Source organism: Leopardus geoffroyi, chromosome A1, assembly GCF_018350155.1.
Source record: "Leopardus geoffroyi isolate Oge1 chromosome A1, O.geoffroyi_Oge1_pat1.0, whole genome shotgun sequence".
Taxonomy (NCBI): Eukaryota; Metazoa; Chordata; class Mammalia; order Carnivora; family Felidae; genus Leopardus; species Leopardus geoffroyi.
This window is the reverse complement of record NC_059326.1, coordinates 190,057,201-190,300,993: the sequence shown is the minus strand read 5'-3', so window position 1 is coordinate 190,300,993 and position 243,793 is coordinate 190,057,201. Positions and strand designations below refer to the sequence as shown.

Genomic DNA, 243,793 nt, shown 5'->3' with positions numbered 1-243,793 from the left:
AATAAAATTCATTGTGAATTTACGTATCTATAGTTATTTGGTCTGAACAATTGCTTACTATTGTTAACATTACAAAAAAAAAAAAGGCATCTAGGTTTGTTGAATTTGCTTCAAGAGTACTAAAATATATTTTTATAAATTTTAGAGAAATGGGCTTTCCTAAATGAAAATGCATGTGAAGAATGCAACAAAAAATGCCATTCCAATGAAATATAAAGAAATCAAAACAGTGAAACAAAAAATATTTTGCATGATTAAGAAGATTCACATGCAAATAATGTCAAACTAACTTGTTTACAAACTATTTTTTTGGCCATTATAGGTCAGAGTATAGTCCTGAGGAAGATCAGAACAAACTGACCCACATACAGCTTTTAAGGAGGTTTCCTTATAATATCCCAGAATTGAAAAACTTGAAATAACAGAAATACTATATGCGCCAGAAGTTGCTTTAAGAGACAGTGAAAATCATTTCATAAGGAACACTTACATAATAAAATTTATATAATAAAATGAAAATGTTTTGCAATATTTTCTGTTACAATAATTATACGTGACCCCCTATTTACAGTAGTTGAATGTAATATGTAAAATACCTGGCCTAATTTTTCATCTAAGTTTTGCTTTAAAAATCCTACTGATGGGGACACCTGGATGGTGCCCCTGATCAGTCGGTTAAGCTTCCAACTTTGCTTGGCTCAGGTCACAATCCCAGGTCTGTGGGTTTGAGCCCTGCATCAGGCTCTCCACTGGCTGTGTGGAGCCTGCTTGGGATTCCCTCTCTCCCTGTGCCCCTCTTCCTGTGTGCGCTCTCTCTCTCTCTCTCAAATAAATAAATAAACTTAAAAAAAAATAAAAGAAGCCACACCCTAAAAAAATCCCATTGATGATTTCAGGTGCCACCCCTTATCAGAGCAGAATTTCTTCAAGTTGAAATTAATAAAAAAACAAAGAGTTACAGTGACTTAAGAAAGGTGGTCTAATTTGAAAATCTTGATCATAGTGTTCTCACCACACCAAAAATGGAAAGGTAACTATGTGAGGTGATGAATGAGCCAATTAACTTGGTTGTGACAATTATTTCACAGTGTACACATGTATCCACACATCACATCGTACACCTTAAATAGATACAATTTTTATTTGTCAATTATATCTCAAGAAAGCCAGGTGGTGGGGATCTTGATCATAACGTATAATGTTGCTAAAATGAAGGCAAGAAAGATAAAATTTCTAGCATAAATCCATATTGATTTATGGATGACCTATTTGTTTTATCCGTTCACACATCATTGGCCCAACAACAAAACACTCAGGAATATGCAAATGATAATTAATTCAGTCATCTTTGATAGTTGTGCCAGCTTCCAGTCGTATAAAACCCACGATGTGACATATAACTTCTTTTGTGTTATAAAAGTATATTTCATTGTTAGAAAGAGAGAGCATATTTTCTAATAGTTCAATAGTGTGATTTAGAACTTTTAATTATTTAGAGACATATGATATTTGGCGCTTTTGACCCAGACCCTGCAGATGGTTGGAGGCGGTCAGCTCTGACTCTCCCTTCAGTTCGCCTAATGTGAATAAAGACGGAGGGAGAAAGGGACAAAGACCCATTTGCTTCCCTCTAGGCAAGGAGGAGAATAACCAGCCCCCCAAACCAGTCCCCACAGCCCCATCTGGTTTGATTTACCCTGATTTCCTCGGTCCACTCCCCTCTCAGCCCACCCCCTCGCTCCCAGATGTGGCACTGTCTCACTAGAGCTTCTGGCAGAATGGGGAGAGTGGAGGGTTTCCCTGGGAAAATATGCTGTGAGATGCTATCAGAGCTAAAAATATGCAGGCCTTAAGCTCCGCCTTCATTAGTCAGAATAAAACCCGGGGATTTCTGCCTTCTGGAGTTTCAGACCAACGAAAAAGGGGGAAATCAAAGAGCCTCCTCATTGGGGCTTGGGGCTTTTCTCAAACACTTTCTGCCAAGGAACCAGACCCTGAGCTGGACTCGTAGGTGGCTGCCCTGGGCAAGGGGCTGGCTCTCGGCAGGACGGCCTAGGATGCACCCATCCCTGGCTACCACATACTCTCATTTAATCGGCATTCCCATTTTATACGTGAGGACTCAGACTCAGAAAACAGTAGAAGTTAAACAACCACACCACTGGCCTTTTTCAGTTCATCCTGGACTCAGGCTCTCCCTTGTCCTCCCTATGCTCACACTGCCCCTGCCTGCCAGGAATGCTTGCCCCTTCCCCACCCCACCTCCCTGTCTTCCCAGACTAAGGCTCTCTGTCATCCTTCAAGTCTGGCTTCACATGCTCTTCCTCTTGGAAACCTAAGTCCCAGGTTTTCTGTTAGATACTCTCTGTGCATTCTGTACTTGACCTTCTTGCCATTTATCAAAATTGTGATTCAATGCGAACTGCGTGACCATTTAATGAATATGGTCCATGAGTGGGGGGATTGAGTCAGTCTTGCTCACCCTCACAGTGCCTGTGCTTTTCACAGCAGGCGACAGACATATTGAACGTGTGGCATCTTTGTCTGCTGAATGACTCAATTCCCCTGCCCCCTCAGAAAAGCTTGCCATGTAATCGGTGTCAACAAGTTAGCCCGCCTTAAGACAGCAGCTATGGTAAAACGGAAGAGAATAAAGCACTAATTGTCTGGTGTGGGCGGTAAGCATTATAATTGTCCTATACAGGGTCGTAGCGTTGACTGTGGAGGTGGACTAGAAGCAGGGGGGACAGGGACAAACACAAGAAAGAAACAGAGTAGTGGATGGGCATGAGGCGTAGGGCATAGCCTGCATGCAGAACCTGCTGGTGGTAATTTTCTCCCTCTTTCTCCCTTCTCAGCCAAGAATGAGGATGAAAGAGACTGGTTAAATTTTGGTTGTTGAGGGGTGCCTGGGCGGCTCAGTCGGGTAAGTGTCTGACTTGATTTCGGCTCAGGTCATGATCTCACAGTTCATGAGTTCGAACCCCACATCAGGCTCTGTGCTGACAGAGCACAGCCTGCTTGGGATTTTCTGTCTCCTTCTCTTTTCTCTGTCCTTTCCTCATTCACTCTCTCCCTGTCTCTCAAAAATCATATAAACAGGGGCGCCTGGGTGGCGCAGTCGGTTAAGCGTCCGACTTCAGCCAGGTCACGATCTCGCGGTCCGTGAGTTCGAGCCCCGCGTCAGGCTCTGGGCTGATGGCTCAGAGCCTGGAGCCTGTTTCCGATTCTGTGTCTCCCTCTCTCTCTGCCCCTCCCCCGTTCATGCTCTGTCTCTCTCTGTCCCCAAAATAAATAAATGTTGAAAAAAAAATTTAAAAAAAAATCATATAAACATTAAAAAAAAAAAAAAAAAAAGCTCAGTGGTTGAAAACCCAGCTCTGCCAGGAACTAGCAGATTCTTAATCTCTCTAAATATTAGGTTCCCTATGGATTAAGAATAGTAACAATGGTAATACCTACTTCTGTGGTTGTTGCAAGGATAGAATAATATTACAGTATTTCCCCCTTATCTGCCATTTTGTTTTCCATGGTTTCAGCTACCTGTGGTCAACTATGGTCTGGAAGCAAATGATTGTCAGGAGGTCAGTAGGAGCCTAACACTACCCCACAGTCCCTATGTCATTCACCCCACTTCATCTCATCACATAGGCACGTTATCATCTCACATCATCACAAGAAGAAGGGTATGTACAATACAAGAAGATATTTTGAGAGAGAGAGATCACATCCATATTTATTATAGTGTATTGTTATAATTGTTACATTTAATTATTGTTAATCTCTTACTGTTTGATTTATAAATTAAACATTATCATAGGTATGTACTAGGAGAAAACATAGTGTATATATATAGATACAGGGTTCAGTACTACCAGTGGTTTCAGGCATCCACTGGGGGTCTTGAAACATGTCCCCTGTGGTTAGTGGGGGACTGCTGTATGCACAAATCAAGTAGCACAGCTCCTGGCACATTGTCAGTGCTCATTGACTGGCACTGATTCAGAAAAGAGGGCTCAGCCAGCCAGGGTCATTCATTTTTTCCTCTGTAGCCAGGGCCCTATTTCCTTCTCTCCAACCTGGGTTTCCACTCAGGACTCCCCAGGGAAGGTCAAAGCATATCTTGGAAGATCTCATTACCCCTTCTCCTCACTCAGTCCAACGTTATTTTCCAACAGATTCAAGAACGAAAAACCTAGAGGAGGGAGAAAAAAATCAGTTGGAGGATACTATCCCAGAAATCATGAAGCCAGGAAATCAGATTGGGTTATTCCTAAAAACCAAAGGGGAGAAGGCAGGACCTATTTTCCCATCCCAGCCCTTTTTTGGAAGGCCCATTCGCTTAAAGAAACCCAGAATTAATTCATAGGACCTGGAGCCTGTGGCCAGGGGTCCCTGAATTGACCATTTCCCACCCCAACAGAGGGGAGGGCCAGCCTTTGGGAGGCCTTTACTGTCTGCGGTTGATTAGTTAACTGTCCTCACCTGCCACTTGAAGTGTTCCCAACACCCCAGCTAAGCCCAGGAATGCTTCCCATACTTCCTCCCTTGCTGACAAAGAATATGCAGACCAAAGAGTACATAGGACCAGGTATCATGAGACCTGGGTCTAGTCTTTGTTTTTCTACCGCGGGCCTCATTTTCTCCATCTTTAAAATGAGTATGATACCAGATGACCTCTAAGGACTCTTCCTGCCCCAACAATCTGATGTTTTCCAAACTGAGACCACAGATGGGAATCTCCGCCTGCCTTGGGGGAACTGGCAAGGGAAGAGGATGCTGAGGTTCTATAAGGACTGCTCTAACCTCAGGAAGTTCAGGGACAAGCTTTGGGGGTTCATGGTTGCCCTGAAATAGTAGACACACATCTAGGTGCATTTTATTTTCCTTCGCAGAGAGAGTGGTTCATAGATAGCCTCAAACTCTCAAAGGAATCTAAACAGGTTAACAACTTCTGGCCTAAGAGGATGCAGCCCTGTATTAGTCTCATATTGCTGCTTTAGCAGATTACCACCAATTTAACGGCTTCAAGCAATATAAATGTGTTATCTTACAATTACAGACCTCAGAAGACCAACGTCTTCCAGCATGGTCACTAGGCTCAAGTCAAGATGTCAGCAGAGCCAGTTCCACCTGGAGACCGCAGAGAACAGTCCTTGCCTCTCGCAGCTTCTAGAGGCTGCAGCTCATAGCCACATCACTTCGGCCTCTGCTTCCCTCCTCACATGCCCTTCTCCTCTGACTCTACCCCCCTGCACCCTCTTAAAAGGACTCTAGTAATTACATCGGGCCTACTCGGATAATCCAGTATAATCTGCCCACCTCAAGATTCTTAAATTAATCACATCTGTAAAGTCCCTTTTATGAGGTAAGGTAACAAGTTCACAGATTCCAGGGATTAGATGTGGCTATGGGAGGAGGGGTAAATTAATATTCAGCCTAGCACAAGCCCTTTGGGAGGAAATATTTTATTTTATTTAAATTTTTTTAACGCTTTTATTATTTATTTTTGAGACAGAGAGAGAGCATGAGCAGGGAAGGGGCAGAGAGAGAGGGAGACACAGAATCTGAAGCAGGCTCCAGGCTCTGATTTGTTAGCACAGAGCCCGACACGGGGCTCAAACTCACGAACTCCGAGATCATGACCTGAGCCGAAGTCCGATGCTTAACCGACTGAACCACCTAGGCGCCCCAGGAGGAAACATTTTAAATAATCAAACCCTTTGCCCCAGCAATTTCACTTCCAGAATTTCTCCTACAGGTGTAACTGTCACATGTGTAAAACCCCATGTTCAAGAAAGTCTATTATAGCAGAGTTTATAATACTGAAACCTGAAAGCAACCTGTCCTACTGATAATCAGTAAAAATGTAACTAAATAAGTTATGAAATATTCATATATTAGGAAATTCTAAAAAGCCGCATTTTAAAAATAATAAAGTATATTCATATATACTAATAAGGAAAAGTCTGCCAGATACATTGTAAGGTGAAAACAGAAACTTGAAATCCAATCTGTATAATGTGATCCCCTTTTTAAAAAGGGTTTGTGAGTATGTGTGTGTCATTTCTGGATAGATGCTAAAGAATCTGTTAGTGGTGGTGACTGCCTCTTGACTACAGAACAGCCAGAGGGGGGCACCTGGGTGGCTCAGTCTGTTAAGTGTGGGACTCTGGTTCAGATCATGTGCTCATGGCTTGTGAGTTCGAGCCCCGCGTCAGGCGTTGTGCTGACAGCTCAGAGCCTGGATCCTGAATTGGACTCTGTGTCTCCCTCTCTCTCTGCCCTCCCCTCCCCATGTTCTGTCTCTCTTTTTCTCAAAAATAAATAAACATTTTTAAAAAACATTTGTAAAGAAAGAAAAAAGAATAGCCAATGGACTTTTATCCTTTATTTTATACCCTTCTGAACTGCAATTTTTTTTAATTAAAAGTTATTATGGGGGCGCCTGGGTGGCGCAGTCGGTTAAGCGTCCGACTTCAGCCAGGTCACGATCTCGCGGTCCGTGAGTTCAAACCCCGCGTCGGGCTCTGGGCTGATGGCTCAGAGCCTGGAGCCTGCTTCCAGTTCTGTGTCTCCCTCTCTCTCTGCCCCTCCCCCGTTCATGCTCTGTCTCTCTCTGTCTCAAAAATGAATAAAACATTAAAAAAAAATTAAAAAAAAAAAGTTATTATGAGTTGTACAATTTAAAACCATACATTTAGGGGTGGGGTGCCTGGGTTATGCAACTCTTGACCTCAGGGTTGTAAGTTCAAGCCCCACATTGGGTGTAGAGAGTACTTTTAAAAATAAAATCTTTCGGGGCGCCTGGGTGGTGCAGTCGGTTAAGCGTCCGACTTCAGCCAGGTCACGATCTCGCGATCCGTGAGTTCGAGCCCCGCGTCAGGCTCTGGGCTGATGGCTCAGAGCCTGGAGCCTGTTTCCGATTCTGTGTCTCCCTCTCTCTGCCCCTCCCCCGTTCATGCTCTGTCTCTCTCTGTCCCAAAAATAAAAATAAAAACGTTGAAAAGAAAAAAAAAATAATAAAATAAAATAAAATCTTTCAAGGAAAAAAAAAACGACATACATGTCAATTGAAACTCAGCACTTTGAGCAAAAAAAAGGGGGTAGGAGCAGGGTCACAGCTCTGAGGTCATCCTTAGGAAGTTAGGATCAGGATGCATAAGAGAGAGCACCAATCAATGTCCCCTTCCTGTAACTTCGACTCCCATCCCCCTCCTGCCCCTACCCTCTCCTGCTACTGGAGCTAAAAGGAAAGTTAGTATACAATGGTGGAGCCTTGGTGTCACACAGGCCCAGGGTTGCATTTCAGTGCCACCACTGACCAACTTTGTGGTCTTGGTCTTAGCCTAAGTAAACCTCTGTGTGCAATGTTAGTACCAATAACCTCACAGAGCTGATGTGAGAGGTTAAGTTAGGTATAAGTGCAGCACAGGGATTAGCACTCAAAGACTTGAAGCTGTGATTATTAGTAAGACTGACTTAATCAGAGAAGGCGGTAAGAGCCAGAGAAAGGACTTCAATTTATCTTTTGACTTTTTTTTTTTTTTTTTTAAAGAGAGAGAGAGAGCAGGGGAGAGGGGCAGAGGGAAAGAGAAAGAAAACCTTGAGCAGGCTCCATGCTAGCATAGAGCCTGACGCCGGGCACAATCCCACCACCGCGAGATCATGAGTTGAACCAAAATCAGGAGTCGGAGGCTTAACCAACCGATATACCCAGGAGCCCTGGGACGTCAGTTTAGTTCAGCGTGCCCATCTTGCGTGTCTTGGTGCCTCATGTCATCAGCATTGGGGGTGCCAGAATTAATAAAACAAGACTGTTTCCAAGTTGCCTGCGTGTGGTATGAGAGATGGCCACCTAAATAAATAGCTCCCATACAAAGCAATAGGTGTGACCACATTGTGTGTCCGCGATGGTGGTAACATTGAGAGCAGTTATCTCTGCCTTGGTTAGGAAAGGTATTGTGAAGAACTCCAGAGCGTCTTGGCAAAATTTCCCTGGGTCATTGTGAAGGCTGGAAACGTTCTATGTGGTATCTGGATGACAGCTTCGAGGTTGTACGCACATGTAAAAATCCATTGATCTTCACACAACATTTTAGCATTTGCGCACTATTCTTTATGAAGGGCAGCCTCAATAAAAGTGTACAATTAAAAAATTTAGGATTTTTCCCCCCTTTAGCCAAAAGCTAAGGGTTATTAACCTGAGTCCCCGTGAAATTCAGTGAAGAGTATGTATAGATAGGTGGGGGCGTCTTTCTGGGGCAAGTGTTCACAATTTTTGTCAGATTCTTAAAGGGATGTGGAGGCCTTTAAAAAGTTAAAAATCACCAGTCAGAACCTTCCCTAAAATGAGGACCACTCACTGGTGGTTCTGCTAGGATGTGTGACTAAAGGTCTGACCACTCTGTACAGACCAGGTTTTCTGGGAACGCAGGACACGAGATGGAGAGGCACATATTTATTGGACTGATCGCAAAACAAACATCTACATATTTCTTTGTAGAACTAAATGCAGGTAATTATCACCAGTAGATCTTTAGCGCAACTGGAAAAAAAAAAAAAAAAAAAAGGCGTGGCTTTTTATTGGCCCAGCGCCTTGGTCTGCAGCCAATCCAGAGGTGAGTGGCTCTGCCCACGCCCCAACCCCCAGCCCCCATCCCCATCCCCATCCCCATGGGGCAGAGGTCCTCTGGTGGAGGGATAACTTAGCCTCCGACCCCCGACCCCTTACAAGCAGTGAAGAAACCTTAACCCACACTCTGGATTCCTTTGGGGCTCTTCATCCAGTCCCGCCTCACAAACCAGAATTTCCAGTGTGACTGTGTTGGCAGAAAGTTAACATGCAGCCGAGGCGGAGGCCTGGGTGCCCACTGCGATGGATCTGCCCATGGGGACAGGCCAAGTCTCCTGGTCATTGGTCTTTCTCTTGGAAGGAGACAGATGGGAGAGGTGCGGCTCAGTAAGTGCAGGCCAGCAATGAGAGCCCTGGAGTGGCAAGAATTTGGAAACTGAAACCTCAGCCCCTAAATATATTCATCAGTTGCCTATATTGAGTGCTTATAGGATGTTACCAGGCCTTAGGCTATGCAAAAGCTTTACATAAAAGACTGGGATCTGAACCAGAAAGCTGAGGTGTGAGTAGCAGGTTGGCCATGTTGTAGCTGTGTTGCCCTGGGCCAGTTGTGTACTCTTTCAGGATGTGTTAAGACCCTCCTCTGTAATAATGGGCCTAACAGCAGTACCAACCCTAAACTCAAGTGTAGCTTCAAGCTAGCCCCTATCCAGACTTCTGATTTTTTAGAAAATTGAGATACAATCCATTTACCATAAAATTCATCCTTTACAAGTATACAATTTAGCAGTTTTTCTTATACTCACAAAGTTGTGTGACAATCATCATCTAATTCTAGAACATTTTCATCACACCAAAAAGAAACCCCATATCCATTAACAATCACTCAACATTTCTGTCTCCCCGCCTGCCCCCACTCAGTCCCCACCACTCCAGCCTCTGAAAGCCATTAATATACTTTTTGCTTCTATAGATTTACCCATTCTGGATCTTTCATATCTTATGTGGCCTTTTAGTCTGACCTGTTTGAGCATAACGTTTTCAAAGTTAATGTATGTTGTGGCATGATTAATGACCTTATTCCTCTTTATGGCCAAATAATACTCCATTGAATGAATGTGCCAAACTGTGTCTATTTATCAGTTGGTGGACATATAGGGTGTTTCCACTTTGGGGACATTGTGAATAATGCTGCTATGGACATCTGTGTACAAGCTTTTGTGGGGCAAGTTGTGTAGGACAAGTTTTTGTGTTTTCACTTCTCTTGGGTATATACCAGGAGTGGATGATTTCATCTTATATCACTCCCCCCTCCTCATCAAAAGGGCTTTCCTTCTGTCCCTCAAACAAGCCAAGCTTGCTTGCACCTCAGGGCCTTTGCAAGAGCTGTTACCCCTCTCTGGAAGGCTCTTCCCCCAGATTTTTTATTGGTTCACTCTTTTTCAATTGGATCTCAGTTTAAATATCACCACCTCAGTAAAGCCTTCCCCAACCATTTTATCAATCATTCTCTGCCCTTTACTCTATTTTCTTTATATTGATTATCATACTCTGATTCGTTATTTATTTGTTTGCTTGTTTGTAGCAAGTCTAGCCCTTCTGGAATGGAGGCTCCACGAGAGCAGGACCTTGTCTATTTTGACATTAGTTATCCCAGGCTGCAAGAACAATGCCTGATATGTAGTAAGCACCTGTCAAACATTAGTTATTACCACTTGCTACCTCACAGCAGAGTCAGAAAGTAGGCACCCTTATTATCTCCATGTTACAAATGAAGAAATGCAGTCTGAGAGGAGTTAAGTGGCTAAAATCAGGAAAGTAGAAAGGGTCAGAGCCTGACTCAAAAGGATCGTCTGGCTCAAAAGCCGGTGTCCGTTGCACGAAGCTTGCTGCTTACCCCAGCTTTTCTTCCTGGACCTGTCTTAGCTTTGCAAAGTGACAATTCCAGCAAGGATTCCTCTGAGCTTAGACATGAGACAGGGAGAGAAGGCAGACATGTGGAGACTGTTGGGTCGGGCAGCACTAAGAGGACTGTCCTCAGGGGAAGGTGGGTAGGAGCACCCCCCACCCCAACTCACACCTTTTGGGAACTTCAGTTGGAGAAAGGGCTCCCAAGAGCTGCAACCCCTGGCCTCCCTCCTGCAAGGCCCTGGTCAGTCCTGGCAGCCAAACAGTCTCTCTAAAGTAGCAGACCCCACCTACAGTGCAATGAATACCCAAGTGAACTCAATTTATGCAAATTCTAGTAGGAACAGTGGTAATTAACTACCTGCTTTATGCCAGATGCTTTTCTTATATTAACCCACTGAATCCCCCAATTTGCCTGATGAGGTATATGCCATGTTGTCCCCATATACTGATGAGGAAATTGAGGCCCAGGGAGGTTAAGTAACCTGCTCAAGGACACTTGACTAGGGAATGGTAGAGGCAGGAAATAAGCCCAGTCTGCCCAACTCCAGGTTCTGCTTTTAACCACTACTCTACCTTGCCTGTGTCTCAGTGGGGAGTTTGAGAATAAGGCTTCTACCCTTACAGCTGTATGATTTTGGATAATCCACAGAAGGTCTCTGGTCTTCAGTTACCTTATCTGCACAAATGGAAAAGAATCAGCTTCCTTCCCAAGTGTGTTCTTTAGAACTAGATGTTAACAGGTGTTATGTGGGGTGGGGCATGGGAATTCTATGATCAGTGGGATTTGGAACACTATGGGTTAAACTAAATTGAGCGGGATTCTTTACAGCAGGACTTCTCAGTGCCTTTAACATGTCAATATGCGATGACTATCTCCAAGAGGAGGGTTGAGAATGTGGCATTTCCCAAAGTTTATTGAACACGAGACAATGTGGAGTGGTGTTTCATGGATCACAGTTTGGGAAACACTGATTAAAGAAGATTTTTGCAGGAGAAAAGTAATTTTTTTTTTAATTTTTTTTTCAAGGTTTATTTATTTTTGGGACAGAGAGAGACAGAGCATGAACGGGGGAGGGGCAGAGAGAGAGGGAGACACAGAATCGGAAACAGGCTCCAGGCTCTGAGCCATCAGCCCAGAGCCTGACGTGGGGCTCGAACTCACGGACCGCGAGATCGTGACCTGGCTGAAGTCGGACGCTTCACCGACTGCGCCACCCAGGCGCCCCGAAAAGTAATTTTTTATGAAAGGTAGAATTCTCTTTCCTTTCCCTACTTGTACTAGGTGGGAAGAAAGCGACTTATAGACAGACACTCACCAACTTCTTCAGGCTGGTAGAGAAGCTTTGGGGCATTTAGCAGGAGATGAACCCATTTACTGAGCACCTACAACACGTCAGCTCTGGGATTATGACTTAGGTTGTCTTTTGTGATTCTCAAAACAGACCTTCAAGGTAAGTTTAATTTAAGAAGGCAAGGGCATCTGGGTGGCTTAGTCAGCTAAGCATCTGACTTTGGCTCAGGTCACAATCTCGTAGTTCATGAGTTCGAGTCCCACATCAGGCTCTCTGCTGTCAACATAGAGCCCACTTCAGATTTTCTGTCCCCCTCCTCTCTCTGCCTCTTCTCCACTTGTTCTTGCTGTCCCTCTCAAGATAAATAATTTTTTTTTTTAAGGCAGTATAATGTTGCAAGTGAAAATGTTGGCTTTGGGCTTGGATAAACAAGAGTTTGTGTCTTAGCTTTGCCATTTGATAGCTGGAGCTGTGCAAACTTGTGCAAGCCACCTAACTTTTCTGTGCCTCACTTTCTGTAGCTGTAAAATGGATAATACAGCACCTACCTCATATGGTAATGTGAGGATCTGCTGTTATAGCATACAGAAGCACTTACATAGTATCTGCACATAGCAAGTATTCAGTAGGAGGTAGTTTTATTATCATTGTCATCATCATTACCCCTGTTTCACAAATAAGACAGATAAGGCCCAGGATAGGTAAGTAACTTGCCTAAGGCCACACAACCATTGTGTGTGGGGAAGTTGAGACCCATATACAGCCCAAATCTGCTTTTCCTCCCCAGAAGCCCTGAAAGAGGCTGAGCTAGTCACAGGCTTGCAAATAAAACACTCTCCCGCCAGCCATCTCACGTGGAGTGCCACTGGGGATTGTGTGGGAGTTTCCCCCTTGGACACAGATGGTATCACCATGCAGGAGTATTCAGACCCACTTGCAACAATGTGCAGAAGCCCTGAAAGAGGCTGAGCTAGTCACAGGCTTGCAAATAAAACACTCTCCCGCCAGCCGTCTCACGCGGAGTGCCACTCGGGATTGTGTGGGAGTTTCCCCCTTGGACACAGATGGTATCACCATGCAGGAGTATTCAGACCCACTTGCAACAGTGTGACTGTGCCTCAGGACCCTTACAAAGGAGCCTGGAGAACTAGGGTCCTGAGCCCATAGGCATCCCTTCAACAGCCTCCCCATACAAGAGCCTCTTCTGGCCTTTCTTCTGAACCCCAAACCAGTTCTGTGGGAGCATCCGTGAGAAGAATGACTGATGTGAACATTGTGTGCTCAAGAGGCCACACAGCCACCCCTCCCCCCCCCCCCCATCAACCTGGGATCTTCCAAGTCCTATCGTGGGTGGAGGATGTCCCAGTGGCTGCTACAGGGGAGGGGGCAGCAGGGAGACAACACGGAGGCCAAGGTGACAAGTTTCCAGGCTCCTGCCCTGAATCAATGAAAGAAACACCTCTTGAGAGACATTTTTATATTGTCCTTCCATGTAACTTTCTGTTGCGGAAAGAAGTTTGGTACCCACCCCATCTCATTTAAAAAAAAATAAGCTTTTAAATAAAAGCTTTACATTTTTTTTTATTTTTTTAAGTTTATTTATTTATTTTGGGAGAGAGAGCACAAGCACAAGTGGGGAAGGGACAGAGAGAGAGGGAGACACAGAATCCGAAGCAGGCTCCAGGCTCTGAGCTGTCAGCACAGAGCCTGATGCAGGGCTCAGACTCAGATCATGACCTGAGCCAAATTTGGACACTTAACCGACTGAGTCACCCAAGCATCCCTAAAAGAAAGCTTTAAAAACCACTAATCTAGTCCATCATTTTCATTGCACATATTGGGGAAACGGAGACCCAGATTGGAAGGACCTGCCTCTGGTCCCAGTGTATTCATGGCAGAATGGGGTCTAGAACTCACATCACCTGACCCTTTAATCCTAACCTCTCAGATATCAAAGTCTGAGATGGGTTAATTTATTAAAACTCAAAAGGAAAAACAGAGGCTGTCTGTCCTTCCTTTTCAAGTTGGCTCTTCCCACTTTAAAAGCAGTTTTCCCTCTGTGCCCTTGTCCTCCCTGTTCCCTCATACCGAACGCTGCGGGTCCAAACAGGCACAGGAGAGGAGCATCACTACAGTCCCCCTGCCCCCATCCCCTACCTTGAGTTGCTTGCCTGAGCAGTGACTCAGAGGATCAAAAGGCAGAGAACGAGGAAGAGACTGAAGTAGAGCTTTGAGGACCTGCTCAAATCCCAGCCTAGCCACTTATTATCTGCATGACCTTGAGCAAGTTACCAAACCTCCCAGTGTCTCACTGTCATCAGGTGCAAAACTACAATAGCTCCATTGCCTCGTGGGGATGCCATGAGGATTAGACTTAATTTGTACAACAGATGTTGGTGAGGATGTGGAGAAGTGGGAATCCTTTTGCACTGTTGGTAGGAATGCAAACTGGTACAGCCACTCTGCAAAACAGTGTGGAGGTTCCTCAAAAAATTAAAAATAGATCTACCCTACAACCCAGCAATTGCATTACTAGGAATTTACCCAAGGGATACAGGAGTGCTGATGCATAGGGGCACTTGTACCCCAATGTTTATAGCAGCACTATCAACAATAGCCAAATTATGGAAAGAGCCCAAATGTCCATCAACTGATGAATGTATAAAGAAGATGTGCTTTATACGTACAATGGAATTCTACTTGGCAATGAGAAAGAATGAAATTCTGCCATTTGCAACAATGTGGATGGAACTGGAGGGTATTATGCTAAATGAAATAAGTCAGTCAGAGAAAGACAGACACCATATGTTTTCACTCATATGTGGAACTTGAGAAACAACAGAAGACCATGGGGGAAGGGAAGGGGAAAAAAGTTTCAAACAAAGAGGGAGGCAAACCATAAGAGACTCTTAAATACAGAGAACAAACTGAGGGTTGATGGGGAATGAGGGAAAGGGGAAAATGGGTGATGGGCATTGAGGAGGGCACTTGCTGGGATGAGCACTGGGTGTTGCAGGTAAGCAATGAATCACAGGAATCTCCCCCTGAAACCAAGAGCACACTGTATACACGGTATGTTGGCTAACTTGACCATAAATTACATTATAAATAAACAAACAAACAAATAAATAAAAATAAAATCAAGGTGTAACATTAAAAAAATATGTGAAAAGAACCTGCAACATAGAAGTTGTGCAGCAAGCAATAGTTCATTTCAGTATTATTATGTTAACTATATTTTGATAAGATCTGCAGTTCTTTGCCATGAATTAAGTGCAGTAGGCTCTCTGCGCACCCACACCAAGGCCAAGCAATGCTGCACTTCGACATATATTCTTCATGGGGAGCTCTGCCCTATATAGGAATTTCAAACCTCTTCCACCTGGAGGCATACGCTGAGAGGGGATCCCATAAACACAGTGTGACCAGCCTTGACTGAGAAGAGCAGTCAAGAAATGGCTCTAGAATCAGCATGCTGGGTTTTATCTTGGCCCCACCGTTTAACTGCAGACACCTTAGCCTTTCTGAGCCTCCATTTTCTCATCTCTAAAACAGGAATCATAGCAGCACCTGACTCATAGGCTTATTGAGAGGAGCAAATGGGACAATGTATATGAAATCCTGGCTCGTCCTTAAAAAGTGGCCAAAAAATAATAGCTCTTATTATATTCCCTAGGCTTAGCCTTTTCTGCTCATGAAGAAAGTGTTGTAGGAGATAAAAGTGGTGGATCCGGGTTTGAGTGACTATTGGTAAAGTTCTGATTCTGCCACAAGTTAGCACCTTTCCCCTCTTCAGGCCTCAGTTTCCCCACCTGCAGACTAAGAGGGTTGGATTAGTTCAGCTCTAACTCCGAAGGAGAGCTGATGAGAGGGTGGCATGGCTGTCCATGTGGTTTCTGGATGGCCTCAGTCTTCCAAGCTACCCATATGGAGAAGGACCAAGAAGACTACTGGAAAGAATGCTCTGTCCTTCCCAAACCAGGGCCTTGGTTATGAGAGCTGCTCTGGGGACACACAAGCCCAGCTTGAAGCTCTGTCCTTACCATGGTGTGTGACCTTGGTAAAGTCACTTCACTCTCTGAGCCTTAGTTCCTTCATCTGTAAAATGGGGCCTGAAATGGCACCCAGAGTAAGGGACTGCAATGACCATGTGAGCCAAAGCCTACAAAGTGCTTGCCACACAAGAAGTCAGTAATGGTGTGTCGTTTAATAATCATTATTGATGCCAGTTGCATCAATTGGCTCATCCCTGGGCATGGCGCTCTTCTTAGAGCCAGTCTGAGTGCACCTGTGTCCATTCCAAGTATTATTTCTAGTGGCATTAAAGCTTTTTATGAGAATAGAAGCCATCCTGGGGACCCACCTAAAGAAGAGGAGTTGGCTGGTTTCTGCATGACGACAGTTGAGATTCCCATGATTCCAGGTCAGCCTGAAGGAAGTGACAGCCATCAGTCCTTCCCCACCCTGCCAAGAAGACCAGCTCTGCAGGGTTGGAAAGGACCACAAGCTACATCTTGCCCAACCCTTCTACCTGGGGTAAGATGCCAGGAGGGGAAGTGACCTACCCAAGTGTCATGGCATGTTACTAAACCTAAGGCACTTAGTATATGCAGCATTGAAAAGCGTATCTGTGTTTGATTCTTGGCTTCTTGACTTACAGGCTCAGTGACCTCACTGAACTTCATTCCTCATCTGGAAAATGGGGATAATAATAAAACCTGTTTCCCAGAATTGCTGCAAAGATTAAATGAGCATGCATATACATATATGCATATAGGTAATTAATATGCATATAACATATAGCAAGCCCTCTATAAATCACAATGTCCAGCAGAAATATAATGTGAGCCACTACGTTTTAAATCGTTTTGTAGCCACCTTTACAAAAAGTAAAAAGAAGTAGAGAAAATTAATTTTGATAACGTATTTTATTTAACCCAATGTATCCAAGATATTATCATTTCAACATGTAACTAATAATAAAAGTTATTAATAGTTTACATTTTTTTCTTACTGAGTCTTCGAAATCTGGATGGGGTGCAACCTGGGGAGATATTGGCAACCGGTTGTCACAACTAGGGGAGCCCGGAGATGGGCAGAAGTGTATACAACTGGCATGAGACCAAGGATACTACCGAAAATCCTACAGTGTGTAGGACGGCCTCGCCTGCCAAACAATTATGTGTCCCGAAATGTTAACAGTGTCTGTTTTACGTGTCTACTTCATGACTACTTCACATTAGCCCCTTTCCACATTCTCAATAGTCACATGGAGCTGGGGCCTACCATACTGGACAGTGCAGCTCTGTAACAGAACATTTGGACATGCACTTAGAAGGTCCAAATTTTTAGGAATTTGGGTTTTCGTATATTAGTCTTCCTGTTCATCCTGGAATAACTGGCCAAATGAGATGTGACTGGTTCACTAGTGCCTGGCTGGCTAAGGACAGAGCCCATCTGTCTCTGGCTGGTCAGACCCTTCCAAAGTCACCGCCCTTCCCTGGTAGACGAGCCTGGGACAGACAGTGAGCCCTGTTGTTCTTTTCTGGGGAGACAATGCTACAGGCCCTGCTACCTGCCTGACAGTGCTATTGTGGCTCAGGGAGAAAAGGGCTTTGTCAGGACAGCAGGCGGGGAGACTGCGGTTCAATGGGGCTCATTATATCTGCACTCCCGGGATGCTGATGCCAGCCCTGGGGAAGCCACGCCTCCTTCTAGAACAAATGGGGAGCCTGAGGCCCTGAGAGGGTTTAGAAGAACCATCAGTAGATCCCAGCTCCCTCCACCTCAGCCCACTGCCCTAAAACATGAAACTCACCTAACTCTGAAAAGCCTTGTCTCATAGCACAGGGTGAACACAGGGCAAGGGAGCCCCTGCCCTGGACCACAAAATTTAGCAGCTCCACAAATCACAAACATATCCAAAAATATATGTATTAGGGAACATATGTGTGTACCTACCTCTCAAGATCTGGGTTCAGCTCTGGCACAATGAGACCATAACTGAAATATCCTCTCTTGTGATTAAAAAAGCCCAGGTCAGAAAGAAAGACCACAAATCTCTTGTTCCATGTCCTTGGAACAAATGCAATCAGGGTTTGAAGGCAGTGAGAGTTTGAGGGTCGTATTTACACCAGCCTCAGAAATGGGCACTGTTTAGTAGCACACGTTAATCTAAGCAGCAGAAATGCTTACCTAAGAGAAAAGACCAGTTAAATTTTCTTGTTCAATCCTCCCTCTCAGGTAGTGTAGATGCTGCTATAATGAACTATCATTTCCTAGTAGGACCAATCATCCAGTTTCCAGCTTCTCTGTGTTCCAATTTATACTGGACTTGGAGGTACTCACCTCCATTTGAACTCTGATGCCGCATCCCTCCAAGGTGAGGGGTAGGTCTGGGTGCATTACCTTGAACTCGGATGTGTAATGTTACCAGTACCTGTGATTTCCCGCTCCCTTCTACACTCTACCTTAACCACCTTGCCCCCAACCCCATGGTGATACAGACACACACACACACACACACACACACACACACACGCATGCGCGCGTGCACACACACACACACACACACACACAGAAAGCTGGAAGGACTGTCTTATTTGACAGATGAGGAACCCATTTCTCCTCAAGAGTAAGTGATTTGTTTAAAATCACCTGAAAGTTAGGGGAAGCCACATGCTGGGAGAACCCATCCCTTGGGGCCCAGCTAGAAGGTCATGTGTAGAAGGTAGAGTGTGATGTTGGAGAGGACAGGCTGGGGGCAGCTCTGTTTACTCCTGGTGCCTTCACGAGTTGTGGGACCTTGGGGGCAAGTTTCTCACAGTATTTAAAATATGGCTTCTTCTATTCCTATACAAAATATTAACATTAAGGGAAGCTGGTGACAGGTATATGGGAACTTTCTGGACTATTTTTGTAATTCTTCTGTAAATCTAAAATTATCTTATAACCAAAAAAAATTTTTTTAAGTACAGTTTTCTCTCATCTGTAACATGGAGATAGTAATGATACCTACCTTACAAGAGGCTCAAATAAGATAATATCTGGATAGGGATTAGCCCGGGGTCTGTCCCATAGCAAAGACTCCATAACTATTTTTAAAAGCTACCTCCTCCAGGAGGCGAGTGACCAACATTGCCAGAACTGACCACCTGCTTTCTTGGAGGTCCCACGTCTTCAGTTCTCAGGAGCCAGAGCGTATTTGAGTCTAAAATGCCAAGCATGTCCGTGTGGCCCCTGGGAGCATGTATTTGATCTTGGCTCTTCCACTTTCTAGCTGGGAACCCCAGCAAGTTCCTTGATCACTCTGTGCTTCAGTTTCCTTTCTGAAAAATGATAAAAGTATGTCCTGCATATGGCTGTCATGAGGACTGAATGAACGGGAGTTTTTCAGCATTAACCTTGCCTGCCCTGCAGCAAACACTGCACAAGTGTTCTTATGGTTCAAATCAGTGTTTCTCCAATTCATGTTTACTATTACCCATGGATAACAAACATACTTTCCATAACCACAGTTTTTTGAGGTTTTTTTTTCTTTTTTTTAAGCTTATTTGTTTATTCTGAGGGAGAGAGAATTCCAGGCAGACTCTGCACTGCCAGCACAGAGCCCAGCTTGGAGCCCCAACTCAGGAGCAGGGAGATCATGACCTGAGCAAAATCGAGAGCCAGACACTCAACCGAATAAGCTACCCCAGGCACCCCATCCAGTTTTGTTTTGTTTTGTTTTGTTTTTTAATGCTGATTTGGAAGACACCAGTTTCTAGGTAGTAGCAGATCCCATTTTGTTTCTCTCATTAATACATAAGGTTCTCCAGGGACAGAGAATATGTCTGCCTCCTTTTGGTCTCCAGTCACTTGGAAGAAGAAATATACTTCTTTCATTGAATTTACCAAGCTTCTTTTTTTTTTTTTTTTTAAAGGAGATGATTTTTCAACGTTTATTTATTTTTGGGACAGAGAGAGACAGAGTATGAACGGGGGAGGGTCAGAGAGAGAGGGAGACACAGAATCGGAAACAGGCTCCAGGCTCTGAGCCATCAGCCCAGAGCCCGACGCGGGGCTCGAACTCACGGACCGCGAGATCGTGTGAATTTACCAAGCTTCTATCATCCATTCATTCCACAGACAAGTATGGACCATTTATCGGGCGCCTACTTACTGTGTGCCTGTTGTGTGCGAGTGCCCAGCACAGATCAGACCTATGTTGAATGAATGAACCAGGCAGGGAGGCAGGGAAGGAGGAAGCCAAGAAGGCAGACAGGAAGGGAGAAACCCAGGGTCTTGGACCCCCTCCCGACCCGGGAGGACTCCATCTGGCAGCCGTGCCTCTTCCAACCCCCACTTTCCCCACTTCTTCCTCCGCCCGAAAAAACTCCCCCTCTCCCACCGTCTGAGGATCCATCATCTCTCTGACACTGGGGACACAACCGGGTGCAGTCCCGGCGTCGCGGGGGGGGCGGCGCCCGGGGACCCGCCCCCCTTGCCTCCCGCCGGGGGCGCGACGCGGTGACTCCCTCTCCGGGAGCGCTGCAGCCTCCGCACCCCGGGAGGGCGTGCGCCCCTCTGCCGGCTGCTCGAGCGCTGGGCCCCCGGCCCAGCGAGTTGCCCAAGACTCTGGGTGACTCCTCCCCGAGGACCGTCCCCCTCTGGGGCGCGTCATTCTCTCCACCCCTGGGGCCGACCCCGGCAGCCTCTGGCACGCCGGCCACGCGGGGGACGAGTCTCGGCCACCTGCTCCGGCACCGGGGAACCCGGGGCGCCAGCAGCCCGCGCGTCGGTCCGTGCGCGCAGGGCCCATGGAGCTGCGGGCCAGCAACACCAGCTGCCAGAACGGTGCGTGCGGGCCGCGCTTCGCGCCTTCCCTTCGCCGCCGCTCCTTTCCTTCGCGTCCTCTCTGGCCGGGGCCCAAACCGAGGAGGGGTGGATCGCGCTCTGGCCAGTCTTGGGGAGAAGCGGGGTTCCGGCCGACTTCCCCCGTCTTCGGAGCTGGTAGCTGAGAGGGGGGTTGGGAGGAAAGGGGGAGCGTGGGGACGGAGGCGGCGGAGGCGGGCAGCACTGATTGCAACTGGTCAACCAGAGGGGGAGGGGGGGCTCGTGGTTGTTTCTCACATACAGTTGCTTCAGATTCTACTACCTGCCCGGGTCTGCCTGTCTCCCTGGGGCAAGGGAGAGGGGCGCAGAGACGCTTCACCCCCAAACCCACACACACCTTTTAGGGAAAGGAGGGAAAGAGCAACCCAGGAGGGGATAGGAAAGACCTTTAGCTTTATGTTAAGTTCTTGCTGGGAACCGGGTGGTAGACTAGGCCCTTTACCTGCATTACTTCATTTATCCTTAACTCTAGAGGGCAGGTAGATATTATCACCTCGCCGTCTCCTTTCTGGAGAGAAAGAAACTGAAGTTCTGAAAAGCCTGATGATTTGCTCAAACTAATCCGCTGGGGGAAGTGGAATATAAAGCTAGAGCCCTTGGATCCTACAACCTGCACTCAGACTACTGTGCTCTCTTCCCGCTATGTCTCCATTTTCCTACAGCCTCTTGCAATTGTAACTTGTCTGATAGCCCTGTTTCTCTAATTTCTGTGTTCAAAGCCAGCTCTTTGGGTGTTGGCTGGCTTTGGTCTCCTGACCAACAATGCAGTCCATTTTCAGCCTCACCTTCCCCTGGGGAAGAATATGTTCCCCAGCCCTAGCATATTCTGGAAAAGAAGCCGGAATCACTGGGCCCAGCACCCGCTTGTCTAATGAGCATCCTTCTCAGAACTGGATGTCCTTTGGCCTTCAGCCTCTCTCATTTTCTTTTTGTCCCCCTGGGAAAACTTCATTCAGCGGAGGGTGCTTCCCAGAACAGGCAAGCTCACCCCGTGGCTCCACCTCCTGGAGATGCACCTTCAGGAGGGCAGGTGAAGGGCGTGGGGATGGGCTTGGCCTTCCTCTTGGGAGTCACCTTCCTTGGCCCATGTCCTCCCAGGCTCTGGCTCATTTCCTGAGTTCAGGGAACTCTCCAGACTAGACTGAGCTGAGGAACAGGAGCAAGAGGTCAGACCAAATTTCATGAAGGATGGAAATGGCTTCATGTCTCATCTTCTCTCGATTGTGACACAGGTGTCAGGAAGAGAGATCTCCCACTGTGAAAGACACATGGATGTCCCCTGGTGGGTTCCAGGCCCAGCTCTGCCACTAGGTTTTTGTGAGACTCAAGCAAGTCCTTCCCCTTCTCTAGGCCCCAGTTTTCCCAGCTGCAAGTAAGAGGGTTAGACAGGCCATTCTGTGCCATGGAAGAAAGATCAGCATTGCCCTTATTTTATTCCACCAAGATGCTGCTCTATCCTCCAGATACACCAAAGCCAGAGCTGCATGACCTTGGGCTTTGGGGCCCATTTAGTGGCTCGCCTGTAGTTCTAATTGGTATGAGGAGGAACCGTCCCAGGCTTACATCCTTGGCACAGCAGCCTGGAGCTTTGTGACCCACGGTTTGAAAAAGACCTTTGACCACCAGAGGTCACAAACTCAGATGCCTACAGGGGCTGAGCACATAACCAGAATGACTGAAGGGAGCCAGGTATGGACTCTGAGGAATTGCAAGGTGCATTTCCTAAGGGGGAACCACTCTCAACTGCAGCCAGTTGTCGGTTGGGATGGTGTACTCAACAAGGTGAACACAGGCAGCTCAAAAGCTGAATTTTCTTGGGAAATCAGATTTTTATTAAAAATTTTTAATGTTTATTTACTTTTGAGAAACAGAGAGAGAGAGAGAGAGAGAGAAAGCAGGCAGGAGAGGGGAAGAGAGAGAGAGAGAGAGGGAGTCACAGAATCCGAAGGAGACTCCAGGTTCTGAGCTGTCAGCACAGAGCCTGACGCGGGGCTCGAACCCATGGACCGCGAGATCATGACCTGAGTGGAAGTCAGACGCTTAACTGACTGAGCCACCCAGGCACCCGGGGAAATCGGATTTTTAAATGTTAGTAATAAGTTCATATTTTAAAATAACCCTCAAGAGGCCAAAGGAAACCCCACCCCACCCTTGCTGCCTGCTCTGTGGGGTACATGTGGCGGTTAAGAGCATGGCTTTGGCATTACACGGACTTGGGGAACAATTTGGCTTCTCTTCTTACCACGAGTGTAGTCTTACTCAGGTTACCAAACTTATCAGGGTCCCAGTTTGTCCAGCCAAAACCCTGCACATGATCACTGTGCCATTTCTGTGGTAGGAATGTTCCTGAAAAGCCTCAGAGTAGAGGACCGTGTGGGCACTGGAACTGGAGGATTATTGGCTGTGCTTTATATTGTTTCACTGAACTTAGGCAGCTTAGCTCTTCTGACTGAGGGTCTGCCCCTCACCCAAGTTTGCCCTATTGTCCTTGGTGTTTGTGCCAGAAAGGCGAGCAAGGGTTGGCCGGTTCTGGGTCATGAGGGCTGATTCAGACTCTCAGGGTCTCAAGGACTTGGAAAGCAAACTGAAGAGATTCCACATGGAGTGACAGGGACACCAATGTCTCTGAGGCCTGAAGGAGGCCCAAGCCACTGACTGTCAGCACCAGAGGTCTTAAAATCTGGCTTGGGAATGGGCCGTTCTAACAAACGGGATGCTTATATTTAGTCATCTTCAGGCCTAGAAGGGGCTATGGACCCACAGGCCTCACTCCCTCATGTTACCTGTCAGAAGTCTCTGCTGCGGCTGGAGGTAGGGATATGGAAGTGAAGAGGCCTCTTGGAGGAGAAAATCCCTGTGTGATCCTGAGCTATTGGAAGTCCAGAGGCTGGGAGGAGATTCCTGTGGATGGTGGGAAGTTGGAGTCAATGACGCCTAAGAGTTTGAGAGCCTCAGAACCCTGCTGGGTGTGGGGAGCATCAGTACACCTTAGGGGTTATGTGCTGGAGTTCTGGAGTCAGACAGTCTGTGTTCTTAGGCAAGGTGCCTGACCTCTCATGGCCTCCATTTCTACATCTATGAAATGGGAATTCAAAGCAGCACTTACCTGACAGATGGTTATGAAAATTGAATGAGTTCATGCAAATAAAGCCCCTAGCCTGGAGTAAGCACTTGGTGAATGTTAATTATTATTGTTAGGTTCAGGCCCATTGTGTGGGCCTTGGAAGCTGAAGTATGGGGTCTGAAAGGGCCACCAATTCCAGTATCTTGAAAGCACCCAAGTGTACCCGGCATGACTCACTTACCATGGTCTTCCTGTCCAGGTTCCCTGATCAGCCTTTACTGCTCCTCCCAACAAGTCCTGTGCCAGATCGTCAGTGACCTCAGCCCCCAGGTGCCCAGCAATGTCACCTCTACCAGCTGGAAGGAGAGGTTCAGGCAGAGCTACGGATTCTACATTGGTCTGGGCCTGGCCTTCTTGTCCAGCTTCCTCATCGGCAGCAGTGTCATCCTCAAGAAGAAAGGCCTTCAACGACTGGTGGCCTCGGGGGCCACACGGGCTGGTAGGGTCCTGAGGAGGAGGGTGGCCATGGGGTGCCGGGCAACTGGGCCGTGGGCCAGGCCTGTGCACCTCCCTTCATAGGGGGGCCACTGTAGCAGTTTGTGAGCCTGGCCTAAATGGTCACAAAAGACTCATTGTCAACTCCACCAGGAATCCAGTCCACCAGCAGGAGACGTTCCTTTAAAATCCAACATTTCTGGAGAATTTCAAGATAAGTTAATTGGGGGTACAGATAAGGAAAAGTCTCACAGCTGAGAATCAGAAACCCCAGATCTATTCCAGTTTTATTTCTTACCAGCTAGGTCATCATAGGCAAGTCTCAACTTCCCTGCAAAATGGGCATACAAATACCTCTGCCCAGAGCATTGTCGCACACTGGTGTGCCCTATTAACTTCACACTGAAGCCGCTACAGGCTACAGAAAAATTACTGGGTCTCTATCCACAAGGGACTTACTGTGAAAACATTCTGGAGAAAAGGAATCATGTGTAAAGGAATTCATTTATTTGCTCATGACTCACCGCAAGCCTGCTGGGTGCCAGATACCATGCTGGACATGGGGACACAGTGCCCTGTGGGACATTGAGTTGAGTGGGAGACACAGGCAAGTCAATAGGCAATTGTTCCATAGTAGGTTACTTGCTATCTGTCATGGCGAAAATACAGAATCCTTTGGGACTATTTTGGAGGAGCATGTAAAGCCCAGGCTTGGAAGGTTAGGGGAGGTTTTCTACAAAAGGTGATCTGGAAGCTAGGGCCTAAACGATGAGATGGCAAGGTGGAGGAGAAGAGAAGAAGACAGGGTGATGCAGGCAGAAAGGACAGCAAGTGCAAAGGCTCAGAGGCAAGAGAGGATGAGTGACATTGGAAGCTGAAAGTAATTCAGGATGGCTGGAGCACCGAGGGGTAAGAGACGGGGGAAGGGCCAGATCGCGAAGGGTCTTGCAAACCGGGCTACGGAGTTTGGGTGCAATTGTAAGCGACAAAGGTTTTAGGCAGGGGAGTGACATAGTTCGATTTACGATTTGAAAAAATTCCTGGTTGCTGGGTGGACAGTGGATTAGGGACAAGACTGGTGCCCAGGAGACCAGTTAGGGGAGAGGGACAGCATAACTTGGGCCTGGGAATGGAGACAGTGGTAGAGTCCCAAGAGAGCTTTCTGGGTTTGGTGTCGACTGGCTCCCAGGGGATGGTGAAAACAGAGTCGAGGCTGACTCAGCTTTCTGACTTGAGCAACTGAGGAGATGAGGGTGCTGTTTTCTGTGATAAAGAAGGCAGGAGGAGCGGGTTTATGGGAAGACGATGGTTCAAGTCTGGGCATGTTCAGTTTAGTGTTCTGTGGGACACTGTGCTTTGGAAGCAGACTTCCGGGTCTCTAATTCCAGCTCTTCAGTTCCTGGTGATGTGATCCTGGGCAAGGAAAGTGCTTTCTCTGTGCCTCAGTTTCCTCATCTGTAAAATGGGGATAAGAGCAGTTCCAATCTCTGGTATTGTTGTGAAGATAGGTAGTGTGTTTACAAAAATGCTTGGCACGAGTGTTGGTATTACTCTTCTCTAAGTGGGACGGCCCGGCAGGCAGTTGGATATCCAGGGCTAGAGCCAGGTACCCTCTGAAATGGAAAGCTGTGAGATGTGGGGAGGAAGTCAGGAGCAATGGTCTTTGTTGCCCTCTCCTTCATGTCCTGACAAGTGTTCAGAAGGCCAGAGACCTCCCAAAGGGCCAGGAAAAGATTTGCTTGTGCCAGGAGAAAGCAGGGTAAATATCACTGATACCATTCAGAAAGGTAGCTTCTCTGGAATCCTTTTTTCCCTCCAATCTGCTATTTCCTTATCTAATGAGATTTCAACCCTTAGCATAAAATGCTCTCAGTGCTCCTTTTATGGAAGATCCTGAGTCCTTTAGGAACCTGATGAGATCTAAAGACCTTCTTAGAAAAATAGACATTTACAAAAAGCGATTCACAATCTCTGGATTTTCACATAACTGTCTAAAACCCGTCTATTACCATCATAACCATCATCATCATAACTATTATTATTGAGTATTGACTATGTGCCAGGCTCTGAGTCCACCATGTGAACAAGGCAGACACAATTCTTGACTTCCTGGGGTTTCCATTTTAGTGGGAGATATGCCAGAAAATAAATACATTAATTCAATTTATAAATAAATGTCATGAAGGAGAAAAGCTGGGTGTGATGAAAGAGAATCCCAAGGAGAAATAATAGAGATTAGGGGGTCACAGAAGACATCTTAGGGGAAGAAACATTCAAGCAACGTCCTGTAGAGTGAGCAAATATCGTTAAGAAGACTGTTTCCAACATGGAAAAGCACATGCAAAGGTTTTAAAGCCAAAAAGAGCTTGTCATTTTGGACGAACTAAAAGAAAGCCTGAGTGAGTAGATACTAGTGAGAAGAGTGGTAGGAGATGCCTTTGGAGAGGTAAACAGGGACAAAACCACAAACTGGCTTATTTAAGATTTGGGACTTTATCCTCTGAGTATTTGGAAGCTATTGGCCTGCTGCAAGCTTGAGGGGTGACTGTATGATTTACATTCTTAAAATTCATTGGCTGCTATGAAGGCAGTGGGTTATAAAGGGATGATGAGAGTGGAATCAGATGAACATAGAGGGCTATTGCCTCAGCCCAGGCCAGAGGTGGTAGTGCCTTGGAGTTGAGTGGTGGCAGTGGAGTGGACATATGTGCGATGCTCTTTGGAGAGGGAATTAGCAGAATGGATGGAATGCAGAAGGTGGAGGAATGGGAGGGTCAAGGGTGATTCTCTGGTTTGTGGCTTAAGCAACTGGGTGCATAGAGGTGCCATTTACTGACTTTCAATTGGTAGGTGGGTGGGTGGGGAGCATTTAAAATTAAGAGGTCTATTTAAGACAGAGTTTGGGATGCCTATAGGAGATCCAAGAGATGTCAACTAAGCAATTGAACATACATCTGGGCTCCAAAGAAAGGATCAGTATACACGTATGAAATAAGGATGCCTGCATAAAGATGGTATTTAAAACTTGGGGAATGGATAAATTCACCCAGAAGCAAGCCCGGAGGACTAACCAGCTAACATATATTGAATCCTTCAAGACTGGGGAGTGAAGGTAGAGATAGGAAAGGTGCCTGAAAGAGCATGGCCAAGCTAACTTTGCGTCCATTCCTTTCTACAGTGGACGGAGGGTATGGCTACCTGAAGGATGCCATGTGGTGGGCTGGATTTCTCACCAGTAAGTGGGTTCTTTCTTACTAACAACAGTGACCCTTTGATGGCAGAGGCGGAGATGAAAGGAGGGGCGGAGGGGGGCCTTTCTGTCTTCATTGTGCCAAGTGTGAATCTGAGACCCAGATTCCCAAGGGAAACATCTTGACCATCTTTGCAGGTTGAACATTTTACCTGTATTTCAGATCTCTTTCTCAACCCAAAGTCAGTCCTTCATCCATGAAACATTTAAGCCCAGAGAGGTTTGTAGAGAGCTGGTAATGATAAAGATGTCTTTTCTCAACTTCCCTTGAAACATAGAGAGTTATCACTCTTGGTTGGAGTCTCTTGGATCTCTACATGGGAGGCTGGGGCTCCTCAGCCAATTTTCTCATTCCACAGGCCGTGTGTTGGCTCACTTTAGAACATGGCTGGTCTGCCACTTGCAGTTTGCCCAGATTTGCACATTCACACATTTCCCCCGCTTTCCACCCACCCTCTCTGGCTTTCAAACCCTAATTCTTTTGAATGGAAAATTATGCAGCTTTCCATTTATAAGTCAGGTTTTGACCCTAGTCATAGCCAGGGCTATAACATTCATCATCTACTTTCAAAGGGCAGACCCAGGTCATTCTCTACCAGCAGAGACAGAAAGGGCACTTTCAGGAGTCTGCAAACTAGAAACTCAAATGCAGAGAATTAGGCCCTTGGGGAATGTCAGACCTGCCTGTCAATCTGGGAGAGATGGCCTCATGACCAACTGGTACCTGGCGAACCAATAATTAAATGTTTCTTTATTTGATAAATTAACATTTTCTAGAACTCACCTCATAGAAACATCAACAGTCCCTGAAATACATTTAGCCGTGCCTGGACTAGAAGCCAAGAGACCTCAAGAACAAGAAAGCATCCTTCCACAAACATGTCCTGTGACCTTGGACTCTGGGCCTAGCTTGCCCATCTAAAATGGAAGGATTTGATCAGGATAACCTGGGTCTGACCTTCTGATCAGATTGGCCATGGGGAGAGCATAAGGATGAAGACATTAAGGAATGATGGTCTGGGATCCTGTGAATGGTTGACCACTGAATGAAGCTGTCTCTGCCCAGGTTAAATTGGGCTGGAGATGATGCATCGAAGCCACACTACCCTGTTTTCTCCCTTCATTTCCTAGTGGCTGCTGGAGAGGTTGCCAACTTCGGGGCCTATGCATTTGCTCCTGCGACAGTTGTCACGCCTCTGGGAGCGCTGAGCGTCCTCATAAGGTTATTGTCACCTCTCTTGCTGTCTCTGCCTCCTCCCTATTTTCAGTTTGTTGAGGTCTGGAACTGTCTAGTGGGGTCAACTGCCACTTGCAGTCAGGGACATGGGTCGATATTAGCTCCCAGAAAGAGGCACTGTGCTGTTCAGAGCTCCTGATCCGTAGATTGTTTGCTGCTGGTTGCTCTAGCCTCTCCTTGAACGATGGGGCAATAGAAGGGCAGGCCAAACCCAGATCAGCTGGAAGGGCTCCCACTGCCACCAAGCTGACTGTCTCATGTCAATGCTTTCGTGCCCCAGTAGGAGCAGCATACAAGTTAAAAAGCATGAGCTCTGTATTAGCTGTCCCTGAGTTCTGACCTTAGCTCTGCCTAATGTAGTAACTACATTACCATGGGCAAGTCATTTAACTTCTCTAAGCCTCAATTTCCCTGTCTGCTCAGTGGGGATGCTAATACTACCTACCTGAAGGCATTGCTTCAAGGACTAAATGAGATGATGCACAGAAAGCACATAGTGCAGGGGCGCCTGGCTGGCTCAGCGTCCAACTGCGGCTCAGGTCACAATCTCACGGTGTGTGGGTTCGAGCCCCGCGTCGAGTCAGGCTGTGTGGTGACAGCTCAGAGCCTGGAGCCTGATTCGGATTCTGTGTCTCCATCTCTCTCTGCCCCTCCCCAGATCGTGCTCTGTCTCTCAAAAATAAATGTTACGAAAGAAAGAAAGAAAGAAAGAAAGAAAGAGCATAGTACAGAACTGGCAGTGAAGAATCACCATAGCCAACACATATGAGGGCTTACTATGTGCTAAATGTTCTAAATGTTTCCCATGTATTAACTCATTTAATCCTCACAGCCTCCCTACTAACTAGAAAGTAGAAGACACCTGAAGCCAACACAGGTTAAGCAACTTGGTCAAGATCAGCCAGGTCCTAAGGGGCTAGGACAGGATTCCCACCCAAGCAGTCTGATTTCAAAGGCCACGTGCTCAAGCCACTAAGCCGTGTTGCCTGACAGACATCCAATAGTTTTTAAAATAACTGATACTAAGTATGTGTGCTTCGAATTGCCTCATTCCTCCTGAACTATAAGCATAGTTCCTCTGTGGGGGTCTTGGAGCCCCATTTGAAGCTGGCTGTGATTATTGGCTTAACCTGGAAGCCCTGGTAAATCCTAGCTGACCACACCCAACACCCATAGTTTCCTGTTTTGTTTTACCATCTTGATGACAATTTTGTAACATTTACACAATCAAAAACAAACAGAACCGTGACTCACATTGATGTAGTTGTGATACTTCTATTGTGTATCTGATTAACTTACAAATTCCCACTGCCAGGAAGTTGGGGGAGGAGGGGAATACTCCATCGCATGACGTCTGCCTGTGCTAATGCCACCAGACTCTCTTGAACACACATTCCGGGTAAAACGTTATGGGTAGTTTTAAAGGAGAGACAGAAGACATTCAAAGGAGCTTGGACATTAATCTCCCCTCTCTTCATATCTTTAGGATTTGGGGGGAGGAATTCATTCCTAGATCAGCCACTGATTTTTACCCCAAGTTAATGTTACCTTTGTAAGGAAATAGAAACCTACCATGAGATCATACCTGTCTTGCCCCATTTCCCTCCCTTCTTCCCTCACCTCTGCCATCTGAGGATGTGAGGGGAATGAAAATCACATCACCAAGGAATAGCAAGGAACTGGAGGTGTTTTACCCACTTCAGGGAAGTCACAAGAATTCTCTTCAATGAAGTATAGAGAAAAAACCATAGGCTTTATAATTAGACAGAAATTCAGCTAAAATCCTGGCCTTGCTACTTACCAGTTGCATGACCTTGCCAAGTTATTTTAATTTCTATAAGACTCAGTTTCTTATCTATAAAATGGGGATAATATATTTTACTTCTCAAAGAGTTGTGAGATGTGAGTGAGATATAGTAAGTAGAAAATTCCTAGCCTAATACTTAGTACGTATTATATATGCCCAAGACACAGAGCCTATAATTGTCATTGTGGTTGTTTATATTGGCATATACAAACAGAAGAAGGAATAGATTTGTTCCGTATAGCTCATGGAATAGAAATAGGACAATGAGTAGAAATTACCATATTTTTGACAATTAGAATGAACCTACAGTAGATCCATTTGCCTTGTGCAGGGGCGAGCTGCTTGCCACCAGTGGTTTACAAGCCATGTCTGAAAGCAGTCTGTAATGTTAAAAGAAGATGTGCCCATTGGTAGGAAGTTAGACAAGAGTGCTTTGAAGGACTTTTCCGACTCTTGTGTTTGGGGATCTTTTAGTCTCTAAAATGAAAGAACTCCACACATAACGTCGATTCCTCCAGCACACGCCATAAGCCTCCCCTAAATAAGTTTCTATTTCAAATGTTTTTGGAGGAGATCAGTGAGCCCTGATCTGTTCTCCATGAGCACTTGCTCAGGCCCCATTTTCCTTCAGGACACTGGGACAAGTATGGCTTCTAATCTCTGTCTCCCATTTCCATGTGCAGTGCTGTCCTGTCCTCATACTTCCTGGGAGAGAGTCTGAATCTGCTGGGGAAGCTGGGCTGTGTGATCTGTGTGGCCGGCAGCACAGTGATGGTGATACACGCCCCCGAGGAAGAGAAGGTCTCCACCGTCATTGAGATGGCTGCCAAGATGAAAGACACAGGTAGGCTCCGAGCCCCCATGAGTGGGAAGGTCTGGCTGCGTGCTGACCATGCCAGGTGCTGCCACCTGAAGGAGAGGGAAGCTAAAGAAAGAAAGTTGGGGGGCTGGTCCTAGGGTTAGCTCACAGGCTTCCCAGCCTGATGTGTATTGATGCCATTTATCATGTGTTTATTATGTGCCGGGCATGGTTCTAAATATTTTCCATGCATTGTCTTAGTATGTTCAGGCTGCTGTAACAGAATGTCATGGACTGGGTGGCTTATAAACAATGGAGATCTATTTCTCACAGTTCTGGAGGCTGGAAAATCCAAGATCAAAGCCCTGGTAGATTTTGATTCATAAATGGGCATCTTCTCTCTGTACCCTTACATGGTGGAAGGGGTGAAGGATCTCTCTGGGGTCTCTTTTATAGGGACACTAATCCCATTTATGAAAGTGCCACCCTCATGACCTAATCACCTCCCAAAGGCCCCATATCCAAATACCATCACACTGGGAATTAGGTTTCAACATAGGAACTTGGGGGGACATAGTCTTGTAGCATGTATTATCTTATTAAATCCCACCAAAAAAGCTCTATGAGAAAGGTCCCATTCTTTTAACTTATTATTTTATTTTATTTTATTTTATTTTATTTTAGAGAGAGCAAGAGCAGGGGAAAGGGGCAGAGGGAGGGAGAGAGAGAGAGAGAGAGCGAGAGCAAATCCCAAGCAGGCTCCATAAATCCCAAGCAGGCTCCATGCTTAGCATGGAGCCCATCATGGTGCTTGATCCCACGACCCTGGGATCATGACCTGAGCCAAAATCAAGAGTCGATACTCAACTGACTGAGCCACCCAGGTACCCTGAGAAAGGTCCTATTCTTAGCCCTGTTTTACAAATGAGGAAATGGAGGTCTTGCAGTTTAATTAGTAACTTGTCCAAATTATTCAAAAGTTGTGTCATGGGACTGGAACCCTACTGTGTTACATCCCCTCACCATGGATAGGGGCTCTAGATACTAATCGCATCCTCCATAGCTCAGATTATCTATCTCTTCCCCTCCTGAAGGGTACATCGTGTTTGCTGTGCTTCTGCTGGTGTTCTGCCTCATCCTCATCTTCGTCATCGCCCCACGCTATGGACAAAGGAACATCCTCGTTTACATCATCATCTGCTCTGTGATTGGGTCCTTCTCCGTGTCTGCCGTCAAGGGTCTGGGCATCACCATTAAGAACTTCTTCCAGGGGATGCCAGTTGTGAGGCATCCCCTCCCCTACATCCTGTCCCTCATCCTGGCACTTTCTCTCAGCACTCAGGTCAACTTCCTGAACAGGGCACTGGACATTTTTAATACTTCCCTGGTGTTCCCCATCTACTATGTGTTCTTCACGACGGTGGTGGTTACCTCCTCCGTCATCCTCTTCAAGGAATGGTACAGCATGTCTGTAGTGGACATTGTGGGCACCCTCTCTGGCTTTGTCACCATCATTCTGGGTGTGTTCATGCTTCATGCTTTCAAAGACCTGGACATCAGCCAGACCAGCTTGCCCCACATGCACAAAAACCCAACCCCATCTCCCACCCCTGAGCCCACTGTCATTAGACTAGAAGACAAGAATGTCCTTGTGGACAATATAGAACTCTCCAGCACCCCATCACCAGAAGAGAAGCCCAAAGTATTTATAATCCATTCTTAAAGTGTGGAATATGAGAGTGAGAAGATGAGCACTACAGTACAGCCTGACTTCTCAATTCCAGAGCCACCTGGTTATTTTCAGAACAACTGTTACCAGTGGGCTCTCTTTTCTTGAGATGTTCATTTATACCTCATCATTGTTTCCAGAAGGAAAATCCCTACCCAGTGAGTGGTGGTTGCAGAACTTCGTGGAAACAGCCTCAGTGACCAAATACCCTACTTGATGTTGGTGCCAGCAGGTCCCCTGGACCTCCCTTCCCACTTGTTTCCTCAGTGCCATCTCTGTGTTGTTGGGAAGAAGATAGAATTTGACCCGTTGAATGTAGCACAGGCCAAGAACTTCCTTGAGATGCTGGTCATCAGGAAATACTTAGCACTGGTTCTCCTGAGACTGAATCCCATTCCTTAGCCCCAAGGACAAAGTGCAGCTGGCTCCTGGAGGCCCCGAGAGCAATTCGTCATGCCTCCCATCCAGAGCTGACAACTAATGTGAGACGTCTTGCTGCTTTTGCTACTTCCTCTTCGGAGACAACAGCATGACCTCAGCTGACCTTCTTACTATGAAAACCACCTGATGTCTCAGGGAACATTTCCACCAGCCCCATTCCCGGAGCACTCCAGCCGGGAGGTCAGCATCTTCGCTTCCGTCCACTCTACCCCCATCCCTGCCCTTTCCGTCTCTCTCTCTGTCCTAAGGAGTTGTCACTGAGACATTCAGGCAATTACCTTAGGACTCAAAAAACAAAATGACAAGGACAATGATCCTCTACAGCCAAGCTCTGCTGGCCCAACCCAGTGTTTCATTTTGCCTCCCTCTGGAAAGAGAACAGCATTTGCACTGCTCTTAAAAGTAGTCTGGCTGTCAAAATAGCATTTGGCAGAATGCACTTTCCTTTTCCTCAAGGAGTAAACCAAAATATGATTTGGGGAGATGGGGAGAATTAGGAGCAATGTCAGAATTTGGCAGAAAACGGCCACGGGCCCTCTAGAAACCAGGGATGACTTTTGTGTTTACTCTGGTGCCCAAGAACCCAGGTGGAAAGGGCTCTGGGTACTTTCTGGGCTATAGCCTTAGAGGCTTGAGCAGTGGGATCAGCTTTGAACTTCCGTGACCGAGTGGGGTGTAGGCTTGGCATGGATGTTTTCTGCCTGTTGATCAGATGGTCACCAAGTCCTCAATGCCATTGATGAACTACCCACCTTGGGAAGCAGCAGGTCGTGGCTGCTCCAACACCATCTACTTTGGGGACTGCCTTTGGTCCCCTCACATTTGGCCAGACGCATTTAAAAACCAAGAGCAGCTGGAGAGAGGGAGAGAGATAATTCCCTTCCTGTCTTCTTTCTAGCTGCAAGAGTGTGGGAGTTGGTAGAAGGGCCATTGAAGGGGAAGTAAGAGAGCCAGTATATCTGTAAAGAGGGAAGGCTTGATCCTCAGCCCCCAAGTGGGTGCAGAGCCTCCCCTGTATAACCCCGTACCTGTGTCCTGCATTGATGTCCCATGCCCTAAGCACAGCCAAGCCCGGCCCAGACTCTTGCTGGCCTTGAAGCTCTAAAGGCTCGGCTGACCAATACACTAGCTTCCTGCACCTCCAGCCTCAAATCTCCAGTTTTCAATGAATGTGCATTTCTGTAACTAAAATCAGTGCAACATGTTGGATCTTGAGAGTGGCAGTAATCTAAGGGCCCTGAGAGCGTGGTTTACAGGGTCAAGAAAAAAGACCTCTGGGTGTGTTTACTTGATACTTGTGTCTTGGCCTTCATAGGACACAGAACAATTAAATTGGTTTGTCTAATGCTGGGGGGCTGGTCTCTGATCTCTGGAGGGTTGTGACTGCCAAGTAAGTCCCTACAGTAACTTTCACAGGCACACTCTCACTACAGTGGGCAAGGCTGTTTGGGGAATAGTTGGTTGAAAATATTCGTCCCTTGTTAATACCTGAGCCCATACTGGGAGCCAGGCACAGTATGAACAGCTTTATGTGGATTCTTTAAGTCCTCACAAATCCCCCAGGTAGATTTTTTTTTTTTTAACTTTTAATGTTTATTTATTTTTGAGAGAGAGAGAGAGAGCATGAACAGAGAGGGGCAGAGAGAGAGGAGGAGACCCAGAATCTGAAGCACACTCCAGGCCCTGCGCTGTTTGCATGGAGCCCGATGTGGGGCTCGAACCCACAAACCGTGAGATCATGACCTAAGCCGAAGTCAGACACTTTGCTGACTGAGCCACCCAGGCTCCCCAAGGTAGATATATTTTTAAGCCCCATTTTTGAGGAAAGTGTCTCAGGGAGGTTATGTAATCGCCCAAGGTCACACAGCCAGGAAGAGTCCAAGTTGATATCTGGCTCTGGGTCTATAGTCTTACCCACCAGGCAATGCGTCTCTCCGAAGCACTAAACTAAGTCTGGCACTACTTTGTTCATTCCTTTTCCTGTGATCCGTGCTGTTTCCCCTGTCTGGGTATAAGCCTCATGGGAGCTGGTCTTTATTTGCTGCTTGTTTTCAATGCCGAACACACAGTTGGCACTCATAAAAATTATCTGTTGAATAAAGGAGCAATACTGTTCCTTTGCCCAAACTGTCTTGGGAGCCAACTCTCAATCCAGAGCAGATATAAATAAAACCCTGGCATGTTCAGCAGGGCAACTCAAAAACTGATGTAGTCAGCAGTCTCTGAGTACTTAGCCCAGGCTAGGCACAGGTGGGTGCTTTCACATGGAGCACTTCGCGTATGATCACACTTTTGAGGTATGTATTACTCCCGCCATGTAGCAAAAAAAGGCCCCGGGTTCTGGAATTTATCCATTTCCACACATCTAGTAAGCAGCAGAGCTGGGATTTGAACCAGGTCTGTCCAACCAGGCTTTGCGTATTGCATTGCTGATCAATCTATGACTATCAACCCAGAGATCGGCTGGCAGAGTAGACACAGTGGGTAGTTTAGATGATGGATGTTAAACAGGCAGGGGTGTTTGGGTGGGGGCTGATTTCATGAGGAAGCATTTTAGTAGTCAAAGCATTTGATATCCTCAGGCAGTCTCAAAACCCTGAGAAGTTAGAAAAATATCAGATACCAAAGACCTCCCAGGGCTTTTGTGAAAATTAAATAAGGTAATGTACAGAAAGACAGTAACATACAATGCCTAGCATAATTTAAGTACTCGGTAAATGTTACCTCCTAGCATGGTTATTATGATTCTCTCTTAGAGAACCTCAAAACCAAGGCAGGGATCAAATGAGAGAATAAGGGTGGGATCTTTCTGCGGACTCAGGGTCACTAGTGGATAGCAGTTGTTATCACATAGGGCTCTGGAATCAGAAAGCATACTCAACCCTAGCCTTGGCTCTGCACCTGCCCACCCAGCCCAACAGACCTTGAGCAAGACTCTCCCCATTTGGAAGTGCGTGTTACCTAGCAATAAGATGAGGAGGCTGACCAAGGGTCTTCGCTGTCTCCAAGTACAATAGTGTAGCCTGAGGAGAAACACAGCAGACGATCCCAGGATCATTCTTTCGTGCCTCTAGTGACCCCAAACCTAATTAAACTAGACTAGCCTGTGTCCAGGTACAAAGGTAAGCAACCCTTCTCGACTGGTCATGGGAAAACCCTTTGCTGTGGCTTTGGGTCTTTCATTGTGGCCTCACAGATGGACTGGTGGTCTCTGTGGGAACTCTTCTGAGGAGTCCTCATGAGATGGACCCTATCCAGGCTGAGCAGTGGGAGATTAACACCAACAAAAAAGAACTGCCAAACCAGACAACATTTCGAATGACAATTTATTTTAATTAAATACAAACAAGGGGGGGAAAAGGCACCATGGCCCATTCAAGTATTTTGCATAGATGTACAAATATTGTAAACAATTAATAGGTGGACAAGAGAGAAGAGGATCTGTTTTCCGTGAACAATCTCCAAATAAAAAGAAAATTCACATGCCCTAGATCCCAGACACAGACGTACACACAGCGGATGGTGTGAGAGGATGAGCAGAAGGGTGGCTCTGGGGACACTGGCTTGGATTCTGCAGAACCCCTCTTAGCAAGCTCCCCTAGGGATGGGGCACCTTTCCAGTTGGCGTTCCCTTGGCTTTCTTGGGTGGCCAGCAGAGCTGTTATGTACACATTTAACACAATCCTGACTTTAGAGCTGGTCCCCCATTTAAATCACACAAGTCTTCCATACCCTTTGCCAAAAAAGAACAAATTTGGACATAGGTAAGGGGAGGTTTTATTCAAAAGGATTATGGCAAGAGACAGCAAGGAGCTACTGCAGTATGGAGAAGGGGCTCTCACAATACTATAGGATCTGCAGGCATCTCAGAGCTGGGGCAGAAAAGGGCTTTTACAGGGAGAAGTAAACAACGCTAAAAACAACCGACAGCAAGTCGGTTCCTGGGTAAAACTCCCACTGAGACAGGCAGATGGGGATGCTAGCTCCCTTGCGGTCCCTTGAGGTTTACTTTTCAGAGATGGCTCTCAGGTTCTTAAGAAAAACATTTACAGGGCTGTAAAACTGGCAGGTTAAGTTAGCTTTTAAAAAGATTTCCATACAGCTCCATCTGAACAAAGGACTGGTTAATTCCACCAGCTTTAGCTAGGCTCGTCTCCCCACCAGACTCTGAACTTGGGCCCACCCTCAGCCTGAGCCAACCTGCGGCCCTTCTGTAGCAGCCCCCCACAAGGAGGCTGAGTGCAAGGATGCTCCAACTGCAGTTCTTTCTAGTCACATCCACTCCATCCTATCAAATAAAAGGCCCCTTTATGAGCTTTGAGATACTTGCAGATCTTACAAGACCTCACTTGAGCATTCCCCCCACTGCCAGCACCCTGCCCCAAATGCAAGTTCCCTTTCCTTGTCTTGCAGTAATCCTTTCAAATAAAATCCCTTTTAACCTAAGGCCATATTTGTTTTTATTTGTCACCTCAAAGCAGCACAGGGGCACAGGAAGGAAAAGGGAGCACGCAGTGGTCAGTCTCACTCTTGGGCAGCCTGCTCAGCCTGCCAATACGGTGACTCCCAGTCCCTGGACACAGCCAGAAGTGAAACAGTAAATAGAACCAGCCGCCAAAAGTCTCCATCAAATATAAAAAATTCGACCTTCTTCCAGTTCACAGTACAATTTTATGGGATAGAGGTGGTATTAAAATAACGGAAAACAAAAACAGAAAAAAAAGAAAACACAACCCAGGACTCTTTCTGGTATGGCTCCAGGGAGAGTGGATTTCAGGTTCAAAAGGCTCATGCAGCCACAATGGCTGTGGCATTTTCACTTCAGAGCCTTCGACCTCCTGGTATGTGGGAAAAAAGCTAGACATACCACAGGAACGTCTGTGAAGCATGCAGGTGGGCATAAGGGTGACTTTTTTTTTTTTTTTTTTTTGCCAGGGTGTTTTCACCTTTACTTTTCTGGGACCCAACCTTGAGGCCTGGGGCATTTGGATTAGCACAATTACATGGAAGGCTGTCCCCTGACCTAATCAGGCAGCAAGGAAGGTGGAAACTGGCTATGGGGCTCAACCAGGGCCCTTGTCTGGGAGACAGACGCATGAATATCAGACTACCTGAGGGAAAGGAACCTCATTTTCCTGAGATCTTTCTAAATCTACCTCATGTGTGTCCCCAGGGTACATTCCAAATCTCCCACTTGTCTGAAACCCGAGAACACATATCGAGCACCTGTTGTGTGCAGAGAACTGTAAGGGGGCCCTGGGTTGGTGGCTGGGGAGTAAAAGCTCAAGCTTCTTCCTTGTATTGAGGTTTTCAAGCGTGAACAACGGCTCACTGCAGGAGGTGGGGACAGCACAGCACCCTTCTGGGGGTGGAGACCGCCACCAGAGAACATCTCCAGTGACAAGTTGTCCAATTTAGCAGAGCACCACAAAGCCTTCCTTTCCTGCTCTGGGGAGGGTAGTACCCAATGCAGTGGCATTTTCCCAGCTGCTCCGAGTTCTTTCTATAAAAGTCAGATAAAGGCAGTGACCAGAAGAAAGAACACGAGGAAGTGGATGATAAAAAGCCTGGTGGCTCCAGCTCTGACTCTGTTCCATCAAGACTGCTGACTGCTACTTCTCTACAGATCTCTAGGGACAGGTCAGCTCTTTGCTCAGAGGGCAACAACCGTGACTCCAATCAGTAACCAGACCTAGGGACAGGCTGGGGTTCTGCCCCCTTTGCTGCCCTCCCTGAGGACCTTACTTAGATTTCCACCAGGGAGTAGAGGGTAAGACACCCTCACTCTGCTGAGGTCACAAAACCCAATGGGAAAAAAAAGCTTCGACCCCCACAGCCATGGCCTGAGTGTCCTCTGGTCAAGAGCCGTGAGAACCACATAGGAAATCCAGTGGCCAACCCTTGCAGCAGGACCCTCACTTGTAACTCACAAGCACCAGGTCTCTGGGAGGCTGGGACTGCTGAAGACCCGCTCACCGCAGCACCACACCTTAGGTAGATCTGAGTGGGGAAGGAGAAATTTCTGAAGGGAGAAATCAAAAGCGCCGGGCACTTATTAAGACAAGGGAACAAAAGGCAACCAAGAATGATCCCGAGGTGAGAGCCACAACCTTTGGCATTGGCTCAGAGGAGGCCCAAGCCTGGTGCTCCCTCTGCTGTCTATACTGCCCACAAATAGTACCTGTTGGAGTCAGGGCGACCCGTGTGAATAAGGGGAGGTGGGGGTTTAGAGGGGTGGGAGGGGAGCAGACTTCACTTGCTCACATGTGGCCACAGAGCCAGGAGTGGTGGCCTCGACCAGGCCCTGGACAGGGCCACGGTGGAAGCTGGCCTGACCCCTCTCAATCTCAGAGCTAAAAGGGATGAGTAACTGCCCAGCCTCTGTCAAGCCTGGGACCTTCAAGAGAGATAGAAGAAATGGAAAGCTCTCATGTATTCCCTCCACCACAGGATGTGGATGAATGGCTTCTCCAAGCCAAGTCATGGGCTGAAGGGCTGAACAGGACTTTTCCCAGCTGGGCCTGTATGGTCATATAGCCCAGACCATCCCCACTGGCACCTCTGAGGTGACAGGCCAACCCAAGGGAGGTTGGAGGAGAAGCTTCCATTTGTCTTCATCTGTGTTCTCTCCTCCCTTCCCTGGGGCAGTATATTGCACAAAACAACATTTTGATGCCACTGGACAGTAGTCTCTCTGGGCCTCCCAGGAAGCCAAGGAGGCACTGAGTCAAGAAGGAGATTTTTGGAGATGCGGTGGTTCTGGGAGGAAGGAAAGAGGGGAGGAGGAGCTTGGAGGTGGCCAGACATGCTTTTTCCAGGTTCCATGGCCACGGATCCTTTGGGATGAGGTGGGGTTCAGAGTCCTCAAGGAAAGGCAGAAACCCCTTTAGAGGGGTTAGATCTTCGGGCCAATCATCCCCCCAGCCCTCTGTGATCTGTATTCAGGAAACTGTGGAAACAAAGAAAGGGGAGGGAGAGATCAGCTAAATGTTGACCAATGGGGTCAACGGGATCTGTCCTCTTGCTTTTGACAGGTCAGGAGGATAGACCATCAGCTAGGAGTGGTTTCCCGTAGAAATGTGTCGCCGTGCCTGTGCGTCCAGACTATCAACCCTCCAGTGAGAGGTGAGGTGGTGCCCCCAACCTGAGCTGCAGTTCAGTTTACACATTTCCCAGGCCTGGTGGGAACAGAGGGCAGTCGGCCAGCTTCCTCGCCTCCTCCCCTCTGCCCCAACTTCCAGGACTGGCAGCCTGAGAACATGTCAGCCCCAGGGGAGAGGGAAGAAGATGAGCCATTTGTAAATAGCCTTTCACTAGCCAGCAGTGTATATAAACTAACTGCCTTGACCTTCGCAGCAGCCTGATGGGGCAGACTACTGCTGCTTCTTATTGCCTCTTTCCAGAGAAGGAAGCTGAGACTCAAGAATGATTTGCTCAGGGCTATTCGGCTGGCCAGTTGCAGATCCAGGTTTGAAGGCACCACAGTTCAGACTCCTAAGCATCACCTTTCATATGAAAGAAAAAAAAACTCTAACCCTAATTTAAGGGATAGTCATGCAGGCACCAGGAAACACTAAGGTTTGGTCCTTGGCTTTTGCTCTAGAAATTCATCCCTGCAAAAAGGAGCATGAATTGGTCTGTTTTCTCAACCACATTCTTGCCTCTTGGAGCCCTCTGACTCCAGCTTAAACCTTGAGGGTTTCCACAGACTCACCTTTGGGACAGGTGCTGCCAGAGGCCGGGACTGAAGATGGGTAGTGGCAGTGGGCCGCAGCATGGAGGCGCCACCTGGCCTGGGGAGGCTCTTACGGCCTGGCACAGGGTTAGCCGGCAGTGCCTTCTGTGGCGGCCGCGGCCTAGAAACATCCTGGGGAGAAAGTCACAAGTCTTACTCAAAGGCCGGAGGGGCCTGTTTGAAAGAAAATGCTCCCGATATATTACAGATCAAAATCAGATGAGAAAAAAAGGATATACTTTATGGTCTTATTTTTTTAAATATTAAACCTTTCATTTTCTTAAACCAGTTTTGTAAAGTGGAAGTGTAATATACATACAAAAATGTGAATCATAAATATACAACTAGATGAATAATCACAAAGTGAGCACACTTTTATAATCCCTACCCGGGGCATGAAATAGAAGATTAACAGCCCCAGAAGCATCTACAGGCCCCTCCCAGGCACTGCACTCCCCTCCTGCCTAAAGGTAGCCCAAAGGGAATCCTTGTAAATGGCAAAGTGGATCATGTCACCATGCCCCCACCACTGCCCCCTTCCCACGGAATGCAGAGCAAAGCCTTGACCAAAGCCTGTGGCACAGTCTGGCCCCTCCTGATTCTCTAGCCTCATCTAACTCCTCAGGCCCCAGAGCCATGACCTTGATGCTCCTTCCTTCTGCAGGACTCTCTGCCATCATAAAACCTCCTATCAGCAGGTCCTTGGACCAGGAAAACTCTCTCCCCTCTCAACCCTCACAGTCTGCCAACTCCTGCTCATCCTTCAGCTCTCACTTCAAATGTCACCTCCTCAGGGAAACTTTCCTAGATTTCTTAGAGTAGATCAACTCTTGCTGTAATTCCTTCTGAGCACCCTGGACCTCTCCTTTATAGCATTGATCACCACTATAACTACACATGTCTGAGTCTCTTCCCTAGCAGAATATGGGCCCTGGGAGGCACGGATGGCATTTGTTTTGCCCACCAGGGCCTGGTATAGATTAGAAGCTCCTAAATATTTGTAGGGCATAGAGGAGGCTACAAAGTTTCACCACTACCTCTCGAAGGGTGGTCCCTAGAGACCTCCAGAGTGATTACCTAGCTAGGAATGGTGCAGCTGAGATCTGGACTGCGAATGCCCCCAACACAAGATGATGTTCCCTTCAGCTCGGGGGGTCCCAGGGCCTAAGCCAGGACCTGGCACACAGGGTGGTGAAGAGTTTGGAGTCAGACCCGGGTTTGAAGCCTGGCTCTTCCATATGTTGCAGCCCTAAGCCCCAGGACCTCAGAATGTGACTATATTTGGAGACAGGAACTTTAAAGAGGCAATTAAGTTAAAATGAAGCTGTTAGTATGGGACCTAACCCAATCTGACTGGTGTCCTTGTGACAAGAGGAAATTTGGACACAGAGACATTGGGGCCCAAAGGAAGGACCAATAGAGGGCATGGGAGAAGGGGGTCATCTGCAGACCAGAACCAACCAACCCTACAGACCCCCGATCTTGGATTTCTAGCCTCCAGAACTGTGGGAAAATAACTTTCTGCTGTTTAAGCCCTTGCTCAGGGGGTCAGTGGGACTCAGGGTCTCTCCAGCTGACGAATGCACTTGCCGCCTCTGCTCGTCATTTCTGACCTCTTGCTCTTCTCCCTTCTTCCCTCTCCTCTTGCTGCCTGTCCTTCCCCTCCCTTTCTGCATGGATATTTTCCATCCCACCCTTGACTCAGATGAGAAAAATGGGAGACAGGCAGAGTTCACATCATTGGCGACCCAAACCTGATGCTCTCAACTCTGCCGAACCGTGATCATGCCCTGTGTCCCAGGGAACCTCCCAGAGCTGGTGCCAAACCCACGGACGGGGTCAGCTGGGGTCCCAGTGAAGCCCAAGGAAAGCAGTCCCAGAAGGAAAATAAACAGGTCCTCTGCCCCACTTGAAGGGTCACACCAGAACACACAGGACAGCTCTGGAAGGTACCGTGCTGGGACACTGCCTGGGAAAGATTTGTGCCTATGCCGTGGGAACTCCTGCAAGACAGGCACAGACAGGCCAGGTGAACAGGCTGCTGGCAGGATGACTCACACCTTCCAGGGGCCTCTGTCCTTGACTGCCCTCGAATTAGCATCCCTCAGTAGGACTTCCCAACTAGTGGAAAGTTCAATTTGGTGGAATAAGTACTGTGATGAGAGAGGTACAGGGGCACGAAACTCAGGCTTGGGGGCAGAGAGGGCTTCTGGGTAGGGGGGAGTGACAAGTAGGAGGAGATCTGAGGATGAACAGGGCTGGCCATGCAAAAGGAGGAAAGAGTGTGCCAGTCAGAAGACAAACCATTCCCAAAGGCCTAGAGGAGAGAAAAAGCACAGCAAACTGAAAGAAGTTCATTGAGGGCATTGGGTAGGTAGTGGCGTGTCAGAAAACAAGCCAACCAGGAAGGAAATCCTCTGCAGTTCAGGGGCTTCCTGGGGAGTAAACTTCCCCAAGGTCACTTCTCTCACCCTCTGTGTGCCCCTGCATTCACTAGGATGCAGGGGAAGTGGTCGCTCACGACTCAGTGAGCTCCGTCTTCACAGCCTCTGTCATTCCTTGCTGCCGGTGGCCTTGAAAACAGCATTGCTGAGAATCTGCTTACCTGGGACAGGATGCAATTTGGTGCCGGGGGAACTGGCCGGCTGGGAGGAGGCCTCCTGGATGACTCTTTCCTCTCTACTTGGGACCCGGCCCCTGGGGAGCTCCTAGCAGCCCTGCTGAGGTGCATTGGCAATGGTGCAGGTGGGGATCCACCATGAAGATAGTCTGGAGGGGGCCGAGGAGGAGGTTGGGAGGGCTTCCGTGGGGTTTCAGGGGTGTTGGTCACCTGTATGCATAAGACAAGGAATGTCTGAGAAACAGGAGCCCTCAAGATACTGAAAAAACTCAAGGAAGGGTGTCCCTGTGTGTCTCACTGAAAAGACCAGAGACCAAAGGAAGGACATGCTGACCTGCCAAATCTCCAGGTTCCCAGAGGTCAGGTACAATCTTTAAAGTCATTAGGGGATGTCGGAACCAACTGAATCTCTCTCAAGCCAAGTTTGGCTTTTTTACCAATCCCACAGGCCCACAGAGCCTTAGGAAAATCCAGCAGGGTACTGAGAGATAAAGGAAAAGCGGCAAAATCCAATGGTACAGAGCCCTTACCTTTCGCTTGCCCTGGGGAGTCTGCAACTTAAACGTTGGGTTAGCATGGCCAGTTCCACTGTTCTGAGACACCCTGAAGGGACAACTGGTAACAAGGAATGGGGGAGAAGGAAAAGGGGAAATGTTAATCAAGGGTCACTGCCTGAGTTCCCTCTGGCCCAGAATGGTCCAGCAAGCAGCTAAATCTCCCCAAGTCTTCTCTGGAGAAGTGAAGACTCCCTACATATGGAGACACTGTGTGGCCAGTGGAGAACTCTCACGTAAAGAGTTGCCCCTTACAAAACAGAGTTTTCCTCATCACCTTCTCTTTACCCTTTTAAGAACTTGCTCCCTCAAGGAGACACAAGGATGTCACCAGCCATCAACCAATTCCCTTCAGGCATAGATCCAGAAAGACTTGGGATTTTAAATCCTTCCATGAAAAGTATAATTTAATAGGGGACTCAAAAACTACACATCCCCAGGATCCAAAGGAATGAATCACTGGGATTCATTTTTTGTCTTGAGTCGATATCCAGCCACCCCCCCCCCCCACCCCCTGCCCCAACTGACTTCGGTTAGTCCACCTGTATTGCCTCAATTTCCTGCTCTTTAAAATGGAAATCAAATCAATTACAAAAAAGATGGCAAACAGATTTCATTTTACATTTCAACTTGAACTGGTTAGGGGCAGTCTGATGAAAAGGATTCTGAAGTGACAACCAGTAGAGAATACTTAGAGTAAGATCAATTAGTAATGTTTGCCACATTGGTGAAGCAAGGCAGAAGGGAAGATGGCGGCATGTACTGCTCATTTGCCTTCTCTGATTTAGACCCACTATCACCAGTTGTTGTTTACCCAGTTCTGCTTACAGAAAGCTTTATGGTCCATCAATGGACCCAAGTCCTTCATGGTACCCCATCATACCTGAACTGTTGCCTCAACTTGGAAGGGAGGGCTAGAGGCTTGAGCTGGCCCAGTTTGTTGTTCTGTTTACAGTAGTGGTACATCAGCATAAGGAATGCCAGCACAAATATGGCCGTGAACACTCCAGCTATCACAGGACCAGCACCTTCCAGAAAGAGAACCCGAATTAGAAATTTAGAAGCTATTTGGGCTGCAGCAGTGGAATTCAAACACTGTATTCCTGATTCTTCTTCAGATATTTTATTTGCACTTAATTTGTATTATTTATTTTAACTTAAGAAGTGTAATAAACACACACACATTATGTACCCCTAGGAAACCGCTAATATTAGCTTAAACAGCCAGGTCAACTTGCTTTGTGCAGACCTCATAGTGAAGCTTCTCCAGACACTTCTGTTTAATTTAAAAGTTCCTTTTGAGGCAAGGAGTTCAAGTTCTATTTACCACTAGCTTTTAGCCTGAATCATGGTTTTTCTGGACACAAAGCAACCAACCCCAAATGCTGAGAGGCTGAGAGCAACCTAGACTAAAAATCTCATGGATAATCCACAATTTCATATTTGGTTTCATCAAAGCTGCCTCAATTGTCACAAATTACAAATTTAAATGTACAATGTGCATTTAAATGTACAATTTAAATGTACAATGTGCATTTAAATGTACAATTTAAATGTACAGACACACTACTTTTGTCTGTTTTATAAACTAGAGTTTCTTCTCTAAGAGATTTTGTTCACACAAAAGTACTTTGGTATAAAAAAAAAAAAAAAAAAAAGCTTGGAAACCAAAGGGCTAGAATCTCTGTGGTTTACACTAAAAACTGTAGTACATTTTTTCTGGTTGTCTGTTTCTCCATTTGAAGCTTGTTCATCCAGGGAATCTGAACCATTATAATGTGCCCCAGGTTCATGATTGTTTTTATGTGGCTGAGAAGGACAGGTTGTCACTCCACTATCCAAAACTAGATGAGATCATTCAATAACCTCTGATCTGTCTCAATCTCTCTTTCAACCAAGCAGTGTTGCCCTCCTCAGTAGAAATGAGAGAGAAAGAGCAACTGACATGAGCCCCACAGCAGGCTGCCAGCCTCAGCCACTCTCCCACTTGGCCCTTCTTTTGTGTTCCTTCGTCTACAAAATCAGGATAATGGAGCTGACTCATTCTTTCTCTACACCAGGCCACCCACCCAACCTCACAAAAATGGGCAGAGGCTCTGAGCAGGCCAGGCACTCACTCTCAGGGGGCATGGGCCCACTGTCGATGCTGCCCCCCTGGCCGGGGGTGTTGCAGAAGGGTGGGGCCCAGCCTCGGAAGCAGTGGCAGTTCTGGTTGTTGTTGCAAACCTGAAGCCAGGGAAGGGCACAGGTGTCAGCACCCTGGAGAGGTCCGGCCTCCCCTAGGGCCTGCCCCCCCCCCCCCCGCCGCCCCGCCCCAGTGGACATCAGCGCAGGGGAACCCCGGAATCCCCCGGGGCACACGCACCCCATGGCCATTGCACTTCTTCCCACAGCCTTCCGTTTCAAAGAAGGAGGTGTTCCTGCACTGCCCCTCGAAGCAAATCTGTATTGAGGAGGAAACCAAACTGTCAGTGCCACAGAAAGGACACTGGTTAGCAATCAGGAGATGGGGGTTTTACACTTAGGACATACGAGACTCGAAAATGCAACTCACTTCAGGTCATTTATTACACTGAAAAATTGAAAATGACCTAAAAACCAAGGACAGGATGATAGTTAACTAAATTCTCCTATTAATTTTGTGATGAGGGAGAAAATAATAAACATTATATTATTAAGACATTATATTTAATATAACAAATAGATGTTATTACATTCTATATTAATATGTTGGTTATATGTTAATTACTTAAGTGTATATTAATATGCATTAATTTTAATATTGTCCTTAAAAATAATGATGGTGACAGCAGTCTACTCTGTGCTATACCAAATAAATGCTTCACGTGTTTTTTCTAATTTCCTTCTCAGTTAACTCTGAGATAGGTCTCTTTATCTTCCCAAGGCTCCTGGACTAGAGTCTAGTCCATTTCTTAAGTCATATAATAATTCATGAGGAGGACAAAAGTGATAACAGCTAGCCCTTCTAAGTGGTTTACAGGGATTATCTCATTTAATCCTTACAACAGTTCTCTGGGGTGGGTCATGCTATTACTGACATGTCTTATAATGGAAGCCATGGAGACACAGAGAGGCTGGGAAGCTGGGATTTGAGCCCAGGCACCTTTCCTCCAGAGCTCACATCTCTCAGTCACCCCCCTCCCCCTTGAGTGAGACTGGGACTCACATGGTTGTAGCCACACTTGGTCCCGGTCATCACCAGGCCCGGGTCCAGCATGTCCCCCTCCTCCTCAGGACCACGGTAGACATGGGTGCCCCGGCATCGGATCTGCCTCCCGTTCAAGATGATGGTGGTGTCAATGGGCACTGCATTGGACTCCAGGGGCCGGGCCTCAGAGCTCTGACACTGGATCTTCCCACACTTGGCATCTCTGAGCCCAAGAGAGAGGGGGAGGGAAGGAGGTAGAATCAGAGGAGGGGAAGAACTGGGGGACAGAAGAGCTTCAATCTTTCATTGCTCAGGAGAGCAGGCGTGGATAGTGGAGGGGCCGAGGAGCAACGAGTGTGCCCTAGGGACCCAGCAGGAGAGATCGCATGTGAACTCAGACTAAGGATAGAAAATTAGATCCTTGTCCCCAAGCAGATCTGTGCCAGAGAGCTGGCCTTGGGAAGTCCTCTTTACTGCAAGGACAACAGCCTTACCTGAGCAACCTGCCCCTTATGCTCCACCCACCCCCCTGCACCCAGGAGCTACAGCCAGAAGCCTGGTGTCATCCCCACTCCCCATTCTCCCTCACTCCTGCATTCAAGTAATTCCCAAGCCCTGTCAATCCTCCCTCATATATATTTACCCCAAATCACACCTCCATCCTTTTGTTACCTGGACAGCAAGAAACTGATCTCCCTGCTTTCAGCCTTGCCTCCACTGGTGTCTAATTTCCAAACTCCTCTCAAGCTAAAGTCCAAATTCCCCTAGTCATGCATTCAAGGCTTTTCATGATCTGGTCCCCCTGCTCAACTGTCCAGGTTTGTTTCTCAGTAGCTCCCTCTCCACTGTACCCCAACATTGTACTTGAACTATAACAAAGTTATCAGCTGCTTTTCCCACCAGTTTTCCTCTACTCATCTATCTACTCTCCCTCGTACCAGCACAAATCCTTATCTTGTTCAACTGGATCATTTCTCCAGATCTCAGCTTAAGCAGTTTCCCTTGGGACACCACCTTGACCTACTAAGACCAGATTGGGTGGCTCTCTCCACATTTCCATTATCATACAGTATCATTTATTAAAAGTTCCATGTACTCAGCATAGTATCTGGCACACAGCAAACCTTCAACAGATGGATGGATGGATGGATGGATGGAGGACTGGGTGGATAGTTGGTGGAAGGAAGGAAGGAAGGAAGGAAGGAAGGAAGGAAGGAAGGAAGGAAATGAATGACAGGGTATTCAGATGAGGGTATAATTAGCATTCCACAGAAATGACCCAAGAGAGCTGATTCCCTGCTCAACTGTAAGAAGGACCCAAAAGGAAGTCTGACCAGCTTTCTAGGAAGCACTGCCATTGATACCCTCCTTTTGACTTCCTTAGGCTGAATGGTATATCATCCAAGAACAGGCCTGGAACAGCTGTCTGACTCTGACAATTTACTTAAAGACCCAAGTGACTGAGGTGGACAGGAGTGAGGACAGAACAGAAACTGCTCTGTCACTCCTCATCTTATGGGGTCAGCCCTATGGTCATCACCTCATGTTGCACTTCTTGTGTTCCCCATTCATGTCCTTCCCGCAGTTTCCAAAGGTGTCCCCTGCCACATTCACCTTCTCAAAGCAGAGATCGGGAGCGGGCCGGGCTCCTGGGTGGGCAAGAAATATTTATCAGCACACTAGCCAACTTTAGGAGAAGTCAGAAGCCCCTTAAATTACAAAGCTAGCCCTTGGTAAAATCATGAAGTTAAGAACATTTTTTTGTGGGGGGAGGGAATGTTGAGCTTTTTCTTCCTGTATCCCCATCAGATTATTCTACCCCCAACTTCTCATCAAGACCTACTCATAGAAAAGGATGTCATATCAATTCTTTATACCTTACTGAGATTGTATACCTGTGGGCGGTTTGTGTGCTAAACCTACTGACTAATTAAAAAGCCCTGTTCCATTTTAGATTTTAAAATAGGTAATATACGCACAAAATTATAAAGAAATAAAGCATGTCTTGATATTTCTAACTAGCCATTCCAGCTCCTACTTCCCCACAACCTGGAGAAGCCATCACAATTAACAATGTATCTTCTATCTTGTATCTATCTTGTGTATCTTCCAGAGATATCTATCTAATTAAAAATGGCAGCAATGTTTTTTTTCACTTAATCTATTGTACGAAATGGGTTTATTCAGTACATACAGAGTTGCCTCTTTCTTTCATTCAGCTGCATAGGGTTCCACTACAGGGATGTACCAGACTTAATTGGTCCCTACCGGAGGATATATAGGTTGCTATTGCTATTACTAACAATGTTGCAGTGAATATCCTTATAAACCTATCTTCACATACATGTGCAAATAGAAGTGTAGGGTATACTCTTAAGTAGCAGAATAGATTGGTCCAGTTGTATGGTACATAATAGTTATTATTAAATTAATTTGATTAATTAAATAATTATGTTAATTTTTCAGTCTTTGTCAATCTGATATATGAAAAATCTCATTTCATAGTAGTTATAATCTGCTTAATATGAGTGAGGTTAAATATCTTTTCATAGCTAAGGGTCATTTGCATTTCCTTTTCTGTCTCCATGATCTGCGCATTCTTCTGTAGGGTTATTCTTACGCATTTACCCACTATGAGAATTTAAAGCATCAAGGAACTAGGAAGAACACTGTCCACTGTCTCTCTCTGAAAGCCTACCCTGAGTCAAGGGGAAATAAAAAGGGAGTATCTAGAGATGCGATTTTGAAACCAAGGATCTAAGCTATGCTGAGGGCCTGAAGGGGGAGGCTGGCTTGGAAGTGGTGAGGCAGGAGGAGGGACATTCTCTGTAGGAGAGTCCTTACCAGGCCCCCACAACTGCTGGCACTGCTCCTGGTAGGTGAGGCACATGCCATTGTAGCAGTAGGCCTGGCCGCCCTCGCAGGGAGTGCCGTCCATCTGGTAGAAGTTGGTGGGGCACTGGGGAGACTTGCCCGTGCAGAATTCTGGGAGATCACACTGCCGTGCCTGTTCACGGCATAGGGTCCCAGGGGCCAGCAGCTGGATTGAGGAAAGAGAGGGGAAAAACAGTCAATTTCCCACAGGCCCTCAACCCTACAGCAAAGGATTCGCGAGCATCACTTTTGTGGAACACAATTCCCCGTTTCCATTATTCCAGAGTCCGTTATTTTGCACAACCTCGTTAGCTCAAATCATCATCATCAACCTTACAATATGAATAACGACTCAGAGTTTTCATGGTGTTTTCACAAATGCTAGCTCATTTTCTCTTCTAAGTTTTAAGAAGTAGATGAGAAAAAAAAAAGAAGTAGATAAGAATAATATATATGCGACAATTTACAGTTTACTAAGTAAACTGCTTTACTAATAACAGCTACTTTTATGGAGCTCCCACATAAGTGCCCAGTACAAATATTCCCTCATTTACTTTTCATGAGAGTCCTAGGTAATATGATATAATTATCCCTATTTTACAAATGATGAAACCTGAGGCAGACGAGGTTAAGCAATGTATCAAAAGTCTCATGGGTAGTAAGTGGCTGAAGAGCCAGGCCCACTAATATATACACACAAATGTGTGTCAACACATGCACATACACGCACTAAGCTAGTATTCACAACATCTCTGAATTTACAAAGCACTTTAGCAATAATATATCCCCATTATGGAGCCAAGCACTGGGCTAAGTTACACATACTTATCCTATGTGATCCTCACAATATCCATGAGGCAGAAGCTGCTATTTGCCTCTTTCTGAAGATAAAATAACCCGATCAATAGCACACCTTGGGCAAATGGTAAAGACTAAGTTTCCAGCTCCCCTTTGAGTTTTTCAGCTTCCCTTCCACTGGGTGGTCAGATAATGTGCCTAGACTCAGATGGTTAGTAGGCTGCCACCAAATTGCATTACCAGAGCTTGGACTGAAGGTCTCAGACTCTAAGCCTCATCTTTCTGCACACACTTCTCTCCAGAGAATCCTTTCTGAGACTCAAACTGAATGGGCACTGTCCATACATACTTATTCTTCAGGCCAACATCCAAGACTCAAAGGGCCCCGCCCAGCACAACCTCCATGGGGAGATACCAGGTCTACTCTAGAGTCAAACCTAATGGTGAGTTTCCCCAGGCCTGCAAGGAAAGGTGCATCTGAGAATAGTGCGCTCCCTACTTCCAGGCGACCCCACGCAGGGGAGAGAGAAGGCAGGGAATGGGCCCAGCTGAGCAGCTCGGCAAAAGCATGGAGCCTCAGCTGCAAGGGTGGGCACTGGCCGTGTGTGGAGGAGGAAGATGCAGGACGAATCTCTACCACCAAGGAGCAGGACGGAGATGGAGAGGACCCACCTGGAGCCAGCCTGCCTAGATTCAAATCCCAGCTCCTTAATCAGCAGTGGGACCTGGGGCAGCTACTTAACCTCTCTGGGCTAGGACAGAGTAAATGGGGATAATAACTTTCTCATGGGATTGTTAGAATGAATGCATTCAAATAGAGCACTTGAACAGCATCTAGCACATAATGAGCACTTAGCAAGTGGTAAGTGGAAACATTAAGGCCACAATTCCTAGCCAAAACTTTGGGGCCAGATGGGCTCAGACTCCTCAGATTTCAGAAAGCAGACATAACACATATGTACATACACATGTATGTATATGTATATACATGCTTTCATTACATATGTATATTATATAACCCCCAGCAGGGCCTGGGGTTATACGTTATAACCAAACACATTAATATTTCTGCGACATTATAAATATTCACTTTAAGTGTGTCTTTTCTCTTAAGTTTATTTATTTTGAGAGGGAGAGGCAGAGAGAGAGAGGGAGATAGACAATCCCAAGCAGGCTCCACATTGCCAGTGCAGAGCTTGAGCCAGGGCTTGATCTCACCAACTGAGAGATCATGACCTGAGCTGAAATCAAGGGTCAGACACTTAACCAACTGAATCACCCAGGCACCCCGGACACTTATTTTTTGAAGAAAAATCTCCCATCTTCCAGGTGGTATAGCCCTCTGAGCTAATTTGAACCCAGTGAGGCATGGCATAGGAAATGGTAAACTTGGACCAAGTGGCATCCCAGCTCCATGTTTCTGAGACTTTGATGCCATCACTTCCCCACCATGGAGGCTGAATTCTGGCCACCAGCTCCCAGCAGAGCACTGGGCTGTCCGGTCAGAACCCCGAGCAGGGGGCAGTGGGGAGGACCTCCTACCTTACACTGGTGACAGCAGGCACCGTGGGCACACTCCGCGCCTTCTCTCAGGGTGCAATTAGAGGCATTGCAGCAAGGGTTGTTACATTCCTAAGGAGGCAAGGGGGAGTGGCCGTGAGCCTCGGGGGCAGCAGGGCAGGGAAACAGGGGTCAGGGTGGGGTGAGGCCTCTCACCCACCTCCCACATTTCCTCACCCCTCCCCCATATGCTCCTGGGGCCCAAGCTCCCCAGAAAGTCTTTACCAATAATTTCACTTTATAAGTTTATCATGAAGGCAACGTATACTGATCATAGAAAATACACAAATGCATAATCATCAATAACATCACAACTCAGACACAACTACATTTTGAGTGTGAATATTTACCCAGGCCTTTTCCCTTTCACATATATAGATATGTACTTATTTTGCAAAATCCTAGTATCCATACTGCTTTTTAACGTAATACAATATGTACATTTCTTCCTGAAATCCTATAATCTTCAAAAACATGATTTGTAGCATAAACTTATACTACATAGGAATACTGAGATTTTTCTCATCCCCAATAGAACAGTCAGAGACCCTGTCTTCTATTGCTGCCCTCTGTGTCCCCACAATTCCCAGGGGCTTTAATCCCATTTAAAAAATGGCCATCAAAAGCAAAGGCATGCGGGAACAACTTCCGAACACAGTTTATGTCAGTCCTGGGGCCTGCTTCCTCAGACTTCTCTCACTATCTGCAGCTCTTCCTCAACCCGCACTGGCCCAGACCTTTCTGGGAAAGAAGGTCTCCAGGGGTTCCATGTTCTCCTCTCTTCCTTCTTGCCTTATGGGTCCTGATTTGCTGATGTACAGCATGAGACTTAAAAAGATGATGAGACACCCCAATGACTCTAAGTGTCCTTATCCCACTCCTACTATGTTCACAGGCCTATTCTAAACCATTTCTTGACAATGTGCCAGGCTCCATATGCACAGGTCCATCACAGCCTTGTGAGGTAGGATTGCTCCCAATTCATAGACGGGGAAATGCAGCCCAGACAGGTCCTATGGCTGGTCAAGGCACACACCCGGCAAGTGCTGAAGCTGAATTCAAGCCATGTCTGCCTGGGGCTTGTCCCATGCTTATGAACCATATCATAACCATAATGGTCCAGGTGTAGCATGTCGGAGACATGCATCCCATGCCTGACTACGATGCCCATCTGCTTGTTTCCCTAGGAGAAGGAATAAGGACACTTTCCTTCCATTAATCTCCTACCATCCTGGGCCCCAGGCAGACTGTGCTTCTCCCGCTTCAGGGCATGCTTCCTCCTCTAGCTGAAATGTGCCTTCTCTCCTTGTGCTCTTTAGTAACTCCTAACTGGGCCTTCAGATATGGAGTCAGAAGTCACACTCCTACCTGAGTAGGGCAGCTCCTCTCATACTGCAAGTGCTCACAGCACAATGGCGTTGGCCCTCCTAAGCCTTTAGCACGGATTGTACTCATACACTTTCGCAATTATTTGGTCAGTGTGTGTTTCCTCCAATAGACGATGTGTTCCACAAGGACAGGAACCACATCTATTTTTGCTATCCATCCTATCCCTAGCACCCAACATAGTATCCCACACTCAGTAAATATTTGCTGAATAAGCAGCTGCTCTGAACGTAAGCCAAGTGGCTGAGCACACTCATGGACTGTTCCTCAACCCCACTAGACCCTCCATGATGATGGAGAGGGGCAACTCCCCCCTTTCTGATGGGTCTAGACTGATCTCTTTGAACTATGGTGGTGAGAGTGGCAGAGCCTTTAACTAATTCTTGATTTATTATGAAAGTTACGTGCTGACGTTAAGAACAAAAATCAAACCATAGAGAAGGCTATAAAATCAAATAGTCTTACACACACCCTCAGTCTCCCCTCCACACTTTACTGTTTTGCATATGTTAACGTACATATTTCATCCTTCAGAAAATAGACATGAAACTATCCAGTTCTGCTTTTTGCAGAACAACACACATCTGCCAAAAATGATAGAGCTATGCTGCATGCCCCCGACTCATCTGGAAGATCAGAAGGAAGGAAAGAGCCCATACACAAACAGTTCTGTTCCTTCTTCCTCCTAGCAGCCCTTTCCAGACCTAACGGTACTTCCTACATCTCCTTTCAATTACCTCTTCTTCAGGATACGCAGTACATAATGAGCATTTAGCAAGTGCAAGCTTGTTATTTTAAGCAACCTCAAGGCCCAGGTTCAAGTTCATATATCCAGCTATGTGGTCTCCAGAAGAAATTCAGTGCAGCTGGAGGACCAAGGAGGCCATCTGTAACTCTACTGGGGAGATTATGGGTTTTGGTTAGACCACACTCTCACAGGAAGAACTCCACCCTGACTTGGACACCAACAGTGCCAACCTCAAACTCAGAGAGTCTACATAAATGGTCCCTATTGAAAGCTTACTCTCCACATCTTATTTGTGATGGGGTCTTTGATAGCCATGTGTACGTGGGAGATGCCTATGACTAAGAAGTGTTCAGTTGCATTCTCTTTGACTTTAGGATTTAAAACCAATGCACATTCTTCCCTTCCCACTAGCACTACGAAGACACCTTACCTCTTCCTCCCCACAGTCACATTCTTCCCCATCTTCCAGGTACCCATTCCCACACCTCCGGCCTCCATACAGCGTCCTGGTGTCTGGCATATTGGAGAGACACATCCCACCACCTGACTGTAGATACCTGTCCAGCTCCTTCCTGTTGCATCTATTGAACACTCTTGGAAAGGGGTGCCTGGCAGAGAATAAGGGTGGAGTTAGTTGGGAATCTGGGCATCAAGCAGCCAGAACAGTGTTAATCCTGCTGCCCATAAGGCTGATTCCATCTAGACTCAGACCTCTATAGTCCCCTACATGCATTCTGTTCCCTCAGAACATCACTGATACATTATCTTACAATTTTTTCTAAGCATTAAGAAATATTGGGGCGCCTGGGTGGCGCAGTCGGTTAAGCGTCCGACTTCAGCCAGGTCACGATCTCGCGGTCCGTGAGTTCAAGCCCCGCGTCGGGCTCTGGGCTGATGGCTCAGAGCCTGGAGCCTGTTTCCGATTCTGTGTCTCCCTCTCTCTCTGCCCCTCCCCCGTTCATGCTCTGTCTCTCTCTGTCCCAAAAATAAATAAACGTTGAAAAAAAAAATTAAAAAAAAAAAAAAAAAAAAAAAGAAATATTAACCACCCCATAATGTTCTTTTTTTTCCCCCTCACTGGGCATGGAGGAGGTATTTGAGAATCAGAAGCAGCGATTTCTGCCCTTTGTAGGAAGGGGTTGAAATAAATAAAGGGTTATGAATATGTTACAATAGGTCTGAGCCTTAGAGCTGAATAAAATACTAGCCAACTCAAATTTTTCCTAAAGCTGATATTAAACGGAGATTTTCTTGGGACAGAAGACCAAACCAAAAAAGGCCAAGATCATGGGTTAGATTTCTTCATTAGGTCAGTGATCTGATGACCTCTATTCTAAGGATGCAGGGCAACACTCCAAACTCAGCCAGCCAGTTCACAAATGGATAGTTTTTATCACAAGATCATGAAAGGTTCTGAGTCCTGCTATTGGAAAAAAAGAATCAGAAGTCATATATTCTCTAGTGGCAGGTCAGTACCACAATGTGAGTCTAAAGGAAGAGTTATCTAATTCTCCAAACCAATTAAAAGTTAAACAGTGGAGGGTCCCCTTCAGTTGTCAGCTGTGTCACAAGGAATTTGTTGCCAACAGTTTTTATACTACTTTAGTAGTTTTTAAACTACTTTAGTAGTATATTTGCATATAGTTTAAAAATGAATTAGAGTCATAATTAATATAACTCTCAACCATATGACTACAAATATGCTTTTTAGATTGAGAAAAGGATAAACTTAACCATGAGCTCTTAGGGATTTGAGCATGACCCATGGAGTTGTATCCTGCATGTCAATATCATCCTTTGTATGTCACAGCTAAGAAGTGACGGACAAACACTGGCAATGAAACTCCAAGAAAACTGCATTTCCTCTTGGAGACACTGGAACACCGTTCTCTAAGAAGCACAAGCAGACTCTAATGGTTTGGGGTACAGGGAACACAAACTCCCATCATGATGCCTTCCAAAGAGTGACTCAGGTCTTAGAAGAACCCAGTGCTCTCCACCGTATGAGCCCAGATACTAAATATTAAGAGTTGTGACTAAGAGTTGTGGCTGCTACCAGAATTTTCTCTCAAAGGCTCGGGTTAAAAAAATCCTTCACTGTAAAATACAGGGAGACAGAGCTGGCTTGTTCTTCTTCCTCATGGTACATGCAGTCTGTAAATTCCCTGAGGAGTCATTATGTGGGCATGGATGCGCCCCTTCCTTTCTCTTGTTGTGGAGGCTACCTCAGAACTTTCAGTCACCACTGCCCAAATTCCCTTGGGGCAGTGGGACTTAAGTTTTGGGGCTGTTCAAAATGGGTCCTCTTCAAAAATTCATGAAGTGAAAAAGACACATGTGGTCAAGCCAATTTTACAGCTAAAGACCCTAAGACAGAAATGAAGTCTGTCTAGAGTTTCACCAGCACCAAATCGCCTGCTACAGACCTAGTGCTCCTTGCACACATTTACTTTCCTGGTTCTCTTCCAAGTTCTTTGTTGTCAACCGCACTTCTCTCCAAGGCCCCCACAAGAGGTATAACAGAGGCTCTTAGGGCCAACTGGGAGGAACACTTGGGTTGTACCATCCTCACACGCTCTTGCTCTCCTCACCTTGCTGCTTGACTCACCCAGTGGCAGCTGCCATGATGCACCCGCCATCAGCTGCGCTGGCCGAGCAGCAATCCGCAGAATCGTGGCTCATGCCGAAGTTGTGGCCCATCTCGTGGGCCATGGTGGCAGCCACGCCAATGGCATTCTCAGAGTGGTCCTGCCCAAGGGGAGAGTTCAGGTCAAGAAGACAGCTCTCCTTACTCCCTATTCCTGTCTTTTCTTAGCCGGGCCTCAAAGCTCTCCACTGAGGCCACGATCAGCACATACAAGCTTGGTTATGAAAGCCTGTGCTTTTAACTGTCACGCTACATCTGTGTATAAATACGGGATGGATAAAGAGGTGGACAAACAGATGGGTGGACAAACTCCCCACAGGTTAGAAATGAATATTCAAAACAGTCCCACAAAGCCAGAGGGAATTTCAAAAGAAGGCAGTAATTTCCTAACCAGGACTTTGAGACAAGCTCTTGTTTCATAATGATATGCATAAAAACACAAGACCTAGGATAAATAATATTTATCTCTATTATCTTACTATTCTCCAGCCCCTGGTTTGGAACACATGAGGGATCTAGTGACATCACTAGATGTAACATAATCACTTACAGGGTTTTCTTGAGTTTGAAAATTGGGGATAAAGTATAATAAATGAAAATTCAGGGGCACAAGGGTGGCTCAGTTGGTTAAACATCTGACCCTTGATTTCACCTGAGGTTATGATCTCAGGGTTGTGAGATCAAGCCTCATGCAGGCTCTGCTGACAGTGTGGAGCCTGCTTGGGGTTCTCTCTCTCCCTCTGTTCCCTTCCACCACTCACACCCCACTCTCACTCTAATAAAAAATTGACTAAAAAAAATAAGTAAATGAAAATTCATCCTTGGGTACCTCCATCTCTTAGAACTTAATGACTTCATTTTAAACAATTGCCTTACTAGGGACACCTAGGTGGCTCAGTCAGTTAAGCGTCCGACTTTGGCTCAGGTCATGATCTCACAGTTCATGAGTTTGAGTCTCGTGTCAGGCTCTATGCTGACAGCTCGGAGCCTGGAGCCTGCTTCGGATTCTGTGTGTCTCTCTCTCCCCCTCCCCTGCTCATAGTTTGTCTCTCTCTTTCTCTCAAAAATAAATAAAACATTTAAAAAATTTTTTAAGTAACTGCTCTACTTGATCAACTGTTTTTCCTGAAATAATAAATATAATTTTTTTTTCACAAGATGACCTCCTATCCTATGAGGCAGTTTTCTGCCTTCTGCAGCATCAATATATTGGCTGATCAACTCACCATGTTGACTCCTCCAGACTGGTACACGGAGCACATGGCCATGAGGGGGGCCAGCCCAATGGTGGTGCCGTGGAAGGACATACCCCTGGACGAGGGAGCAAGAGAAGGCCATTCAGATGGGAGTTGAGAGGGCTGTTCCACTGTGCCCAGGAGCAGGTGGCCATCATGGTTGTTCCTTGGCCCTGCTGACATCTCCAGATCACTCCCAAGGAGAGAGATCCTGGTATTCTAAGCCAACTGGACAACTTCCAGGTCACCACACCTCTCACTTCCTCTCACCTATTCTCTTACTGCTCCAGAGAAGTGGAAAGAGCAAAAGGTCCCCTTTTCCCACAAATATGCCCAGAGCCCCATTCCCTGGAAGGAAATGGGCAGGTCTTGTAAAGCTGCATCCCATTCCTGCTGCAGAGGAAAAGGTCAGAGGGAGGGGTTGAGGGAAGAGTGGCACAGGTTCTGATGCTGAAGTGACTCATGACCACTTCCGCCAGCTGCCAGGGTCCTGTGCCATATCCCTGGCTCTGTGGTATGCATATGGGGGTAGGGTGGGGGGATTGGGCAGCAGCTGTGGGGGCTGATGCTTCATTTCCACATCACTTCGAGCCAAGGAAACAGATGTGTCCCATCAGGAGCCTCACAAAGTGCAGCTGGGTGCAAAGATGAGCTGTTTCTGCCTTTGTTTTGCAATTTGTGATCCTAATCTTCCAACAGCCAGCTACATTCCCCAGTTCAATACATCCCTCTCTCAGCTGTATCCATCCAGGGCAGGGGAGAAGGGATGAATAAAACACTGGTATTCTCATGCATGCTATAAATATGTAATATATTTAAAGGTCTACAGAGAAATTCATTATGTGGTACTTTCATATTGTCATGTTTGTCTTCTCATCTAGACCATGATATCTTTGAGAGCCAAGATGGCCTTATTTATTTTGGGGTCACCAGAACTTAGCATAGAATCTGACACATAGGGTGTACTTAATAAATGTCTGCTGTATTGAAGCCAAATTCTTCTTCAGAGAAACAATCTGCAAAAGAATACATAAAATAGGGGCTCCTGGGTGGCTCAGTTGGTTGAGCATCCCACTCTTGGTCTTGGCTCAGGTCATGATCCCATGGTTTGTGGGATCAAGCCCCAACTTGGGCTTTGAGCTGACAGCATGAAGCCCGCTTGGGATTCTCTCTCTCCCTCTCTCTACCCCTCCCGCCACTCTCTCTCTCAAAATAAATACACATTAAACAAAATTAAAGAGGGGTGCCTCGGTGGCTCAGTCAGTTGAGCATCCCATTTCAGCTCAGGTCATGACCTCGCTGTTTGTGAGTTCAAGCCCCACATTGGGCTCTCCGCTGTCAGAGCAAAGCCTGCTTTGAATCCTCTGTCTCCCTCTCTCTCTCCTTCTTTCTGTCTCTCTCTTACAATAAATAAATAAACTTAAAAAAATTAAAAAGATTATAAGAAAAGAATACATAAAATACATGCAAATTGATATGAAGCCCCACAGGTTATTTTATAAACTTAGACATAGCTCTAAGGAAGTCCTACTGGATTCAAGATCTTTCCCAAAGCAGGACATCAGGCTTCCAAAATTCAGGCAAAACCCAAAAACTTCCTAGGTGAATGTATCATTGTGAATAACCAGAGTCCAGATTTTTGGTAGTTATTTCTCCATTTCTTTTAAAGAGTGAAAAAATGTTTAAATGATTGTTGATTCAGAGAGATTTTTTAGGGAACAAAAGGAAAATAGTTTTATTATGTATGTGCCTTTTGTTATAATGGTGTCAGAATACCTTTGGATGCCAACACTAAAAATACCAGATAATCACCCCCTGGGGGACATCAGGTATCACCACGACCCCTGTACAGGGTCTATTCTTTCGGGGATTGAAGATATTCCGACACAACTCCCCCACCCCACCCCAATGTCTCCTTCCCACCAATCGCACAGCTCCTGCACTGTCTGCCACTTGCATAAGTTCAGGCTGTCAGCCCTGGGCCCCTGGGAACAAAGTGTAGGACGACCTAAGGAAGGCTCCCTCCTGCTACTGCTTTGGGAGATTAGTATGCGTACTAAAACAAAGCACCAAGAAGACCACAGTGAGCCCCTTAGAAAGTCTGTTTGAGAGCAGCCAATGAGAGTCAGTCACCTCCCAAATACACACCCAATCGGTTCTGATGTTCAACTGAATATGTGTAAATCTAATTTTTTTCATCTAGATTGTAAACACTTCTTGGGGTTGTTATGCCTCTCAGGGTTTTAATATTTTGCTGGGTATGTTGGGGGCAGAGTACAGGTCTGAGAAATAAGTAATTATTTGGACCAGAGACGCAAAATGGCCAGTACTCCCAGTACTCAGCACTGGGGGGAGGGGGAGGGCAGACAGCATATCACACACACACACACACACACACACACACACACACACACCCCGCAGGCAGGGGGGTGCAGCCGGGGCTGAGGCAACCTATATGGAAAAGGGCTACTCACGTGATTAACTGTGCATTGTCGTGGTTCTTCTGGGCGAGCAGCTTGCGCCTCCAACTGAGAAATGACCACAGAGTAGAGTAGGGGTTCTCCGAGACTTCACACATATTCCCATGAGTCCATACTTCCAAGCCCACAAGGGCAATCCGGATGTTCAAGGATCGGTAAAACTGAAAGCACACACAGAAAAGCCACAGCCTCCTCCGTCAGCACCACCTGAGATTTATAAGCCCCTTCCTAGCCTAAGCACTCAGATACCAGATTCCTCTTCTGCACATTCCTCTAAGGACAGGGAGGCAACAGGTGTGGCTGTTCACATTTTTTCAGGAGGGATCAGTGAGATCCTGAGCACAATGTGCAACATTCTGGTGGCAGAGCTGGGGTGACTTAGCTTAGAGACAGGACAGGACACAGACTTGCTTTCAAACATGTACAGGGCTTTCACGCACAGATAGGATCAGCGCTGTTTCACTCAGTCCTACAGTGGGGCTCTTCCTGTAGGTAAAACACGTAAGACCCCTTTCATTTTAAAATAGGAAAAAAGCTTTTAAATGAAGTTAGTCATGAGTAAGCTCAGAGCTAAGCTCTGCCATTGTCTGTAAATAAGCACCTATGGTCCAGCTGCCTGGGAGTCATCTCCCCCAATTCCTTACACGGTACTTACCTGTTTTATACGTGTCTAGAAAGTTCTCTCATACCAAATTCCTCTTGTATGCTGAGGTATAATTTAAATACCATCAAATCCACCCATTTGGGGGTATACAGCTCAATATTTTTAGTTTATTTACCAAGAAGTAAAGTGATCACCATAATCCAATTTGAGAGTATTTTCATCATACCAATAAGGCCCCTCATGTCTATTTATAGTAATTTCCCATTTTCACCCTCAGAACCAAACAATCACAAATCTATTTTCTGTCTCTATAGATCTACCTTTTCTAGACATTTCCTATAAACAGAATTACAGAATATGTGGTCTTTTGTGTCTGCGGCTTCTTTCGCTTAGCATGTTTTTGAGATTCATCCATCTCATGGCCTGTATCAGTTTATCATTCTTTTAAATTGCTAAATAGTATTTCGCTGTATGGATATGCCAAATTGTATATGGATTATTGTGTGATGTCTCCCACTCCTTTTGGAAGTGAATGGGTGTAAATGATATACAAGCAGAGAGAGAACGCTTATTCTCAAAAGTTTCCTTTCTCATCACTGGAGGTGTTCAGGCTTTGTCAACAATACCACAAACAGGTTGCCAGCATTGGTCCGCAAAGGTCCAGATAACCTTCAGAGTTCTGACCAACCCAGAGAGCCTGAGAGTCTATAAATGAGACCTGACTCTCAGGATCCTTCAGATTAGAGCTACACCTTACCTTTGTGACACAGTGTCTTTCATCTCACGTACGTAAACAGGAAGAGGGTTTTCTTTAAAGCTAAGCACTACTGGAAGGCGTATGTTCAAGGGATTCTTTGGCCTACCCTAGAGATCACTTGAGGCAGTAACTTTGAAAAAAAAAACAACGCATGTAAACCCGGATCACATGAACAGAAGATACTATCTTAATCCAAAACCCGCGGGGGCTGCAGCAACTAAAAACAATCCTAACACCAATGTTTATCAAGCACATTCTATGTACCAAGCACAGAAGCTTAGAAAAAGTCAGTAACTCGCCCAAAGTCTCAGAGGGAGGACGGTGGAGCCAGGATTAAGGCCCAGGTTATCAGATCAGGTCTCAGAGTCACTCAAGACCCTCACTGGTTAAGTGCTGGCATATTAACACATCCAGAGAATCATCTTGCCCCCCGCTGGAAGTTGTGCTGTAAGAGGGGCTCCAGATTCAGTGAAATATCAGTAGATTTCAAAGGAAATTTTGATTTTCCACTTTTGTGCCAGGTCGATCATTACAGAAAACAAAGGGTTTGGATTCCAATTGGAACTTGCTTCGTGAGGGAGCTTTTAAGAACTTAAACTTGGCTTTTTCAAAGTTAAGGAAAAAACATTTTGGACTGGGTTCATGATTCAGCAAATTAGTGTGATTCATTCCAGTTTTAGTTCAACAACAGTTCAGTTCAAGTAGCTGGGTCAGCAAGCCTCAGAGAAGTGGGTTTGCCTTCCCTCACCCCAGTTGGAGTGACTAAAGTCAGCTGCTGAGGAGAAAACCAAGAGTGCTCAACAGAAGGGACCAGCTAGCAAGGCTAGGGGCTTTGAGTAAGGGCTGGGGCTTGGTGTCCCCTCTCTTCCACTTTTCATCTGCACCCCTGGTTCTACCACCCAGACCAGCTGGAGAGTCCACGAAGGGGAGACCCAGCCAGGACTCCCACCTGCTGAGTCTCCAGAACAATAGATGTCACGTGAGTGATGGCAGGATCTGCCTCCTTGGTATCCCCCCCCAGGAAACAAGCTTTTCTTGTTTTCCCAGATGTTGAGTGTTTGGGATGTAGAATCATTTGAATGTTATTGTTGAGTGAATTAAGAGCTAGAAAGAGGACTGAACTGTGTCCCTGAAGTCCTTCCTTCCAGGAAATGCTGATGTTTGACTTTCACCTGTCACTGACCAGTGTTTTCGGAGCCATCTAGGCCAAAACAAAAACACAGACCCCAGACCCTCTCACCTGATGACTTCAGAACACTAGCAAATTTGCTTGAAGATCCATAAAAAAAATTTAAGTTATCTTCTTTATCTATTAGTGGCCAAAAAAATAATAATAATTTCCCCTGTAGACTTGGGATCCATGAATCCCTAACAGGCCCAGAATTAAGCTTCAGAAGTGCTATGAGTGCCTTGAAACCATACAATAAATGTTTTCAGATTCTCGAGAGACCTTGACCCCAAACATATTAAAATCTACTTTTAAAAACTATTTACTACTAGCCTATCAAGAGGTTTATCTTTTCCACTGCAGTTTGCAGTTTCACATAAAGTATTTCCAAATCCCCAACCAGCCTGCTCTAGGAAAATTCAAGAATTTGGGTATTTCCTAAGGACATGTTTAAAAGGGCCTGATCAAGGAAAGCTAACCATTCACAAAGACTTTCTAAGAGACAAATAATTTTAGAATCATTTTACAGATGGAGACTATACAGATTGCCCAAAACAACCCACTCAACTTTTAAGGCCCTGTACTTTTCCCATGCTGACCCACCTCAATTCTCCCCTAAGTCAGAAAATTTCTGGGCTTTATACCTGGAAGGAACCTCAGAGAACCTTAAAGCAGTCTTTTTTTTTTTTTTTTTTTTTTTTTTGAACCTTAAAGCATTCTTAAACTAGGCTACCCAGCAACCATTGCAGGGGTGAGGGGAAGAAGCAAGAGGACATCACTTCAGATCCTCACCCTTGCTTTTGTTTAGAGCAGTCTGTTTTCGTCTGACTTTTATATTAGACATCGTCCTAAGATTTCATTTAAGAGAAGGATTCCACCAGAAAAACAAAAATAATTGCAGGCCATTGGTTTAAGCCATGCCCTCTACTTTGTAAATTAAAAACATAACAAAACAAAACTGCAAACCAAAGAAGGTAAGTTACCTGGCTAAGGTCACATAGTTGAGGGCTTTGTCATGACCACCCTGAGCCTCTATACCATTGCTATTGCCTCTCAGAAACTGGCTGGGTGACCAATCCACGAGGCAGCTCAAGGGCCATGTGATCTCCTACCCTGCAGCACCTCTAAGGTGCTGGCACCTTTCCCACAAAGTACACACCTGGTCTCACCTTATCAACGTAATTGGCGATCTCCATGAGCTTGTGTTTGGTGGCATCCTGGTCTCGGCGATTCTTCTGAAACTAAATGGAATAAGCAGAGCTAGGTGAGACCCCAGGACCCCTTCCTGTGCCCCATTTCTTGTCTTTCAATTAGCTTTTATTTTCTCCAGTCTTCTATGAGCAGTTATTTTTATATGACTTCCTCCTTCCTGCCCCTACATACAGTTTCAGCTCAGGGATGGTAGAACCTGGGTCACATTCATCTTGGTATCCCCAACTATCAGTTCAGTGCCAGGCACACAGTAGGCATGTAATAGTTGTGTAGTGAACTGAATTATCTTCCTCCAGCCCTTGAAATCAAATCTGTTCTTCTGTCCTCCAAATTACCAGGTCTCCTGCAAACTCTCACTGGGGCTTAGAAGTGGGACCAATCTGATCCTTGCTTTGGTCATCACCCCAACATGAAGCCATCATCACAGGGATCTCATGAGGACTCCCTACATGTGATCAATCAACACTGATCAAATAGCTGCTGAATGTCTTTGATGACAAGGCATTGTGTTTGGGACGAGGTAGGACACAGTGTGTGAGATCCTCTAAGGTCTAGAGGACCTTATATTAAAACAGGAAGAGAGCCAGAAATAACAACAATGGCAGATTCTGTATTTAAGGAGTACACAATTAAAATGGGCACATAAATACTGCATGAGGCCACATGAACGACACACATGGGTGCTGGCAACCAGGACTATAAGCCCTTGGAAAACAGGTTTCATCTGGCATGCCACTCAGACTGATGGCAGTGCCTTTCTACAAAAATTCTGAGACTGCATGGGGTTCAGTAGGAAAGAGTGCTGTGCTCGATTATAAATGTCTGCCATGGGTACCAGGAGGGAGACATTTCAGTGTGTAGCCTCACATTTATCATTCCTGCCTGAATGGGATAGATCTCTTTCAGCTGCAATGATGAAGGAAAGCTTCACAATGTAAAGATAAAATTTGCTACAATTTCAACCTAAATTTGCAAATTATGGGCATGTCCTGTACACTGCTATTGTTGTATAAAAACCTATGTGATTTATCTTATATACACACTTATATACGTTACTTCAATTCCAACCCTTCACATCCTTCCTCCACCCCATCCTGCAAAAATATCCAAGCAAAAACCACAAAGAACAGCCAAATAAAACACTCTGGGGTATTTGTTGGCACGGGCGTGTGTCCCAGCCATGATACAGGGGAGAAACCCACCATTTCTTATTCTCCCACTGCTTATGGACTTTCCTGGGCTTCCTTAGGACTGTTACTCATCAGAACAGTCAATCATCTCACCTCACCGTTGCCTTCTACAGAGATAAATTTAATGCAAAGCCCCATGACTTGGACCTATGACTTGTGAATCCTGAAGTTTCTCTTTATGGAGTCTTCCCATTTCTAAATTGGTCTTCCTGCAGAGAAAGTGTTGTAGCATTTACCGAATATTTATTAGAACATCAGACTTCATTGTTTTTCACATATATTAATATTCAAATATATTAATCCTATCTTCAAACAGCTGCCTGATGTTACCACGGTAGTTTAAGTAATGTACCATGTTGTCTAAGAGTCTCAAGCAGGAGTAGCAAACTTTTTGCAAATGGCCAGATTGTAAATATTTGAGGCTTTGCAGACACACTGTGTCATCTCAACTACTCCGCTGTGCCACTGCAGTTCAAAAGCTGCCATGGACAATACACATAGCAGGGAGCATTTGCTCCAGTAGAACTCTATTTACAAAAATATGTGGTGGGCTGGTTTTGGCAATAGGCTATAATTTGCAGACCCCTGATCTAAAGAAAGAAATATCTCAATACTTTCTAGGGTGACACAGGAAGTAAAACAGGGTCATCACCTGGCCTTTCCCAACTACCCCACATTCTGACCAGAAAATGAAAGCACTTTGCATGCCTGTTTTTACAACTATCCTGCATCATCTTGCAACATCTTATCTTGCACTTTCCCCGCCTAGACTTCCCATTTCACTTGAGGACTGAATAAACAGAGAACCACCCCAGGCCCTCCCACCTAGGCCCAGGGAGTGAGCAGCTGCCTGGTCATTTTTACTGCAACAACTCTCTCTCTCTGCGGCTCTGCTCCCTGCACTGAGTTCAGAGCCCAGAGAAGGAGCCTGGCCTGTCTCAGCATCAGGTTGTAAATCACAGATAAGGCAGCCCTGCCCTGCCTTGTCTTCCCAACCTCTCAGATTAATTAATTGTCAGGGATACATTTCTGCCTGCAGAGGGTGAGAGATCACTTGAAAAGGGAGTCAGGAAGGAGTGGTGTGGGGAGGCGGGGGGGTTTGTGAGCCTGTGAACCCAGCCTGGCTGATTACGTCCCACTCCAGTGAATCATTCAAAGCCCAGGACGCTGAGAAATGAGCATATTCCCGATCCACAGGCTGCACGAATCACCGCCTATCATCAATGCCTATGAGGCTGGTGCTGGAGGCTCTCTACTCTGGAACAAGAAGATGGCTCTAGACCACACCCCAGTCCTAGATGCACCTTGGGAGCCACTTTTCCTCTTGGGGGTTTGCTGTGACCCTGAAGGTCAGGAGACTAAAGGTGCCCACCCAATACCTACCCCACTCCCACTTCTTCAGCTTCCAGAGTTTCGCACCTAGTAGGTTTTAGAACCCTGAAGCAAGATTCCACTGTGGCGAGTGCAGGGCCAGAGGGGAGGATCACCCCACCTTTACATTAGAGCAGCAGGGTACCAGGAGCTTTCTGGTACAAAAGATTCTGTGGCTAAAAAAAAAAAAGTTTCAAGACCACTGTATTAGATGATCTCAGATCATCTAATAAAAGCTTAAATGGAAAAATGTCCTGGAGTCAGGAACTCAGCTCTTTTCCAGCAGCCCTCTCACTATAAGGCAGTCCTGCTGGGCAGGGGCCAGCATCTGTTACCTCTCCCCATGACGGCGGAGCCTCAGTTTTTAAATCAGCTTTAGATTTTTCTCCCCACACTGCTCTCCTACCCTACACATACACCAGTCTTTGGAAAGGAAAACAAAAAGAAAAGAAAAAAAAAAAAAAAAAGGAAAGGCTGCTGGAGAAACCAATACTGACATCAATTACAAAGCTAAATTCTTCTCAAAGCAGAACATGATGTCCCCTTGGCCTGGAATGCCCTTCACCTCCACTTGTCTGCCCCATTAACAACTCCTTGTCCTTTAAGGCAGTGCAAGGCCATCTGCTCCTGCCACTAACACTCTTGAAGGCGGCTCTTCAGGCCTGAAGCCTAGTGTTCTTCCCATAACCTGCACTGCTCCACAATCTGTGCTCTGGGATTATGGACTAGGTAAAGCCACCTTGGGATGAGTTCTTTCCGGGGAGCTGGTAACTGCACCATCTGGATGGGGAATGAGACAGACAGAGCTCTGGGGGATCCCCAGGCAAGGCGGCAGTGTTAGAACATGGGGAGTACTCAGCTCGTCGTGCCTTTCCATACCCAGATGTGCTTAGTTGTGGGTGAGTCACTACATGAACTGAGAACTGGGGGTGAAATATGACGAATTTAGGCAAATATGGGTTCTAAAACCTGAACCCATTCTTCAGGTGTCAGCTTCAACATCACCACGTGGGAGCTTACCCCAATTCCCCAACCATGGGGCACTTCTCATTATCTTGGCTTTGATCCTCTATAAAGACCGATCCTGGCAGTTACCACACTTGAAACTATAGAGTTCTTGTGCTCCTACCATAAACTCTGATGTCAGGGGCAGGTCTGTCTTAATCTCCTGGGGCCAAGCACTGTGCTTGACATATAAGAGAAAATCATGATATCGCTGATGAACAAATGAAATGAAAGAGTGAGAGAGACAAGTGTTCACCAAATCTTAGAAGCCAAGGCCCATGAAAACCTGGCGTGATTTGAGAAATATAGAATTAGGCAGACAGCTTTTCCTTAGGTCAGTAGTTCTCAAACTTCCTGTGTACAGAGTCACCCAGAGGGTTTGTTAAAACATTGGATTCCTGGACCCCAGTCCCATAGATTAGGACTCAGCAGGTCTGGGGTGGGGCCCAAGAATTAGCACCTCACAAGTTCCCAGGTGCCGCTGATGCTTTGGGAACCATGGTTCTCATTTGGCACGAACACGATTACAAAAACGGACCCACACATGGGCTGGAAAATTATATTCAATCAGATGATTGCAAATACACTTTTTGTCTTTGCAAAAAAAAAATTTTTTTTTTAAATTTCTATAGAGAATTTATGGACTCCCTAAGATTAAGCACCAAAACCTAAAGATCTTCAGACTCAGTTTAAGAAATGTTCATCTAAATAACACTAGTTGCCTGATTTTCTATCTGATTAATGTATGGAGCCAGAAGAGATTTTTCCTTGTTTCCCCCCAGTCCCCCAACTGTTCAAAATAGCAAAAACAGCCCTTGGTCAGATTTAAGGCCAAAATCACATGACAAACTGGGGAAAAGATCAATGTTTCAGCATTTCCCCCAAAGTGGTTTGAAGCCTGGAATGGAAGCTATCAAAAGAGTGCTTTTCTGTAAAAAAACAAAAACAAAAACAAAAACCCTTGTCTCCCCCTTACCTCTGCATAATCAGCCACAAGGTAAAGTTCCACATACTTCATGGAGTGTAAATCTTCCCTTTTCATCTAAGAAAGAGATATATGCAGATCAGAGCTGTAGAAATGGTGAGCGTTTCCTCATTTTGAAAAACTACTAAGATATTGAGGAGAGTACCTTTTGGGATGAGCACTGGGTGTTGTATGGAAACCAATTTGACAATAAATTTCATATATTGAAAAAAAAAAAAAAAACTACTAAGAAATAGTGCTAGTTAATAAGCAGTGCTGGTTACTAACTTTACACCCGGCACTAGAGCCATTCTGGCTGCAGTCGCCATTACTCTCACTACACCTTCTGCCTGCCATCTTGGTTATCATTGGGGCTGCTCTGAGACTATCAGTCCAGTCCTTTATATTCAAAAAGTAATGAGCTGGGCTTGCTAGTACATAGGCCAACATACTGTGAGGGAACATGCTGAAAGTCAAGTTCCCAAAAAGCATTTAAACCACATAGCTCTATTTTCAGTATACATAAATACAAGCATTTTGTGCATATGGTTAAGTGGCTATTCCAAAAAGGGAGGCATAAATTCTTTTCTCACATTTTAAAGTTTCTGAAGTCGGCATCTCAGGGTATTTTAAATGTCATAGTGTTTTTCCCATCCAATTTATCCCATCCCATACAAGAGTATCTCACAGCAGTGAACAAGATAATAACTTAGACTATAAAAGAAAAGTAATTTCCTCCTTCTTGGCCATCTCTTTGAATTTAGAAATTCAAATTTCTGATCCAAAGTAAGGATCCAAAGTAAGGATTACTTCTGATCCAAAGTAAGGATCCTCAGAGGGGACAAGCCTACCCCCAGGTTGACTCTTGCACTGAGACTCACCCTGCGAGGTCTTTTCTTGGTCTGGTTCGTAAACTCAAGGACCCAGTCCCTGGTGGTGGACTTGTAGTGCTCAAACCCACAGTTCCCCAGGGGCAGCTTGAGATGTTCAGATCTGTAAATGAGGTGGTGGCCCTCACTGCCAGGAAGGGGCTCGATGATGTAGCTGAGGTTACTTCTCACCATAATCAGTCCTCTGTCAATGGGAGAAACAGAATCTTTGGTCAAAGATTATGGTCCTGGAAAAGTCTCTTGCTCAGGCCTCAGTTTCCCCATATGCAAAATGACATGTTGGTTTTGATCGTTGGTTTTTAACCTTATTATGGGTCATGCATAATGACTTCTGGTGAGAATCTGATGCAAACTTAGACTTCCTCTCCAGAGAAATGCACATGCATATGAAAGGTGGCACACAATTTCAGGTTTTAAAAGCTTATTATGAAAAAGCTCAAAGATTCCAAAAAGGCTCACCTGGGACAGTTAATAATAGAAAGGATGATGAGACCAGGATTCCCAAAAGCCTCCCAAACTCAAACATGGCATATGACAAATCAAAAGTCAAAACTTTATAGACTCAGAAAAAAATGGTATGGTGACCGGAAAGGAAACACTGGTCTAGCGGTGAGGAGGCCCAAGTTCTGGTCTCAGCACCAACATTAAGCTGTCAGATGGACTTCAACAAACCTCTTAAAAAAATAAAATCACTCCAAGCCTCAGTTTCCCCATGTGTAAATGCAAATAATTTACTAATTTAACAAGACTCCAGATGATTAAATGGATTAAATTTTTGTGTACAGAAACCAAAGCTAGAGGCATTACCGATGGCATTCCTACTAGCCACAACAAGGCCACTCTTTAGTGAAGTGATGTCCACAACCAAGGACATGTGATTACTCTTTTCTCTTGGTTACAGAAACAACGATTGAACTCAGAATAAGGACATGTGTTCATTATATTCTTTCACTCAATGAATCCTTAATCTGTACTAGATGTGATTTGGATATAATCCCTGTCCTTGAGTAATTCACAGCTCACTGGAGGGCAGTCATTCATTCCACAAGTATTTCCTGAGCTCCTGCTATGTGCCAGGCATCAGACTAGTTGATGAGGATGGAAAAGTGAACAAGACAGACAAAGTGCTTGCCCCCACGGAGCTTAGATTCTGAACATGGGAATAAATCACTAGAGTATATAACAGAGAGCACAAAAAGATTTCATCGCTCCTAACACTGATGGATTAGACACAGCTGCCTGGGAGTGCTACGTCAATGAGGCTTCTGAGAGCTTTATCTCCACAAGGGGAGAAAGAGTGCCATGACTTATTATCAATCACTATCACAAATAATCAATGGAAGGGTGAGTAGAGGCCCACATAGCAGGTATTTGCCATCCTTGATGCAGTGAGATGAATACTATAGCAAGAGAATGCACTCCGTCAGGACTCTGGGGGAGGAAGGAGCTCAGCAAGAGGTCCTGAGGCATCAGCAGCATTTCATGAGCTCCAAAACCTCAGGCCCTCCTCTCTCCAGAATGTTCAAAAGCTGAAGTATCTCCAAGTCAGTCTTTGCCACTCCAAACCGGCAGGACCTGTCTCTGGCTGTCCTGGCTTCCACCTCCGCCTCCACCCCATCAAAGCCCTGCCCAGGTTTTGCCCTTTGGGAAGAGCCTGAGATGCTTGTGGGAGAGATAGAGCCAGCCTCTGATCAGCAGCAGCCTTCCTGGAATCCATCCCTGGCTGACCTCACTCCGGTGCCAGGGAGCCTGATGACTTCCCGTCGGCCTCACCCAGGCTGACGCAGCAATCCTGGACCAGCCCCACAGCAGGACACCCAAGGTGCCCCCTGAACAGCTGGGGGTGGGAGTGGGGTGAAGAGCAAGGGTCACATCCGCTCTTGAGTCCAGACAGGAAAGGGCAGAGGGCAGAGCCACTGCGGGCATCCTGTTCCCAAGCTTTCTTCTCATCTCAACTGACCAAGGCCCCTCCCGTCACCTCAGTTTCTCCCAATGGCTCCGAACATTGGAAACAGAGGGCTTGACCGCAAATCAGATGATGGTTTTGTGTGCATCAGTTTGTGGCTATGAAGATAATACCCAGTGAGTGGAAAGTTCCACACAGGAACCAGTGAAAGTTCCAGTGTAGTTGGCCAGGCATCATTTGAACAAGACTCTGGGCCAAATAGAACAGAGATCAAGTCAAAGATTGGTGCATGGTGAATAATAATAATCATGGTGGCTATATACAGGCTTTGCTATAGTCCAGGCACTGTGCTGAGTATTTTATTATTCACACCAACATTTCTGATCTTTACAAATGTTATCCCTGTTGTACAAATAAGAAACTAAGGCTAGGTGAGGATAATAAACTGACCCAAAGTCACACAGGTAGTAAGAACCTAAGCAGTCTGGTTCCCACAACCTTAACCATAATCTCACACTGCCTCTGTCACAACAGCCCTGTAGAGTGGATCAGAAAGATATTCCCAGTTAAGTAACAGGCACCAGAAACTCTCCCTGAGGTGTGCTTGGCCTGTCTGAAGTAAATATCAGTCTGCTGGGAGATAAGAAGACAAAGGAGGCATTTAGTCTAGTTTTCATTTTTAGATGCCATTTTTTGAGAGTTAACCATATGCCAGGCATTGTGCATACAATCATCATTTTCATTTCATCAGTGTTATAAGGTACCATCATGAGTCCCATTTTATAGATGAGGAAACTGAGTCCCAGGGAAGTTAGATAGCCAGGTCTGGCAGACTCTGGACCCCATGCCCTTAACCTCTATGCCGTCTGCCTCCATCGTCTGCCTCCATCAGCAAGTTCCAAACCTATGGGTCAGAGACCTCAAGGATCAGAGCTCTCAGAGCTATCTATTAGAATATTCTACAGAGTGTATTAAAAATACAGATGGAGGAGACTCAGATTCCGTAGGCCAGAGCTTCTGCACTGTAAACAAGTCCCCCGGTAATTCCCTGTGCAGTTACACTCAGGAAGTTTGGCCCGCAGCCCAGGCTTGGGGGCAGGAGCCTGTCTTTTCACAAAGCCCCAGGCGATTCTGCTTCAGGGAGTGAGCAGATTACACTTTGAGAAACACAGGCTCAGAAGGACACCAAAGGTCCTTCCAGCAGTAAGACTCCTGGCCACTTCCCTCCCCTCCTCCCCACTGTGTTCCTTGGTAACTCACCCTGTGGCACGGTTGCAACCCTCCCAGACTGCCTGGTTTGGAGGAGAAGCTGGCACAAGCCCGAGCACTTTATAGTGAGCACCAGCTTTGAAGATGGTGGGGGAGGGGGGTTCTGAGACTCTAGTTTCTGGGGCCTCCCCTATCACCACCCTCAAATCCTGCTAGCTGCTCTCCCCTGAGCACCTATGGGTCATTTATCTTTCCAGGAGCCTCAGTTGATCTAATTTGCTAAATGTAAGCACTGGCAGAGCTTAGCCAGAGGGCACGGGAGGGGGGCCCAGGAGGCCGGGTGGCTGGGACCTCACACGCTATCCTCCATTCCATTCTCCAGCCTATTTCTCATTGTTAGGAGCTGGATATAAATGAAATTATACAGAGGAACCCAGGCAGGGCAGGACAGGCAGGCAGCAGCGAACGATTCATGTTTAACTCCTGAACAACCACAGGACTTACCCAAATGCACCCTTGAAGGAACCAGGCACAAACTGCTTCCTGGGAACGTGTCCATTCGGAGCTAAACCCAAGGGGACACATCCCACGTCCTTACATCCAGAGCTGCTCTAAGAGGTAACCACCCTGTTACCCTGCTTTCCCTCTTCCCTCCCCAGTCTCCGTCCAAGGAGAAAAAGTTACTGGGAACATCAAAGGCAGCACAGTAGGCAGAAGGCATATAGGTGACATGCGCCCTCCGGGATAGGGTGGCAAGGCACAAGTGGAGAGTGTGGGCTCAGGAGGGAGACACATCTGGATTTGAATTCTGGCTCTGCTGTCTACTAGCATTATGCTAAGTCAATAATGCTGGCTGGTTCACACTGTGGCTGGGATAACTGACTGAACGAATAGGCAGCCATTCGGTAGCCCTTCAACACAGGTATATTGAACCTACTATGTGCCAGGAGCTGTTTTAGGTGCTGGGGATGCAACATGATCAGAGAGTCCCTGCTCTCAAGGAGCTTGCACTCATCACCTAATGTAAATCCACCAATGATGTCATGATTATTCCCATTTTATAAGCGAGAAAACTGACACTAGAGAATTAAAGTGAGTTGTCAGGGTTTTAAAAAAATTTTTTTAATGTTTATTTATTTTTGAGAGAGAGAGATCAAGAGAGAAAGATAGTGGGGGAAGGGCAGACAGAGAGGGAGACAGAGGATCTGAAGCAGACTCCGTGCTGACAGCAGAGAGCCCAATGCAGAGCTTGAACTCACAAACCGTGAGATCATGACCTGAGCCGAAGTTGGACACTTAACTGACTGAGTCACCCAGGTGCCCCGAGTTGTCAGGTTTTAAAACAGGAATGGCTTGAGTCTGGAATCTACACCTGTCATGACTGAACGGTACTGCCCTGTGAAGACTTACTCTGTGCCTGATACACAGGTAGCATTTATTTTCTGTTCTTCAGAAGGAAGGCCAGATATTCAAAAGGGAAAGGCCATGCCACTCCTTGGCAAAGCGAAGACAAGGATGGACTGCCATGTACTTATGAGCCACCTCCTCCTGCCCCAGGTGCCCAGCTCCCTGAGACTGTCCACTCTCTCTGCAACACAGAACTTCCAACACAGAAGAGCCCTTTGCGTGATCTGATCTACCTTCCTTTTTCAGATGAGAGGAACCAAAGCCCAGAGAAGAAGGAACTTGTCAAGGTCAGTAGCTAGAGCCAGGGGGAAGAGCCCAGTCTTGTGATCAACAGGCTCCTCACTCCCCAGTGGGATCCTGACACCAGCCCCCACCCCCACCGCCCACCCGCAGCCCTTGCACCATGAGCAATGTCTGCAAAACTGAGTAAGGCCCATGGGAGGTGCGAGCCCAGCCAAGGTAAAGCCAAGGAGAAAATGATTTGGGGACGGGAAAGCTTGAGATCACACAGCCAGGAGGCGTGGAGCTAGGTCTCAAACACAGGTTCCTTGACTCTAAGTTCTGAGCTCCTTCCAGGCCATCATGCACACATAATCTTGCATTCTCTTTGAATCTCATATTCTTTCTCCCTGGCCTCTCTCACAGACTTGAGTCCTGGGCAGGAGTAAGGTATAACCACAGTCAGTGGGGGCCCCAGAGTTTTGACGACAGAGCCACTGTAGGAGTGAAGCATCAAATAAAAACCACAGATGATTTATGGTATATCCTTCTCTGTATATGAACTTGCCAGACACACGTACATAAGACACTATGCAGCCATGCAAAGAATGAGGTAGATCTACATGTGTCTAAGACATAATGTTAAGTTGGAAAACAATTACAGAATGTTACGCACATGGGTAACCTCGTTTGGATTAAGAAACACCAGGCATGCACACGGTGTGCCTTGCATTTATGTACACCCCCAACAGTGATTATACATGGAGATGCAATTGGATGGAACCGTGGAACAGGATACACAACTTGCACTTCTTTTAACTGGATACTTCTGGATTATTTGAATGTTTAACACACCAGTTGTACAAGAATAATTTTTAATAAGCATTTTCTTTAAAAATAAACAACTTACCACTGAGGTAAAAAAATGTTTTGGGGTGCCTGGGTGACTCAGTCGATTGAGTGTCCAACTCCTGATCTTGGCTCTGGTCGTGATCTCACAATTGGTGTGACCGAGCCCCACATGGAGCCTGCTTAAGACTCTCCCTCGCTCTCTGCACCCCTCGCTTTCACTCTCAAAATAAATAAATAAACTTAAAAAAATGTTTTTTTTTGCAATCAATACCTCTCTTTTTTTTTTTTTTAACGTTTTTATTTTATTTTTGAGACAGAGAGAGACAGAGCATGAACGGGGGAGGGTCAGAGAGAGAGGGAGACACAGAATCTGAAACAGGCTCCAGGCTCTGAGCTGTCAGCCCAGAGCCCGACGCGGGGCTCAAACTCACGGACCGTGAGATCATGACCTGAGCCGAAGTCGGACGCCCAACCGACCAAGCCACCCAGGCGCCCCAATCAATACCTCTCTTGATGACAGTGAGCTAGGGACACACACACACACACACACACACACACACACACACACACACACAGTGTATCTCCCAGAACCCACAGACTCACTCACGATCACTTCATCTCAGTACTCTCTAGATTTCTTCGCAAATAATCATCCCTTCTCACATTTATATTGTGTGTTACTTTGCAAAGCATTTGTACATGTGAAAAGTCAGGTAGACATCTAGAGGATGAGTCATTGATCAGAGACAGGCTTCGGGGGCATGGACACCCAGCATCCCTAGTGAAATGGTATTTCACTTGTGTGTTTTATGAGTATCCACAGCTGCCACGTGATTCTCAAAGGTGTCAGTGGCCCAAATGGGAGTACAAAACACTATATTACATATCAATGTTCTTTTTTTGAAAAAAGTATTTCTAAAAGGATAAATAAGATAACTGGTAACAATGGCTGCCTCTGGGGAGGGAGGAACCCGAAAATCCTGGGTGAAAAAGAAACCTGTCCTTCATTATACCCTCTTTTGTACTATTCGAATTTGCTTTTACTATGATCATGTATTACTGCTTCAATTAAAGTCACCCGAAGTACTGTTTTGGAGAGACGAGGGGGCCCAGCAACAATCTGGAAACCCAGGTGAACTCCCCTGTATTTGTATTATCAGCCTGAAGATTCCATTTGGTATAAGTTCTACCTATTTTCTCCAATCACGAGGGGCATGTTCCCAGGAGGGAAGCACAATCACGATGGAGATTTTTTCCATTGCAGCATCGTTTTATGAGCCTGGGGAGTGACTTGGGGGTTACATGCGTTAGAAGGCTGCTGCAGCCTCTCCTTCTCTAGAGTCTGAATCGAGACATCTGGCATGCGTCTCTGGCTCTGAGGTCAGCCGGGCCCACAGACACCCGTAAGTTCTTAAGGTGAGTAGTGAGAAGGCTGGAAAAGTCAGATGGGTGGACTGCACCAGAGGGAAGCATGCAAAATAGAAACACATGGACGGCTCACCCGGTTTCCCCCTGTCAGCACGGCTGCAGGAATGATTTGCAAGAGTCCAAGCCAAGTTCCCACTGCTCCAGACCATGGAGACAGAGGAAGAGAGAAGCAAGTCACACCTGCATGTTCCCTTTCTTCCTTCTTGGGAGACACATTGTTTACTTGCAGACTGCAGGTGGTGGTGGCCGGGCCTGTAAACACCACTGGGAGACCAGTTGGTTTGGCTCAACCAGGTCATCTGAGCAGGGGATCTGGAGCCACAGTTATGGTCTCCCAGCCAAAGCTTGTTTCCTGCCTAATTCCCTCTGGCAGACTCAACACGAGGCCTTACAGAGGAGACATGGTCCAATTTATAAACCAACACATGGGATCTGCAGCATGAGGGGCCTTGCACTTGCATGTGAGCCTGGGTAAGTCTTAGTTAGCATGGCTTCCCTGTTATAAAATGATAATAATCCCGTATGTCTGTAGAGTGCTATAGAGCTAACACAGCACTTAACATGGTCTACCATGCCTATCATCAACGCCCATTTTACAGATTAGGAAACTGAGGGCCCAGAAAATTACTTTTCAATGTCTGTCTTTCCTCTACCTGTGTAGGACATGGGCTTAGAGTAGGCACCCGATATTAATTTGAATGAAAGAAACAGTCACTGAATGAACTGACCAACAGAGAGGAAGGGTACACAGTGGAAACACCTCCTACTAATTCATGGGAGCCCATCGTGTGCATACCTCCCAATGCTGCCTTCAGTAACGTCACGTTCATAGCTTTAAATTGGTTATGATGGGAGTAGTTCTGCCAGCATATTGGCAGATACTACAACTCAGGGCTTTTTGCCCCTTTTTCCCCCATAGTGCCAATTCATCAACACACTGGGTATAGGTGCCACGTAGTATAGGCAATTAAAACCCAACTGTAAAACCCGTAGTATTGGCAATTAGAATACAGGTTTTTCAGATCCTCATCTCTTTTCCAAAAGAAGGAGAGAGTGGGAAGAGTCTAAATGAATGATATTTATTACTTCAACATACATGAGTAGATCCTACTATATGCCAAGCACTAGCATAGGCTGGAGGAGAGAAACAAGTATTTGAGAAACATGTATTCTCAGGTACAAACTGTAATGTGCACACGAATCCCCTGGGGATCTTGGTAAAATGTAGATTGTGATCCACTTGTTCTGGGTGGGACCTGAGATACTGCATTTTGAAGAGGCTCCCAGGTGGTGTCAATATCGCCCCTCTAACGGGGCACACCTAGGAAGCAAGGGGCCAGGAGGCTGTTGAGTGCTACTTTATGCCAGCCAGTTCTGAACGTTAGAGATGTATTAACACATTCAATCCTTGTGACACTAGGGACATTTTCCCCTTATCCACATGTTACACAGGAGACCACTGAGGCCCAGGGTCACCCAGCTGGTCAACTGCTCCTGGCTCAAACCCAGGAGTCTGGCTCAGAGAATGAAGAGCCATTCTCTTTCCAGTGGACCTTTCCAAGGACCTAGCTGGACCTTCTTGAAAATGACCTTGCTTTGCCTTTCTCTTCTCCTTCCCTCTTCCATTTCCTTTCTTACCACCTACAAGTACTTCTACCAGAGAAGAGCAAAGGAGAAGTGGGAATAAGTGCTCACACTCATTTCAAGTGTATGAACCCTGTCTTTCATTTTCGATATTCTGATTCTTTGACAGCTGAGGCCTTGCCCTTCTCAGGATCGGCCCATTCCCAGGATGGTAAACAAGTTTCAAATTCAGGCTCTCACCCTCTGGGCCCCTGTCCCCCTACCCTGGTCACCCCAGGGCCAGGTTCCAGACAACTGGGAAGAGCCCCTGTGCCTCAGATCCCACTGAATTATTCCAAGTAGCCAATACTAAACATACTTACCCTGCTTCGCCTGTTTCTTCCTGTAGAAACCACAGTAAAGACTCTTGCCCACATCCTCCCATCTCCCACACCCTGCCCCCTGACTGACCCGTATGCTTCCCTATGTGGTGTGCCCCTCCTCTTGGGATCTTGAGTACAATAAACTATTTTTTCAATGGCAGTCATCTCCTGGCCTGTTGGCTTCACCATCCCTAAATAATAATAAATTCAAGTTCCTCAAGAGAGAGCTCAATCTAAGTGAAAATATGGATCATCAAGGATTCCCCTCTTCTCTCCCAAGCTCAGCCCTTCTTAGAACTGGCTGACACACACTCTCAACGGACAGCTTCTCAAGGACCCTGCCCAGGGCCAGCCCTACCACTTGTCTAGAGAGAGGGCCAGGTGCTCCGCCAGCACTGTCAGGGCCTCTTACCTTATTCCCCGGCAGGTGCTGAGTGTGACACTGGACTGTTCTGCCTTCCTCACCGTCCCGTGGTAAAAGCAGTGGTCCTAGCAAGGAGAAAAGGGGGGTGGTCAGGCCAAAGGACACTGATAAGCATGGCGATGTTAATGTCTCATGAAGGTCAGGGATGATTATATAGATCTTAACTTACACTCTGCAAAGAGCTTTCCAAGCCACCATTTTATTTGATCCTCATAATAGTCCTGGGAGGTGGGACAGGGCAGATGTCATCATCCCGACTGAACAGATGAAGCAGCCGAGATTCAGAGAAGCAAAAAGATTTTCCAAAGGTTTCCCTGCTAGTCAGAGAAGCCAGGACTTCAGGTCTAGTTCAGAGCTCTTTCCAGGACATGTGACCACAGGAAACACTGGCTGGGGTCACCTCTGTGGCTGCCCCGCAGAGTTGAAATGTGTGTCCACCCAGAACCTGAGTGTGATCTTATTTGGAATGGGGTCTTTATAGATGTCATTAAATTAAGATGAAGTCACACTGGACTTAATCATTTTTCTTTATTAGAAAAAGAGGAGAGGACACAAAGAGACAGACAGACAGACAGAGAAGAGGCCACTGGAAGACAGTGGCAGAGATTAGACAGATGCAGCTACAAGCCAAGCAGCACCACAGACTCTGCCAGGAGCCACCAGAAGCTAGAAAAGGCAAGGAAGCATTCCTCCCAAGGGACTACAGCGGAAGCCTGGCCCCTGCTGACACTGTGATTTTGGACTTGCAGCCTCCGGAACTGCGTTTTACACTCCCAAGTTCACACTGCTTTGCTATGGCAGCCCTGGGAATCCAACAGCCCCCCTTCTTCCCCACCTCCCCTGAGTCCCTGCGTGTCTGGATCAGACTTGACTTGGCACCTGCATCCATGGATGCATGGAGCTCTGATGCTCTTCTCTCACTGCTGTGTGTCACAGCCATCTGGTCTTCCCGACCTGGCTGGACTCCTTGTGACTACAGACAGCTGCTGAGCACCGCGCGATGCGCCAGGCCCCCCAGCCAGGCCCGGGAGACACAGCAAGGAGCGAACAGACACAGCTCCAGCCTTCCTGGGGCTTACAGGCTTGTGAGAGCCAATCTTAATTAAAAAGCCATACAAAGATTTAATTACAAACTGTGAAGAGAGGCTTGAAGTAAAAGTTGGGAGGTGCCAGCAGAGTGTTTCATAAGTAGGCTCACCAGATCATCTACGAGGCCAACACAGCTGTGAGAGCACCGAAGCACAAACCACGACTTTCCCCTACAGGGTGATAACGAGGGACGCGCTCCTCCAAGCCTCTTCCCAGATAGTTCAAGAGAGAGAAGCTGGTCAGAACAGAGAGAAGGGAAAATCCCCAGGGCAGAGCCAGGTTCTGCAAAGGTCTTAGGAAGGGTACAAGCTATGTAGCTGCAGACCCAGGAGCTCTCTCTTTCCCCCCCCAATGCAGAGCGGGGCCAATCAGAAATCTCGGGCATCAAGGGATGCCATGCTGACTCAGTCAGTGAAGCGCATGACATTTGATCTTGGGGTTGTGGGTTTGAGCCCCACGTTGGGCGTAGATAGAATCTTTAAAAAAAAAAAGAAATCTCGGGCGTCAGCCTACAGAACAATCCAAGTGATCTATCACCAGGACCACACTTGCTTGTAGTTGTTCTTTGATCCCCAGCCAGCAAGGATGTGACCCAGGAGATAGCTAACCCATTCCTGCATATTCTCTGGCTCCACCTTCCACCCACCTTGAGGCAGGACAGCCCAATAATTAAATTCAAGCATTTTGGCACAGCCAGGCCAGATTTAAACACAAGCTCCCACACCTGCCAGCGATGGAAACAGTTCACAATGTCTCTCAGACCTCCAGTGTCTTCAGTCTCTACCTCACGAGGTGGCTGTGAGAATACAGTACATCAAGGACCTAGTGCAGGGCGCCTGGCCCAGAGTGGCCGGCAATAAACCTTAGTGATCATGTTATAGGCGTTAAATTCTCCTTGTCAAAGGCAAAATGTGGCCTCGAGAGAGCTGGAAGCCAACCAAGAACCTGAATCCTCAGTCATCGCCACACCAATTCTATGTCCCATGCAGCTGAGCCATGCAGTCAGATCACAGGACATGGGCCAGGCTGGCACTCAGTTCAGGGTCAGTCCCCAGACCACTGGTGGGTGCCCTTCCACCTAGCGACAACCCACTGGCCAGCAGTGTGGCTCCTCCACCCATTTGGGCTCAGGCTCTCCGGACGAGGGACAGGCAGCAGCCCCTCTCTGCATCAAACTCTCCTGGACATCAAACAAGTCAGATCCTGACCAGAGGTGCACAAAGGAAAGCCACTGTGTTGCACCTATGAGACAAGGTGAGGCAGGGACAACCTTTTTTCCAGCCACGATTGCATCTGCTTGCAAATGCAAGACTATCACATGGTTTCTCCCTCCATCCCCAGATTCCAAGACCTGGAGACACATCATCAAATGCTCAGATTCTGAACCTGATCCTTAGAACTCAGCTACAGGGCCATGAACTCCACGGCCCAGGATCATTCACAAGTGGAAGAGGGGGCCTGGCTTTTATGGAGTAAAAGGGGTTCGCAGATGTTGGAATGACGGGGAGTCAAGAAGTTCAGAATGGGGGTCAGCTAGTACCTCTACAGATAAAGAGAATGCAGATCCAGGGATGGGAGTGAAGGATCCCTGTACCTCTTTGTACATCTTTGGACTGATGTGTTCACTGAGTGCTCTCTGAAATAGCATTAACAACTGACTTTTGTAACATGCTTTAAATTTACCAGGGGCTTTCACACACATCATCGTGTGTGATAATGATCCCACCGTTTCCTGTTACAAACAATAAGGGCTAACATCCATCCAGCCCTTACTACTGGATAAAAAAAAACTGATGTCGATTTTTTCCTTTTAATTCTGACAATCTCACAGCCTTAGGAGGTAGATATTATTATTCCCATTTTTTAAAAAGGGAAACTAGGGGCACCTGGGTAGCTCAGTCAGTTAAGCATCCGAGTCCTGATTTCAGCTCGGGTCATGATTTCACAGTTTTGTGGGTTCAAGCCCCACGTCAGGCTCTGTGCTGACAGCGTGGAGCTTGCTTGGTATTCTCTCTCTCTCCCTCTCTGCCCTTCTCCCACTCATGCTATGTCTCTCTCAAAATAAATAAATAAACTTAAAAAAAAAAAAAAAAAAAGGAGGTGGGGGAAACTAAAGGTTGGAAAGGTTTCAAGTCTTTCCCAAGGTCACACACCCAGGTGGAGACTGGAATGACAGCAGCCTGACTCCAGACTCCATAGCCACCCCTGGCAAAAGCAGCCCCAGGAAAGTGCACAGGGCTTCATTTGTTACTGCTCTTCTCTCTTCTAGCACCAAGGAGGACTGAGCTCTAGTCTAAGCCTTGCCATTTACTGGTTATCTGAAGGTAAGCATGTTACTTTTTCTCTTCTCTCCATTTCCTCATGAATAAAACGTGGTGTTGGGAGAGATGTTTATAAATTCTCATAAAACCAGTGATTCATCGTACCCTTCTACAGCTCTGAGAGTCAGATCTTAGCGTATCCAGTTTTCTGATGAAGAAACTCAATACTAGTGTGGTCAAAAGGGTTGTTGAAGGTCACATAGCTAGTTAAAGCCAAGGCTACAACCCTGGCTTTAGACCCCAAACTCTGTAACTCCTACAGGCCTGGCTGATGAGTTTGAGGAAGTTCCCAGAGCTCCAGAGCTCCCACTATCCCAGGCCCAGGCTGGTAGCAGGGCGTGGCTCTCAACATTGGGGTCAAGCACAGCCAAATGGTTTATTCTATTCTCATTTCTCTTTGAAGTCCTCAGCTCCCAGATAAGAAAGCTGACTAGGAGCTCCCTGAGGCCGGGTGGGGGCTTTGCAAGAGTCCGGCAGGAGGGGATGTAAGAAAACAATGGGTTATCCCATACTTCAGCTAGGATGTGCTTTGGTCAACAAGACCTTCCGGAAGAAGGAGAGTTCTGGGAATGAGGGGAAGTTCTCTTCCATCTGAAAGGCCCTCACAGCATCTCTGCCTGACTCTGAGAGCACAAAGAACAAGTAAATGAACAGTCATGAAGTCATCGCATTCTTTCTCAGCTTCTCGGCCTGAGGGGGCCACCCAAGGGGGCTTTCATAGCAGGAAGTATGAGCTCATGGCAAACTTGTGCACTGAGACCCATTCTTGAGCTGTGGGTAGAGAAGTGCAGGAGCCAAACTGAGAGGACCGTGCTTTGTGAGGTCCTTATGTGTAGGGGCTTTCGAGGCGTGCCTGCCCTCTCCCTCCCTCCCTGGAGGCACAGAACTTTAGTCTCAATGATGGAAGAGGTTTTGACCAGGGGTACTGAAGAAGGTGGGGAACCACAGCTGGATAGCCTCCCCAGAGATGAGAAGACACAGCCAACTTGCCTGTTGTGGGTAGTGGCCACACTGCCAATTCCTTCCCTATCCAGGAAGGTGTTGGTGAGTAAGATTGCATTAATCTTCACATGCAGCAATCCAACACAGCACCTCAGCCACCTGATTACTATCCTCCAGACCTCTTAGATCTATTAAAACTTAGCTGTCCTGAGTCCCTTTCCCCATCCAAGGCTAAGCTGATAAACTAATCTGAGCTTTTACTGACTGATGGTGGCTGCCATGGCCTTTTGGACATCTACACTCTAACAGGGATATTTTAAAGATGGGCCATGCAGGAATCTAAGATTCCACGGGAAGCTGCCAGAGGAGCACTGAGGCAGAGGGACCTACCCTGTGGCCCTATACACCACACCTCCACATCTATATGCCACAAAAGTGCGTGATGTCCTGCCCCAAAGGCAGAAGACCACTGGTGTTCCATCTTCCCTTCTTCACCCCATCTCATCTGCATGGTCCGAGAAGGGTCACTCTAATCCAGAGTGTCTCACCTTGGGCACTGTTGACATTTGGGGCCAGATAATCCTCTGTTGTGGACAGGCTGCCTTATGCACTGTAGGACACTTAGCAGGATCCCTGGCTTCTACCCACCAGACGCTGGTAGCATCCACCTCCCAGTCATGACAGTCAAAAACTGGCTCCAGACATTGCCAAGTGTCCCCCAAGCCTTTGCTGGCCAAAATGGTCAAAGAAACAAATAGAACATTTTACGGTAACTGCATCTGATTAAAATTGATATAAATCATCCCGAATCCTATTTTCTTTGCATTATGTGAGTTACCCACATGTTAACAAAAGTTTAAATAAAAGAAACACTTTAAACAAAATCACTCCCAGCTGAGAACCACTGATCTGACCCCATGAATACTAGCAGGTACCTCAGTAGGAAAAGCTAGCAGACCATGAAACGTGTACAATTCACTACCTTAAGTGCCCACCAGTGGGGTGTGGTGAAGCAGACTAAAATTCATCCTTCTGAGAAACCATTTGAAAGACCATTTTTTAAATGACAAATCTTTTTGCAAATAGCCAAACTCAAAAACACTTTTGAGGGGGAAAATATCCAATATGAAGATGGCAGCAAAACAAGAAAATCTACGAAACCTAAAATCCCATTAAAAAAGGCAGACTACAAAACCTTATACATCCATATGGAAAAGTCTCAATTAAACATCTAATTAAGTGCAATGGCAGGATTACCAGTAAATCATGCCTTTTACTTAAACTTTTGTTAATATGTGGGCGATTAACATACAACAGAGAAAATGTCTGCTTTGTAATGATTTATGCCAATTGTAGTCAGAGGCACTTACCCTAAAATATTCTGTTTGCCTGATCATTTTAGTCAGCAGAGGAGAGGGAGCCCTTATGAAACAACAAATTCACATTTTGCTTTTCCTGCTCATGCCGTGGGTCTGGGGTCAGGGCAAACAATCCCTCCAGAGGAGGGACTGTGCCCACCACGTATCTCCTCACTTCCCAGGGGTGGGACCAGGACAGGCCAGCTGCTTGACAGATCCTTGCTGACCTGAACTCACCTCAGATTTCAGCATGGTGGTTTGAGCGTTGCCACTTGGAGTATAATGGGTTTCTGTGTAGGCTGGAGCAAAAAGGTACCTGCAAAGAATAAACATAGACATTTGTCTCTTTAGGTGCTGTTCTCCATCCTCCTGGAAACAGTGGCCAGTCATTCTAAATGACCCAGGAAGAACCACCCAAGCATCTCTGTGCAGAAGAAATTGAGCAGCCCTAAGGGCCTACGGAACAAAAAGAAAACCAGGAGGAAGTTTATTAATTTTGTTCTTAATGGGATCATCACTTAGTATGGACACAACCAGATGAAGGAGACATAACGACAGCAGTGGTCGCAACTTTTTCTGGGTCCTGGGAATACACACAAGCGAACCCATTTTCAAAATTTCCCAGGGTCTTTGGACGCTCTTTTGTACCTATAATTATGCCAGCACTGCATCCACCAACTTGCAGTATTGGCTCGCCAATTTTTCTTCATGGGAATCCTTTCTTCCTGTTGCATGTTCTGGTGAGACTGCCAGTCAAGGTGTCCTACCCGGCCCTGGCCAAGAGTGGCCCAAGTTCCAAGCTAAGTCAATGGAGTGATGTTGCAAAAACTGAACAGATGGAAGCAATTCATCTGTTCCTTTGTTCCTGCTGCCTGGATTCCCAGAGTTGCCTTTGTCTGCCTTTGCTGAGACCTAGTGGTTCAGATGTCCTGAGACCTGGTAGTTCTGTGTTACCCTTACAACAAATTCTTATTTTCTTTTCTTTTCTAAAACTTCACATTGGTTTCTCTCTTGCCACAGACCCCTTGAAGCTGAGGTTAAGAATCCCTCATCAAAGGCAAGGCAACACCAAACAAGGTTCTTAGCATTTCTCTAAAAGTTAAAAGAAAAATAAAAGAGCCAAATGGACATTTCAACTAGCTCAGCCACATTAAAAGCAAAATGCATCTATAGAAAGTTGAGGTCTAGGGGCAAAAAGGTGTCTCATGGAAAAGAAAATGAAGTCTAACAAAGCAAGAATTAAGAGGATCTAGATGTACTAACATGGAAAAAAATGTTTAAAAATGGAGTTAGATCAAAACAATACATTTCAGGAAAATACACATTTTAAAAATCCCTCCTAATGAAAAACTGATAACAATACACACAAGTGTAGGCATTGAGAACACATGGAGAAGCAAATGCCCATTGTTAATGGTGGTTATCTCAGGGCATTGCAGATGTTCACAATCTAAGTTGCATATTTCTAAAAACTGGTTGATTTTTTATTATTTTTGTTTTAATTTTTTTTTCAACGTTTATTTATTTTTGGGACAGAGAGAGACAGAGCATGAACGGGGGAGGGGCAGAGAGAGAGGGAGACACAGAATCGGAAACAGGCTCCAGGCTCTGAGCCATCAGCCCAGAGCCCTGACGCGGGGCTCGAACTCACGGACCGCGAGATTGTGACCTGGCTGAAGTCGGACGCTTAACCGACTGTGCCACCAGGCGCCCCGGTTGATTTTTTAAAAAAATAATTATTTATTTTGAAACCTGAAAACCTAATTTGAAACTGCTTTTAGGAAGAAGAAAGTATAGACTGAGGCCAGCACAGAGAGCCAAAGGAATGTGCAGAGACAACCCTGGTTTTGGAAGAGAGGACATTTCCCAGCAAGACGAGGTCCGTTGAAGAGGGCCTCCAGAGTCACTTCTGGCTGTAAGTTCTGGGACTCCTGACTGAGATTCCTCTCCACTCCCGGAGAGCAGCCAGAAGGCAAATGTCACGAGAACTGTCTCTTCTACTACATCAAGCCCTTCAACATCAAGGCTTGGACAAGAAGAAAAGAAACCCAACAGAAAAATGTAAAAATAAAGCGAAGTACAAAACCCAGCTTGTGTAGAGAAACTCTCATTCACATGAAAACTCTGGGTCTGTAGCTCACTTGGCAGGGTCTGTCTCCCAGCCCTATGTCTTTCTCCTTAGCACCTAATAAGCCAAGGATCCAAGGAAGGAGTCACCCATTTGTCTGCGGGAGATAAACCATAGGCCCCAGGAGGACTGAGGCCAAGCTGTTTAGTGCACCAGTACATACCAGTGCTTAACATTTATTTAATGAAAGAATGACTTAACTAGTAATTGAATGAATGAGTTGTTTTCAGCATTAGGAGCTTGGAGTATGGTCTGGAGTCTGAGAGAATGAAGTTTACATTCCAGCTCTGACATCTACTGTCTCCATGGCCATGAGTGAGTTACTTTACCTCTCTGAACCTTTGTTTCCTCTCCTGCAAATATGAGGACAATATGCCTACTTGATAGGGCTATATTAAGAGTATCATAACAAAATGCACAAAAAGGGCTTAACACCAGGCCTGGCATAGAGTAAGCTCTGTAAAGGTCAGCAATTATCATTATTGCTTTCACCAGGGATTATGATGGAAGAACCCAGAAAAACTGATATAATCTACCCATTTTCCCCTAACTCTCCCCAGCCATTAATGTTCCAGTTTATCACTTGAGAGAGATGAAAAGGCAATTAGCTTATTCTCGCAGGCCCACTCCCTAGATCTGCCTTCACAGATGGCATCATGGACAGCTAGAAAAGGGTTCAGAGTTTAATGGTCCATTCCCAGTGCCAGTGGGGAGATGTGAATTTTCCCAGAGGAAATGTACCCCTGGTAAATACATTCTCAGCCTAGTCTGGGTCTCAGGGGGAAAAAAAAATCATTCATTCAGTGACATTAAGATGCTCCAAAGAGAACATTCCAGATTGAACCTCAGAGGTGTCCACATTATGGTCAGTCCCCAGCCATACCTTCAGAAGGGTAAGCATCTTTCTGCAGCTTCTTGTTCTGAGGATCTGACACCATTATCATAGGACTCCCAGAGCCTCAGGGTTGAAAGGGACTTTCGTAATCATTTAGCCAAACTCACTAAACTGTGGGCTCCTTAAGAGCAAGGGCACAGGTGCTTCATTCAGGGCTTCTCCCCAGCTCCCAGCACGTACCACGCAGGCAGTACATGTTTATTCTGTGAGTAAGTGGGAGAAGGAATAAGTGAAGGAATGAATGAACAAATGAACCTTCTACCTAGCGTAGGAATCTGCCAGATGGCCCTTCAGGATTGGACATCTCCAGTGACAGGGAACTCATGAGACCACCCACTCCATTTTAGACCACATACAACAGTTAACATTCTTACAATGAACCAAAATCTATCTCTGTCACTGGCACCCACTGGCCTCATTCTGTCTTCTGAATCTACATGGAACAATCTGCTTCCTCTTCTACCTAACTGCCATTTCAAGACCAGCAGCATCAGCATCACCTAGGAATTCGTTAAAAATGCAGACTGTCGGACCCCAGCCCAAATGTACTGGGGCGGACAGAAACTCTGGAGTTAGGGCCCAACTATCCATTGTAATAACTCTCTCAGTGATTTTGATGCAGAACCACCGCCCTAGACCACAAGTCCTCAAAATATTTTTAAGGTAGGCGAACTTCAGAAATATCAAAGTGTCTCATTCTCCAAGCCCCTATCACCTTCCTGCCTCTACCACATCCTGGATCATTCTGAGTTTGAAAGAACCAGGTAAGTTGCATCACAACAGTTCACACATATTGAAGTGTTAAACCATTTAACACACCTATGTACAACACGCCTATGAGGTAGGTCCTAATTGTTTCCCCGTTTTGTAATTGAGGACACCGGGAATTCAGACATTTAACTTGTCCAAGTTCTCATGGCATGATGTCAGGGCCAGGTTTCAGACCCAGGTCTGTTGGCCCTGACTATGCTTCTTAAGCACTTTTCTGCTCTGTCTCCCTTAGAAGGCAGAAGCATAAAAATAAAGCGCTTCCAAGAACCAGCAGTCCAAACCACAATTTGATGGTAATGATAGTTGCCTTGCAGACACACGGATGTCACAAAAATGTCATGAACTGTTAGATGCGAATATATGCAAGAAGAATATAGTTAGCAAAGCACATGGCAGGAGAAAGGGGATGGGTATGTTAAGAACTTCAGGGCTAGTTTTTTGAAACAACAACCTTTTCTCCAAATAGGGTTACAGATGTTGGCCAGGAAGGTCTTTCTTTCTAGAAGCAAAAGGAAGGGTCATGTTTCATCACCACCATCTGTGCAATTCTACCGATAGACAAAACACAACTTCCAAATCCTCTCCACTGCCCCGAGCCAAGCCTGTCTATCCCTGCGTGCCCATGGGGTGCCCTGGCAGTGTTCTCAGGACTCAGAGAGAGGGCCACAGGGCCACTGAGCAGCACGGCTTGGCCCACCCGCCCCTTCTTCAGCCACATCTTGTTCTCATCTCCTCCCTGACAAGGGGCTGGCTCAGCATATCAGCAGGAAGCCATCTCTCACCACTGGAGTGTATTAGGATTTTCAGGAAACAAGTTGTGAGTGATGTGAGTCCAGGAAGAGAGAAAGACTGTCCAAGATTTCCCACCCCACCCCCTCCTTTTACTGGCTTTGATGGAAAAGCAGTTTCTACAAAGTGTCCCCCCACCCCATACACACACCGTCCAGGCTCACAAGCCCACAAAGCAGGTAGACAGTATTCCTATACTAACAGCAGCTAGCACAGAAATGCTCACTGTGGGCAAAACCCAGGTCTCTCAGACCCCCATGTCCTCTACCAAAACCTGCATCTACTGAATCCCACCTGGGAAAATAAGCTTTTTCTCAAATACTAGACATAAGGTCGCTCTCCAGGGAAGGACAATAGAGCTGCCTGTGGTGGCCAGGGCCCTGTTTGTACGTACAGCCAGACCCCAAAAGCACACTGTAGTCTGAAACAGCCGTGACCCACCTCTGCTAGAGCCCAGTGCCTTCAAAACCAGAACAATCCCTTTAAGGACTATTTACTATCAGACAAATTTCAAATGCCTCTCTAAACTTCAATCTCTAAAACTCCCTCTGGAAAGAGAAGCAGCAGGGCTAAAACAAATTTGCAAAACGTCTCTGAGTTCAGTCCTCCTTCCTCTGCTTCAGGTAAGCACGTGGTGAAGATAAAGTGATAACAATTTCCAAACTACCTTGAAAAACAACCAATGCAGCCATGCTCAGTAGAAGTAAACGTTACTTAGCTCATGCCACAGTGGCTATTTTTACTGACACCTCCTTCCCCAGATCTTGCTCCCTCTAGGTCCTTCAAGAAAGAGTATCCTAGCTCTTAAACACCAGTGATGCTTGCAGAGGTATAGCCTTGCTGAGCCCTCTTATTTCCCCTGGAAGACCTTCACCATGCCCACCCGTGCTGATGATCATGCAAGCCTCTGTCATTTCTCGCTCATACTCCCAATGCCGTAGCCATGGGACTTAGCCCAGTAACTGCACAACACCCAGAAACACTGAAAAAACATAAAATCTCAAGCCCCAGCCCAGCCCCACTGAGAATTATATTCTCTAGAGAAGGACTAAGAAATCTGTATTTTAAATAGTTTTTCCAGGTGATACTGGGATTTTCAGGTTCTGGGAATTCTCCTATTCCACTGGATCAATTTTAACATTTTAAATTCTTTTTCTCATTTCTAGCCTCCTAATCACCCTCCCAAACCTAAAGATGCACAGCACAGCACAGAAGAAAAGTCCAGGGCTCAGAAAGCTTCACTTCAAGTACCAGCTGCACTACTCTCTAGGTAACTGTTCTTTCAAACCCCAGAAATGAGGCAAAAGATGACTATGGTTTTTTTTCAATTTCGTACAAGAGCACCATGGCGTGGCAGGCTCGGGGAGGCCAGGCTAAGGGTCTTCGGACTCCGTAGGGGGGGGAGATGTAGCTTTGAAAGACTATTTACAATTAATTAAGGCAGCTCTTGTACAAGTCTGTAAAATGAGATGTTAACTTGTAAAATGCTAATAAAATACAATAGAAGAAATGCAAATGATTTCCACCCAGTAGAAAAGATAACTCCAAACGTTACGGTATCATCATCCCTAGGATGATATTAACCAGTTTTATGTCTAACTTAGCAATCTTATCTCAACATTCATTTTTTTCACTATTAAAAAAAATACATACATACATATTTCCCTTATCCAACTTTTAAGCCAGTTATCATCTTGCTGGTTCCCCCATTAATGCATTAATGAGATAAATCGAACTTTGACATGTGCTCACCAGTATTTGTATAAGAACTACTTCACTTGAGCCACCGAAACCTTTACCCTCCGTTTCCTAGACCACAAATAACAGAGTAATAATTACTATCTCACAGCATCACTGAAAGGACCAAATGAGAAACATACATTCAAACACTGACACTTCAAGTTCCGGTGAGCTTGGGCAAGTCAGTTAAACTCTCTGTGCCTGTTTTCTTATCTATAAAATGGGAAGAATTTTAGAATCTACTTCACAGGGCTGTTGTCAAATGCCTATGAAATTTTGTTAAGTAAAATCAACAAATGTGAAAGAACTCTTCTTAAAGTATACAGTTTTGTGTTCTACAATTCACTGTTATAATTTTCTCTGGGAACAGCTATGTGCACATGTGGCAAAATCTTGATAATTGGTAAATCCAGATAATGAGTATCTGAGGGTTCATAATACTCTTTTCGGGTATTAATATTTTTTAACTAGCGAGGGGACATTATGCCAGTTACAAGCTACTTGGCCTTAGTCTCCCTTTCTACCAAATGGAAATAGTGATGCCCAGGACAGGCAGACACTGGAAGGGTTTGTGAAAAGCAGAGAGTGCTATTCTAATGTAATAGCCTATGTTTACCCATATTTGGGACAAAATAACAAACTCAGTAAGTATTGTTTTGTTTTCTTTTGTTTTCGAAGAAGGAGAAAGTAAAGGGGAGAAGAGACAGCAGTCTCAGAACCAAGATTTCTAAACCAGTGCTCATTCCACCTCTGACTCCAAAGGAATGGAAACAAACCAACATGCCAAAGGCACGGCCCTAAAGCCAAATAAGGATTGACAAGTCCAGGGGCCCACAGGCAGAGGCATTCCTTTTTGAGGGAACAGAAAGGCCAAGGAAGGAGGGACTTTAAACATCATTCCTAATCTAAAGAGTGGGGATCCCCTCCTACCCCAAGGACTTTCTTGAACAAGTATCATTACTGCCAGAGGACCAGCTCCAGAAGCAACACTTTGAAGCAAGATGGCGCTACCCATAATCCTGGCAAAAAGCCAAAGCTACATGGCATGTTTTCTTTAACCTTTTATTAAGGAAGTTTCCCAACAATGCATTAAATCAACACTCTTTTTCACCAACCACTTCCCATTACATCTTCTCCCAGTCCCTATAAGACCTGGCATCCTTCCCACCAGCTCCTGGTTCTATGTTTTGCTTTTATATACCAAAGGATGTTTGGATGAGCACTGTTTACTCCTTTGACCAGCAGGGTATTTCTTTAATCCTCTCCATGCCTCCCTCTTGGCTAACTCCACAAAAACGAGTAACTTCTCTGTGCAAACATGGCTGATTTCTTGGGATCAGGGAGCTTAAGTGTTAGAGACCTGAGATAAGGGACCTCAAAATGTGTCACCCAAGAGTCTAGAGATTTGTTCTGCAGTGTCCTGAAGAGCCTGTTATGAGTATTCATTGGAGCTGGATAAGAATAGTTAAAAGAAATGGGGTACTACCTCTACCACTTCTCAGAAGATTTTTAAAAATGAAAACATTACCTGAAAGCAGTCTCTCTGGCAACCAGATTTTGATAAACAACCACAGTGTTTGTTTAACAGATCAACCTGAAGGGAAGGGCCAAAACAAGCGGTACCAGGCATATTTCAGAGATTTACTTGGTGAATAAGACAAAGGGGAAGGGAAGAAAAGGAACCTCTAAGATCACTGGGCCTAAGAAAATATGTTAGGAAAGAGGATCATTTCATTTTTCCTATGAAAAAAAGCATACAAAAAGCAGGTGGGTGAAGACAAGAAACCAACCCACCTTAAATGTGGGTGCTTTATCCCTTTTAGACTCTGATTAAATATCCCAATAACTCTGCCCCAGGTTTTTTAACATCCTAAAGCACAAATCACAGCTATGATGCAGTCAAGAAGGTCAGATGTTGGCGAGCCCTTCTAGATCGTAATGGACAACTGTCCCAGCCTCTAGCATCTTTGCCACCTTCTTGGAGTAAGATTGCCCCGATTTGCATTCAGACAAATTCTCCCCTGTCCCTGCATACTGACTGTGGGCACCTGGAGTCAGTAGTGACAAGCCAAGACAATCAAATCTCATTTCGCCAAATTCCATGATGGGTGACATCTGGTGAAAATGGCTGGAGCAGAGTCACCCCAGTGGTGGCACCTGAAAAGACTAACTATGAATTCCTAAATCCTTCCTGTTCAAGCCCTAGTTCTTCAGCTGTTTTTTTTTTTCCCCCCAACGCATTCTATCTGTTGTCCCATATCCTTTCCATAAAGTTTTTTTTTTTTGGGGGGGGGGCGGGGGGGAGATCAGTATACAAATTGCAGAGTTGACTGCAACAAAAGAATCTTTTTATGCCACCCTATCTGTCTAATGCTTCTCCTCAATCCACTTTTTTTAAGTTTATTTATTTTTGAGGGAGAGACACAGGTAGAGCGTGAGTGGGGGAGGGGCAGAGAGAGAGGGAGACACAGAATGTGAAGCAGGCTCCAAGCTCTGAGCTGTCAGCACAGAGCCCGATGTAGGGCTCAAACCCACAAACTGTGAGATCATGGCCTGAGTCAAAGTCAGATGCTTAACCGACTGAGCCACCTAGGCACCCCAACCCTCGATCCACTTTTATATTTTTTTAATGCTTATGTATTTATTTTGAGGGGAAGGTGGAGGAGGGGCAGAGAGAGAAAGAGAGTATCCCAAGCAGGTTCCACACTGTCAGTGCAGAGCCCGACATGGGTCTCGATCTCACAAACCATGAGATCATGACCTGAGCCAAAATCAAGAGTCAGACACTTAACTGACTGAGCCACCCAGGAGCCCCTCAATCCACTTTTATAGATGAATAATTTGAAAAAGAGCAAAAACAACTTACCCAACATCACATAGTTATATTTTGCTTCTAAACTCATCAGTCTAAATAAACAAAAATAAGCTAAATGTCAGTGGTAGATAATCCAAGAGTTAGGCCATCCAGATACTCCCAGAAGGCAGAGAGGAAGGATGTTCGTGTAATCTTATCAATAACTGCTTATTAAGCAGCATCATATAGTACAAACTGTGGGGCACATGGCATCAGGGAGACCAAGTTCCTCCTGGCTTGAATCCATCATGTATTTGTTCTGGGTCTTCAGCCAAGCTGCAGTACCTCTTCTGAGGCTCAGGCTCTGCCTCTGCAAACCTGTTTACTCATTCCACAAATACTGACTGAGACCGTGGTGTGCCAGGCACTGTGCTAGGATGCTAAGGGAGTTGAGTGAGTGGCACAAGCACAGTTTTCCTGCCTTCCCCAGCACCTGCATCTCTATTATGAAGATCAGAGTAGGCTGAAGGGTGGCGGAATGTGCCAAGTAAGCATACAGATAATTTTGCACCAAAGGCAATTGAAACGAAACAGATACAAAAAACATGCTCTCTGCCCTCTACCTATTTGCCTAAAATCAGGACAAAAATTTTCAAAGGCGTCCCTCCTCCCCTCTCTACCAGGAAGAACAAAAGTTAATCACCGGAGACAACTTCAGACCCTATCCGCCTGGTGAAGGCACCAGAGGAATCTACACAACAACTTTTACTGACTAGCTTTTGTCTCCCATTAGTTTGCCATATATTACCTTCCCACAGCTTACCATCTTTGGAAGTGTAACTGTTTTCCTCTGTCCTGTCATTTCTCTACAAATATATTGTTCTTTGGGAAAGATGCTACATAAGCCTGAATTCTAACTCTTTGAGTTACTCCTCATTTTTCCCTGGCTATCTCTTACGTATACATGTTAATAAACTTCTGTCTGTTTTTCTCTTGTTAATCTGCCTTTGTTTACAGGGTTCCCAGCTGAGAACTTAGAAAGGTAGAGGGTAAATTATTTTTCCTCCCCTACAAGGTCAGCTGTGAAAGCACTTTGCAAACCAGGCCACACAGAAGTCGGGTATGACCATCTGGTCCCAGGAGGCCAAATCACTGTTAAACAGCCCATCTTCCTTCCTTCCTAGAACTTTTGCAAACCAGTCAGGCAACAACTAGCAAGTACCCGTAACAAGCTGCTTACATAGCTATGGAGGAAGGGTGCATCAGTATTTAGGTGTGTGCGTGCATATGTGTGAGTGTGAGTGTGTGTGTGTGTGTGTGTGTGTGTGTGTGTGTGTGTGTTGAGGACAAACAGGAAGAATGGCGTAGAGAATAGGAACTAAGGGTCCTTACTCAACATTGCTGATCTCCTTTTCCCCAGCCATATTCCTATCACCGCATAACTGAAAGGCTTGCTTAATCTTTGCACTCTTACCCAAGCCCCATATTTAGCATCAAGAAGTCAGGAGATAAAGTGCTTCTAGCATACCAGGAGCCTGATATCTTTCCCAACACTTAGATCACCTTTTTTCCCTAGCATTCCAGTCTCCCTTCAAAAGAATCCCTTCCTTTCTGTGTGACTTGCCTTTCCTTTCAGTGGAGGAGGGGGCTTGGAAAAAGAAACCATGCCTGATATAATGCAGCCATTATAGCCCCTTGGCCCATCTGGACTTCTCTCCAGGGAGGCTGATGCAAGAGGAGAAAATGTGGAGGCTGCCAGTTTTCCACAAATCTGTAACCTCAGGGGAGAGAGAAGAAAAGGGGGCAGTGGGGTACATGGGAGCTATGGGAGGGACTGGAAAAGAGCCATAAGTACAGAAGTCATAAAGACCCCATTTCTCCTGAAACTAAGAAAAGCCTAACCCAGCTCCACCCACTCAATGATATCATTATTTTCAACAAAAGCTGGTTTGAGACCACCCCTCCCAGCCCCCCCCCCCCCCCCCCCCCAGAGAGGCTCCCAGTGAGGTCTCAGCTGCTGGACCAGGCAGAAGGCTCACCAGTTCCTGGGAGATTAAGTGCTTAGAATTGCAGATAAGGGGGGAAACCATGTAAAAGCCCAAATTACAAAGATAACCAGGGTAAGGACAGACTTTGCTTCTGCCCAGCCTTTTAGGGTCATGGAAAGAGAACAGGACACTACTTTACACTTGCATTTTATCAGTGAATCTCCACCATGATCCTGCCAAGTTGGTGCCTGGGGATTATTACCTTCATCTAATGAGAAAACTAAAGATTGAAAAAAGAAGTGACTTGTCTGAGGTCCTATTGCAAGCTAAGGACAAACCCAGGGGCCGGCAGCCCTGTCCCACTACCTACACATGCAGGAAACTCACATTGGTCTTTGACTCCATCCCCTTCCTCAGCACTTAGTCAACCCACCTCCCAGTCTCCACGATTCCACCCTATAAACATGCCTGTAACTCATCCCCTTCCCTAAATTCAGCTACCTCTTCCCTAAATTCAATCACCTTAATTTCTCACTCAGTTATAATAAAACTCTTGAATGGGTCTTAGTACCTCTCTGGTCTTGCCCCTTCTAACCCATCCTACACTTCAGTTGAAGTAGTCCTTGTCAAATGCATTTGGGAGGCTGTTACTATCTGGCTTTTAAAATATTCTTCATCAGCTCCCCATTGCCCTAAAGATAAATGGCCAACCCCTTTAAGGAGCCTAAAAGGCTCTTCAAAGATGCACCCCTGCTTACCTAGCCAACTTCCTCTCTCACCATTTCCTCCTGCCCTCCTCCCTCTGCTATAACCACAAAGAACTTATTTTCATCTCCACATGTTACTCTTACCTTCAGGCCTTTGTTTCTTCTACCACTGCAGCTTGAATAAGCCAACTCTACCACCCTCCTCCCTACTCCTTCCTTCCTTCACTTCCTCCCAGAAGCATTCTCTTACCTCCAGTCCAGGGTAGGCTCCCCCTCCCCATGCTCCCACAGTAGCCTCTAAGTCCTCCATTACAGCCCTACGTTGTTCCAGAAAAGCTTCATTCCCTGGCTCCTCCACTAAGCTCTAAGCCCCACCATGGCAGAGACTGTGCTTTGCCTGCCACTGCTCTCCAAGGAACACCCAGGACCTAGCCCAATACCTGCCACGTGGTTGGCACTCACAATATCTGTTGAATGAAGGAAGAGAAGGAAGGAAAGACAAGAAGTGAAGAGTTACCAATGAGTAGACCAGAGCTCAGGCCCAATACAATAGAGATTCCCATCAGTAAAGCCAGAGATTCAGGGTGCCTGGCTGGCTCAGTCAGTAGAACATGTGACTCTTGATCTCAGGGTCATGCGTTCAAGCCCCAAGCTGGGCATAGAGCCTACTTAAAAAAAAGAAAAAAGAAAAAAAAAGCCAGGGATTCTCTGACCCAATGTCCACCTCCAGCTGAGTTTGAACAAGATCTATGATGTTCTCCAGGGTGCCCAAGAGCCTATTTATTTAGTATTCAAGGTGTCAGCTAAAGGTCTGTGTATGGCACTAAATTCTACATAGAGAAAGAGTAAGCTCATTTTCTTAAAATCAAAATATTTCCTGGGTGAAATGTAAACGCAGTTTCATTCTCAGAACAGAACCAGTCCAGAGGCTCTAGTATTAACCTCTTCCTCCCTTAGATTTTTCCTGAGCTAGTCATGCAACAGGGCACAAACACAAAGGCTGTGGAGTGGAAACATCCTCCACCTTCTAGGGAGTCTAGATGAAGAGCCTCGACACATCCTAGAAGCTAGGGAGAAAACAGAGGTCCTGAAGGTGGCACTTCCACACATCTCCCAAGTCCAAAAGTATATCCACATATCCTTCTGCATCCCACCCAGCATGCCCTGCTTCTCAGGAGGCTTTCCTTGCCTCCCTAAGTTGTGAAGAAGCCACCCTCTGCCTTATGCTCAACTCTTGCAATCAGTCTATGGCTCCCTCCACCAGGTACACTTTGATCCACTAGACTCAGACCAAAGTTCCCTTCAATGGGGAGGGGTGGGGCAAGAGCTTCTTCTCATCCGATGTGTTTAAAAAAAAATGCAGCCTAGCTTTGGAGTGTACCTCAAGGATCTTTCCTAGAGGTACCCCATCTACCTCCCTGACCACATGGTTTTACCTGAGGGAAGAGAGCCCAACTCAAAGTAAAAAAGAAATTAATAATAACAATAAAATTAAAAAGAGAGAAAATAAAAAATTGAGCTTTAGGGCACTAAATCCTGGGGTAGCAAGCTGTGGAAGGAAAATAAACCCTTTCCCTAGTCCCCACATAATACCCTTCTGAGTCAAAATGATCTGGCTAGTTGGAATACTGAATTCCTAAGAGATTATTAGCACTACAGCCCTGGTGCCCCTTGATCCAGACCAAATATTTATATATTAATTTCAGTCTGAATTCCTTTCTCATCTTTCCACACACCTCTCCTCCCTCCCTCATCCAAAGCCTCCCCTCCTTTGGATAGACCCAGAAAGCATAATGCTAAATGAAATAAATCGGACAGAGAAAGATAAACACTGTGTGATCTCACTTATATGTGGAATCTAAAAACCAAAACAAACGAATAAACAGGATAAGACTCATAGATATAAGAAACAAATTATTGGTTATTGGAGGAGGGATAGAGTGGGGCGGGGGGCATGAAATAAGTGAAGGGGATTAAGAGGTACAAACTTCCAGTTACAAAATAAATAAGTCATGGGGATGTAAGGTACAGCATAAGGAATATAGTCAACAATATCAACATAACTTTGCATGGTGACAGATGGTAACTAAACTTATCATGGGGATCACTTCATAATGTATAAAAATATCAAATCATGTACCCCTGAAATTAATAGGATATTGTCTGTCAATTATACTTCAATAAAAAAAAAAACAACAACAACAACAACCCACAGCCTTTTCTCCTTGCTCCTGCAAGACAGAGCTCCAAGTAACCGTCCTTAGGGAAGTTTTCTCTATGCCCCAGTCAGCAAGTCTCTATTCCCACCTGCTTCCTCAGCACTGTACTTGCAACCTTATTATTAAATTTGTAATCTGCTTTGAATTATGTATGCTGTTTGCATGTTTTCTCTCCCACAGACAGTAAACTGCCAGAGGGCAAGGACACTGTATTTACATCTATTCCCTAAAGCACTTGCATAGTATTTTACACATACATGCTCCATAACATTTGCTGAAATCAACCTTGTGGAATGGAGACAAGTTAGCTCTGGCTTAAAATGCAAGAGATCCGGGGCGCTTGGGTGTCTCAGTCGGTTAAGCGTCCGACTTCTGCTCCGGTCATGATCTCACAGTTCATGAGTTTAAGCCCCGTATCAGGCTCCGTGTTCACAGCTTGGAGCCTGGAGCCTGCTTTGGATTCTGTGTCTCCCTCTCTCTCTGCTCCTCCCCTGCCTGCATTCTGTCTCTGTCTCTCTCTCAAAAATAAATAAACATTAAAAGAACACTTTTTTTAAATGCAGGATATCCATCAGCTGATGAATGAATAAACAAAATGTGGTATATCCATACAATGGACTACTATATAGGAATAAAAAGGAATAAAGTACTGATACATGCTATTCAACATGGATAAAACTCACAGATATTATGCTAAGTGAAAAAGGCCAGTCACAAAAAAAAAAAAAAAAAGCAAAAAACAAAAACACCAAAACAACACATGTTGTATAATCTCCTTTACATGAAATATCTCAAAAGCGGAAAACTATAGAGACAGAGAGCAGAGTAGTGGTTGCCTATTGCTGAGGGGGGTGGGGAAAAAGGAGCGCCTGCTCACATCAGTGTGCGAGCGCTGCCTTCACAAAGTACCACAAACTGAATGGCTTAAAAAACAAATTTATTATCTCACAGTTCTGGAGGCTAGAAGTCTAAGATCAAGGGGTTGGCTGAACCATGCTTCCTCTGAAAGTTTTAGGGAAGGATCTGCTCCAGGCCTCTCTCCCAGATTCTGGTAGTTCCTTGGTTTATTCCATGACCTCAATCTTCACACAGCGTTCTCCCTGTGTGCATGCCTGTGGCCAAATTTCCCCTTTTTATAAGGACACCAGTCATATTGGATTATCCCAGTATGATTTCATTTTAACTGATTAAATCTACAATGACTGTATTTCCAAATAAGGTTGTTCTGAGGTCCTGGGGGCTAGGACTTCAACATGTGAATTTCAGGGACACATTCAACCCGTAACACTGCTAATGGCTTCTTTTTGGAGTGATGAAATGTTCAAAAGCTAGGACATGTGGGGTTATACAACTCTAAAAAACATTCAGTTGTATATTTTAAATAGATAAACTATATGGTTTATGAGTTATTTATCAATAAAGCTTTTTTTAAAAAATGGAAGGAGAGTTGGGTTTGAAGAGTGTGCCCAAGCTCAAAACTCAACCCATTGGTGAGAGTGTGTGAAAAGTTGGCTCCACAAGGGCTGTAGGATGTAACTTAGAGGGAAGTCAAAGGCAATGTGCGTTTATCCACGTGTTCCACATAAAGTCCCCTGATCCAGTGATTGAAACCTAGAAGGTGATCCTCTAGAAGTACCTTCCAAAGAATACAGGGGCGTTCACTTCAGCACTGTTTGTAAAAATGAAAAAAAATAAGGAACAGCATGAATGCCTATCCATATGGGGTAATTAAGTTAATTCTGGCATCTTTATCATTATTGAATCTGGATGATGGGCATATGGGGATTCATTATATTATTCTACTTCCGTATGCATTTGATAACTTTTCATTATAAGAAATTTACAATTACGCCATATATATACAATTTAATATCACATAGCCATTAAAAATTACCTTATAAAAAATCATCTGATAAATTTACATGGAAATGTGTCTATAATATGCTCTCATATTCTGCTGCATGACTATAAAAAGGTACAGCCTTCGGGGGTAGAAGCTGTGGAGTGAGAGGTACAACTGATCAAAATCCAAACCATTTTAAACGTATATGCTAAATGACCTTGCAACTCTACCTGTAGGTATCAATCCTACAGAAATGCTAGCAACTGTTCTTAAAGATAATGTGTAAGCTAATTACTGCAGCATTACTTGAAATAGCAAGAATTGGAAACCTAACTCTCCATTAATAAGGATATTAATTTTGATCTATCCATTTAGTGGAATCCTATGTCACCATTAAAAAGAATGAGACAGACCTATAAATATGCTAAAATGAAAAGATACTGAAGATAAATACTAAAAAAGCAAATTACAGAATAATATATACAGTATGATCTCATTTATTTTGAAACTCTATTTCTTGTGTAATTTTTTTCTAGAATGTATCATCAAAGTTTTCAAGCACTCCAAAACTTTCTTGTGTAAATTTTTTTAATGATTTGATGATTGTCCATGCTATATTTCCAACTGAAAAAAAATTTATAAAACTGAGGATGTAGTATAACCCTATTTGGGTAAATTTACATGGAGATTTACAAAGGGCTTTAAAAAAATCTATGTAAGAGACTAAGTTCAGCATCAATGTGTACACGCTGGATGCCTGCTGTCGTTGTGACCTTAAGGTAAACAGTCTGATGGTAAAGGGATCCTTAAACTCAAGAATCAACTCCTGACTTCCTCCAAGTGCAGTACTTCCCTTTGCTCTGACAAGGGTCCATCTAAGGCCAACAGGGCAGCTGACAGCTTCCTCCCATTCATTTTACCCCGTGCTCCTGCTGAAGGGTCGCCAGGAGAAATAAGCTTGAGACAAAAGAAAACCATGGACATCCTTCCTGGCTACACAGGCAGCCCTGGCTGTGGATCCCTGGAAGGAGATAGAGCCGGAACCGGCAAACAAATCCTGACCTCCATATCGGACAGTTCAGGGTTTTGCCAAGGGAGTGGCTGGGCACTGATTCTGCAGGCACAGAAAAGAGGTACAGTTTGGCTGGCTAGAGAACCCTACAAAGCTGTATTCTTGAGATACAGTTAGGTCAAACTGGGCATGCCTGGAGAGCAGAAGTGAATTTCCTCTCAGGGGCAATGGGTTCTAAGGTCAACTCCTCCAAATTACATTTGGAAACCAACCCAGGGGAATTCCCTCTTACTTCATTCTTAACTGTTTTTCCGACCCTGAGAATTACAAATAATAGCGACTATTTATTACACTTTCATGGTGCACCAGGCCTTGTGCACATCCTCTAAGAGCATTACGTTATTGAACTCACACAACATCCAGCGAGGTGGCCACTATTATTAGCCCCATTAAGTGGATGAGAAAACTGAGACTCAACAAGCTTACGTCATCAGTGGGTGCAAAGAGCCAAGCTCTAAATCCATACCATACACTGAAATCCAGATCCTAATCAAGGCCTAGGACAGACAGAAGGAAAGGGAAGAGGGAAGGTAGAATGGGGAAGTAATGCCAGTTCTAACTGAGATAGAACATATAGAGCAAGGGCAAGGCATCTGAGAAGCAATACAAGGCCATGGCTAAGAGCCTGGGCTTTGAAACCAAACAGATCTAGCTTCACATCCTGGCTCTGCCCTTCCAACCCAGGTGACCTTGAGCAAGTCACACTGTTCCATGTCTCAAGGTCTCCATCTGCCAAATAAGGCTAATACAGGTACCTACACCTCAGAGTTGTTGTGAGGATTCACTTAGATGAACCACATAGAGACCTCTGAACAGTGCCTGCTATGTAAGCATCTTTTACATGGTAACAGCTATAATTACCATGGTTGTTGACACCATTATTAATATCTGACCATCATTCCTCAGCCAGAAGTTACCTGAAGGCAGACTGAGCATCAGAGTACATGACCTGGAACTTAGGAAATGCTGGTAAGTAATAACCACACAACACTATTTCTCAATATGTTTTTCTCTTGTCGCTTCATGCATGAAGACAGTCACAGGGGCCGTGTGCAATGTTATGCATTACCAAGGCACTTTAGAAAACATTTGTTCTTGGTTTTGCATTAATGAAAGTTAGTGTGTATTGAAACCTGCTTGTTATGTGCTAGGCACTGTACTGAGCACCTCCTAATACATTACCACTAAACTCATGAGCCCTGGGTATTCATTTCCTGTGGTTGCTGTATATTACCATAAACTTGGTGGCTTTAAACATTACAGGAAATTTTTCTTTCCCGATTTTGGAGGCCAGAAGAATGAAATCCGTCTTACATGGGAACTGTAGATGAAATCCATCTCAGTCTACAAAGCTACAGTTGGAAACAACATCTCCAACAGGACCACTGAGCCAAAATCAAGGTGACAACAGGACTGCACTCCCCCTGGGAGATTCCATTCCTTGCCCCATCAAGCTTCCAGTGGCTGCCTGCATTCCATGGCTTGTGGCCACGTTACTCCAGTCTCTACCTCCATGGTTATACACTGTCTTCTCCTGTCTACGATCAAGTCTCCCTCTGCCTCCCTCTTATAAATGTATTTGTGATTTCACTGAGGGCCACCTAGATAATCCAGGATAATCTCCCCTTTTCAAGATCTTTAATTTAATCGCATTTACAAAGACTCTTTTTTTGCTGCATAAAGTAACATAGTCTCATGTTCCCAGGATTAGAATGTGAATATCTTGGGGTAGAGAGCAATTTTCAATTTACACCACCCTGCAATGAAGGTATTGATATCTATTTTCTATGCATGTGGTAGAATATAGTAAGAGGCAGATGGTTCTGAGTTTGGCTCCTGGCTCTGCCTGACATTGGGTAAATTACTTAAACATCCTTACACTTGAGTTTCCTTATTCATAAAATATGAATAACAATAATACCTCCTTCAAAGGGTTGCCATGGGGATTAAATAGAACAGTGCGTGAAGTGTCTCTGCACAGTGACTGGCTCTCAGCACATGCTCACCAAGGACTGAGTATTATTATGAATATAGATAAAGAAAATATTCAGAAGGCAGGTGACTTGCCAAAGGCCACCTAACCGGGAAGTGTCGGTGCCTGGAACTGAATCTGGGTCTCTGTGGCACCAAAGCCTGAGTCTGTTCTACTCTATGGATTATGATGTTCTGGGTGTATGGGCTCACTCGCGGCCTTCAGAATCAGCACTTCTAGGTTATTTCAATTCCAGATGCTCCCCGATACTCTCTTCTGGCAACTGTATAGCTACCTCCCTTCAGATCAGCTCTCCTAATTACTGAAACTGAATTTATGCAACGGACCCTAAGAAAGCGGTATCAAGTCTCCAGTCATTTAGAAATAATAAAGACGCTGCTTATGTGAGAATTTGGCTTGCAAAAAGATCACATCAGATTGGCTGGCGATCCATTCGGTCTGCAACTCTAGGGGTTCTGGGCAACGTGGGAATTGTAGATGAAATCCATCTCCGTCTACAAAGCTACAACTGGAAACTACATCTCCAGCAGGACCACAGGTGTCTCTGGGGCAAGGTGCCTAGTGTGATACTTGGAATTTGTATCCGCTTCTGCCTCCGATGCCTCAAAGTCAATGCAGCAGGGTTAACTGAGTTCCTGATACTTCAGAAAACATTTGAAGAAGACCGCAGACACTTACAGGCAGCTCTCATCAAATTCTGGTGTCCCCGCCCATCCACTCAACCATTTCCTCAGCACCAGCTTCCTTCAGTTATTCAGTCTCAGCTGTGGGGAATGGGGAGCCCAGCTGCATGTCGAGTTTGGAAAAACATTTTGAATACTTTAGATCTGCCAAATACTTGGTTAAAGAACGATATCCTCTAATTTCTTAAGCCATGTGTATTTTAAGTGAAATGTAATCCATATGTCTGTTGACTCATTTAAATGCAACTCAGTGAAGCATGGTTTACCAAGCGGACTGGGATAGCATCTAAGCCTTTCTTAAGCTGGTCTTTGATCCAGGGAAATTGAAGTTTGCCAACAACAAATGAAGCTCCTGACAATAAAGGGTCAGACAGAGCTGTCCTTTATCCTAGATAAGATGTTAAAGTCTACTCTCAACTCAAGAGGAAGCTGGGAAGGTGGAGAGAGCAGAGAGCACAGTGGCCTGGGTGTATTCACGGTTTTGGTCTGGATCAGCTATATATTTCTCCCAGGCCTCCTTGGAAGGGAAGTGTGGCACTAAGAGGTGCTTAACTAATCCAGCCTGTCTCTTACTGAAAAACTCCTTTCCTGATTGCTAATTCTCCCCTTCTCCAACCCTCCAGTATTACATAATTCAAATAGAATTGAGGGGAAAAAGGAGAAAACTAGGGCACTAGATCACTCCATTAGCAGTGAATATTAACTTTCCAGGTTGTCACCTCTTTCCCAAGCCAAAATCTAAATCTTATCATCATTTGGACTCAAGGAAAGACAGTATACCGAGGAAATTAAGAGTTCCAGAATGTGCTCAAGAGACCAGCAGGGAGAAGTACATGGCCAAAGGTCCTCTGGGCAGAGTGCCCACTAGTTGAGCTACTCATGTGCTTTTGAAGGTGACCTTGTAACCTAGTGATCCTGCCCTTGGGTGCAACCCAATGAGCATCGAGCATCCTGCAAGCTGATTCAACAGTTCAGTGGGCTCTCCTCTTGGGAAAAAGTGCAGAAAGGAGAAGGGGGTGAACCAAAGCCTACATGTCCTGGAGGTGTTCATCTCCCTAGATGCTTACAGCTAAGGAAGAGTCCATTTGATTTCACCAAACAGATTTTTGTCCAATACAGTTTCTGGGTTGATGAGGCAGTCCTCAGGGTATGGGGGAAATTATATGCAGAAAAAATATTACGGATTTATGACTCAAAATTTTGGGTTGTGAAAATAACAGCCTATAATTTCTTCCCTGTTGTTTCCCTTTTCCTGTTTATGTTGCCTAAACGGTGAGTCCTGAGCTGGAAGTTCAAACTCTACTTCAAGGTCTGTGGTTTTGGGGCACTTGCTTTTATCCCACTGCCTTATTTTCAAGGATGTTTCTTTAACTGGAGAGCAAAATCCCTAAGGAAGGGTCTTATTTTCCATTTTTCTACTTACACCACATCCTTTAAATATGTAGTGAAGGAAAAAGCTCGTAGAGCCCAATGGGGACAAAATCCCCATTTTACAGATGAGAAAATTGAGGCCCAGGAGAGCCAATTGGCTTATTGTTCACCTCTACATCATGTGTCTCTGAGCTCAGTACTCTCTCCACCGGACCGCTATGCCTCAATCGCAAGTAAGATTCTCTTAATAACAGCTATGCACCAACATTTGCAAATCATGTGTAGATGTGTGAGTTAACGTAAAAGAACATAATATACACTTTATTGGAGTAGAGTACTACTTCAGACATACAGTTAAGTCTAAATAAACAAGCATGGAACAATGTATATAGTATAATCTCATTTCTGCTCCTCCCTCCCCAACAAAAATAGCAGCCGGTATATGTGCTTCCGTGCAACTGTGTTTATGCATATCTGTGCGCGTGTTCTCACACACACAGAAAAGGTCCTGGGTAGGCCCACCAAAGAGTGGATTCACTTTGAGCCTGTGAGGCTCTCGTTCCTTAACTTACCATATTTTGGTATTGCTAAATGTTTTACAATGAGCATGTATTGCTTTTGCAATTAAAAAACCATGAGCAAGAAATAATAGTAGCTGCCATTTACTGAGTATGGAATATAAGCCAGGCACAATGCTGGGCCCTTTACACATACCATCTCATTTCATCCTCCCTATGGCTCATGGCACAGCACTATCATTATACCCTGGATAGGGAAACTGAGACTTAAAGAGAATACACAGTTAGTTAAGTAGCAGAGCCAGGATCTGAACCCAGAACTGTCGAACATGAAAGCCATATTGTGGTTAGCCCTACAATGTCACTCCTTTTCACTCTATAAAAGAGTGTGTGTCTCCCATGGGCATACAGCCATTTATCCTGAGTTGCTTCACAGCAGGAAAAGGCTGCCAGTTGTGACGTTATTGAACTAAGGCAACTCTCAGTGTCTGAGCTGAAAGCCTGTTTGCTACACCCCGACTCTCCCGGCCCACCCCCTGCTCCTCCATCCCCACCATTCTTGGAAATCTCTCCATGTGTGAATTCCATTAAAGGCCTGCTCACTGCTATTTTGGGCCATGCATTAGCACATGGGCTTTGACTTGATGGGAGAAGGCCAGACACCTCAGGATGATGAAAAATAAATTAGAAATGTCCTCTCCCTTCCCTCAGAATCCCAGAAGCCCTTGCCCACAGTCCTTGCCCTGGGAGGCCTCAGAATCCAATATGTGGGGAAATGTATGGGGATGGAGGAAGCCTTCATAACCTATCAGGATTTAAACTTGGTTGCTGCTTCTCCTTGGAATTGTCATCTCTTAGCTGTCCACATGGCTCACTTCCTCACCTCCTTTAGGTCTTCACCCCAATATCAAAACACCACCAAAGCCTTTTCTGACCACCATTCTGAAAAGCACCTCCATCCTGACCCCTCCTGCCTCCCCCAACTTTGTTTCCTCCATAGCACTTGTCATCAGACATACCACAGTTTACTTGTTTACTTGTGTACTGTTCTTGCCACTAGAATATAAGCTCCATAGGGCAGAACTGTTCTGTTCACCCAGCCATGTCCCCAGTACCAACACTGGTGCCTGCAACGCTGCAGGTACATAATAGATGCATGACAGTGAATGAATCGGTGGGGGAAATGAAGAACCAGAGACTGAGAAGTCACCAGGCATAGGGCCTAGCTTCCCCTCAAATATCACGGGATTACAAAAACTTTAACACAGCAATTTGAAAAATCAGAAAAGCATCATTCCCCCACTTCCCCCAGCTCCCCTCCCCCCCCCCCAGCTGTTTTGAATCCAGATTCACAAGCACCATGAATGAGAAGGCTTTGGGAAATAAACACACTAGGAAGTCGTGTGCAGTTAGAGTTCCGCTTGCTAACACATGTTCAAAAACAAAAAACCCAATTTGGACGAAAATAGCAGGAAGCTGTCCCCTAGGGATACCTGGTGAGGTCATATTGTTTGGCTCTGCTGCTTCCATTTTTGTCAAGCCTCCTGCCTTCTGCCAACTCAAGGAGGCCAGGAACCACATCCAGCAACCCCCCGCCCCCACCCCTGCTGTTCAGTGGGAAACCAAAGAGCTGCCTGGAGTAGCAGACAGTAGAGCTGTGTGCCAGGCTCTCCTCTGGAACCTCTCAGTTTGGGACAATAAAAATCACAACAGTGGTTGATCACCATGTGTTTTATAAGCACTTCACGAGCACCACCACATTCAGTCCTCACAATCACCCTATGAAGTTAGTCAGCGTCACATTCTGCATTTTATAGATAAGGGCACTGAGTTTCCAAAAGTGGCAACAATTTGCCCCAGGTTACACAGCTCGTAAGCCGAACCTGGATTTCTGTGACTCTAGAACCAAGCCAAGAACACAAATGATCCTACTTTCACCTCTCTCATTTACTTGCTGTGTGACCTTAGACAAGTGCCTAACCCTCTCTGATTCAAAGTTTCTACAACCACACAAAAGACGGTTGCACTCAGTGTTTTTCTAAGATGTCTTTCTGCTCTAACTTCCAATGACCTCTTGCACAGGTTCCAAAACATGAGGGAAGGATGACTGCTGGGATCCCATTTACCCATGACATCACCCCCATCACTTGTACTACCCAGAGGAAGTTGAAGGCCCAAATGCTTCACTTGGGGCCAAATAGGACAGATGAGGCTCAGGTGGCAATAGCAAATATTCAGACTAGAGCTGGAAGGCTGGGGTCATGGGAAACTAAAGCAGGCTCCTGAGAGACAGTCAAGAACAGACCCTCTGAAGGCATTTCCTGCAGGACGAAAGGAAGACAATGCAAACAGAAATCCCAGTCATGCAGAGCCTATGCCTTCTGAGGACATAGCCAGCCAAATCTGCTCCAGGAAAATGGGACAAAAGAAACCCATTCTTGGGGTGGTTTCACTGTAGGAGGAAAGTAGCAAAAATGTTTGAGTTGCCCATCTGTTTAGCTTCCCGAAGGCCACCATATATATACTGGAGACAGAGGAAAGGTGTGGATGAAGTCCATTACTGTACATGCTGCTTAAGGCATACATTTGCCACACTTCCAACACCACTCGCCCTCCTTTGCAAGTGTCCAAAGCCCAAATTTGGAATAATTTATATTCTTGCTTTCCACCCAAGCTCAGCAGCCATTCCCATCCTTCTGGATACGGGAAGGTCCCTATCCATCCCTTTCTTGGCAGTGATGCATTTGATTACTCATCTGCTTCTAGGGGACTCAAGAGGCTGCCAAGAGGAGGCAGGCAGTTCCCTGAGCCATGCAGCCTTATCTGTGAGGTCTGTGAGGCAGAACTGGTTAGTGGGAAAACACCAAAGGCCTCAGCATCCCCCAGCCAAGTGAGCAGAGCTCTCCAGTGGCCAAGCAGATTGGGAATGGCGAAAAAGCAGCCATGCTTTATGTCTATTCACCTGCTCAATAACATGAATCAAGATACAACTGCACTTGATGGCAAATCAATGTGGAAATATTCCTGAGCCAGGCAGCCACCCAAGATGAATGAGGTTAGGAAGATGGAAGAATCAGCCTGATTAAGCCAGGGGACTGCTGACCATGCCCTTATTGGCAGAATCTCAGACTTAGCTGACCCAGAACAGATGGAGCAGCCCGCGTGTGAGGTGCAAAATCCCAGAACACTCCACCCTGCCTCTCTGCTCTCTGCTGTTTTCCTCTAATCTCCTTCACTTCCTGCCATGCGCTGTGCTGGAGCTAGTAAGACAGCTGCCAAAGTCCTCCAGTCCATCCCTCCCTTTGTCTCTCTCTCTCTCTCTCTCTCACACAAACACACACACACACACACACACACACACACACACACACACACGCCCCTGTGAGCCTGCAGTGAACTCTAAGAGCCCCGGAAATACAACCAGAGGAAATTCAAGGAAGACGTTAAACGGTCCAGTAATTTCACAGCAAATCAAGAGACTGTGGATATGCTGTCTTTGCAAGACATTCCCTACAAAGGAACCACAGATTGAGAGCCTGGGTCATTTAACAAACTGCTTCTTTCCAAAACAATGGCACCTGCATCCGGCGTTGACAGGGAAGTGAATTGTTTCATTTTAGACAAGGAAGAGTCCACTTACTCATTCTTCTTTAGGTCCACGATCAATTCTTGCCCCTCAGCCATTACCCTGAGCTCAGCTTTGAGTGGATGCTAGAAGCAACAACAAAAGAATGTCAGTTCCTAAAAGCAGGGACAAGGCTCCCAGGAACAGACACAGGATCCAGCACAGTGCTCTCACATTGATCCACAGGAAGTGAACGAGAAAGGGTCAATTGCACTTCCAGCCCAAACATGAAATTACTTCAGTCCCCGCAGGACCCAATTCCCCTCCCCCATCCACCTCTCTTCAAACACAAAGGAAAGAAACTTCAAGCTGAGATGTGATGGAAGTGCTCACGTACAGGTCTGGGAAAGGCAAACACCCAACAACACAATCTTCAGTGGTAAATTCTGTGTAGAGTCACATCTGGATTCAAGTGCTAGCTCTGAGCTCTGACACTGTAGTTGTGCCAACCTGGGCGTGTTCCTGAACCTCCCACTAGCTCAGTTTCCTCATTTATAAAATAGAGATAACAATAGTCATCCTTATGGGAACCTTGTAGGGATAAAGTGACACAGTAAATGTAAAAACTTTGTCTCAGGGCCTGGCACACTGAAAGCCCCTGATACATGTTGGCTATTATCTAAAATACCAGGAGAACTCTCTTCATAGTGAGTTCTTATTTTATGTTATTTTGGCTCTTGGTTTGGATGCCCCACTCACCCACCCATTTCAGAGGAGACAACTAGAAGAGCCTCTAACTAAGGTTTTATAAGATACATTTTAAGCACATAAGAACTTACAGATAGCCAAATTAGCAACACACTCAGAATAAATTATTTGAGATATCATGGCCAATAAGCGCACGCACACACACACACACACACACACACACGTTCAACATCACTGGTAACTGCTCCCGCCAAAAAATAAAATTTTTTAAAGATACATTTTAAAAAATCACAGTGACAAATATTTTTTAGGACCCATAAATCACAAGGCAGTGGGGCATAATGAAAAATGGGCACTCTCATACCCTACCAGTGAGAATTTAAATTGATACAAACTCACTGGGAAATAATTTGAAAGTTGGACCAAGAGTTTTTGAATGTTTAGACCCTCTGACTCAGTAAAATTCTATATTAAAAGAGCAAATGGAAGCACAAGTAAAGTTTTATATACAAGGATGCTCATTACCTACAATAATGATTAATGAAATATGACTTGAATGTCCAATAATAGAATGGTTAAATAAATTATAATCAATCATATGGCAAAACACTAGACAGTCATTAAAAATGACTTCAAATAACTTTTAAACTATCAAGAAAGTACACATGATAATTATTAAGTACACAAAGGCTCAAAACAACACTGTTTATTTTATTTTATTTAAATATGCTTTTGTAGAGAGAAATATATCAAAAGGTTACCACAGTTACTTCTCAGCAATAGGATCATGGGTTAATTTTATTTTCTTTGTGCATCTTTCCATGTTTTTAGAATTGCTTTTATATTTTACGTGATGGGCTTTTAATCTCTTTTTACCTTATTATCATGGAAAATTTCAAAGAAATTAAAAATTCAAGTCATAATAAAATTCCATGCTTCAACAATTCAACTTAAGGTGGTTGAACTTATTTCAAAGGAAAAATTGTTTATTTGAAATGAGATATTTACATATTTAAACATATCAAAAACAAGACCAAGGGCACCTGAGTAGCTCAGTCAGTTAAGCAGTTAAGCGTCCAACTCACGATCTCACGGTTGTGAGATCAAGCCCTGAGTCAAGCTTCACACTGACCACATGGAACCTGCTTGGGATTCTCTCTCCCTGTCCTCTCTCTCTCTTTCTCCCCTTCCCCCACTCATGCATATGCTTCTCACTCTCTCTCTCTCTCTCTCAAAATTAAATAAACTTAAAAAAAAAAACAGGATCAATTCTTTGGTGTGCTTTAAATGCACATTCTCTAAGTTGGGACCAAGGAACTGAGAAACTCTTGAAGTCTTTTTTCAATCCACAGAAGCTCTTGATAGAGTGGAGCTTCTGTCCCTTTTAAGAATGATCTCAAAGCTTAGTTTCAGCATCTGAGAAAGTGGGCCAACTGCTTTGCCACCTCTGGTTGGGGACCTTCCTCTGCCAAGTACATTTCTCTTCTCATTTGCCCCAAACTGCATCTGCCGTTAGGGTCCTGGGCATCCCTGGGACAGTCACACCACCAAGGGCTCTGATGAGATCTGAACGTTCTGCTACAGGAAGCTTAGGCAACCCTGTCCTTTGCTATTTTTGCACTAATTCATCCTATTGACTTCTCTTAAAAAGGGACATTTCAAAATCATGGGGAGAGGAAGCAAGGTGGATGTTTGCACAATAACTTCACTACGGGATCCACATCTCTGTTTCTGATGCCCTGATGCAGCTCTGTTAACACCCATTCTGGTTGCTGATCCTTTGCTGCTTTACTCTGGGATGTTCCAGAGCAAGAACCCTGCCCAATGACACCAAGCATCAGGACACAGTCCCAAGTGGGCATTTGAGGAAAAGTACACACCAACAGAGCTGTAGCAATTCCCTCATTCAAGGAGTAGACGGCCATGTGACAGTCCAGACAAAAAAGGCAAGTTGACACACATCTAAGCACTGTCACGTCTCCTCCAAAGAGACACAAGCTGCAACATGAGTACGAGTATTTATAAGTGGGCACTCCAAAAATATTTCCCTCTGGTGTGGAAGATGCTCAGACACTGATATTTATACTTCCTGCAGGAAAGGGTTAAAATTCCTTTCTCTTTAGAGATAGATTAAATAAATAAAATAAATATAAATAAATAAATAAATAAACAAACAAATAAATAAGTAAGTAAATATATCTTCAGCTCCATAGGGTATCAGAAATCTGTCCTGTGTATGTGCAGCCCCCATAAGATCTGGTACGATATTTAGTATACAGTGAATGTTCAATGAATGTTTGATGAATGAATTAATTACATAAATGAGAATAAGAGGCCTTAGTGAAACCTACCTTCTACTCTCTCTCTCTCTGACACTCATTCATTTGTTCATTCAATGGATACTTATGGCACAGGGCACTGTGCCGACTAATCCTACAAAATATTTTGACCCAGATTCAGGGCAGACAATGGCTAGAAATAAAGACAGGATCTAGAGCTCCACTTTGTTTCTCAGGCCCTTCCTGAGGATGCTAGGCATCCCACATCTAGAAGGAACACAGAACCTCTACAAAAATTATCGGATCCATTCCTTGAGCAATAATGGATAAATTGGACTATCCAAGATCCTATTTTTTAAAAATAACCTGCTCTAGGATAGCCATCCATCAATCTGTCTAGACTTTCCCTGAAGCTATTTTTAGCTTTCCTACTTTTTGATGAAATGAATTCCATGCATTTATTGTCTTTAGGATAAAATGTTACTTACTTTCATTTCTCCTAAAATTTTTGCAGGAAGTTCCCTTAATAAATTCAAACTGAAGCATTTTTGGACATGTCTGTATTACTCTAGCCATAACTTCAAGGATTCCAAGCATTTCTCCACCCCCAGCCCCCATTTACCTTTCCAGACTCAAAAGCCACAAAGTCTGAAGTCTTTCCTGCTTTTATATGCTGCCCAATAAATCATGAGCCCAAAGGACCTTATTAACTCTCCCTTCTCCACAGTCCTCTTTCTTCCTATCCTCTCTAAGCCCTATTTTATAAATGAGGAAACTGAAGTTCAGAAAGTAGAAAGTCCCATAGCTGGTTACTGGCACGCAGCAATCATGTCTTACTTTCTAGCCCTTTCATGACTCACTTGAACTATAAAGACCAGAACCACAAAGAATATCCTAGATGTACAGGTCCTCTCTGCATAACAGGATAATATTTTCTGTCTTGCTCCCAATCCCCTTGAGAAAGCCTGTGCATTTTTCTGGTATTATGGCCCAAGGAGCCCTACTGCATTTTAAGATGTATTTCCCAGTACTAGATCCCTCCCTGACTCTTAAAAATAGTTTGAATTATTATTTTTCTCTTCAAGTAAATTATGTCATCAATAAAATAAAGCATATATTATATAGACAAAATATAGCAATGACAATATTTAATCAATTCCATTTGAGAGATGGTGATTTTTGTGACTATTTGCACTTAGCTTGTGTCAGCATCAATAATTTTCATTTCCTCAACTAATAGCATTTGAAAGTGTTCTACAAGTTTGTCACACAATGAAGGAAAGTCCCAAGTGGGATTTTCAAAACCAATATACAGAGAGGATGTAGAGTGGGTCAGAAACAGAACTTATAATGATGACTGGGCTTCCAGGAACATTAAGAAGGTGGCCCGCCACTTCACATAATGGAGCTGTCAGCTCCTGCCTTTGAAAATAAGATATTTTAGTGTCTTACCTTTTCTTTCGTGGGGTTTTCTGCAACCTTCCACTGAGGTATTATTAGTTCATGCTGCAGCTGGGGGCTGCCTTCCCCGTTTTCTCCTGCCAATACAGGATGCACAACCATTGGTATCCCAGGAGTTTGCACCCTAGCTAAGCTAGGCATGCATTGCCAACTGGAAAGAACACCTTAGTGGGTCATTAGGAGACCTGCTGGATGCCAGGCTGTTGGCACTTCCTATGAGTCAAGCACTCTGCTAGTTGTTGGCCATATAGTGGTACACAGGGCTTACCAAGGTCTCTGTACTCTCCACAGTTTACTTTCTAGAGGTGAGAGATGCACAATCCACAAATATTCTCAAATGGTCCAACAGGGTCATAGAATAAAGAGACACTGAAGAGGAAGTACCTATTTTAGACAGGATGATCAGCAAAGATGGCATTTAAGATCTGAGAGACCAGAAGGCAGCCATGCAAAGATCTGGGGAAGAGTGCCCCAGGGAGAGGGGCTAGCAAGAGCAATCAATGGTCATGCGTGAGCAGAAGTGGACTTGGCCCATTTAAGGAGCAAGCAGAAGGTAGAGGTAGAATCTAGTAAATGAGTGGGGAAGTTGGTAGGAGATGTGGTTGATTGGTAGGAGATTTACTAGGTAGAATCTAGTCAATGAGCAGCAAAGTTGGTAGGAGATGTGGTCAGCAAGAGAGCCATAGGTCTGTATCACAGAAGCCATGGAAAGTGTCTGGATTTTATTATAAATAGACTTGGAGGGGCACCTGGGTGGCCCTGGGTTAAGCATCCAACTCTTGATTTCAGCTCAGATCATGATCTCATGGTTCACAAGATGTAGTCCCTAATGGGGCTCTGCACTGACAGTACAGAGCCTGCTTGGGATTTCTCTCTTTCTCCTTCTCTCTCTGCCCCTCCCCAACTCACACGTGCACTCACGCTCTCTCTCTCTCTCTCTGTCCGTCTCTCTCTCAAAATAAACAGATCAGTAGGCACTGGAGTGTTTAGACACAGAGCAATATGATCTGTATTCAGTTTTTAAAAGATCATTCTGCCGGCTGGGTGGAGATGGGGGGGTATGGTGGGGGAGGGTGTGGGAGTGAGAGTAGAAGCAAGATGGCCAGGCTGGAGACCTGGTGAGTGATGATGGTGGCTCAGACTAAAATGACCTCAGTGGAGAAGAATGAAGTGGTCGGATTCTGGGTATGTTCAGAATCATGGGTCAGATTCAGGCCCATGGGTGATTCCCACTGAGCTTCAGCTTGCTCATCTGTAAAATGAAGACCATGATACCCGCCTGCCTATGTCACAGCATTACTGGGGAGAGTCACTGTGAAATTGCTCCCAGAACCACAAAGCATCGTGGCATTACCTTGAGCTTCCTAATGGCAAGTTTGCATTTGCAGATCACTTCCTACTTTCCAAATCACTATCACCACTTGGTTCTCCTTCATGCTCAAGACAAGATAAGCAGCAGGATTCCCATTTTGTAAAAAAAGGTGAATTGAAACTTGTTTGAGGAGAGATTTGTTCTAGGCACTGCAGACCTCACTTTTGCAGATAACCTCGATAAACTGGTAGTTTCCCAAAACCTAAACAAATTAGTCTCCACAAGAATAGGTTAAATCCATAGGACTCCTGGGGTGGGGGACCTAGATTTTGGAAGACTCCAAAAATCTATTCTTTCTAAACCAACCACATCAATCACATAGAATACAATGAGCGATATGAAAGATAGCCACAGCTGTTCTGTTAGAGTGGCAAAATTATGAGTGATTGATGTTCCTTTCAGATTCCTGATATAGTGTATTCTCAATCAAAATATATCTGAAAAAATAATCTCATTAGACTAGCATTAGAATCGTCATACTGGTAAATATCAGAAGCAATGCATTCATTTACTCATGTTTTCTGAATGCTTAACTATTTACCAAGTACTATGCTAGGTGCTTGATATTCGTGGGGAAACCAGAGAGGCATAGTCCCTGCTCCAGTGGGTCTCATAAGTCTGGATTCTTTGCAACAAAAAGGAATTATACGATATTTAATGGAATATTTAAAGGAATGAAATTATCTTTATGGTTGCAAAAAAAAAATGCTGAAAGCAAGTCTAAATAATAGAGGAACACAGTATATCTTAAGAAAAATTGTTCAAAACTTGCAAATGAGGCAAAAAGCAAGCAGGATGTCCTTTCAATGTCACACTGGAGCACTATTTAACAGGCCCTCTCATACATCACCAAATTTTTCTAGGGGAATGCACATTTGTTTGACTTTTTTTTTAATTTACAACGAATTAAAAAAACATACTCTGCGAACTTAACATGTTAACTGTAAATTTTTGTCTGGTAGAGAGGCAAATGACTTTAGTATGGGAGAAAGATAACTAAGGATTATGGTTGTTTCCCTGGATGGGGCATTGACCACTTTTACATCTGTCCCAGCACATGATTTCAACAATTCCTGGATACCTGCACCACCCCTGTTCCTCTAATGCTTTCAACCAGCTACACCATCCTACTCGCCGCCTCCTTAATGAATTGAAGGAATCTTTGCCACCCATTCATCCTATATTTGTATGAGTCATGTTTTTAACTTTTTGAAGATTACACTTCTGCGATTTCTTGATATAATCTATAGTCATTAAAGTCATGTTTTTGCAGAATGTAACGATGTGGCAAACGCTCACACTGTGAAGTGAAGAATGCAAGACACAAAACTGTGCATATGGTACGGTTCCAATTTTATCGATATATATTTATAGGAACACACACACAAAGACTGGAGAAAGGAGGAGAGACTAGGAAAGCAGCGGAAAGAAGCCAAAAGCAGAAAAACAGTGGGAAAAGAGAAAGAGGGAGAGGGAGGCAAGCCAGGGAGAGGACCGGCTGTTTTCTGCCTGCTCTGGGTCTCCCGGACCCCCACCACCTCCCGGGCTGCACAACGTGGGAACAAAGCCCGGGCTCCCAGTCTGGGGGACCGCGGGGGAACAGCCCCGCGGAGTTGCAGGGGGCGACTCCCACGTCCTCCGGCCACCCAGCCTACCCATCTCCATCCTCACCCAGCGCCCCCGCACCCCGCCACTTACTTCTGGTCCACGCCGGCAGGGCGAGCGCCAGCAGGCAGAGCCGGACGGCGCCCACGCCCCCGGGCATGGTGGCAGCGGCCCCTCGCGCGCTCCGCGCTCACAAGCACGCGGCCATGCCAGCCCCCCGGCCAGGCGGCGGCGCGTCTGGAACCCACTGCTCTCCCAGCGCCTCCCAGCCCGGCTCCCAGCCATCGGCGACGACGCTCCGCCCTCAGCTCCGCAGGGCTCCGCCGCGGGGTGGAGGAGGGGACGCGCCCGCCAGGAGGGGGCGGAGGGACCGCGGAGGAGGAGCCTGGGGGACCCCTGGGCAGCCCGGTCGGCTCAGGTAATGCGGACCGGGGGAGGGAGGGTCGGAGCCCGAGGAGGGGCAGGCTTCATGGTGGGCAAGGCCTAGGGAGGGTCGGGGGGCTCGGGCTTCTAGGAGTTAAAACTGGACCCCTGTCTGCACAAGGGTCCGTTTCCTCTGTCCCACACTGTGCTTAAGACGTCTTGGGTGACACCCAGAGGCTACTCACCCAGCACCGTGCCCTAGAGGCCGCCACTCTTGGAGGCAGGCTCTGAAAGAGTTAACCGAACCACCGAGCACAAAGAACTAAGTGCTATATGGAGTTGTTTTCTTAGCAGGACACAAATCTAGGAGCCATTCCTCTGACTGGGAGGAGGGGGGTGTCGGAGAGAGGATTCCCAGAAGAGAAGACATCTGAGCTCCGGAGGAGGAGAAATGGAGCACCACGCAGAGAAAACGGAATAGACAAGTGTACTAGGGCGGGAAAGCCCACGGGCTGTATTTGGGGAAAAACCGAAATTAGCTATAGTTAGGAGTTAGGCCTTTGGACGGAAATGAAGGGAGATGAGCCTCCAAAATAATAATAAGGACCTCACTTACTGAGGACCTACTCTCTGTTCAAGTAAGAAGGAAAAAAAAAAAAAAGTAACTAAACTGGATACAGCCCTTACTAAGTGCCAGACACTGTCCTCACCACTTTACATACATTAACTTAATTAATTAATTAACTAATCTAGGAAGAGAACTACTTGTATTGCCCTTTAAAATGTGCCAGGGACTCTGCACATCATCTTTCAGTTAGCCCAGTAATACCCTGGGCTAACGCTTATCCTGTTTTAGAGATGGGAAAACTAAATCTGAGGGGCCAAGTAATGTGTGCAAGGTCACACAGCTAATGTCAGAGTCTGGATTCAAGCCCACATGTGTATAACTCCAGAGTCTGATGCAGCATACCTTATTTTATAGGTGGGTAACTGATAACCAGAGGGAAGTGGCTTGCCCAAGATCCCTTGGCAAGGTTTGGCAAAGCCTGGTTCTAGAAACCAAGCCTCAGTCCTCTTGTTATCTGTTCCTTGACAGCACCTCTTTCTTCAGACCCAGGTTTGTACAACTCAACAAAATACTCTGTATTGGGAAGGTGATGAGTAGGTAGGTCTATCAAAACCATTAGGTACCCATGGGATAAATAAAGTATATGGTCTTGCCATTGATGTATTTTTTAAGTTTATTTATTTAATTATTGAGTGAGAGAGAATGAGAGCAGGGTAGGGGCAGAGAGAGAGAGGGAGAGAGAGAGAATCCCAAGCAGGCTTTACACTGTCAGTGTGGAGCCCCACTCCAGACTTGATCCCATGAACTGAAAGGCGAGATCAGGACCCGAGCCAAAATCAAGAGTCAGATGCTTAACTGACTGAGCCACCCAGGCACCCCAGCCATTGATGTATTTAGAGGCTATAATCATCTGCTTGAGCTGCCGTAACAAAATACCTCGGACTGGGTGGATTGACACTTTTTTCACAGTTCTGGGGGCTAGAAGTTCAAGATAAAGATGCTGGCTTGGTTGTTTTCCATAAGATCTTTCTTCCCAGCCTGTAGAAGGCCACCTTCTCACTGAGTCCTCACATGGTGTCTTCTCTCCTTGTGTGAAGAGACCAAGCTCTTCTCTCTTCTCCTTCTTATAAGGACACTAATCCCATCAGGTCAGAGCCCCATCCTTATGATCTCACTTAATCTTTATTACCTCTTTATAGGCCCTGTCTCCAAAGACAGTCACTCTGATAGTTGGGCTTCAGCATATGAATTTGACAGAGACACAGTTCAGTCCTTAATATTCTTTCCTTTGACCCCTCCAAAATCCATGCGCTCATTGTACACAAAATACATTCATGCCATCCCAACAATCCCCAAAGTCTTAACCCATTCAAGCATGAGTTCCAAGTTCAAAGTCTTATCGAAGTATCACCTAAATCAGATATGGGTCAGGCTCCAAGTATGACCTATCCTGAGGCAAAATTCTTCTCTACCTAGATACCAGACAAGTTCCATGCTTCCAAAATACAGGTATAGGATAGATATTCCCATTCCAAAAGGGAGAAATCAACAGGAAGGAAGGGGTGATAGGCCCCAGACAAATTCAAAACCTAGCAAGGAAAATTCCACTAAGTCTTAAAGCTCTAGAATAATCCTCTCGAGGAATGCTCTGCCTTCTGGACCCACTTGGTCAGTAGTGTCATCCTCACTAGGCAGTAGCCTTGCCTCCTCCGCTGGGGGCAGAGCCCCACCCTGTGGCTTTTTGCTGTAGCCCTGCCCCTGAGGCACTAAGCAGGGACAGCCCAGAGCCCTGAAACCAAGAGGAGGTCCTACCCTCTGAAACCCAGAAGGAAATAGTCTTGCTCTCTGGGCTGTATGCTTTAGGCATATAGTGGGAATGGCAGCCTTGATGATCTGTGAATCACCTTCAGGGTCAATCCTCTTTTCTTAAAGGATAAAGCATATTCACAGCCAAATAGCTTTATTATCCTGTCCTGTAGAATCCCAGAAATCCAATAGCCTTCCTTTATTTTATCCCATCTCTGTTCCCTTTGGTCCAAACTGACAATGTCTGTGCTGGTATAAATCCCATCTCTATTCTTGGTTTCTGCTGAGGTGGCAGATACACTGCATGGGTGACCTCCTTATAGAGTGATTTGCCAGATACACCCTAGAACATGCACTCTTGTTTTGTGCAACATGGATGGGCTGAGAATTTTGCAAATCTTCACACTCTGGTTTGTTTTTGCTTACCAATCCCTTCCATTTGCCTCTCTCATTTGCCTCATGTTTTACTATAAACGGCAAGGAGAAACCAGGCCACACCTTCAACACTTTGCTTAGGAATTTCTTTAGCTAAATTTCCAAGTTCATCACTTGCAATTTCTACTTTCCATGAAACACTAGAACACGAGTTAGCCAAGTTCTTTGCTGCTTCCTGATAAGGATCATCTTTCTCCCAGTTTCCATTCCCATGTTTTGCATTTCCATCTGAAGCCTCACCAGAATCACCTTTAATGTTCACAGTTCTACCAACATTCTGTCCATGATGATATGTGTCTTCTCTAAAATAAGAGATGCTTTCTTTAATAGCTCTTCTCGTTCCTTCCTCAGCCCTCACCAGAATTGCCTTTAACATTCAATTTCTACCAACCGTCCCTTCAAGGCAACCTAGGGTTTTTTTTTTCTAGCATGCACCCCACAGCTTATCCAGTCTCTCCCTATTACCCAGTTCCAGAAATAATTTCCACATTTTTTAGGCAAATCACCCCCCTCCCCACACTTCTTCCCCCCCCCCCCCCCCAACTTCTCGATACCAGAATCTGTATTAGTCTGCTAGGGCTGCCATAGCAGAATACCACAAATGCGGTGACTTAAACAACACAAATTTATTTTCTCACAGCTCTGGAAGCTGGAAGTCCACAATCAGTGTGTCAGCAAGGTTGGTTTCTGGTGAGGTCTCTTTTCCTTGCTTGTAGACCACCCCCTTCTGCTGTGTCCTGACATGGCTACTTCTCTGTGCGTGTGCAGAGAGCTCTGGTCTTCCTCTTCTTATAAGGGCACTAATCCTAGGAGATCAGGGCCCTATACTTATGACTTCTTTTAACCTTTATTACCCCCTTATAGGCCCTGTCTCCAAATATAGTAACATTGCAGGTCAGGGCTCCAACATATGAATGGGTGATGTGGGTTTGGGGGGTGGGGAGACATAATTCAGTTTGTAACAGGGGCTTTTACCCTAGAAACATGAAAGTAGAATTCTAGTCCCAGCTCTCTCCAACCAGCTCTGTAACTTTGGGTAAGTCACTTCTTTCTGGGCCTCAGTTTCTAACCAATGACCTGAGAATGGTAATGGCTGTTCCAACCCATTTCACCCAGTAGCTATGAGAACGGTTGAGGAAATGGTGGTGAAGGTGCTGCCCAGTGAAAAACACTGAGGTGCCAAGTCTCACTGATGCTATGGACAGTATACTTGCAAAAGGTATACAAACTCTGTACATGAAATTTGCTTCCATTTGCTGGCACTCAGTGATCAATATTTAACCATCATGGGTCCCTGACAATTGGAAAGTGGCTCACAAAAGAAAAAGTCAAGTGGTTACTGCACTGACCAAGTACTGAGAAAGTTCCCAATTCTGTCTCTCATCACCCCCTCAACTCCATACTTATACACAGAAACAAACATACAAATGACTTTTGACCCCATGGAAGCCTTTCCATTTATTTGTAAAGAATGTATTTGTATTTGTAAAGAATACTACATCTTTATGTAATCTTTAAAATATTCTTGACATTTAACCTAGTAATTACATTTCTGGGAAACTATCCTAAAAAAATAATCTGCAAGATTTATGGACTAGAATGTTAATAGTGGTGTTATTTATAATAGTGAAAATATTGGAAATAACCTAAATATCCAACTGTGAAGGAATAGTTAATAAATTGTAGAGTATCTATATGATAGATTATTATACACTCATTTAAAATAGCATTTACAAAGAGTTTATGCTCTGATTTTAAGTGAAAAAAAGCAGGGTCCAAAATTACATTTAAGTTTTATCTCAGCTATGTAAATAAAAGACATTTCTGAAAAAGACTAGAAGGAAATGTGCCAAAATGCTAGAGTATTTGCCTCTAGGTGGTGAGACTATGGGTGGATGAAGGTTTATTTGTTTGTTTTTTGCATTTTGTTTATCTTTTTTTTTTTTTTTTGCTTCTTCCACTTTTTATAATTACATATTATTTTAGTAATGGGGGTGGATGGGTTAAATGGTAAACACAGGAAAGGATCACAAGAGGAATAGTGGTTTACCCTGGTGTCTTACACAGAGAGTTTTGCATGCTTGACTCTCTCCTCCAATGTTAGGGAAACTGAGGCAGAGTTAGAGCAACCGGTTCCAAATTTTGGGAGTCCAAGTGACCCAGGTCACTGTTTCTCTGTAGCCACAGTATACTGTCATGTTTAGGAGGTGACCATCATACCAGGGTTTAAATCCCTGTGCTACCCTTTACAACTGTGTGACCATGGGAAAATAAAGTTTCCTATGACTTTGTTGCCTTATCTATAAAGGACAGTGATAATGATGGTTCCTAGATCACAGGGTTTTTGTGAGGCTTAAATGGTTGCTTAGAATAGCACCTCTCACGTAGTAAGCAGTCAATAAGTGCTAGTTTTTATTATCCTCATTCTACTGCTATTAAGTACAGGGGTGAGGAGTGTATAATGCTTAGCTTGTGCTTTTAATTGTGTGATGTGTGAAGAGTCTAATTACATACTGATTCTTTAATTATTATCAAAGATAATGATCCTGTTATACTGTAATTTTCTTTTTCTTACCCCACTCCCACTACATTGTGAGCCTTTTGTGAATAGGAGGTATACCTTGTTCTTCTTTTGTCCCACCAGCATTTAGAAGGTATCATAAATGTTTAATTAGATAAATTATAAATTAAATAATTAATTGTTATTATTTCATTCTGGCTCAGCACACTTCCAAGTTGCTCTTAGGAGAATTTTCTTCACTGGCCCTTACTATGGGAATAATGTTGGCCCAGTGACAACTTTGCTTTGTAAACCATTTTTCCAGCAACTAGCTCTTTTTTTAAAGTCCAGTTTGGGTATAATTTACATAATTAATAGTCTCCATTTTTTTTTAGTGTACATGACTATGAATTTTGATAAATGCATACAGTTTGAACAACCACTTCTGCAATTAGGATCGCCCCCAAAACTTTACTCCTGCTTCCTATTACTCCCAACTACTAGCAATCATTGATTGGCTTTCTGTCCTTTTAGTATTACCTTTTCCAGAATGCCACATAAATGGAACCATACAGAATTTAGCTTTTTGAGTCTGGCTTGTTTCATTCAGCATAATGTATCTAAGATTCATCCACGTTGTTGCATGTATCAATAGTTCCCACCTTTTTATTGTTCAGTAATATTCCATTGTGTGGATATACCACAGTTAGTTTATCCATTCACCTGTTGAACGACATTGGGTGTTTCCAGTTTTTGACAATTATGAATGAAGTCACTATAAATATTCAAGTTTTATGTGAACCTATGTTTTCATTTCTCTAGGGTTAATAATTAGGAGTGAAATTTCTAGGTCTTGTGGTTAAATATGTTTCACTTCATAAGAAACTACAAAAAAGTACTTTTAAAAGTGGTTGTACGGTGTTGCATTCCTCCCAGCAATACGTGAGGGTTCCAATTGGTCCACATCCTTGGCAGGACTTAGTATTGTCAGTTCTTTTGATTTTAGCCATTTTAATATATGTGTTGTTTCCCAGCACAACACTTTTGCATTTCAAGTACTCTGTGAGGGGACCAGATTAGGATTATTGGATCCATTTTGACAGAAGCAATTAAAGCCTAAATGGGTCCTTTACTCAAGTTCTTTGGTTATGTTCAAGATTTTAGTCTTTAGTTCCTTTTTTTCTCTTAGTAATCCACAGGAGAAGCAAATCCCTCCAAACCCTGGGAAACCCATAAAGCTCTTGGAATCACTCATTCAACAGCATTTCTTGAGCAGTTAATTATGTATCTAGCATTTGCTAGAATCTAAAAACACAAAGATTCTCTTTTAAAACAATTTTTTTTTTATTATTTTAGAAAGAGAGAGCCCAACATGGGGCTTGATCCTATGATCCTGGTATCATGACCTGAGCTGAACCCAAGAGTCGGACACTCAACTAACTGAGCCACCCAGGTGCCCCTACAAATACAAAGATTTCTAAGACAAGGTCTCTACTGTAACAATTAGGGTAGGGCGAGGTGAGGAAAAAGAGAGATGGGAATAGGAACTGACAAGTAAATGAAATGACAGTTACAGAGAATGATCAAGTTTCTTGATGTGTCTTGGGCCTTTGAATTCTCAACACCAGGTACTGTCCCCAGAATTGTGGATAATAATAATAATCACTATCATGTGATGGTAGCAAGTACAGTGCCTGTATTATCTCATTCAGTGCCCATAATAGTTCCATAAAAGATATAAGGTCAAAGCATACAGAATTGTTGATTTTGTAGATCAGAAAGGGTCAAACTTTGGCAATGTAATATGGTTCACCTAATAATAATAGTCATAATTGATTATACAAGGCATACAGTGTAACCAGTGCATTATCACATTTTATCCTTAGGACAACTCTCTACCATAGGTACTACTGATATTCCTACAGAGGAGGCAACTGAGACTGAAGGTGGTGATGGAAGCATGTTCATGAAGCTGCTAGGTTGGAGTCAAAGCTTGAATTCGCAACTGAAGTATGAGGAACTTCAGAGCCACTGAAACCATAATGGTCTGTAACCACTATGCTACTCTAATATTATTACAGGTAAGCAAACTGAGGCTTGAAGAGGTGAAGTTGCCTGAGGTGGCTGTGGGATCTACCATGCCCCAAGTTCACAGGGCATCCCAGCTTCAAACTCCTGGCCAAATCACCTTTTTTTCCTCATCTCCTCCTTGTCACTCTGGAAATTGGGCTGAATTCAGGCCATCCTCAGAAACACAGGGTGTTGCCTCCGCAGCTGGCAGAACAGCTAGGAAAGAGGCTTTGATACTTGCTTGCTCCTATTTGACCCTAAAGGAAGTACATCGTTTTAAATTAACAAACTTTATTTTTTAGCGAAGCTTTAGGTTCGCAATAAAATTGAACAGAAAGCATAACGAATTCACTACTCCCCTTCCCCACACACGCACCACCTGCCCCACTATTGATATCCCCCCCCCCCCGCCAGAGTAATATGTTTGTTATGGTTGATGTTATGAGCCTACCCTGATATATCATTATCACCCAAAGCTCATAGTTTACATTAAGGTTCACTGTTAGTGTTATACACTCTACGGGTTTTAGCAAATGTGTAACTATATGTATCCACCATTATAAATACCATACCAAAGAGTTTCACTGCCTTAAAAATCCTCTGTGATCTGCCTATTCATCTCTCACCCCAAACCCCAAACTTCCAATCACTGATCTTTTTACTGTCTCCATAGTTTTGTCTTTTCTGGAGTGTCAAATATTTGAAGTCATATGATATGTAGCCTTTTCAGATTGGCTTCTTTCACTGGGCATGTATCCAGTTAAGGTTCCTCCATGTCTTTACATAGCTTGATAGCTCCTTTCTTTTTATCACTGAATACTATTGTGTTGTTTTGGTTTATGGCAGTTTCTTTATCTGAAGGACATCTTGATTGCTTCCCAGTTTGGGCAATTATGAATAAATATGCTATATATACCATGTGCAGGTTTTTGTGTGGACGGACATAAGTTTTGAATTCATTTGCGTTAATATTCAGGAGCATGATTGGTAGACTGTATGTTAAGATTATGTTTAGTTTTTAAAATAAAAATAAAAATAAATTAAAAGGTATGTGTAGTTTGTAAGAAACTGCCAAACTGTCTTCCAAAGTAGTTGTACCATTTTGCATTCTCACCAGCAATGAATGAGAGTTCCTGCTGCTCCACACTGTTGCCAGCATTTGGTGTTGTCAGTGTTTTGGATCTTAGCCATTCTAATAGGTATGTGTGCTATCTCATTTTAATTTGCCATTTTCTAATAAAATATGATGTCAAAAGTATTTTCATATATTTATTAGCCATCTATATATCTTTTTTGGTTAGGTATCTTAAAATTTTTGGCCCATTTTTTAATCAGGCTGTTTGCTTTCTTTTTGTTGAATTTTATGTGTTCTTTGTGTACTTTGGAGAACAGTCCTTTACCAAATGTGTCTTTTGCAAACATTTTCTCCCAGTCTGTGGCCTTATCTTTCCATTCCAATGACATTGTCTTTCACAGAGCAAAAGTTTTTTTTTTAATTTTGATAAGTCGACCTTACCAATTATCTTATTCATGGATTGTGCCTTTCGTGTTGTATCTAAAAAGTTGCCGCATTCCCAAGGTCATATAGGTTTTCTTCTATATTACCCTCCAGGAGTTTTCTAGTTTTACATTTACATAGTCCGTGACCCATTTTTAGCTAATTTATGTGAAGAATGTAAGGCTTTGTCTAAATTCCTTTTTTTTTTTTTTTTTTTTGTATGTGGTTGTCCAGTTGTTCCAGTGCCACTTGTGGAAAGGAAAAATCTTTGCTCAATTGTACAGCATTTTGCTCCTTTGTCAAAGATTAATTGACTATATTTATGTGAGTCTATTTCTGGGAACTTAATTCTGTTCCACTGATCTATTTGTCTATTCTTTTGCCAATACCACACTGTCTTGATTAGTGTAGCTTTATAGTAAGTCTTAAAGTTGTCCAACTTTGTTCTCCTTCAATATTGTGTTGGTCATGCTGGGTCTTTTGCCTCTTCATGTAAACTTTAGAGTGACTTTGTTGATATCCATAATATAATTTGCTGATATTTTGATATTTTGATAAGGATTGCATTAAATCTATAGATTAAATTGGGAAGAACGGAATTTCTTTCTTTCTTTCTTTCTTTCTTTCTTTCTTTCTTTCTTTCTTTCTTTCTTTCTTTCTTTTCTTTCTTTCGAGAGCACATGTGATTACAGGAGGGGCAGAGGGAGAAAAAGAGAGAGAATCCTAAGCAGGTTCCTTGCCCAGTGCAGAACCCAATGTGGGGCTTAACATGGGGCTCGATCTCCCAACTGTGAGATCATGACTTGAGCTGAAATCAAGAGTTGGACATTTAACCAACTGAGCCACCCAGGCATTCCAAGGGAAGAACTGATATCTTGACAATAGTAAATCTTCCTATCCATGAACATGGGATCTCTCTCCATTTATTTATTTATTCTTTTATTTCATTCATCAAAGGTTATAGTTTTTCTCATCTATATCTTGTACATATTTTGTTAAACGTATGCCTAAGTATTTCATTTTGGGGGGTGCTAATGTAAATGATGTTGAATTTTTAATTTCAAATTCCATTTGTTCATTGCTAGTATATAGGAAAGTGATTGACTTTTGTATATTAACCTTGTATATCTTGTAACCTTGCTAAAATTACTAGTTCCAGGAGCTTTTTTGGTCTGCCTTTCAGATTTTTTTACATAGATAGTTATGACATCTGCAAAGGAAAACAATTTTATTTCTCCCTTCCAAATCTGTACATATTTTATTTTCTTTCCTTATCGCATTAGCTAGAATTTCCTGTGTGATGTTGCAAAAGAGTGGTGAGAAGGTGCATCCTTTCTTTGTACCTCATCTTAGTGGAAAAGGTTTAAGTTTCTCACCATTAAGTATGATATGATATGATATGATATGACATGATATTATTATATTATGATATTATATTAGCTCTAGTTTTTTTTTCCTTTATCAAGTTAAGGAAATTCCTAGTTTACTGAGAGTTTTTATAATGAATGGGTGTTGGATTTTGTCAAAAGCTTTTTCTGTATCTATTGATATGATCATGTGATTTTTCTTTTTTAATCTGTTGATGTGACAGATTATATTAATCGATTTTTGAGTGTTAAACCAGTCTTGCATACTTGAGAGAGACCCCACTTGGTCATTGTATATAATTCTCTTTGTGCATTGCTGGATTCAATTTGCTAATATTTTATTGAGAATTTTTGCATCAATTTTCATGAGAGATTTTGATCTGTAGTTTTCTTTTCTTATAATATCTTTACCTGGTTTTGATATAAGAGTAATGCTGGCCTCGTATAATGAGTTAGGAAGTATTTGTTCTGCTTCTATCTTCTGAAACAGATTGTAGAGAATTGGTATAATTTCATCCTTAAATGTTTGGTAGAATTTACCAGTGAATCCATCTGTGTCTGGTGCTTTCTGTGTTAGAAGGTTATTAATTATTGATTCAATTTTTTTTAATGGATATAGGCCTATTCACTTTGCCTATTTGTTTTTGTGTCAGTTTTGGCAAATTGGGTCTTTCAAGGAATTGGTCCATTTCATCTAGGTTATCAAATGTGTGGGTATAGAGTTGTTCATAGTATTCTTTTATTAGCCTTTTAATGTCCATAGCATCTGTGCTGATGTACCCTCTTTCATTTCTTTTCTTTTCTTTTTTTTTTTTCTTATTTTAAAAACCTTTCTTTTTCAGTAGGCTTCATGCCCAGTGGAAAACCCAATGTGGAGCTTGAACTCACGATCCTGAGATTAAGACCTGAGCTGAGATTAAGAGTTGGATGCTTAACCAGCTGACCCACCCAGCTGCCCCTCCCTTCGTTTGCTTCAGATATTAGTAATCTGTGTCTTTGGTATTCTTTTCATAGTTAACCTGGCTAGAGGCTTACTGACTTACTGATCTTTTCAAATAACCAGTTTTGGCTTAATTGGCTTTGTGTATTGATTTCTTGTTTTCATTTTCATAGATTTCTGCTCTAATTTTTATTATTTATTTTCCTCTGCTTACTTTGTATTTAATTCACTCATCTTTTTCTACTTTCATAAGGTGGATGCTTAAATTACTATTTTTTAATTTTCTTCCTTCTAATATACACATTCAATAAATTTTCATTTATGCACTACATTCACTATACCTCATAAATTTCATGAGCTGGTTTTCATTTTTATTTAACCCAAAATAGTATCAAATTATTCTTGAGATTTCTTCTTTGACCCATGTCTTATTTAGAAGTGTATTATTTAATCTTCATGTATTTTGAAATTTTCCATTTATCCTTTTGTTATTGCTTTCTGGTTTAATTCTATTACGCTCTGAGAGCTGACATGGTATAATTTCTATTCTTTTTAACTTGTTAAGGTCTGTTTTATGGCTCTGAATATGGCCTATAGTGAAGAATGTTCTATGTGATCTTGAGGAAAATATGTTTTCTGTTATTGTTGGATCAACTAGTCTATAGATGTCAATTATATCCAGTTGATTGATGGTGTTGTTGAGTTCAACTATATCCTTACTGATTTTCTGCCTGTTGAATCTGTCCCTTTGTGATAGAGGGGTGTTGAAGTCTCCAACTATAATAGTGGTTTCATCTATTTCTCTTTGCAATTCTATTAGTTTTTGCCTTACATAGTTTGATGCTCTGTTGTTAGGTATAGACATATTAAGGATTGTTATGTCTTCTTGAAATATTGACCCCTTTATCATTATTTAATGCCCTACTTTATCCCCAGTAACTTTCCTTGCTTTGATATCTGCTCTCTCTGTGAATTTAATATAGCTGCTCTTGCTTTCATTTGAACATTGTTAGCATGGTATATTTTTCTTCATCCATTAACTTTTCATGTATAACTGTCTTTATATTTAAAGTGAGTTTCTTGTACACAACATGTAATTGGGTCTTTTTTTATCCACCCTGACAATCTCTCTCTCTCTCTTTTTTTAATTGGTGCATTTAGACTATTGACATTCCACGTGATTATTGATATAGTTGGATAAATATCTATTATATTTGTTATTGTTTTCTACTTGTCCTTGTTTGTTCTTGTTATTGTCTTCCACTCTTTTTCTGCCTTTTGTGATTTTATTCGAACATCTTCTATGACTCCATTTTCTCTCTTAGCATATGGATTATACTTCCCTTTTTTAAACTTTTTTAAAAAGTTTGTGGGGCGCCTGGGTGGCGCAGTCGGTTAAGCGTCCGACTTCAGCTCAGGTCACGATCTCACGGTCCGTGAGTTCGAGCCCCGCGTCGGGCTCTGGGCTGATGGCTCAGAGCCTGGAGCCTGTTTCTGATTCTGTGTCTCCCTCTCTCTCTGCCCCTCCCCCGTTCATGCTGTGTCTCTCTCTGTCTCAAAAATAAATAAACGTTAAAAAAAAAATTAAAAAAAAAAAAGTTTGTAATATACCACAGCTAATCCAAGTCCACTTTCAAATAACACTATACCACTTCAAGGGTACTGTGAGTACCTTATAAGAACAAAATAATCTCAATTTCTCCCTCCTGTCCCTTGCATCATTGCTTTTATTCATGCTACTTATATATAAGCATGTGTATGCTAATGCCTTGTGATACTAATGCTGTTGATTGGAAAGCACATTTTCAGAACCACTGCTCTCAGATGCCATTAAAAGAAATTGCAATTATCCTTTTGCCTCATTTCCAAATTTTAGATAATTTTTCTCAACAGTTACCAACATTAAAAAAAAATCAGGGGGCGGCTGGGTGGCTCAGTTGTTTGAGCATCCCAGTCTTGGTCTTGGCTCAGGTCATGATCTCACGGTTTGTGGGTTCGAGCCCCACATTGGGCTCTGTGCTGACAGATTCTGTATCTGCTTTGGATTCTGTGTGTGTGTCTCTCTCTGTCCCTCCCCTGCTCATGCTTTCTCTCTCTCTCTCTCAAAAATAAACATTTAAGAAAAATCAGGAGGTTTTGTTTGTTTGTTTGTTTGTTTGTTTTGGTTTTTTGGTTTTTTATCCTGACCCTGGCTTCTTTTCAAACATTAAAAGATTGGACAGTAATAAGCCTAAATTCTCCCATGATGACAATTGGCAGACAATATTAGCTGTTCCTTTTAGGGAGAATATTTGTTCTCTCCGTTTTGTCACAGTCGCCACCACCCCCAGCCCACATCACTCATTTATTTTATTTGATTTTTCTATCCTTGCAAAAGACAGTGGACATATAATGCAGAATTTTGAGGAGGGGCGTCAGCATGGCTGGTTAATCCTATCTGATTAATTCCAGCATCCATGGCTGGCTTCACGGAAGTGCTACCCAGGCAGTTGCACAGGATCCCACTCTCAGAAGGACCCCATACTTGGCTAAATGCTCTGCTGTTGCTATCTTGAAACTCTTGATACTTTTTGGAAAAAGGGGACCTACATTTTCATTTTGTATGGGAATCCACAAATCATGTGGCTGATCCCGCAGCCACCTCACATTTAACGGTAACCTTCTCATCACCAGATTACAAAGGAGAGGCAGGGAAAGGTAATTCCGGGATCAGGGATCATCTTCAGAAATCATCTTATTCAGCAGACGAGGTAATTATTTCATTTTATAGCTAGAGCTACCAAGGTCCAGAAAGAGGGAACTGACTTCTTCAAGGTCATGGACAAACCCTGAAAAAGGAGCCAAATTGGAAATCTAAAGTGATGAGTCTGCAAGGCAGTGAATACTAAAGACTGCCAGTGAGTTTATGTATCTGATGTACCTCTGCATACCAATGAGAAAATCCCTATTTGTCACTTAGCTCAGTCAACTTTAGGCTGATCCAACTGAAACAGGTGAAGGAGGTGAATAAACCCTAAGGGTGGGGGTGTGAGATTTAAGCCGATCAAGAAAACCTTATAAACAGACTCAGTTTAGAATAAGGACTGGGAAGAAAGAAAATGTTATATACAAATTCTACCCCTATGTTTTGTTACAAAGGGCAGACCTCCACCTAAATCCCAAATAAATTGGAAAGGGAGAAGGCATTCAGGGAATGCCAATATACTGCCTAATTAAAAATGGCAATCAAAGTTCAAGGAAGCACTTAATTTTAGCTGGCCCCACTTAGCTGGAAAATAGCTCAATTACTTCCAGGTCTCAGCTGCCTGGTTTCAGTTAATGGCTGCATACACCCACTGAGAGAGCTGAGTCCCTGCAGCTAATCCAGTGGTAAGTTGGACTGGGAGTTAGGCAACTAAGTTAGCCCCCAGTGGTCTTACACCTCTCCACATCAGCGCTTGTGGTTTGGTTGGGACAGAGACTCCACTCCCACCCATCCAGCCCCTCAGAGACAGTCAAGGAACCAAGGCCTGGGTATAGAACTCTGCCCCCATACCTACTGAGCTTGGCTCAGTGGTGGGTATGTGTCCCGGAGCTGGACAATCCTCCCCAAGACTCTTGACAGGCCTATCAGAAAGTTTCTTCCTTTTCTTCAGAAATGGTTAGCAATGTACGTTTAGGGCTGGTGAGGAGTTCTTTTGCTACTATGTAAGGAAACAACCTGGCCTAATAATATTATTTGAACCTGTGGATCCAGGCGTGTCTGAAATTGTTTGTTTATACCCCTTGAATTTCTCAATTACATGAACCAAAAAATTTTCTTCTTCTTCTTCTTCTTCTTCTTCTTCTTCTTCTTCTTCTTCTTCTTCTTCTTCTTGTTAAGTCCATCTGAGTTAGGAGTTTGTCGCTTGTGGCCAAAAATGCCTAACATAAAGGCCTTCTCCATCCTAGGCACTTTGCTAGGTAGGTGCTGGGGTTAAAATAGTGGACAAGACATACGTCATTCCTATCTTCGTGGTACTTAGAGTCCAGTGGGAGAATGGCAATAAGCAAGCAACTACACAAATAAATCAGATATAATAATTATGCATTGAGATTGGTAAACAAGAGGAGCTAAGACAGAATAAGAATGGAGGACTACTTTAGACAGCATGGTTAGGGAAGCCTCTTATTTGAGTGTCTTTTAAGCTGACAGTCAGCAGTATGACGAACAGGGAGAAGAGATTTCTGGGAAGAGCAAATAGGAACTGCTCTTAGTCTTGAAAAAGTCTGCTTCATTCAAGGAATTGAAAGAAGTCCGTCATTTATTCATTTGGTCACGTCAATTAGTCAGTGGCTTGGTGCTAGGCACAGGGAGACAAGATAAATAAAAGCAGTCCCTGACAAGTTGACAAGATGTATTGTAAGCTGTAAAAATGTTCATACCATTTCATTTAGCAATCCCACATCTAGGAATTTGGTCAAAAGAGAAAGAAACAGAGATATCTGCAAAAACATCACTACAAGGATGTTCACTGAAACATTTTTTCAACTTTGGATTGATGTACAACATACATGCATGTATTGAATGCACAGATAATAAGGATACCACTCAACTATTTTCACAACCGAAACACAGATGATTGGTACCCAGATCAAGAAGGAAGATATGGTGCTTACTTGGGCAGCACATATACTAAAATTGGAACAACACAGAGAAGGCCAGCACAGCCCCTGTGCGAGGATGACACGCACATTCGTGGAGCTTCCGTATTTTTTATGGAAGCCAATTTGACAATAAATTATATTTATAAATAAATAAATAAATAAATAAATAAATAAATAAAACAAGAAAGAAAGAAGAAAGAAAGAAAGAAAGAAAGAAAGAAAGAAAGAAAGAAAGAAAGAAAGAGAAAGAAAGAAAGAAAGAAAGAAAAGACATGACCAGCACTCCAGAAGCCCTCTTTTGCCCCTTTCTGCTCTCAGATCCCCTTCCCACCAAGGGGAACTTTTAGTCTGACTTCTAACAGTATAGACTAATTTTACCTTTTTTGTATTTTATATAAATGGAATCACACAGTATGTGGTTTACCTTGTGGGAGTAGGGAAAGGTGGGGGACAGTTGGAATGGCTTCTTTTGTGAGATTCCACATTATTTATGTAGTTATAAGTTGCTTATTCTATATAGTACTCCATTATGGGAAGGTACCACTAGTTATTTATCTATTCTGCTATTTATAGACATTTGGGTAGTTTCCAGTCTCAGACTGTTATAAACAGTGCTGTTGTGAACATATTTTGGTTAATAAATATCTGCATTTCCTTGGGGTATATACCCAAGAATGATCCACCTTAGTAGATAGTGCTAAACAGTTTAACAATACGATTGTACCTGTTTACACCCCACCAGCTTTATAAGAAAGTTCTGGTTTGTTCACATCCTTGATAACACTTTTAAAAATTTTAGCCATCTGGTGGGTGTGTCAGTATCGAGCTGTGATTTCAATTTTCATTTCCCTGATGATTAATGAGGTTGAAAACTTCTTCATACGATTACTGGTCATTGAATATCCTCTTTTCTGAAGAGTGTGTTCAAGTCTATTTCCTGTTTTTCTACTGAGTAGTCTTTTTTTTTTTTTTTTATTGGTTTGTAGGCATTCTTTAAACATCCTGGCTACAAGCTATTAGCCAGATATATGTATACAGATACCTTATTCCACCTTATAAAGTGCCTTTTCACTCACTTGATGAAAAGAAATTCTTGTATTAGGGAGCCTGGGTGGCTCAGTTGGTTAAGTGTCTGACTTTGGCTTGGGTCATGGTCTCACAGTTCGTGGGTTTGAGCCCCTCATCGGGCTCTGGGCTGACAGTTCAGAGCCTGGAGCCTGCTTCAGATTCTGTGTCTCCCTTTCTCTCTGCCCTTCCCTTGCTCATGCTCTGTCTCTCTTTCAAACATAAGTAAACATTAAAAATATTTTTTAAAAAAGAAATTCATATATTAATATTGTTGAATTTGTCAATTTTTTATGTTTAGTACTTTTTAAATACTATTCAAGAAATTGTGCAGTACCCCAGGATCAGAAAAATGTTCTTCCCCTGAAAGCTTTACGTTTTCATTTTACCTTTAGATCTGTAATCTATTAGAAATTGATTTTGTTTATGGTATAACGTAAAGGTCAAGGAAATTTTTCCATATGGCCGTACCAAGTCACCTTTGGGAGCTATAGTGAATTCACAGGGGTGCCATGAGATATTTTGCATTTTTTGAGAGAAGCACAGTGACATCTGTTGGATACCAAACTATTAACTTGAAGTAGTTCGGTTTCAGCATTAAATCGTACTACATTCCCTTCCATGACATATTTTTGCAAAGCTGGGTTTTTTGAAGTTGCCGTGATAAAAGTAAATACCTCTTGAAATCAGGAGATGTGAATAATGGTGTTCAGTCTGATTCCAAGGCCCATTAAGACCTGTAGGGCCCACGGGAGCATGAATCCATTAGTAAATATTGTGGTTGCTTAAAAATAAAATAAAATATTATTTTTTCTTTCAAATTATATGTACTATCTTTCAAATGATTACTAAATTGTTAGGATATAAGTACTTACTAACTTGTTTGGATCTAACTACTTACCAAAAAAAATTGTTAGGTATTTCTTTTGGCCTAAAGGTGCCATGAAAAGAAAATTTCTGGGACATTAAAGGTGCCATGTATCAAGAAAGTTTGGGAAACTCGCTGAGGTTGAGTCTAGGGCAGTCCCCATGATTCCCATACTGGTGCTTATGTTCTTGCGTAACCTCTTCCTCATGAGTCTGGATGAGACCTGTGAATTGCTTCTAACTGATAAAATATAGCAAAGGTGACAGGATGTATGTGATTTTGTGTACATGATTATGTTACTTAAAATTGTAACACCCAACTACTCTCTGAGCTACTCCATGAAGAGAGGCATGCAGTAAGGAAGTGTGGGTGGCCTCAAGCTAACAGCAGAAAATTGAGGTCCTCAGTTTGGTAGCCTGGAAGGAATTGAATTCTGCCAATAACCACATGAATTTGATTTGCAGATCCTTCCCCAGTTGAACTTCTGATAATACTGCAGCCTTAGCCAACACCTTGATTGCAACTTTGTGAGACCCTTAAGCAGAGGGCCTGGTTAAGCCTTGTCTAAACTCTTGTCTACAGACACTTTGAGATAACATGTGTACATTGCATTAAAATGCAAGTTAGTGGTTAAACTGTTATTGCTGTTAAACAGCAATAGATAACTAATACACCTGCTGTATGGTTCTCTCATTGACCAGCAACATTTCTTGAAAAGACTGTTCTTTGCAGTGTCATCTTTGGCATAAAACAGACACTGCATTTTTTTTTATAATAGTGAGAAATAGAAAGCACCTAAGTTTTGATGAATAGGCCATGACACATTTTCCATCTGACTAGGAATAATAAATGGCCAAGAAAAATCATGAGGAAAAACAGCTAATTTACATGGAAAAGTTTTCACAATATATCACTTAAGTGAAAAAAATGAGTTATAAAGTCATATGTTCATTTATATTCTATTTGTGTAAAATGTGAGTTTTGTGTGTATCTGCGCTATAAAAATTGTTAAAATAGAAGAGGAAGGATTACAAGGGCTTAGCAACGTTTTTGTGTGTTTTTAAATTTTTCTACAGCAAATCACCCACTGATTTCCTACTTTTCCTACTTTTATGAACACACAAATTCATACACATACAAATTTTTTTAAGTCAAAGAACAGTCTTTGCCTTGAAGGAGTTTATGGTATGGTAGAAGGAGATAGGCTTTAGACAAGTAAGGGTGCTATAAAGTTAGACGTTGTATATTCATGACTATTTAGAGACCCAGCTTGAACTCTCTCAACACAAAGGGCTCACAGACTGTAACTGGCCTTGCTTGGGTTATATACCATCCTTCAACCAATTGCAATATTCAGAATATGAGGTTCTAGGCCAGCGTCATGAGCCCATCCTATGAGTCCTGCCTGTCATCAGCACCACATGGGGGAGGGGGGCTTCCCAAAGAAAAGGGGGTGCCATAATCAGAAGAAAAAGGGGAATAAGAAAAGTGACAGTGAAAGACCAAACAAGAAACTGTCAGTTTTGCCTGAAGGAACAGGGCAAAGGCACAGAGGAAGTCACACCTAACCCAGTGTTCAAAGGTGAGGAGGTGTTTCCAGGCAGCTGGGTTAAGGAGGGCATTTGAAGAGGATGAAGGGAAGTGGTATGAACAATGGAAAAGGGAGCCAGAGAGATAGAAACCGGATCATCCAGAAGTGGCTGCTGTATTAGGCTAAGGTGTTGAGCCTTCATCCTGTGGGTGATGGGGAGCCCCAAAAGGATTGAAGGCAAGGACAGAAGTGTTTGGTAACTTTTGCTTCCCTTGCAAGGTATAATGCCTAATGAATATTATTACAAGCAAGAATAGTAATAATATTTTCTCTCTTCTGCATGAGACTCCATGAATTCTCCAGTGGCTGCGAGAAGGATAGTTAGAGGAATAACCTCCACTAAACCAATGTGTTTCCATGTTTTTGGCCATAATCCTCAGTAAGAACAATTCAATTGAATTTCACTGAATTGTGTTTAAACAAACAAAAAACACTGTCCTGGACTACCAACACCATGATGGCAGTGACCATGACCATATGATTCTTTTGATTATCACTATAATCTCTATGTCTGGCACAATGCTTATTCCATGGTGGGCCTATAATATTATTATTATTGCCAAGTACGTTTTTACTGAATGAATGAAAAGATGGGTGGATCGATAAATGCTTCAAAATGACGTGCTAACTACAAAGAGTAATCCAGATGCAAACAGTTACTCTTAGCAACCAACTTGGAGCTATGTTTATGAGACTGTGTGTTAGACAAATCACCAGAGTAGGCAGTGGGAGGGGATGCCAAGGGCAGAGCAGAGTTGGGATTTGACGCCAACAGTGGGTGGTGCCTCGTATACCACATTGGAATGATTCATACTACTTCCTGGGCCAGGATCCTTCTCCACAGGCACACTTCCTCTTTTACAGACTGTGAGTAATTTCAATAGTATAAGGGGATCATGATTCACAGATTCGAGATGAGAGGGTTTCCCTTGCTGGTCCAAAGATTCCATCTCAAAGAGAGCATAACAAATGCACAAGGTAATCTTTTTCTCTGAAAAGGGAACTAGGATTGAAAAGCCACTGTTAAAGATATCTTGAAAGTGCAGTTGGGGCACCTGGGTGGCTTAGTTGGTTAAGCAGCCAACTTTGGCTCAGGTCATGATCTCACAGTTTGTGAGTTCGAGCCTCGTGGCAGGCTCTGTGCTGACAACTCAGAGCCTGGAGCCTGCTTCGGATTCTGTGTCTCCCTCTCTCTCCCTACCTTGTGCTCTCTCTCTCTCTCAAAAATAAATAAATAAACATTAGGGAAAAAAAAAGAAAAAGAAAAGAAAGAAAGTGCATTTGGCTCAGGGAGGGTCGCCAGGAGCCACTTAAGCCCGTCATTTCCTCCTGGCCTCTTGAAGCTTACTGATCAGTATCAGTTAGAAAGCCCTTCCCATAAGTTCTCTGTAACCAAGTTCTCTATGGAGAAAGCTAACCAAGGAAACAAGTTTAAAGAAAGAAGTTTGCCCAAAGATTCACAGTGCTAACTGGGACTGAGCAATGATTTTGTTCCAGTGTCAATATTCCTATAAGGTTTGAGGATTAAGATCCCATTTGAAGAAGGACTTGTCAGAAGAAATAATGATTTTCCATCTTTTTCAAAGAGCCATAAAACTTCATGATGGACAAAGTCATCACCAAAGAGCTTTAGGTTAGGCCTGCACAAACAGTTTAATAGTTATAGATGATTTGGAAGGGGTGGGGGGTAAATTTCCAATATCAATCACATGGAGCCTTTTTCATTCAACAAACAAGTCAGGAGTTGAAACAATGTTCTTTTTTTTTTTTTTTTTTTAAGTTTAATTTTGAGAGAGAGAGACAGAGACAGAGACAGAGAGACAGAGCACGAATGGGGGAGGGGCAGAGAGAGAGGGAGACACAGAATCTGAAGAAGGCTCCAGGCTCTGAGCTGTGAGCACAGAGCCCGACACAGGGGCTCAAACTCACAAATCCTGAGATCATGACCTGAGCTGAAGTCAGATGCTTAACCGACTGAGTCACCCAGGCACCCCAAAACCATGTTCTTAAGAGGCCTTCAGCTTTTGGGGTGCCTGGGTGGCTCAGTCGGTTGAGCATCCAACTTCGGCTCAGGTCACGATCTCGCGGTTCATGAGTTCAGGCCCCACGTCGGCCGTCTCTGCTGACATCAGAGCCTGGAATCTGCTTCAGATTCTGTGTCTCCCTGTCTCTCTGCCCCTCCCCCACTCATGCTCTGTCTCTCAAAAAATAAATAAACATTAAAAAATAATTAAAAAAAAAAAAGAAGCCTTCAGCTTCAAGAGTAAGGAACTTTGGGAACAGGCAGACCGGGATTGGATTCCAGTCTTTCCCCTGTGTCTTTTAAGTAATCACTTTGGTTAAGTTAAAGAACATACCTTCCCTGAGCCTCAAATTCCTCAGCTATATCATTTCAAAGACATTTTGAGGATTAGGAAAAAAAAGATATGGAAAACCACTTAGCACTGTACCTAGTACATAAATGTTAAATAAATAGTTCTCATGGTGGTGATGATGATGATGGTGGTGGTGATCTTTTTATTATTATTTTGTTCTGAAGAAATATAATATTACATTCATATCCAGAATGCAGTTGGGAAGAAGAGTTGGATTCACAAATAACCAAAATGCCAAGTAATATTTGAGAATAACTAGCACATTCCTAACTTCCTGCCTTTATATCTAAGGTGTTTCATCTACTAGAAAAGACCTCTCACACTATGTTCACCTTTCAAACACAGCCAGACCTGATTTCAAATGCTTTTATTCTATGGGGCTCTCCTTGGTCACACAAGTCAAGCAAGCTGTCCTTCAAGCCCTCCTGCTTCCCCCCGCCCCTTCACTTGTATGGTTGTCCCCATGCAGCCTTTCAATAAATACTGCTTTCTACCTGAACTAACTTGAGTGAGTTTCTGCTTCTGTGACCAACAAAGTTTTGATTAGGATAGCACCGATGAATGTGGTTTTAAGCTTTTTGAGGGTGAGGTTGTTGGAAACAGAATTGAAGCAAGCCAGGCAAAAGGTAGGATGTGGGAGTCATGGGCTGATCACCAAAGCTGGTTCAGAACCCATGAGATCTCTGCAGAGGAAAAGAGATGAGAGAAAAGACTGGAAACATGACTGATTTCAAGAAGCACTTAGATAACTTCTTGTCCCACTAAATGAAATGACACTACCATTGAGCACTTAGTGTGCATAGCCAGCCCAATCTAGGTACTGGGAAAGAATGCAAAGTAGAGCAGACACAACCCTCTGCCCTTCAGGAAATCACAGTTCCAACTTCTACTGAGCACAGATGTAAGGATTACCCTTTAGCAGTTCTTTCTCTAAGGGGTCTTAAAGCCTGACATGGAGGAATGGGATCAGATCATACCAAATATATGCAAAAGTGCTTTGTAAATGGGAAATAGCTTTGTACATATAATTGATGTTAGTATTCAGACCAGAAACATTAACAATTCACAGTTATGACCTACTGTGCCAAGAACAATGACAAATCTTGTGTACCTATTCTTTAAAGGAAAATAAAGTGCCAGAGAAGAAAACACTATCATCCTGTTTTACAGATAAAGAAATGGAGCCTGAAATCTTTGTCCAAAGTCATGAAATTAGTAGCAGAACCAAAAGCAAACCCACATTTATGTAACAACTGGATATCTATATGGGAACAAAAAGCGGGGGTGGGGAGGAGGTCTTGGCCTCTACCTCACAGTATATATATAAATTACTTCAAAATAAATCATAGAGCTAAGAGCAAAACTAAAACTACAAACTTCTAGAAGAAATAATAGGAGGAAATATTCACAACCTTGAGGTAGGCAAAGATTTCATGGACAGGACAGAAAAGTTTAAACCATTAAAGGAAAAGCTGATAAACTGGACTTCATCAAACCAACCAAACCAAACTTTGCACTTTGAAACACCAGAACTTTGAAAGCCACTATTAAGAAACTCAAGTGGTGAGCCACAATATGGGAGAAGATGTTTGCAAAGCAAAAGATAAAGGGCTTGTAAGCAGAATATAAAAAGAACACTGAAAGGTCAATTAAGAGAAGGTAACTCAAAGACAAATGGGCAGAAGATTTGAACAGACCCTTCAGAAAGGGTGATATATGAATGGCCAGCAAGCACGTGAAAAGATATTCAACATGATCAGTTAGCAGAGAAATGCAAATTAAAAGCACTATGAGATACTGCTTGAGACCACATTAAGTTACTTATTCTGTGACCCAGCAATTGCACTCCTAGATATTCACCAAGACAAATGAATGCATATGCCCACAAAAAGATTTTGATGTGACTGTGCACAGCAACTTCATTCATAATAATCAAAAGAAGCAAACTCAAATGGCTAGACGGATTGTGGTATATCCATGTATCCTGGTATATTACTCAGCAGTGAAAAAGAACTATTGATATATCCAACAACACTGATGCATCTCAAAAACTTTATGCCAAGGGAGGAAGTCATGACCAAGATACTACACGCACTATGATTCAATCTATGTGAAATTCTGGAAGTGTCAAGTTTCAGTGATAGAAAGTAGATCAGTGGTGTTCTAGAGTGGGGGTTGGGGGAGAAGATTGGCTGGAAGGGGCAAGTAAGAATTTTTTGAGGTGATAGAGGTGTTCTACATCTTGACTGTGGTGGTCGTATGGGTGCACACATTTGTCAAAATTTATCGAGCTGTATGTGTACTTAAAATGGAGACATGTTATTATATGTAAATTACATCTCCAAGAATTATTTTTTCAAAATGAGAAAGCCTTGAAACATGCCTGTGCAGCAGGGAGAGAGCCTCCATGGGTAGACACGGTGTGGAAGACACTGAAGTAGACAAGGGCTGGAAACCTAAGGAGAACATTTTAGTTTATAAAATCACTCCCTGCTTTGACAAGACCTTTCATACTCTTAGAGGTCACAATCGCTCCTCAGGTCCTGTCAGACACCAAGTGCTGGTCTGACAGGAACAGAGCTGCCCAAAGGACAACAATATGGAGAAAGGGGCCTATTTTTCCTACTCAGCTCCCTGGAACTGAAGATAGATATTCTGACTTGTTCTGAGTTCTCCATAGAAACCCTCATGCCTCTCCCCTCCTCCTACCTCACATCCCCACCTTGCTTTCTTAGCAGCCTTTCTCTCTGGCTCTCGTTCTGTGGCCAGGGACCCCTCACCATGTCTCTGGGGCAGCACAGAAACTGTATGTAGCCACCAACTTCCAAGCCCTTTGCTTTTTCCAGAGAAGCCACAGGAAATGCTGGATGGAATAAATCCCGCCACTCACAAGTGTTCAGATATTCTCCTAAGTACTGTTCTTTTAAAAAGCTGGAAAGTTGGGTTGAGGAGTTTGGAGTTATTATTAGCACCAAACACTATAAAAAGGAAATGCCACTGATAATCTTGAGTGGCTATATTTTTATATGGGATAATTCAAGCTTCCTTCTTTGAGTTCCCAGTCATAAGAAATCCTTAATAAAAATATTACCTCAGGTCATACCCTCAAACCCAGCTTAAACATTGCTGAAATCCACTGGGGCTATTCCAGTCAGGACTGACTAGGAGAACTAATATTGTGTTTTTGGCCTATTTTTATGGCTACTCCTTTCTGAGTTGCTCAGGTCTGTCTTACCAGAGGAACATAATCAATCAACCCATGTAAATATTTATTTGTAGTGACTATGTGGAGGCAACATGGCAAAGGGGTTGGTATGCAGGCCAGACTTACCCAAGCTTGGTCCCAGGTAGCATCAGACATGTTGCTCAACCCTTATGAACTTCCCCTACAAGATAGGTTGTTGTGAACCTTATGATGCCCCTCACTTTGTTAATATTCAGTAACTGTTAATTCATTTTTATGTGTTCAGTCATGCCTCTTACCCTGGGAACTGTAAAGTGTGGTTTTACCTTTGGAAATTCCACACTCAATCTTTTTACACAAAGCATACATACAGGAGAATAAAATAACAACAAAAATAATGAGATCTTGTGTTAGTGAAGTTGCTAAAAAAATAAAACAAAAACCAAACAAACAAACAAAAAAACATGTACTTTAGAGACACTGCTGGCCTCCTGCTTCCAGCTTTATTGGAGAGCAATTTGTCAATGTGTGTCAAATCCTTTAAAATGTGTTTGCCCTTAAGAAAACAATTTAGGAGACACATGGGTGGCTCAGTTGTTTAAGTGTCCGACTTCGGCTCAGGTCATGATCTCACAGTTCGTGTGTTTGAGCCCTGTGTCGGGCTCTGTACTGATAGCTCAGGGCCTGGAGCCTGCTTCGGATTCTGTGTCTCCCTCTCTCTCTGCCCCTTCCCTGCTCACACTCTGCCTCTCTCTCTGTGTGTGTGTCTCTCTCTCAAAAATAAATAAACATTAAAAAAAATTAAGAAAACAATTTAGTTTGTGAGCAAAGATTTAGAGTGGATATTTGACTCGCAAAAAAATTGGTAATAGTCTAAACATCTAACAACATGTGTATTTAGACATTATAATCGATGAACATTTGACAAAAAAAAATTTTAATGTTTATTTTTGAGCACGGGTGCAGAGAGAAAGGGAGACACAGAATCTGAAGCAGGCTCCAGGCTCTGAGCTGTCAGCACAGAGCCCAATGCAGAGCTTAAACCCAAGAACCACAAGATCATGACCTAAGCCAAAGTCAGATGCTTAACCAACTGAGCCACCCAGGCACCCCTATAACTGATGAACATTTACTCAAAGGAGGTCACAAAACAATATGTAAAATATGGACCCAATTGAAGGTATGACCTGAGGTAGTGCTTCTTGTGACCAGGAGCTCTACAAAGGAAACTTGATTTAAAACATAAAAATATAGATATGTGGGTAAATGTGTAGATGCATGTAGAAAAGGTCTACAGACCTTGGCTTATAATAGTTTATGTGTGAGTGCTGCTTTTGAGTGGGTTTTTGTTTTATTTCTATTTCTGTAGAGATATATTGCTTTTATATTAGAAAAAAAGCCCTCAAAACTTAGAGAAACAGTTTGATGAATTTAGAAAACAGAGAGAACAAACACAGCACAATAGGTAAGTCAGCAGTGACCTATTTTTTATTTGACCGTTTTTTTTTAATTTTCAAAAATTTTTATTTTAGACACAGAGAGAGACCATGCGAGTGGGGAAGAGGGGCAGAGGGAGAGAGAGAGAGAAAAATCTTAAGCAGGCTCCACGCTCAGGGTGAAGTCAGATGTGGGGCTCATTCCCATGACCCTGGGATCATGACTTGAGCAGAAATCAAGAGTCAGGCACTCGACTGGGCCACACAGGCCCCCCTTTATTAGACATTTCTAAGAATTCTAGGCCCTTTATTTAGCTTTCCACAAATAACACTGATTCACTGTGTGACTTAGGGCAGATTCTTCCCTTCTCTGGCCTCAGTTTTCTATGTGTAAAATGCATAAGTTGGGCATAGATCAGGGATGGCAAATGACATTTGTCTTGAGTGTCAGCTCCGTATCATTGCTAGAGACTGCCTGGACCACCTCTGTGATGAGAATGAATGTCTGAAAGCAGGCTAGAGCTCTGTGACTAACAATGTCTGTCATGGACCTAAGGATGAGGAATGACACAGGACAACCATGCAGCTCCTATATGTAGACTAGATAACTTTAAGGTTTCTTAGAACTCTGTGAGTCCAGAGCATCTTTAACCAAAAATATTAATCTGAATTTGGAAAGTCACAGGGGCTGGGGTTACCTAATTCCACTGATTCATTTTGGTTAGGTGTGCCAGATCACTCATTCTACATCTTATTTTACAGAACCCAAGACATAATTTGGGATTTATTAAAGAAGAAAATAGTGATGGCTATTGTGTCTCCATTGCATTTGCACCCATTACCTCCTATCCCAAGAGCACGGAATAAATCTGCAGCTGTTGTTTCAACTTCTTCAGTCTCAAACAATTTGAAAACCACAGCTGTTAGAGGCATAAACCTGATTCTGTCTTTGTCCTTGGTCTATGTCTCATGTTTCATAGAATTCTCTCAAAGCCACACCTCTGGGAGTTGAGTCAGAGAAGGCCACTTCTCCCAATCATCACCCTCCCAGGATCAGAAGTGCTGAGTGCTCATTCCCAAGGGGACTTTCCAGTATGAAGTAGAGTCATTCCTGTTCTTTTTCAGTGGAACTAAGTTCCTGAGAGGGGTGCTGACATTCCTAAAGTCATACAAAGAATTCAACTACCACCCAGCTTTTCCCACTGGCAAGCAGACATGGATAATTTGGCAAACACCAGCATCTGGCTGCCAGCAGCTTGGCTATTTGGAGGAGGGGGCAGGCTGGAGGGCTTTACTGCATCTCAAGTTAACCACACTAATCTACCCTAGCTTTCACAGAGAACAGCAGGCTATATTCAGGGATCTCAGCAACAGCTGTGCTTTCCAAACCAAGATGCTGTTCAGAAAGATGATCCAAATGTGGGTTATGTGTTTCAGCAGGATTTGGAGGGACTTTCCTATTCAAATGGCCCTTTGTGTGCTTCTAAAAGATGGGGCATTAACCTCACACGTGGCTAACGCATGATGGATGACTTGGTGTTCTCAATTTACATTTGGCTGATGGTCAGAACTGAACTGTCAAAATGCCTGGGTATCTGATGGACAGTGCCTGGCTTGTTCAGACTTGTTTCTGATGAAGTGGGTGGATCCTGGGGCTTTTGCTCCATCCAGATTTGATAAGCTAAACAAGGCTGGACTGTTAGAAAGACTGACTTCAGTGTCCTCTCAGGACAGCAGAATCCAGTGTCCTGACTCAGTGGCCTCTATTATCAATTTCATTTATGTTCAGCATCTTTACCTGCTTCTGGGTCTTCCCTGACATTCACCCATTTGTTGCCAAGTATGGTCCTGCCCAAGACTGGGGCATTAGGAATACAGGGCCCATGCTCAAGTCACTTCTCTCAGTTCAATAAAGTCACCTGCTTGGTCTTGTTGCCTTTGTAGTAAGACACTTTGCAAATACAAAGTACTTCTGAATTCATCAGTGCTCTGGATTGTCTTCTCAGGACAAGAGGAGTCAGAAATTGACCTGCTGTATCCCTACTTGTCATGGGCTGGTGCTATTATATGAGAGTTCAACGCTCCCAGGCTGGGGCTAGGAGGGGTTTCACACTCTCCCTTCTCCTTCAGACTAGAGTGGAGAAGGAGCTACTAAAGATTTCAACATGATTCAAATGATTGGGAATGAAATGATTCCCAATGAAAGTTGTGGAGGAGACTCAGGCCAGCCTGGTACACTGACTCCTTGGCTACAACAAACATGATATCACATGGAAGCAGCTAAGCTTAAGTACCTGTAGTCTCACAAGAAGTTATGAACCCAGAATCCAAGCATTATACACTTAACAAAAGATCCAGGGAAAGAATCCCAAACAGGGTAATCTGGTCTGGCAGCCCTTCACCCATGTGGATGCACATTGATGTGTGGGCAGCTGCCCCAAGAAGAAGGGATGCCTGGGGTGAGGGTGGAGGGTGGTTGCATCTGCCTTCCTGGACTCCTGATTCTATAGGAGGCATTTTCACTGGTCACTGTCTTAGGTCACAGTAAAGCAAAGTAAGAGCAACCTCACTAGAGTGAGATATATTTTCACTTACCCTTAAATCCAACCAGCTTTATGCTCTGGTCTAGCTCAGAGTTACCAAAAGAGTCTCTTAGAAAGTTTAACTCCTTGGAACCTTTTCAAAGGTTATATATTTTGAGCTCTGGCTCTGAATTTTTTATAGGAATCTATTCTAAAGAAAGGAATTTGTTTTGACTATAAGGCTGTTGTCCCAGGGCTGATAATCACAATACATGTAAGAAACCATTTAAATTCCAATAGTAAGTGATTGGTTAAAACAATTATAGTATATCTATACAAGTAAACTATTAAAAATTCTATTCTAGATTAATACCTCCTGAAGTAAATATTACCTACCACTTAGGAAATATTCTGATCAAATCTCTAGATCCAACTACTTATTTATAGAAAATTTAGGGGACAAAGGGACATGTTAAATGACACCAAGGGGATGCAATCAGCAAAATTCAGAATGTAAGCACTGCACAAACCTAGTATCTTCTTTAATAAAAAACAAAACAAAACAGACCATTAGGAATACATAAAGAAAAAGAGACTTAGAATATGTTTAAAACAAAGTCAGTAAATAGACCTTGCTTAAGTCCTGATAAAAATATGTAATTATATTTTTTAAAAAGTCATTTATGAGACAATTGGGAAAGTTGAACACTAGATATTAGATAATACTAGTCAATGACTACAATTTGTTTAAAAACAGTCCTAATCCCTTAGAGATATATACTGAAGTATTTATGGATAAAATAATATTTGCAATTTGCTTTTTAAAAATCCACTGAGTAAAGGGACTAAGGAGTATACAATCGGTAATTGTCGAATGTGGATGGGAGGTACAGGAAGTGTATTATAATTTTATACTATTTTCATATAGTTTGAAATTATCATAATAACAAGTTTTTAAAAAATCTAGTGTCGTAGAAAAGTGTTTATGACATATTACATAAAAATAAAGAGAGAGTGCATAAGGGGGTTGTATGTTGAGTTCCGTGATGATCTAATTTTTGTACCCATGTGGGTATATGCATGAAAAAGTCTGCAAAAATATATGAACCAAAGTGATTAATGAACTATGAATGACTGGGTTACATTTATACTCTTTTATGGTGTTTACTAGGATGAATTTTTCCCAATATACATTGTTACTCTTATAAGCAGAAAATAACAAGTCTATCTATAATTAGAAAAAAAATATATGTATAACTATATTTGCACAGGAAAAGTTATGGAAGGATAGTGGTTCTGAAAGACAGAATTTGAGGCTTTTCTGTATTTTCCTAATTCACGCAAAGAGTAGTTTGTTATAAGAAGAAATTTAGAATGAAGAAACTTCAGTGCTATATGAAGACATTTTAAGAAAATGTGTGAATACTTCACACAACACTATATGAAGACATTTTAAGAAAATGTGTGAATACTTATGTATTCTGTGTCTATGCAAAGTTGAACTTCTCCCCAACGCACCTGAGTTCTGCTCTTCCAACAATGAGCCGTTTGATGGGAGACAAGTCAATGGTTGTTTTGTGGGTCTCTGTTTCTTCACCTTGTGTTTTTCATGAAACTCAAAGGAGAAAGCAAAGTGTTCTGAAAGGCTTTATACAAATGTCAGGAGGTGATAGTGGCTAGTACCTTCTGGACAACTGTACCATTATATCTTAAGGAAAGAGAGAAGCCAAAATACTGGGGCAGGTGGACACCTGAGTAGGACAAATTTCTTTCCCTCCCAATCATTTTCTCAGGTTTGGCCTTGTCCTAGCAACTGGGAGGTGTCCCAAAGACATTATGAAAGAGTGGGGAGGAGATGCTGTGTGTTGCTTAAAACATAAGAGGGAAACACCAGGATACCACTACTGCTCCACATATGCCCCCAACATTGCGTATTATCATTAATCCTCCAAAACAATCCTATGAGGTATGTATGTATTATTATTACTATTATTATTATTATTCAGAAAAGAAAACAGGTTCAGAGAGGTGAAGTTACTTGCCCAATGTCACATGGTTCCAGAGTGATGGAGCAGGCGTCTTTCCCAGTCATGTCTGATCCAAAACCTGATAGAAATCCTTAAACACTATTCTATACAGCATCACTAGATGTGAAAAATGTACATTGTGAAAAGTATTCACTGAATTTCAAGATGTTGACTGGCTCCTTGCACCACACGAAGGGGATTTTTATATGTTTCTGTGTTTGTCCAGATTAATATGCAAGAAATAAAAACCCACCACCACAGGGGGAAAGAATGCTTGAACAAGCTAACTGGCTCAAGGACCAGTGACAGTGTGAAGCTAAGCTTTGTGGTGAATGGAAGCAAGGGCTCAATGTCTGGATTCTCTCTGTGTCTTCCTGCCTCTGTTTCTGTGTTGGTATCATCATTTGCTCCTACCAAAGATAGACCTTACCTACACAGAGGAAACATGGCCATGGGAAGCTCCAAAGTCACTTCTTAGAGAATCATTTTCTATGATGGCAAAGTTGTCCCACCATGTCCACTTAGAAAACTTCTTGTGAAGGCTCTGACTGGCCTGCTGAATAGCTCAACCAACCCTGGACCCAACAGTGAATTCAATGCACTGTTGTGATTGTCTGTACCACAGCCACATGGCTGCAAAGGATCCAGAAAAAAATATGTGAGGAGTGGTGGTCCCAAGAGGGAAAATTTGGAGGCACCCAGGGCACTCTGGAAGGTAGTGACAAAATTAGGGATGAGTTGATGATCCCTTTAATCCTGCAGCTTCCTTTCATGTTTTCTTTCATCCTATGGTAGCTCAGACTTCCATATCTGGTGGAAGAAAAGTTCCACCAATCTGTGAGTTCCAGTTGAATTAGATTTTCTCCAGAATTGTTTGTCAGCAAGGGTAACATGGTGAAGCACAAAGAATGCTGAGTTTGGATGCAGAGACTCAAGTTCAACTGTCAGCTCTTCTCTTCACTTGCTGGGTTGTCTTGGATAAGTCACTTCACTTTTTAAAATCTCCAGATTTTTCACTGGCTAAATAAAGATGATAACACCTATTTACAAGCTTGTCATGAGGATTAAGTGAGATAATCACACTTAAGTGTGATATTAGATACAGTGGCACATAGCAGGTGCTCAAAAAAGTATAGCTTATATCTCTATTAAATAATTCAACAAATACTTACTGAGCATGTACTACATTGCAAGGCAGAGGGCTGGGTATCTGGGATCGTTGATCAAGAACAAAAGACAATGTTTCTATTCTCTTGCAGCTTCTCACAGCTGGGGTTGGAGAATATAAACAAGGAAACAAGATAGTTACAGAGGAGGAAACTGCTTTGAAAAAAAATGAAATTGTTTCCATGCTGATATTTATTATTGGTATAACAACCATCCTGTGCAGTCTCTCTCCACCGCTTTATGTGTTGAAAGCCATTCTCAAAGACATTTCAGCATTTACATTAAGCTGGAGCTTGGAAAGTCATTGAACTATTGTCTCTTAAGTGACATGAAGAGGAAAGGAAAACAGAATGTTGATGGTAGGAAAATTCTGATACTATCTTCTAGTATATCCAAATGCCATTCTGTCAACCATTGCCTAGTGGGGTTCAGAATCACCTGGGGAGGGGGATCCTTTAAAAGATACAGACTCCCAGTTCCCCTCCTCAAATATTCAAATTCTGGAGGTCTAGGGTGTTTTTTTTTTAAGTTCCCTGGTAATTCTTATGGGCAATCAGACATGAGAAATACTGCTTCCCAGTCAGTCTATGAAATCCATGAGTCCCTGAGGTTGAGAATACAGAACTGTGTCTGTAATTCTGTGGCCTACCATGTGTTTATTTTTCTAGTTTCTAGGATATTTGCCCCCAGTGGCCCTCAAGGAATTTAGAATTTAGCAGGATATATGAACAAAGATGCTGTGGAAATATAAAGCAGGAACAACTAACATGGTCTTTGAGGGTTAGAGAAAACTTTGCAGAAAGGAAGAATTCTGGATAAGTTAAAATTTGGTTCAGTTGCATATGACAGAAAACACAAAATTATAGTGGATTAAACTAGAAAGAAATTATTTTTCTGTTACATAAAGGTCTTGAGGAAAGTAATCCTGTGCTGGCATGGTGCTTTAGACTCGTCTCTTGTTTTGCTGTCATCCTCAGCATGAGGCCTGTAGGTTCCAAGGTGATTGCTCAGATTCCAGCCCTCACTTCTGTATTCTAGCCAGCAAGAAGGACAACAGAGCAAAGAAGGGCATAACCTCTCCCTTTATGGGTACCTTCTGAAAGTTGCATATGAAACTTCCTTTGACATCTTATAGTCCAGAACTTAAGTCTTTGACCATGCCTGGCTTCAAGAAACGAAGTATAGCTAAAAATATAGAGTTCTACTACCAAAAAAGAAAAGCATCGAGAGGCAATGGGCAGATCTCTTAGCTGAGCTATGAAGAACAAGTAGGCCATTAGGCCAGGTAAGTCATGAAGTAGACTCAAGAAACAGGGACTAGTGTGTCCTCTTCAACACAATGGGACACTAGGCCACATTTTTCTTTCCAAGTGCTCTGCTCATCATCCTTCATATTGTGACCCAAAGTCGGACTAGAATGAGCCTGCCTACCTCAACCGTTCAGTGCTCTGTTTTAAAATGACCTCTAAAATGATATCAAAATCCCTCATGTCACTGAAATAATGGCTACTCGGAGGGACCCCCACTCCTTCTGGTCTGTAAGAAAACTCACTTTGAAATCACATCATTGAAACTGCTAGGACAAATTACTGAAACCAACTTGGAAAAAACTACAATCCTAACTCTTTCATGTGGTTAATTATGGCACATCAGCCTGAAGCAATATTGTGCAAACATGAAAGGTAATCAATTATAAAACCATAGAGCATGAAAAACAGCTCACAATAAAATATTGAGGAAGTACACAATAGTGTATATGCAAAAGTGCACTTGTGTTGTGAATATAATTATGTGGAAAATGTGTATATGGACACATATTAGAAAGAACATCATAAAATAAAAACAATTATGGGGTAGATGTAAGTTTTGTTTTGTTTTGTTTTGTTTTGTTTCTTCTGAAAACCATTGTGGTTATATTGTTTTCATAACAGATATAATTTGAAATAAGCCTCACAAAACTACTTGCTGTTAAAGGTAGGTGTGCTTAAAGATTACCTGAGGAACTTAGTAAAAGTGCAGATTTCTGGATTCTAGCCAGAGAGACTATGATTCCATAGGTCTGGGAAATGACTACATTTTTAACAAGCATCCCATCTCACTCTGTGGGAAGTGGTACACTGACCACATTTGAAAACCACTATCATGGCTAGTGTTTCAGAGACACCTAAATAAGTATAGAATTGGCACATTATCTGTGCCAAAGTAGCCCTGGCTTACATCGGGCTAAAGACCATGACCAATATTCCTCTACCTTTGCTGGGGAAAACAGCAAGAAAGTTTAAAACAAAGACTCCATATTAACAAAGATTATTACCCACCCTGGATTATAAAATGAGATATCACTGGGGCCCCTGGGTGGTTCAGTCGGTTAAGTGCCTGACTCTTGGTTTTGGCTCAGATCATGATCTCACGGTGGGTTCGAGCCCTACATCGGGCCCCATGCTGACAGTGTGGAGCCTGCTTGGGATTCTCTCTCTCTCTCTCTCTCTCTCTCTCTCTCTCTCTCTCTGCCCCTCCCCTGCTCACTCTCTCTCTCTCTCAAAATAAATAAATACATAAAAACATTAAATAAATAAATAAATAAAAATAAATATCACTAAAAGGTACAGTTTTATTTTTCTTTTAGTCTTCCAAGTAAAGGTGAACTGTCTGATTAAATCACCACAGGTATTAATAATTAGCTATCCTCAGTTCTCTTATAGTTCCTACATGTCCTGTAACTTATCCCCACCCCCGCCCACACACACACACCTTTCTATTAAACCTGCACAAGTTCAGCTATACTCTGCTTTTGTGAGAGAAGCATCATGATTTTAAACTCTAAATTTGGATAGTACAGTCTTCATAAGCCAACCCTCTAGATGATTCTATATTCATTTTATTTATTAGGATAGCCAGCTTGTCTCGTTTGCCCAGGACTTTTCTGGTTTTAGCATTGAAAGTCCCTTGTTCTGGGACTCCTTACCCCACAGTACTGGGAAAATGTTGGTCATCCTACACCTTTCCATTGTCTATGACCTATGTAATTAGATACAGCTTAAAAGAAAAGACATTCTCCAGGATGGGTTTGTTAGCTTGCACAGTGTCTCAGGGAACACAGGCAAATCTTAGCTCTTTGAAGATATTCCTTTGAAAAAGAATACATGTAAGATGCTGTTCATTATTTTTAGAAATAAAACATTTCTCAGGGTGTTTGATTCAGTCAGTTAAGTGTCAGATTCTTGATTTCAGCTCAGACATGATCTCATGGTTTGTAGGATCAAGCCCAGGGTCTGGCTCTGCACTGACAGCATGGAGCCTGCATGGGATCCTCTCTCCCCTTCTCTCTGCCCCTCCTCCACTTTCGCTCTCAAAATTAACATTAAAACAAAACAAAACAACATTTTCCTAAAATAATTTCAGAGAAGGAGCCAGAGACTAAAGGGTTTAGCAAACAGAAACTCCCCCCCACACACACACAATTTTCCCCTTTTCCTACAAGCATTCATCACTGAGTGAAAAGTTTACTGAATTTGTGTATATTACACTCATCAGAAAGGAAACAGGTAGGTTGGGTCAAGTAGTTAGAATACAGAATGTAGAGATAAAGAGTACATCTGTCTAGAGGATGCGAACGTTGTCATCAAGTGGAATTAGATAGAATGTAACTACTTATATGTTTGTTTTTAAGAAAACTGATTTTATTGTGAAGTCTTTGGAATTTCTCTAAAATCGAATAAGTTTAAATGAGTCAGAAAGCTAAAAAAATGATGTGCCTCAGCAGTCTGTCCCAAAATATAGGCCAGAGATTTTTCAGAATTACCCTGCCCACATCAAAATTATACTACTTTAAAATATTGCAAGTAATTCATAGAATCCCCAGAATTTCATTTCAACATCAGTTCCAAACTACAACTTTCAAAAGTAGCTTATACTTTTGGCTCAGGAATAATCCTACTGACAGCTGGTTTACACTGTGGAAAATATACTTGCATGGGAATTTAGCACATTTGCCCACTTGAATTCCTGGATGTAATATCTATCAACTTTCATTAAAAAAACAGTTTAGTAGAGAAAGGCAACTTACAACTATAAGTTTCAGTTCTTGACTCTTCTAAGACCATCAGATACTTAGTACAAAAAACAGTTCTTTTAGCCACTGCCTTCTTTCAATAAAGGATTTAAGGTGATCAATGCAGGAAACCACATGTGAAGTCAGCGGTTGAAAACCAAAACCACCGGCTATAATTGTATTAGCATTTTCCAAAGTGGGCTCTGTGAGATGTTAGCAGACATGTTAAAACAAAAAAAAGGGGGTCTCAAGCCAGATAAGTTTGGGGAGCACTGACATAAACTGTTAAACATGATTTTTCACTGCAAGACTTTTAACAACCGTCCCCAAGGCAGAGGAGTAGGATGTGTTTCCCAAACTTAAATATTGTCAGAATATCTAAATGGCTTGGGTTCCAACTAACACATTTGGAAAAGCACTGCTCCTGCCCTTCTAAATTTGATAATTAGGCTACTTGAAAATTGGGATTAAATTTATTTTCATTTTATTTTCAGTGAAAACAGTTTCCTTAATTTGCAATTAGCCAGAGCAGCTTTGTCAAAAGCACAGAAAAGTTTGATGCTTTGAACATGCTGATATTTCAGCACACTTTTAAAGAAGACTATTCTTATTACAAGTATTACCTCTAATTCATAAGAACAAACAAGGCAATGAGACCTATTAGAAAGTGCTTGTGGCTCCAAGCTTAGAAAATTTCACTCTGATGACTTGAAGAGGCAGATGAATTAGTGCCAATGGGGCAGGGCTTTGTTTAGTCTGTAGATCTCTAGTCAGAGCCAACAGTGATTTAAAGAGCTATAAATGAGCAGATATGGGCATTTGTAGCGAGGCATGCTTATCTGTAGTTGGGTTACTTTTCTCCATAAGAGCTACCCATATTTTCCAGCCCAAACTATCTTGTGGATCTGTATATAATCTAAACTCTTGACGTGTGATCCCAGCACTGTTGCCCATCCTCAACAGCCATTAAGTACAAGAAGGAAGGAATTGGTGGTACAGGGCTAGCCTGAAGGTAGACAGGGAAAACACTAAACTATGCTCTGTAACATTCAGCTGCCTTACAAAGGGATTTACCCCCAACCAATTTGTCTATAAGAATAAGATCTGTAATCAAAACCCCATTTAATCACTAAGGTATTATTAAAATGAGATGGGATAGGGGCACCTGGGTGGCTGTCATTTTAGTGACTTCAGCTCAGGTCATGATCTCATGGTTCATGAGTTCGAGCCCCACTTTGGGCTCTGTGCTGACAGCTCAGAGACTGGAGCCTGCTTCACATTCTGTGTCTCCCCCCAACCCCCACCCCGACTCTTGCTGCCCCTCCCCCACTCGGTCTCTCTCTCTTTCTCTCTCTCTCTCTCTCAAAAATAAACTGGAGCGCCTGGGTGGCTCAGTCGGTTAAGCATCCAACTTCGGCTCAGGTCATGATCTCGCGGTCCGTGAGTTCGAGCCCCGCGTCAGGCTCTGTGCTGACTGCTCAGAGCCTGGAGCCTGTTTCAGATTCTGCGTCTCCCTCTCTCTCTGACCCTCCCCCGTTCATGCTCTCTCTCTGTCTCAAAAATAAATAAATGTTAAAATAAATAAATAAATAAATAAACAGTAAAAAAAATTAGATGGGATAAAATGGGTCAAGCTGACACACACATTTTCCCTTAGTTATAAATATCAATTGTGAAGACAACCAAATGTCACTTTAGTTCCAATGTGGGGTTACATGTTTGCCCTATCAATAAATTCAAATTTTGCTCTTTAACCACATTGAAATGACATTGCACAGAGTAATAAAAAATATAAAATATGAAAATAAAATTTTATTGGGAAGAGGAAATATTACATACAATTAAGTATAGGGTTGATGAAATATATTACATTAACAACCTTTCCTTAAGGAACAAATACAGACTTAGTAAAAGAAGATGTTGGAAGCTTAGAACAGGTTTCCATATACAATTTCCAAGCAGTTTTAAGTAACAAGATCTCAATTTGCATAAATTATACAGATCACTGAGGGAAAAGTGTATTGGTTTGTGGATATTTCTGATCCTTGGTTCAGGTGCCTTGTAGATCTCTTCTACCATGATCCCAACTCTGGTGGTCCTGATCCTGTTCTAAATAGGTTCTCTCGATCCACAGTGGCCACTTACCATGAGGACACATCACAAGAAGGATTTTTATTGCTCACTGTGAATTAAAAAAATTCCATGTGCTCTTCCATGAACTCCATGGTTTTAGAGACAGCTGTTTGAACCAAACCTGGAAGAGTTTTTCCATTTGGGGTAGTGCTTAAGTCACATGTACACACGTGAAAAGAGTTTGAAAACGGCATCAGAATATGTGCACAACATCTTTATTGATACAGTTTTAAGTCTCGTGTAAGCTAATAGAATCTGTGCAATTCTGGAGACTATTAAATAAAAATAAATATCTAATAAGAATCCGCACGTGGTATGGAAACCATCCGCACCTGAACAGTATTCATTTTGCTTATTTCTATCCCCCAAACAGAAAACATACAACAAGAACAATTTTATCTATGTTTATTTAATTATAACAAAAGTAGAACAATGCATACCAAATGGAAAAATAAATCCAAAAAAGATGATGAAAATGTTTAGGAACAGAAATGACTAATTTAGCTGAAGGACTTAACCCAGTGCCATGAAAACATATTTGCAACTTATAATTGGTTATTCACATAAATTAAATTTAGCAATTGAGTCCAAATTCACTACTAAAAGTTATCAAAATACTTTCAAAATGTTACATAAAAACTGACAATATCCATAAATGTTACATAAACACCAAACAAAAAATCATATAAGAAAAATAAATAAATGTATGTTGAGATAAAATACAAATCACACTTATCATGCCAGCTATACACTCCCTATCCCTTCAAATATAATTGTGAGGATTCAGTATTTTTCACATTCCAAGATAAAGTAATGATAATATATATTGATGCAAATTTCAGCCACAAAAATAAACTACTTTATATCTTAAATATTCCTACGATGAAACATCAGGACTCCAGTTTCACTAATCAAATCTTTATGAAGGCATACATCATGTTTGATTTTGACCCCTCATATCATGGCTGAAAACTCTCAGCAAAGCTTTCTAGGCTTTTTTTCTCACACCAACTGACCCAGAGTATATTTTAAGAAATGTTTATTTTCTGTGCATATTTGTTTTAAAATTATAAATTCCTGAGCACTTTTTCTTCATCCTCCTCATCACTATCAGTGACATTGACTTGCTGGATGCTAGAGGGAGTTGACGTTGGGGCTGTGAAGACGTTCTCTAAGGCTCCAATGTCCAGCTGAGGCATAGGATTTAAGTATTCTTCCCCACTGTGGCTATGACTGTTATAGTAAGAAGTCCCATCCACGCTCTCACAACTCCGAGAATCTTCGCTGTGTGTACGTTCATCTGGGTAGTCTCTAAAAGGATAGTCTCTATTTAAAGCTGAAAACATAGCCTCGTGTTTTTGGTACCTGTCTTCATAATAACCAAGGCATTCTGGCATCGAACTTGGAAAATTTCCATAGCCAAAGGGAGGCCGACTATAAGGGCACGTGCTGCAGCAGAAAGACAAAAAAGGAATTAGATCATACCTTGCCCACGTGTTTCCTTGCACACAGACTAATTGAGCGCATTTAACTGCTCCTCTTTGGGGCCTGGAAAGTTCCCAAGATAACTCCTCAACCACTTCATGTATCCATCTGTTCTTTTACTACTACCAAGTCCCAACAGAAACTAAATGGCAAAGTAAGTTTGTGACTCACTAGAACTATTATCTATTATCAGCCTCAGGCTTCTTACCTTTGACAGCCTTGATAAAGAAAAATTGCTTATCTGGGCTTTTTTCTCATGATGCCTACTACCATGTAAGGTTTTGGAAATGCAGACATGTGTTACACCGTGCTAAAAATTGATACTTGGTAAGCAGTGCAACAATTATTCTTATTAGTATTTGAAACAAATCTTATGGGGGGGGGGTGATGTATAATTGTGTTGCAATCAAGAACTACTCATCAACTACATTTTTCACAAAACTAGGAACAAGTAATCCTAAAATTTGTATGGAACCATGAAAGACCCTGAATAGCTAAAGCAATCTTGGGCGGGGTGGTGGGGGGAAGCTGGAGATATCACCATTCTATATTTCAAGATATTCAAAGCTATAGCAATCAAAACATACAGCACTGGCACAAAAATAGACACATAGATCAACAGAACTGAACAGAACTCAAAAATAGAACTCAAAAATAAATCTATGATTACATGATCAATTAATTTATGACAAAAGAGGCAAGAATATACAATGGGGAAAATCCTGTCTTCAGTATGGTGCTGGGAAAACTGAATAGCTACATGTAAAAAGAATGAAACTGGGCCACCTTTGAATACGATACACAAAAATGAACCCAAAATGGATTAAAGACCTTACTGTGAGACCATAAAAATCCTAGAAAAGAGCACAGGCAGTAATTTCACTGGTATTGCTCATAACAGTTTTCTAGATATGTCTCCTAAGGCAAGGGAAACAAAAGCAAAAATAAACTACTGGGACTACCTCAGAGAGTTTACATAGCAAAGGAAACTATCAACAAAACAAAAAGGTAACCTTACTGAATGGGAGAAGATAAGATATTTACAAACAGTATACCTGATAAGGGGTTAATATCCAAAACATATAAAGAATTTATATAACTCGACATCAAAAAACAATCTGATTAAAAAATGGGCAGAGGACCTGAATAGACATCTTTCTCATTTTTTTTTAAATGTTTTTATTTATTTTTGAAGGAGAGAGAGACAGAGCATGAGCGGGGGAGGAGCAGAGAGAGAGAGGGAAACACAGAATCAGAAGCAGGCTCCAGGCTCTAAGCTGTCAGCCCAAAGCCCGATGTGGGGTTCAAACCCACAAACTGTGAGATCATGATCTGAGCCAAAGCCGTACGCTCAACCGACTGAGCCACCTAGGCGCCCCTGAATAGACATCTTTCTAAAGAAGATATACAGATGGTCAACAGACATATGAAACGATGCTCAACATCACTCGTCATCAAGCAAATACAAATCAAAACCATGATGGAATATCATCTTACACCTGATAGAAGGGCTAAAGTCAAAAAGACAAAAAGTAACAAGTGTTGGTGAGGATTTGGAGAAAAAGGGACCTCAATGCTGTTGGTAAATTGGTACCAGTCACTATGGAAAACAATATGGAGGTTCCTCAAAAAGTTAAAAATAGAATTACCATATGATCCAATAATTCCACTACGGGGTATTTACCCAAAGAATATGAAGACATCAATTCAAAAAGATATATACACCCCTATGTTTATTGCAGTTTTATTTACAATAGCTAAGAAATGGAAGCAACCTAAGTGTCCATTAGTAGATGAATGGATAAAACAGATGTGTTATATATACACACAATGGAGTATTATGCAGCCATAAAAAGTATGGGATGCTGGGACATTTGGGTGGCTCAGTCAGTTAAACATCCAACACTTGATTTCGGCTCAGGTCATGATCTCATGGTTCGTGGGATTGAGCCCCACATCCAGCTCTGTGCTTGGGATTCTCTCTCTCTCTCTCTCTCTCTCTGCCCCTTCCCCCTTCTTTCTCTCAAAATAAATAAACTTAAAAAAAAAAGTGAGATCTTGTCATTTGCGACAATATAAATGGACCTAGAGGGTATCATGCTAAGTGAAATAAGTCAGATTGAGAAGGACAAATACCATATGATTTCACTTATAAGTGGAATAAAAAAAACAAACAATGAACAAAAAGCAGAATCAGACTGTAAGCATAATAAGCAGAACACAACAGTATTATAGTATTACAGCAGTAAGCAGAATACAGAGAACAAACTGATGGTTGCCAGAGGAGAGAGGGGTGGGATGTTGGGCAAAATGAGTGAAGGGGAGTGGGAGATACAGGCTTCCAGTTAACAAGTGAATAAGTCACAGGAACAAAAGGCACAGTATAAGGAATACAGTTAATAATATTGTAAGAGCAATGTACAGGGGACAGATGGTAGCTACACTTGTGATGAACATAGCACAATGTATACACTTATCAAATCACTATGCTGTACATCTGAAATGAATATAACATTGTGTGTCAACTATACAAAAAAAAAAGTTCCTGGGCAGGGTGGGGAGGGGTGGGGCTGCACCACTGGAACAGAGGATGACAACTTAACTTTAATTGACAATAATTAAATTGAAAACACTCACTATCAGATTTAGAATGGATGTTTAACTGTGGTTTTAAAGATCATTTCCAAATAAAATTTTTGCAACATGAACAATTGAAAAGATTATTTTTACTGTTTTACAAACTGCCTTTTTAAGGCAATCTAAAAATTCTGCCATTCAAACCCAATTTTTTTAGGTATTGTAAAGGCATAGAACAGGAATCATAGGAAGGGATATACAAAAGTCCAAGCAAGAGTTCCCTGGGCTCATGGACTCCATCTAGTGACAGATAACATAAACATAAAAACCATACTCATGAGCAAAACCCATGACAAGTTGGGGGTTTCATTTCATGCTCCCACTTTTTTTTTTTAAAAAAGGTCAACTTTGTTTCCTTCTATTAAAAAATATAAGTATAATCAACATACTAGACATCATCTCAAACTCTGAAAATATGGGGTATCTTCAGCAGATTGATATCTCACCCCCAAATCTCCAAGTGCTACAAACCTTGCCCATGTTAACTATCACAAGCATGAGGCTAAGTTTCCAAAATATTTCAGATTTCCTTTCCTATTGCCACATCTTCATTCAAGCATTTTTAATATAATACGTACGTCCTGAAGGTGTTATACTTCTAGCTAGTATGATTTTGCTCCTGTAGCTCTTTCACCTGAGCGTCTCCCCATTCACTGAATTACACAGACACTTCCTCTTTCACAAAACCTTCCATCAGGTGGAAACAATCACCCACTATTTTTTTTCAGGATTCAACGTAGGCAAGATATTATTAAAGGCTTGGTGGATAATTTAATTTAAGAATGATCTAGGGGCACCTGGGTAGCTCAGTTAAGCATCTGACCCTTGATTTTGGCTCAAGTCATGAACTCACGGTTCATCTCTCTCCCTCTCACTCTGCCCCTCCCCTGCTCACATGCATGTGCTCACTCTTTCTCTTGCTCTCTCTCTTTCTCTCAAATAAATAAACATTAAAAATAAATACAAAATAAAAATGATCTAGAATCTAGGTATATAGTAGACATGTGCTCAAGTCTGTAAGGCAAACTGCAAACACCAGATGGCTATACCAGTGTGGTAAAAACACATTAGACCCACAAAATAGATCAGTTAAGACAGGAGTAATCCTAGAAGTTTGCATGGATGAAAATGAATAACTTTGGAAGCACTGAGGTATAGTGGGAAAAGCATCAATTAGAATTTTCAGAATGATAATATTAGTCAACATTTAATAAGCAATTCCTATGTTTTCTAGGCATCTGCTAAGGTTTATGTGTTATCTCAATTACTCATTAGAATAACTATATGAGACAGATACTCTATCTCCACTTAACAGATGAGGAAAAAGATAACCTGGAAGAGACTGAGTAAAGTGCTCAAAGTCAGTATTTAGTAAGTAGTGAAACAGAATCAGGCAAGCTAACTCTAGAACTTGTTCTCCTAACTACCATGCCACAGTACATGGGTACTAGTTCTAGCTGTGCCACTTATAAACCTGGTAACCTTAAAGAAACCTACATTTTTCTGAGCATTGGGTTCCTTATATAAAAGAGATAATATTACCTGTTCTGACAACTTAAAAGGTCTGTCATGAGGAACTTGCCAGAGGATGTCTATATGAGTACTTTGGAAACTAGAAACACTTATAATGTGTTACTACTTAGTCTTAAAAAAAGTTATTTGTAGCAATGTATTCATAAATATACACACATATGTTTTGCTTTTATTTTCAAAAAGAAAGAATGCAAAGGTAGAGCAAAATCTAATTGAAGTAGTGGTATGTAGGGGCGTCTGGGTGCCTCAGTCGGTTAAGCACCTGACTTCGGCTCTGGTCATGATCTCACTGTTCATGGGTTCGAGCCCCATCAGGCTCTGTGCTGACAGCTTGGAGCCTGGAGCCTGCTTCAGATTCCGTCTCCCTGTCTCTATGCCCCTCCCCCACTTGCGCTCTCTCTCTCTCTTTCTCAAAAATAAACAAACATTAAAAAATAAAAGAAATGGTGGCATGTAGGAGGCAAGATGGAAGGGGGGAAGAGACAGGCAGAGAAGCCAGGCTTCTCAGAATGTACTTTGTATTATGATTTTGGCTTTGAAACCATGTAACGACTTTGCATAATTTTAAAACAATTTACTATTTTAAAAAGTAATGCCCTAAAAATTAAAAGCAAACGAAAACAAATGAACCCAAGTTCATATCAAGTTGCAGTTTCCTTGACTACACAGAGAAAAATTATTTCAAGATAATTTAAATCTGATGTCTTTATTGTGTCTTCCTGGTAAGATACACCCTAAAGAGAAAAGAATGACAAATACTAAACTACATTTGGTAATTTTATTGTTTGTGATACTGCTGCTTTGAAACTCTTGCTATAATTGTTTTGAAGCTATTCTCTCTCTCTCCCCCCACCCCCCACAAACATATTAGGAAAAAAAAAAAACATATTTCGTAGGACAAAGCAAATATATTATTATCACTAGAAAACAAGATTTCTCCTAGGGAGAAAAGATGTTAGCACATAAAATCAAAGAACTTCATTTGAAACTACAATATTTAATTTATTTTATAAATATCAGTATATACTCATGAATTACTTCTCATACAAAAAATACATATTATTCTCATACGTATTCTCATATTTTCCACTGAAAAGCCCTAGACACTTTGTTAATTCAGAAGTGATAAGCATCCTTATTGCCCAAATTGTGATTTCAGTAAAAGAAACTTGGATTTCTGGATAAAATGGCTGATTCCAGGTCTGGGAAGTACAAAACGTACAAGAAAAACCTAGGGCATACTTTGCCAGAGAACAAAAAAGCTATCAAAGATTAAGGACACAGAACCCAACTTATAGCCAACTGGACAAATAAAAGAATAATTTGAGCATCAGAAGATATAATAATGATTGCAATGTATCAAAAAATACCAAATATATAAAAATATACTTGTTCATGACGGTATTCCTAAAACAAAACAAGACTCAGTAATATCAGGCGAGGGTGTGGGGAGTGTGGGGGAGGGGGAATCAAGAATTTATCCTCTCTTCCTGTATTTCAGAGTAACCAAGTAGTTGATGGCAAGTTTTTCTTCAAAAAAGCATTCTAGTTAATGAAGAAATGCTGATGGAGAAAATCACCATTTTACAATCCCATTGGTCTAGGCAACAATCACCATAGCTACTAAAATCATTACAATGGTAATTCTCAACCTTAGCTGACAGTTACAATCACCTGGAAAAACTTTTTATTTAATGTTTAATATTTATGAGAGAGAGAGATGGGGTGGGGGGGGTGGAGGGAAGGGCAGAGAGAGGGGAGGACAGAGGATTCAAAGCAGTGACAGCAGAGAGCCCAATGTGGGGCTCTCTGAACCCTGTGAGATCATGACCTGAACTGAAGCCGGATACTTAACCAACTGAGCCATCCAGGCACCCCAACCTAGAGAAACTTTTAAAGAATACTGCTGCTCAGGTCCTACCCTGACAAAAATTCTAATTTGTTTGGTCTAAACTCTTCAAGTGATGCTACTGTACAGCCAAGAATTGAGAAGTACTATTAAAGTGGTAATACCTGAACCCACAGATCATTCTTAACATCACTATTAGAGAAAAACAGACTTTGTGTACCTCTTGATGTGATACAATACAAAGTACACAGCGCCCAGGAGGTATCATTGTCAAAGAGAGAGAAAGAGAGAGAGAGAGAGAGAGAGAGAGAGAGAGATAGGGAAAAGAAAAATAAAGGGGGAAAAAAAGTAAAAGAAAAAAATTTGAACCTGAATTTAATCAAGTTGCAATATCTATCATTTTACAGAAAAAAAAAAAATAGGTGAAAGGGAAACATATAAACAATATCCAAGGATGTAATAAGCAAAATGTAAGATGAGTATAATTTCTTGTTTCTTCAATAAATACATGGAATTAAAAAAATAAAAGAGGTTAGAGCACGATTTTAGCAAAGAAGAGGCTTAAGAAACATAATCACATCCAATGTGTACGTCTTGCTTGGATCCTGTTTTATGCAAACTAATTGTGAATGGAGGAAAATTCAACAGGTCAGTTGTTGGATGATAATAAGGAAATATTAATGCTTCAGGTATAAAAACGGTTCAACATTTTTTTCAAGTCCTTAGCTAATAAATATACATACTGATGTATATGCAGATGAAATTATATGACATCTGTGATTTACTTTAACATACTTAAAGCACTTCCCACTAAAAAGTAAAAGAAATAAATAAACTAACAAGAGCTAAACTGTTGATAATTGTTGAGTGATGGGTACATGGAGATTCATTATGCTATTCTGCTTTACATATAAAAATTTTTGTAACTAGACGGTAACTAAGACAAAAATATAATGCTATTCATTGCTTCTTTCATTCATTCATATGCATGTAAGATTCCCCCATGTGTTTTCAGGGCTTGATAGTTCATTTCTTTTTAACACTGAATAATATTCCACTGTTTATGTATATCACAGTTTATCTAGTCACCTACTGAAGGACATCTTGATTGTTTCTGTTTTGGCATTTATGAATAAAATGGCTATAAACATCTGTGTGCAGGTTTTTGTGTGAACACAAGTTTTCAATATTTTTGGTAAATACCAAGGAGTATGATTGCTGGATCATATGGTAAGAGTTTTTGTAGTTTTATAAGGAATTGCCAAACTGTCTTCCAAAATAATTATATCATTATGCATTCCCACTAGCAATGAATTAAAATGTCCTTTGCTCTACATCCTCCGCAGTATTTGGTGTTGTCTGTATTTTGGATTTGGTAAGTTCAGATAGGTTTATAGTGGTTTCTCATTTAAATTTGTAAGTCCCTATTATTCAGTAATCAAAAAGAATGAAATCTTGCCATTTGCAACAACATGGATGGAACTAGAGTGTATTATGCTAAGTGAAATAAGCCAATCAGAGAAAGAAAAATATCATATGATTTCACTCATATGTGGAATTTAAGAAACAAATCAGATGAACATAGGGGAAGGGAAGGAAAAATAAGAAAAACAGAGAGGGAAACAAACCATAAGAGACTCTTAAATACAGAGAATAAACTGAGGGTTGCTGGTGGGGTGCTGGGTGGGGAGATGGGCTAAATGGGCAAGAGTCATTAAGGAGAAGACTTGTTGGGACAAGCACTGGGTGTTATATGTAAGTGATGAACCACTAAATTCTATTCCTGAAATCAATTTTACAATATATGTTGACTAATTTGGATTTAAATAAAAATTTAACAAGAAAGAAAAAAGGAGGAAGAACCAAAACTTTCAAATAAAACATAATGGAGCTGGGAAGAGCCAAGATGGCAGAACAGCATGGAAGTTTTTTTTTTCTTGCACCTCACATCCATGAAATACAGCCAGATCAACACTAAACCATCCTGCACACCTAGAAAATTGATTTGAGGATTAACACAATAATCTTCACAACCTGAACCACAGAACTCATCAGAAAGAGAAAAAAAAATTTTTATTTTCAATTTTTATTAAAAATATTTTTCTTTAATTTTTTCGTACTATATTTTTTACTATTTTGTAAATTTTTCAAATTCTATTTTACTTCCATCATTTCATTTTATTATATTCCATTGTATTCACTTTTTCAAATTTTCAAATGTTTTTCTTTTTTTTTTCTTCTTTTTTTTCCCCCTTTTTCTCTTTTTTCTCTAATCTATGAAGCTCCTTTCAACAACCAGAACAAAATATACCTAGGATCTAGCATAATTTCTTTGATTTTGTGTGTGTGTGTGTTGTTCTTAATTTTTTAGTTTTAATTTTTTTTACCTTATTAATTCCTTTTCTTCCTTCAAAATGATGAAATGAAGGAATTCACCCCAAAAGAAAAAAGACATGACAGCCAGGGACCTAATCAACACAGATACGAGCAAGATGTCTGAACCAGAATTTAGAATCACGATAATAAAAATACTAGCCGGGGTTAGAAAATAGATTAGAATCCCTTCCTGCAGTGATAAAAGAAATAAAAGCCAGTCAGGATGAAATAAAAAATGCTATAACTGAGCTGCAATCTCAAATGGAGGCCATGGCAGCAAGGATGGATGAGGCAGAGCAGTGAATCAGTGATATAGAGGACAAACTCATGGAGAATAATGAAGCAGACAAAAAGAGGAAGACTAAGGCAAAAGAGAATGATTTAAGAATTAGAGAAATCAGTGCCTTATTAAAAAGGAACAACATGAGAATCACAGGGGTCCCAGAAGATGAAGACAGAGAAAAAGAGGTAGAAGGGTTATGTGAGCAAATCACACTGGAAAACTTCCCTAACCTGGTGAAAGACACAGACATCAAAATCCAGGAAGCACAGAGGACTCCCATTAGATTCAACAAAAACTGACCATCAGCAAGGCATATCATAGTCAAATTCACAAAATACTCAGGCAAAGAAAGAATCATGAAACCAGTAAGGGAAAAACAGTCCTTAACTTACAAGAGAAGACAGATCAGGCTTGCGACAGACCTATGCACAGAAACTTGGCAGGTCAGAAGGGAGTGGCAGGATACATTCAATGTGCTGAATTGGAAAAATATGCAGCCAGTAATTCTTTATCCAGCAAGGCTGTCATTCAAAATAGAAAAAGAGATTAAAAGTTTCCCAGACAAAATGAAAATTAAAGGAGTTGGTGACCACTAAACCAGACCTGCAAGAAACTTCAAGGGGGACTCTCTGGGGAGAGAAAAGACGGAGGAAAAAAAAAAAAGACTAAAAGCAACAAAGACTAGAAAGGGCCAGAGAACACCACCAGAAACTCCAACTCTACAAGCAACATAATGGCAATAAATTCATATCTTTCAGGGGCGCCTGGGTGGCTCAGTCGGTTGAGCATCCGACTTTGGCTCAGGTCATGATCTCGTGGTCTGTGAGTTCGAGCCCGGTGTCAGGCTCTGTGCTGACAGCTCAGAGCCTGGAGCCTGCTTCGGATTCTATGCCTCCCTCTCTCTCTGCCCCTCCCTCACTCATGCTCTGTCTCTCTGTCTGTCAAAAATAAATAATTAAAAAAAAATTAAACAAAGAATTAATATCTTTCAGTACTCACTCTAAACGTCAATGGACTAAATGCTCCAATCAAAAGACATAAGGTAACAGAATTGATAAGAAAACAAAATCCATCTATATGCTGTTTACAAGAGGCCCACTTTAGACCTAAAGACACCTTCAGACTGAAAGTAAGGGGATGGAGAACCATCTATCATGCTAATGGTCGACAAAAGAAAGCTGGAGTAGCCTACTTATATCAGACAATCTAGACTTCAAAATAAAGACTGTAATAAGAGATGAAGAAGGGCATTATATCATAATTAAGGGGTATATCTACCAAGAAGACCTAACAATTGTAAACATTTATGCTCCAAATGTGAAAGCACCCAAATATATAAATCAATTAACCACAAACATAAAGAAACTCATTGATAATAATACCATAATAGTAGGGGACTTCAACACCCCACTTACAACAATGGACAGATCATCTAAACAGAAAATCAAGAAGGAAACAATGGCTTTGAATGAGACACTGGACCAGATGGATTTAACAGATATATTCAGAACATTTCATCCTAAAGCAGCAGAATATACATTCTTCTCCAGTGCACATGGAACGTTCTCCAGAATAGATCACATACTGGGACACAAATCAGCCCTCAACAAGTACAAAAAGATCGAGATCATACCGTGCATATTTTCAGACCACAACGCTGTGAAACTCGAAATCAACCACAAGAAAAAATTTGGAAAGATAACAAATACTTGCAGACTAAAGAACATCCTACTTAAGAATGAATGGGTTAACCAAGCAGTTAAAGAGGAAATTAAAAAGTATATGGAAGCCAATGAAAATGATAACACCACAGCCCAAAACCTCTGGGACACAGCCAAGGCAGTCGTAAGAGGGAAGTATATAGCAAACCAATCTTTTCCATAGGAGGAAGAAAGGTCTCAGATACACAACCTAACCTTACACCTTAAACAGTTGGAAAAAGAACAGCAAATAAAACCAAAACCAGCAGAAGACAGGAAATAATAAAGATGAGAGCAGAAATCAATGCTATCATAAACAAAACAGAACAAAACAAAACAAAACAAACAAACAAAAAAACAGTAGAACAGATCAACGAAACCAGAAGCTGGTTCTTTGAAAGAATTAACAAAATTGATAAACCACCAACCAGTTGGATCAAAAAGAAAAAGGAAAGGACCCAAATAAATAAAATAAGAATGAAAGAGGAGAGATCACAACCAATACAGGAGAAACAAGAACAATATTAAGAGGATATTATGAGCAATTATATGCCAATAAAATAGGCAATCTGGAAGAAATGAACAAATTCCTACAAATATATAAACTACCAAAAATGAACATGAAGAAATAGAAAATTTGAACAGACCTGTAACCAGCAAAGAAGTCGAATTAGTAATCAATAATCTCCCAAAAAACAAGAGTGCAGAGCTAGATGGCTTTCCAGGGGAATTCTACCAAACATTTAAGGAAGAGTTAACACCTATTCTCTTGAAGCTGTTCCAAAAAATAGAAGTGGAAGGAAAACTTCCAAACTCCTTCTATGAAGCCAGCATAGAAGATCAAAACCAAAGACCCCACTAAAAAGGAGAACTATTGACTAATTTCCCTGATGAATATGGATGCAAAAATCCTCAAGTTATTAGCCAACTGGATCCAACAATACATTAAAAAAATTATTCACCACGACCGAGTGGGATTTATACCTGGGATGCAGGGTTGGTTAAATATCCGCAAAATAATCAATGTGATTTGTCACATCATAAGAGAAAGGACAAGAACCACATGATCCTCTCAATAGATGCAGAGAAAGCATTTGACAAAATACAGCATCCTTTCTTGATAAAAACTCTCCAGAAAGTAAGGACAGAGGATCATACCTTGAGATCATAAAAGCCATGTATGAAAGACCCAACGCTAATACCATCCGCAATGGGGAAAAACTGAGAGCTTTCCCCCTAAGGTCAGGAACAAGACAGGGATGTACACTCTCGCCACTGTTGTTCAACATAGTATTGGAAGTCTTAGCCTCCACAATCAGACAACACAAAGAAATAAAAGGAATCCAAACTGGCCAGGAGGAGGTCAAACTTTCACTCTTCTCAGATAACATGATACTATAGATGGAAAACCCAAAAGATTCCACCAAAAAACTGCTAGAACTGATCCATGAATTCAGCAAAGTTGCAGGATATAAAATCAATGCACAGAAATTGGTTGCATTCCTATACACCAATAATGAAGCAACAGAAAGAGAAATCAAGGAATAGATCCCATTTACAATTGTAACAAAAACCATAAAATACCTAGGAATAAATTTAACCAAAGAGGTGAAAAATCTATACACTGGACACTATAGAAAGCTTATGAAAGAAATTGAAGAAGACACAAAGAAATGGAAAAATATTCCATGCTTCTGGATAGGAAGAATAAATATTGTTAAAATGTCAATACTACCCAAAGCAATATACATATTCAATGCAATCCCTAACAAAATAACACTAGCATTCTTCACAGAGCTAGAACAAACAATCCTAAAATTTGTATGGAACCAGAAAAGACCCCGAATAGCCAAAGCAATCTTGAAAAAAAAAACCAAAGCAGGAGGCATCACAATACCGGACTTCAAGCTGTACTACAAAGCTGTAATCATCAAGACACCATGGTACTGGCACAGAAACAGACACTCAGATCAATGGAACAGAATAGAGAACCCAGAAATGGACCCACAAATGTATGGCCAACTAATCTTTGACAAAGCAGGAAAGAATATCCAATGGAATAAAGACAGTCTCTCCAGCAAGTGGTGCTGGGAAAACTGGACAGCAACATGCAGAAAAATGAACCTGGACCACTTTCTTACACCATACATAAAAATAAACCCAAAATGGATGAAAGACCTAAATATAAGAAAGGAAGCCATCAAAAGCCTTGAGGAGAAAGCAGGCAAAAACAACTTATTACTCAACACATCTCTAGAGGCAAGGGAAACAAAAGCAAAAATGAACTATTAGGACCTCATCAAAATAAAAAGCTTCTGCACAGTGAAGGAAACAATCAGCAAAACTAAAAGGCAACTGACAGAATGGGAGAAGATATTTCCAAATAACATATCAGATAAAGGGTTAGTATCCAAAATCTATAAAGAATTTATCAAACTCAACACCCAAAACACAAATAATCCAGTGAAGAAACGGGCAAAAAACATGAATAGACACTTCTCCAAAGAAGACATCCAGATGGCCAACCGACACATGAAAAAAATGCTCAACATCATTTATCATCAGGGAAATACAAATCAAAACCACAATGAGATACCACCTCATACCTATCATAACGGCTAACATTAACAACTCAGGCAACAACAGATGTTGGCGAGGATGCGGAGAAAGAGGATCTCTTTTGCACTGCTGGTGGGAATGCAAACTGGTACAGCCACTCTGGAAAACAGTATGGAGGTTCCTCAAAAAATTAAAAATAGAACTACCCTATGACCCAGCAATTGCACTACTAGGTATTTATCCAAGGGATACAGGTATGCTGTTTCAAAGGGACACAGTGTTTATAGCAGCACTATCAATAATAGCCAAAGTATGGAAAGAGCCCAAATGTCCATCGATGGATGAATGGATAAGGAAGATGTAGTGTGTGTGTATATATATATATATATATATATATATATATATATATGTGTGTGTGTGTGTGTGTGTGTGTGTATGTGTATATAGTGTGTATATATATACATATGTGTGTGTGTGTATATATGTATATATATGTATATATATATATATACATATATATATGTATATACAATGGAGTATTACTCAGCAATCTAGAAGAATGAAATCTTGCCATTTGCAACTATGTGGATGGAACTAGAGGGTATCATGCTAAGCAAAATTAGTGAATCGGAGAAAGACAAATATCATATGACTTCACTCATATGAGGTCTTTAAGATACAAAATAGATGAACATAAGGGAAGGGAAGCAAAAATAATATAAAAACAGGGAGGGAGACAAAACATAAGAGACTCTTAAATATGGAAAACAAACAGAGGGTTACTGGAGGGGTTGTGGGGGGGGGATGGGCTAAAGGGGTAAGGGGCATTAAGGAATCTACTCCTGAAATCATTGTTGCACTATATGCTAACTTGGATATAAATTTTTTTTAATTAATTAAATAAAAAAATCATAATGGGGCTGATCTTAAAAAATGAATAAATAGATAAAAACAAATTTCTAATTCCCTAAAGATACATAATGTGAAGCATCTTTTCATGTGCTTAACTGCCATCTGTATATGTTCTTTGGTGAGGCGTCTGTTCACAGGTCTTTTGTCCATTTTTAATCAGGTTATTTACTTATTGTTGAGTTTTAAGAATTCAATATTTTGTATATTTTGTACACCAGTCCTGTATCAGATACATCTTTTGCAAATATTTTCTCCCAGACAATGACATGTCTTTTCATTTTCTTGATACCACACTGTTTGATACAGTAGCTTTGTAGTAAGTTTGAAGTCACTCCTCTAACTTTGTTCTCCTTTCTCAAGATTGTTTTTTTTTTTTTTTTAATTTTTTTTTTCAACGTTTATTTATTTTTGGGACAGAGAGAGACAGAGCACGAACGGGGGAGGGGCAGAGAGAGAGGGAGACACAGAATCAGAAACAGGCTCCAGGCTCTGAGCCATCAGCCCAGAGCCTGACGCGGGGCTCGAACTCCCGGACCGCGAGATCGTGACCTGGTTGAAGTCGGACGCTTAACCGACTGCGCCACCCAGGCGCCCCTCTCAAGATTGTTTTAAAACTATTCTGGGTCACTTACAATTCCATATAAATTTTAGGATCAGCTTTTCCATTTCTTCAAAAAAAGGCCATTGGGATTTTGACAGGGATTGTATTGATTCTATAAATCACTTTGGGAAGTACTGTCATCTTAACAATATTAAGTCTTCCAATGCATGTACATAAATACCTTTGCATTTATTTAGATATTTAATTTCATTCAATAATGATTTGTAGTTTTCAGTTGGTAGTCTTGCACATCCGTGGTTAGATTTATTCCTAGGTATTTCACTTTTTGATGCTATTGTTAGTGGAACTGTTTTCTTAATTTCCTTTTTGGATTGCTCATTAGTATACAGAAAATTCAGGTGATTTTTGTATATTGATATTCTATCCTGCAACTTTGCTGAATTATTCACTGGCTCCAACAAATTTTTGTGGATTCTTTGGGATATTCTAAATACAGGATTTTCCATTTATAGGATTATGTGTAAAAAGAAGTAATTTTATTTCTTTTATTTTGGATGTCTTTCCCCCCCCCCCCCCCCCCCCCCACACACACACACACTTAATTTCTCTGGCTAGAACTTCTAGTACAATGTTGAACAGTAATTGTGAAAGCAGATATCCTATTCTGGTTCCAAATCTTAGGAGGAAAGCTGTTGGTCCTTCATCAGTGATGATAATATTAACTGTAGGTTTTGAACAAAAATGCCCTTTATCACACTGAGGAAGTTCTATTCCTAGTTTTCCCATTAAATTTTGAAATCAGGAATTGTTGGATTTTATCAAATGCTTTTTCTACATTATTTGAGATGATAGGGTGATTTTGTTCCTTTATTGTATTTGTGAGGTGTATTACACTGATTGATTTTCAGATGTTGAACCATACTTACATTCCTGGGGTAAATCCCACTTGGTCTTGATATGTAATCCTTTTCATATGCTGCTGGATTCTGTTTGCTGGTATTTTACTGAACATATTTTACATCTATATGCTTAAGATATATTAGTCTGTAATTTTCCTTCTCATGACATCTTTGACTGGCTTTGGTAGCAGAGTGATACTGGCCCTAGAAGTGTTCCCTCATATTTTTTTAGAAGAGTTTGAGGATTGGTGTTAACTCCTCTTTAAACATTTGGTAGAATTCACCAATGAAATTATCTAGCCTAGGGCTTTTCTTTGCTGGGAAGTTTTTGATTACTGATTCAATCTCTTAATATAGGTCTGTTCAGATTTGCTATTTCTCCTTGAGTCAGTTTTGATAATTCATGTATTTGTCCATTTTATCTAGGTTATCTGACAGGCAGAAATACAATTATTCAGTGTATTCTCGTATAGTCATTTTATTTCTGCAAAGTTGGTAGCAATGTACTGAATTTCACATCTGATTTTAGTAATTTACATCTTATCTCTTTTTTCCTTAGTCAGTCTAGCTAAAGTTTCAGCAATTTTATCGATCTTTTCAAAAAGCTAACTTTTATTGATTTTGCTTTTCTCTACTTCATTAAGGTCTCTTTTGTTTTTCTATTCTTTATTTACCTCTAATCTTTATTATTTATTTCCTTTTGTGAGCTTAGGTTTTGCTTGCTCTTCTTTTTCTGGATCCTTAAGGTTTAAAGTTATGCTGTTTGCTTGAAAGCTTACTTTTTAAATGTAGGTCATTGAAGCTATAACTTCTGTCAGTACTGCTTTCACGAAGTTTTGAGATGCTGTGTTTTCATTTTCACTCATCTCAAATATTTTATAATTTCCCTTGTGATGTCTTATTTGACCCATTGGTTGTTTAAGAGTTAAATTTCCATATATTTTTAAATTTTCTGGTTTTCTTTCTGTTATTACCAGTTTCATTTTATCATGGTTGGAGAAGAAACTTTGTAAAATTTTAAAACTTTAAAAAAAATTTTGAGACTTGTTTTGTGACCCAACATATGATTTATCCTACGTAACATACCATGTGCAATTGTGAAGCATCTATATTCTGTTGTTGGGTGAAGCATTATATATGCCTATTATGTCTAGTTGGTTTACAGTATTATACAGTCTTCTATCTCCTTGTAATCTTCATTCATTTTGGAGGAATTGCCTTTTTTAAAGTTTATATTTATTTACTTATTTATTTTTTGAGAGAGAGAGAGAGCGCTAGTTGGGGAGGGGCAAAGAGAGGGAGACAGAGAATCTGCAGCAGGCTCTGTGCTGACAGACAGGCTGATGCAGGGCTCGAATTCACGAACCATGAGATCATGACTTGAGCCAATGGCAGATGCTTAACTGACTGAGCCACCAAGGCGCCCCAGAGGAATGCTCTTCTATTCATTATTTCAAGTATACACAGCTAACATCATACTCAATGCTGAAAACCTGAAAGGTTTTCTCTAAGATCAAGAATAAGATAAAGATGCTAATACTTGCCTTTTTTATTCAACATAGTATTGGAAGTCCAAGTCAAAAAAAGACATCCAGGCAAGAAAAAGAAATAAAAGGCATCCAAACCGGAAAGGAAGAAGTAAAACTGTCTCTGTTTGCAGTTACATGATACTATACATGGAAAACCCTAATGATTCCAACAAAAAATGTTAGAACTAATTGACAAATTAGGTAAAGTGCCATGATACAAAATCTATACACAAAAATCATTTGCATTTCTATATTTTAGCAATAAACTATTATAAAAAGGAATTAAGAAAACAATCCCTTTTACAACTGCTTCAAAAAGAATAAAATGCCTAAAGATAAAGTTAACCAAAAAGATAGTAGACTTGTACACTGAAAAATATAAGACATTGATGAAAGAAATTGAAGAAAACACAAATAAATGGAAAGATATGCTGTGCTCATGGATCAAAAGAAATAATATTGTTAAAATGTCTATACTACCCAAAGCAATCTACAGATTCAATGCAATCCCTATCAAAATTCCAATGGCATTTTTTATAGAACAATCCTAAAATTTGATGGAACCACAAAAGACCCCAAATAGTCAAAGCAATCTTGAGAAAGAACAAAATTAGGGGCATTACACTCCCTGATTTCAAACTATATTACAAAGCTATAATAATCAAAAGAATATGGCATTACACAAAAGCAGACACATAGATCAATGGAAAACTATACAGACACCAGAAATAAACCCACACATATATGGCCAATTAATTTACAAAAGAGTCAAGAATATACAATGGAGAAAGAAAAGAATTTCTTCAACAACTGGTGTTAAGAAAACTGAACAGCTACATGGAAAGAATGAAACCCCTATCTTAAACCACACATAAAAATCAACCCAAAATAAATTAAAGACTTGAACATAAGACCCCAAATCATAAAATTCCTAGAAGAACACATAGACAGTAAGCTCCTTGACATCAGTATTACTGATGATTTTTTGGGCCTGATAACCAAAAGCAAAGCAATAAAAGCAAAAATAAACAAGTGGGACCACATCAAAATAAAAAGCTTCTGCACAAGAAAGGAAACCATCAACAAAATGTAACAATTATCTACCAAATGGGAGAAAATATTTGCAACTCATACATCTGATAAGGAATTAATATGCAAAATATATAAAGAACTCATACAACTCAACAGCAACAACAACAATTCAATTAAAAATGGGCACAAGGGGTGCCTGGGTGGCTTAGTTGATTATGCATCCAATTCTTGATTTTGGCTCAGGTCATGATTGCATGGTTCATGAGATCAAGCCCCCACTGTCAGTGTGGAGCATGCTTAGGATTCTCTCTCTCCTCTTTCTCTACCCCTCCTCCTGCTCTCTCTCTCTCTCAATAAGTAAATAAACCTAAAAAAAAAGGAAAAAAATGGGCATAAGATCTGAATAGACATTTTTCCCAAGAAGACGTACAGATGGCCAAGAGGTATATGATAAGGTGCTCAACATCACTAATTATCAGGGAAATGCACATAAAAATCACAATGAGACCCCACCTCACACATGTTAAAATGGTTCTATCAAAAAGACAAAAAATAACAAATGTTGGTGTCGATGTAGGGAAAAGGGAGCTCTTGTGTACTGTTGGTGGGAAAGCAAACTGATGTAGCCACTATGAGAAATAGTATGAACATTCCTCAAAAAATTAAAAATACAACTACCATGTGTTTCAGCAATTCCGCTTCTGGGTATTTTAAATAAATGAAAATACTAACTTGAAAAAATAACTGCACCCCCATGTTCATTGCAGCAGAAGTTCCATACACACAATGGAATATTATTCAGCTGCAAAAAAGGAAGAAATCCTGTGACAATATGAATGGAGCTTGAGAACTTTATTCAAAGTGAAATAAGTCAGAGAAAGACAAACATGGTATGATCTCACTTATATGTAGAATCAGAGAACAGATTGGCAGCTGCCAGAGATGGCAGGACAGGAGGTTAGAAATGAGCAAAAATGGGTGAAGGTGGTCAAAAGTTACAAACTTCCAGTTATAAGTCAGTCCCGAAGACATAATGTATAGCATAGTGACAGTAGTTAATAATACTGTCAAGTTGTATATTTGAAAGTTGCTGAGAGAATAAATCTCTTTAAAAAAATTTTTTTTAAATGTTTGTTTATTTTTGAGAGAGAGAGAGGCAGACTGAAAGCAGGGGGAGGGGCAGAGAGAAAGGAAGACACAGAATCAGAAGCAGGCTCCAGGCTCTGAGCTGTCAGCACAGAGCCCAACGCAGGGCTCGAATCCACAAACCGTGAGATTGTGACCTGAGCCGTAATTGGTCACTTAACCGACTGAGCCATCCAGGTGCCCCATAAATCTTAAAACTTCTTATCACAAGCAAAAAAAAAAAAAAAAAAAAAAAAAAAAAAAAAAAAAAATGTTGTATACATGAAAATAATATAATGTTATCTATCAACTATATCTCAAAAATAAAGTATTTAAGTCTTCAACTAGTGTAAATTTATCTATTTCTCCCTTTAATTCTGCCAGTTTTGGCTTCATGTATTTTGGAGTCATGTTTTTATGTATGTATATGATTATAATCACTGTATCTTCTTAAAGTATTGATTCTTTTATCAATGTCTACTTAACAATTTTTGACAGAAAATCTATTTTGTCTGATATTATTACAGCCACCCCAGCTCTCTTTGGTTACTATTAGTATGGAATATCTTCTTTTATTTTTTCATTTTCAACCTATTTTTGTCTTTGGATCTAAAGTGAGTCTTTTGCAAACAGGATATATTTTGATCCTATTTTTAATCCATTCTGCAAATTTCCGCCTTTTAGTTAGAGAGTTTAATCTACTTACATTTAAAGTGATTACTGATCAGGAAGGACTTACTCTAACATTTTGCCATTTGCTTTTTATACGTCATTCTTTTGTTATTGTTTCTCAATTTATCCATTAAGGTCTTCTTTTGTATTTAATGGGTTTTTTTCTAGTGTACTATTTTGTTTCATTCATTTCCTTTGTGTATATTTTTACTTTATTTTATTTTTAAAATTTATTTATTGGGGCACCTGGGTGGCTCAGTCAGTTAAGTGTCCGACTTTGGCTCATGTCATGATCTCACGGTTTGTAAGTTCAAGCTCCATGTCAGTCTCTGTGCTGACAGCTCAGAGCCTGGAGCCTGCTTCAAATTCTGTGTCTCCCTCTCCCTCTGCCTCTCCCCCACTTGTGCTCTGTCTCTGTCTCTCTCAAAAATAAATAAAATTTAAAAGAAATATTTTTAAAAAATTATTTATTTTGAGAGAGACAGAAACAGTGTGAGTAGGGGATGGGCAGAGAGAGAAGAAGAGAGAGAATCGCAAGTAGGCTCCATGCTGCTAACACAGAGCCTGACTCAGGGCTCAAACTCATGAAGCCACAAGATATGACCTGAGCCCAAACCAAGAGTTGGACCTGAACAGACTGAGCTACCTAGGTGCCCCTCCTTTTTGTGTATTTTTAAAGTTATTTCCTTAAATGATTACCTTGTAGATTACAATTAAAATCCTAAATTGATAACAATCTCTTTAAATTGATATTTGCCTTCATGGGCATATGAAAACTCTATATAAAACATCACTCCCACTTTATATTGTTGTCATAAATTACATATTTATACATTTTGTATCCATTAACATAGATTTATAATAGTTTTATGCATTTGCCTTTTAAATAATATATAAAACAAAGAGAAGTTACTAACCAAAAATATAATAATACTGGCTTTTGTACCTACTTATGTGGTAAACTTTACCAGGGTTCTTTATTTCTTTGTTTGGCTTTAAGTAACTGTCTAGTGTCTTTTCATTTCAGTCTGAAGTTCTCCCTTTAGCATTTCTTGTAGGACATATCGACTAGTTATGAACTTCCTCAACTTTTATCTCTGAAAGTTTTTATTTCTCCTTTATTTTTTAAGGATATTTTGTCAATTATAGAATTCTTCATTGATGTTTTTTTTTTTCTTTCAGCACTATGCATCTGGCCTTCTGGCCTCCATGGTTTCTGGTGAGAAATTGGCTGTTAGCCTTATTGAGAATCTCCTATATGAGATAAGTCACTTTCCTCTTGTTGCTCTCAAGATTATCTCTTTATTTTTTGGCATTTAATGGTTTGATCATAATGTATTTCAGTGTGGATCTCTTTGAATTTATCCTATTTAGTATTCATTGAACTTCTTGGATTCACATTTTCCTTTAAATTTGGATCATTTTTGGCCATTATTTCTTTAAATATTCTTTCTGCCCTTTCTTTTCTCACCCCTTCTCCTGGAACTCCCCTGATGATTATGTTAGTACACCTAATGGTATCTCCCAGGTCTTTTAGGTTCTTCACTATTTTTTCTTTCTGCTTCTCAGACTGGATGATTCCACTGACCTAGCTTCAGATTCACTAATTCTTCTGCCTGCTCAAATCTGCTGTTGAATCTCCATAATGAATTTTTCATTCATTTACTGTAATTTTAAGTTCCAGGATTTCCATTTGGTCCCTTTTTTAAATTTCTGTATCTTTATTGATGTTCTCTATTTGGTGATACTCCATTCTCCTGGTTTCATTTAGATTTCTGCCCACAGTTTCCTTTACCTCCTTTAGCTCAAGAAAGTTGATTTAAAGTCTTTGTCTAATAAATCCAATGTCAAGGCTTCCTTAGGAATAGTTTCTGTTCATTTTTCTTGTAAATACCATACCATCTTGTTTCTTGGCATGCTTTTAATACTTTTTTGGTGAAAACTGGACCTTTTGAGTATTATCATGTAGTATTTCCAAAAATCAGATTTCTCCCCCACCCAGGGTATGATATTGTTGCTTCTTTGGGGTTGTACTTGTGTGCTTCATTGGTGACCTTTCTAAACTTTTTTGTTTAGATTTTATTCTTTGCCATGTGTGATTATTGAGTCTGTTCCACTAGCTTAGTGATCACCTAGTGATTTGGCAGAGATTTCTTTAAACATGTAGAGCCAAAACAAAGCAAAGCAAAACAAAGCAATAAATAGCCTCCCAATCTTTGCAGACTCGTTCTAAGTTGGGGCACTCCTTCAGTGCTTAACCAGGCTGTTCACAATTTTTTCTTAGACTTGATTTCCTATTTATACAGAGTCTAAAGATCAGTAATGGGTAAAAGCTTACCGTCTTCTCAGGTGTTTGCTGAATATGTGGCTAGCCCAGGACATGTGTGTGCCATTCTGGGTTCCCCAATATACGTGGGAGCTTCTCAAAGCTCTTATTCCCCCGTGTATCTCCCTTCCCAGTCTATTCTAGGCTTTTCAGTCTGTATGCTGCTTGCCTCATCTGTTGTCTCTTCCTCCAGGAAGTTGTGGATAGTATATGCTTTTAAATATTTTCCACACCACCACTTGAAAGACCATTCAAACCCTGAAAGTGTTATGAGGTTAGTAAAACAAAAGTAAGCCCTTAAACCAATTCTTCAGGAAACACCAAACAGGTCAAAATGCACAATCATAATGCTTTGAGAAAAAAGGTCCATATTGCCTCTTCTAATATCAGAAAGTCACATGGGCCACCATCCCCTTGACCATCAGTAAACTACAAAATGGGGGACGATTGTGGCAAACTGGGCTAAGGACTTAAAGCAAGCAATCCCATTAAGAATTGAAGCAACATAATATACACCTGAAAAGTTCTTTGAGCTATTGGTATACCTAAATGGGAAGTAATTTTACCTTCCTAAATAAGTAACAATAAAAGACTGGTGTTAGATATGTAACACTCCAATTTCAATAGAAACTATCTCTGTTTATACACTTAACCGCAATTGAAAAGTAGAAGTTACACTCTATTATAATGTTTGCAAAGGAGCTAAATTCCATGGCTCCAAAATGAAAAGTTACAAATTTGTTTTCCCTAGATACTTCCCTATGAAAATCACTTCCTAGGGGAGCCTGGGTGGCTCAGTCAGTTGTGTCTGATTTGGGCTCAGGTGACGATCTTGTGGTTCATGGGTTCAATCCCTGTGTTGGGCTCTGTGATGACAGCTCAGAGCCTGGATCCTGCTTTGAATTCTGTGTCTCCCTCTCTCTCTGTCCCTCCCCTACTTGCTCTCTCTCTTTCTCAAAAATAAATAAGCATTAAATTTTTTTTTAAATAATAAATAAAATAAAATCACTTCTTTTACTGATAATTTATATGGGAAATTTTTTGGTTAAAAAAACCACAGTGTAACTTTAGACCAGTCATTTAACCTCACAAACCAAGCACTCTCCTCTATATCATTGCTACTCAAAATGTAGTCTACAAACTAACAGAACTCACATCACTTAGGAGCTTGTAAGAAATGCAGAATATCAGTCCTACTATAACCTTAGACTGCTCTATCCTAGACCTACTGACTCAGAATCTGCATTTTAGCAAGATCACATGTGACTGATATACATATAAAAGTTTGAGAAGCACAGCTCTATACAATAAGGTGTGCTTTGGGAGTGGGAGGGTAACTAAATGATCTTTTTTTTTTCAATATATGAAATTTATTGTCAAAATGGTTTCCATACAACACCCAGTGCTCATCCCAAAAGGTGCCCTCCCCAATATCCATCACCCACCCTCCCCTCCCTCCCACCCCCCATCAACCCTCAGTTTGTTCTCAGTTTTTAAGAGTCTCTCATGCTTTGGCTCTCTCCCAGTCTAACCTCTTTTTTTTTTTTTTTTTTCCTTCCCCTCCCCCATGGGTTTCTGTCAAGTTTCTCAGGATCCACATAAGAGTGAAAACATATGGTATCTGTCTTTCTCTGTATGGCTTATTTTACTTAGCATCACACGCTCCAGTTCCATCCACGTTGCTACAAAAGGCCATATTTCGTTCTTTCTCATTGCCCTGTAGTACTCCATTGTGTATATAAACCACAATTTCTTTATTCATTCATCAGTTGATGGACATTTAGGCTCTTTCCATAATTTGGCTATTGTTGAGAGTGCTGCTATAAACATTGGGGTAAAGTGCCCCTATGCATCAGTACTCCTAAATGATCTTAAAAACCCTTATAACTGATTTTTTCTGAAAAATCAGATCTGATAACATTGGAGCCCATATTATCTTCTGGCAACAGTCAGCTAAAGCTGAGTAACAGCTATCCTATTAGATGGGGCATGAACTCTCTTTTGCTCCTTAGTCCTCATCTATCCTCCTTCAATATATTTATGTTAACTGCTTGGCCCCTACTCAGCCTCTAATCTAAATCAGATTCCAACCAGAATTGAGGAAGTCCCTTTTTTTACTAAAAATTTGTTAGCTATATGTATCTTTAGGTGAAAGAAAAAAAATGTTCATTTACCTTGATGGGAAGTAGTGAGGTCCAGGTAGGAAGTAAGGGTGATGAAAAGAGAATCGCGGTGGTGTACCAAACAATGTGGCTGGATGGCCAAGGGGAGAAGCCTGGTAAACATGTGAGTGTGGAATAGGAGGAGCCTGGGGGATTGGAGCACTTCTGGGACAAGTGGAAACGCTGGGATACTCCTTGGGAGGCTGGATGGTTGAGGTTGCAAATCTGGCATGGGCAGTACTTGCACTTGTTGGAATCCTGTTGGTGTTCTCCAGAGAGACAGGAGTGGGTCTCTTCACAGAGCGATTGGCTCCAGAATGTAGCCGATGCGTGTCTGTCTGGGAGGGCCCAGCGAAGCGCTGAGGTGGGAGTGCCGGTCGGAGGGGCAGACTTGGAGCCTGGACAGCCACCTGGGCAGTACTGGAGACAGTGGGCTGGAAAAGTGAGATGGGGCTTGGGTGTTGGACTGCAGGTGTGGGCAGCTGGATGGCAGGTGTGGCGTCACCTTTAGAAATAAAAACAGCATAGGTCTAGCATTAACTGAATTGCTCCATGTCTTTCTTTTTTCAGAATTTAATAAACTGTACAACCAGAAGCCTTCACTAACCAGCTTACCTAACAACATCACCACATCAAACCACTCTATTTCCTGTATAGTATTTTAAACAAATCAAAGTCATTTTGTTTACCTATTTTACATTTTTTGTCTCTCTTTCCCACCTAGATTCTACGTGCCATGAGAAGACAAACCTTTTGTTTTGCTCACTGCTGTATCCCCAGGGCTCAAAATTCTAGCTGGCACAGAATAGGCCCTCCACAAATACTTTTGAATGAATAAATAAATGAACAAAATTATTGAGTGTTTGAGTGAAAGACAAATACACACAAACGCTAATATGTATATATAAATCTTTCGTTAAAAAATAATATGAAACTACTGAAACTAATAATACGGTTACTTGTAAGGAACAATCATCTGGGGAAAGGGACAGGGCAGTGGTGCAGAAAAAAAAGCGAGACTTTTATTTTATATCTATCAATACCATTTGAATTTTCTATTGTCTAAATATGTTAACTTTATTTTAAATATTATTTGAGGTTTCAGGGCAGCGGTATGCATCATTTCTCTCCTATGTCATATACTTCTATATATTAAATTATGAATAACATTTAATGTTTTAATTGAAAAAATAAGCAATCAGTAAAATTATTTTGCTTTATTGCATTCAATGTGGATACAGAAGGAAATGCCCAGGTGAGAAGAAGACTCGCCACAGATCAACAATTTGTGGCAGATAGGAAAGGAATATTATTGCAGCAAAGCATGATGGATATGGCAGGATTTTTAAAGGTAGATAAAACAATCATGTTCTTGAACAGGAGAGGACTAATTGAGTTTCTGAGTTATTTAAATGACACATTTAGCTGAAATAAACTAAACTTTTCCAAAGAAAGACATAGAGAAGCCATAGCAATAGACCCATGATCTGGTTTATTCCAATGCAGTTAGATCTCTGTTCATATATAAGATGCAGTCCAAGAGCAAACTCTATGATTAGAACTGTCTTGTGCAAGGCTGAAAGGAATGCAGATCTTCTCTTAGTCTTGCCCAGGTAAGGCCTTTCCTTTCTTCTTTCTCTCCAGATAAGGCATATAATACTCCTCTTAAACTTGCAGGCAAGAAATTAAGGGATATATTGCAGGCAAGAAATTGGGATATATCTGTACTTAAGTTAAGTTACAGATAATATAGGAGTTAAGTACAGATAATATAGGAGAAGGGTGTAAATGAAGCTGTCCTGATTCTTAGTTGATAGAGTTATGTACCCTCCCATCTGTGAGGCACAGGCCTTAGGCCTTTCCTGATCGATCAAGCATAAAGTAATTTCCCTCTTCCATGTTCCCTCAGAACATGTAAATCTATAACTTATCACAAAATAGTATAAATCTTTGTTATTTGCTTGCCTGTCACCTTTACCACAATAAAAAAACTGGAAGCTTGAGAGAATGAACAGTTTCATTCATGTTTGCATCCCAGTATTTGGCAAAGAACTTGGTTAATAATAGTTAAGAAAGGTATGACTAGATGAAAACAACAACAACAACTAACAAATAAGTCTATAACTGACAGCACTTCTACCACTGATCTAGTATAAAGAGAACTCCCTTCTCTAAACAACTATGAAGCTGGGCTGATGCATAAAATCTTTCAAAAGTTTTATTAATTATCACTGCACTCAAGACATCTGCTCCTAAAATCTACCTCTGACACAGGTTTCTTTCCCCCATAGCTAGTATAAGAAGCTCTCAGTCTTCATTAAAGAAGTAGGATCTTCCTATAGAAAGGAAAGGAACTACACAGACCAACTAATATTACTTCAGCTACTGAAGAAGGAAGGGACTCATCTTTTAGTTGATATGAAATGTTCTTTTTTACCAAAGATATTTCTATTAAAAAAAGAGGTATGAGGCATGAGATGATAAGTCATGCATTTCTTTAATTCAATATTCACTAAGCAACGAACATATGCCAGGCACTGTTTTGGTCTGAGGTTAAAAAAAAAAAAAAAAAGATGCATAATTACACTGTACTATAATGAAGATGTCTTAAATGTCAAAATTCCAGTGGTTAAGCAGGAAGTTAAAGTCTGCATCATCCAGTCATCTCTATAAACTGTCAGTGAATAGGGAAGACTTGTGGGAAGGGCAGAGCTCTAATGTTTCAAGCTGTAGATAAAGTATGTAAAAGACTAGCCAGTCTCTTGTTTTCTTCTCTAGCATATAGCTAGATTATCTTTCCCAGCCTCCTTTGAGTTAGGAACTGCCATTTGGCTAAGGGCTACCCAGTGGAAGGTAGAAGAAATTTGCACCAGTTCTAAGACTGGTCCATGAAAAACTTTCATGCATTATCTTCCATGCTCTTTCCCTTTCTGCAGGTTCATGCACACGAGGTCTGGTGGCCTTGGATGCCACATATTAAAGATGGCAGTGCCACAGGGTAGAAGTCTGTGTCTATGAGGCACTCTTTCAAAGACGGCTATACACTGATTAGAAATACCTATTTTAAACTTGAAATGTATAAAAATAAACCATAATCCTGTTTAAACCATTATGTTTAGGTGCTTGTTAAAGCAGCTTGCATTATCTAATCATTACATGAGATAAAGAGCAGAATTCTAGTCCTATAGTATAGTATGACAGGAACAAAAAAAAAGTTATCTCTCTCACGATCTCTACAAATAATCTCTCACCATCTCTACAAAAAAGGAAGAATCCACTGCCTGTGCTGACTGGACAAAGAGTGCAACTAGGATTTTGTTGTGTGACTGGGATAAACAGTGAAGGAGTAAGGAATGGCAGAAAATGAGGACAGCCCATATTTCTCTACAAGAAAAAGTAAGGAGAAAAGAACCAGCATATGGCTGAGTAAAGAGAAAAAGAGGCAGAGAAAGAAAGAGAGGAGAGAGAAATAAAGTAATAGGCAGAGATGCAGAGACAGAGTTGGGGAATAAAGAATTGGGACAGTTAGGCAACTGATTAAAAAAAAAAAGTGGGATGGGGCGCCTGGGTGGCGCAGTCGGTTAAGCGTCCGACTTCACCCAGGTGACGATCTCGCTGTCCGTGAGTTCGAGCCCCGCGTCAGGCTCTGGGCTGATGGCTCAGAGCCTGGAACCTGTTTCTGATTCTGTGTCTCCCTCTCTCTCTGCCCCTCACCCGTTCATGCTCTGTCTCTCTCTGTCCCAAAAATAAATAAACGTTGAAAAAAAAAAAAAGTGGGACTTTGGAGAGAGACAATGGTAATGAGGAGTCCCAAGACTTACTATATGTTGAACCATGTGATTCCTCCTTCCCTACCCTCTCAAGAAAACCTACAATATAGAGCTATATCACTTTTCAAGTAATTTCTGAGCCAGAGTTGTGTCTTTCATGGACATAATACTTTGCTGGAATGGATCTTAAGGTAGAGAGACAACTAGCTTTTTGGGGATTATAATAGGATTGGAACAGTGGAGGGTTTTTTTGGCTTGCTTCAGTTAAACAAGAAGAGGTGGGTAAACCAAAAAGGCATCAAACAACTGAAATAGTAGTAAACTTTTTTAACTAAAAATTTAGAGAAAGGTATGAATTCAGAAGAGTGAAAGATGTCAAATGAGTGAAGATAAAATAAGGCAAACCAATTTCAGGCCTGAGAAATAAAATGTAGAAAACAAAATAATTAACCAGAAAATTCATATATGTATAAAGTGACATTCAAAACCCAGGCCAAAATAATTTCTAGGGTGCCTGGGTGGCTAAGTTGGTTAAGTATCCAACTCTTAATTTCAGCTTAGGTAATGGTTTCATGGTTCATGGAATTGAGCCCCATGTCAGGCTCCGTGCTAACAGCTCAGAGCCTGCTTGGAATTCTCTCTCTCGCTCTCTCTGCCCTTCCCCTGCTCACACTCTCTCAAAAATAAACACTAAAAATATATATATATATATATAATTTTCACTAGAATTTTGTAAGACATTAAAGTAAACAAACTTGACAATATAAAATAATAGTACTGGCATAACTGGCATCAAAGGTATTTGATAAGAGATGTTTAAAAAGAATTCTGGACTATCATGCTGTAATCATTTTTGGAAATGAGAAATAGGAGAAGAGCTCGGGACGTGGCATTAAATGTGAAAGGTGGAGTGAACATAATGCACTGGTCACAGAAATGATATCAGACAAGGTACTACAGATTCCATCAAAGAAGTAGTAAAATTGGTTGTATTTTTATCTATCCTTTCTAGAACTACCTTATAAGCTCTTATATAAGAGACTGTTAAGATACTTTTATATTCTGCCTCAAGCACAGAGTTTTATCTATAACTGGTGCTTAATAAACATTAGGCAGTGGGGGACAGGTAGGCAGGCATGCAAATATGGCAGTGGAATACACTATAGATTGAGATGGAAAAGTTCGTCAAAACAAGGTAGGATACCAAATTACATTGCTAGATTTCAAATAGATTGACATAATGAGATAAAAATGTGCTAGGATGATCCAGTACATACAACAAATAATTGCTTCTACACAGTAAAATGAAATAAGCTTGACTGAGAACCAAATAATGGATAAAGACTACTAGGAGGTGCATGAATTCTGTATATGAAATATTGCCTAGTGATCACAACATACTTAAATTTAAGATCCTAACAACAAAAAAAAGACCAAAAAAAGTCCATTCTTGGGTTGATTTTTGGAAATACAGATGTTGCCTAGGGGGAAAAAAAGCCAATGGGGGTAACTAAAATGAAGAGTTCATTTAAAAATGAAGGTTATTTTATATGATAATGCTAAAAACCTAGAATTAAAAAATGTGCCTCAAAAATCAGAGTTATTGGTTAACTGACCAAATTAAAGAGAACGGAGAACCCATCAAAAAGGAAAGAAATCTTTTAAAAATGGAAAGTTTGTCCAAATGTATTAAACAGGGCTGCCCAAGTATGTAAGTATAAATAAAAATTAAGCAATCCAAAGGAAAATTGAAGGAGTCACATCTGAGGGACCTCAAAGTCAATACTAAGTGACTTCACTTTTATAGAAGGAACGCAGTGGAATCAGTGGAATAGTCATTATAGTATAAAAGGCAACTGAAAGAAGACCAGAGAGACTCAATAAACCCCTTCACCTACAGAAGAAGACTGTAAGATTTCTGAACCCTAATTCATTTTCATAGCAGATAGGTTAAGATTATATAGATTACAGTAGTATAATGTCAAGTTCACAGAATGTTCTAATCCAAGTTGATAAAATTAATATAACTAGATCTTAGGCAGCATTCACCTAATAATTATATAGAAGCTCAAAGTCATAACTGAGAAAATATTAGATGAAGTAGATACAAATGATCTCATGCAGTATTTAACTGTGGATAGAGGCAGATAGAAGAGAGGTCTTGAAAGGAAGAATAAAGAGAAGAAATATGGATTGTGAAAGCATAAATCATAAATAACATAGCAGACAAAACAAAATAAATCAACAAAGGCTTAATTAAGCCTAGGTTGAAATACAGGATTAAAGGAGATACTACCAAATAATGACGTGTGAAAGTGCCTGACTCTGCTGGAAGAGAATAAGGCAACATAATCAGCTTTCTGCATCTTTCTCTTGAGCCTAGACATCTTAAATGTGGCTTTGTTGCTATCAATTGCTATAATGATACATAGGGGAAAAAAAAAAACATTGAAAATGTGTAAGATTCTAAAAAGTCAATTTTTAACATATCTAAACCCCTTAGTGCTAAGGGGTGGCTGTATTACCAGAAGGAGCAACAGGTGGCAACTAGAAAAAGCAGTGGTTTTAGGACAAGTAACAGTAAGTAGTGAATGTATAAAGCTCTGCCTAAGAGATTGTAAAATAGGTGCTAGAAGAACAAACCCATGATGGACAGCCCAATAACAAGTTATCAAGATAATAGATTCTCAACTTTGGGTTCTTAAAAGCAACAGCCAGGAATGTTATAAAGAATTGATAATAGAGGAGAAATTTAGGGAAAGACAATATAAAGAACCAGATATTTGGTAGAAAATAGATTACTTTCACTACTTTTCTAGAGCAGCAAGAGAACAGTCTTAACAGATCAGTCATCATTGCTAAATTCCAAAACAGGATGCTCTATATCCCGTTAGCAAGGCATTCTTTTTTGGTGATAGTACAAAGACACTCCTATTTCCTATTGAATTATGTCAGTCATTTCCTGCATTTTCTGCCTAATCTATGTGCTAATGCTGATTTGGTTAAAAGGTCTGAAGTTTTACACATGGAACATTTGCTACTCTGGCAAACCAAGCGTTTTGAGGTCTACTGAAATTTTTCCTTCTCCAATTTAATGCTTTTAAACATTAAACATTTCTTCTTGATTTTTTTCCCTTAATATTGTTGTTCTAAAAATTCTTAAGCTAACAGAAACAAAATTTCACCTTAAGGTAAAATTTTCACAGTTATTAAAAAAACTCATAATCTACAATAAAGCCAACTCACCAACTGGTTGAGTGATGGTATTCTGTAGGCTGGGAATTACCACAGAGTAGGTAGGTGAGCGATAAGGATATATTGTTGTAGGATTTGTAGACACGATATTCTGTGTGGTACCAGAAAATACATTGGAAACACTTAAAGGGAAGCGTTTTCGCTTCCCTGGACGAGGTTGATAAACCCAACCTATAGAAGAAGATAAGCAATTTTTAATTTGAACATATAGGCCCTATTTAGCCTTTAGATAGTTTTTTTCACAATAAAATATCCAAAATACTTCTAAATTAAAAAAAAATAAGTTATTGTCTAAAGTGTCTTTTCCAGCTTTATTAGGCTATTTCTGTGCATTTTAATATCCAGATAGCTCTTAACTAGTGGTCGGTGTTATAACCCACAATTCAGAGTGAGGTCAAATGTCTTATATCCAAAGACACATATTGATTCCATAGTAAAATCAACATTAAAGACATTGGGTTTGAATCTCAAGGCTTTTCCTTTACCTGTAAGGTAAGATATTATTCATCTCCTGTTTCCTTTCTGTGAGATCTAATTGTCTATATCTTACAATGAAACGGTCACTAACGACCAGTCATTTTTATGCCTAGTTGGAAGAGTCACTCTCCTAAACTTGGCAGTCTTAAGTCCACAGACAACCCAATTTCCTTCCAAAGTCAGAAAAGTGGAGTTATAACAGTTTGCAGCCACTGAATAACCAGGGGTATCACTGCGACCACCTACCCCCACATCCAGAACCTTTCTGCTAATATTTTAGAAAAAAATAACTCCTCTCCCATCATGCATGATCATGTTGGCCATACACTTTGCCTTTACCCAAGCTTAATCTAAATGTCCTACAGCTGAAGGATAAATCAGAATCCCTTTAAAACTACATCATGATGAGGATAAATTTATCAGTCAGAAGGCACAACTATGTTCTGATAACTGTGTAACATTAAAATGGAGCATGGTGTCAATTCCTGCATTCTCATTAAGTGTATGATGCATATTTGTTTCTGTTGCTGTGATTTTAACTCTTCATTTTCTATTTGCAAAGTTATAGTCTAGAACTCTGGAGTTTTACCTTCATTAAGTTCATTTCTATATATTTAATCAAAACCACACTAAAATTGTTACATTGCCAGGTTTGTTATTAGTTGGCAAGTATGAGACCAGATGCTCTATTTGGTTCTATTTAAGAAAACTTATGCCCAGTATCGATTCAATCATTACTACAGTATTAGCCATTATTCTCTTAATTGTACATATTGGATTAGAAAAATATGCATTTTTGTCTTTTCATCTCAACCTAACCTAATCTTTACCTAAATAAATTTAAAAGAAACTAAAAAGAGGTTTTGTTCATTTCATTGGATTACCAGGAAATTCCTCTCTGTGTTTTTCTTTAATCTTTTGTGCTTCATCATAATAGGGCTTCTTTTGTTCTTCGCTAAGTTTGTTCCATTCTAACCCAAGCTGGACACTGATTTCTGCGTTGTTGGCTGCTGGGTTAGCTTTGGCTAATGCTGGCCGGTGAATCCTTGCCCAAACCATAAATGCATTCATGGGTCGCTTCACATGACCATTTCTGTCCTTACTGAAGGGAGTATCTGGTATTCCTACATGACAAAAATTAAAAACTAAATTAATGTGCTACATACACACATACATACACACAACGTTAAAGTGAAGTGCACATTCATCTATATTTATTTTTAAATATCTGGAGAAAATATACACTTCAATATAGTCAAAGAACTGCCAGTATTCCAGAATGCCTCATAACGCCTGAACTCAGCATTCTAAACTATAGCTTAGAATGACTCTTCTTTTCTTCAAAAAGGATAATATTGTTGAAGTTATTGTAAGAGTAATAATGTTGAAAATATAGTAAACTGCTGGCTCATTACCTCTTTGAGCTTCAGTAATACCTCTACCAATAATTATCATATAGTTTCTTTCCCATTAAAAATATTCTATTACTGGGGGATGAGAACTATGACTTACTCATGACTATAATCCTAGCATTAGCTAAGTGTTCCCTAAATGTTTAAAGGAATTCATTTACATGGCCCTGTAGTGTCCATTCAAGCAAAAATATAATATAATACTATATTTCACTATGAAGGAGAAGCTCTTGCCAAGGTGGGTAATCGACACTGATCCTATGTCCTGGCAGAAAAATGAAAGAAAAATAACAAAAGTGACCAAATGAAATTATAATAAAAGAAGGTGGCTAAATTCACATCTCTTACCTAATTCATCAAAAACAGCTTTCTACAAACTTCCTATATTGTTTCTCTTTAGTTACTTGATACATAAAATGGTTTAAAACACACAAATAAGTATTATAAAGGTCTCCCTTTCTCTCCTTTAGAAAATGAAGTTTATAAAAGCAAGAGGGTGAAATAGAGAAAGGATCATTAAGAAAAATAAGAAAACAATAAATAGGAAAGTTAATGAAAATATGAACTGATGATTGATATGATTTCCCATGATACTGATTGGCATAATACTGTCTGAATTAAATTTTAAAATAAGAATTTTCTAACTATATGTTCGTAAGTAATGGATAGAAATATGTTCGTAGTTGTTACTGCTGTTAACTATAGTCATTTCTTTGAAAACAATTTCTAGCTTATTCTACTGTGTTTTCATTTTCTATGTCTATAAATCCTTAGCATTTAGAATACTAAACTGTTACATTTAATCATATACTACTTTTCTCTTAGAAAAATGTTTACTATTCATTTTTAAAGAAGACAAATCACCCCCAAATCCAGAATAAACTTTCCTGCTGGATTATAACCATTTTTTCATTAAACACCATTTAAAATTTTCTTCTTGATACACGTAAAAATATTAAGCTACTAAATACGGTAGTTTAAGTGCAGCATAACTGAGGGCTGAGGTAACTGTGATATCTAGTGAGAATATTTCTATTTTGTGTATAAACACTAGTCACTTCTAAATCTCATCATTCACTGGGTCTTAAAATAGATTTTTTTAAAAAAATGTTTGGGAATCTTGGAACATGTTAGTGTATTTTACTGGTATATGTACAAGTCAATCGGAAGTGATACCTGTGCAGACTTTGCCCTGTAATGAATCAGTTCCATGATTTTATTTTTCTAGTTTAGGCTTCTGAAAGCTGACATGTCAGCTATGGGGCAACACAGACGAAGTTTGAAAAACAGATTCCCCTGTCGTCTAATACCTGCATCTGAGGGAAGCACGGTGAGCGGGACATCTTTAGTTTCAATTTTTACAGAAGGCTCCAGTAAAGATTGCATTTTAATAGGCACTGGTGTCAAGGGGACCTTGGTCAACCGTATCAACTCTGAAGGTGGAGGTCCCTGAAACTGGATCCGGGCCCCAGGGGGGACTGTGTGTAGAGTCAAAGGGATCCTGAGGTCTTGCTGGTGTGGCCCAAAGGCACTGGATGGCTGGCCCAGGATGACCTCCTTGCTGCCATGGATCAGGCCATTGGATGCGGGCTCAGTGCCCAGCCTGCAGTCCTCGCGGAGTCTCTCGGGTTCCTCCGTTTTGATGATGCCTTCTCTGATGGCCACCAGGTTTTTACCTTCCCCGCCTTTCGCTGCATCCCTCATGACCTCCTCCGCTTCCAATCTGCCCTTCTTCTCGCTCCCACGGCGGCAGTCGAGGGTTGGCCCGGGGCCTTCCACCTTGGCCTCCCTGGAGGCCCTATGGCCGGCCTCCACAGGCCTTCCAGTCCCCGCCGACAGATCCAAGCCCGGCCCTGGCTCCTGCTTCTCGGCCTTGACGTGCAGCGCCCGGGGCTGCACCGGGTGCAGCTCGGGTCTGCAGGGGGCGCCGTCGGACGCGGGCGGCGGCGGTGGCAGCAGCAGCAGCTCGGGCCTCAGCTGCAGCAGCCTCGCTGGCGAGGGTGAAGCAACGACACCTTCTTCCAGGGCCTGAGGCAGTGGTGGCCCTGGTGGCAGCAGCAACACCTGTTCCGACTTGACCTGCAGCAGTCGCCGTGCGGCGGGCTGTACACTCGACGACTGGGCTTCCCCACACGACGAGGCCACGGTCGTAACGGCGGCCGCGCACGGGGTGGGCGGCGACGCAGGGAGATCCGCGCCTGCAGCCCTAAAAGAGGTGCCCTCCACCGGCAGCTGAGGCGGAGCAGGACGGAGCGGGCGCGGCGGGGTCGCCCGCGGCAGTTGGCGCAACTGAAGCGGCGGCTCTGGCCTGGCTCTCTCCATGGGGGGAGGGGGGGACGACGCCCCGGCCTGGTCCCAACCCGGATTATGAGCTCAGCCGTTTGTTGGCGACCTTCCCCTTTCCCCTTTCGGTTAAGACCCTTCCAAGGCACTTACTACCCAGAACCCTACGCGGTTCAAAACGCGGCCCTCCGTCTTGGCCTCGCCCAACCACAAGCGTCCCGGTACCCCCGGCCCTCCAATCACAGGCGCATTCTCCGGCCCCTCCCGTCCACCGCTCTCTTCTCGTGCTGAGCCCTCGAATCACCCGCGATGGCAGGGGCTGTGGCACGTGCTGCCCATTTTCCCCCTCTGACTTTGCCTCTCTTCCGGAGTTCTCTCCTGGCCGTTGTCCTTAGTTACCCCTCCCCCGCCTGGAGAGCCCGACAATGGTGTTGCCCAGGGAACGGTGCGGTTCTACGCCACTGACCTCCAGGGGATAAAGTCGAGTGAGTCTCTTACGCGGGATGGGGAGCTGGGCCTTGTACTTGCAGGCTGACGTGCCAGAATACATGTAAGTCCCGTGCATCACGGGGGGTCCTTCAGATCTCTGCCAAGGGGAAAGGGGGGGTGGGATTTTGCAACCCTCCTTTTTGTACAATAACTTTCAGTTGATCGCCAGGTTCTTTGGGCCCTACTAGCAAAATACATCCCAAATTTACCCACTTTTTTGGGCTTCCACTGCCATTACTCTATTCCAAGCTTCCATAATCTTCCACCTGGATACTGCTGTGTAAATAGTCTCCATTTTGCATCCTTGTTCCACTATATTACAGATGCCAGAGATCTTTTTAAAAGTGCAAATCTAGTCCTGTCACACCCTACGTTCCTAAATATTCCCATGGCTCTCCATTGATCTCATGATAAAGGTCTAATGTACTTGCAAAGCATGTAAAGCTCCAAATACCTTGGGCTCTGTGGGTTCCAGCTACACTGTCCTCTCATCATTCTATCTTAAGGGACTTTGAAAATGCCCCAAAGCTGTTTCTCTCTTATGTCTCCTTACCTCCTCCCTGCTCATTTTTCAAATTGTAGCTCAACTGTCACTTCCTCAGAGAAGTCTTACCAGATTGTGAAAATCAGGGCAAATTTCCTTTGTGCACTCATGTCTATCACTTAAAACTCTTACCACAATTCGTAATTATGCATTTCTTTATATTATTTACTGACTCTACTCCTTGACTGCAACCTCCTTGAGGACAGTGTTTTGCTCATCATTGAATCCTCGATGCTGTCCATAGAGCCTGGCTTATAGTAGGCATTCAGGAAATTCTTGTTAAATAAAGACTGCCTATCGTCTAATAATAACAGTAATTACTGTCTATATTTAGGGTTTACTCTTGTGCCAGGCACCCCATTTTTTCATTCTTAATGATGTCTTTTGAATAGTAAAAGTTTTTTAACTTTGATGGAGTCTATCAATATGCCTTTAATCATATCTAAGAAATCTTTGCCTAAACCAAAGTTAAAAAGGTTTTTCTGTCATGTTTTTCTCTAGAAGTATTATGCCACACTGTCTTAATCATTACAGTTTTATGGTAAATCTTGAAATTAAGTCAAATAAGTCCTCAAACTTAGTTCTTTTCAAAAACCATATTAGCTATTTTTGGTCCTTTGGATTTCCTTATGGATTTTAACATTAGCTTATCAATTTTCACCACACACACACACACAGCCTGTTGCATTGAATCTCTGCAATTCACTTGCAGAGAAAAATAGATATCTTAACAATATTGAGTTTTCCAATTTGCAGACTTGGGACATATCTCCATTTATTTTGGTCTTAAATTTTTCTTTTCTTTTTTTTTTTTTTTTAATTTTTCTTTACAATGTCTTGTAACTTTCAGTCTACAGTTCTGCACTTCTTTTGTTAAAATTCCTGAATATTTTTTAAACTGTTGTTAATATAATTATTTTCTTAATTTCATTTCTAGTTGGTTGTATATTGATATTATATTCATATTTTCTTGCCTGTTGCACAGGCTAGAAGCTACAGTCCAGTGTTAAATAGAAGTGGCAAGAGTGGACATCCTTGCTTTGTACCCAATATTGGGGGGGAGCATTGTCTTTCATCTTGAAGCATGATGTTAGTTGTAGGTTTTATGTAGCTGCTTTTTATCAAATTAAAGAAGTTATGTTTTATTCCTAGTTTGTTGAGAGCTTTATCATGAATTTTGTTGGATTTTATCAAATGCATTTTCTATATCTATTGAGATGATCATATTGTTTACTCCTTTATTCCAGCGTCAGCAACATTTTCCAGAAAGGACCATAAAGTAAGTATTTTTGGTGTTGTGAGCTGTATGATCTCGGTGGCAATCCTGCTCTTGTAGCATGAAAGCAATTATAGGCAACATGTAAATGAATGGGAATAATTATGTTTCAACAAAACTTTATTTACAGAAAAAAAGACACCAGATTTGGTCTGCAGGCTGTAGTTTGCTGGCTCCTGCTTTATTCTGCTAATATATGCATTACATTAAGTGCTATTCAAATGTTTAAGCTAATCTGGGTAAACCTTACTTGGTCATAATGTATAATACTTTTTATACCTTACTGGATCTTTTAAGAGTTTAACATTTATATTCATGAAGGGTATTGGTCTGTAGTTTAGTAACTCAATTAAGTAATGTAATGTCTTTGCTTGATATTGGTCCATTCAGATTCTATATTTCATCTTGAGTCAATTTGTCGTTTCTGTCTGCAAATTTGCTCATTTCAACTAAGGTGTCAAATTATTGAAATAAAGTTGTTTATAATTTATAATATTATGTTGTAATATTTTTATTTCTATGGGGTTCAGAATGTTTCCTCTTTCATTCCTAATTTTGGTAATTTGTATCTCTTCTCTTTTTTTGTAGTCATTTTACTAAAATTTTATCAATTCCATAGATCTTTTCAAAAAACTGTCAGTTTCATTGATTTTGTCTATTGTTTTGCTGGTTTTTGAAAAATTGATTTCTGCCATTGTCTTTATTATTTCCTTCATTCTACTTACATTGGGTTTGATTTGCTCTTCCTTTATAATTTCTTAAGTTGAAAGCTTAATTTTTTTAGGTTATTTTAAAGCTCATTTCCTTCCTAATATAAGCATTTAAGGCTATAAATTTCCCTCTGTGTACTGCTTTACCTGTGTTCCATTAGTTTTGCTATGTCCCGATTTTTTGTTCATACAGTAGAGATATTTTCCAATTTCTCTTGTGATTTCTTCTTTGATCCATGAGTTATTTAGAAGCATATTGTTTAATTTCAAACTATATAAAGATTTCCCAGATTTCCTTCTGTTATTGGCTTCTAATTTAATTCTATTATGGCCAAAGAACATATTTTGTATGATTTCAGTCCTTATAAATGTATTGTGATTTGTTCCTTCACCTAGCGTGTGATATATTCTAGAGAATCTTTCATGTGTACTTGAAAAGAATGTATATTCTACTGTTGCTGGGTGGAGTGTTCTAGTTGTTTAATAGTATTGCTCAAGTATTCTATATCCTTTCTTATTTACTGTCTAGTTGTATTATGAATTAGTATTGTCAGTGAGAGAGAAATATTGAAATACCCAACTATAATTCCTGAATAGTCTGCTTCTCCTTTCAAAGTTATCAATTTTTGCTTTACATATTTCAGGGTTCTCTTGCTAGGTGCTATTTGGAATTGCTGTATCTTTTTGATTAATTGACTCTGTTATCATTATGAAATATTCTTCTCTGTCTCTAGCGATTTTCTTATTTTTTAAAAATTCTTTAAATTTATTTATTTTGAGAGAGAAAGAGAATGTGAGTGGGGGAGGGGCAGAGAGAGAATCCTTAAGCAGGCTTTTCACTGACAGTGTGGAGCCAACATGGGGCTCGGACCCACAAACCATGAAATCATGACGTGAGCTGAAACCAAAAGTCAGATGCTTAACTGACTGAGCCACCCAGATGCCCCTCTAGTGATTTTCTTAAAGTCTATTTTAATATAGCCTCTCTTATGGTTAGTGTTTGTTTCATATACCTTTTCCCATACTATCGCTTTCAATCTGTTTTATTTTTTTATGGTCTCATCCTTTAGTTAAATAACTTTTTCTGTACCTTAAAGGAATATATTATGGAATGCTACATCTTGGGACAAGGAACCATGTATTTGAAATTCAGTAGTTGAGCTAGTTTGTCCTCCTTATAGTTTCAATGAACTTACATTTAATGAATTGTATTACATTTCATAAAATGTAATCTCACATATTTTTGAATATGTATTTATCTGAGCACTTAAACACTTAGAGAAATTTATCTGAAATCATACTTTTTATTTAAATTTTTAAATTTAATTGTCTTTATTTTAGAGAGAGAGAAAGAGTGCATGTGTGATCTGGGGAGGGACAGGGGGAGACAGAAAGAGAGAGAGAGAGAGAGAGAGAGAGAGAATCCCAAGCAGGCTCCATGCTCAGCAGGGAGCCTGAGGCAGGGCTTGATGCCATGACTCTGAGATCATGACCTGAGCTGAAATCAAGAGTCACACACTCAACTGACTGAGCCACCAAGGTTCCCCTGAAATCATGCTTACTTAAAATAGAGATTATTTGATTTTATTATTTTATTTTTTATGTATTATTTTAAAATTACTGTTATTTTTAAATTCCAGTATAGTTAATATACAGTGCTATATTACTTTCAGGTGTACAATGTAGTGACTCAATAATTCCATACATCACACAGTGCTCATCACGAGAAGTGTACTCTTTAATCCCCACCATCTGTTTAACCCATCCCCTCACCCACCTCCCCTCTGGTAACCACCAGTTTGTTCTCTATAATTAAGAGTCTGTTTCTTGTTTTGTCTCTATTTCTTTCTTTTTTTCTCTTTGCTCATTTGTTTTGTTTCTTAAACTCCACATATGAGTGAAATCATAGGGTATTTATCTTTTTTACCTAGCATTATGCTCTGTAGCTCCATTCATGTCATTAAAAATGGCAAGATTTCATTCTTTTCTATGGAAGAATAATATTCCATTATGTGTGTGTACACACACACACACACACCACACCTTTTTGTTTCATCTGTTGATGGTTAAGCGCTGCTTCCATAATATGGCTATTGTAAATAAATCTGTAGGAAACATAAGGGTGGATATATCCCTTTGAATTCATGTTTGTTGTTGTTGTTGTTTTGTTGTTGTTGTTGTTGTTGTTAGGTAAATACCCAGTAGTGCAATTACTGGATGGTAGGGTAGTTCTGTTTTTAACTTGTTGAGGAACCTCCATACTGTTTTCCACAGTGTTTGCACCAGTTTGCATTCCCACCAGTAATGTAAAAGACTTCCTTTTTCTCACATCCTTGCCAACACTTGTTTCTTGTGTTTTTTTATTTTAGTCATTCTGACAGGTGTGAGATGATATTCCATTGTAATTTTGAATTGTATTCACCTGATGAGGAGTGATGTTGAACATCTTTTCATGTGTCTGTTGACCTTCTCTATGTCTTCTTTTTAAAAAATTTTTTTAAAGTTTTTTATGTTTGTTTATTTTTGAAAGAGAGGACAGAGACAGAGTGTGAGCGGGCCAGGGGCAGAGAGAGAGGGAGACACAGAATCCAAAGCAGGCTCCAGGCTCCAAGCTGTCAGCACAGAGCCCAGTGCAGGGCTCAAACTCACAAACTACGAGATCATGACCTGAGCCAAAGTTAGACGCTCAACCAACTGAGCCATCCAGGTGCCCCTCTTGGCCTTCTCTATGTCTACGTTGGAGAAATGTCCTGTATTGAACTGATTTTCCCACAGAGCCTCCAGAAAGAATCAATCTGCCTCCATCTTGATTTCAAAGTGCTAGTCTCCAGAACCATGAGAGAAAAAATTTCCACTGTTTTAAGCCACCCAGTTTGCAGTACTTTGTTAAAACAGCCTTGGAAACTAATACATTTCCGTTTGTTTTCTCTTTTCATAAGAGAGAATATGCAGCAGAACGTTTTGAGCTCTGTTCTTTTCTGTGGTTGCTACCAGTCACTGACTAAAAGCCTAGAGGAGAGTTTCCATTCACTGATTGATTAATTTGTTCATTCAGCAAATATTTAATGAACCCCTAAAATGTGCTAAGCTCTGTACTAGGTACTGGGAACATAACAGAAGATAAAACAAATGATTTCTCTTCTCTTATACAGCTTATCTTTTTTTTTAATTAAAAAAAAAATTTTAAATTATTTATTATTAAGAGACAGAGAGAGACAGAGCATGAACATGGGAGGGGCAGAGAGAGGAGAAGACACAGAATCCAAAGCAGGTTCCAGGCTCGGAGCTCTCAGCACAGAGCCCGACGTTGGGCTCGAACTCACAGACCGCGAGATCATGACCTGAGCCGAAGTCAGACGCTTAACCGACTGAGCCACCCAGGTGCCCCTATGCAGCTTATCTTTTTAACAGAAAATTTAAATTAATAACAACACTGTCTAAGGTCACAAAAATGTCCTAAGAAGATTACTTAAAATGGATCCACTAAACCAGTATTATAGACTGAATGTTTGTGACTCCCCATATTCAAATGCTGAAGCCCTAACTCCTAGTGTGGCTGTATTGGAGATAGGGTCTCTATAGAACTAAATAAATTTAAATGAGGTCATAAGGTTGGGGCTATGATCCGATAGGATTAGTGTCTTTATGAGAAGAGAAGCCAGAGAGCTCTCTTCTCTTGCCCACCCTCTTTGAGAACACACCTAGGAAAGGCCATATGAGAACATAGCAAGAAGGTAGTTATCTATAAGCCAGAAAGAGAGCTCTCACCAAGAATGAACCCTGCCAGAACTTGATCTAGGACTTCTAACCTCCAGAACTGTGAGAAAATAAATGTCTGTTTTTTAAGCTACCCAGCCTGTGTTTTTTGTTATGGCAGCCCAAGCAGTTAATACAAACAGGAACCAAATATCCATAGTAACTGGTGAGAAAGGGGTACCTTTTTATCCTTACAAAATTGTGAAATGAATTTGATTAAACTTACATTTAAAATATTTTAGAATTTTTTAAGGTTTAGAATTGCCACCACATGCTAATTCTTAGAACAAATACAGAATGAACCAAGTACTAATTGTTTATGGGGGGAGATGGACATTTTTTTTTCTTTTTGGACTTTCAGTACAGATAGTTGAGTTCATTATTCTCTGTAGTTCCGGCAGAGTATTAACTTTGCTATGGGCAAGTCCCTGTGTAAATTTCCTATTGCTGTTGGAGCCATAAATTTAATGACTTAAAGCAACACAAATTTATTACTTTATAGTTCTGGAGGACAGAAATTTGAAGTAGGTCACATGGGACAAAAACTAAGTCAGTAAGGCTGCTTTCTTTCTGGAGGCTCTAGGGAAGAATCTGTTTCTTGATTTTCCCACTGTTGAGAGGCTGCCCACATTTCTTGGCTCATGGACCTCTTCCATCTTCAAAGCCAGCAAATGCATCACTCTGACCTTCCATGCCCCCTGCCTTCCATCATTACATCATCTTCTCTGGTTCATTTATCTCCCTTTGCCATCTTTTAAGTATCCTTATGATTACATTGGGCTCACCCAGATAATCTACGATAATATCCCTGTTTTTAAATCGTTAACTTAGTCATATCTGCAGAGTTCCTTTTGCCATATAAGGTAACGTAATTATATGTTCCTAGGATGATAGTACATGAATGTCTTTAGAGGGGCATTAGTCTGTCTACTGAAGTCCCTATTCCTGTTTTATTTTATTATTTTATGACACTTCTTTATTCACCATTTTCTATTCCCATTCCAATTCTGTTTTCCCTCACCCCCATCCCCCAGGCACCCACCTTAATGTAGTTAGTGTATCTTTGGTTATATATGTATCATTGAGTGATATACAGTGTTTGGTGGACACATGTATTTGTTTTTTAATTTACACATATCATCTTAGATACAGACTCAATTTGTTTCTTTTTTTCATTTAGCATAATTTTTAAAATTTCTTCTGGGTTATCTGTATTTTTTCCAGTGGATGTGTTTACTGATTTTTTAGCTTATTTTTTAAGTGTACAATTTAGTAGTTTTTAGTATGTTTTTAATATGTTTAGTACGTGTTTTTTAGTATGCAGCAATCACCACTATTTGATTCTGGCATATTTTCATTATCCCAAAAGGAAACCTCAAACCCATTAGTAGTTACTCCCCATTTTTCCTTTCCCCAGCTCCTGGAAACTACTGATCTACTTTCTACCCTTGTGAAGCAGAAAAATCTGTAGAAATATCTGTCCATGCCATATAGGTACATCTGGTTCTGAGCTCCTGAATTCTGGATTCTGTCAAGCACTTGTTACCTCTGCATTGCTCTACTGATGGATTCCTAGGGTGTCTCCAGCAAGTTCCCACCACAAGCAGTGTTGTCATGGACATGCCCCCATAAACCTGTACAACATCTTCTGTGCAGACACATCCAAGAGTGGGATTTCTGGGTTCTAGGAATGCACACACACCACTTCACTAATGAACAGATTGCTCTCTCAGGTGTCTATTTGACTTCAAACTCAAAACAGTGGCACACACGAGGATTTCCTGTTTTCTACTTTTTTACCAACTCTTGGTTTTATTCAACAAATTTTGCCAATCTTATTGGAGTATAGAAGTATCTTATTGTTTCGATTTGCATTTCTCTGATCATTAGAAAGGCTGAGCATCTCATCATAAGCTTACTAGTCTTTTAGCCTTCTCAATTAATAACTATGTATATTCAAATCATTTATCATTTTATTATTGTTCCCTGCTTTTTCCATGTTGATCCACAGGAGTCCCTTATTTATTATTGACCTTCAAACATTGCAAATATCTTCTTGTGTGTGACCCATCTGTTCATTTATCTCTGATATCCTCTGTTGAACAGGAATCCTTAATTTAATGCAGTTGCATCCATCATTTTTTTACCCTATAATTTGTGCTTTTAGAGTCTTGTTTAAGAAATATTTTCTTGGGGAAACTGGGTTGCTCATTTGGTTAAGTGTCTGACTCTTGATTTTGGCCCAGGTCATGTTCCCAGGGTCGTGGGATTGAGCCCTGCATTGGGTTCCATGCTGAGTGTGGAGTCTGCTTGGGATTCTCTCCCTCCCTTCGCCCCTCTGTCCCACTCACACACTATCTCCCTTTCTCTAGAAATAAAGGAAAGGAAAGGGAAAGGGGAAGACGAAAGGAAAAGGAAAAGGAAAAGGAAAAAGAAAAGGAAAAGGAAATGAAAATATTTTCCCACCTCAAGTTTCTCCAAAGAATTCTTTTATATTTTCTTCCATTAAGTTCTATAGTCTTACCTTTCACATTTAGGTCTTTATTGTGTGTGATTTTCCTTTATATGTGATGTAATTAGGACTTGAGTTCACTTCATATTTGGTTATCCTAACTCCATCTAACAATCTATGTTTTGTCTGCTACTGAAGCCCGCCTCCATGTACCAAGTAGCCCTATGAAGAGGACTCTTCAGAGGACTGCCACTTCCCACCAACAGCCACATAAGTACATTATGTTGGAAGCAGATAATTTGGTCCCATTCAAGCCTCCAGATGACTACACATCCAGCTGGCATGTTAATTGCAACCTTGTGAAAGACCCTGAGCCAAAACCACCCAGCTAGGCTACTCCTGAATTCCAGACTTACAGAAACCATGTGAGACAATACATACTTATTATTGTTTTAAGCCACTAAGTTTTAGGATAATTTGTTACATAAGAAAGGATTAGTAACATAATTTTTGTCCTGAATAAAGAGCGAAAAGCGAGGCTCCTTGGTCTCTATCACATGGTATCCTATAGTTTCTATTTTATTACTGTCAGAAGAATCAAAATTCTAGCTTTTCAATTTTGTCATTCTCTGAAATAAGAATGGAAGATAATTAATAAAAGAGAAAGATGGAAAGAGAAATAAAGGTAGCTGGGAAAGGAACAAATATTTGAGGTCCCTCACAGTGTACATACTGTGTCCTTTATTATCTTATTTGGTCAAAAGAGCATTTGGTCAGCTGGCAAAAATGTGGTTCTTGCATTTTTATTATCTTGGACCTCCTACCACATAAAATCACTATTGGCCAAAGCAAAGAGGCCCAAGCACTGTTGGTTTTGACTTGACTAGAGGCAGAGGTCATAGAAAGAAATGAGGCAGAATTGGAAAATACTGTGAAGGAGATGTACATGTTCAGTGTAATTTTTTCTAATATTCTTTAAGGTCTGTTATCTCTGATATTCTGAGATCCTGGTTCTTTGTCTGGTACACTTCCATCTACCCTTCAAGACTCAGCTGAAATGTACAAGTCCTTAAAAAGCTATCTCTAGATCTCATAGGCAGAATAAAATATTTTTTTAATCTATTCTTTCACAGCACTTTCTATATACCTCTGTTTTGGCATTCATATTAGAAAAAGGATATGGTAAACACTATTGATTGCCTACCATTTCCACCATTCTCCCTTTTTCCTTACTAACAAAACCCTGCTTTTGTTTAGAAGACACTGTCCCAAGTACTGTTCCCTTACTTGAGCTTGGTATAGAGGTGAGCACGTGACCCAGGTTCTCCACTGAGACATAAGGAGCAGTCTATTGGATGCTTCTGAGGAAAACCATTTTCCCTAGTAGAAAAGAGAACAGATGTACAAAGAAAGTTTTTTTGTGTTCATCACCTTCCTTTCCACTTTAGATGTTATAGTGTGAGAACATGATGTCTGGTACTATGGCAGCCATTTTGTGAACATGAGGAGAGATCTCTCTGATATGTCTGATATGGTGTGGACAGTAAAGCAGAAGTATTAAAAGTGTTCCAATCCCGGTGGCATCATTGAGCCACTGCATGGGCCCTGGAACTGCCAAACTCAATTTCCCTATAGGATATAAGTAAATTTTTGTATTGTTTAAGCTTCTATTATTCAGGCTCCTAGTTATTTGCAACAAGAAGCATCCAAATTGATAGAGGGAATGAAAATAGCATTTGTTAAACATTTGTAGTATACTTTAATTTTTTGTTAACATGTTTTTCTCCTGAAATTGTTAGTGTAGAGACCTTTTCTTAATTTCTAGCAACTTCTACAGTGTCTGTAGAATGACTGCTTAAGAAGTATTGTGCAATGAATAAATAAATTAATAAGTAACCGAGTGGATAAATCTATAAACCAATGTTATGATGTTATTAGGAGGCATTGTAGAAAAATTGGTTAAGAACATAAACTCTGGCATTACATTTATGGCTTTCCATCCTGGCTATGCCATTTACTAGCTATGTGATTTGGGCAAATAATTTAATCTCTATAAGGCTATAAAATGGGGGATAAACAACAATATATACCTAAGAGAACTGTTTGGAGTATATTATTAAATGCTCTATGTAAAGGGATCAATAAATAATCTGGCATCTAGTAAACATTTTAACCATTATTATTGGAGGAAAACAGAGAAGAGCCAACAATGATTCCAGATTTTGGATTCTAAGCCTGTTGACTGGGAAAATGAAGATAAATCTGGCCCAAATTCAGTGTGGAAATGGAAAAGATGATGTTCATCTTCAAACATGTATAAAACAAAGCCCAAATATAGTTCAGGAGTGAAGATACTTTGGTTATATTTATATAGAGAGAGTTACTCTGATCCTAATTTATATTGCAGTTACTCATCCTAAAAATCTATAATTACAGAATTGTACTTTTAAATGTAGTAATTTAAAGAGGAAGGTAACTTCCAGACTGCATCTACGATGAGTCAAAGGGGGAAATAATTTGTGAGATTTTGCCTAAGAACATGTTCTTAAGTAGTGATCTTCATAAACAAAATATCACAGAGAGAAAAGATTTCCTTAAATGGTATAAATGCATGCAGTGTCAGTGATGCAGTGTGGTTCAGTCTCTGAAATCCTTTGAATTCTCTTCCCAATGTTATGTTTCTCCACAGAAACAGAGGCAAGCTATGTCAGAAATATTTAGAGGTTAAATTCTGTGTATGAGTGTTCTAGGAACCACTTTTGATCCCCAATTAGCCAGAACCAGTAATAAAAATTAAGCATGGGTAGTAGTATTTTTTATGCAGGTTTTTTTTTTCCTTTGTTAAAATGAAAAAGAAGATCTCATTGAACTCAGATTAGGAAATAATTCTTCCCAAGCAAATTACTTACTGGATTTTCTTTTACCTTTAATTTCCATCACTTAAGAATGAGTAACAGTGTAAGCTATATAGAAAGTCAGTTCACATTCCAGATTCCACTTTTAGATAGGCATGAAGATTTCAAATTCTTTTCTTCAGTAAAGCAGCACAGTCACTGGAAAAAAATAAATTGAAATATATCTGCCTGTATCAACTCACTACCAACTTATGGCCCATTCAGGGCCAAATCATTATGGAACATTCAAGATGCAGCCCTATAAATAACTCTTAGTTATATGGTGGAATTTATACTTCATTGAACATGATTCTGTCTCTGTACCAATAATAATATCTGTAATTATTTCAAGATATCTTAATGCCTTGGCTTTTATAAAAAGGATTAAAGATCTTTGTGATTTAGGACCTCAGAACATTTTATGGATGCCAAATTCTTTTCCGTTTCTTCATCCCTGTCTTCCTTTTAGTCAGCACTGCATATCTGAAATGTTAAAATAGATTCTCTGTTGGCCTAGCTTCCCCTGGGTTTTTTTTTTTTTTCCTTTCATGTACCCTTCATGCCATAGCCAGATTAATTTTCCTAAAACACTGTTAGATAGAGCAAGGCTAAAGTCCTTACCTAGTGCCTGATATCCTCAAGTCTGATGTTGTCTCTTATAGTTTGTTTTCCACTCTGTACGTTCCATCTCTTTGTCAGTCTCCTCACGTACCTCAGTCTACCTTGCATGTATTACTCATACTCCTGAATTTATCCAAAGGTCATCCTATTCTCTTTCAAGTTCATCTCACCTATGTGAATTGCTTTTGACCCAACTCAAACTGCTAAATAAGATGTTGGGTGTGATTTTTCCTGTTGTTCTTAAATTATACCAAAGGCCCAAAGCTGAGAACATTAAGTGTGAAGTAGCCCACCTCTAAGTTTCATAAGCCCCTATTAAGCTAGCTACCTCCCTGAAGGGCTTGCTAAAGAAGCCAGAACCAGGCCTGCTATAATCACTTCTTCACACTGAGTTGATAGAAGAATAGGACTGAGAGGGAGAGAGTTGGCCTGCATTTGGAGGAGCACAGTGCTCTTGACCAACGTTTTAATACCAACATTAATACATTTCACCTACTGGGAAGTATGGGATCTGGCCAAGATTCTTTAAGGGAATTGCTAACCATGAATAAAGGAGAAGGTGAGAGAGCGGTTATTGGGAAAAAAGAAGTTATTTATTTACACCCCCAATGAATTGAGGCTTCTAAAAACCCAAGTTCATATACAAAAAAAGGAACTTACTGGCTTAATCTTTCAGCAGTTATTTATTGATTGCTTCTTATGTGCCAGGCACTATTCCAGGCACAGAGGATACAGCTTTGAAAAATATTAAGCAAGGTCCCTGCTCTCCAGGAACTTGTAAGGTCTAGGAGCAGCACTCTGTGCACTGGCTCTAAGCGCAATGCTCAACTCAATGTCATCAGAAGTTGTTTTCTGTATTTTTCAGATTTTTTCCTTTTGTATAGGCCTAATCAATGGGCAGCCTCTTTTGTCTTGAAGGCAATGTGATCACCAGTATAGCATTTCTAATAGGAAGAGAATCTGATTTTCGTAGTCATTCTAGCAGAATGTCAGACTGTCTCAATGACCTGGCTTAGGTTAGGCGCACATCTTTGAACCTTACTGGTAAGGTCTCAGTTATTGGTGAGGTCATCATATTTGTGCAGGTTGGTCACTACAGAGAGGACAAGCAGAGGTTTAAATCCAGTGTGGAGAACACTTACCAAACCTCTGCCCGGTGCACAACTATGTCTGCAGGAGAGGGGGCCTTTTTCTAACTCACACTGAGACACTAGTGTGGTCTTGACCATGTGCTTACCCTGGAACAAATGTCAGATAGGGTATTCTCCACATAAACCAAATGGTCTGGTGGGGAAAAGACAGTTGGGATGCCATTGCCATAAGACAGAAAGAGGGATGCTGGGCAGGCAAAAACAACAGCTATCTAGTTTGTTCCTTTAAAACATAGCAAAGCAAGGTGGTAGAGTGGAAAATACTTAGACTTGGCATTGGAAGGACTGAGTTCTAGGGGGCGCCTGGGTGGCTCAGTCAGTTAAGGGGGCGCCTGGGTGGCTCAGTCAGTTAAGGGGGCACCTGGGTGGCTCAGTCAGTTAAGTGTCTGACTTCGGCTCAGGTTATGATCTCACAGTTTGTGGGTTCGAGCCCCACATCAGGCTCTGTGCTGACAGCTCAGAGCCTGGAGCCTGCTTCAGATTCTGTGTCTCCCTCTTTTCTCTGCCCCTCCCCTGCTTGTATTCTCTCTCTCTCAAAAATAAGTAAACATTAAAAAATATTTTTTAAAAAGAAGGACTGGGTTCTAATCCTGGTTCTGGAAGCCATGAGACATTGGGCAAATCATTTAAACAGTTCCCACAAAGTTGGTTTCCTTTCTTATGGAGAGAATTATTGTTCTGCCTCCCACAGACTCATTGAAAGGGAAAAAATAGGATAATGTATGAGACTATGGTTTGGAGACTCTTAAGTTTCTTACACTTAGAAAGCACTTTTTTTAAATTACTGTTGTTGTTGTTGTTGTTATTTATTATATCCTCCCAGTCAGTACCTTGCCCAGTGCCCTTACACATTTTAGGTGCCCAATATGTGTTTTTTAAATGGCTGATCCACGGTATGGAAACTCATATTACTCTGGATTCTTTTCCAAAATGTTATACAAGCAAAATCTTTTGGCAAAATGTTTATTCAACATTAAATTCAATAATCCCACAATTCCAGAAACATATGAAGCAAGCTGTCTTTTTATCTCATTATTCAGGTTATAATTTAAATATTGCTTCCTCAGATAAAACTTCATGGACCATGCTCAGCTGCCCAGTCAAGGCAGGGCCTGCAACGTGTTTCACAACACTGAACACAATGTAGTCCAACAGTTACTTGTGAAACTCTTTGTTTAAGGTCTGTCTTCCTCAACTTGCCGTGAACTCCATTGTGTAGGCACCATAGCTGTATTGTTTGCTGTTGCATCCCAGTGAACATGGTACATGGTAGGAAATTAAGAAATACTAGTTCAATGAATGAGTAAATTTGTGGGATTAAGTGGTAACAAGGTCAAGTGGACTAGGAAACATACATCTAATTCCCCCTTTCTGTTTTCCTAATGTCTTTTTCTAAGCCCCCCAGTGACCAGATCCTCATGACTTCTGGAACTTCTACTAAGTAGAGAAAGATGAGGTAGTTGACAAAACATGTCCATTTAAAGACATAATTGATGACTATTTAAAATAAAATCCATTCACTCTGACCTATGTAAGCCACATATCAAAATACAGAGCAAATATATTATAGAAATTTCAAGGCCCTGGTAATCATGAATTTATTCTAGAATAATAGTTCTAAACTTTACACCCATGTAAATCCTGGTATGTAGTGATATTTTTATCTGCCTCAAAACCATGATAGAGCTAGGCAGTCTATTCCTGGAAGTGTATACATTACTCCCAGCCAGAAATTTGATTAGAGTGGTTTAGAACAGAAAAGGAGACTTTAGAGACAAATTATTCCTTCTTCTTACCCTCTTCCACCCTGATTTTCATTTACATAATGTAGCTCTTAGTACAAATGAAATGAGTCAGCATTAGGGAAGAAAAATTGGAATATGACTTCCACACCAAAGGCAATTATTTTTATTTCGTCAGCTTCAGTGATAAGTGATCTTCTAAGTAATAGAAATTTTTAAAAATAGAAATCATTGTCCAGTTAGGTTACAAATATCTGTTGTGTGCAGGATTTTAGGTTTTTTTAATTGTGGCAAAATATGCATAACATAAAATTTACCACCTTAACATTTTAAGTGTACATCTCAGTAGTGTTAAATACATTCACACTGTTGTGCAACCAATCTCCAAACTCTTTTCATCTTACAAAATTGAAATCCTATATCCATTAAACAATAACTCCCTTTACCCCACTCCCTTTATTCCCTAGCAACAATCATTCTATTTTCTGTATGAATTTGACTACATACCTCACTGAGTTTCCAGAATCATACAGTATTTGTCTTTTTGTGACAAGTGCCCCCACCACCCCACCCCCAGTACAGGCCATGCTTATTACTCAAGGGGCTTAGAGCGGAAGACCCTGCTCTTTCATTCTGGTCCCACTCCAACAACCTGGAACGGAGGTGGGAGCCACAATCTTGTTCTGAGATCCTCTGCATCACCCTCCTCTTTTCAACATTTAATTCCCTTTGAGGGCTGGGTTGGGGTGTAGGCAAAGCAGAGGCCTTTTTACATAGTTGACCTTCCACCTTGTGGTGGGAAGTCTTCTCTCTTCCTACATTGGCATGGTGCATGGTTATCCTGGGGCCATTTTTAGCACCAGGATGATCTTCCAAGGATCCTTAGAGAGGAACACATAGCTCCTCTTGGCCCTTCCAGCTCTCTCTGTCTTCAGACCCTCTATAGGAGGGATGACTTTTACTTGCCCATTGGGCTCAAGGCAATTCCCAGTTCCTGTCCCCCCCTTACCCCAACCTCTGAGCTGCTTCTTATGGAACCAGTGATGATGATGACCCCCACACACACGCACAAAGGCTGAGGGGGCTGCAGTGAGGTGTCTCTGTCATTTTTTCAGGCATACCTCATTGCTGATCCTTCTCATACACTGGCCTAGTCTGCTCCAGAAACCTCCAAATATGGTGTAGTCACTGGTCTCTACATTCACATATACCCAAAACTCAAGGGGAGCAAGACAGGGCTACTTATCAGGACCTTCAAGTAACTCTCCTGATATCCTGCTACAGTGATAGCACCAGGAAGATTCTTCAGGTCCCCAGCTGGTAAGTAAGGAACTAGTACTCCTTTCTTGCCTGCCTTTGAAGCCTCCCCCAACTTCCCTCCCCATACTTCCCTCCACCACCTGCTTTGAGTTCCCCCACCTATTCTGGGGATGGGAAGTGGGGGAACTCAAGGCAGGTGGTGGAGGGAAGTATGGGGAGGGAAGAATGTAACATTTCCCCTGGAATTTCCAACCAATCATCTGTCTCTTTTTTTTCTTTCTCTGCCTTCTCCTTCTCCTTCTTCCTCTTCTCCACCTCCTTCTTCCTCTTCCTCTTCCTCTTCCTCTCCTCCCCTCCTCACCCATCTCTCCCTCCTCCCGCTTGCCCCCTCCCCCTTGCCCTCTCTTTTCTCTCCTCCTCCTCTTTCTCTTTCTCTTCTTCTTCTTCTCATCCTCCTCCTCCTTCTTTTTTTCCTCCTCCTCCTCCCTCATTTTCCTCTTCCTCTTCTTCCTCCTTCCCCTTCTCCCTCTCCTCCCCCTCCTCCCTCTTCCCTCCACTCCCCCCCCCCCCCGACACCCGCTCCTCTCCCAGACCTGAGACTCCAGATGTGAGGCTGGATCCCACAACTCTGAGATCATGACCTGAGCCAAAATCAAGATTCAGACACTGAACCGAGTCACTGAGGTGCCCTGATTTTTTTTTTTTTTATAAAGTGGCTGAGGGAGGTAGGGGGAGCAGGCTGGGAGTTAGAGTTCAGGGTGCAGGGCCTGTTAGGCTACCCCTTTATAACCCCTAGTGGCTTTTGTGGCAGAAACTTCCAGTTGCCCGTGCAATAGCATTCTCCCTTCTTTTTTGAAAAGAAAGAAAGATCCTATATTATTGGAGATGGCCAAGTGCCCAGCTAAAAGAACTACATTTCCCAGGCTCCACTGCAGATGAGGAAGGCTCAAAATATATACGCAGAAGTTGTGCAGCTTTAGTAAAAACCTGATAAAGAGACGAGATTTGGTTTGGAGGTGTGAGCTTTGCTATCTTCCCGTTTGTCCTTCTTCCTTCCTGGAACATAGATATAATGGCTGGAGCTCCAGCTATCAAGGGTAGAAGCCACACACCAACACTGGAAAACCCACCCTCAATGAACAACTGTGCAGAATAAATCAGATAGCCAAAGCAATGTGACTAATATATGACCATAGGACCTGGCACAGAGTAGATATTTAATGAATGGTCCCTGGTGTTAACTGATAAACCTGGGGGAGACCTCAGGAGAGTTGTTATGGCTTTTGACCTGTCCCTTCTTCTCCAGGTTTTTATCAGTCATTGGAAGGGAAAGGGAACTCTGAATCAAATCAAGTTTTGCAACTAGCTTCGTGAATGACTTTGAGAATGTCTGGTAATGTTCAGCGCTTCCTTTTCGTTGTCGGCAAAATGAAAAAGAAAACAAAAAATCCTACCACAAAGCATGAGCATTATCCTGGAATTGCATTTATCTTAATATATTGTCACCCTCTATTGTTGACATGTGATGCTAATTTTCCATTTATGGTAATGACAGAATTTCTCTTTCAGATAATTTCTCTTTCAAATAATTTCTCTTTCAAATACTTACTTGAAGTATTAAATAGTGAAAAACTGTGCAAAAGACTTGAACACATACTTCACAATAAAGGATATACAGGTGGCCAATAAGTGTAAGAAAAAATGTTAAACATTGTTAATCATCATGGAAATATACTCCTTGAAAGATCTACTACATATAACTTAGAATGATGCAGCATAATCTTTTTGAAAACTAACAATATCAAGTGTTGGTGAGGATATGGAGCAAGTCACATACTATTTGGAGAAATGGAAATTGGTAAAAACACTTTGGAAAAAGTATGACATTATCTACCAAAAGTGAACAGATGCATTCTCCATGACACAGAAATTCTAGTCTTAGGTATATACCCAATTCAGGCATGTGTACACAAAAAGACATGTACAAGAATGTTCAGAGTAGTGTTTTTCATAATCACTCCCAAAATGGAAGCAATCTAAATATCTATTCAATAATACCGTGGATAAACTGGTATAGTTATACAATCGGATACGATGGAAGAATGAAGATAAATGAACTACAGTTACACTCTGCAGCTTGGTAGAATCTTCCAAACATAATGTTGATCCAAAGAGACCAGATGCCAAAGAATATGTACTGCAAGATTTCATTTATGTAATGTCCAAAAACAAACATAACTGTGGTGCCTGGCTGCCTGTCAGTAGAGCATTTAACTCTTCATCTTGGGATTGTGAGTTTGAGCCCCATGTTGGGCAGAGAGATAACTTTAAAAAATGAACATAAAAAAGTTATAGATGTTAAGAAGGCCATTAGCTCTGGAAAGGAGAGGTAATAATAATTGATATGGATTCCTGGCAACTGACAATGTTCTCTTTCTTGACTGAGTACTGGTTACATCATGTTTTGTGTACTTTTGCACGTGTATGTTCATTTCCAATAAAAAGATTTGAAATGAAGAGAATTGGCATAAAGAAAAATATTTCTAACTAAGGTAGTATATGGAAATGACAAAATTCACAAAGGCTGTATATGAATAAATTATGTTTGAGAATTAAGGGATTGGATGATTCATGTACTTTTTGATTTGAAGACTCAGTGAAGTACTGAATTGGTTGATTTCTGCCGGGTTGACACAGGCAGAAACTACTGTAAAGCTGGTGAATGAAGACAGAGAGAGAAGGGGAGATAATACTGAGGAGTAGCTAAGAGCATGGGCTTTGTAGTTAAAATGCTTGGTTTGAATTCTTTGTGTGTGTGTGTGTGTGCGTGTGTGTGCGCACTTTTTGCCCAATGTGGGATTTGAACTCATAACCTCATGATCAAGAGTTGCATGCCCTCCAACTGAGCCAGTCAGGCACCCCTAGTTTGGAATTCTTGCATCACCACCTGTTGGATCTGTGACCTTAGGCAAATTACTGGACCTCTCTCTACTCAATTTCCACATCTTTAAAATGGGAATAATGATGGCACCCATTTCCACGCCTCTCTCCTAGCTTCTGATGATGGCTGGCAATCCTTTGCCTTCCTTGGTTTATAGATGCATCACTGAAATCTCTGGCTTCTTCTCTACTTGGTGGTCTTCCTCTGTGTGCCTCTGTTTTCTCTTTTCATATGGGCACTAGTCATATTGGATTAAGGCCCCACCCTAGTGACCTCATCCTAATTGATTATATCTGCAAAGACCCTATTTCCAAATAAAGTACATCACTGTATCTTGGGTTAGTACTTCAACATATCTTTTTTGGTGACGCAACGCATAACATGTAGAAAAATAGAAAAAATAATATAATAAATCCCCATATGACTACACCTAGATTCAGTAAATGTTAATATTTTGCCACTTTTTCTTCAGGTATCCTCTAAGATTAAAGTTATTCTCCTGCTGGTTCCTCAAAAAATTAAAAATAGAACTACCCTACGACCCAGCAACTGCACTACTAGGTATTTATCCAAGGGATACAGGTATGCTGTTTCAGAGGGACACATGCATCCCAATGTTTATAACAGTGCTATCAACAATAGTCAACGTATGGAAAGAGCCCAAATGTCCATAGATGGATGAATGGATAAAGAAGATGTGGTGTGTATATATATATATATATATATATATATATATATATATATATATACATACACACACACACATACATATATATACACGCATACACACACGTGTGTGTGTATGTATATATATATATATATATATATATATATATATATATACACAATGGAGTATTACTCAGCCATCAAAAAGAATGAAATCTTGGTATTTGCAACTATGTGGATAGAACTAGAGGGTATTATGCTAAGTGAAATTAGTCTGTCAGAGAAAGACAAATATCATATGAGTTCACTCATATGAGGACTTTAAGATACAAAACAGATGAACATAAGGGAAAGGAAGCATAAATAATATAAAAACAGGGAGAGGGACAAAACAGAAGAGACTCATAAATATGGAGAACAAACTGAGGGTTGCTGGAGGGGTTGTGGGAGGGGGGATGGGCTAAATGGGTAAGGGGCATTAAGGAAAATACTCCTGAAATCATTGTTGCACTATATGCTAATTAACTTGGATGTAAATTTTAAAAATAAATTTTAAAACTAAAGTTATTCTTCTGCCTAAGCACACTACCATTATTGTGCCACTAAAATTAACAATAATTCCCTAATATCAACTAATGAACAGTTGCAGTAGATTGCATTATTGTTCAAAATTATTCACTTTTCCGTTCCCTGTGGGAAGATAATACATCCCTGCCCTGCAATCTTTGCACTTGACTCTGTTGTTATGCTGCTTTAGCAAACATAATGTGAGCAGCAAGATGTTCCCCTATGGTGCAAAAGCCTTTTGAATCATTGACTGAGTTTTGGAATAAGAAGACACATAGATCAGAACATCTGCCTGGAGCATAGCAGTAGCCAAGCCAGAAACCTATGAGTGACCTGAGGAAGAAATAAATGTTTGTTTGTAAACCACTGAAATCTAGAGCTGTTTTTAACTGCATGTTTTCCCAGTGGATTTAGAACTACCTTTAATATTTTTGGGGCCAGTATACATTCCAGATTTTCACATTGTATTTTGTTTTTATGTTTCTTAAATCCGTTTCATTCTGAAACAGTGTCCTACCTTTTCCCATCCTTCCTTCCTTTCATTTTTTCTTTTTTTTATTCTTCATGAAATTTATATTTTTAAGAAGTCAGGTCAGTAATCTTATATAAGATCCTACCTTGTGAATTTGTCTATTTCCTCCTGGTGTGTTTTAACCTGTTCCTCTAAGTGCTTCCTGATCTTGGTTGCAAATTAACATCACCTTGGAATATTATTATACCAGTGTGTCTGTACATCCATACCACAAATGCTAGCCATCATGTTCTCTAATGCTCACACAATAACTTTAGAGGGTAGCAAGGGAAGAATTGGTGTCTTCACTTAACAAAGGGGAAATCTGAGGAAAAAAGTAACTTATGTTAGGTCACATAGTCAATATGTGGCAGAGCCAGGGCATAAATTCATGACATTCACATCCTTCCTTTCTTCATGTTGCCTTCAAACAGTTTGAGAGATTTAGATACAGATGTAGATACATGTTTCTATCTACTCCTGGATGGATATACAAGTAACTAGCAACAGCCATTGTCTGAAGTATAGAGTTAGGAGTCAGTGAGAGACTTCATCATACATTCTTTTATATTATTTGAAAATTTTTCTTGAGGATAAAAATATAAGTACTGAATTCAAAAGAGCTTTATAAATCGTAAAGCATCATAAAAAAATATTAGGGTTTAATGTTACTATTATCTACCAGCAAAAAGAAATTAAAGGTTGGGTCTTCGTGCAAAAGTTGAGTAAATTAATTTAGTAGGCCCATGTGTCAGAATAAAAGCCTATTTTTCTTTTTAAAATCACCCTTTGGAATATTTGATGACATTGGAAAATGCTCAAGGTTTAAGTGGAAAATACAAAAATCGCATAGGTGTATGATTACAATTTTGTGTGTTCCCTGTGTACAAATACAAATACAAAGAGAAAAGTGACTGGAAGAAACCATTCACAATGCTTTGAAGGGAGAGGGGAAATAGGAAGTATTTTCTTATATTTTCCGGTATATCCCACATTTTCTGCAAGTTAATAAATGCTATTTAGAAAGAAAAAAAATCACAACTAAACCTTCAAACTTGGTCAGAAAGAAAATTTTTACAAAATCTCACTTCGTGAGAGTGACTTGCTGCATGACAGAGGAGAAAAATCTGACAACCGTGTGTAGTACGAAAGGTACAATGGAACGCTTCTTACACGCCCGGAAGTGGATTAAGAACTACAAGGAGAGGCGAGAGAGATGAGGACCTCCACTACAGCTAGAGCGGCCACTAAGAGACACAGGAACTTCCGGGGCGAGGCTTTCTTGGTCCTTCACCTTCCGCGGGGCGAATGTGGTCCGCATACAATGTGAAAGTTCGCGACTGCTGGGCCGTCACTTCCGTTACTCTGAGACGGTGCTTGAAATTGGGGGCGGCCATGGCAAAGAGCAAGTTCGAGTACGTACGGAACTTCGAGGCTGACGACACCTGCCTGGCCCACTGTTGGGTGGTGGTGCGGCTGGACGGCAGGAACTTCCATCGGTGAGCGAGTTTGGTTTGAGGTAGCAAGGTGCCCCAGGGCTTCCGGGGAATGGAACGCCAATTGTGGCGGCAGCTCTTGGTTACCGGGTAACGCGACAGCCAATGAGCGCGCGGCATTGAGCCTCACCCTACGCGCTAGCTACCAGGTGCTTGAAGGCGTGGTCTGAGTAGTTAAACTGAGGCCGAGTGATCTTGTGATGAGCAGCTGGCCTGTGGCGCCCTTGAGCTGAGACCTGTTAGCAAGGCCCTGGTGGAAACAGTCAGTCCCCAGTGCAGCATTTCAGCTCTTCAGCCAGTTGCCCGGCTATTTAGTTAGTTATATTTGAAGGCAGACTGTTTAGAGACCTTTTTAGGTCTTGCTGTGGGCAATACTTTATGTATGTTCTTTGATTATCAGTAACTAGCCATACGCGGGAGGAAAAATAAAAAAGAAATGTAACAGAAAGATGGGAATTTAATTCTTAAAAGTATTATTTTAATAATGGTTCTTGTCACTTGTTGAGCATTTCCAAGGAGCCAGGCATAGTTATATTTGTTACCTCCCTCTAATCTTCACAACAGTCCTGTGAAGTAAGTATACTTTATCTCCGTTTCGCAGAACAGGGAATGGAGACTTAGCAATTATGACCCTTTTTCTCAGTTGGTCAGGGCGAGAACAAAGTAGACTTCTTTTTTTTTTTTTTTTTTTTAATTTTTTTTTTAACATTTTATTTATTTTTGAGACAGGGAGAGACAGAGCATGAACAGGGGAGGGGCAGAGAGAGGGAGACACAGAATCCGAAACAGGCTCCAGGCTCTGAGCTGCCAGCACAGAGCCCGACGCGGGGCTCGAACTCACGGACTGTGAGATCATGACCTGAGCCAAAGTCGGCCGCCTAACCGACTGAGCCACCCAGGTGCCCCCAAAGTAGACTTCTTAAATAAGTCAGGTTGTAAGCTCTCTTCCATTCATGCCCTTTTCCTTCTATAAAGGTTTGCTGAGAAGCACAACTTTGCAAAACCTAATGACAGCCGTGCTCTCCACCTGATGACCAAATGTGCCCAGACTGTAATGACAGAACTGGAGGATATTGTGATTGCATATGGACAGAGTGATGAGTACAGCTTTGTGTTCAAGCGGAAAAGCAATTGGTTTAAAAGAAGAGCCAGGTAATTCCATGTCCTAGCTCCTTGAGAATATTTCCTGTCAGCATTTGGTTTTTGCTTTTTTTAATTGGTGCCTTACAGACTGCAGATGGAATATTCCAACTGCAGAATGTGTATTTCCTGTTTAGACTGTTGTACTTTTATCTTTTTTTTTAATTTTTTTTTTTTAACGTTTATTTATTTTTGAGACAGAGAGAGACGGAGCATGAATGGGGGAGGGTTAGAGAGAGAGGGAGACACAGAATCCGAAGCAGGCTCCAGGCTCTGAGCCTTCAGCCCAGAGCCCGACGCGGGGCTCGAACTCACGGACCGCGAGATCGTGACCAGAGCTGAGGTCGGATGCTTAACTGACTGAGCCACCCAGGCGCCCCTGTACTTTTATCTTTTATGTGAGCATTACATAAGCCTCTTTATCTGATTCTTTCTGCTTCATTCCTCATCACCTTAGCTTCTACATAGATCTGGCACTGAACATTAAGACTAGAAACAGACACCGTTAGAATATAATAATATTAATAATTCCTAGGTTGGCTTTAGCCAAGAACAGCCTATATGTGCTTTACAATATTGCTTAAATTTTTAATTAAGAAGGATCTCAAAATAGACAAATTTGATATTTCATTTGGCAATATATCGAAACTGTCACAGAAAACAAAGCATATAATGAATTGCCTTTTTTAAAACAATGGTTCTCTTCCTTCCAAGGCTAAAAAAACACACACACAAAAACCCTCTTTAACCATAAATTCACATAACATCCTACATACAAAAATTCAGTATTAGTAAGTTACTTATTGGACTGGAAAGAGAGGCAGGCTGCTTAGTTTTTCTTGGCCCAGCACATTTTATCTCTTGGCTTGCTGGACACTTTGTATAATCACTCTGTTGCACACACAGGCTCTATCATGGTTTTGAATTAATATCATGTATTTTCTTTTTTCTTGCTCCACCCAATGTGCCTTACTTCTGCAAGTAAGTTCATGACCCACGTGGCTTCCCAGTTTGCCTCCAGCTATGTGTTTTATTGGCGAGATTACTTTGAGGACCAGCCCCTTCTGTATCCCCCAGGCTTTGATGGAAGAGTCATAGTGTATCCTAACAACCAGACCTTAAAGGACTACCTCAGTTGGCGGCAAGCAGATTGTAAGTGAAACCAAATAAACAGATGTAGTTAAACCACCAGTTCCATATATTAGAGGTGGTGATTTGATACAGGTTTGGCACATGTGTATTTTGTTTAGAATGCAGTATTTTGTATTTTTTTAATTAGTTGAAAACAATTGAAAAATTGGGAGATTCATGTAAATGTTCCCGATTTCCAGTTTTTTTGGGAAAAATCAGGAGACCTGGTAATACTAGGTCTACATTCCCACTTAGTATTAGATATTACCTATGTAGTGACTGCTGCCTTTATATATATACACACACACACACAGAAGCCAATGTGCCATAAACTGTACCATTCTGTCTTGTTCCCCATGGGTCACCTACTCTGCTTTATGCATTTATGTTCACGGTGGCCTCAGTGGGTGTTTGAATTGTGACTCCTGCCTTACACAACTATGATGACATGTTTGTGAGACTTACTTATTTGGTGTATCTTGATTTTCCCAGAAAAATTGGAAAAGAGCTAGGATTAATCTAAAATAACTTTGAAAGTATTCCTAAGTTTAATGTGTAAGTTAACCAGTTTATACACAGCATAAGTGAAATGAGAGAATAAAACTTCTAGGTAATAAGTTTGTTTATACTTGACCACTTCCCCCCCATCTTCCCAGTGTATGGTTCTGGGTAAATCACTAAATGTCTCCGAGATCTCTCTCCTTTCGAGGAGAGAGGTGGAGTTCTTTTTTTTTTTTTTAATTTTTTTTTTTTAATGTTTATTTTTTGAGACAGAGAGAGAGAGAGAGTTGGGGAGGGGCAGAGAGAGAAAGGGAGACACAGAATCTGAAGCAGGCTCCAGTCTCCGAGCTGTCAGCACAGAGCCCAATGTGGGGCTCAAATTCACAAGCTGTGAGATCATGACCTGAGCCGAAGTCAGACGCTTAACTGACTGAATCACGCAGGCGCCCCAGAGAGGTGGAGTTCTAATGTTCTTCGAAACATGAGTATTGCATAAAGATCATATCTGTATAAACAGTGCTACTCTTTTCTCCTCACAGGTCACGTCAATAATCTTTATAATACAGTTTTCTGGGCACTTGTACAACAGTCTGGACTAACACCAGTACAAGCCCAAGAGAGATTACAGGTATAAGGTCTTAAGTGCATTAATACTCACCTGGGGTTGGTTTTCTGTACACTCTCCCATGCCATGTTGTATTCTTTTAAAGCTCTCTACTGCTTTGGTTTGAAAGGATATAAAGATCTTACTAGTAGCAGCTCTGCTACCTGCTTATTCTGTGACCCCAGATGAGTTACTGCTTCTCCCTGAGTCTTAGTGTCCTCAGCTAGAAAATGGAATTGGCGACACTGGCTCTACATTCCCACGTGGTAGTGCGTGGCTGGGGCTGCATATTGGTTGCCTCCTTTAGACAGGGCACATACTCTTTTTCATCAGTCCCACTTGGCATCTTTACCATTGTCATTCCCTGCTGGGTGCGTGTATTGTTAAGAGTATAGGTTTTGGAAGTCAAATAATTGTACTCGGGGACTTCTATTTAATTTTATCCTCTCTGCCTTAGTTCTTTATAGGTAAGATGTAAGAAGTAACAGTTCCCACTGCATAGGTTTATTGTGAGAATTAAATGGCATGAAGCACATAAACCATAATAAACACTGGCGTTCATCATTAGATGACCAGTGCTACTTGTGGGATGACTAACTGAAATGAGGTGATGTGTTGTTATGGCTCTTAATATAATGCCTGGCACATTATAATTACACAATACATGTTTGTCATTAACAGTAATGGTGAAGATTTAGAGATAGCAATAATAATTGGCATATTGGTAGATCTATCCCGAGTTTGGAAGAGCTGAGTTTAGATTTTGATTCTTATAAGAATAAAAGCAGCTTTTGGCCTTAGGCAATTTATATAATCTTCCTAAGCTTCAGAGTTCTCTCTAAAATGGAGATGGTAATGAGGGTCAAATAAGATAACATACACTACGTAGTACAGAATAGTACTCTTTCCTGTCACCCCATCCCAGTTGTGACTTTTGAAGCCAATTATTTGCTACAGAAGACAGTTTTATGAATTTAGACATCTAAATAAGATTTAAACTGCTCTTACAATTGAAATTCATTAGTATCTATAAGATATTTGGTAAAACCCTTCCACTTTTTTGTTTGTGGAAATTTAGATAGAGGGTGGAATGGATAGGTAGGGTGAGGGCAGAGAGCAGACATAAAAATCTTTTTATATCTTTTTTTATTTTCTCAGGGAACTCTTGCAGCAGACAAGAATGAGATTTTGTTTTCTGAATTCAACATCAACTACAATAATGAGCCACTGATGTATAGGAAAGGGACTGTGTTGATATGGCAGAAGGTAATGCTGTTGTGTCCAAATTAAAATGGAGGTCAGAAAGAAGAGAGCCTGTGCCCATCCCAAACTTTGTGTCCCTTACCACATGTATAAAGATGTGACTCCATTGATTAACATGAATTAGATCTTTTTTTTTTTTTAATTTTTTTTTTTTTTTAACGTTTATTTATTTTTGAGACAGAGAGAGACAGAGCATGAACGGGGGAGGGTCAGAGAGAGAGGGAAACACAGAATCCGAAACAGGCTCCAGGCTCTGAGCAGGTCAGCACAGAGCCCGACGCGGGGCTCGAACTCACAGACCGCGAGATCATGACCTGAGCCGAAGTCGGCCGCCCAACCGACTGAGCCACCCAGGCGCCCCGAATTAGATCTTTTTTAAATGAGATACTATATATTATTTTGGATGCTTTTTTTGTCAGTCAGTGCTACTAATTTTGTCAGTTTGTTAGTGATCTTTGTTGTCTGGAATTTCTCTTTATAAGCAGAATCACAGATTTTAGAATTAGTTCATTTATTTTCCTGTGTCATAAGCTCTCCAAATCAAATAAAACCCCATAACAGAGTACACTGCAGACAGAAGGATTTTTGCATTCATATAACATTTAAAAAAATACTTTCTTCCACACTGGATAATATCATTAAGTGGTCCACCCGTCCCATGACAACTATAATATGAGGCATAGGGAAACATTGTATATGAGCATTCTACCACTTGGAGAATGTTCTTGAGATTCCCTAGATATTCATACTTTAATATTCTGTACCTTTACCTAAATTCTTAATTTTACCAATATTTTCTCTGTGTGCCAGCTTCTGAGCATAATGATTTCTCTAAATTTATTTCCTTCATTTAGTTGTTTTTTTTTAATGAATGTTTTTGGGTGTTAAGGGGTACCTTAAGAATTAGTCCTCCCCACTGGCAGCTTCAGCTTATTAGTATTTTAAAACCACATTTGCTCTTTAGCACAGACTTGGATACTTCTTCATGCAGATGAGAGAAGCAAAAAAACAAACAAACAAAAAAAACCTTTAATTCTATATTTATTGTTAATAAGGAACATGGAATTACTCCTTTGTTCCTAAGACCTTCTTTCAGAATATAGCAACTTTTTAAAAGTTTTTAAACAAATTCATGTATGTTGAGATATGTATTTGTATATCTACCTGAAAAATGTTTGTCGGAAGTATATAAAATAAGTCAACTTCCTGCATATCCCCCTCTACTCTCCCAAACGCAATTAACAGTGTTAATATGTTGACTTTTATCTGTAGGTGGGTGAAGTCACAACAAAAGAAGTCAAGCTGCCAGCAGAAATAGAAGGAAAAAAGATGGCGGTGACTCGGACCAGGATTAAGCCAGTGCCTTTATATTGCGATATTATTGGGGATGCTTTCTGGAAGGAACATCCAGAGATCCTAGATGAAGACAGCTGATCCTTTGCTTTTCAGTCCTGGCATGCTTAACCATGCAAGACCCCTAAGTTTCCTGGCAGCAGGTGGCCCTAGGATCCTTACTACCAAGAACAGTGTGCCAGGAATAACATGACTGATTGGAAAGGCACCAGGAAAAGAAGGGATGTATGCGGGTGGTTATCTTGTTCTGCTTTAAGTAGAACATTTTTTTTGCAGTATTGGAACGTGGTTCCTTCTGTAGAAGTGCATTTTAAAAAAAAAATTGTGGTCCTATTTTTATAAAGCAAGAACTACTTTATGCCTTGCAGAATGAATCATTTTTACATTGTGGCATAAATCTTATAAAAACGTGTCCAGCTCTTTCCACCTATGGTAGATGATGAACCCAAACTTTACTCTCAGCCACCTGTTCTTAACTACAGAATCCACTGACCTTTAAAGCCACCTTTCTTACCCGTGTACTTTGACCTGGAGATAAGTAATGGGTTGATGGCTGCAGATGCCTCTGAATTCAGGAATTCCAGGGAGAATGAGTGCTTTGTGCCAGTTACCAAGTTGGCACCTTTGGCTGAACAAATGAGTAGTAGTTTGGATGTCTTTATATGAATATTCCATAGATTGATTTTGTGGAGTTGTCAGCATGATCGTCGTCTTGCCAGGGGTATTTCCAAGGCCACTTAACCTCTTTCTAAAAAGAAAAGGAATTATGTGTATATATGAAAGAAAGAAAATGTGTGAGAATGAATGAACAAGAAGGGAGAAGCATTTACTCCATTTTTTCTAGATACTTCAGTTTTAAAAGTCCCCTTCCTATTGGATTCCTGAAAAGGATTCTCAGGTAGCCTCTATGTAATCAGAACACTGGCATTTGAATTAGCACTTCCCTTGGGGTCACAAGTGGCAGGTGCCAGAGGACACCTAATAGTTCCTGCTGCAGACGGGGGAGGAAGAGCGGAGGACAGCAGCAGTAATTTCGAGAACCACCACTAGCGAGGGGTCCCCCTCAAGTGGGGGTAGGTGGTGAGAGAACTCCCATTGCCTGCTGTTCTGGTTTCATATTTCAGAGGAAAATTATTTGGCTCTAGTAGGAATTAAGAGGCAGTCTACATTTTAGAGCCTGGTCTTGCATCACAGACTTCACAGCCACGAAGAAAATGTATTTTTGAAGGCAACGGCTGGTCTCATCCTCCGCTAATTGATACTCCATCTGTTGGAATCATTTTTTTCCCTTCATGTACTCACTGCACAGGAAGAAATATGGTGCATGTTTGGTAATTGATAAAAATCTCTGAGAAAATAAAGGTTTCAACTCCCTTGGCCTATGTTTCCACTTATTTTTCTCATACAAATACAGTGTATGAATCCAACTTTTGTATATATGTCTTTACATAAGCCAGGATAAACATACCTTCATCACCGTGGTGGTTCACAGACTTCTACATACAAAAATTTACTTGGAATGCTTGTTTTACATTCCTCTTCCGGCACGCCCGATGAAGATTTGAGGTTTGCTTATCTGATTTTTAACCCCAAAGGCCTCTGATGCCTATGGTGGGTGATCTGTGGCACTTTGGGCTGTAAGGCCGTCGGTATCCTGTGATAGGTGAAGTCAGGCAATAAGGTAATGTAGCTCTGGACTGGCGAATGTAACAATGGTACGTGATAAGTGGACATTAAAGTACAAACTTTCAGGACAAAACCACCCAAAGAAATGTGCTTTCTGTGGGTGCTATGTGATACAAAGGCTCAATTTTGTCATAAGATAGAGGGACAAGCATTTGTTGAATTAGCAGCAGTTTACAGCTTTGTTTTTTGTTCTCAGAAGTTTTGAGCAAAGGTATGTATGTTTCATACTCTTGCCATAACTTAACCTGTAGCGATGGTGTTTCTTTGTTGCCACACGTATTTGTTCCAGCATATATTTCACAGTTGTATGTGAATTTTCATTGTGTTCTCTAAGGTAAAGAATGCATTCTCTTGGGCTTTGCATAGCTTAAGGAAACGTTAAGACATACACAAAAAGAACTAGTATAGAATTGACACTAGTTGATAGTTTGGTAGGGAAGTGGCAATTAGGAAAGTGATTTGTGTGGCTTGTAGGTAACTGGAAACACCTTGGCTGTGCTGGATGAGAGGGTAATACCTGGCGTTGTGTGTAGACTATCGCTTTATTTTATTTTTTAAATATTTTGAAAGAGCAAGCATGAGTGGGGGAGGTGTAGAGAGAAAATCCCAAGCAGGCTCTGTGCTAACAGCAGGACTTGGTCTCACTGTGAGATCATGACCTGAGTGGAAATCAAGATTTGACACTTAACCCACTGAGCCACCCGGGCGCCCCTAGACTATCATTTAATAGCAAAAAGCAAAAATGTTTTTGCTGAACAGAAGCTATAAAAACTGAAGCTTGCTGGAGGGGTTTGGGGTGGGGGGTGGGCTAAATGGGCAAGGGGCATGAAGGAGGACACTTGTTGGGATGAGCACTGGGTGTTATACATAAGTCATGACTCACTAAATTCTATTCCTGAAATCATTATTACACTATATGTTAACCAACTTGGATGTAAATTAAAAGTAACAAAATAAGTACAGCTGGGTCTTGGAAATCTTCCATCTTCCTTTCCTCCAAGAGCTGGATCCTGGTTTCCTCCACTTGCCTAAGGGATGCTTAGAAAATCTATGATGTAATGAATTTTCTTTAATACTAAGGTCTCTCAGGTGTTAGTGTAAATTACTTTTTGCATAGGGTTTAGGAAATGGAGGACCGGGATCCATCCATCCTTCACAGCTTCGTTGTCCACTTAACCAGCACCAGCTAGGATAAAGCATTTATATGCTCTCTATGCAGTATCTCTTCATTCTTAGGACAATTCTGTGGGTTAGGTACTATTTCTATTACATTTCAGGTGAGAACGTAAAGACCCAAAGAAGCTAAATAATTTGAGTCCAGGTAGGCTAGCCCCCAGTAAAATTTAGCATGCAAAACGGGACTCTGATTGCCCTCTTCCAGCCTCTTCCCACCAGCTCAAGCTACGAATATACTACAGTTCCAGAGAGCAGACAAACGCCTAGCGAAGCTTGTTAAAATGCTGGTTCCAGGATCCACCCCCGGGGAATCTGGAGTATTGACAAACATCCTAAGTGATAATGATATAAATGGGGAAACACTGCATTCAAGCAGATTAACCTGTTACCCGAGCGCCCAGGCGGAGGCCGGCTGCTCGGCGCCGAGAGCGGACTGATGCTGCCTCCCGGTGGCCGCGCCGGCTCAGTGCAACCCCAAGCCGCGGCTGCGCAGTGCCGCCCTCTGGCGGCCCCGCTCCTTCTTCCCATCGGCCTCGGCTTGCGGGCCTTTCAAACATGGAGGAGCGGGAGCGGGGGGCGAGGTCGGCTCGCGCCGGGAGCCCCGCGCGCCCGCCCAGCCCGCGGCTGGATGTCAGCTCTGACAGCTTCGACCCGCTGCTGGCCCTGTACGCGCCCCGCCTGCCGCCCATACCCTACCCAAACGCGCCCTGCTTCAACAACCTGGCCGAGTACGAGAGCTTCCTCAGGACCGGGGTCCGGGGCGGCGGGCGCGGGCGGGCGCGGGGCGCGGCCGCGGGCTCAGGGGTGCCCGCCGCCTCTGCCGGGCCCTCGGCTAGAACCCGTCGCCGCCTGGACGCCCCGGCCCCAGACCCCGAGCGCATCCAGCGCCTCCGTCGCCTCATGGTGGCCAAAGAGGAAGGGGACGGGGCCGCCGGGACACGCCGGCGGGGTCCGGGTCGGAGCAGGAAGGCGCCGCGCAACGTGCTCACGCGAATGCCCTGTGAGTCCGGCGGGCGCGGGCGGGGCGGGGCGGGGGCCGGGGGCCAGGCCTGCTGCCCGGAAGGTGGCGGCCGAGGGGGCGTTAGCAGGGTGCTAGGGGCTTGGTGCGGGTCTGCGCGCCTGAGGGAGAGGGTCTTGATGAAGGTTGCAGAGATCATCCGCGGCCGCGAGGAGGTTCTCCTTGAATAATGTGGGGAAGGGGGGGCGTGGGGAAGGAAGGTCTTCTGGAGTACCGACGGGTGAGGGAGAGCGGTGGGGGCAGAGTGGGAAGGCTGTAGAGGTAACAAGGAGGGGCTCTAACGGGGTCCATGCAAGTGGCTGCAGAGGTGATGCGGAGCCCGCAACGAGGGGCTACGACCACGAGGGTGATGGGCGTCTGGAAAGGTGGTGGGGCCTGGAAAGCGGACATCACCGGGAGGAGCTGCACGCCACAGCCAGAGGGGAGGGGCACAGCCAATTTTAAGGAAAGGAGAGTGGTCAGTGGGCCTGGTGATGACGGGATGGAGTGTGAGGAGATCTGTCCCTGCAGTTAGAACAGGGGACATAATTTCATAACCCCTGCACACTAAGTGACGCTCCTCCTGGGGTCGTAGGAGAAGGGCTGTGCGGTCTTGAAACACGAATGTTCGCGTTCCCAAGTCACAAGTGCTGGAATGCAGCAGGCACCAGTGCCACTAAAATACAGACACTGTTTCACCGCCACCCTGCCAGGATGGGTGCAGGACTGGGTCTGTCAGTCTCCTGTTACCATATGCGCAAGTTATTTTAAGTTCTGAAGCTGTGAATGGCACAAGGGAATCTCTTGGAGCCTAATAGATCCTTGGAGATCTGTAAACAGCAAGGCTGCTAATGTGTGAGTTAGGTCTTCCACCAGTGGAATGAAAACAAGCCAGGGTTATGTCTTCTGTCATCTGGCAAGCAGTTCTCACATCTGCCAGGGAAGACAATGACCTAGTTAGCCATTCAAAGCATCTGTATCCTGATAGCTAAATTGTAACATTTTTAAATCACTGGCTTTGGAGTGGAAGGTTGTGTTAAGCAAGTTGTTTCATTCCTAGAAATGTGTTTGTAAAGAGAGAAACATCCTGAAAAGCTGTGTGCTGTTAGCTGGGTCTTGGTCAGATCATTTACTGTGACAGTGCTAGAGCATTCTTGGCCAAGCCAGGGTGCACCCCAGCCTGCTTCCCCAACGATAACACAAAGACAGAGTGTGCATGTAGCTAAAATAAGCGTAGCTGGGGACCTTGTTTTGCCACTATCAGATCTTTGAAATGCTCTCCAACTCTCAGATTATAACATTTATTTCCGTTTTGCCAGTTGTGGCTTTGCTACTGATATTGTCAAAGAAAAGACATACTTCTGTATGGCGAGTGGTTTTGGCTTTACCTACGGAGTACTCTGTTATATTAGTATGACAGAGCATGAAAACCAGCTTTGTTGGCTTTCCACAATTAAATATGTGCCTGCAATCAAGATCTCAGAATGTGCCATAGGCACTGAAAATTTTTATCACTCCACTGGAAACGGTTGGGTGTACATGATAGAGATGGGTAGACGTGACAAAGAACTGATGAGCTTCAGAAAGCAAGAAAAGTACAGAAGTGTGGGTAAGATTAAGTTTATTCAGACAGAGTTCCTATAAAAGGTTGTCTTCAGGTCTTGAAGTTAATTTAAAGAAGGGCATGGTTAGGGATGACAGTAATTATTTAAAAGTTAGGCTATTGAAGTATAATTTGTATGCGGCAAAATTCACCATTTTAAAGTGAGTTTTGACAAATATGTAGTCATGAAATCACCATCACAATAAGGATACAGAACAAATCCATCATCCCAAACAGTCCCTCTTTAAGTCAGGAGATAATTTTATTGTTGCTAATTATGGCTACAGTTATTTAGTGGGCGAGTGCTGTGCAGTTTGCGAAGCCCTGTAGATGCTTCGTATCTTACTTTACCCTTAGATACTACTTTTTAAGTGAGGCTTGTTGAGCATCACTGCTTGCCCAAGATTACATAGCTAGTTAGCTTGCAACTCAGTTTGTCCAACTCCAGGGCCTATGTGCCAGGGCCATCATGCTAATCTCAAGTGAGGGAACAGGGGAGTACATTCTCATGTTTCTCTGCTTACTTCTTTTGGTGGGTGGAGAGTACCACATAAGTGAGGCAGACGGTGTGTGTCTAGAACAATGAGAACGGAATCTGGGTCCACAGAAGGATGTATTAAAACATTTTGAAGACCAAAGAGTTTCTCTCTGACTTTGTTATGATAGATAGTGGGGACCATGGTGTATATTCTTAAGTAAACACTTTTAGGGCAATGTTTCTCATAGTTTAATTTCTAGTAGTAAAATGTATTTGGTGGGGGATGGTGTATAGACCACAGATGCAGGGGTTCGACTGCTGGCTTTTTTAGTTTCGAACATGAACACTAGCTCCTCCACTTTCTAGCTGTTTTACGGAGGCAAGTCACTTAAACTCTTTGGGGCCTCAGTTAGCTAATCCATTCAAAGCATTTACCACAGTAGTACATGGGGAAATTCTCAGTGATTGTTAAATGTCCCTGTGATTGTTGTAGGTTGTTGTGGTGGTTATTATTGTTTTAGGCTGTCATAATTAAAAGCTCCAGGGCAGGATGTATGTATAACCTACCTGAATTGGGTGTTGACTCAGCTGTTTACTACTTAAGTAACCTTGAAAAACTAATTCAAATGAACATTTCTGAGCCTCGTTTTCCTCATCTAGAAAGTAGGGCAAAATAATAGTGCCTGCGTGTTAAAGTTGTGAGGATTAAATAACATACATAAAGTTAACCTTACCCCAGGGCCTGGCTCATAGGGAGCGCTCAGTAATTGGTGATGATGATGGCTAGGGAGGATGGGAATGAGGGGACCTCGGAGGCTGTTGTAGTGAACCAACCATCCCATAAGACTCTGGGCTGTACTGGTTGTGGGAAGAGAAAGGAAAGGACAGGTCATACTTATTGAGAATCCATTGTCTGAGCCTAGTGTGGCCACAAGTAGGGAGAAGAATAGAGTTTAAAATGACTGGGATTTAGGGGCGCCTGGGTGGCTCAGTCGGTTAAGCGTCCGACTTCGCCTCAAGTCATGATCGTACAGCTTGTGGGTTCGAGCCCCTTGTCGGGCTCTGGGCTGACAGCTCAGAGCCTGGAGCCTGCTTCGGATTTTATGTCTCCCTCTCTCTCTCTCTGCCTCTCCCTAGCTCTCACTGTCTCTCTCAAAAATAAGTAAACATTAAAAAAAAAAAAAAAAAAAAACTTAAAAAAAATGACTGGGACTTAGAAGGTTGAGGCCTAAGAATAGTAGCAATGGAGAAGGAGATCTGGAAGAATAACTTCAAAGATAAGGCATATATATCTTTTTGTTGTTGTATTAAATTTTAGAAGCTTGGTTCATATTTGGAGTTTGTTAGAGAGACTGCTGGAAAGAGATTCAGAGTGTGCGTTCCGATTCAGAATTTTTGCCTTGGTAGTTTGCTCTGATAGGTGGTGCTAGTGATGTATTTTTTATCACACAGGAGTGAAGTGCTCCCTGGAATTATACCTTATGAATAAATCTTTGGAAGAAAAAAAAATCAAGGGAAGAGTACAGATATGAGAGTTGAAAGACCTGAGTTTGTCATTTGTTTAGCTAGAATAAGAAACTGTTGTTAAGATATGTGCTTGTCTTTTTTCTCTTATGTGGGGGTTCAGGGGTAAAAGTCATACCTCTCTATTTTTTTACAAGTTAGGAAAAGAGTGGTCTTTCCACTGTTTGTGGAAACACATATGGGGACGGGGGAAGCAGTGAATGTGTATGGGCAAAGAAACTAACCCAGGTTTCTAAAATATTGAATTATAGAGACTTATTCTCGAATGAATCTAGAAGTTAACTAGTCTAACCTCATTTTATACATGAGGAAAGTCAGACTTGTAGAGAAAAAGTTACTCAAACATTCAAAGAATTTTAAAATATTGCTACAGGTAAGGTAGATGATGAAGGCCAGACCAAAACTCTCACATTCCTTTCCAGAGCCTCTGTTTCTGCCACATTGCCTTCAACTGTGCCTTCTTGCTGAATCTTCAATCTGACATAAGCTCCTACTTCTCCTTGGCTAGGTCACTTTCTTCAGAGTATTTTCTTTTATTAATTTATCACTACCATGATGTATAAGCTGACCCATGAGTGAGGGATAAAGAGGTCAGGAGTAACCAGCTTAGTTATCCAAACTGAAGGGCAGGACTCTTGTTCTCTTTCATACTACTAGAAACAAAACAGAGATTTTGTGTTTACTATTGATGGCAAGAATCAATCTCCAAAGAATTATGCCTTGCAAACTTGGGAGGGAAAGACAAAGACTATGTGTGAGTGTGAGTGTAAGTGTGTGATTGGACATGTGGTTTTCTTTTGGGAGGTTTTATATATATCGTATAGCCATCATATTGTGAAGGCTAAGTTAACGTGAAGTAATAAAAACAAAATTCATCCCTCTTCACAAGCCCTGAGAAAGAGAATCCATCATCATAAAGGCTGCAATTTATAGTCCCATCATTCTTCCCATGAATCGTCATTCTCTTTTTACATGATGCTTATCTGCAATGTCCTATGAGCCTAATGCCCAGCAGGTGCCTTTCTGTCAACAAGGCTTGGAATGAAACCAGGTCTCTTCCATCTAGTGTAAAGATGGTGTCCATTGGAACACTAGTGGCTCCAGAGAGCTTGTCCATGGAGTATCTCAGATGGGAGCCAAAAGTCCATTCTCTCGTTAGAGGACTGCACGTGTTTAAGGGCAGATGTGTTATATGGTTTGTTTCCTTTAAACATATGAACAAGATTTTTGGTTTTTTGAAGAGTCAAGCTGGATATGTGGTTCATGAGAATTATCTTTTAAAAAGTTGTCTTAACCAGGCACAGAACTGAGAAGAATTTTGCTGCTGATGTGTACATTTAATGTGGGTCCCCCCCCCAAATGTTTTTAAATAATGATGCATCTTAGAATCAATGACATCATAGAACATGGGATATACAATTAGTGAAACATTCGGGTGACAGCCATATGTATGTTTTATCCTCATCCTGGTGGAATCTTGTCTTACTTCAGTGTGTTGCCCATACTAACCATGCTGCCCATTGGGCCTTCTCATTTCCATAGTGAGGTTGCCACTGCACCATGTTGCCTGGTGTTGCTGGAGATGGTTGGCTGGTCTTGGTTGCTAATTCTGAGAATGAAGGCAGATGTTTACATTATGCTGTCTGCTCTTGTCTTGTTTCAGTGCACGAAGGCAGCCCTCTGGGTGAGCTCCATCGTTGTATCCGGGAGGGGGTGAAGGTGAACGTTCACATTCGCACTTTCAAGGGTCTTCGTGGCGTCTGTACAGGCTTCCTCGTCGCATTTGACAAGTTCTGGAATATGGTAATTAAGCCTTTCTCAAAGGGCTGGAGAGCTCCTAAGGATTAAATCTTTTATATGTCTAAATGACCTGAGTAATTTTATTTAGGAAAACCTATAAAATGACTTCCTAGAAGAACTAGAATTTTTGCATTCTCTTGATCAACAATAAAAAAAGTTCTTAATACTGCTTCCTTTTCTTTAAGGCATTGGCTTTCAGCCAAGGCAATTAAAAAAAAATTTTTTTTAATGCTTATTTATTTTTGAGAGAGAGATAGTGTGAGTGGGGGAGGGGCAGAGAGAGGGGTACAGAGACCTGAAGTGGGCTCTGTGCTGACAGCAGAGAGCCCGACACAGGCCTCAAACCCACAAACCATGAGATCATGACCTGAGCCAAAGTCAGATGCTTAACCGACTGAGCCACCGAGGCGTCCCTCAAGCAGGGCAGTTTTGCCCTTCTTTCCCTCCTAGGGACATTTGGCACTGTCTGGGTACGTTTTTTTAATTGTCACAACCATGGCATGGAGTATTACTGGTATCTAATGGGTAGCAGCCAGAGGTACTGCAGCACATCCTACAATACAAAAAATAGCCCCCCAGCAGCAAACCATTCTCTGGTCCCAAATGTCATTTGTGCTTAAGGAATAATGATTTATTTTATCTGTTTAGTAATTCTATATCAATTTCCTACTAACCATTCTTTCATTCATTTCAAAATATTTATTGATTTTCCACTTTGGCTGGTACTTTACCACAGTGCTAGGTACAGAAATTTCAGAAAGGAACTTTCACTTTATAGCATTTGGGAAGATAGATAAAGATAGAGGGGAAGCAGACATACTAATAAGCAAGGCACTTTGCATGGTGTTTCCTTATGGAGTACATGCGCCCCCACACTCCTAGAGGCTTACTGTCTGTTTACCAGACATTCGTAGGAGGGAAGAGATAGATTATGGCACAATTATACTATGAGACAAGCAATTAAAATAGGAACCACCAGGCTTTTCATATGGTCTTCTATCTCTAACTTTTCTTTTTCCTGTGTTTTATCTTCCTCCATGCATTCTCCTGGATGAGTATAATAGTTGCTGACTATTTATTAAGTACTTCCTATTTGCTGTACAGTATACTAAGGATTTATAATATAGTATCTCAGTGAACAAGGTCTGTTACTGTTCCATTTTACAAATGAAGAAATTGAGGCTAGAGATATTGAATGATTGGCCCAGATCACACTGTTAGTAAGTGGAAGTACTAGAACGTTGTCCCAGGTCTTTCTGACTCCTAACACCATCTTTTCAACCACTGTGGAATCAGAAGACCTGGATTTGAATCCTAGCTTTACCACTTGGTAGCTCTGTGACTCTGAGCAAGATGGTTTCTCTGAGGCCACTTTTCTTATCTCTAAAATGTAGGAAAAACTACTTTACTATTATAATTTCACCTTTGAAGGAAAAGTTTTTAAGAGAACATCTTTGATGACAGGCATGATAATAATACCGTCAGCTTATATTTGTAAGGTGAGTCACACTTTTCAAACTGAATTCTCATACCTGAGCTCATTTGGCCCTACATAGCTGTCCTCTGAGGTCCATCTCTCAAAGACAGGAATTCCCCAACAGTTCTGTATGGAACCCTGGTTAATACCTGTTCATTGCTGTCGTAAGACCTAAATCTGATGAGGGAAAAGAAGCAGTAGAATAGTGTTTCTCAAAGTATGATCTAAGGGCATCCTACATCAGAATCATGGAATTTCTGGTTAAAACAGAAAATTCCTTGGCTTCATCCCAGACCTACTAAATCAGAATATCTAGGAAGTGGCCTTGGATTTATATTTTAATAAGCCTCTTAGATACATATGCACACTGAAATTTAAAAACCTCTACCATGCATTTGTAAAGGCCCCTTACCATAGAAGAAACCTATCTTATATGGTGGTAGCAGCTTGGAAATCTTACTCGGAGGGCTCCAGGTATTACCGTTTTCTCCTGCCCAAGAGCTCAGTCACTTGTTAAGTTTAGTTCTGCTAAGTTAGATGTTTATTCTCCTTTTTATTTATTTTTTTAAAACTTATGTTCCACCCGTAGGAGGATTTTTTTTTAATTTTTTCTTCTTAACGTTTATTTATTATTGAGAGACAAAGAGAGACAGAGCATGAGCATGGGAGGGGCCACAGAATCTGAAGCAGGCTCCAGGCTCTGAGCTGTCAGCACAGAGCCCAATGCGGGCTTCAAACTCACAAACGGCGAGATCATGACCTGAGCCAAAGTCGGACGCTCAACCGACTGAGCCACCCAGGCACCCCAATGTTTATTCTCCTTTTTAAAATGTTTTTTCTAGAAGCTGTAAAAATAATATTTTTAATTCTGCCTTATCTTTTTTTTCCCTTTGGGCTGTTTCTCTAGGCACTTACCGATGTGGATGAGACCTACCGAAAACCTGTTCTAGGCAAAGCGTATGAACGGGATTCTTCATTGACTCTTACTAGGGTAGGCAGTTTACCCTGGCTTCCTGAGTACCCAGCATGCTTTCAATCTTAGATATTGAGATCACTGAGCCCGGTGACCAGGTTTTCTTGGGGAGAGAGCTCAGTTGCTGTCCACTCTGTATGCCCGGACCAGGGTCTTCATTAGTCTCTTCTCACGCATTCATCTAATCACAAATGAGTCTTTGCTTCTGGCCTGCACGTTATTTGAGCAGCAAGTTACCTCTTATAAGCCTTAAAAGTCTTTCCATTTTATACCACAGAAAAAAGCAGGTGCCTTTTCTCTTGACGTATTTATTGATTTACCCGAATTATGGCTAAACACAGAAAAACTCACTGCTTTTTAAAAATTACAAAGTGAGAAGTCCATAAAACCTAATTCATGAATATGGTGTATTTTCTGTATATTCAGAGAAGGATGTTGACGGCTAAAGAGAAGGCTGATATTTATCATTACTTTCCTTCTAGCTATTTGATCGCCTAAAACTTCAAGATTCCTCCAAAAAGGACGCAGATTCCAAGTCTGCAGTTGAAGATTCCACTCTGTCCAGATACTCCCAGACATCCACTTGGAAGGTAGCTTCGGTGTGGGGAAGAGGAGACACTGACCGGGGCTCACGCAGGCGTTCCCGCTCCGTCCCTTCTTCCCTGCAGGCATCTGCAAGGGAGGAGTCCAGGTCAGAGATGTCAGGGAGGACTACACGGACAGAAGGGTCAAGTGCAGGAGGTACCTTTTCCAGGGCTACCACCCTTTCCAGGGGTCAGCCCCGTAAGAAAAAGCGAAAGCCCAAAGTGGATTACCAGCAGGTATTCACTCGACACATAAATCAGATTTTCATTCGAGGCGAGAATGTCCTGCTGGTTCATCTTGCACAGTGACCAGCTTGGCATCTCTTGAGCTTTGGTTCTTAGAAATAAAATGCATGAACCGCTGCTATGCTGTATCCTAGTATCCCAGTGAAACTCTGAGTTGGAATGATTCCCTCTGGTCCTGCATGTGCAGAGCATAGAGCCAGGCTTGGGCCCTCTGGAAGATGAGCTCCCTCAAGCGGACACAGGCCTTAGGAAGGTGGGGGTTTGCGTTAATATCAAGGCAAAAGCTGTACAGAGGAAATACGCATCCAGTTTGGTGTCATGGTTGACTTTAGACACTCAAACCAAATATCAGATCTTCCATTTGAATTAGGAGTCATGGTATGAATTAAATTCATCCCACAGACACTATAAGGATGGGAATAAAAAAACACCTCAAAAAATGCTCTCATTTCTAAAAGCTAGTGCCCTGAGTACTCATGAATTTGATTCTAAGAGTAGTAACATAAATTGCCCTGTAGCCCTGCACCCACAACTTGTAACTGACCTTTGAATTTTGCTCTACACCATTCTCTCTCTTTATCAAGAAATGTAATTTATTACCTTTGAATATCTGCAAAACTAAGAAAAAAAGCCACTAACTTATGTAAACTTTGGATAGTTGGTATGCTTAGAGCAGCCAACAATGAATACTCTGTTGTTATCCCTCTCCTTAGTATGTAAAGGGATATGGGAATTCATCAGTCTTCCCCACTTACCAGAGGTAGCTTCTGAGAATGGCATGCCACATGGGACTATATGATGCTCATGAGGTGGCTTCTTGGCCTTTTCTCTCACTTGTGTGGCATGGTGTAGTGCATGTACCCACTGTATTGCCCTTCTGTATGTAGTGTGAACTGTCCTGTGAGCTTTATGGCAGGAGATTGTGACCTACATATCTGGCTTCAAAGAGTTCTGCATGGACTCAGTAATATATATGCATCACATGGTTGGGAGCTTCCTTTCTGGGGAGGGCTGGCCCGTGTAGACTAACTTTCAGAATGGTTTTTCCACGAAGTAGGAGTGATAGTTTTATTTCCTCAAGTCACGCCAACGAGGTTCTTACAAAGTACAGTGGGTGGCATCTATAAGGAACACTTTACTTACTGCCTGGCTTGAGTAATGGGAACACTGTAGTACTCTCTAATACTTCTACTTGAATCATATTATATGCTTTTTCAATCACCAGTACAGAATAGGCTACATCTTGACGCAGACTGTTAGGCAATATTGATTTTTTGTTTTGTTAGTTTATATTTGGTTTTATTTTATATAACTTACATTCAAAGTGAGAATAAGAAGTAGCTAACTAGTTAAAATGCTTGAAAAAAAATTCCCTGCTGCATTTTTTTGTGTAACTTAGATAAGCCTTCTGAGAAGCAGGGTGAATAATGTTTAGGGAGTTAGGGCACCTGGTCCTTCTGCTAGCTGGGCCACTGGGCCAATGAAAGGAGAGCAGACTTAACCCCTCTGTGCCTCAGTTTTTCCCATCAGACACCTACCTCACCGGGGCACTGAGACAGAGAATTTTAGGAAGGCATTTTAAAGTCTCTAAACATGTTTAAGTGCCATGAGTAATTTTTACTAACTATATTTCATAGCTCGATAAGAGTTCTATGTCTTATGAGCAAGGTAGGTGCTACATAAGAAAGTCATCTCTGTGGCTGTTGTAATTTTGAACTTGTCATCAGAAGGCAGCGATATCTTCAGGAACTATTTTCCATATTCCATTCCTTTCTCCTAAAGGACAATGGAAGTTCTCAGAAGAATATCCTCAGTAAAAGAAGAGTAACATTTCTTTGCTGCTTCCCCCACAAATGCCAGCCCCAATCCTTTTCTGATCATCAGAAAAAATTCCCCTGAACTTTTCAAGAGGTTTATGTGATAGTACCAAAGGGAGATGCACATCTAAAAATGACACATCCCCAAAGGGGAATTTGTGGAAGATGCTTCGTTTCGTTTACTTGTTTTTATTTTAAGATGCATTTTAAATATACTCTTTAGAGCCAGATCAGATGCAGTAAGCATTTAGAGAGGTTCCATGTTACAAAGTCAAGCAATTGTCTTTGGAATCTGCTAATCTAAATTATCTTCTAAATAGTATGTCTAATAAAATCTCAGTTCCCCAATTAATAGTTATCTTGTTTAATCATCAGGCACCCCTGCCTCTGCATCTTTACCAGTCTCTCCTGTTAGATGTCCTCATCTGTCTACCCTTCTGTCCTCAGCTAGAAGCTGCAATAGATACCAGGTTTTCCCAGTAAAGTAAAAGTTTGGTATCAAAAGGAATATATCACTTTGCATTCATTCTAGTGCCTGACTAAATCTAACGTGATTTGTTTTAAACACATGCTGAGTTTTCATGTTTGTATATAATTTTCATATATCCAGATAAGGATTGGTTTACTGCTTTTCTGTCCAACATAATAATTCTGGCTCTGAAAATAATTTTAAATCCATGTTATCAGTCTAATGTGCCCATTGGCCCCCATTTATCGGTTCAGTTTTGGACAGTGATTCACATTTAGTAAATGTGCTGTATTGTATAAAGCATGCCAGTGTTTTATAGGGAAGTCATTTTTTTTGAATTACTGCCTTTTCTTTATTATTGTAGAAATATTTCAAAAGGAAAAAAAAATTGGTCCTAAGAATGTATGTGCTGCTCAAAATATGTCATCATCTAGGACATTATAATAAGTTGCTATGAAAATAACTGAAGTCTTCCTCAGGAGAAAGAAAGAAAAAGAGAAAGTAACAGCCAGAATGGTAGAGTTCTGGAGGCCCCCACGAGCTTACCTATGTTGCAGAAATGCAGCAAAATCTGGTTTCTAGTATTCTCCAGGGATTTGGGCTTAGGACAGTTTGTAGGAATAGTACTTATTTTTGAACATCCAACTTAGGTTCTTCAAAGTAATCTCTAGACATGGGAATCCGTTCCGAAGACAGTTTATGGGACACATCTCTTCTCCAGAGCACCAGATTTGTTAGATAACAAGGCATCAAGCAATGGAACATGGGTTTCACACCCAGAATGATTTCATGTGCTGTTCTTCATACATAGAGGTGATTCTGTGGTTCTACAACCAGGAGAACGTGCGTTTTAGGTTGTTGGTGCTAGTACTTGGGAAGCGTTTATGCTTCATTTCAGAGACTATCTTATGATGGTGGGTCATTTGTGTGATGGTTAGCCAGTGTTAGCAGTGTCTAAGACAGATGGCTTTAGACCATTTGGTACCTTGCTGTCTGTGCATGGTGCATATGAAGTTAGAAAGCCTAGAAACCATTAGCATTAAAGTCTAGGTGCATCAGAATCCTTGGTTTGAGCTGTTACTGGATCAGAAGGGACTTGATTTATCCTTGTGGTAAAAAGTCCAGGAGTACCTTAAGAGGTTGTGAAGACATGAACTATGGGCTCTCTTTACTCCTCAGAAGCCTCACAGAAATCTAGTTATACCACTTTACCCCTTGGGAGAAAAACAGAAACCTGACTTGATGCAGAGGAGTTTTTTGGATTTCTTTTTGCACTATCCTCATAGCTGCTGACATGGGCAAAATCATGAAATAGAATTGATTCTGTAAATTTTCTCTAATTTTTGCCTTTAGGAATAATTAAAATTATTCAAAGACAGCTGTCTGTCACTGGTGCTGCCCCAAAACTTTCCCATCTTTTATGTATTTTTTATGAATGAAATAGTCGCTGTGGGAAGTCCAAGGTTCACGTAAGAGTATCATGGCATAAATATAATGGTTTAGCAACTGTTTTAATTTTTCTTTTCCTGTGCCAGATATAGAATACAGTCAATCCCTTTCCAGTAGCTTCTGTTCATCAGCCTATGTTTTCCTGGGCAGTAACTCCCAGAAGGCTTTTCTTAGCGATTATAAAGGAAGAAAATCTTATCTGGGCTTATGTTGCAAAGGTGGGTGGTCTGTCACTACTTTCTGGCAAATTGAGTTGATGGATTTTGTATAAGCCTTTGGGATGCCTGTCACAGTTTCCTGGGCTCTGAGGAAGTGTTGCGCTTTTTTTACTTTCAGTGTTTTGAGTATTTTTCAAATGTTTGTAAGTTCTCTTGCGCCCCTCTAATAAAAATGAAAGCTATCTGTCAAGGAATGGCTTTGCATGGTTCAGAGATCTAGGGGAAAAGAAATAAGTACACCTGAGACCTTCAGTTGGTCTTTTATTTATTTAGAATAAAAAGTAGTTTGATAAGCTACCAGAGTTAGTGTTGCTTTAAAAACACTCTCTGAAAAGATGGCAACTGTCCCTCAGGAAAGCTATAAAAGCTATTCCCAATACATTGCAATTGCTTTTGATTTTTACTCCTTTGGAGCAAATGTCTGATGTTATGTCTGATGTCATGTTTCTAGAGCTGTGGGGGAAAAATGTCTAAACAATTTTAGGGGGTATTATTTAAATGATTATCTGGCTGAATTATGTGTGAGCTAGGTTCTAGGGCAGCTGTCCAGTTCTTTTTCTGTTGTCCTGACACTAACACAGATAGCTAGCGATGTCTTGAAAAGTGATCTGCTTATTTCATACTGACATCTAAAGACATTAGCCTTCTGTTTCGCAACCCTGGGGATACCCCTCTGCACCGTGACTTATTAATGTGTTTTTTAGGCAAGGCTAAACCTGGTGACCCTCTGTATTTATAGTTTCACTATTCATATATAAGCTGCTAAAAGAAAAACCATAACTTCTCATCTTGTCTTGAAATTACTCCTAATTGTGAAGTTCACCTAAATTCTTCACGTTTATGGAGGATTGCTGCTAGTAACGTCAGTTTGCAGTGTTCTGCTGTAGGTATGTGTCACATGGGAGTCTGGAAACTGTAATAAATATGATTGTGTTAATGTACTGACTGCTTTTTCTCTGCTGATTTTGAGGGGCGGTGGAGGGGAGGAGGCAGGGGAGTCTATTACCAGGTGACGATACTGACCTAGAAAGTGAAAGCATCCCAAGCCATCTCATTGTTGTAACCTTGTGCCTTTTCTTCACCAAAGCACACATATCTACGTCAACTATCCTTGAGGTGGCTTTGGTCTTCCATGTTTATTAGAAGTTCATGCTTAGAAAAGGAACTTGGCCCACATTGTGAATTGTCTCTTCTAAGCCCCAAGCACTGGTAATTTCTCTGTGAATTTATTCTACCTAATAGCTCACTGGCATTACCCCCTCTCTTCATGATCTGCTGAGATCACCCCTCATTCTGCTCCCTTGGGTTTTACCACATTTGATTAATTGATCCTTACATGGTTCCAGAAATATTTGAATTTGCCTCTAGCTTCCCTCTGTGCATGTACAGGAAGTTGAACTGCCCAAAGATTTGTGACATTGATTACTTGAGCTCTGTTTGCTTCAGAACTGAGTCACCTGTAAGAGAGACAGACAAAAAATCACACGGATGCTTACAGAGGGAAACCTCAAGTTAACTGTTAAGACCCAATTCCCCACTTTCAAAGAATATATTGAGCTGGTTTAGCCAACATGCAAGAAATTTCTAACCACTTCAGTGGTGGAAAAGGAGGCAAGATCTCTATGCTCCAGTTCAACCCCTTGCTTATTTGTTTTGTATCTCAAAGACTTCTGATTAAGCAAGAATATCATCATTAATCAAAATAAAGGCAGAGGAGCCAGCTGGTCTGTACATTTAAAATGTACAGTGACTGTTACATATTAGCAGGGGGATGGAGGCCAGTGGAGTGAGATATATCTATTATCTTTCCCTAAGCTTCCCGGATTCTAGTGGCGAGGACAAAAAAGTTTATTGCCCAATCACATTCTTCTCTGAGCAGAAGTGAAGCACTTTTCAGTCTGTTCAGTTGCCACTAGGTGGCAGTGGGTTAAAGAGAACTGCTTAACCAGAGGCCCTAGAAGGACTTGAGTCTCCAGATCTCCAGTCACTGCTACAATTCATTGTTAAATGCTCCAGTCTGAACAGAGATAATCAAGGAGAAACAAGCTATGATCAACCCAAGTGGCAATATAAACGTTTCTTCCCAATATCGAATGTGCCTAATTTGAAGCCTAGACAACCTGACTGATGGTAACCAGCCAGTGAATGTGCTTGGAGAGGAGTAGCAAACGGAGACATTGCCCAGCGTCCACTGTTTCAGGGACTCTATCACTGTTCTCACGTCATGGGTTTCCTTGTTTCTTCTCAGAGTGTGGTCAACCCCACCCAGACTCTTCCCAGCTGCTGGCTAAGGATTACCCCAGGGAAACTGTCTTGAGGCCCCTATTTCTCAGCACTTGTCTCACTTTTGGAAACAATTCAGTTCTACCCAGTGTTGATGCCTGAGAGCCCGCTTGTAAGAAAGGTTGCAGCTGTCTCGTGATTCCATGACCAGAATTGAGTCTCCATCCCAAGACCAAGCAAATTTGCTCCTGAGTCAAAGGAAAATTTATAATAAACACAGAAAAGTCTGTTGTTATAGGCTGGACTCTGGGGGCAGATGGGGTGGGTGGGCAGTGGTAGTCAGTCAAGGCCTTCCAAAGACCTTCTCCCCTCTACCTCAAGAAATAGTTTCTCAGCAGCCTATAGTGAAGAGGAATACAGAATGTGAAATAATAAATAGATAAGTCCTCCAAATGAATAACTACAGATAAGATTATAATAAAAAGCTTTATCTCATGCCTTTTTGCACTATGGCAACTTGCACCACATTTCACTCAGTCATGCTATGTGAAGGCGCAGAGGACAGGTCAGGCAATAAAGAAATACTGTCATTTTTTAAGCATTTCAGCCCTGTACCAAACATACATGCAATACTTTATTTGAATACAACCACCATGAGCGAAAGATTTTATCCCTCTTCTGTATGTGAGGGAACTAAAAGTAACTTGCCAATATCTCTCTGCTAATCAATGGCAAATTTGGGAAATTATCTAGATCTGACTGACTCTCAAGTTTATTATTAGCCAGTTATACCTCAAAAATACTAAATTTATCAGGCATTGACCAGGAAACTGACCAGAAACCAGAGAGCTGAGTTAAAATGTGGTTTGGTTATCTGCTTCAGGCATCTCTAGTGCCTTCTGATTCATACTGTTCTTTAGCTGGAAGTGGACGTGCGCACAGGGTTTCATGGCTTCCAAAGAAGATAAAGGTGGTGAGCCCCCCAGGGCAGTAGGTCCACTGTGGCTCTGGGAATAGTGGCTGTCAAGTGAGCCCCAGGAAGTATTTCATTGACCAGTACGTTTGGCCCTGGAAGGGTTATTGATCCAATAGTCTTGTTAAAAAACAGATGGAGTGACTTAGTGGTCTTTCCCAGCTCTTCAGTATGCATTAGAACATCTGCTGTCCCTATCCTTCCAATTGTCTCCAACACTTGGGAAGAATGCTTTCTCTGGCCTTGACCGTAAATTCATCTTATTAAAGAAACTCTTGTCAAGGCTAAACTATGGATGTGCTAAAGCTACAGAAAAATAAAGATTCCTTGAAGGCTTATAGTCTTTCTCCAGAGACCTGAAAAGGGGCACAAGCAGAAAGGTTTGGCAGGCTGTCTGTCCATCTTTTAGAATTTCCTTTCAACTTGATAATGTGTTAATTTCCAGAATATAGCCAATCCTCGGAGGAGCTTGCTGTCCTAGGCTCTTATACTAGTTACTTCTGACCCTCAATTTCCTGATCTCCAAATAGGAATGATACCACCCACCTCATAGCGTTGGTGACAGAAAATGCTTGGCCTGGACAGTAAGCACTTAATGTCATTTACACTGTGATGAGCTTGCTATGTGATGCCCAGCAGCATTCTTCATTTCCCTGTGCTTGCTTTCTATTTCCTGAGACCAGGCCTAGAAAACAAATGCGCAGAGCAGAATGGTGTTGTCATTCTTTTTTCTAGCATACAGGTGTGTGAAATATTATTCTCCCTGAGTTCTCTGTGCTGTCTTATTTGGCTTTCCCTGGGTTAAAACTTCAGAATATCATCAACTTTTCCACTGCTGGGAGAGCTGTGTGCTCCCCCAGGAATGACATTAGGCTCCACGGGACATTCATTAGTTGGGGTTACAAGAGGACCACAGGGCACTGGAATGGTAATTTCCTACATGGGACCCCAGTGACCCAGAGCGAGCTAGCTCAGCTGGTCTGAGCATGTGGCTAATGAGGGAAGGGTCATGGTTTCACTCCTGTGTGGGCCAATTAGTGTCACGTGGAAAAGCACGCTCCTGGGGCATCAGGCAGCAGCCTTACCTGTGTGTGTGGCACTGGTCACCAGGATGGCTCAGTGTGGCCATCATCACTATCAGAAACTCAACCCAAAGCTTACATCTTCTTTCTTTTTATTAGATAGCCCATTGTTTCCAAAATGTGAGTCATTTGGAGAGCACTTTCAGATTTTTGCCTTATCCTAGGCAGACTACTGCTTATTGATTCAATATTTTTCTATAAATTGACTCACTTTTTAGCTTACACTTATCACTACCATCAATGGCAAGTTGGAATATTTGCCCTAAATTGAAAGTACACGTTGAAAGAAATATACAACTATTGAAATTAAAATGTTTGTCTTCAGGGGCGCCTGGGTGGCTCAGTCAGTGTCCAACTTAGACTCAGGTCATGATCTCGCAGTTCGTGATTTCGAGCCCCACCTTGGGCTTTATGCTGACACCTCGGAGCCTGGAGCCTACTTAGGATTCTGTGTCTCTCTCTCTCTCTCTCTCTCTC

General features: G+C 42.1%; 5 protein-coding genes, 1 long non-coding RNA gene and 1 other non-coding gene across 15 annotated transcripts; 5 read left to right on the top strand and 2 right to left on the bottom strand.

The window, feature by feature from the left end:
- The first annotated feature begins 20,432 nt into the window (after nt 1–20,432).
- On the top strand, nt 20,433–34,824 carry NIPAL4 (NIPA like domain containing 4). Its single transcript, XM_045503585.1, has 6 exons — nt 20,433–20,613; nt 23,976–24,215; nt 27,390–27,446; nt 28,593–28,683; nt 31,189–31,349; nt 32,399–34,824. Exons 1-6 carry the CDS (start codon nt 20,577–20,579, stop codon nt 33,025–33,027), a joined length of 1,215 nt encoding a protein of 404 aa, XP_045359541.1. The 5' UTR covers nt 20,433–20,576; the 3' UTR covers nt 33,028–34,824.
- A 1,958-nt stretch (nt 34,825–36,782) lies between these two features.
- On the bottom strand, nt 36,783–118,601 carry ADAM19 (ADAM metallopeptidase domain 19). The gene is made up of 23 exons (XM_045503573.1): nt 118,137–118,601; nt 115,058–115,143; nt 110,694–110,764; nt 85,780–85,858; nt 79,821–79,897; nt 70,433–70,625; nt 69,564–69,629; nt 64,979–65,050; nt 61,275–61,441; nt 58,792–58,876; nt 57,527–57,666; nt 55,349–55,526; nt 52,767–52,856; nt 50,397–50,592; nt 49,093–49,201; nt 47,571–47,775; nt 46,749–46,826; nt 46,501–46,609; nt 45,267–45,411; nt 44,360–44,444; nt 43,815–44,039; nt 41,189–41,341; nt 36,783–40,423 (listed from the first exon to the last, which is right to left on the bottom strand). Exons 1-23 carry the CDS (start codon nt 118,201–118,203, stop codon nt 40,370–40,372), a joined length of 2,730 nt encoding a protein of 909 aa, XP_045359529.1. The 5' UTR covers nt 118,204–118,601; the 3' UTR covers nt 36,783–40,369.
- Nucleotides 118,351–126,427, top strand: LOC123611543. Of its 2 annotated transcripts, XR_006718717.1 has the most exons (4): nt 118,351–118,461; nt 119,389–119,523; nt 122,332–122,434; nt 125,602–126,427. It is a non-coding gene; the product is annotated as an uncharacterized LOC123611543 (long non-coding RNA). The 2 variants fall into 2 exon arrangements; XR_006718718.1 differs by lacking the exon at nt 122,332–122,434.
- A 7,793-nt stretch (nt 126,428–134,220) lies between these two features.
- Nucleotides 134,221–134,327, top strand: LOC123581647. The gene has a single exon (XR_006703909.1). It is a non-coding gene; the product is annotated as a U6 spliceosomal RNA (small nuclear RNA).
- Nucleotides 134,328–157,657: 23,330 nt separating this feature from the next.
- On the bottom strand, nt 157,658–193,921 carry SOX30 (SRY-box transcription factor 30). 2 transcript variants are annotated; one of them, XM_045503553.1, is made up of 5 exons: nt 192,501–193,898; nt 190,663–190,902; nt 189,293–189,472; nt 182,289–182,781; nt 157,658–158,084 (listed from the first exon to the last, which is right to left on the bottom strand). In XM_045503553.1, exons 1-5 carry the CDS (start codon nt 193,510–193,512, stop codon nt 157,703–157,705), a joined length of 2,307 nt encoding a protein of 768 aa, XP_045359509.1. In that variant the 5' UTR covers nt 193,513–193,898; the 3' UTR covers nt 157,658–157,702. The 2 variants fall into 2 exon arrangements, with proteins under 2 accessions (XP_045359509.1, XP_045359519.1); XM_045503563.1 differs by lacking the exon at nt 182,289–182,781 and having other exon boundaries at nt 157,966–158,084; nt 192,501–193,921.
- Nucleotides 193,922–195,767: 1,846 nt separating this feature from the next.
- THG1L (tRNA-histidine guanylyltransferase 1 like) lies at nt 195,768–223,918 on the top strand. 6 transcript variants are annotated; one of them, XM_045503525.1, is made up of 6 exons: nt 195,768–195,785; nt 217,525–217,701; nt 218,672–218,841; nt 219,861–219,949; nt 221,084–221,191; nt 222,461–223,918. In XM_045503525.1, the coding sequence occupies exons 2-6, from the start codon at nt 217,580–217,582 to the stop codon at nt 222,620–222,622; spliced, it is 651 nt and encodes a 216-aa protein (XP_045359481.1). In that variant the 5' UTR covers nt 195,768–195,785; nt 217,525–217,579; the 3' UTR covers nt 222,623–223,918. The 6 variants fall into 6 exon arrangements, with proteins under 6 accessions (XP_045359481.1, XP_045359462.1, XP_045359451.1 ...); XM_045503495.1 differs by lacking the exon at nt 195,768–195,785 and adding an exon at nt 216,134–216,552; XM_045503516.1 differs by lacking the exon at nt 195,768–195,785 and adding an exon at nt 216,752–217,122.
- A 2,000-nt stretch (nt 223,919–225,918) lies between these two features.
- On the top strand, nt 225,919–235,202 carry LSM11 (LSM11, U7 small nuclear RNA associated). Of its 2 annotated transcripts, XM_045503478.1 has the most exons (4): nt 225,920–226,403; nt 231,669–231,808; nt 234,190–234,273; nt 234,738–235,202. In XM_045503478.1, the coding sequence occupies exons 1-4, from the start codon at nt 225,959–225,961 to the stop codon at nt 235,146–235,148; spliced, it is 1,080 nt and encodes a 359-aa protein (XP_045359434.1). In that variant the 5' UTR covers nt 225,920–225,958; the 3' UTR covers nt 235,149–235,202. The 2 variants fall into 2 exon arrangements, with proteins under 2 accessions (XP_045359440.1, XP_045359434.1); XM_045503484.1 differs by lacking the exon at nt 234,190–234,273 and having other exon boundaries at nt 225,919–226,403.
- Nucleotides 235,203–243,793: the final 8,591 nt, after the last annotated feature.

Coding starts and splice junctions, on each gene's coding strand:
- NIPAL4 (XM_045503585.1), top strand. CDS start 20,577: ATGGAGCTGCGGGCCAGCAACACCAGCTGCCAGAACG. Junction 28,684..31,188: donor GCGCTGAGCGTCCTCATAAG/GTTATTGTCACC, acceptor TTCCATGTGCAG/TGCTGTCCTGTCCTCATACT. Junction 31,350..32,398: donor TGCCAAGATGAAAGACACAG/GTAGGCTCCGAG, acceptor CCCCTCCTGAAG/GGTACATCGTGTTTGCTGTG.
- ADAM19 (XM_045503573.1), bottom strand. CDS start 118,203: ATGCCCGGGGGCGTGGGCGCCGTCCGGCTCTGCCTGCTGGCGCTCGCC. Junction 115,144..118,136: donor CCTGCCGGCGTGGACCAGAA/GTAAGTGGCGGG, acceptor CTGTATTGGCAG/GAGAAAACGGGGAAGGCAGC. Junction 44,040..44,359: donor CTCCCCAGGGCAAGCGAAAG/GTAAGGGCTCTG, acceptor TTATGCATACAG/GTGACCAACACCCCTGAAAC.
- SOX30 (XM_045503553.1), bottom strand. CDS start 193,512: ATGGAGAGAGCCAGGCCAGAGCCGCCGCTTCAGTTGCGCCAACTGCCG. Junction 190,903..192,500: donor CGTGCTTCCCTCAGATGCAG/GTATTAGACGAC, acceptor TTTGTCATGTAG/GAATACCAGATACTCCCTTC. Junction 189,473..190,662: donor ACACAGAGAGGAATTTCCTG/GTAATCCAATGA, acceptor CTTCTTCTATAG/GTTGGGTTTATCAACCTCGT.
- THG1L (XM_045503495.1), top strand. CDS start 216,362: ATGTGGTCCGCATACAATGTGAAAGTTCGCGACTGCTGGGCCGTCACT. Junction 216,553..217,524: donor GACGGCAGGAACTTCCATCG/GTGAGCGAGTTT, acceptor CCTTCTATAAAG/GTTTGCTGAGAAGCACAACT. Junction 221,192..222,460: donor CTGTGTTGATATGGCAGAAG/GTAATGCTGTTG, acceptor TTTTATCTGTAG/GTGGGTGAAGTCACAACAAA.
- LSM11 (XM_045503478.1), top strand. CDS start 225,959: ATGGAGGAGCGGGAGCGGGGGGCGAGGTCGGCTCGCGCCGGGAGCCCC. Junction 226,404..231,668: donor CGTGCTCACGCGAATGCCCT/GTGAGTCCGGCG, acceptor GTCTTGTTTCAG/TGCACGAAGGCAGCCCTCTG. Junction 234,274..234,737: donor CTTCATTGACTCTTACTAGG/GTAGGCAGTTTA, acceptor CTTTCCTTCTAG/CTATTTGATCGCCTAAAACT.